At 35.4% G+C, this 260,490-nt stretch overlaps 17 protein-coding genes and 1 pseudogene across 33 annotated transcripts in view; 9 read left to right on the top strand and 9 right to left on the bottom strand.

Moving 5' to 3' along the window:
* Positions 1-12,128: 12,128 nt before the first annotated feature.
* On the bottom strand, positions 12,129-17,459 carry sbk1 (SH3 domain binding kinase 1; the record flags this gene model as incomplete). Its single annotated transcript, XM_079408917.1, has 4 exons — positions 12,129-12,902; positions 14,032-14,234; positions 15,218-15,402; positions 17,419-17,459. The coding sequence occupies 4 exons, from the start codon at positions 17,457-17,459 to the stop codon at positions 12,129-12,131; spliced, it is 1,203 nt and encodes a 400-aa protein (XP_079265043.1).
* An 8,896-nt stretch (positions 17,460-26,355) lies between these two features.
* gnptg (N-acetylglucosamine-1-phosphate transferase subunit gamma) lies at positions 26,356-30,374 on the bottom strand. Its single transcript, XM_079408976.1, has 10 exons — positions 30,016-30,374; positions 29,788-29,842; positions 29,588-29,710; positions 28,713-28,796; positions 28,536-28,629; positions 28,276-28,390; positions 28,111-28,193; positions 27,913-28,035; positions 26,785-26,866; positions 26,356-26,581 (listed from the first exon to the last, which is right to left on the bottom strand). The coding sequence occupies exons 1-10, from the start codon at positions 30,059-30,061 to the stop codon at positions 26,499-26,501; spliced, it is 888 nt and encodes a 295-aa protein (XP_079265102.1). The 5' UTR covers positions 30,062-30,374; the 3' UTR covers positions 26,356-26,498.
* Positions 30,375-30,398: 24 nt separating this feature from the next.
* LOC306864695 (18S rRNA aminocarboxypropyltransferase-like) lies at positions 30,399-35,057 on the top strand. The gene is made up of 6 exons (XM_079408857.1): positions 30,399-30,931; positions 31,095-31,292; positions 33,521-33,595; positions 34,128-34,295; positions 34,404-34,458; positions 34,571-35,057. The coding sequence occupies exons 1-6, from the start codon at positions 30,811-30,813 to the stop codon at positions 34,674-34,676; spliced, it is 723 nt and encodes a 240-aa protein (XP_079264983.1). The 5' UTR covers positions 30,399-30,810; the 3' UTR covers positions 34,677-35,057.
* A 2,945-nt stretch (positions 35,058-38,002) lies between these two features.
* On the top strand, positions 38,003-48,973 carry LOC306865295 (3-phosphoinositide-dependent protein kinase 1-like). Of its 2 annotated transcripts, none has more exons than XM_079409830.1 (14): positions 38,003-38,256; positions 40,645-40,839; positions 40,932-40,974; positions 41,092-41,229; positions 42,446-42,590; positions 42,697-42,794; positions 42,916-42,991; positions 43,211-43,279; positions 45,756-45,852; positions 45,935-46,108; positions 46,185-46,414; positions 46,497-46,554; positions 47,249-47,401; positions 47,489-48,973. In XM_079409830.1, the coding sequence occupies exons 1-14, from the start codon at positions 38,233-38,235 to the stop codon at positions 47,600-47,602; spliced, it is 1,614 nt and encodes a 537-aa protein (XP_079265956.1). In that variant the 5' UTR covers positions 38,003-38,232; the 3' UTR covers positions 47,603-48,973. The 2 variants fall into 2 exon arrangements, with proteins under 2 accessions (XP_079265956.1, XP_079265957.1); XM_079409831.1 differs by having other exon boundaries at positions 38,140-38,758.
* Positions 48,974-50,090: 1,117 nt separating this feature from the next.
* LOC306864893 (BTB/POZ domain-containing protein KCTD5-like) lies at positions 50,091-60,976 on the top strand. Of its 2 annotated transcripts, XM_079409177.1 has the most exons (7): positions 50,091-50,340; positions 54,326-54,434; positions 54,541-54,632; positions 55,518-55,613; positions 55,743-55,853; positions 58,733-58,858; positions 59,555-60,976. In XM_079409177.1, the coding sequence occupies exons 1-7, from the start codon at positions 50,137-50,139 to the stop codon at positions 59,582-59,584; spliced, it is 768 nt and encodes a 255-aa protein (XP_079265303.1). In that variant the 5' UTR covers positions 50,091-50,136; the 3' UTR covers positions 59,585-60,976. The 2 variants fall into 2 exon arrangements, with proteins under 2 accessions (XP_079265303.1, XP_079265302.1); XM_079409176.1 differs by lacking the exon at positions 55,743-55,853.
* Positions 60,977-61,774: 798 nt separating this feature from the next.
* On the top strand, positions 61,775-66,343 carry LOC306864704 (SUMO-conjugating enzyme UBC9-B-like). Of its 5 annotated transcripts, none has more exons than XM_079408867.1 (7): positions 61,775-62,043; positions 63,021-63,097; positions 63,290-63,373; positions 63,451-63,523; positions 63,598-63,707; positions 63,800-63,879; positions 65,543-66,343. In XM_079408867.1, the coding sequence occupies exons 2-7, from the start codon at positions 63,032-63,034 to the stop codon at positions 65,604-65,606; spliced, it is 477 nt and encodes a 158-aa protein (XP_079264993.1). In that variant the 5' UTR covers positions 61,775-62,043; positions 63,021-63,031; the 3' UTR covers positions 65,607-66,343. The 5 variants fall into 5 exon arrangements, with proteins under 5 accessions (XP_079264993.1, XP_079264992.1, XP_079264994.1 ...); XM_079408866.1 differs by lacking the exon at positions 61,775-62,043 and adding an exon at positions 62,154-62,872; XM_079408868.1 differs by lacking the exon at positions 61,775-62,043 and adding an exon at positions 62,157-62,552.
* Positions 66,344-69,613: 3,270 nt separating this feature from the next.
* Positions 69,614-76,901, bottom strand: LOC306865235 (interleukin-9 receptor-like). The gene is made up of 9 exons (XM_079409722.1): positions 76,884-76,901; positions 75,866-75,947; positions 74,505-74,625; positions 74,225-74,403; positions 74,009-74,142; positions 72,564-72,732; positions 72,295-72,382; positions 72,147-72,213; positions 69,614-70,794 (listed from the first exon to the last, which is right to left on the bottom strand). The coding sequence occupies exons 2-9, from the start codon at positions 75,933-75,935 to the stop codon at positions 70,513-70,515; spliced, it is 1,110 nt and encodes a 369-aa protein (XP_079265848.1). The 5' UTR covers positions 75,936-75,947; positions 76,884-76,901; the 3' UTR covers positions 69,614-70,512.
* A 4,739-nt stretch (positions 76,902-81,640) lies between these two features.
* LOC306864745 (conserved oligomeric Golgi complex subunit 7-like) lies at positions 81,641-93,106 on the top strand. 3 transcript variants are annotated; one of them, XM_079408950.1, is made up of 18 exons: positions 81,641-81,854; positions 81,945-82,169; positions 83,158-83,306; positions 84,110-84,226; positions 84,307-84,475; positions 85,044-85,126; positions 85,639-85,761; positions 85,861-86,059; positions 87,354-87,481; positions 88,105-88,259; positions 88,363-88,479; positions 88,598-88,663; positions 89,793-89,973; positions 90,053-90,193; positions 90,284-90,367; positions 91,246-91,360; positions 91,452-91,595; positions 92,264-93,106. In XM_079408950.1, the coding sequence occupies exons 2-18, from the start codon at positions 82,004-82,006 to the stop codon at positions 92,428-92,430; spliced, it is 2,304 nt and encodes a 767-aa protein (XP_079265076.1). In that variant the 5' UTR covers positions 81,641-81,854; positions 81,945-82,003; the 3' UTR covers positions 92,431-93,106. The 3 variants fall into 3 exon arrangements, with proteins under 3 accessions (XP_079265076.1, XP_079265077.1, XP_079265078.1); XM_079408951.1 differs by having other exon boundaries at positions 81,648-81,848; XM_079408952.1 differs by having other exon boundaries at positions 81,677-81,803.
* A 572-nt stretch (positions 93,107-93,678) lies between these two features.
* LOC306864886 (voltage-gated potassium channel KCNC1-like) lies at positions 93,679-160,547 on the bottom strand (the record flags this gene model as incomplete). 3 transcript variants are annotated; one of them, XM_079409163.1, is made up of 6 exons in its annotated part: positions 160,222-160,547; positions 147,068-147,736; positions 121,646-122,627; positions 120,087-120,275; positions 116,521-116,541; positions 102,618-102,772 (listed from the first exon to the last, which is right to left on the bottom strand). In XM_079409163.1, the coding sequence occupies exons 2-6, from the start codon at positions 147,683-147,685 to the stop codon at positions 102,618-102,620; spliced, it is 1,965 nt and encodes a 654-aa protein (XP_079265289.1). In that variant the 5' UTR covers positions 147,686-147,736; positions 160,222-160,547. The 3 variants fall into 3 exon arrangements, with proteins under 3 accessions (XP_079265290.1, XP_079265289.1, XP_079265291.1); XM_079409164.1 differs by lacking the exons at positions 102,618-102,772; positions 116,521-116,541 and adding an exon at positions 93,679-98,569; XM_079409165.1 differs by lacking the exons at positions 116,521-116,541; positions 160,222-160,547 and having other exon boundaries at positions 120,087-120,326; positions 147,068-147,715.
* A 12,283-nt stretch (positions 160,548-172,830) lies between these two features.
* On the bottom strand, positions 172,831-180,033 carry LOC306864611 (butyrophilin subfamily 2 member A2-like). The gene is made up of 5 exons (XM_079408727.1): positions 179,817-180,033; positions 176,933-177,011; positions 176,491-176,820; positions 174,926-174,973; positions 172,831-173,890 (listed from the first exon to the last, which is right to left on the bottom strand). Exons 2-5 carry the CDS (start codon positions 176,967-176,969, stop codon positions 173,604-173,606), a joined length of 702 nt encoding a protein of 233 aa, XP_079264853.1. The 5' UTR covers positions 176,970-177,011; positions 179,817-180,033; the 3' UTR covers positions 172,831-173,603.
* A 6,050-nt stretch (positions 180,034-186,083) lies between these two features.
* LOC306864736 (dynein axonemal assembly factor 3-like) lies at positions 186,084-192,789 on the top strand. Of its 4 annotated transcripts, XR_013783808.1 has the most exons (15): positions 186,086-186,129; positions 186,223-186,312; positions 186,391-186,473; positions 186,598-186,710; positions 186,826-186,919; positions 187,230-187,390; positions 189,077-189,253; positions 189,729-189,851; positions 189,946-190,068; positions 190,233-190,455; positions 190,572-190,686; positions 190,784-190,858; positions 190,961-191,129; positions 191,501-191,612; positions 191,681-192,400. XR_013783808.1 is itself a non-coding variant. In XM_079408937.1 (14 exons), exons 3-13 carry the CDS (start codon positions 186,392-186,394, stop codon positions 191,097-191,099), a joined length of 1,425 nt encoding a protein of 474 aa, XP_079265063.1. In that variant the 5' UTR covers positions 186,103-186,129; positions 186,223-186,312; position 186,391; the 3' UTR covers positions 191,100-191,129; positions 191,501-191,879. The 4 variants fall into 4 exon arrangements, 3 of the variants coding, with proteins under 3 accessions (XP_079265061.1, XP_079265063.1, XP_079265062.1); XM_079408937.1 differs by having other exon boundaries at positions 186,103-186,129; positions 191,501-191,879; XM_079408935.1 differs by having other exon boundaries at positions 186,084-186,129; positions 190,961-192,789.
* On the bottom strand, positions 190,453-195,130 carry LOC306864738 (uncharacterized protein). Of its 2 annotated transcripts, XM_079408940.1 has the most exons (8): positions 194,793-195,130; positions 193,806-194,135; positions 193,359-193,535; positions 193,078-193,116; positions 192,669-192,716; positions 192,250-192,300; positions 192,098-192,145; positions 190,458-191,778 (listed from the first exon to the last, which is right to left on the bottom strand). In XM_079408940.1, the coding sequence occupies exons 2-8, from the start codon at positions 194,035-194,037 to the stop codon at positions 191,450-191,452; spliced, it is 924 nt and encodes a 307-aa protein (XP_079265066.1). In that variant the 5' UTR covers positions 194,038-194,135; positions 194,793-195,130; the 3' UTR covers positions 190,458-191,449. The 2 variants fall into 2 exon arrangements, with proteins under 2 accessions (XP_079265067.1, XP_079265066.1); XM_079408941.1 differs by lacking the exon at positions 193,806-194,135 and having other exon boundaries at positions 190,453-191,778.
* Positions 195,131-195,827: 697 nt separating this feature from the next.
* On the bottom strand, positions 195,828-215,148 carry LOC306864735 (carnitine O-palmitoyltransferase 1, liver isoform-like). Its single transcript, XM_079408934.1, has 19 exons — positions 214,962-215,148; positions 211,452-211,594; positions 210,460-210,599; positions 207,497-207,668; positions 207,155-207,256; positions 206,926-207,063; positions 205,733-205,810; positions 205,537-205,644; positions 204,824-204,911; positions 203,342-203,537; positions 202,705-202,893; positions 202,447-202,552; positions 201,470-201,586; positions 201,212-201,376; positions 200,567-200,695; positions 200,082-200,237; positions 199,639-199,752; positions 199,457-199,549; positions 195,828-198,777 (listed from the first exon to the last, which is right to left on the bottom strand). The coding sequence occupies exons 2-19, from the start codon at positions 211,590-211,592 to the stop codon at positions 198,649-198,651; spliced, it is 2,361 nt and encodes a 786-aa protein (XP_079265060.1). The 5' UTR covers positions 211,593-211,594; positions 214,962-215,148; the 3' UTR covers positions 195,828-198,648.
* A 3,765-nt stretch (positions 215,149-218,913) lies between these two features.
* On the top strand, positions 218,914-224,563 carry LOC306864634 (protein FAM171A2-like; the record flags this gene model as incomplete). The annotated part of the gene is made up of 8 exons (XM_079408760.1): positions 218,914-219,010; positions 219,614-219,841; positions 220,155-220,247; positions 221,477-221,629; positions 221,792-221,971; positions 222,371-222,484; positions 222,601-222,727; positions 223,009-224,563. The coding sequence occupies 8 exons, from the start codon at positions 218,914-218,916 to the stop codon at positions 224,561-224,563; spliced, it is 2,547 nt and encodes an 848-aa protein (XP_079264886.1).
* A 5,164-nt stretch (positions 224,564-229,727) lies between these two features.
* On the top strand, positions 229,728-231,494 carry LOC306865092 (dephospho-CoA kinase domain-containing protein-like; annotated as a pseudogene). The gene is made up of 4 exons: positions 229,728-229,839; positions 230,411-230,614; positions 230,701-230,788; positions 231,196-231,494. The product of its transcript is annotated as a dephospho-CoA kinase domain-containing protein-like (transcript).
* An 11,022-nt stretch (positions 231,495-242,516) lies between these two features.
* On the bottom strand, positions 242,517-249,051 carry LOC306864701 (C1q-related factor-like). The gene is made up of 2 exons (XM_079408863.1): positions 248,166-249,051; positions 242,517-243,705 (listed from the first exon to the last, which is right to left on the bottom strand). The coding sequence occupies exons 1-2, from the start codon at positions 248,823-248,825 to the stop codon at positions 243,526-243,528; spliced, it is 840 nt and encodes a 279-aa protein (XP_079264989.1). The 5' UTR covers positions 248,826-249,051; the 3' UTR covers positions 242,517-243,525.
* A 7,384-nt stretch (positions 249,052-256,435) lies between these two features.
* Positions 256,436-259,170, top strand: LOC306864975 (UDP-glucuronosyltransferase 2A2-like). Its single transcript, XM_079409301.1, has 2 exons — positions 256,436-256,515; positions 256,964-259,170. The coding sequence occupies exon 2, from the start codon at positions 256,970-256,972 to the stop codon at positions 258,572-258,574; it is 1,605 nt and encodes a 534-aa protein (XP_079265427.1). The 5' UTR covers positions 256,436-256,515; positions 256,964-256,969; the 3' UTR covers positions 258,575-259,170.
* The window catches only part of LOC306864977 (receptor activity-modifying protein 1-like), a 4,926-nt gene continuing 3,146 nt past the window's right edge, over positions 258,711-260,490 (bottom strand). Inside the window, exons 5-6 of one of the 2 annotated variants that reach the window (XR_013783828.1) lie at positions 259,723-260,294; positions 258,724-259,678 (exon numbers count right to left, since the gene is read on the bottom strand). Coding sequence is in view for 1 of the 2 variants with exons in the window: in XM_079409303.1 (XP_079265429.1) it covers positions 260,051-260,294 (244 nt within the window). In the remaining variant the exon portion in view is untranslated. Of the gene's footprint in view, positions 260,295-260,490 lie in introns of both variants that reach the window. The other variant, XM_079409303.1, reaches the window with a different exon arrangement.

The raw sequence follows: 260,490 nt of genomic DNA, 5'->3' as shown, positions 1-260,490 counted from the left end.
TAGATTATATAAAGCTAACATACCATATAAAGTATATTAATATTAAACAATATATTTGTAATATATATCATTTTATAGTTTTTATTTTTAATTTTTATTAAATTAAAATGCTAACTTAAATATATAGTGATGGTAATGTAGAATATATTAAGCAAACTTAAAAATATATTCATATTACATAAAAAACTAAATTATAGATCTAAATCAATTTATGATAAATATCATAAAATTATAATAAAGGATATATTTTAGACATAATGTTACACTGTAAAAAGTGATAAGTTGACTTAACTTAAAAAATATTTAAGAAACCTGTTGCCTTAAAATTATCAAGTAAATAATAATAAAAAAAACAATTCACTTAACTTTTTTTTTTTAATTATTATTTACTTGATCATTTTAAGGCAAGGGGTTTCCTCAATTTTTTTAAGTTAAGTCAACTTATCACTTTTTACAGTATTAAAAATATTTTATTAAATAGAAAACACTAACCCAAAATGCATTAAAAAATAACCTAGAATATATTCATATTATATAAAAAGGCTAACTTTATATTAATAGGACTTTATTGATATATTTACAAAAGCTAACTTGTATAAAAGACTAAAAGATTGTTAATACAATTCTAGAAACTTTTTCAATGTGTTTGGAATATAATAAACCCGAACAGTTGTTCTTTGTGTAAAACACATGAAGCACTGCTTTTGTGCCAGAATTGGCACGTCTGGGCAGACAGCTAAATTTAATGTGTTTGTCATGTCTATTTTTAGGCAGAAGTAAGAGTGTGAGACTGTATCGTACACACACAATGTCAGTGTCATGCCAGGCAAAAACGATGTGTGTGTGTGTGTGATTTCAGCAGGTCTTTGGGTGTTTGTGTTCATACTTAACATATAGGTCAGGTGTGACATGGGCTGTCGTTACCGTGGAAACTAGGAGTCAACCATGACTGCAGTCTCATCACTATGATGCTTTGGGATCATCAACATGTAGGGGACTTTTTTTGTCATGACTATTAATAAATCTATATGAGTTACTTATAGTTTCTGCAGCTAGTGCAGATTTATCAGGACACAGCCGGAGCGCCACAACACCTCTTCTCCGCTTTACCTGCACACCTCTTTCTCTTCTGGGCATCCTGCCATCTAAAATAACCAGGCTTTACTGCTCTATCCATCATTCAGATACCAGCTTGGGTAATAAATCTTCTGTCTGGCCCAGGAGGCTCATGGGAAGACTCTGTTCTATTTTACTTTAGAGGGAGAGAAATGAAAAGTAGAGCGGAGGAAATAATGTCAGGTGTGGGTCTATTACTGGTGTTCAACTTCATTTCAGAAGCTATTCAAACTGAATAGTGTTGATGAGCAAATAAAGTGACATTGGAAATTTGCACACCTACAAAAGTTCTGTTCAGAAAAAACTGAAATTGTCTGGAAGTGAAATTTACATCCTCTATATATCTATTCTATTTGGAAAAATAATGTTTTGTTGAAATCTCAAATGGTTCTGGGAAATCCATCCATCTATTTTACAGAATATAAAAAGCTAAACAAATACAAAAATATTAAATTTAAATTTATTTGCAATATATTATTTCATAGCAATATGCTTCAAAACTGATAAATTTTAAATACAAAACTAACATACTTTATAAAACCCTATCATTATTATGTTAATCATAAATACATTAAAGATGTAATTTTAGTATTTAATATTTTAATTGTTAATTAAATAGAAAAGGCTAAAATAGATCAGAAAAAGCTAACCTAGAATATGTTCATAATATTAAATAAAGTCTAACTTACAGATTATAAAAAGCTAAACCTAGCATAAAATTATTTTAATATTTAAAAAAATAATAATGTTTAACATTGATACATGTATTTTCTATATTATAAATATTGTAATATTAATAGAAAAGGCCAAGTTAAAACGTAGTAATAGTAAATCCTTTTTAAGCATTAATAAGACAGCTTCTAAATAAATATGAACATTTAAAAAAACAAAACAAAATGACAGATTATAAAATGACTTTCATATAATTGAAAGCAATTTAATAGCATTTGTTTAGGACCTTTAATGTAGCTTCACAGATCAGAAAAAAGTGAATGACAATAAAACTAAATAAAATCAAAAATAAGAGGATGTGAGAACTAAGAATTTAACTTAATATTTAAAATATTAAAATTTTGGAAAATGTAAAAGAATTCAACTTATTTAACTTAAAAAAAAAAAAAAAAAAAAAAGCTAGCATAAACACAATGTCACAATTAAACACAATTTAATAAACAATTTATAGATTATATAAAGCTAATATAACATAAATGATATTAATATTAAATAATATATTTGTAATATAATTTCATAGTATTTTGATTATTTAAAAAAAAGCCAACTTAAAATATAGTAATCTTAAATGTAAATATTATAGTAAATATTAATGTTGTTATATAGATGTTATTTATTAAAAAAATAGTTAACACAAAATGAAAAGTCTGTCATCATTTCCTCACCCGCCTCATGTTATTCTAAACACATTCAAGGAATACAGAGTTGTTCATCCTTTTCAGCTCCAAAAACTCCCAAAAAATCCCCATAAACATACTGGATTAATGTCACTGGATTCCCACGGTTGATGTCAGACTCGTGAGGCATATTTAAATGTACACAAACATGAATGTGCCACTGAAGAAAGAACGGGTTTGGAACGACATGATGATGACTAAATAATGACAGAATTGCTACTTTTGTGTGAACTATTCTTTGAATGCGTTCCAGTGTATCAGTCTATAACAAAATCGATTTCAAACTGATGCACTTCTTTTGAGGTGGAAACAATCGTAGCCAATGATTTGTCACATCTTGAGAGCAAAAATATTGATTGCACTACACATATGACCAACAAAAGCTCCAGTGACTGAACACTAGACGGCCACTCAGTCAACACCAAACATGCTTGAAAACCAGTATTAAATGCTTGTGACATTATGTTGACGTACTATACATGATTGCATGTTATTTATACAAGGAACTAACTAATTTATATTTCCTGGGAGCACAGGAGCATTACACCAATGAAAGGTACAGACTGCACATTAACGTCAGTGCTAACTATAAAGTGAGGTCCACACCTTCAGCGTGTGTTCAGAAGAAGCACATACTGTTGGGTTGGGGAATCTAAAAACAGCCTGAATATCTGGGGTAACCCACTTTGGGAAAAAATGCTAAATGTGCTTGTGTGTGTGTTTATTTGAGATATATATATATATATATATATACAGTGGGATTCGGTTATAAGCCTGACAGTTTGAGTCGAGATAAACATTAACATGACTGTTTTAGTAATTAGTGTTTTTGTCATGAAATTTACTGCATGAACCAAACCTGATGAACATGTTCGGCAGACACTTTTAAACTGTTCAAAAATTGGGGTCAGTAATATTTTTAATGTTGTAGAAGATTCTTCTGCTCACCCAGGTTGCATTTATTTGACTAAAAATACGGTAAAAACAGTAAAATTATGAAATATTATTACAATTTCAAATAACAGTTTTTTATATGAATATATTGTAAAGTATAATTTATTCCTGTGATCAAAGCTGTATTTTCAGCATCATTACTCCAGTCTTCAGTGTCACATGATCTTCAGAAATCATTATAATATGATGATTAGCTGCTCAATAAATATTTTATAGTATTATCAATGTTGAAAATAGTTGTGTTGCTTCATATTGTTGTGGTAACTGTATTATGTTTCTGTTTTCAGGATTATTTTATGAATAGAAAGTTCAATAGAACTGCATTTATTTGAAATGTTTTACATTATAAATATTTTTAGTGTCACTTTTGATCAATTTAATGTATCCTCGCTGAACAAAAGTATTAATTTCTTATATTCAAAAGATAAAAAAATTAACTCAAATGTCTTATTATTTTAGATCTTAACATTTATTTGTTTAAAATGTTTCAAACCCCAAGTTTAAATAATAATCCCATATTTCTTAGGCCGTATCTGGCCATTAAAGCACTGTATGAAGCCTCAGCCTTGAAAAACACGGTTATTTCCTTCTTTTTCCCCCACCTGGTTATTAGGAAACACAGATACGGAGCCATTTAAATTGTCTGAAACGTTCTTTTCCTGATAAAGTAAAAGGTCTTTTATGACTCTATGCAATTTCAGATTAATGAAATGGAATTTTGAAAAACGACAATCCGAATGTGTGAGGAAGCAGAACAAATGTGCTCACCGTCTCTCTCTCTCTCTCATCCCCTGAGGTCTCACTAACTCTATAGCCATGCCTCGGTTTCTTAAAGGATGCAAAATAACAGTGAAGGAGAGATAAGAGGAAATGGAGAGAGAAGAAATGGGAAAGAGAAGCAGAAGCGTTCAGCTCGCTGAGCTCCGGCTGACTTTATCACACAAACGCTTACACAGGCTTCAATCGCTCAGAATGTCAATGTCATTTGTATATTTTTTTATTTCTCATCAGATGACAATTATAAATTTGATAATAAAATGAATAATAAAATCATTTAAGCGTGAAAACATTATAGCTGATCTGATCAAACCTCATGATTTGAGCTCCAAAGTGTTAGTGTTTGAATGTACAGTATGAGCAATAAAAATATCTACATTTACATTTAGCTGACGCTTTTATCCAAAGCGACTTACAATTGCTATATATGTCAGAGGTCGCACGCCTCTGGAGCAACTAGGGGGTTAAGTGTCTTGCTCAGGGACACATTGGTGTCTCACAGTGGATTCGAACCCGGGTCTCTCACACCAAAGGCATGTGTCTTATCCACTGCGCCATCACCGCCCCAATTATATCTATGCTTCCAAAACATAGCTAAAAAAAAACATGTGTCAGGGTGTTTTGATTTGCGATGTGTAAAGGTTCATTATTGTCTCGGGCCGGCAGGGATTGGTGAGGGGAGTGAATGTCCAGCGCTCTCTCCACCCTCAATACCACGACTGAGGTGCCCTTGAGCAAGGCACCGAACCCCCAACTGCTCCCCGGGCGCCGCAGCATAAATGGCTGCCCACTGCTCCGGGTGTGTGTTCACGGTGTGTGTGTGTTCACGGTGTGTGTGTGTTCACTGCTGTGTGTGTGCACTTTGGATGGGATAAATGCAAAGCACAAATTCCGAGTATGGGTCATGTCACTTTTATGGTTCACTGTGACAGTATTGCTCAGACCGCCACGAGAGAAAATCTGCAAGGGAATGAGAAAGAATGACGGAAAAGTGAGATTATTATTAAATACATCTGTGAACCAAATCTGGAAGTTGTCTGCAGTGGTTGCCATGGAAATGTCTCAGACTCACTCCTTGATTTGTGTGTATGTGTGTGTGTGTGTGTGTGGTTGCCTGTGTGCGCATAGTAAACTGGGAAATATTAAATGCCACTTTATTGCATTAAATTAACAATTTACAATTAAGCATACTTACAAATTATGGTGTGGTATGGTATGGTATCAGATGGTATATATATACATTAGTAACCGTATGTGCATTTGTAACATTGCAAAAGATTTAAAAGCGATAAATGCTGTTTGTTTTCTCAGAATCTCGAAAACAGAATGCATCATGGTTTCCAGCACAACTGTTTTCATCATTAATAATAATCAGAAATGTTTCTTGAGCAGCAAATCAGCATATTAGAAGGATCAGGTGAAAATTCAGCTTTGATCACAGGAATAAATTACATTTTACAATCTATTTGTTTAGCTATATTTTAAATTGTAGTGATATTTCCCAATATTATTATGTTTTTACTGTAATTTTGATCAAATAAATACAGTCTTCGTGAACACACGGTATTTCAAAACCATTAAAAAATCGCTCATGAACATTATTTCTACTGTAATGTGTCAACAGTCGGCTCATTTGTGTGTGAAAGAGAAACTGGAGAGTATTAACACCATCCTCTGCAGAGCGCTGCAGGATCTGAGCTGTGTGTATTTTGATTCAGACTGTCGTTTAATAGCCTTGCTGGTGAGGTGGAATATCACATTACTTATTACTTTCTTGTTAAAGACGCGAAAGTGAGATAAACAAACAACTTTTCCATTATCAGACTCATGATGAGTGTGTTTGCGTGCATTCGTGTGTCGGCTTCGGTCTCTAGCGGATCCAACTTGAGCAGAAATCATCTGCAGAGTTTTAATTACTTTGATTAAGTTGCATAATGAATCTTTGTGTATGTCTGTCTTGGGTTGAAGAGTTAATTATCCACACAGATAGCTTTGAGTGATGAAGACCAAAAGAAGTCAAAGAAAAACTTCAGAAAGGTCACAGAAAGGTCTGTTTATGTTTACGTGTAAGAACTAAAAGATCATTTGCAACCAATCAATAATGTTTTCTCAAGTGAACCGGGTGAGAATGGCAGTATGCCCTTGACTTTGATTAACCGGATTCATAAAAGCATTAAACTTTCATATTCAACAGTTTAATAAGGAATTAAAATGCAAAACTGTGACTTCACACCGTGAACAGAGAGATCAGGACTTCAAGCACTTCTCAGATCAAGTATTAGGATGCTATAAAACTTTGTTCACTTCTCAAGTAGTAAAAATGCTGTTTAACATTTTTTAGTTAGCAGTATAAAAATTGTATATACGAGAATTACATATATAATATCTTAATACATATTTAAATGTATGTATTTAATACTAAGCGTTACAATGCATCTCTATTTTATTTGAAAATATGTCTCTTATTCTATATGTCTTTTATTATATATTTTTATGCAATACTGTTAAACCTATTTAAAAAAATTAAACCTTTTTAGGACTAAAATTCTTTTTTAATGTTTTTATTTTAATTGAACTCATTTTCCCACTGAATTCTCATGATCATAATGCAAAATTATTTAATTTCCATTACTGTAATGCAATTTTTTCCCGTACAGTACATTTTTACAAAAAATATATTAAAATCTAGTATTTAATACTAAGAATAACAGATTTTTTAATATGATGCATATCCTCAATATTTATTTTTTATTTATATTTATTTAGAAAAATATTTTATTCTTCTCTTTATTTTTATGGAGCACTTACAGTTAAACATAAATTAAATAAACTGTTTCAGGACTTTTTAAAGATTTATTATTATTATTATTATTTTAATTGAACACTATTTGCATAAGCAATTTGAAATTACCATTAATTTATGCTGAAGAATCATTGTATATTTTTACTGTGAGAATGTGTTGGAGAAAATATTCTTAATGCAGAAAACTGTATAGGCTGGTCTTTATGCAAATATATTTGATTTTATGGTGATGTTTGTGTTTACAGCATGTACTTTGTAGATAAAGGCAAAACTAGAGGGCAAAGAAATACTTTTCTGATTACAACGGACATCTTCAGGACAAAATATTTTGAACTGACAAAACATACATTGTAAATTGTTCCCTCTGGTTCTAGAAAACCCCCCAGAGAGATGAAAAACTCCCTGCTGTTTTATTCCACATTTGCATGCGTTTCATTACTGAGGGATATTTGAAGGATTGGAAACGAGGTCCTCTGCCCTTATCTGCATTTTGTCCTCTTTTTATTCGCTTCACTCTTTTTCTTCATTCTTTTTTTTTCTCTTGAACTCCCTTGTGACTGAATCTGAACACCCCTTATCACCACAACTTAATGAGCTCCCAAGCATTACCACCATCACACACACACACACACACACACACTCTCACTTTGTCAGGCTGGTAGCATCTAAAGTCTACTTAGTTTTCTAGTTCCCCCCAGTCTAATTGTGCATTTATTTTTTTACTCTCTGAAACAAACTCATTAGTGTTTTATATCAGAGAGAGAGAGAGAGAGAGAGAGGCCTAATTTTAATGACCTTCAGATAAGCTGCAAAAGATGATGCAAAGCAAAGTAGGATAAAGAGATGAATTAGGTAACGCGGAGAAAAGGCCAGCGAGAGAGCAAAAGAGTCAGTTATCTGCAGATCTCACGTCTTTAATGATGCAGGACTCTTTTCAGATGATTAACATTACACACAAACCACCTTTAAACGATCTCTGTGCATGAAAAACTGCATTTCTGTAGGGATAAAGACACACAGATATCAAGACATATGCAATAAAGTGACAGACAGAGTGAAATGTCAGGGAATGTTAATAAGGGGTGGGTGAATGATGCCATTGATCCACTCTGTGTCTACAGTATCCAGTGAACAATTGTGTCTTCATTAGTTTTGGCTTTGAGCCCTGCCATTGGCTGGTAGACAATTTCTATCCAAAATAGACAGGAATGTAAAAAACTACTGTAAATTACATTACAAATTTACATTATCGCACTGTAAATATTTGAATTAGCTCACTGTTACCATGTCAAATTTACATTATAACTGTAAAGATTAATATTACCTCACTGTAACACTATAAAGATTTACATTTTACAGTAACTCTCTGTAAAGTTGTACATTTTTACAATATCTAAATTCGCATTATATACTGTAATGTTGTGAATATTTCCATAATCTCACACACAATAAATATGCTACGTTCTCTGTAATACTGCATAATGGAAAGCCTCAAAATATAACTAATTATGAAAACCATTTGCTACATTTATGTAATGTTCTGTGTTTTCCTCTTATCTTTGACAGATGTTTATTACAACATCACTTCATTCAGACCAAGGGATACAGATGAAAGATAATAGACAATGCAGGTAAGACAATTGAAACCACTCAAGTACAAAACCTAATGAAGCTGTTATATTTAAACATGACATTGTGATGGCATGCTGAAGAGGATAAATGGTTGGAGGTAATAAATGAGCTCATATGGCTGCCAAACCGGACCACGGGAGCTCGGCCTACCGCAGGTGATACTTGAGCTAGAACTAAACTGTTTTCATTTGTGAAGCCATAACAGTTTCAGTGCATATTGTTTAGAGATAGGCCTACTCTAAAATGTGCTGATGAATTAAGAGTTTGCATTCATCTTTATTTTAATCTTAATTTTAAAATTATTTTCAACCAACAAACCCCATTAATTTAAGCATAAATTGTAGCATGAACACAAAATTTCAAGTTGAGTATTCTGAAAAGCACTAACAGGGTTTCCCCTTATTATATTGTAAAAAAAGTGAAATGAGAATAAATGAGTATTGATTTTTTTTTTTACCTGAAAATAACATTTCAGTCTTTCTCTAAATCAATATGTTACTTACTTTTTCTTTGTAATTAATTTTCACATTTTTCAGTGAAAACTATGTCTATGCCCAATTTTTTTCAGTTTAAAAACACGCACAAAATATTCAACTTAATTTCGACTTTTACTCTCCTTATCCAGTCCTCTGCAAAGCATGCTGGGAATTAGAAATTCCCTGCCCAATTTTCTAAGCTGTCAAGACAATTTAAGGAAGTTACTACCAAAAAAATCAATTAATGCAGAAATTGAGTTTAAATTACACACAATATTAAGTCGATGTGATGATCAACATTATTATGTCAACAGTACTCATCAAAATATTGTTTGCAACTTAAAAGGGTTAATTAAATCACACAATTTTTAACTTGCAACCATGCATTTATTTAAGTCGTGGCGATAGGTCCCCTGATGTAGTTTTAAATTGCAAATGGTCACATGACAAATAAGAAACAGATGAAGGATGAATCTGTTTAATTAGCTGTTTATCATTCAGAACAATCTACAACTGTATGACAATCCTTACAGCACCTAAATAACATCTAGTTTTATATATATTTACTTTTTTGTTTTTCTTTTGAATAGAAAACACCAACTATTGTAGGTCGATATTCCAGGGTTCTTTCAATAACCATAAATTACCATGAAACAGTCCTATAAAAAAGAAGCAAAATTCACCGTCATTAAACTGTTTTATGATTGTTATTGTCTCATTTGTACTTACAACAAATAACTCCTTCAGATAGTTTGTTTTTTGTAATTACTTGTGCTCATTTGCAACATAAGTAGCTCAAACATTAAGACTTTAACTGCTCTATACCATCTAAATCAATATCTAATGCATCCTATGTAAACATACACTTTAATTTAAGACTAAAAAGAGTCTCTGTAGAAGTTAATTGATCGTTTGTTCTCTGATACAAAAAAGCTACAAATTAGCACTACCTGACGAAACACAGTCACAATGTTCTAGAGAGCAGATGCGCTCGTGTTCTCGAACGATCTCTTGAGGCTTCGCTTGCCTAAGTGACCCATTATACGAGAACACAGAAGACTGGTCTCAGTTGAACCGTTAAGATCACCTCCCAGGAAAACAAGCAGCTCCTGATGCGTTTCTTCAAAGATCTCATAAAAAGTTGTTTGAATGCACACATTAAATACAAAGAGACATAATAAAATCCCTGTGATCTATGGAGACTGTAACTCTTAAAAAACTCAGGAGAGGAAGCTTTGAAGACCTTTGAAGATTTCTTGGGAAGTTCCTCCAGGCAGTCTCCAGGTGATCGTGGCATCCGGTTGTCTCGTAAAACTGAAAAAATCCAGTATAAAATATATCTTATTCTTCTATTGGTGCACATGTATGATTCTGTCATAGGCTGGTTTGAAATTCACATGATGATCCACCAAGAAAAGATTGCGTCCAGTATCTTCATATCTTAAGTGAGTTTCAGTGGACTATAGGAAAGTCTTATGAAGTGCTTATGAAAATATGGTAGCCACTAGTGCTGTGCGATTTGGGGGGGATTAAATTGAAATTAATTAAATTAAAATTGTGATTGGGCCCAAAAATTTGTCTGAACATATTGTGTTATTTATGAATATAATTTTTATTTTATTGTTTTTCATTATTTAGAATTTGTATTATGATTATTACTAATATTAACGTTATTTCACTGTAAAATTAAAAATCAAGTATTGTTATATAATAAGTGTACTTTATTTCATTTTATTTAAACCACAGCCTTTCAAATTTGATTATTACACTAAACCAATTATGGTTTTATTTTGATTAATCGTGCAGCGCTAGAAGCAACTTTATATTAAAGGTTTAGTTCACCCAACATCATTTACTCTCTTTCATGTCATTTAAATCTAAAACTATAAATAAAATCCATTACTTGAATATATATAAAAAAGTTGCCAAGCCAGTTCTTATTTTTGTTTACATTTCTAAAAGTTCTAAAATAACAAAAATTAAATAAACTAAAACTAAAAACTAAATATATATAGACATCTTTTTAAAAAAAGCTAAAACATTAACAAAAATTAACAGCAAAACCAGAAAATCTAAATATCATCAAAAACTATAATAATAGTATATCATTGATACTAAAATATCACTTGCTCTAAGAAAGACAAAAAGCACAATAAAACTAGTCTATACAAGTATAAAATATATTGTAAGTCTAAAACCACATGATGATCAGCTTTGAGTGAGAAACAGACCAAAAACTGAGTTGAAAATGTTTCCCTTGTGCATCTCTAAAGGTCATTCAATTCAAATACAACACATCGAGATACATTAGAACCTATGTCAATGATGCCTTCTTCAACTTTCAGAAAAAAAGTGCAACAATTTGACCTTTGGTGTATTAATTTACCTAATTTACCCATAAAAGGTGCATATTAGTACAGTATAAACTACTCTACTACTAATATGCACCTTTTAGGGGTACATAAGGTACAAATTTGTCCCTTTAAGGGTAGTGACCTAGCTGCTGTACTCCTACAGGTACAATTTGTGCACTTTTTGGTCAATAATGACTTAAATTTTGGACATAAATCTATCATATGGCTTTAGAGGACTCATTTCAGGATCCATCATGGAGCATCGTGCAGTATTTCTTCCATGTTTCAAGTAAATCACATGGGTTTGGAAAGACATGAGGTAAATGATGACAGAATTTCCATTTCTTTTTGGAGTGAACTATTCCTTTATAATAAAAGCAGTTTTAATGAATTCGCCACGGTTTCCTAGTGAAACTGATTCATTTCTAGTGCTAAAGTGAGCTACCAAAAGCTACGTCTTTTAGTTTAAATCACCATGTAATAGTCTGCTATTTCTACATTTATGGTGGTTCTATGACGAAATACGTTGTCGTTCCTGTGCAAACATTTTCCCAATAGTAGTTCTGAAGTAATATTGCTACATTTTGCGGCTATATCCAGTTTTGGCTCATACGCAAATCTCAATAGGAGTGGTCAGCATCACTTTGCTCTTGTCTTGACGGTTGGGCGACGGGCTTTTGGAGGACTCTTCCCTAGAAGAATGCGGTTCGGACAGGATGCTACGTTTGAGGGGGGTGGGGCGTAGACAGGAAGTGCCTGAAGGTGGAGAGGGTTCTGCGTGTCTGTGGGCGGAGCAATGTGCGGAACCGCCCCTAGACGGCCTACAGGAAGCTCTGCGGCGGTGATGATTCAGCAGGTCGTATTTCAGGAAGTAGAACACCTCTTTAACCCCACAGCGCCGCTCTGGCTCCAGCGCCAACAGCCGACCGAACATGCGTAACGCATCGTCCGAAAACCGCCGCCATTGGGAGGGAACAACGCCGGGAGGAAACGCCCCACGCTGCCATCGCTGAAATTCCAAAAAGAATGCGTCGCTAGGCAACGCTGCTTCCCACGGAAAGTTTCCCGTCAGCATGCAGAACAGCAGAACTCCGAATGCCCACACGTCCTGGGTCGTTGCCACCACGATTCCCTCCGATACCGAGGCCTGGCACACCTCGGCGGCGGTGTATGGGATGGTGCCGCTGATCCGCTTGATCCGGCTGCCCGCCCGCCGTGTCATTCCTAAATCTGCCAATTTCACACGTCGGCACTCGCGGTCGAAAAGCAGAACGTTTTCTGGCTTCACGTCCCGATGGACGAGACTCTTGCTGTGCATGAAGTCCAGAGCCAAACCCAGCTGCTGAACGCAGCGCTTAACCATCTCCTCCGGCAAACCGGCCTGGAAAGAGACGGAAACACAAAGGCACAGTTTAGAGCAGAGGAGATACAGAGAAATACAGCACAAGCTCTTAATCTGGAAGAGAGTAAGCAGTTGACCTTGCTCTACCTAGTTTTCCATAATCAAAAGCTGGATCATATGCATGCCCCTGTTGAACTCCACAGATGTCTGCAGAATTCAAATACCCAGCATTCATAGAAAATGCAAAAAGTCTGGCTACAAACAGACAGTTGGTTTTCCATATTGTCCAAAAAAGAGGAAACATATACTCGTATATTCAGTTAAATATCTCAAAAAGATATAGATATAAGACACATATTCTCATTATTCTCCTTGATTCTTATTACTGTAATACAGTCATTTTATGAAAATCAGCATGAAGCAATTGTTGTAAACCAGGGGTGTCCAGCGTTTACTCGCTGACAGCTCTCGATCTCAGGACCACTAAACAGCGCTGTGAGAATCGTTAGCGTTTGTAGCAGAGGTTTCTGATGCAAACCACAGATTCTGCAGTGATTTAAACTCGTTTAACTGACATTATCAACAACACTGATGCGGAAAACAGGAGAAACACTGTGCAACAAATATGCAGTTATACTTTTCAATCCACAAATCACCAACATTTACAATGGATTTACTGTAGTAACTGTGGTATTGTGGCAGAAATGTAGGATATTCATAGCAAATTTTATATCATTAATATAAACGTACAGGCCAACTGAATGTAATGTAAGGTAGTAATGAAATATAGGCCAAATTACAGATATTTTTGTTATAAGCAGTTTTGTGCTTTTTTATTTATACTAAATAAATGTGTTAATAGACTAAATACCATAAAGCCATTCTATATAATTATTCAAACTTTTAAGGTTGTCAATATTTACAGATATTGTTAATTGTTTTTTCATTTAAATTGCTTTTATTTATTTATTTATTTGATTTTTTTTAAATCAAATTAATTTTCATAAAAATTCATACATGATTGCATTTTTTATTTGTTGATTTTGTGGTTTAAAATAATGAACTAGACGAATTCTTGATAGTGCTACAGGTGTTAAACCTACAGCATGATTAAATATGTGATTTGCGATATAAAGACGGTCGTGTTAATAATGAGGTGCTGTAATACCTGTGGTGGGATGATGTCGAACAGATCTCCCGCAGGTGCATACTCCTGTCCGAACACATAGCTGTCCTCCGTCTCAAACAACACGCTCAGAACTTTGATGATAAACGGGCTGCAGCCCAGCGCTGCTGTCAGGCTGTACTCACGCAGAAAACTGCGCAACTTTGTCTTGTTCTTACTCACGTACTTCAGAGCCAGCTTAGTACCTGCAAATACACAACATAAAGGTGAATGAAATATGATGCATCAAGACCACTATATTTGAACGCACACAACACTCTCAAAAATAAAGGTTCCAAAAGTGGTTTTTGCAGTGATGCCACAGAAGAAACACTTCAGGTTCCAAAAAGAACCTTTCTCTGAACAGTTCTTAAACTGTTTTTAAGAACATTTTTATAGTCTAAATACACGTTTTCCACAATAAAGAACCTTTTGTGGAATGAAAAGTTTCTATGGGTGTTAAGTGTTCTTCATGGAAACACTGGGGCCAATAACCAATAATTTAGTATCATTGATATACTATGTTTAATTAATATTTTCAATTAGTTTTTATTTTCCATTTTTCTGTTTTAATTTAATTTGAAGTTCTATTTTTGTGTGATTGTTATTTTTATTAGTTTTTAAAATGTTTATGTAATTTTTATTTCAGTTTTAATTATTTTATCTGAAATTAAATAAGTTTGTCTTTTTATATTTGATTGTATTTTATTCCAGTTTATTTATCAAGTAAAGCTCAAAATCTTTTTGAATTTGTTTGTATTTTTTGTGTTATTTTCATTTATTATTATTATTTTTAATGGCTATTTCTTATTATTGATTTTATTTATTTATTATTTTATTATTAAAATAATAATATATTGATTATCGATTTTATTTTGTTTCAATTAAGGTTTATTTTAAGTAACAAAATTGTTTTTTTATGCATGTAGTTTAACGATAATAACCCTTCACAAGGGTAAATGAGATTTAACAGCTACAGCTTAGATTTCAGTGAACAGTCATCTAAATTTTGGCTTGTCTCACATAATTATATCCTAAATATTGAAATATGCATGCTAGTTTCATGGTGTCATTTTTGGTACTTGACAGCTTCCAACTCCATTCACTTCCGTTGCATGGAGAGGAGCAGCCAGGACATTCATAAAAAAGAGAATCGTAACGACACTACCTCATTTTCACACAGACTCACCCTGTGTCCGATGCACCACCAAGTCGACTTTGCCGTAGGTGCCCTTCCCTAAAGGAGCGATCAGCTCATACTGCTGTTCCAGCTCCGAGGCGGAGAGAGACGTGATTGACAGCGCCTGCATGTCCTCGACCGGAGCGCCACCCGTCCCGCTGCCCCGTCCCGCTGGGAGAACCCCCACCTGGGCACTGAGAAACACACACTAACATTTGAACACAAACTCATTTCAAGAGGAATTGCATCCTGGCGAGGAACTCTCTCCTGGTATTATAGAGCTCCTTGATGGCATCATTTGTCTTTTTCTGTTTATTCTTCTCTCTCTCTCTCTCTCTCTCTAGCATCTGTGTCCTCTTTTCTTTCCTCTCGTCAGCACTCTACCTACACTCTATTTCCCTAGCAGTGTACCTGGTTTGACGCTCTCAGACGAAGCAGTCAAATCTTTGTGAATATTTCAACAACAGCAAAGGGCACTAACTGAATCACACTCCTCACGGGAATAAAGCAGTGACCTAGAATGAGGCCTCATGTTATCAGCATCATGCATAGTGACAGCGCACCGAAACAAGAGCCTCCTGCACAACCACAACAACAACAACAGATGACGATGATGATGCCGGACGACCTTAAGATGACCTACCAGAAGTTCTGATGAGCCGAACCCCTGCTATCCTGCCCACTTTAACCCCTGACTGAGAAACAAATGAGAGATTGATTCAGGAACATTCTCATTTTCTCTAGAGGTCATTGCCAGCCTTTGATTTCTACTGCATTAAACCACTAGCCGCTCTGCCTGGCCCTTCATTCAGCTCGACCGGTAGAGCAAAAGCCAGAAATGAGAAATGGTCTCAGTTATAGTTCATGAGTTGGAATTTGAATTTATTAACATACTGGATATTGAATTGGAATGACAGGAAAAGGAATTGCAATTCAAAGAAATTCACATGAATCCAGCAAAACAACAAATTGGGCAGAAATTTAAACTTTCCATCTTATAAAATGTAATAATGTTAATAATAATGCTCCTTTATAAAGACTTTGCCTTTTTAAATTAGAGTATTCGGGGAAATGCAGTGTTTTTTCCACTACAATTAAAGACATGAATTCGTTATATAATAATATTTATTATATATTAATAATGTATATTATGACTATAATATATTAATATTATTATATAATACGTTATATATATATATATATTGATCACAATAAAATAAAGGTAATTTATTAATATTTTTATATATGTTAACAATGTATATTATACATGTAATACATTAATACTATATTTTTTCTTAATATATATATGTTGTGTGTATGATAACTTATGGGTAATTCATACTTAAAAATGTAATTTATTATTTAAAACTACATATAAAGCAGTTTCTTGGCATTTTATTCTATTTGATGCCAATTGTATGAAAATTAATATTTAAAAATAAAATTTAAATGTATAAATTAAATTGCAGTTGCATATTCAGTTCTGCATAGACTGACGCTAGCAACACCAAAGTCATGGGTTTGATCCCCAGGGAATGAGTTGTAAAATCATCTGCTTCGTGAAATACAAATAATGTAAAATATACAGACTGAATGTAAATCTCAGACCGAGTGTGAATTCATCCATTCACTTTCTCTATATTGATGTATCTTAAAAGCTCTCTACTATAGTAATCATAATTGCCTTCTTTAATAGATGAAATGATCTGTTCCTCCCTGACTCTATAAGGTCAACACCTGAAGGTGACCTTTGACCTGACCTCCCTATCAATTCACATAAATTTCATACACAATGTACAAACATGCAAACTCATGTTTACATTTGAACACCATGTATATAAATGCTTTATAATAAAACAATTCAAATTTTTAAGTTCATTCTCATTCCATTTTTAATATTTTTAATTTGAATTAATTCCAATATTTTACCATATTTTACAACTCGCTTTTGCCTTCCTTTCTCTTTTTCACCTTATTTATTGTCTGTTTTTGTACTTCATATGCTTTGGCGTTATTATAATGATCACACCTACAGTGTCTGACCCTGAAAACATCAACAACAAAAGCGCATGAACACACGATGTGCCCAACAGCGCAAATCAAACAGTTCAGCACAGCAAGTGAGCCAAGCGTCTCCAAACAAAAGAAATCAATAGACAGGTCAGTGATGAGCTGGATGAAGGAGAACTCCAGGACGCTCCTGAACTCACCTGCCCGTGCCCTGCTGTCTCTCTCCCTCATGTTCCTGCATCCAAACGCCGCGTCCTGATCTCAACCCGGCTAGAAATTCATCCCTCGTCCGCTGAGCTTCCAAAAAACCAGGATGCTCTGTTTCTTCAGCACTCCAGCTCTGTTAAAGGAAACGCTCTACATCCTGCACTCATGAAGAAAAAGCAGAGTCCGTTTCTGCCATCCGTCTGGGTGTTTTCTGCTGTCTTTGTGTGCTCCTGAAGGAAGCCGCTGGAGCACGAGGAGCGAGGAGCTGGTGTGTGTGTGTGTGTGTGTGTGTGTGTGAGAGACAGCGATGGAGGGGAGGGGGTGCATGCGTGCGTATCTATGCGTGAATGACCTACTTCATTGCGTTTCCTCTCTCGGATGCTGGAGGAACGGCGCGTCTGTGTCTCGCAGCATCCAGGCAAGGTCCCTTTAGGGATGTCAGATGCGCTCATCCAGCAGCCAGTCTCTTGTTTCCCTGTTCACATGATCACAGAGCCCCTCGAGCCAGCAGCGTCCCGTCATTCAGGCTTCATTTTCACCCCTGATTTAATGCAGAACATCAAAGTTATTTTTAGATCTGCTTTGCATTGTGACATTCAAGCACATTTTTCACCCAAGATCTCATTCCTGTGCGCCCTTAATGTGTGTTATTCAGATGCTATAATATTTTGATTAATATTTTGATTGTTTACATTATTTTCTGTTTTCCCAAATTTTCTTGTAAAGGTTTTAGCAATTTTGTTGTGTTTTTGTCATTTTTATTAGATTTATTTTTTTTAAATGTCTGTAGTTTTATTTATCTTATTTATATTTTTTATTATAATTTTTATATTTTATTTCATTTTAGTGGAAAAATACAAGTTTTTTATAATCATATTATATATAAAAATATATTTTATATATACATATAAAATATTGTAAATTATTGCAAATTTAATAACATTTGCTAGGTGGCATTACAAAATATAAAATGAATGTTGATGGAAATAGCCTATATGTGACCCTGGAGCATAAAAGCAGTCTTAAGTAACACAGGTATATTTGTAGCAATAGCCAACAATACATTGTTTGGGTCAGAATTATCCATTTTTCTTTTATGCCAAACATCATTAGGATATTAAGTAAAGATCATGTTCCATGAATATATTTTGTAAATTTCTTACCACAGATATATCAAAACTTAATTTTTGATTAATAATATGTATTGCTAAGAACTTTGGACAACTTTAAAGGTGATTTTCTCAATATTTAGATTTTTTTTGCACCCTCAGATTCCAGATTTACAAATAGTTGTATCTCAGCCAAATATTGTCTGATCCTAACAAACCATACATCAATGGAAAGATTATTTATTCAGCTTTCAATTTTCTAAAACTGAACCTTATGACTGGTTTTGTGGTTCAGGGTCACATATGTTGTAACACGAAATTTAAACTTTTTATTTATTTATTTATTTTTTAGATTTTCTGTTTTCTTGTTAACATTTAAGTCATTATTTAAATTTTTAGATTTTCTTTTTTTGTTAATTTTTGTTAAAGTTTTGGTAATTTTGTTGTGTTTTTGTCATTTTTATTAGAATAGTTTTGTTTTTTAAATAGTTTTTTAGCAATTTAATTTTTTCTTATTTTCTTATTTTAGTACATCAAGTTAAACTAAATGGAAGAGAGACACATTGCCTTTGCCACTAGCTTAAGTTTAAGATTTTTAAGATTTTATTTTCTTTCAGTTAAAGTTTATTTTATTTCAAATAAACAAAAGTTTATTTGAGTTTTTTCTCTCATTCTCAATAATCTCAATGATTAGATTCTCATATAATACAGTAATGAAGTTCATTTTTATTACTACAACGGAGCACAACAAATACTATCATGGTGTATCAAAATCCCTCATTATCATCATCACAGCCAGTGGCTGGTGTGCCCTTGATAGCCACCATGGGGCACAATTTTGCATCATTGTTTGTTTTGTTCTGGACTTCAGTTCCCATCACCCTTTGCACCGATTATTGTTTCATTACCTCCAGCTGTTGATCATTTACCTATTAGCTCACTGTTATTTATACCATGCTCACTTTGTCCTTGTTTGCTGCAGTATTATAATTAGTATTATAGTATTACAATGGGCTCAGACTCTCGACTTTTGGAATTTCATTGATTATCACTGTTACCGCAATTTAGTAATGTCATCTCGGTCTGAGCCCATTGTAGTGCCCTTGGAGATACCCGAACCCGCTCCAGTTGATCGTGAATCTTCAATATCTCCGTCTCGCAAGTGAAAGTTGAGAAAGAGGAGAGCAGCAAAGTCCGCTCCGGTGGTCCTGGAGGACCTGACTCCGGTGGTCTCTAGTCTGGTGGTCCTGGAGGACCTGACTCCGGTGGTCTCTAGTCTGGTGGTCCTGGAGGACCTGACTCCGGTGGTCTCTAGTCTGGTGGTCCTGGAGGACCTGACTCCGGTGGTCTCTAGTCTGGTGGTCCTGGAGGACCTGACTCCGGTGGTCTCTAGTCTGGTGGTCCTGGACGACCTGACTCTGGTGGTTTTAGAGTTCGCTACAGAGCTGCCCAATTTCACTGCTGCTGCCGTAATCAAGAAGGCTGTCTTTGCCTTTAACCTCTGCGCTGTTCTGCGTGCATGGGCCGCTTTGGAGTCCACTCCAGATCCTGCTCCAGTCCAGGAGCATTCAGAGTCCACTCCAGAGCCCGCTCAAGTCTACGAGTTCACTCCGGAGCTTGTTCCAGTCCAAGAGTCTACCACGGAGTCTGTTCTAGTTCCTCCTGAGGTGGTTTCTGTTGCAGAACCTCCCGAGGTGACGGCGTCCGCTTCAGCTCCCCTCTGGGCGGTGCCGTCCACTCCTGAACTCTCAGTCTGCCTTGTCCGTTCCACCTCACTCCTGGACTTCTTTAACTTTTGTTGGCGCATCTTGAATCCACTCCTTAAGTGGGGGGTTGATTGCCACCAGAGGGCAAGATTTTGCATCATTGTTTTTGTTCTGGACTTCAGTTCCCATAACCCTTTGCACTGATTATTTCATTACCTCCAGCTGTTTATCATTTCCTATTAGCTCACTGTTATTTATACCATGCTCACTTTGTCCTTGGTTGCTGCAGTATTGTGCGTGTGTGCGTGCGTGCATGTTTATGTGGTTTATGAGGACACAAATTTGTATAATGACATGAGTATGACAGAGGTATTACAATATGAAGGTGGTTTATGAGGACACTGCCTATGTCCCCGTAATTCAAAAGGCTTAAAAAACATACTAAATGGTGTTTTTTTGAAAATCTAAAAATGCACAAAGTCTCCTGTGAGGGCTAAGTTTAGGTGTAGGGTTGGTGTAGGGCAATAGCACACACAGTTTGTTCAGTATAAAAACCATTACGCCTATGGAGAGTCCCCATAAACCACAAAAACCAACGTGTGTGTGTGTCTTTTTTTTTTTAAAGAATAAAGCTGCACTTTATGTTATTTTGTGTTCCCTAGTCAATCCGTGACAGACATTCATTGGTTTAATGTTCATTATCTAAAACCTAATTGACAATGATGACATCACTGTGGTATTTACATACTTCAACTTTGATTGGACTTATGTTTAACATTTATTTGCATACTAAATTGTTTTGTTTTTTTATGTATGAGAGCGTAACAGTCAGGGTAAAGATGTAAACTTACATTTATGTATTTGCAGGATGCTCTTATCTAAAATGTTACATTGCAGTCAAGATATATACTTTATCACCAAGGCCAAAAACCTGAAACTTCTAAACTTCTTTTGCTAGTTTAACTAGATTTAAAGTAAACAACTATGGTGATGTTTCCTCAGATTCAGAACAACAGCAAGAAGCCGTGTTTTGACAAGCGTCTGAAAGCCCAAATCCAGAATAATCTCACCTCTGCTTGTTCCACCTCTGTTTCTCCTTTCATTACGTTTCTCTCATCTTCTGCCTCACACTTTTTGTCCTAGTTTAAGTTGCTGTCTCCTTACTTTATCCAGGTCGATGTGTTTTTTTCTTTCTTTCGCAGAAATACTACAGTATGTCTTATAAAATAAGGGCTTGAATGTAGAAATCTCCTACTAATGTCTGCCCAGCGAGCCCACATCTACTGCACAATAATTATTTCAAATTAATTAGACATAACATTATGCGGTAAGGTGCAAAAACTTTAGCATTAATCTTGTACAGTTGTAAACATCATCATCCAGTAATAAAAAAAATTTTGTTATAAAGGTGGCACATGCTAACAATTATTATAATAAAATGTTTATAAACATTTTATGAATAATAACAATAATGATAACCAATTATAACTGAATTACAAATTAAAATGTAATAAAATATAGATTATTATAATTATAATAAATACTATGAATATATATTACTATTAAATTACAATTATTATAAAAGTGGCACATAATATTAATTCTTGTTATAAAGGTGGCACATCATCATCATTATCATAATAATAAAACAATTGAAATTAATACAAAAATTATATTGTATTATAATGTACTATTATTGTTATTGTTACTATTAATATTGCTATTATTTTAAAAATCTCAATAATAATAATAGTTATTATTGTGGTTGTTGTTTTTGTTATTATGTGCCGAAATAATAATAAACATTGTAAAATCATCAAAATTATTATGAGCATATTGTATTATATTAAAATAGAAATAATAATAAAAATTTAAATAAAACAGTAATAATTATTAATTAATATTATTATAAAGCACATGATCATCATAATAATAATAATAACATTAATTTAATATTTCTATCGTATTGCAATTATTATAAAAGTGGCATATAATAATAAATTAATACAGTTGTTGTTTTTGTTATGAGCCATAATTATAATTTTTATTGTTATTTTTATTATATTAAATCTGAAATCATTATAGAAATTAATATTATTATAAATGTGGAACATAATTATTATTATGTAGTAATTATTATATATTTTATAGTATTATAATATATAATAATCTTATGTAAACATAAAAATCCCTTTATCGGTGGCTGTTTTGTCAATGTGCTCAGGGATTCAGAAAATGAATAACATCTCGGTTACAGTCTGCTGAACTGTACTGCTCACAGCCTGTGTTTTGCATGCCAGTGCTTGTGTGCTGGAGGAGCGTAACATCACGTGTGGCTCTCCACAGAGGCCCGTTTGTCTCGCTCTCCGTCACTCTTCATGTTGTCCTGCCTGTCGTCCCTGCTCAAAACAAATCTGAAGATGTATGAAGGAAGGCGTCTGGTGTATAGACCTGTTTTTATGAAATCATTAAGAACTGAACACCTCAGACTCGCTCAGCAGGTCTTTGAGGATCTTCCCAGTCCTGTAATCGCTGAATATCACCTGATCCGGAGCCCTTGACTGCCTTCCAAGTGCATTCAGAAGGTCACGGATCTCTCGAGAACAAAATCTCCTGGCATTTCTGAAGAGACATGCCTCCAGCACGTCTGTTGTCTTCTTCATCTCCTGCGACATCATGAAATTACCAGAAGACAACTGTGAAGTTTCACACTGAATGGCATTGCTGTATTTTGTTGCTTAGATTTAATTAGATGAAAGCCTTAATTATCCACCTGAGGTTTGAGCGACAGGCGCTGAAGCCTTGATGAAAGCCTGATGGGAGCGTCAGCGCTGACCTTTCTGTGTCCTCAAAAATCAATCTGAACAGCTTGTTTAGAAGGACAAATACTTGTTTGATTGCTAAACACTCATTCAGAGCAGTTCGATATTAACTAGGGAGTTTTATGAGTCTTCTGAAGAGACTGATGATCTAATGTACACAACCCTGATATAAATATCTCCAACCGCTTTCACCCTTTCAGTGCGTCATTGTGAGGCAGCGGATGTCTGGCAGGCAGGAGACAGAGTTTGGGATAAGGACACTGGCTCTGTCTTTCTGTAGTTTTGTAGGTGTGACTCAAATTTATCACCTTGATGGTAATAAAATAGATCCTTAATCCAACCTGCCAATAAGAAAAAGCACCTAGTAACCACACATCAACATGTTTAGCCCTTATATAATGTTCCTGGTCAATCTGACCTGCAACACATTTTTGAGCTGACACGAATATTGGTTAAGCTAAGATGGTTATCAGTTGACTATTTCTCATTTAGGCCTGCAAAGTGTTGTGGAATGTGAAAAAAAAAAAAAAAAAAAAAATATATATATATATAAATATATGATTTTTATATATACACACAGTGGCATGCAAACGTTTGGGAACAGTCGTAGATCATCCAGGTAACCACACACAGTATTAACAACCAAGGGTTCCCAAACTTTTGAAGGGGGTTATTTTAATAATTGCAGCTATTTTTTTGTCTTGTGGACTATATGTAAACATCTTTTATGTAAAATATCTTACTCAGGACAGTACTAAATAAAAAATATCATGCAGTTGGTATGATCTCTCTTATTTTGTTAAAATTATTCACATTTTCACAGATTCTACAAGGGGTTCACAAACTTTTGCATAAAGGTCATGCATAATAATAATAATCAATTATTACAAATCGTCAAAATTATTACAAATAATTAAATTATTATAAATAGAAATACTAATTATTGTTAGTAAAATAGTATAATAATTATTAATATAATGGTATTTTTTTAAATCTAAATAATAATAATAGTTATCACAATTGTTGTTTTTGTTATTATGCAAAACATTTTTGAGAGATATGAATGTGCCTGCAAAGTGTTGTGGAATGTGGGGAAAAATAAATACAATTACAATATTACAATATATTAAAAAGCTGAACATTATTAAGTCATTATAAATACATAAGATTGTAAATGTATTTTCTTGAAGTATATTTTGGCATATGAAGGTGAAAAAAAAAATTATATATATATATATATATATATTTTTTTTTTTATATATATTTCATTGAGCTTCACTGTTTACCAGTCTTAAGTGTCAAGTTTGTATTGTTCAATTGTATTGAATCCAATTAGGCTCAATTAGACCCAGAACATCACGCTCGTACCAGGGAAATTTAACATAATACCACACAGGGTTACACCCAGGACACTTTAGGAACTGCATAGCAATCACGGTGGTGTGTTTTGCATGGGCAGACGCTGAAGGAGAAGTAAAAATCGAGTTGTATTTGCTCTCGGGTGGGCTCGGCTGTCTCTGTGTAATTGGATTTTCTTTTTCACGGTCTGGTCATTTTCAGCCGAACTCTCTGAAGGTCTTCTCCTCTGCCTCTGTCGGCTTCTAACGAGACAGTGGCTACATCCTAAGATATTACATCTTATTTACTACCAAACTGCAGGCCTGAGACGGATTGCTTGAGGGTTTTGTCTGTGATCTGCAGTTTGAGCTGGATGTGGGTTGTTTGTTCTGCTAATACTGTCTAGTGATGGTCAGAGGAAAGGGAGAGTTGGACAGGAGCAAATAATAGCCTGGAGTGTGAGAGAAGGGTATTTCTGTGTAAATGACAGAGCTATATTGGCTAAAATGCTTGGCTTATTTACACAAAGCAGAATATTGTGCTGAAATGTGAAAACGATAGAGTTGGATGCTGCCATCTAGTGGTTCAGGAAGAGCATTTCGAATCACAAGTAAACGTGCGAGTCATTGTAGCGAATCGGTTCGTTCGAACAGTTCATTTTAATGCAAAGGTTGACAGAATGATTCATCAAGAAAGAGTTCTTACACGAAATGTTCGTTTTTATAGTAATACATTTTTATTAAATACGCCATGCCATCTAGTGGTTCAGGAAGAGCATTTCGAATCACAAGTAAACGTGCGAGTCATTGTAGCGAATCGGTTCGTTCGAACAGTTCATTTTAATGCAAAGGTTGACAGAATGATTCATCAAGAAAGAGTTCTTACACGAAATGTTCGTTTTTATAGTAATACATTTTTATTAAATACGCCACTGCTTTTGTATTGATTACTTATAATTTAAATTATATTCTCGCCAAAAAGATATACTTCAAATATTCTCATTCAGTCGAAAGATTTACTATCAAGATTCATTTAAAAGTTTCCAACAACGTGTTGTTCATGAATCAACCCTCAATACTCTATGAATTCAAGTCTGTACTCTATTCTTTAGCCTAAACAACTAGCGTTTGGTTTTAAAGGTACAGCATTTATTTATTTTCCACTCAGAAATTAATAAAAAGTATAATAATAACAACAAAAGAAATATGATGAACACTCACATGAGATGAAGTACTCCATTCACATGTTGTGGTCTTGAGAAAGCTGGTTTAATCTACATGAAGGGTGGTCCGCCCTCATGTTGAGACTGTTATTGCAACTTTATTGCAGAATAACTGTACACTTTTGATTAGGCTAGACTATTTCTACCATAGCATTAAATTTTTTTGCGTGAAGCTACACTGAGACCGTCCAAGACACTGTTTTACTGATCAGTAAAAATATCCACAATCCAACTAAAATATAAAATAAAACTTTTTCCTTCATAGAATATCCTGAGTCACCCAGAAATATGTCATATTATGGCAGCAAGTATAATATTTGACATTAACACAAGTCTTGATAATAAAAGTTGCTTGCAGAAAAATACACTCACCATTGGTTGAGCCAACGTTGTTCAGGGGTTGTTCATGTATTTAAGTAAACATGTGCTAGTCAGTTGTTTTTGACACTTGCCCTTGTGTCTTTTTTAGCGTCTCGCACATGAAACTGCATTCTAAAGATGCAACACCTAAGTTGCAATAAGTAAAGCTTGTAAGACGACATGTCTAGATCACCATTATCTTGTCTTGCGTCTCATGTTTTATAAATGCAAAAACACATTCTGTGTGAATGGCTCCTCAGGCTGGTCTTGATGTTTAAACAATGAAGCACAATGTTTTCATAGCACCACAGAGACAAAGTTTTTACGCACAAAATGACGTCATCTTTAAGAATTCATAGCACAACACTTTCTTTGTCATGTCATAAAAACTTTATTTTTCATAATACATTGTCAACTTAGGCTTAATCAAGTCAAATATTTAAACATCATAAAATACCATTATCTCACAGTAGCATTTTCTTTCCTGAATGATTAGCTGTATGTTTTGTGATCATGTTAGTGCAGATCAGCGATAAAGCCGGTGTCGCCACGGAGGTGCTGGTCCTGGAAAGGTGAGGGACCCTGATCCCGTGTCCTGTCTGAAAGAGCAGGAACAATTTAGTTGGTGCACTTAACCTGTTTGGGCACCAGTAATGCACCGTAAGGTCATCAATAAACTTCTTTTTGAGAAATGTTTAGTTATCTTTTTTAATATAAAGAAATGATTTGATACATTCAGTCATTTTAAGTGAGTTTTTGGTGTTCACTGAGTCATTAGATGAGATGTGCATGCATGTCTCACCTGTTGTCGTCTGGTAGGAGATGTTATGTTGTGTTAGGAGTGATCGTAGCTGCTCTATCTCTGCTCGCTGCTTTTCAAAATCCTGTGGAAAAAAAACAAAAAGACGTTGAATTCACAAGCAAATCTAAAGCTGAGCACATTGCATGTGTCCTGCACAAAATATTTAAACCTAAATTTAAGATTGAAGAATTTGATAACATTTGGATATATTTTGAATTATAAAATTTTGCGTTAAAAAATTATTTGTATTACACGGTTAACAAACTAATAAACAAAATGTGATGCATATTTGTCATTCATACATAAATTAAACATCCATTTTGTTCCAAACAACTCATACATTTGAACTGAATATTGCTCGTTCCACAGTAAGCCATATTTGTGACCCTGGAGCACAAAAGCAGTCTTAAGTCGCTGGGGTATATTTGTAACAATAGCCAAAAATACATTGTATGGGTCAAAATTATCCATTTTTCTTTTATGCCAAAAATCATTAGGATATTAAGTAAAGATCATGTTCCATGAAGATATTTTGTAAATTTCTTACCCTAAATATATCAAAACTTCATTTTTAATTAGTAATATGCATTGCTAAGAACTTCATTTGGACAACTTTAAAGGTGATTTTCTCAATATTTAGAGAATATTGTCCGATCCTAACAAACCATACATCAATCGAAAGCTTATTTATTCAGTATATACAGTATATATTGTTTATGATGTATAAATCTCAATTTTGGAAAATTGACACTTAAGACTGGTTTTCTGGTCCAGGGTCGCATTTTAACCATGTTCATACTATTTAACTAAATATACAGTGCCCTCCAAAAGTATTGGAACAGTAAAGACAAAATTGCATATTTAATTTTTTTTTCACAAAGGACTGATTCTAAGCAATGTTAATATTATTAAATAAAATTAAATGAATGCAAATAGTTAATAATAAATTATTCTATGATTTTTCTGATTGCTTGAGGTGAGTGCTACCAGTTTCATTTTTGTATGACTGACAAATATTCATCACATTACGTTTATTAGTCTGTTTAAAACTGTGAAATCCAAATGGATGGACATGTTATATGCAATACATAAATCTTAAATTTAGGACTAAATATTAGTCTGTCTGACCTGTGTGCACTGCTCCAGACTCTGATGTGTGAGAGACGTCGTGCTCTCCTCTGCTTTCAGCTGTTGAGCTTTTCTCAGGAAACCAGCCTCTTCAAACAGCTCCTTCAGCAGCTTATTATAACCCTGAACACACACAAACATCTATTATGATGATATTCTCAGATGCATGAAGATTATAACATTGTGTTTGTGTGTCACCTGTTCTGTAATGAGATCTTCATATCGTGCTTGAGCAATTTCATCCCACTCCTTCTGCAACGCCTCACTCAAAACCGGATACACTGAAACACAAGCGAACAATCAGACATGGTTTATTGTAGACAGGTGGGTTAGTTTTTTTTAAATCACGTGATATTAACTCACCCAAGAGGGAGTGTGAATGGCAAACTAATGGCGTCTCAAATATCAGTGAATAAACACACGTCTGAGGCTCTGAAACACTCGTTAGTTTACTGCTATTCCCACAGACCAGGAGAACCTTGAATATAGACATAACATCTCAACATTCATCACACATCACCATTTACTGGCAGAAAATATGCATACAGATACAGCTACATTTAAAACGTATCCATAAACTCACATTACAATTAACACAAAGACAGTGTTCATGTAATACAGACCTTGGTCTGTCTGTTCTTGTTTCCGCATGAATCTCCTTCTCGCATCCACATGCCAGTAAACGTGTTATTCTGAATCTCCCATTCCTGCCAAATACTACACACGCACAGCACAGCAGAGATTTCACATATGCAGTTTTAAGCTAAACTAAATAGAAGAAAGCATAATAAAAACTTTACCCTAGTATACCGCTGTATGCATTCCATCTGAAGCTCTGTTCATGCTGAGTCACATTATGAAATGGACAAAATACGTATTTGTATCTAAAAAAAAAAAAGCCAAGAAAAAATCAGTTTCTTTTAATTGCACACAATTACTTTTATGGAAGCTGGTGTCTGCCATGGGATAAATCATTTTTTTTTTTTAAATTTTGAAGGGTATAAATGCCCCAGTTGTGCATTTATACCCTTCATTTGCAAGTAATAACCTGTAATTGAGAGTTTCAAATGACAAGTAATTGCAATTTTGAAAAAACATAAATCTGAATTTGTGAGATAAAAAGTTGCAGTTTTTTAATCCAATGGCAGAAACAAGCTTCTATACATATTCTTTCATGACAAAGTAAAAAAAAAACAAAGCCATAATGCAATCAACATTGTTGAACCTGTATAGCTCAGACACGGGCTAGTTGTCACAATTCACTTCAGTAAATATTGTAAACATTTCCACAATAATTGCAGGACAAAAAAAAAAAAACGTTTTGCTGTTTAGCTGGGCATGTTGTCACAAGAGAAACTTCCTGTAAAATCTAAGCAGTAAAACCAATATGAAATGCAAAATAAATCATGAAACCGTAACAAAAGTATCTGATTATTGTTTTGACCAACAAATACGGTAATGAATGAATTGTATACATTTTTACACTTAATTTAACATTTAAAACACACGTGACAACTTGAAAACAAATATTTATGTATTTAAATCAAAACCTCATAGTTACTGAGATACAGCCTCTGTGACAACTAGCCTATATGCAAGTGAACATAAGTTTAGAATAAAGGTATGCATTTTGAGGATATATGCTTTTTAAATCTGGCTTTTCGATATTACTGACGTGTCTTGAATGTAGTTGTAGCACTTCCCTGCCAGTCTGTGCAGATGTGGAGGTCCAGACACTGGAGACGGGCTGATCTTCGCCTGCAGTCGATTATTCTGAGGCACAAGCTGATTATTCAGCCTGAAAATACAAAGTGAGAAGAATATGAAGATTCAGAGTCTGTTGTATGAACACCTTATATTTGCTGGACACCTCACCCAAAAGTATTAGGTTCCTCCACTATCTTCATCTTCCCTCCGAATGTGACAGCCACTGAAACACCACAAAGAGATACTGATATTATTATTATCAACCAAACCCCCTAAAAACAACACAAAACCTGTATGTAAAGCCTTAAAGAGGCTTTTGAGGACTAACACATTGAACAGTTTTAGTTCCACATGCAACTTAATGCAATAAAACAAGTCTCCATCTATAACACTTACCCAGTGCTGTCAGATACAGGCACAGTTTTAAATATTCACACTCCATAACTCTTCAAATAGTGGGATTTGTGAGGAAAAACTACATTTCTTTCTTATCTCTGGTTATGTGACAGAACTGAAAGCATTACCGATGGGAAGATGTTATGTTTAATGAACGTGTTGCTTGCGAAATGCATCAATTATTGAGAAAAGATCTTTCATTTAACACATATGCAACATAATCGCATTTAATTGACCTAAACATGTCACTTTTGCGGTTTAATTTAAACACAAAGACGATATATTCATTAAAACGTTCGTGAAAATCGGAGAAGCGGCGATAGCAGTAAACCAAAAAATATAATACTGCATTTCCGGGTGTAATTCTGTCTAAAATAAAAGTCCTCTTCCGTTTTTTACTTAATTCGATAATTATGCTTTGTATAACTGGTTCATAATTTTTAGCTTAAAATTTACATTTCTATTCTATGACCTAAACTGAAGCAAGATAATATTAGTTTTTATATAATTAAAAATATATTAGCGTCTTTTGTTTTTGGTTCTAATAACAGCCATGTTTTATTACGTCCACGTGTTTTTGCCTCAACAGCGTGTCTGAATAAATCTTTAGGATTTGACCCAAAAGAATATAAACGTTAGAATGTATGCCATGGTTTAGTGTAAAGTGGATGCATTACTGGTGTGCTGTGAAGATGTAAGGTGGTTAACTTAAATAGGGCTTAATACAGTCAAACCGTTACACACGTGTGGAAGTCAAAGTTGTTCCTAAAAACAAAAGTAAGGTGGGTTTCAGACATGGGACGTAAAAAACAGGGTAAATGTGAGCGACCGGCTCACAAGGGCAAAGACACACGACACAGGATGAAGGGGAAATCATTAGAAACTTTCACTGAGGAGATGCATGAGGCTCTGCAAGGTCTGTGATAGGTCATATGGATGAATGTAGAGGCAATGTAATCTTTCTGAAACATATGAGTTTAGGTTCATAAAGTGAATTACTCTCTTAATTGTTTTTTTTTGTAATAAAGCTGGACAGATATGAGTTATGCATAATGAAGTTGTGTGTGTGTGTGTTTCAGCCAGTGAGGATGCGGATTCAGAGGCCGCAGGAGGTGTGAAGTTGCCCTGTCAGCTGGCCATGTGGGATCTGGGTCACTGTGACCCGAAACGGTGTACAGGACGGAAGCTGGCCAGGAAAGTGCACTGTCTACGACTCAACCAGCGCTTCAATGGCCTGATACTCAGCCCGATGGGAACCAAATACGTTACACCTGCAGGTGGGCCACAGGAAGCATTTTAAGTTAAGTTAAGTTCAAGTTGAGCTTTATTGTCATTCCGTGTCTCGCAGGACCACGGTGCTACATAAATACAGACATACAACAATGAAGTAAAAAACATGTTCCATGTTTCAGGAGGTAGGGGTTTGCATGGGGTTTCAGAGGGGGACGGGGTGATTTCAGTTCAGGGCTCTCACAGCCTGGAGGAAAAAGCTGTTGAGCAGTCTGGCGGAGCGGGCTCTGATGCTCCGGTACGTCTTCCTGATGGTAGGAGCTGGAAGAGACTGTGGGAGGGATGGGTGGAGTCCTTCACGATGCTGTTGGTTTTGCTGGAGCATCGTGTAAGGAAGATGTCCAGGATGGAGGGGAGAGGGGCACCGATGATCTTTGCAGCTGTGTTCAATGTCCGCTGGAGGGTCTTGCGGTCAGCAGCACTGCAGTTCCCGTACCAGACAGTGATGCAGCTGGTCAGCACACTCTCAATGGTGCCTCTGTAGAATGTGGTGAGGATGGGTGGAGGGAGACTTGCTCTTTTCAGCCGGCGGAGAAAGTGTAGGCGCTGTTGTGCCTTTTTGGAGATTGACATGGTGTTGGTTTTCACAAAATCATTGTTTTTTTTAAAAATCCATTCACACTTACACAGGCAAACAAGCATCAATATGAAACCTATCTAACATCTCAGAGGTCTAAAAGTATAACATCTCTAATTTTATAGTAATGTTCAACAGTGAATCTCATCCCAACATTTATGTACACTACCATTCAGAAGCCTTTTTAAAAAAATTAAAATCTTACTATTTTCAGTCAGCAAGGATGTATTAAATTCACCAAAAGTGACAGAAGAGGTACAAGTAAAAATGAAAAATTTCAAGTAAAAAATAAAAATTTAATTTGATAATAAATGCTGATCTTTTGAACTTTCAATTCATCAAAGAATCCGTTTACAACATTGATACTAATAAAAAATATTCCTTGAGCAGCAAATCAGTATATTAGAATGATTTCTGAAGGATCATGTGACACTGAAGACTGGAGTAATGATGCTGGAAATTCAGCTTTGATCACAGGAATAAATTACATTTTAAAGTGCCCCTATTATGGGTAATGAAAGGTTCATATTTTGGTTTTGGGAGTCCCCAACAACAGGTTGACATGCATGCAAGGTCAAAAAAATGCTTTCATTGTCTTATAATATGCATTTATTTGTACCTTATTTGCTCAATGACTCCCAAACGATTCGTTTAATAATTAATTTTTCAAAAATTTCCTTAATTTATTAAAATTAATTAATTAATTAATACATTTCCCAAACCCCTCCTTTGGTGAAACTAATCTGTGGTGATTGGTCTCATTTTCATTGCATCATGTAATGCCTGATAAAGCAGTGTTACGGCGGCAAAGAATGAATTTGCATTTTCATCCAGACCAACGCGAAAAGACCAACAAGTGGGCGGGCAATATGCTAATGCTTCATTTAGATGTCAAAATGAAATGGCTTGGGATTTGTTTTAAAAACATTTGACTCTTTCTTTTGAGAGACAATAACTTTGCAGGATGCTTTCATTCACTTAGTGACATGACATTTGGCCAAATATGGTAACCCATACTCTGGGTTTATCCCATCCAAAGTGCACACACACACACACACAGCAGTGAACACACACCCGGAGCAGTGGGCAGCCATTTATGCCGCGGCGCCCGGGGAGCAGTTGGGGGTTCGGTGCCTTGCTCGAGGCGTGGTATTGAGGGAAGGTGGAAGGGAGCGCTGAACATTCACCCCCCCCACCTACAATTCCTGCCGGACCTGAGACTCGAACCCATGATCTTTGGGTTACAAGTCTGACTCTCTAACCATTAGGCCACAACCTCCCTTAAGAGCTGTGATACACACTGCATGAAAGGTAATTTTCAAAAATCTATAATAGGGGCAATTTAAAGTGTATTCAGATAAAAAACAGTTATTTAAATTGTAATATTTCAAATTTTTACAGTATTTTTGACCAAAGCCTGGTAAACAGAACAGACTTCTTTCACAAACATTAAGAAATCTTATCGACCCTGAACTTTTGGTGGTGTAGTATTTAATTGATAATATTCTTCATTTGTAGGGAGATTGTGGTACAGGGTGGTCTAGCCGTGATTGACTGTTCATGGGCCCGACTCGAAGACACGCCTTTCAGCAAAATGATTGGCTCACATCCGAGGCTTTTTTCCGTATTTGTTCGCAGCAAATCCTGTAAACTACGGAAAGCCGTGCAAGCTGTCCTGTGTCGAGGCTTATGCCGCCACCTTCTGCATTGTGGGTAAGCAGCTCCCAGCTATAGATTTCTATATTGCTGCTATTGTGTCTTAAGGGTTTTGTAGGTCTGTATGCTATTTTTTTTACTTTCTATTTATCAAAAAATCCTTAACAAATTTCACTTCTTTCACAAAAATATCAAGCAGCACAACTGTTTTTAACATTGATAATGATCAGAAATGTTTCTTGAGCAGCAAATCAACATATTAGAGTGATTTCTGAAGGATCATCATGGAGCAATGCTGCTGCAAATTCAGCTTGGCATCACAGGAATAAATTACATTTTAAAATATATTCACATAGAAAACAGTTGTTTGACATTATAATAATATTTCACAATATTACTGTTTTAACTGTATTTTTATCAAATATTTAGCCTTGGTGACTATAAGAGACTTCTTTTAAAAACATTTAAAAAATCTTACCAACCCAAAATTTTGGAATGTAGTGCAGTTAAATGACAGCAATTGAGATTAAATTGTGCAAATTTGCTAGATGTTGACATGTGAATTTGTTTCTCTGTGATAATGCATCAGGATTTCGTGACCTTGCTGTACTCCTCCTGGGGACGTTTAAGTGGGGCTTGGGATTTTTGGAGCTAAATAAGACTCTTCTAGAGCGTTACACTTCCAGCCAATCAGAAGAGGAACTACTGACTGTGGAGAAAGAGTATCTCAGTGCCGCCCCTCAGGAAGAGAATTTAGGTACGGTTTGATGATTTAAAATAGTCAAATGTACTGTAAGTGTTTTGAAAATATTAACTTTGATGTTTTTTCTATGTGTGTGTGTGTGTTTATTTAAAATTTGTCCAGATCCTTTCAATGTGTACTCAGGAAGAGACTTTGTGAATCTCAACAGACCAGTCCAGTGAGACTGTTTTTTCTTATTCTGTCATAAATTTATGTTTAAATGTTAAAATATTTACTTTCCATTAAAATGAGAGTCAGCTGAAGTAACCCATGTGTGTTTGTACACTCAGGGCTGAGGACAATGACAGTGACCAGACATCAGAGGAGGAAGATGATGGTGAGGAAGAAGAACAGAAGAGTAAAGAGGAAGATGATGAAAGAGATGAGGAGTCTTGAGTTGTGTAATCTTAAAATGTAACATTTGGGCGAAGAAGGATGTTCAGTCACTGATTTAGTAACACTGACCTTCACTTGACATGAGCAAACTTCTGTTTTCTGCGTGTTTGCAGATATGGAACTAGTAAGTTAACAAAACCAGAGTAATCAGGTGCTGTAGTCATGATTTCAAAAAGCAAATTCCCCAAAGATGTTTTATAATGTGCAAAATGTACTATTTGTTCACGAGAAGAATCTTCTCAAACTGTAATAACATTTATTATTGCAAAAAAATGTTGACTTGTCTATAAGCAGAAGAAAATGTTTAAATAAATATTAAATGGCATTTGCTGCATTTGAGTGTGGTTTACCAGCTGTTTTACAAATTGGAGTGCCACATTCAATACAGTCTGCGTATTTTATTTATTTACATGTATATCTATTGGGGCTGATTACCACATGCATACATTATTGTATATACTACTCTAAGGCAAGGATTTTCAATATTTTAGATGCCATGGACCCAAATATGATCATCCCTGTGTGAGGGACCCCATCCTAAAATTTAAAAGACAGCTATATATTTTCATGTATAAAGGCCCAATTTATGTTGTGAAAATTTGTATTATACATACAGTGCCCTCCATAAGTATTGGAACAGGAAAGACAAAATTGCTCTGCTGGCTGTGGAGTCAAGACATTTGCAAATATGATTAAAAGATGAATATGAGACAAAACTACAGAATGTCACATTTTATTATTAGCTGTTAAGAACAGTAATAAATAAGAAGTTCAGCACTTTTAGAGTTTCATCCCTCTCATTGATGTGAGCATAAGTATTGGAGCAGTTGCCTCACAGGTCTTTCTAAGTGATCAGCTGTGTCCTGTTGCATTAATTCTTCAGATATTAAAAGCAGGGAATGTGTTGTATCAGTTATATCCATTACTTCTGTATTCTGAATCTTGCATTCGATGATGACACACACAAACCAGGATGAAGATGAGGGAGCTGACTTTGAGAGAAAAGCAAGTAATCTGGATGCTAAAAGAAAAGAGGAAGTCAGTTAGAGCTCCAGCAAAAACAAAGGGCATGGAGAAATCAAGAGTTTGGAAACCACCAGCGACCAACAACTACCTGATCGGCTGAGAAAACAACAGTAGTTGATGACAGACAAATAATAAAAGCTGTGAAAATTAACCCTAAAAGATGTGTCTGTAAAATCACCAACAACGTCCAGAAAGCTGGGGTGATGCTCTGACAATCTACTGTCCTCAGGAGACTTTGACACAGAATTACAGATGCTACACAGCAAGATGCAAACCTCTGACCAGCACCAAAAATAGAAAGGCAAGATTGGAGTTTGCAAAAAAGCACAAAGGTGAGCCAGAAGAGTTTTAGAACTGTGTTTATGGACCGATGAGACAAAGATGAACCTTTATCTAAGTGATGGGAAAGCAAAAATGTGGAGAAAAAAAGGGAACTGCAAAAGATCCCAAGCATACAGCCTCATCTGTAAAGCATGGTGGAGGTGGTGTCATGGCATGGGCATGCATGGCTGTCTCTGGAACAGGCCCTCTCAACTTTACTGATGACTTAATGTATGATGACAGTAGCAGAATGAATTTGGAAGGGTACAAAACCATCTTGCCTACCAATATTCAAGAAAATGCCACCAGATTCATTGGGAAGTGCTTCATATTGCATCAGGACAATGACCCAAAACACCCTGCCAGTTCAGTCAAGGAATTTATAAGGGCAAAGAAATGGAAAGTCTTAGATTGCCCGAGTCAATCTCCAGATTTAAATCTGATTGAACATGAATTTCACCAGCTGAAGAGGAGAGTAAAGGCAGAAACTCCCCAAAACAAGAAACAATTGGGATTGGCTGCATTAAAGGCTGGGAAAAGTCTTTCAAAGGATGAGACCAAGAGTCTGGTGATGTCTACGGGTCAAAGACTCACTGCTGTGATTGTGCGCAAGGGATCTGCAACTAAATAATAGCTTTTAATCTTTTATATCTGCCTTATGTTCAACTGTCCCAATACTTATGCTCACATCAATGAGTGGGATGAACTCTAAAAGTGCTGTTCTTTTTATTTGGTAAAACATGTATGTGTTGAAACGGCTAATAATAAAATGTGACATTCTGTAGTTTTGTCTCATATTCATCTTTTAATCATATTTGCAAATGTCTTGACTCCACAGCCAACAGAGCAATTTTGTCTTTACTGTTCCAATACTTATGGAGGGCACTGTATGTTTAAAATATATTTTGAAAATATTTAGTATTAAATATTTAAATACTGTTCTACTAACTATAGCTTATTATTTATACTGCATTTAAATTTATCAAATTTATTTAGATTTTCATTTTTTTAATATTTATAATGTTTAGTTTAATTTTATGTAATATAATTTTATTTATATTATGTCATTCATTCATTTTTGTTATTTATATAATTTATGTATTTAAATTTTTTCATTATTTTAATTGTTTATTTATTTATTCACATTTTTACACAGTTTTTCTCTATATTTTCCCTAGACTTCGCAGAAAATCATGGCCATGGTTTATTTTATGTTGTGTTATGGGAATGTTATAGCAATTCAGATGTGTAGGGAAGGTTACTTTGGAAATGTAATAAATTACAGATTACAACTTCCCCTATCTAAAATGTAATAAGTATTCCGATTACTTTATTGAAGTAATGTAACTGATTACATTTGATTACTTTTCTAAATTTCTTATGTTTTCAACTGTTAATCATTCTCAAACATGTAAATTATGCTATGATACTGTTTTTGAAATCAGATCTATGCATAGCTATGACAGGAAACACTGGCATCTAACAATGCCTTGGAAAAAAACAGTTAATCTTAAAAAATAAAGCCTATGCATAGAAAAATAAAACAGTTATCGACAACGCATGTGTCCTGTGTACTAAACTCCTAAAACATAGATGTCTCATATTTTAGAGCAGTCACTGTAATTTATGAAGGAAAACCTGTATGTGGGTGTGTGTGAAACAAATATTGTAATCCTTAACATTTTCATAAGTAACGGTAATTTAATTACTCATTTATTCTTAGTAATTTACATTTTTGTATTTAAATTATGCATGCTAATTTGTTACATGTAACTACTGAATGCTACAGTATAATTATACATTTAAATAGCCTACTGAGTAATATTAATGTATGCTAACTAGGCCTGTATGGTTAGTGTTGCTTACATGTAATTATGCATAATGTAACGTGTACTTGTAACGTGTAACAAAGAGACCTTAAAATGAAGCGTTACCTTATTTTGTAATTAAATTAGGCCTATGTAATTTGGTGCCTAGTTACTCCCCAACACTGAGTGTGGGTGATAGACAGCTCTGCTGATCCAGTTGCAAACCACTTCCATCACATAGATCCGTGGATTTGTGGGGCGCGCGGTATTTTTTCTCGACTGCGGTAATGTTGTTGTGGAGTGACGTCACAGCCGTGAAGCGAAGGCGCAGAGAGAGGGCGGCCATGACTCCAGTCTCCACAATTATTTAATCCCAAATAAATTACCCACGGAAAACTTCCATGGCAAGAGCCACGAGTCAGATCGTGAGTACCGCCAGCGTCTGGGGAACGCGGGTTCGAAGCCGCCTCGCGCCGCGTCGCGCGCGCTGCTTGTAACGGCGTTTTTTAGGGGGGTGGCGCGACCCGAGGCTTTAGCTTAGCATTTTAGCTTCATTAGCCCGCTAGTCCCCAAAACAAGCGCAAGTCTATTAACCAGGAAGTGTCAACTTTTGTTTCATATCGTAATTTATACAGGGATTTCTGAATGAATTATTAGGCTCGATGTTGATATTTTTAAAAGAACAGTGTGGGAAAAAGCTCATATTGTTGTGTGTTAGCTCTGCGAGCTAATTCTGTCAACAAATGAAGTTGCTTGTTTTCTTAGCCGTTAGCCTGACCGCTAACTCACGACATATGCGTTTGGTTCTGCTCGTCTTAAACCTGCTGTAAATGTACTCGAATCATTTCTGTCTCCGAGAATTAATTAAATGAACGCCCAGGGCTTGTTCTTGAGTCTCTGGCGAACTAAAACGCGTTTTTTGAGTCGGTAAGTTACCGCATCTAGCACAAGTCGCCTCAGGTTATTTTGCCTCATTTGTGTCTCTGTTTGTCATTATAATCTATAATCAAAGGAATATTATCAGTGTTATATATATATATATATATACGTTGCCGATTATTAATATGCCTGTGTTATCACTGATTTATTTAAGTGTGTTATTTCTATTGAAATAAACCGATTCAGAGTTGCGGCCTATAAAGCGGCTTAGAGATTTGTAAGGTTTCACCTTCTCAGGTGCTTTTGACAGTTGATTGTTACCATGTATAACGTTATATAGATTACTATACTCAGAGAAAACCCTTATGAATATGATAAGTGAATTATCAGGCTCATTGGTGGTCATTTTGAGGCACATCATATTTAACTGTGTATGTGGCTGGTATAGATTTATCAAGATGTAAACATGCTTTGATCTTTAAAGTAACTTTGATCTGTTATTTCTGTAATTATCAATATTGCATGAGCCTCAGTGAGTGTTATGAATTCATATTGTGGTGCATAGGTTGCAAAGAGGAGGTAAGGGAGTTAACGTGATTATTGCTGGAGGTTTGACTAAAGTTCTTGTTGACATGTGACTCATGTTTTATAGACGTGTTTTGAAAGTCGTTATTGTAGGAAAGCTGATTACGAATAATGTGAGCAGTAGTGATTATTATATCCAGCAGTGTGAGAGAAAGACCTTGCATATGGATTTCCAGTGTGTATTAGTTCCCTTTTTAAGAATTTCACTATTATATCCAGTGTAATTTAAGCAGAGACACAAATTTAAGTTGTTTAAAATAATTATATATTGTGATCGCTGTGTTTGGATGCTATTGAACTCAAAATCTGCAGTTAAGATGACACTGTTTTCATTTATCAAAAGCTTTAGGGGTAATCATTTGTGTTCTATGTGAGCCTAGAATTGTTAATTATCAATATCTAGAGTGTTGATACATAAACCATATGCTCTTGTCCTGCTTAAATTAGGCGGTTTGCTGTCAAATCTGAGTGATGTCATTGCACTTAACATGAATTTACACTAATGACATCATGCATACAAGCATTACATCAAATTTAATATATTTTTAATACTTTAAAGCAAAATTAGTACTTTATAGATTTTGTGTGTTCTACATATTCTGTGAACTGTTAATGTTGAGAAAAAAATATATATATATATTTTTACTTTTTTATTTTGAAGTATTTAAGTATTATATATGTGTGTGTGTATGTATGTGTGTATATATATATATATATATATATATATATATATATATCTTAACATTCTGTCACATTGTGTGACATTCTGTACTACATATTTCAATATTTTAAAAAAACTTTAGCATTTTATATTATTTTATGTATTGTTTGTTAAATACTTTAAAGCAAAATTAATATAGTTTATTGAATATGAATATATATTGACTTTTTAACATTTTATATAATTACAATTCAAATTTTATATATCATTTTAGAATTTTTTTTAAAGCACACATAATGTAGTTTTTAGAATGTGAATATATTATGGTTTTTAGCATTTTTACAATTAATATACATAACTTTAAAATGCGTCAATATTTTTTAAATAATACAATGTTTTTAGCATTTTTTAAAAAAAAATTGTATTTTAGCATTTTAGAGCAAAATTAATATAGTTTAAAGAATATTTATATATTAACCTTTTAACATTTAATATAATTTAATGTATATATTCTATAAAGTAAAATATTGAAATATTTATAAATTAATAAATAAAATAATTATAATTTAAATATATTCGAAAAAAGCTAAAAAGTTTGATCTGTCAAAGTATTTAGTAATTTCATCAAAGACAGTAGTTGAGTAATGTGAGACGTACACTGACTTGGTCTCTGTCTCTCTCTCATCAGTATGATGTTGCATCTCTCCACTCCTCTGTTCTCATCTCCTGTCCATCCATGGTAAGAGGCCAGCAGGACACGCCCCGTCTCCACGGCAACAGCATGGAGGGACAGGCACCACCCCCCCAGCCCACCCAGCCTCGCAAAAAGAGACCCGAGGATTTCCGCTTCGGCAAAATATTGGGAGAAGGCTCTTTCTCAACCGTATGACACGCACACATCAATGCACATCTGATGTCCCTCTACTAGTTTTACTCATTTAATGTACTAACCTTTGCTATCTTTGCTACTTACAGGTTGTCTTAGCAAAGGAGCACTCGACGGGGAAGGAATATGCAAGTAAGTCATTATATCATCAGCCTGTGGTTCATACGCATTCGGTTTATCTGTATTACTTTTGACATGAACTACTAGATGTGAGCCTGTACTGAAGTGTTGTTGCATGTGTTTCAACAGTTAAGATCCTGGAAAAGCGCCATATAATGAAGGAGAACAAAGCGCAATATGTCAAGAGAGAACGAGACATCATGTCACACCTGGATCATCCATTCTTCGTCAAGCTCTACTTTACTTTTCAGGATGAAGAGAAGCTCTGTATCCTTCACGTAATTAGTGGTTGAGCAATATAGATTTCCAGTGATCCTATCTAGAGAGCACAGCAGGGTGGCCATCATATTTACCTGAAAACTTGCTAAACCATTTAAATACGTATATTTTTATTGTGTAATATATGTTAGGGCTACATGATAAATTGTATTTTAATCACGATTTCTGATTCTATTGATTTATTAAGCACAATCGTTTGTGATATTTGCCCTCTGGTTATTTATCCTGAAAAAGTTTGTTTAATTTGCCGTTAACATTCTCTTGCATTGTGAACAAGCCTCCACAAGCTCTCATGGTTGCTGTTGCCAGATTTCAAGAGTTTAAATCCCCCAATCAGGTTTATATATATATATATATATATATATATATATATATATATATATATATATATATATATATATATATATATATATATATATATAAATAAAAATAAAGTGATATATTTTCTTCCCTACCTGGCAATCATGTGCATGCACTCTCTCTACATTATGGAAAAAGCCCAGATGAGCTGAAAATACTGGCATGTCTTTGGGAAGTTAGCGAGACATTGGAGATATTCTGCTCAAATAGAAGTGTAATATAGGCAGTATGTTTTCTGTCACATGGTCATTTGCACAGTTTTCTGCAAGTAATTTGATGTTCTCTTGATTTGTGGAGAAATTTTTATTATTTCTTATACTTATTTTAAAAAATACATAAAAATATTTCAGATTTATATAAATACATTTGTTAGTTTTAATAATTAATTTTATTTTACATTTAAATTACATTATATATATATATATATATATATATATATATATATATATATATATATATATAAAATCTTGTCATTATATATTACATAGTTTTTTTGTAAAAATGTGTCTTTTCCCAGTAATTTGTATAATAAAAAATCAAATATTTCTGTTATATTTATAAAACATTCTATGACATTTTATTTTGCACTAAAATATACAAAAAGACAAATTAGAATTATCTGAAAATGCTGAGTATATGTTGTGAAGACTACCAGTAGATTTTTTTTTACTGTCACAAACTTTTTTTTTTAACTTTCACGAACTGACTGGCACTATTTTCAATGGCATTAATCTCGCAATTTTGACCAATTAATTGGCTAGGCTGATATTGATAAATGACTACACAAGACCCGTCTAATGTCAACACTTCATTTAATCGAATGCTTTCCTGAATGCACTGTCAGATTTTGGATTGAGCTACGCTAAAAATGGCGAACTGCTGAAATACATTCGAAAAATAGGCTCGTTTGATGAGACCTGCACGCGTTTCTACTCAGCTGAGATAGTTTGTGCTCTTGGGTACTTGCATCAGAAGGGCATCATCCACAGGTCAGTAGGTTTGTGTTCAAGGTGTCCCTATCAGCCATTTTATTTGTTCAATTTTCTTTTTTTTTTGCGTGACGTTGAGTTATGTGTTGTTGTGGTTTTGTTACAGAGATCTGAAGCCAGAGAATATTCTGCTCAGTGAGGAGATGCACATTCAAATAACAGACTTTGGCACAGCCAAACAACTGTCCTCTGACAGCAAACAGGGTAAAACACACATACACTGCATAACAATAATCCTCTGACAGTGTAAACATTTATACAGAAGTATCCTCTTATGACAGTGCTTTTACTAAGTGATATTGTCATTCTGATGTCTCCCCTGCAGCAAGAGCAAACTCATTTGTTGGTACGGCTCAGTATGTCTCTCCTGAATTACTGACTGAGAAATCTGCCTGCAAGAGGTAAACACAGCTGTTGAATATTTCATGGTGTGTAGTTGAAATGCTTTCTTCAGTAATGAACCTAATTCAGAGATGCTGTTTGTCGCTGTGTTTATTTAGTGGTTTTTCTTCTGAATGCAGGTGACATTTTGCGCAATAACTAAGCAAGACCAAGAACAGAGGTTTATTTGAGGGTTTGGCTGAAGATACTTATCCTAACTGTCTTATTTCTTGTTGCAGTTCGGATCTCTGGGCATTAGGCTGCATCATCTACCAGCTTGTTGCTGGTTTGCCGCCATTCAGGGCTGGGTGAGTTCATTTTCAGACGTGTAAAACTGCTTTTTGGTTTAACACCCTAGGGTCGAAGCCCCGTATTTTCTTTGATGCGAAAAGAACTAAAAATACTCTACGAGTTTTGATCGCACAGATAAGAGCAAGGTATCGTTTGAAACCGAAAAGGATCTACTTTTATTTATTCCCTGTATAGTTATAATAACAACAAAACAATATGCGTTTAAAAAATAGACAAAATAAACAGGGTACGTTCTCTGCCGGCTTGGTCTCTGTCACCTCTCTTCACAGACACGTAAATAAAACAACATGAATCTCCACGACTACTCACCTCAAATACATGAGAAATATATGTATCGAAAGCTTGAAATGTCTACTTTTAAATGAAGTAAGTCACGTCCAAAACAAATATTCTATGTTAAAGTAATCCATATGAAACCAATGCGATGTCCAGTTTTCTCGTCTGAACTCATTATGTCTAATGTGGTCACGCCCGCGCGCCGTTCGCGCCTTTCACATTCAAACATCCACGTGAAGCACGCGCGAATGTAAACGCCCACATCGCCTCCGCACCGTAAACAAACAAGTTCATCCCGGCTACTTTCTGGAAGATCTGCTGAGAGAAATAACCCAGAAACTTCTCAGCTCTTTTCAACATAATAATACTAATGTTTTTTGGAGCAGCAAATCAGCATATTAGAATGATTTCTGAAGGATCATGTGACACTGAAGACTGGAGTAATGATGCTGAAAATTCAGATTTGATCACAGAAATAAATTAAATTTTATTCAAATAGAAAATTTGAATTGTAATGACAGTTCACAATACTAATTTTTTCACTGTATTCTTTAAAAACATTCAACTTTGAACTTGTTTATATGCTGCTACTACTCTGACAAAACATTATCACACTAATAAAACACTACAACATGGTTTAATTTGTTAATATTAATGCATTAGCTAATATGAATAATAATGAACAAAAGGATTGAATTACCATTTACCTGAATTAATGTTAGTCATTGATAGTTCATAATAAGGCGTTAACTAACATAAATTGAATCTTATTAAGAGTGTACTAGCACAATAAAATTGCCACTTTAATTCTGTGCTGCTTATGAACACAAGAATACATCTTATGTAAACACACCATAAAAAACATTTGTTTATCCCTCTGGGGTCTGAGGGTGTTTTGGGGGCCTGGAGAAGTTTTAACATGCCCTGACATTTGTGCTTTTTTCAGTTGCTTATAAACATATAAATGGCTAAAGTCTAATAACACTGTAAACAGCAAAAAGTGGGCTACAATAATATGTTTGCAGCATTTATGTACATGATTTTGTTTTTGAGAAAGCAACTCTTATACGTGGTTAGTGAAAAAGTCACTGAAATAAGGCCATAAAAAAAATACACCGAAAATTTGTTCACAAGATTTTTGAGAACTGGATCTTGTCGTCTAGAGTTTTTGCTTCAAAATAATGTGAAAATCATCTTGTTTACTTGCTCACAGAAAACAATATATTGATTTTAAATTTTTCATTTTTTGAGTAAAAAGGGTCTATGCGAGAAGGCGTCAACCTTCACATTCACACCTGAGAAGACAAAAGCCCGCATAATGAGCTTCATAATGAGCCATTTAGTCAAGTATGTGACTGAGAGGGAAGAGTTACAAGAAAGAATATGAGGACAAAATAAATGAATATTTTTTTGTTTGTAGTTTATTTAGAATATATTTAGCTATGACACAAAATAACTTGATATTCACTTGCGAGTGCAGTTAAACATTTTATTAGGAACAATCAAATCTGACTTTCAAAGCTGACTTTTTAGCATCATTACTCCAGTCTTCAGTGTCACATGATCCTTCAGAAATCATTCTAATATGTTGATTTGCTGCTCAAGACATATTTCTGATAATTATCAATGAAAATGTTTCTTCAAAGAAACAGCATTTATTCAAAACAGAAATCTTTTGTAACAAAACAGTTTAATGTTTTTGCTGAATAAAAGTATTTATTAAATGTTGCTTATCCCAAACTTTTACAGGAGTGTACGTAAATAAAGAGAAAAATGGCAACGCATAGTGTAATTAATAAAGAAACAGAAGGCAGACGTGTTTTTAAATTGTAATATTTACAATGCATTTTGTCAGTGCAGAACACTTATCTGCCTCAGTAATTGACTAGTTGGTTATTGGACGATCATAATCCATCCCTAACATCTACTTGGTCCATGTGATGAAGTGTAAAGGTCTCTGCACACCGAGTCCGAAATTTTCATCCAAAATTTTCACACGTTAAAAAATAAATACGACCTCACAAAAAAAATCGGATCAAGTTTGTTTTTCTGCGTTTTCACATCCGTAGCATGCATTTTGAAAGGAAAGGATGGGGAATACAAAAAAATGGAAAAATGCATGCGAAAATGTTGTACTCTGTGCAATGACCTTAAGCCTCCAGCCACTTATCATTGTTTTCTTTTAATCCATCACAGGAATGAGTATCTAATATTTCAGAAGATTATAAAACTCGAGTACGAGTTTCCTGAGAAATTTTTCCCCAAAGCTAAGGACCTTGTGGAGCAACTTCTGGTCAGCCTTATTTAATCATATATCTTTGTTTATTGTGTAGGTGTAGATCTGCTGTGCACTCATTGGTGTCTTGTTTTCACAGTCACTGGATCCTTGCAAGCGGATCGGCTGTGAGGAGATGGGTGGCTACGGACCGCTAAAGTCCCACCCTTTCTTTGAGACAGTTGGCTGGGATGATATCCATCTGCAAACTCCACCCAAACTAACGGCGTATCTGCCTGCCATGTCTGAGGATGATGAGGACTGCTATGGAAACGTGAGTCAACAGAACATAAAATAAGAAAATATGAAATTGGGATTATTCTTGATCTCATTTTCTCGTTCATTTTCAGTATGATGATCTCCTGAGCCAGTTCAGTTGTATGCAGGTGGCACAGCCTGGCCACGCCCCTTTAGTTCCCTTCACAGGAGAGACAAGTCAACCTACATATAACCCCTCCCCTAGTGTGGATCAGTTTATACATATTCATGAGCTGGACAGTAATAGCATGGAGCTCGACCTACAATACAGTGAAGAGGAGAAACGCATCCTACTGGACAAGCAGAGTGCTGCAAACCCATGGTACACAAATACACAGTCTTTTTATGTGACTTTCTATCCTTATGTGCTTTCTCTAAACATTCTGTCCTTTTGTTTTCAACAGGCACCAGTTTGTGGAGAATAACCTCATCTTAAAAATGGGCCCAGTGGACAAACGCAAAGTGAGTCACTGTTGGTGATCGGTTTGTTTGTAAGAGAATGTAGTCAACTAGATTTAGGTCTAGTTCTTGAACAAATGACTCTTATGATTTGGTTCTTTTTAGTGAATCAAAACATACAGGATGACCAGTGTAATCCAACCAATTTACAAATTCAATTCTCTCTCTCTCTTTTTTTTTTTTTTTTTAATGAGTGAATCAGAACGGTGGGAGTATCGCATTTAATTTCCGAATAAATTATTGTTTTAGTGAATTAAAACTATACAGCACTCTCAGTGTAGTCTGACCAATTCCTGAATGAATGACTTTTATGATTTGGTTGTTTCTAGTGAATCAATATAGTGCAGTCAATGCATTCCATCCAACTCCAGAATGAATGACCATACAGCACGACCATTGTAGTCCGATTTAATTCTATTTAGTGAATCAAATTCCCTAACGAATGACTCTAATGATTTGGTTCTTTTTAGTTTATCAAAACAGTCAGTGTAGTTAATTTTATCTCCAGAATAAACAACCAGTGTAGTCTAATTCCCAACTCTTATGAACTGACACTTTTTAGTCAATCGAATACTGTTGGAACACTATTGATCAATCAGCATCCAGGACCAGAACTATCAGTTTTATCAGCTTACTTTAGTAAACGAGTTGATGTTTTTTATGTTTCATAATGTTTTCCTTTTGTGTACATGTGTAGGGTCTGTTTGCACGGCGGAGGCAGTTGCTACTGACTGAGGGTCCTCACTTGTACTATGTGGATCCGGTCAATAAAGTTCTGAAAGGGGAGATTCCATGGTCACCTGAACTACGGCCTGAAGCGAAGAACTTTAAAACCTTCTTTGTTCACACGGTAACCGCAATCCCAATTCAGTATCTGCTCATACCATGTCTGGATGTTTTAAACCAGATATTTAATGACCACGCTTTGTTCCCTTAGCCAAACCGGACGTACTATCTAATGGACCCAAGCGGCAACGCCGACAAATGGTGCAAGAAAATCCAGGAAGTTTGGAGGAAGATCTACCACAAACACCAGAGCCCCAGCCTATAGGACTGCAGCGCTCCCCCCCCTTTGGCCACACCCCCACAGCCCTCCAACCAATCATAGAACAGGGACACACCCCTGTAGAGATATCTCTCTCCAGCTATATATTGTCTTTCTGTCTCTTCATATATCAGTCCCGTCACTCCCAGACCCATGTTCGGATTCAGTTGTTTCGCGCGCCGAGGGTGGAGTCTTTACAACCAAAAGCAGCGAGGCCATAGTCAGCATGGCGTGCAGGCAAGCCATACAAAACACACGTTTAGACTATTTCGCAAGTCTTTCCAACAATTTCAAGCGATGCAGGTAACAAACACTCAAAATCGTGCAATCTCCATCTGTCTGTTGCTAAACAAGCGCACACGTTCTGTTCTTTTCTCGCTCAACACTCGCACACGCTCAGCTCTTTACTTTCAGATATCTAAATGGGAGTGTGTCGCTTTAGTCTGCGTTTAGAGTTAAGGCGGGTCCTTTTACCCTTATTGGCTGCAGTAGCTGGTCTTGCTGATTCCGATTGGAGGTTGTGGTGTCGAACGTCTCCTCAAGCATGTTCACATTACCTTCAAATCGCACCGGGAGACAGCACCACACCGCCACGAAAGCCACATGGGTAATGTGGTTTGAGAGGGTAATTCGTTGCCCCTTCGGCCCCGACAGAGTTTAGCTGTTTTCCTTTAAAGCGCTTGCATTGTGATGGTATGCGTTGCTGATTGGAGGCTTGTGACGGAGGGCCAATCTGATCGTGTGCGTGCGTGAGTGTGTGTTTGGCTCCTCTCATTTGGCCGTTTTTAACAGGAAGTCCGTGGAGTGAGTGAGATGACAGACTGAGTGTGTGCGTGCGTGTCTTCCTGATCGGTAACAGATGACTGTGATGTACAGTTGATGTAATATTGCAAATGGGAGGCGAGTAAAGAGGTGACTCTAGGATCCAGGTTTTGTATTTTTATTCTTGTATAAGGTTATTGGGCCGCTCCGTTCTGGCCTGGCTTCTGTGTTATTTAAATTCTAATATATGAAAGCATATTTGGATTGAAGTCATGTTCCAGGGCCTTGCTGTGTATGTATTGAATATGTAAAGCCTTTGAATGTGAAGAATTATTGTAAACTATGATATTTTACTGCTTTTGTTTTCTTACTATATCATATACATTTTCTATTTGCGCAGTGATTGGCTCATTTCTGATAATTTAATGCCTGTGTGCGCACGGCCCCGCTTGTCTGTGTGTGTGCGTGCGCGCGCGAGTGTGTGTCTGTGTGTGTGATATGGGGTGTGTGTGTGTGGGGCCCTTGTAGGCAATGTGTGTATTCTTCTTGTCAGCCTTTTGCGCTCGGCAAAACCTAGAACTGAAATAAAGCATGTAGGGTTTTAGGCCAACAAACAGTCTCTGTTTTTCTCCATCTGTTTGAACAGTTCTCTTTTTGTTTTGTATTTTTGTTATTTTATAAGTTGTTTTTCCCCTGACAATCAAAAGAAAAATGATTTCTTGCATAAAGAAAAATTAAGCAATTTTAATTGATTATATAATATTAATGTAATATTAAAACATTTTAAATAAAGATATGCATAGACACATACTGTGTTATTTACAAGTCAGATTCACAAATATTGAAATCAATTAGACCCACTATATGAATTTATCGCCCTCTATAGTAAACATAGAATTTTACATTTGTTCACGCATACTTCCAATCCAATATATATGTGACCCTGGACCATAAAACCAGTCATAGATTTATACATCATCTGAAAGCTGAATAAATAAGATTTCCAGGGATGTATGGTTTGCTAGGACAGAGCAATATTTGGCAGAGATACAACTATTTGAGAATCTGAGGGTGCAAAAAAAATCTAAATATTGAGAAAATCACCTTTAAAGTTGTCCAAATGAAGTCTTTAGCAATGCATATTACTAATTAGAAATTAAGTTTTGATGTTTATGGTAGGGAAATTACAAAATATCTTCATGGAACATGATATTTGCTTAATATCCTAATGATTTTTGGCATAAAAGAAAAATCGATCATTTTGACCTATACAGTGTAGCTATTGCTACAAATAAACCCGTGCTACTTGTGACTGCTTTAGTGCTCCAGGGTCACATATGGGCTTTGTCTCGAAACCTAGTGGGCATTTGCGTATCAGGCATCATCAGACTCCATCGGGGGGCATTTAAATTTCTAGGGGGGGCACAAATCACAGATCATTACTGCTGACAGAAATATTATTTTTTAATATAATAGCGTTTGTTCTTTTTAATATAAAATAACCTTATTTTAATAATTGAATTAATTATTTCCATTATTATTAATTAGGCCTATACTATTTTTACTGAGTGATTCCCAAACACTTTGCTGAAAGCGCCTCGGTCGAATCACTTCCCTAAAAATTCTAGAGTGGATCTAGATGTTGCAACAACGCAGCCCGTGGCTTTTAAGTGTCTTGAGCCTAAACACAAAAGTGAGGGGTGTTTCTCTGCGCCGTCTGTCGGTCACTGGAGAGGCGCGCGGTCACCGGTGCATTTCAGCGGAACACCGAGCGCAGGATGGCCGAGACTCACGGCGAGATCAGCGGCCACGACTGCCGGCGACCGGCTCCGGTACAGACCTTCAACCACAGATCCTCCAAGTGGGTCAGTTTGAACGTCGGTGGCACGTATTTTCTGACCACCAGACAGACTCTCTGCCGGGATCCCAAATCGTTCCTGTCCCGGCTGTGCCAAACGGAGCCAGACCTCGATTCTGATAAAGTAACTACAGTTTGATTTATTTAATTTAGAGACCATTTCGCTAGTTGTACTGTGGTGGATAACATATGTTATTTATTTAGCTGATGTATAAGTAATTTATAAAGAATGGCTGGCAAAATCTTGCAGAATCTGTGTAACGAGCCTCTGTAAAACCTATTTCATTTTAAGATGAAATAATATTATAAAACTATTATATTGACTTTATTTAGGCAACTTAATTGTGAAAATATTATGTAATTTTATTTATACAAACCTATTGTTAGCCAATGTCAGATACTGTTATAATTAATATATGAACATTAATATAAAAGTGCATCTATTATAATTTATAAACAATGTAAAGAATCTGTAATGTAAACAATATATGTATTTTTTAATACTTTTTAAATTATTCACAAGACAAACTATCTCTATTTTGAGGAGTTTCTTTAAAATGGGTCATGAGTATGAAGCTGTGTCTGGCTGTTATTGAACATCATAAGTTCATAATGGCTTATACTGTTGTATAGAGTTATTTGTATTGTTTCTATGGTAGTTTGGGGCTTGTCCAGATGGCTGTTTTCGTCTATAGATGTTTTCCTGTTGGATGGACAAGAACAAGCACACTTCTACCGTCCGCTCACCCCTCCTCTCCCATTAGTCCCAGAACAAGGTCTCTTCTGTTCCTCTCTGAGTGTTCATGGCTGGGAAGACGTGCGGCTGGATTGTGGCACCTTGTTTGTCCGTGGCATCCTGGGGTGGCCGTGCAATGACATCATCAGCACATCTGCCCCAGTTTTGCCTTGTAATCTGGACACAATCCTGCTTATGACACCTGAGCTGTGTCAGAGATCAGGGTGGAAGGTGGAAGATCACTGTCGGAGGTTTCAAGTGAAGGCTTCTGATGTCTTAAACTGTTCCCAAAAATATTAGAATCTGTATTTTGCTGCCAAAATATCCATTGAAAATAAATAGCTAAACAACCTAAAAATGTGCATTATGTGCACTGAGAAAAAATTGGTGTAAAACAATTTTCACTCAGAAATTTCCTAATAAATTACAAATTAATTCACTAAATTAATTTAGACATTTTCAAGTAGCCTAGAAAAACTGAAATTGTATTTTCAACTTTGAAAAATCCTTTTTTACAATGTGGTTACAGCTAAATCAATTGGTTTTATTTAAGTAAAAATAGTAGAAGAGTATTATTTAATCTGGCAAACTTCAACAAATCGTTGTTAAAAAACTTAGCAATTATCTCATAATAATATCCAGAGATAATTATGAAGTTAAATATTTGTATTTTGATTCTTTTGTAAAAGTAAAAGTATGTACCGACCGGCCCAGATGACTGTCTCCACCAATGGCGTTGGGTTGGGGGCGGGGCTACATGTTAGTTCAACCAATGCCAGATGGGGGAGGGGCAATGTTTGGGAAACTTGTTTGAAACTAATTATTTTTGTGTTATTTTGTTTGGAAGATGACAAATCTTACGCACTTCCACTTTAAATCTTGTCATATAATGATTATTTAAAGTGCATGTTTGTGATATCATTGTACTGTAACAAAAATAAAAATCATGTCATTTGCACAGCGCATGTCACATTGCTCCGGCTGTCTCACCTCCTCTCATCTCTCAAATCTCAGGCGGTTATCTCAAAATAACCCTAATCCAGAATAATCCTGCTCTCTAGGGGCTTTAACCCTGTAAAGAGCAGGAGTCTCTAAGGCTCTGGGAAATCACTCCATGCTGTTTGTGCCCCAGATTTGATAAAAGGGTGATTTCAGACACACACACTGTTCCAGGTTCGGTTTGAATCGTCCTGGTTGAAGGCCCATACCTTTATATTTTATGACTGTGGCCTGCGTGCCATTACAGACAGAGCTGCCGAGTCCCACAAGCGCACGTACACGCGCACAACACATTAATGTTTTAACTCACTTTCCTCTAATGCTTCTCTTCACTCGCACGCTATGCTGAAATAAAAAAAATGTGATGCTGTTTTTGGAATAATAGTGAGAACTTGATTTTCACTTATATGGGCCATTCTACAGAATTGAAAAAAAGTGTCTTTTTCCCAAAATATTAGTATGTGTGCAAATTGTATGATATCCAAGGTACACATTTCTAATTGTGCAGTTAATTCTCATATTGTATTTTCAGAAAGTCTATTTGTCCTCTCGCCAAATGTGTCACTACCGAAACACAGTCATAATAATTTAATTAGAAGGGTTGTATTGACCTATTAAGATTTTGCTTACATCTACATTGTCAATATATATTTTTGCTATTTTATTAAAATAAAAATTTTCTGAGGTAAATCAATAAAATAAAATACATTTTGAACAATATTTCAAGTGTAATTTTTGAGATTTGTTGTATTCTGAATCAAATATTTATTTGTAAAAGGCAAAACGTTGATCATACCGATTTCAAGGATTCATTTGAATATACATTGAACCAAAAACTATAATAACATCTTAGTTGATAATTCATATGCCATGTTTCAGTAGTGACTGCACATTTTCGGTAGTGACAGTAATGCTTTGGTAGCGATCACGGCACATTACAGAATTTTAACTCGCATACCACAACCCAAATTCCGGAAATGTTGTTTTTAAAAAAAAAAAAAAATTAATAAAATGAAAGCTAAAAGACTTTCAAATCACATGAGCCAATATTTTATTCACAATAGAACACAGATAACACACGAGACATCCCTTTTATAGCTAATCATGTTACAGACCTGATGTCAGTTAACTTAATTAGCTGCTAGATGTTCTCCCAGCTGAATCTTTTCAAAATTTCTTGCTTTTTCAGCCCTTTGTTGCTCCCGTGCCAACTATTTTGAGACCTGTAGCAGGCATGAAATTTGAAATGAGCTCATTTTGTGCATAAAATTGTAAAATTTCTCAGTGTAAACATTTGTTTTGTTATCTATGTTCTATAGTGAATAAAATATTGTGATTTGAAATTCGTTTAGTTTTCATTTTATTGCAATATAAAGAAACGTCCCAACATTTCCGGAATTCGGGATGTAAAACACTACTAAAACATACTAAATTGTATGTAATTGTATAAAACTGTATTTCCCCCAAATATGAGAATTATGTGTTCCCCCAAAGCAATGACGACATGTTTCGATTGTGACTTTTTCAGTAGTGCCGTAGTGCCAATTTAATGGGATGATACCCCCAAAAAAACTAAAAATTCTACCAAATGTTTTAGATACATTTGAACCTAGCTCAAAGATGCTAATCAGCACATGGTTAGCTAGCACAGTTCTGAACAGTTGTACAAATATAAAAACTAAATGTTAGGGAATAACTCCCAAAAGATGTGCTTAATTGCAGAAAAAAAGGTGCTAGGTAGTGACGTTCTGTTACACATAGATTTTCAGACTTTTGAAAACAATTTCCCTCAAAATGAAGAGACTTATCTATTGACACCTTGTAGCAATGAGAGAGGGGGACACAGGAATATTTCCTGATCATAAATGTAGGGGTGTAGTAAAAATCAGTCTCGGCCAATGGACTAAAACACACTGTTTTGGTAGTGACATGAAAAATTTGGAACACAGTTTTTTACACAAATTTTCATAATTTACAAAGAAAAAAATAAAAATATATATATATACATTTTTTTATTTTTTTATTTTAAAAGTATTTAATACTTTTTAAAAGAACAATGGGAAAAAAATACAAAAATGATTTCAATATCATTTTCATAAGTTGAAATTTATGGGCTAGGGTTCAAGACACCCACCTCCCAATTGAAAGTACCTAATAAATGATGATTTTGTATATATTAAGCTTTTTAATATTTTAAATATTATTGTGGGTTTCAAAAGATAATAGAAGGCTCTTGGTAAATATCTAATATTTAAATACTTAAATGCTTTTTGATTGTGTGACAGCAGTTTGGACCAATTCTGTAGAATGGCGCTTATATAATATGTATATATATAAAACATTTTCTTTCTCTGTCTGTTGATTTCTACTGTAGGATGAGTCCGGGGCGTATTTGATTGACAGGGATCCCATGTATTTTGGGCCTGTGCTGAATTACCTGAGACATGGGAAGCTGGTCCTGAACATGAACCTGACGGAGGAGGGTACGGCACACATCCACAGTCAAACTGACTCGACTGAGACTGTGATCGCTGCTGTGTAGCTTTCATTCTGTTTGTGTGTGTGTGTGTGTGTGTGTGTGTGTCTCAGGAGCTCTCGAAGAGGCCGAGTTTTACAACATCACATCATTAATAAAACTCATCAAAGAAAAGATCAGTGAAAGAGAAGCCAAGACGACACACGTAAGGAAGCAGGAACACACAATTCACTCTGACACTTACACTGAAAGATTTATTTTTAGATCCTTTTGTCAAAGCAGACTTTAAACTGAGATACGCTACTGTAGTCAATTCACTGTTATTTTTAGTAATATTTTTATACTTAGAGTTTTTATTAATGCCTTAGTTCAGTTTCTTATTTTAGTCTAGTTTTCAGTGATTTGATGTGCTTTTGACATTTTTATTTTTTTGTATGAATATTGCTATTTGTTTAATTTATTTTTTAGTTTTAGTTTTTATTTCCATTTATCAATTTTAGGGCTTCAACTTAAACTTATTTCAGCTCATTACCAACATTTTCTCCATTTAATATTTATATTTAATTTTATTTCAGTGAACAAAAATATTTTTAATAGTTTTAGTTAATGATTAAAACTCTGGTGATTCATCATAACCAGACCATATAACATAATAATGAATTGATGTCAAATGATTTATTCTTGGTTCAGGGAAAGTGACTGAATTCTGATTGTTTTAGCTGCTAGAAACTTTGGCTAACATTGTACATTATACTTTTACTTCATGGAGCAAAATATGTCCCTTATTTTTAAAACAATAAAACTACATGCAGTAATTTGCAATAGCAAGAATTTATTCTAACTAAACTACATTACACATAAAATGACATTTAACTCGAAATATTCAATATACAGAGGTCTTGGATAATATTTCAAACCTTAAGACACTTAAAAATGTATAATGGACTTATGTAGCAAATCCACGTGCCTTCAGGCATGCATATAAATTAAATTAAATTTATATTGAAATGACCTATTATTTATTTGCATGTAGCGTGTAAATGAAAGGCAGATGTTTTACATATTTCACCATCCTCATCTCTGCTTTTAGACGCCGGTCAAGCATGTTTACAGAGTGTTGCAGTGTCAAGAGGAAGAACTTACTCAGATGGTCTCGACCATGTCAGACGGATGGAAGTTTGAGCAGGTAAATCGAACCCGGCTTTAGATCATCTGATCATTCCAGCTCCACAACAATCAGAACTGCTCCCGCCGGTTCAGCTGACCTGCGGTGTGTGATGCAGGCCCTGCCTTACGCTCTGATTGGTTGTTGCAGCTTGTCAGTGTATGTTATGGGCGGGCCCAGAAGTCAGAGTTTTTCCTGATTGTGTCTCGAGAGGTGAAGGGGGAGGAGTCAAGCCAAACTCACCCCGCCCACAGTGGAGAGGTGTGTCCAACGATCCCCCGTCCTCCCACTAACCACTGCATGCAGTCTCAAGTTTGATTTTCATTGCAATGGTCACATTGAATGCTGTCGCCTGCGTGGATGTTGGTGATTCACACATGTTCTGCTTGTTTATAATTGTTCACGTGTTTTTAACAAGGTCAGAGTCTTTGCATTCAAATGCATTCCCGAGCATGTTGACAAATTAAGTGCACCATTTTGTATTTTTGTTAAAGGGATTGTTCACCTAAAATTACCATTTCAAAACCCTTTATTATGCATATCATTATTAAGATATTTTGCACAATTTTCACATGGTTCCTGTTCAGTGAAAACGAATGGGAACCAATACAGTCAAGCTTCAAAATGAGGAAAAAAACGTTGAAAAAAATTCATTTAGAATCACAAATAGCTCTGGAATCACATTTTTGTTAATATTTAAAATATGCCAAATGTCATGTTTCCATGGCCAGTTGTCACTGAAGTCAAACTCCAATGAGAGTTAAGGCAGGGGAAATGTTTCCAGTGTCACACAATCATGAGCATTTTAAGGTGGACTGTCGCTTTAAAGGAGTTGTTCACTCCAAAAAGAAAATATACTGAACGTGTACACTACACTGGTCATCCACGATGTACAGGTACATCTCAAAAAATTAGAATATCATGAAAAAGGTCAATATTTTCTGTCACTCATTTCAGAAAGTGAAACCCATATATTATATAGATTCATTACACATAGAGTGAAATATTTCAAGCCTTTATTTCTTGACATTTTGATGATTAGGGCTTACAGATAATGAAAACCCAAAATTCAGTGTCTCCGAAAATTAGAATATTACATAAGATCAATAAAAAAAGGATATTTTAACAGAAATGTCAGGCTTCTGAAAAGTATGTTCATTTCTATGCACTCAATACTTTGCATGAATTACTGCATCAATGTGGCGTGGCATGGAGACAATCAGCCTGTGGCACTGCTCAGGTGGTATGGAAGCCCAGGTTGCTTTGATAGTGGCTTCAGGTCATCTGCATTGTTGGGTCTGGTGTCTCTCATCTTCCTCTTGACAATACCCCATAGATTCTCTATGGGGTTCAGGTCAGGCGAGTTTGCTGGCCAATCAAGCACAGTAACACCATGGTCATTGAACCAGCTTTTGGTACCTTTGGCAGTGTGGGCAGGTGCCAAGTCCTGCTGGAAAATGAAATCAGCATCTCCATAAAGCTTGTCAGCAGAAGGAAGCATGAAGTGCTCTAAAATGTCCTGGCTGCGTTGACTGTGGACTTCAGAAAACACAGTGGACCAACACCAGCAGATGACATGGCAGCCCAAATCATCTCTGACTGTGGAAACTTCACACTGGACTTCAACATGGATTCTGTGCCTCTCCACTCTTCCTCCAGACTCTGGGACCTTGATTTCCAAATGAAATGCAAAATTTACTTTCATCTGAAAAGAGGACTTTGGAGCACTGAGCAACAGTCCAGTTCTTTTTCTCCACAGCCCAGGTAAGACGCTTCTGACGTTGTCTCTGGTTCAGAAGTGGCTTGGTAGCCCTTTTCCTGAAGACGTCTGAGCGTGGAGACTCTTGATGCACTGACTCCAGCTTCAGTCCACTCCTTGTGAAGCTCTCCCAAGTGTTTGAATCAGCTTTGCTTGACAGTATTCTCAAGCTTGCGGTCATCCTTGTTGCTTGTGCACGGTTTCCTACCCAAATTCTTCCTTCCAGTCAACTTTGCATTTAATATGCTTTGATACAGCACTCTGTAAACAGCCACAGCTTTCAGTAATGACCCTCTGTGACTTACCCTCTTTGTGGAGGCCATCAATGTTCGTCTGGATCATCGGCAAGTCAGCAGTCTTCTCCATTATTGTGGTTTCAAAGAACAAGAGATACCCAGAATTTATACTGTAGGGATGGTCATTTATTGAAACTCAAATATTCTAATATTTTGAGATACTGATTTTTTTACTTTCATGAGCTGTAAGCTCTAATCATCAAAATTAAAACAAAAAACTTTTGAAATGTTTTACTTTACATGCAATGAATCTAAAATATATGAAAGTTTCACTTTTTGAAATAAGTTACAAGAAAAAATGAACTTTTTCACGATATTCTATTTTTTTGAGACGTACCTGTAGGTGAGTTTGTTTATTCATCAGAACAGATTTGCAGAAATTTAATATTCCATCACTTGCTCAGCAATGGATGCTCTGCAGTGAATGGGTGCCGTCAGAATGAGAGTCTAAACAGTTGATAAAAACATCACAATAATCCACACCACTCCAGTCCATCAGTTAATGTGAAGCAGAAAGCTGCATGTTTGTAAGAAACAAATTCATCATTAAGATGCTTTTAACTTTAAACTTTGACTTGAAGTCCATAATGCATATAAACGCTTCCTCCAGTGAAAAAGGCCATCCCCTGTTATTCTCTCACATCAAAATCCACCGGTTTAGACTGTGTTGGACTGTTTTTTTCCCCTTGTAAATGGTGTTTGCATATTTCATATTTAAGTTGGTAGCAACTGTCTAAATTTAATGATAGATTTGTTTCTGACAAACATGCTGCTTTTTGATGGACTGGAGTGGTGTGGATTATTGTGATGTTTTTATCAGCTGTTTGGACTCTCATTCTGACGGCACCCATTCACTGCAAAGGATCCATTGGTGAGCAAGTGATGTAATGCTACATTTCTCCAAATCTGTTCTGATGAGGAAACAAACTCATCTACATCTTGGATGGATTGAGAGTGAGCAAGCATTCAGTAAATTTTCATTTTTGAGTGAACTATTGTTTAACCATCTATAGTCACTCACTGAGAACAGTTGCTAAACTCTGTCTGTTCCTCTCCATTTTCTTTCTCATTCATGTTTTGTGTAGTTGGTCAATATCGGATCCTCCTATAACTATGGTAACGAAGATCAGGCGGAGTTCTTGTGTGTTGTTTCTAAGGAACTGCACAACCAATCATACAGCAGCAACACTCAACCCAGTGAGAAAGCCAAGGTATGTTCTAAACGGATTACTAGCATACTGCATACTTACCGTTCACAATTCTGGGGGTCAGTAAGATTTTTGTTAAAGAAATTAATACTTTTATTTTGCAAAGACATGTTAAAATGATCAAAAGTGACAGTAAAATACATTCATAATGCTACAAAAAATTTCTATTTCCAGTAAATGCTGTTTTTATTAAGTTTCCATTTATCAAAGAAAATTGAAAAATCAATGTATCACGGTTTCCATAAAAATATGAAGCAGCACAACAATCGGAAATGTTTCTTGAGCAGCAAATCAGCTCATTAGAATGATTTCAGAAGGATCATGTGACACTGAAGACTGGAGTAATTCAGTTTTGATCACAGGAATAAACAACATTTTAAATATTCAAATAGAAAACAGTCATTTTAAATTGTAATACTATTTCACAATATATGTAAGCTATGTCATATTTCAACTAAATGCATCTTTGGTGATTTTAGTGTATTTTTGATCAAATAAATGCAGCTTTGGTGAGCAGAAGAATCTTACAGACCCCAAACTTTTGAAATGTAGTGTACATACTATAATTCTTCAGCAATAGTATGAATACTGTGTTATTCAAAACATGGCTGTGGTGTTTTAGGGTATTGGTGACAGTAGATTAGTGCAGATTAGTAATCTTTTGTTGTATTATGTAAATCCTCTGCTGTTTTCCCTCAGATTCTACAGGAACGCGGTTCTAGAATATGATCATCTAGAGCTCCCACGGTTTGAGACACATCAGCTGTTTCTAGAACACTCCATGAGCTTGTTCTCTTCACGCCTCGAGAGCACTGGACACCTGATGCACGCAAGCAGCACGTGAAGAGCATGTCCACTGCACTCCAGGCTTTACGGTGCCTGTTTATCTGGGATGGGTTTGTTTTGATCTCCATGGATTCAGAGACAGGATCTGGAGAGCTGGACCAATGTCAGTCTCAGGGAACCAAAGGAAATGGACAGGTCACTCTGAATCACTGCCCAGCTCTTACCACAATCAATACAGTGGACAATCATGGATATACAGTGGGGTCCAAAAGGGAGAATACTTCAATTTGGCATTTAAAACGAATGCTTTTCTTTACAAATCTCCTTTTTACTTTAATCAATAACATGAACAAAACCTGATGGTTATGTACTCCTGAGCGTCTGTACAAAGAGTCACATGATCAATGTCATTTGATTAGACACAGATATAGTACATAATATAAAATATTATGTCACTACTTAAAAAGAGAAAATTATTTGAACTCTTTTTGCAAAGGTTTAAATAAATAAATAAATAAAAATCCTCTTTTTTGTGGTCTCAGACTTTCGGACCCTACTGTCCTATGATTTATATACGCAACAAAAGCGATTTTGAAAATCAGTGCAAATTTGGTAATAGCACCATGGTTGAGCACAAATTTTAATGCAAGATTTTAGTGCTGAGAAATATTTCTTAATGTTGAGATTTTAGCTACACTACCATTCAAAAATCTGGGGTTGGTAAGATTTTTTAATATTTTTGTTTAAGTATAGTCTGCATTTATTTGATCAAAAAAGCAGTAATATTGTGAAATTTGATTACAATTAACTGTCACATGATTTGCTCAGTTTGATATCTAGAATGCTTTTATAACATTATAAATGTCTTTACTGTTGCTTTTGATCAATTTATTGTGTCCTTGCTGAGTAAAAAAAAAATTCTAGAAAAAAAATCTTACTGAGCCCAAAGTTTTGAATGATTTTTTTACTCCTTTTAATGTGAAAATTATTGCTTTTGCACTACTGCTATTGTTATTATTATTATTATTATCCATGCAATATTTCAGAGGTATCAGTGAACTGCTGTTTAGAAATGTGTTAGTTTATATTATTACTGAATACTTGGCTGGACCTTAAAGGGAGGGAGCTTTTCTGTCTGTCAGCCAAGAGGAGAGACAGGATGTGAAGCATTTAAATGACACTTTGCCTGTCCTGATCTTGCACATTTTGGTATATCCTATAAGGCAGCAGCGTATGCATTTAAAGTGACTTTTGAAAGTGCTAACATCTAAACCTGTACTGCAAAATCACTGTAGCGACACACATCCACACACTTTTAAAATATAAAGCATTTTTAACAAATAGTCACATGTCTGTGAGCTTTTTACTGCCATTTTGGCAAAAGTAAAAAAAGAACACTATATATTATAAATCCTTTTTAATTGGAATAAAATAAACTTTAAAATCTGAATTAGCAACTAAGCTGAAGCACTTAAATTACTCATAAAGCTAAATAGAAATATTACCAACTAATAACAAATGACAAGTATTGAGCAAAATGACTAAAATTAAATAAAAATAAAAGCTAATATTAACAAATAACACTGATTTGAAATTCACGAGGCCAATATATTTACAAACATTACTCGTTTTATGTCATTTCATTTAACATATTCTATCAAGCTCACTCAATTCTATATTCACAGCTACACCGTGTGATGATAAAAAAAAATTAGTTTACAAAAATAAATAAAGTAAAATTAAATAAAAATGTTGTAACCAAACAGTTGCGGGTCCCTATTGATTCCATAGTATGGAAAAAAATATATAAGTTAATAGGAACTGACGTATATTTTTTTATAGCTGGGAAACAGTATAAACGAAACCATGATAATTATGCCTCACTTCTGTAGTCTTTGTTTACACTGTATGTTGACTTCAGCAAAATCTATGAAGAAAGCAATGAGAGCGCAAAAAACACAAAACAACTACTTGTATTAATTTTTTTTTTTTTATGGTTAGTAAACCTGCCGGTTTCTTTGAAACTGTATACCGTTAAAATAATATCTTCTGCATTTTATTAATTAATTAATATATTATTCTGGTACTGTCCCTTTAAATGTTAGCCGTCTAAAGGAATGCCTGCTCTAAATTGTTTCCACTAGGGTAAAAATACAACATCTCATTTCCCCAAACACATGGCGCCTGTACGTCGAAGTTAAAATATTACAACAACTCTATCTGTTGAACGAATAGCATTCGCGTTATTTTCTGCAGGCGATCTGCGCGTCGTGCCGCGGGTCCTGATTAGACTGCTTCAGAACCGAATGTGTTTTCGGGAGGGAAACTTCACAGCTTTGGTTCCGAGTCAAACACGATTCGAATAACGGGCCCAGAAGTCGAATAACACTGGGATTCACGAGGTAAGGCGGTTCTGTCGGTGCGGTCGATGTATTATTGGTGTTTTGGCGGCCGGTAGACGCTCGCATCGGTTTTGTTTGGCATGGTTGCTGTGTGAACGCGCGCTCGCGTCAAAGGAAGTCGAGTTTCTTTGTCCTGCGCGCTCATGAACCGCTCGACTCCATGTTTATTGACATTTTAGGATGTCATAATATTAAGTCAAAACCTTCCTTAATTATGGAGTCATAACGTGGAATTAAAATGCCGTTATGCCACAGTTTTGATGCTATTATGAGGACTTGTAAACCTGCGATATGACGCTCTAATCAAGCTTGTAAACTTAATATGACATAATCAATAGTTAACAACCTTTATTACATCGTTGTAATATGACGTTAACGTCAGTTTTGATAGTGGTGTAATGAAAATTGTTAATTGTATAGTGTGACGTCAAATCCAGAAATGCAAGTTAATGTTATTGCATTGCACTAAAACAGCCTGGCTTTTACCGCAACCTCTCTATTATTATTAGGTTACTTAATTTATTTATTATTATTTTTGGGAATACTAATCCATAATTAGTTACTCCTGTTGTGTTCCCGGTCATAAAAGTTAAACCTGAAGCTACCATGTTAAAATTATTAATTTATTAACTCATGGTGAACTATAACGATTTAGTTTATATGATTTTATATTCACCAAAATGTGTGTTAAGTTTTATTATTGTTAATAAAAAAAATATTTGAATACTTGTTTTGCCTGGCTGCTAAAAATGGCTTTGGCATGCAGGAAACACTTTTAGTTAAAAAGTTTTTCTCATGTGCATCTGTCACAGGCAGGTTTATATGATGGGTACTATAGATATTCTAAATATTAAATATTCTATAAATGATCTACAATATAAATATTTTATAAGAACTACAAATATTCTACTTTCTAAATGTATTACACTTGCTTTCTCCTTTAGCATATACTCAGATAAATGTGCATTTCTCCATAGGTTCAGTGGTCATGTCTGGCATTGCTCTGAGTCGACTTGCACAAGAGCGCAAAGCATGGCGGAAAGACCATCCATTCGTAAGCAACCCTTATATTCTTTTATTAAATTGACTTGCAATCCACACAGCAATCAGTTTAATCCCGTGCACACTTGTTCACTTCTGGATATATGCTACAAAATAAACCTTTGTTTTATTATGAACCCTGTAACATGTGCATTGTATCCTCTGGCGCTCACTTAGTGCTTTTGTCTCGACCAAATGTCCCCAGGGCTTTGTTGCTGTGCCGACGAAAAACCCTGACGGTACCATGAATCTCATGAACTGGGAATGTGCTATTCCAGGAAAGAAAGGGGTAAGACTGTTCGTTTAAGCTTTAATTCGACGTATCCGCTGTAGCATCATGTGAGATGTCTCTCCATCTCTCTCTAGACTCCATGGGAAGGAGGTCTGTTTAAGTTAAGGATGCTGTTTAAAGATGACTACCCCTCATCACCCCCAAAATGTGAGTTTTGCACAAACATATCCAGTCCTTGCTGCCTGGATCACACCTCATGAATGCTTGCTTCTTTTCCGAAGGCAAATTTGAGCCTCCGCTGTTCCATCCGAATGTGTATCCGTCAGGAACGGTGTGTCTTTCCATCCTAGAGGAGGATAAAGACTGGAGACCTGCCATTACCATTAAACAGGTCCATTGAAAGTCTAGTCAGTTCTATTCTAGTGCTATGTGTTCTACAGTGCTCTTTTATAAAAGCTCATCTTGCTGTTTTTCTTCCTTCAGATCCTGTTAGGGATTCAGGAGCTGCTAAATGAACCAAACATACAGGATCCGGCTCAGGCAGAGGCGTACACTATATACTGGTATGATAAGAGTTATAGTACATAAGTGTTGCGTAGTTTCAAATTTTAGTGAGAATCTTAAAATAGAACCTCACAAGTGGGCAATTTGTAATGCTTCTCACAAGCTTCTCACAGAAATAACACTGGCAATGTCAGCCGTATGAGAAACACACACAAGAAAGTGCAGGTTAGCATGTTGCTAAGAAAACAATATGGTAAGCACAAGGATGCACAGGAAAAAGTTGGGATTCCATTTAAAAAAACAAAATAGAATATTAAACCCATTTCCACCTTTTGAGTTAGAATGAAAAATATTATGTTGGTTAAATATCATAATTGGGGCTTTTTTCTCACAATTTTGTGTCATAATTTTTATTCTCATAATTTCTAATCATGTCAGTTATGATAAAAAGGAGAATTTAGGAGTCATTATGAGACTAAAAAGTTATGCAACAAAGTCAAAAATCAAATTTGATAAAAGGTGATTATGAGATTTCTTATCTCTTGTTTATAATTACCTTGTGTCATAATTAGGGTTGCAAAAAGGTGAAAAATGTCCAGTAAATTTAAGAAACATTCAAGAAATTTTACAGGATTTTTGGGAATTTCCCAGGGATTTTTGGGAATTTCCCAGGGATTTTCCACCCCTTTGCAACCCTAGTCATAATTTAGCTATTTATTTTAATTTTGACTTTTTATGTCTTAATTATGAGTTTGTCAATTTTGGCTTTTTATTAGTGCTGTCAAATCACGATTAATCGCATCCAAAATATCAGTTTTTGTTTACATAATATGTGTGTATACTGTGTATATTTATTATAAATACACACACACACACATACATACAATATATATCTTGAAAATATTTACATTTGTATATATATTTATATGGTTGTATATTATAAATATATTTAATATATAAACATAACGTTTTTCTTAAATGTTTACATGCATGCGTTTGCTCAATTATGAATCTTTATCTCAAAATCAACTCTATTTTGGCTTATAATTTTGAGTTTTATCTCATAATTATAGATTAGTATGTCATATTTTTTTATATAATTATTAATTATCAATCTTTCTCATAATCAACTCAATTTTTACTTAAATCATAATTTTGAGTTTTTTTAAAAATCTCAATTATGATTATTTCATAATTGTGGGTTAGCATCTCATAATTGTGGCCTTTTATCTTTTTATCTCATAATTATGACTCAATCGACTGAATTTAAATGTCTTAAAATTAGGACTTTCAATTATTGACTTTTGGAGATGAAATACTAAGTAATAATTATGAGATAAAAATACTTTTATCTCATAATTATGACTTTGTATCTCATAATTTAGACTTGCGTCATACTTGATTTACCAAAGCTTTGTGTTTTCATTGTGTGGAAGAAATGGACTTGGATATCCTTGTTTTAATAGAACTATTTTCTAATAATACTCCATTCAGTATTAGCACAGATACCATTGCAGTGCATTCTAGGATTGCTGTATACACAAGGGATAAGAGTAGAGATGTCTAAGCTTCATAATGAAACATTATTCTGCTGCGAAGTGTTTGGAACATCCTTCACTTATGATGCCTTAAAATGCTCCCTAGGTAGGCAGCTCACTAGTTTCATAACAGCTAGTGTGAGATGTTTCTTGTATTGATCGCTCTGTGTGTTTGTGTTCACAGTCAGAATAGAGTGGAGTACGAGAAGAGAGTTCGTGCACAGGCCAAAAAATTCTCCCCGTCGTAAGCGAGACGGAGGGATGGACGAATGGAAAGAGGGAATATGTGAATACTCATGCTATCCTCTCATTGGGACTAAAAGGACTTAAAAACATGACGTCTGTGCCATCGACCCTGACCCCTTCCCCTCCACCACAAAACATCACACTCTTACCTTTTAATTTCATTTGCTCTCCGTTCCCTTTAGAACGCAGTCACTGATTCAGTATCCACAGATCTTGTTGCGTTTCAAACCGCCTCGTACGAAATCACATTCACAACTTCAGTCTTCGATCAAAAGCGGACTGTTGGGATTTTAGCTCTTTATTCATTTGGTGTGTCTGTCTGCGTGCGCTTACATACACTCGTCATTTTATTATGTTCATGAAGTTTCGTTTCCCCTTGAGTGAGTGAGTGAGCGAGCGAGTGCGTGTGGCTCTGGTTTAGATTGGTTTATTATGTTACGTGTGTGGGATAGTGCCTCATGGTGACGTTTCCCCCCAGAATGCTGAGCTAGGACCAGTTTCTTCTCCATTGGACGTGTATGTATTTGACCAGCCGCGTGGTCTTAGATCTGTCTAGGATTGTCTAATGCTGATTCGTCGAATAAAGTCCAGAATAAATGCTCCTGTGAGCAGCAGAACCAGAGTCCAATTCTCTTAAACATGCTGTACATGGGTTCTTGTTTGTTTGATGGGAACATGTGTCCTGTGTTCACACTGACTGTGTCTGTATGTTTAATAAAGCTCTTTCTATAAAACGCGTATGTAGACTGTGTTTGTGTGTGTATCCTGATCAGACGAGCGGCCTGTACCATGACAGTGGCTGAACAAACTTGGGGTTGCAGGATTAGTTTTAAGTTGATAAAACCAAACCAGTCCAATCCGGCTTTGGTATCATGAAGCTGATTATAAACTATCTCTGTCAACTCAGGCTTGATCCTGAGTTAATAGAGCGTGTGCACATGAATGTGTGACATCAGTAATGAGCAGCCAATCGCATGCCTTGAAACTGATTCACTTTTCGTGAAAGAGTCAAAATTTACACAGCAAGATGAAATGATCTATCCATGAAAGAGGAAAACTTAAAGAAAACATCTTACCATATACAGTGACCTCCAAGTATTGGAACAGTAAAGCCAAAATTGCTCTGTTGGCTGTGGAGTCAAGACATTTGCAAATATGATTAAAAGATGAATATGAGACAAAACTACAGAATGTCACATTTTATTATTAGTTGTTTCAACACATACATGTTTTACCAAATAAAAAGAACAGCACTTTTAGAGTTCATCCCACTCATTGATGTGAGCATAAGTATTGGGACAGTTGAACATAAGGCAGATATAAAAGATTAAAAGCTATTATTTAGTTGCAGATCCCTTGCACACAATCACAGCAGTGAGTCTGTGACCCATAGACATCACCAGACTCTTGGTCTCATCCTTTGAAATGCTTTTCCCAGCCTTTAATGCAGCCAATCCCAATTGTTGCTTGTTTTGGGGAGTTTCTGCCTTTACTCTCCTCTTCAGCTGGTGAAATTCATGTTCAATCAGATTTAAATCTGGAGATTGACTCAGGCAATCTAACACTTTCCATTTCTTTGCTCTTATAAACTCCTTGACTGAACTGGCAGATGAGGCTGTATGTATTTTTTTCTTCACATTTTTGCTTTGCCATCACTTAGATAAAGGTTCATCTTTGTCTCATCGGTCCATAAACACAGTTCCAAAACTCTTCTGGCTCACCTTTGTGCTTTTTTTGCAAACTCTAATCTTGCCTTTCTATTTTTGGTGCTGGTCAGAGGTTTGCATCTTGCTGTGTAGCATCTGTAATTCTGTGTCAAAGTCTCCTGAAGACAGTAGATTGTCAGAGCATCACCCCAGCTTTCTGGAAGTTGTTGGTAATTTTACAGACACGTCTTTTAGGGTTCATTTTCACAGCTTTTATGATTTGTCTGTCATCAACTACTGTTGGTGTAGTTGGTGTACTGTTACTCAGCCGATCAGGTTGTTGGTTGCTGGTGTCGCTGGTGGTTTCCAAACTCTTGATTTCTCCATGCCCTTTGTTTTTGCTGGAGCTCTAACTGACTTCCTCTTTTCTTTTAGCATCCAAATTGCTTGCTTTTCTCTGAAAGTCAGCTCCCTCGTCTTCATCCTGGTTTGTGTGTGTCATCATCGAATGCAAGATTCAGAATATAGAAGTAATGGATATAACTGATACGACACATTCCCTGCTTTTAATATCTGAAGAATTAATGCAACAGGACACAGCTGATCACTTAGAAAGACCTGTGAGGCAACTGCTCCAATACTTATGCTCACATCAGATAGAGGGATGAACTCTAAAAGTGCTGTTCTTTTTATTTGGTAAAACATGTGTGTTGAAACGGCTAATAATAAAATATGACATTCTGTAGTTTTGTCCCATATTCATCTTTTAATCATATTTGTAAATGTCTTGACTCCACAGCCAACAGAGCAATTTTGTCTTTACTGTTCCAATACTTTTGAAGCTGAGAAGATCGTTGGTGTCTCTCTCCCCTCCCTCCAGGACATTTACAGCACCCGTCTCACCCGCAAAGCCCTCCGCATTGCAGGTGATCCCACCCAACCGACACATAGCTTCTTCAGTCTGCTGCCATCAGGGAGGAGACTGCGGAGTCTCCAGGCGAGGACCAGCAGACTGAAGGACAGCTTCATACATCAGGCTGTCAGGAAGCTGAACTCCCTCCCGTCCTTGCCCCCCCTCCCCTCTTTTACCCCATGCAATACTGAACACTGATACTACGACCCCCCCCCCCCAGCTCCCCACATCCCCAGGACCCTTCCATCCACCCCCCCCCCCCCCCACCCACTTAAAAACTGTGACCAGCACCTGTCACTTGTGCAGCATTGGACTGATCACTACCTCATCCAGCATTGACTGCAAACTACCTCTTCGGATAGTCTGAGACAAAGACTGTTCTCTTGTCAGACTGATAAGCTCTTCTTGCACTACACATACTGTATCTGCACAGTTTTGTTTTATTTAACTGGTTTGCACTCTATCTGCCATGTGCCTTATGCCACTTTATTTATCTCTTTCTTTATTTTTCTACAATGTCCTCATTTGTACATCTGTATAGTTGTATGTACATATGTTTAAACTATTTATCTGTATTTGAACGTCTACTTGAGAGTAGATGTTCAAATACAGATAAATACAGTGTCTTAAATGTTAACACCAAGGGTCTGAGAGTAACGCAATGTGCCGTACATGTGGAAGAATTGACAATAAAGCAGACTTGACTTGACTTGACTTGGAGGGCACTGTAAGTGCAAGTTGTAAAGTTAGTTTGTAGAGTTTATAATATTTATAGGTATAAAAACACCTAAAAATATAAACTCATATGTAGTCATGTTTACAGCTATTGATTCTAAACTATTTATATTGCATATTATCTGTTTATATGAATGATTACTATTAAACAGCTGGTTTGTGTAATGGATTAAGGGTATAATAATTATATAAATAATATAGAATGATTTAAAAAATAATCATCTCTAAAATTAAGATGATTTTATCTTTAAAAATGTTTTACCATGTAGCGTCCTTTAATTTGGAGTAAGAGAAACTGGAGGAATGGCTTCATTGCGCCAGAAATGTGTCACTTTGCTTGAAGCTGATTGGTCAAATTTCGGTTTGAGATCTCTAAACCAGAACATAATCTGCCCCGGAGCAGGTTAGCTGTGGAGCATAAGTTACTATGGCGATGAACACTGCTAAAAGCCAAACCACTTTCATGGTACCTAAAACCCAGAGTTGGCACAAACTAAACTGAAACCAGCTAAACCGGCTTCATGGTACAGGCCCGTGTTTCTTATATATCGGATGCGTTCTTGTGTTTAAAAACATCTTGATGGAGGGGTGTTTAAACTTGGCACAGCGACTTAATGTTCATGACTCACTAAAAACAGAAAAGGGTGAGATGTGATGGCTAAAATCATCCTCGATGCTGAATGTTAACTGAGTTGATATATCAAAGATCAAACATAATGCATTTTTATTTATATAACTTCATTTAAACATTCATATTTACAAAAAACTATAGCATTAAACTGACAGCTTTGTAGAACAGCTTTAAATATAAAATATAATTAAAAAAGTACAGAATAAAAATATGCTAAGTGCATAAAAAACAAAATTTTTCAACTTTGCAAACAAGTTTGTACTTTTAGTTTTTACTTATTTATTTTTCGCCTTAAAATGCCTCAATTTTGTCTTTTCAAATATCTGATTATATACTGTTTACTTGATTGCTTTATGTAAATTGTGTTAAATAAACTGTACTATGATTCAGCTATTTAGCATGATTTGCTCATTAAAGAAAATAGCAGATAAAGCATGTGTGGATACATTTATTTTTATGTTTTTGTGCAAAGAGCAAAAGCACATGTAGTATATGAGCACATTACGTAATACGTAAAAATGAAAGTACATTTCTTATTGTTAACATTTAGCCTCGTTTCCAAACTTGTGCCACATGTACACTACCGCTCAAAAGGTACGATTTTAAATGTTTTTGAGACTCACCAAGGCTGCATTTAATATTGTGAGATATTATTCCAAATTAAAATAATTTAATATATTTTAAAATATAATTTACTCTTGTGTTGCAAAGCTGAATTTTCAGCATCATTACTCCAGTCTTCAATGCCACACGATCCTTCTGAAGTCATTCTGATATACTGATTTGCTGCTCACTGCTGAAAACAGTTGTGCTTAATTATTCCTTCTTTATTGAATAGGTAGTTTATTTGAAATATTTTAACATAAATGCCTGTAATGTCATTTAATGTCAGTGTCCTTGCTAAATAAAGCTAATTTATTTAAAAAACAACAATAAAAATGTTATTGACCCCAAACTTTTGAGCAGTAGCTTGCATGCACATGTTAGGCTGCATAAGTGTGTGAATTGGAGATTGTGCAGTAGTCCTCACTGCATGTAATGCTTCCTCTCTCAGTTGTGACAAAATCGCGAATCCAACAGCCTGAGTCGACCTCTGAACCCACAGGAGACTGTGGCGTGCTGAGAGACTTATGCTCGCCGCCGATCTCACCCATAATCTTAAAGTCTAAGCTGGTGGGTTGATGGGCCGTGTCTGTGCTCTCTGTCAGAATGTCAATCTGGAGAGACTCCTCTCCCTGCATTATATCTCTCAGCATTGAACGGTTCTGAAAATACAAACACAATCAGACTATTAACAGTCATGTATTAGTAGAATGATAGTTTGTTTAGGTCAACAACTGTTTGCACCCATGCAAATCTTTCGATCTTCTTCATTCTAACACTAGAAATCATCATTAAGCTAACCATCAAAGGTCATGCCAAACAGTGCAAGAATGAAGATGCTATTCATTGTTTATTGACTTCAAATTATGGAAGCTTTTTACTGGAAGCACACTCCCACCCAAGACTTGAATTTAGATGCCCACAAATGCTTTTCATTTGAGAAACAGATAATAGCATGTGTTTCTCCTTTGTGCCTGCATTAAAGAATACAATTATAGAATTGCTTTCTAAATGAAGTCTGTGGTCTTCAAACTCACAAATGGGTTTGCAAAGTCAGAAACAAGTTTCATATCTTTTATCTGATACGACCACAAAACCATATTTTCTAGCTTTCTCATATCTGATTTGTAAGGTTTCGTATGATTATTTGACGATGAAAAGCCAAGACTAGTGATATTTTAGCATTATTTATAAACTATTATAGTATTTATTAAGTTTTGGATTAGCTTTTATTTTTAATTTTTTCAGTTTTCATTTTAAATAAAAGTTTGAGTAATTCTGTTCGGTTTTAATTTGAGGAATTTTAGTACTTAATTTATTTTCAGTTCCTTTTTCATCTAATATTTGTATTATACACTGCTTCGGTGTGCTTCGAAAGGTTCTTCAAGCGATGCCATAGAAGAACCATTTTTGGTTCCACAAAGAACCATTCAGTCAAAGGTTCTTGAAAGAACCTTCTTTCACCACAAAGAACCTTTTGTGAAACAGAAAGGTTCTTCAGATGTTAAAGGTTCTTAATGGAACTATTTAGACAAAAAGGCATCGTGAAGCACCTTTATTTTTATGTGTATTTTATTTTTTTCAATTAGTTATAGTTTTAGTTAACAACAACGCCATTGGCCGACACAGATTTCTTGGGCTGCAAATCTAAAAGACTTTCTATGTATCTTCATGTATGGAAAAAATGATAAGAACTTGCTAGAGTTTGTGTATTACTTACTGATTTATGAATTAATTTGCAATCTAAATTGAATTAGTCAAGCATCACTAATATTATTGCTTATAATTTAGAGTTAGGTGCTTTCTGAAAAATTGTTCTGAACAATGCCACTACAAAACAACAATAGTAGTGTTTTTTGTTCCTAAATGATTCATTTATTTCATTCTTGAATGAGTCGGCCTATTTAAACAAATTGGTTGAGCGAATGATTCAGTGACTCGCACTTCATGCATAAGCACTTTTAACGAATCGACATGAATGATTCAGTTTTTTTCTTTGTTTTTTGGAAGTTACCTGAACATCTACATCCCAGTCTCTGAAATAAGGGGCTGGTGATGGTATATAATCAATCTTCCTCCATCTACAACACAAATATCCTGTCGTTTATTTACAGACAAAAGAAATCAGAACATTTCAGGATGCTGCAGATGACGTTTCTAACCTAGAGTATGGGATACAGGACAGAAGGACCAGCGGCAATGGCAATAGCAGTAGATACCAGGCAATATGGAAAGATCCTCCTGGAGTCTCTTCTTAAACACACACAACAGGAGATGAATCTTAATCACAGTATGTAATATCAAAAGGGTTAGTTCACACAAAAACGTCCAAGGTGAGGGTGAGTAATTAATGACAGAATTTCATTTTTGGGTGAACTATCCCTTTAACAGTTTCTTTGCAGTTGTTTGAGTGTTCTGTGAACTGACTCACTGTGAATGTCCCCTGATCTCCAGTGTAACGCAGGGGCCCACAGACTCCACACGCCTTTGTAATCCACTTGATCTGGCTGCGATCTCACCCGCACTGTGTAATTTGTGTGAGGCTCAAATCTAGACTCGTCCACATACACCTTCTGGTCAACAGATTCAACCTCATACAGCTAAAACACAAACATCTGTAACTTAAGAGCACTTTCAAAGAGGAACCACAGAAATGAGTGACAAATGAGTTCAACAGGTTCTAAAAGTGTGGCATGACCATGAAACTGGGTGCTATTCATATCATGTAATGCGTACTACTCCCCTGGTGTTCAACAACCACTTGTGAGAAAGAGGTGTCACTAGAAATTCTCATCATTGTTAAAGCCATGTAATGTGAAATGATGTTCACATCCTGTTTCACTTCTGTAATGTGACACAAAGCAACTGTTTTTTTATAGAAAGGAAAGTCGAGAGATAACAGGAAAGCACTGGGAGGAGAGAGAGAGCAGGATCAGCAAAGGACCGCGAGACGGGAATCGAACTCGGGTCGCACTAACCACGAAGCTATTGGCGCCAATGAGCAACTGTTTTAAATGTGTCTATTAATTTTTAATAAGTAATTTTAGAAGAGAAACAAACTTGCGTGGTTGTGTCTATATACAGTATGTAGACATATAGCAAAACTCTAAGTAACAAAACAAATCAGTGTGAGAAAAAGATTTTGATGACTATAAATGCTACTCTTTTAATAACATGCATTTGTGAATTGTGCACATGACCAGGAACCTTTTAATAAAGTGGTTTCACGTTGATTTCAAAGAAACAGTTCAGCCAAAAATGAAAAAAAGAAGATCAACAACAACAAATATAAAATATAATTTATTTCTGTGCTGCAGTGCTGAATTTTCAGCATCATTACTCAAGTCTTCAGTGTCACATGATCCTTCAGAAATCATTCTAATATACTGATTTATTATCAGTGTTGAACTGTTGTGCTGCTTAATATTTTTTGGAACCACGTGATACTTTTTTATTTGATTCTTTGATGAATAAAAAGATAAAAAAGAACAGGATTAACGCAAAATATAAATCTTTTCTAACAATTTAAGTCTTTACTACCACTTTTTATCCAGTTAACACATTATTGCTGAATAAAAGTATTAATTTAGGTTACACTTTATTTTAAGTGTCCTTGTTACCGTGTAATTATACATTTACAAACACCTAATTTGTCAATTAAAAAATTTTTTTTTAAGTGTCACAACTTGCCCTCAATAATGGTTTGATAAAGGGGTTAAAAAAGCTATTACATTTTGATCCCTAAAGACTATAAATACCTACTAAAGTTTTTATTCTTCATGATAACGTGCTGGTGAATCATGTACAATAACATCAGAAACACTGAAATAGTTCTCGCAAAATTTCAACATCAATACTTTTAAAGGAAGCGCACACCTTGTGTTGACTGTAAATGCTGAGCTGGTACTGTAATACGAGGAAACTGTCTGCATCATATCCACTCTGCCACTGGAAAAGAGCCCTGTCTTTCTCCCAGAGCACCGACAGGTCAGACGGAGGGACCGGACGAACTACAACACACACACACAAACATCAGAGAGCAGAACTGTGGTCTCACGTGCCTCTGAAATGCATGTAGCTACTTGCTCTTACTGTGTTGACTAGGCATGAAGTCAGCATCTAGTATGACAGAGTTGTTGCCATGGTAACAATAGAGGGAATAGAGGGAGATCCTGTAGCTGTCCACATCGGTGAAAATCACATCCGGTGATAAATCCAACTCGCACAGTAACGACTGTTCTCCCATCTTCAGTGTGCAGTCATGGTGTTCGCTACACAAAAACAGAGTCATTTACCACAAACAAGCATGCACGCGACTGTCTGGTAGTATGTTCATGATTTGACTGATTGTGATTCAGTGCAGTATTCTCACTCATAAGTACTGAAATGCAGCCAGTAGGATGATTCATTGCCCAGAGACTCAGTCGAGATGTTCAGAGAGCAGGTGATATTGGATAAGTAATTACTGAGACACTCCAGATTATACTGTTCACCTGGACACATTTTTATGGGCGACATGTAATACATCACAATAAACGCAGTGCAAATATATATATATATGGTAACCACTTAGAGGCTTTTGCATCTGAACTCTTCATATATATATATAAGTTCAAAACAAATAAGTTCAGAAATTAAGTTCTGTGTAATAATGTGGAATGACACAGGGAAAAATATTGAACACATGAAGAAAGGGAGATGCAAAAAGGCATGTAAATCCAAGACACCAGCTGAAATCTATCAGTAATTAGAAAGCAATACTGCCCCTTATCAGTGGACATTAAGAGCTGCTTCAGTCCCAACTGATGGCCTATAAAACGGTGTCTCATTACCAACGTGTCACACAAGAAACATTTCATGATGGGTAAAAGCAAAAAGCTCTCTCAAGACCTTCGCAACCTTATTTTTGCAAAACATACTGATGGCATTGGTTACAGAAGGATTTCTATAGTACTCCTGAATGTTCCAGGGAGGTAAGAATTGGAATCCCAAATTCCAATGGAATACCCAAACGCTAAACAAATGTTGCAATAAAATAACCGTGATTAGAGTATAAGTGCACACTATAAAAGCAACTGATGCAAGCTGGTAATCACTTAAGTGGGTCAACCAAGCGATTGCACGAATGATCCTTACTCTCCATCCTCTGACAGAATGGATGAAACGCATTTGTCCATGTTTCTCTCCGTCTCGAATCGCGCTCGAGAAACAGTAGCCTATCTCTTCCGCGGCTCGGTATGCTTTCAGCTCGTTTTTTTAAAGTCTTGAGCAAGAGACTGTACGACATTCACGTTACATGATTAGACATGTATTTTTACGTAGAGAGGGTGACAGTGCACCGCATTAAAATAAATTATTATTCATGTTTTCATAACCGCTGGCCAAATTCAAAAACAAAACTAAAACATCTTTGAGAGCAAGGGGCCCCCCAGGTGTTTCGGAGGCCCTACGCAGCTTGTGTATTCTGCGTAAAGAGAGAATCGGCTCTGAGAGAAGACTGACGCCGCTCAGGCATTACTATGAAGCAAAGTTAATTTCGATTTAGAATAAATAAGGGGTGATAACTTGTTGATATGAGTGCAATAATTCCAAAAGAATGCCCAAAAGATAAACTAAAATAACTGTCCTTTTTGTCGCCCTGACTGTGCTGCCGCCCTATAGGCGCCTTGAGTGCATATAATATATGAATTCATAGCCCATATATAATTAAACAAAATAGTGAGAAATTCTTACCCCAAGTTATAAAATTCACCAAAATATCAGAGAAACAAACCAATGTGAGGATGAAAGGAGAGCAATGCATTTTCTCTTTACCCTGTAACAAATAAAAAAAATATATATCAATAAAAAGTGTGTTTGTGTGTATATATGTATGTGTGTCAGACACACACACAAACAAAATATTAATTGTGATTTGACATTTTCTGAAGCTTGCACAGTGATTATGATTGCAAAAAAGTCAAGTTTATTCTTGCTGCTTCCACACATCACTTCATTACAATTAATTTAACAAAGCACTGAACAGAAGATATCCGAGGCCATTATTAGACACTGAGACGACTGTCAGATTCTGATTGTCAATTCATCTGAATTAAAACTAAATCATTTCTGTTTACAGAAAATCTGAGCATATCACACCAGTCCTCAGGTCCTTACACTGGCTTCCAGTTACATTTAGGATTGATTTTAAAGTACTTTTACTCGTTTATAAGTCACTCAATGGCCTAGGACCTAAATATATTGCTGATATGCTCACTGAATATAAACCGAACAGACCACTCAGATCATTAGGATTGAGTCAGTTAGAAATACCAAGGGTTCACACAAAACAAGGGGAGTCTGCTTTTAGCTATTATGCAGCCCGCAGTTGGAACCAGCTTCCAGAAGAGATCAGATGTGCTAAAACATTAGCCACATTTAAATCAAGACTCAAAACTCATCTGTTTAACTGTGCATTTGTTGAATGAGCACTGTGCTATATGTCCGAACTGACTGCAATACATTTTATGTATAATCATTTTCTTTAAATTTATTTTAAATCATTTTCTATATCATTTTAAAATTCCTTGTTTTTATTATTTTTATTTCCATGTTTTTATTGATTTTAATGTCTATTTCACTTTCTTTTATGTAAAGCACTTTGAATTACCACTGTGTATGAAATGTGCTATATAAATAAACTTGCCTTGCCAAACTTGCCTACAAAGAGTCTTTGAACATAAATGAAATTTGCATAATACTAAACTCTTACCTTCTGCTGAGAATAGGATTTCTTGTATTTTCAGTGCTATGAGCTTAATTATGGAAAGTGCATGAGATATTACAAAAGAAACCACAGAAGAAAAAATTAAACCAATTTGCTTAACGATAACTACAAAGAAAAGCAAACACACTTGGCATAAATAAAAGCATGTGGCGTGCTAATCAAATATAGTAAAAGTGATTGAAAATCTACCTGTAGTCGCAGACAGTTGTTGTTTCTGGTTTCACACGCACATGAAAGAAAGCTTCAGCTCTGTCTCTCTCTCTGTCTCTCTCTCTCTCTCTCTCTCTCTCTCTCACTCTGTCTCTCTCTCTCTCTCTCACTCTGTCTCTCTCTCTCTCTCTCTCTCTCTCTCCCTGTCTCTGCACTGCCTGCTTTTTCTCAGCCTCTTGATGAGAGTCTATCAGTCATCTGATCTCTTATCAGATTGTATCTCAGTCATCATCTTTTCACACTTGAGCATTCAGATCAGCAAATTCTCTGACACGTTTCAGATGTTTACTAACCAACATCCTCACACTTCTGCTGGATGTTTTAACTGCTTTGAATGATGCCTAAACAACTCCACATGTGATCATTTTAACATTTAACATCTTTCAAGTGTGTAATGCATCATACCGTACGCACGCGTAATTACATTAGCAGCTGATTTGATATCTTTATTACGAATTGAAACTATATTATCTTTATAAAAAGTCTGATATTTATGTACATCCAACTTTATCCACATACTGTATACAGAAGCTAAAGTATAGCTATACTCGAGTATGCCACATCTCAACTAGCAAACCTCACCTGCTTCATTGTTTACATATTTATATCGTCGCAAAATGCAACTATATTATCTGCCAAGCCATCAAAGAAAGTTGGATATAGACCTATATCCAATTGTAGGTCTACAGTAGACTTGCATAGGGTGATGCTGCATCTCAACTAGCATAGCAACAGCAAATCTCAACGGCTTCATTGTTTATATCGTCGCAAAATTTGTTAAATGCGAATAAGACATGAAGATAGGCCTTTAAAGATATTATAAACATTAAAACCTGCTTTGAAACAACATACACTGTCAAAAGCACTGCGACGTGTAATGAAATGCAAAAACTATCGAGTTAGTAGTGCAGCGAAAGAGCTTTTAAAATAATTGTTGTGAGTCTATAGTTCAGTTTTAGACACAAGAACAAGTGTATGGTTTATATATTATTATCATTGATGTGATAGTTAAAGTTGAGGTTAATTGTGAAACTGCACACTTCTTAACCCCACGCCTACGGTGATGAGAATCAGACAGAGGCCTATATTTATTCATGTGGCTTTGGTGATGAGCTTTAGTGATGGCTAGTTTTGTTTGTATGTTTTATGCCTTCTAACCCCACATTCTTCCAGAAGGTCAGGCAAAAGGAGCTTTTATTAAGAGCTGTTTTCTCCACACCGAGTCAAGTGCCTTTCCGATTAACAGCAGTTTTGCAATGATGATATCTGACCAGTCTTTCAGAGGCCCTGAGGTGTTCAATCTGATTGGTTGCCCTAAATAACCCCAATGGATGACAACACCTAATTCTGCCTTATGATAAGTGCTAGAAACCTACAAAGTAACAGATGTCTTCGCAAAGTAAGTAAACACATGGCAAACGGATGGTGCCAGTATTCAGTAAGCGGTGTGCCAGTGTGCCAACACTTTAGTGAACTTAATATCACTTGATACGATGCTTAGATATTGTGTGCCAAGCCATGTGCTTGGGTTTGTGGTTTTTATCAGAGAATTATCAATAGAGCTTGAAGCTATTTTAGCTTGAAGCAATGCTTTAATGTGTTGATGGATTTGTTTCTTATAAACATGCAGCTTTTTGCTTCACAAGATGTTGGACTGATGGACTGGAGTGATGTGGATAACTGTGATGTTTTATCAGCTGTTTGGACTCTCATTCTGACGGCACCCATTCACTGCAGAGCATCCATTGGTGAACAAGTGATGCAATGCTACATTTCTCCAAATCTGTTCTAATGTAGAAACAAACTCATTTACACCTTGGACGGCCTGAAGGTGTGAAAATTACTCTTTTTTTAACTATTCCTTTAAGAACATGAATGCATAATACAATATTTATATTAGGTGACCTTAACTACTATGTACTTACATTTAAATTAATCATTTGATACAATGCACTTATTGTGTACGTGCATGTTTTTACATTGTACTTATATGTTTAAAAATACCTATATGTAGTTACATCTGTAGGTAATTTCTGTAATTACATTTATAATTACACTGTTGACCCATCCCTTACACCTTAACCCACCCTTAATCCTACCCTTACCACCAAACCTGTCCCTAACCTTACCCGTATCCCACCTCAATAGCAGCAAAAGTGTTTTGCAATACATAACCACAATAAGTACATTGTACTTATTTTTTGACCCAAGTACATAGTAGTTAAGGCCACCTAATATATATCCACTGAACATGTACTATGTGTGTAATTGTGGTTTAAGATTACCCAATCTGATGTTGTCAACACTTACTATCTCTTCAACAGAAAGTGGTTGATTCTTTTGATATGTTCACGAACATCTCTGGGTTATCTGATGAGGTTCTGGGAGTGTTGCACTACAGCAACTTTGGGGAAGATAAGGACAGGAAGTATCAAAACATGCTGAAATGAATAAAAACAAGATGAGATAGTAAAAACAGCCTATATTTTATTGCACCTAGTGCATACTTTGAAAATATGGACCACAACAGGGCCCAAAATCACACTACTAAGTAACCGACCTTCTATATTTAAAAGGATCACATGCTTGACACAACAATATATTAATTTTAACTAAATAAAAGAATGAAAATAAAACAAGGAGATCAGCAAAAGATAAAAAAAAAAAGATTAGGCTGGCAAAATGACACTAGGATTAGTAATGTTTCTTCAACATTTGTTTTTCCGCAAGCAAGCACAGAGAATATGATATATAAGTGAACTCTGAGGAGCCCAAAATAAAGATATGTTTTAAAAAGCACATTCATATTCTTCAATGTCATTTTAAGAGATGCTCTTGCAGAATTTGACCTTAAGTGTCACCGGCCCACCGGTGGGCCCAAAGCCATTACATATTTAAAACCGTAATATTCTATATTAAGCCTAAACTAATCTTGACAAACTATATATCATTGGAAACCTTAGAGATTGTATTTTTCATATTTGACCACTGTTTTATATTTAAAATTATGTAGTGACAGTAATTTCATTAATTTGTGACAAGAAAATTGAGCAAAAAAACACCAAGAAGTTGGCTTTTGTTACAAAAAGTTGATACATACGCATACAATCACGAAAGTATTATTATTATTTTTTTGGCTGCCAATAATTCAGACAAAACATATTTTCTAGTTTTTATCTAAAACTTTAATAAATTGAATATGTATATTTGTATATGATTGATGTTGCAAGTATTCAGTAAAAAATGTAATGCATGTCAAGTTCATGTATGATCATACATTAAATGAAGTGAAGTTTCTGTAACAACAGTCTAGTGGCTATGTTTGATTAAGATTTCTGATTAGAAAGAGCCCATCCTCATAACTTTATGCAGTAATGAACAGGAGAGATATTCAGATAAGTCTCAGTAAGCAGCCAGAGCTGTTTCTAAGGCCAATGTGTTTTCAGTAGTAGTTGTTTTATTGTATATGGTCATATTAATTTTTTTATGTCATATTTATGGTTTAAAAAAAATCATTTACAACCTATCTAGACATGTTTTATTGCTGTTTGAATAAAACAAAAATTGTAAATCAAATCAGTCGTCCATTACAAATCATACAAGGAGCATGACTAGTACCTAGTGGACATTGTTGGTATAGCGACTAAAAATAACACAGAAACCTCCTTTTTTGTGATATCAATGTCAAATTTGGAACACAACTTCTTTAGACTGAAGGCTTTTCATTTGACATGAAATTAAATTCAACACATTTAATTTTTTTTTTTTTTTTATGAAATATAAATAAATATTAAATTACTTTTTTTATTACAACAAACTTAAACACCTATAACTTTTTTATTAAAACTTTTATTCAACTTCTTTCACTTGTACAAGAAACTTCCAAGTGTGTTTTTAAAAACGAGCCCAAAATTAGGTTCATATTCCAAACCGTTCCAGAATTACATTAATTTGAATCTGGACACCCCCTTTTCAGCTCTACACTTAAGGGGTTAAATGAGGGTGTAATTCAATCTTTTATCAGCAGGAGGCAGCAGCAGTGAGCTGATAGTATTAAATCAGTGAACTTCATGTGTGTATAAAACATGTTTAGAAAATGTAAAAAAAAATTAAAAATTAAAAATGGTGCATTAAATTTGTCCTGCGAGTCTTATTGAGATTAAGCATTACACACTTGAAAGATGTTAAATGTTAAAATGATCACATGTGGAGTTGTTTAGGCATCATTCAAACATTTTTACTTCTGGACGTGCAGAGCACAACACCTTTTAAAATATCTTTAGCAGGATTTTATTTAATTTTAATTTATTTGATTATTTGTCACCCACCCGAGCTACATGAGATGCAACACAGCCACGTCACTCAAATGAAAGCTATTTTAATAACTTCAGCGCAATGCATGTGTTTATGTACATTAACAACAATAATAGTTGTCTACATTAGTAATAGACGTCTATACACAATTGTTTAATTTCACTAGGTTAACTTTTCGAAAGCGGAATGTTTCTTCGCCGTATTTGTTCACCGCCGGTACCTATTAGGACGAGCGCAACCAGGAAGCAGTGGACAAACATTAAGCTCTGAATTTGTTTATCAGTTTTATTCTATTAAATTAACGCTGGAGGAAGCGATAGCACTGTTTGAACTGTATCTCGTGGTCATGATTATATCTTTCTCATGGGCTGTGTATTTTATGTTCGTGTCTAAGGCTGGTGTGAGCAAGAATTATGGAATAGACTGGTGAAGGTTTGCTGGAGAGATTTCGTTTGAGTAACTTAAACAGAGCAAAATATGCACCGCTAAACACGTTCAACGTGTCGTTTTTATTCCCTGCAGATGGGTTTGAGTCTTTGAGATGGTGAATCTGGCTCTGTAGGCTTACTAAAGGCGTGGAAATGGACTTCTCCAAGTTCCTGGCAGAGGATTTTGATGTGAAGGACTGGGTGAATGGAGCTTTTAAAGTGGCTCAGAAAGATGTACCTGGTAAAACAGACGCTCACGCCTCTACTCTGGTCATGAAGCTGCAGCTGTTCATTCAAGAGGTCAATAACTCTATAGAAGGTCAGTGTGGGATCCCTTCAAAGCAGTCTTTCATATGCCTGAATGCCTCTTCTGCTCACCAAGGCTGGATTTATTTGATCAAAAAAAGAGTAATATTGTGAAATATTATTACAATTTAAAATACTTGTTTTCTATGTGAATGTATTTTGAATTGTAATTTATTTCTGTGATCAAAGCTGAATTTCCAGCATCATTCCTCCAGTCTTCAGTGTCACATGATCCTTCAGAAATCATTCTAATATACTGATTTGATGCTCAGTAAACATGTTTTATTATCAGTGTTGAAAACAGTTGTGCTGCTTAATATTTTTGTTGAAACTGTGATACTTTACAGAATTCTTTGATGAATGGAAAGTTTAAAAGAACCGTATTTATGTGAAATAGAAATCTCTAACATTATAAATGTGACCCTGGACCGCAAAACCAGTCAGAAGTGTCAAAACACATCTGACAGCTGAATAAATAAGCTTTCCATTGATGTATGGTTTGTTATGATAGAACAATATTTGGCTGAGATACAACTATTTGTAAATCTGGAATCTGAGGGTGCAAAAAAATCGAAATATTGAGAAAATCGCCTTTAAAGTTGTCCAAATGAAGTTCTTAGCAATGCATATTACTAATCAACAATGAAGTTTTGATATATTTACGGTAAGCAATTTACAAAATATCGTCATGGAACACAATCTTTACTTAATATCCTAATGATTTTTGGCATAAAAGAAAAATGGATAATTTTGACCCATACAATGTATTGTTGGCTATTGCTACAAATATACCCCAGCGACTTCAGACTGGTTTTGTGCTCCAGGGTCACAAATGTCTTTACTGTCATTTTATGAGATTACTACTTTTATTCAGCAATGATGCATCAAATTGATAAATTTAATGCATCATTGCTGAATAAAAGGATTCATCTCTTAACTTTTGAATGGTAGTTTGTATCTGTTTAGTCAGTCTCTGATTGTCTTTCTGTGTGTGTTTGCAGAGAGCAGCAGTCAGGCCCTGCAGAATATGCCGCGTGTATTGAGGGATCTTGAAGCGCTGAAACAGGAGGCGTCTTTCCTGAAGGATCAGATGATTCTGGTTAAAGAGGACATCAAGAAATTCGAACAGGACACGGTGCAGTCTATGCAGGTAAGAATAAATACACACACAAATCACTTTTTGATCTATGCAGCTGTTATATAATATCTAACTTCCTTTCTTTATAAGTACATTTCATACAAGTATTAAATGCAATCAACATGCTGTTCAGGGGGCCCAGAAACTGTAGCGGTGCCCCTGATTTTATATATCAAGCTTTTATGGCCTATATAATATGAGATATTGAGAATACAGAGCTCATTCCTCAAGGAGGAAAAATCACCTCATAGTTTTCTTCATAGGGCCAAAATTTGCAAAAATATGCAATTTGGTGCAGTTGCAAATCAATAGTGTAAATCAATGAGATCTTTATAGCAGTATAGCGGACTACTTGCATAAAATGCTTAGAAATATCAGTTGCCGCTATCACTTCCAATGATGTCTTAAGATATTTCAATGCTTAGTTTTATAATAAACGGTCTGTAGTTTCAAAACTAATAATGCAATCCAATGCAATGATGATTGAGAGATGAACAGACAAACATTCCTCAAAAGCCTGATGGATCATATTTCAAATTCAAATTTCAACATGGTGTTTCTAAAAAATAATGTATGGATAATCAAGTAAACCTAAGTTGCTTCAGTCCAGTAAGTGTTCATCATGAAATATTACTAGCAGTATGAAAGTTATTATTGTTTACTTTATAAAAATCATTTAAAGATTTCACAGCAAAAAGATCGTAATAGTTATATAGATATAGTAGTTCAGTCCCTGCTGATTTTTGCTTTATGCAAATGTAAAAATTTTTATGGCATACTGTAGACCTGTTGTTTTTTATATTGATGTGTGGCAGGTGTTGGTGGAGATTGATCAGGTGAAGTCTCGTATGCAGTTAGCAGCAGAAGCGCTACAGGAAGCTGATAAATGGAGCACTCTCAGTGCCGACATCGAGGAGACTTTTAAGACGCAGGTGATGTATTACACATCTGTCTTCACACACTTAACATGAGTGCGGATGTGGATCTGAAATGTTCATGTGTTTGTCTGCAGGACGTGGCTGTGATCAGCAGTAAACTGACCGCCATGCAGGGCAGTTTGGCGATGCTGGTGGACACACCAGACTACAGTGAGAAGTGTGTTCAGCTGGAGGCTCTGAAGAACCGTCTGGAAGCGCTGACCAGTACACAGATCGTCTCCACGTTCAACTCACTGGCTACAGGTGCTGTTATACATCAGGCTTATGTGTAAAAGAGATGCATTTTAAATGGCATCACATTTATCAAAAAATTCAGTATTTTTGAAAGAAATTCATATTTTTGTTCAGCAAAGATGCATTAAATTGATCAAAAGTGACAGTAAAAACATTTCTAAAGATTTGTTATAACTTTGTTCATCAAAGAATCTTGGAAAAAGTCACGGTTTCCACAAAAATATGAAGTAGCGCAGCGGTTTTCAACATTGATAATAATCAGAAATGTTTCTTGAGCAGCAAATCAGTATATTAGAATGATCTCTGAAGGATCATGTGACACTGAAGACTGGAGTAATGATGCTGAAAATACAGCTTTGCTTTACATTTTAAAATAAATTCACATAGAAAACAGTTGTTTCAAATTGCGATAATATTTCACAATATTAAAGTTTTTACTTTATTTTTGATCAAATAAATGCAACATTGGTGAGCATAGAAGAATTTAGAAGAAGAGACTTCATAAAAAAAAGTAAAAAATCTTACAGAATAATATGCTTTTTTTAATGCTAATATTTATTTGTATAATCTGTTTCAGATCAAGCAAAGCTTTTTGTACGAGTTTTTACCGAAATGGACAGAATGCCGCAGTTACTGGCTTACTACTTTAAATGCCACAAGGTACAACATTTTAATTTGAGACTTTTCTAAAATATTGCTTTAGAGTTATTATGAAATTACCTGTATTTAAACTGCTTTGAAATATATATTTTTCATACCTGTACTGCACAGGTTTTAAGGTAAAAAGACTAGAGATTTTTTAGTTTTATGTTTAACTGCTGTTTTTTAAAAAAGTATCACCTGAATGCATTTTTGTCTTGTATTAATCTTAAATGTTTTTGGTTGCACTTTATTTTACAGTACATGTACTTACAGTGTAATTAAGAAAGTACCTAAAAAAGTACTTGCAATATAAGTTTAGGTTTAGGTGTAGGTTCAAAGTTAGTACCCAGTTATAATATGTAATTACAATAGAAGTACATAGTATGTACATTCAGAACAGGACTGTAAAATAAAGTGCTAATTCAGTTTTCCAACTTTTTTTAGTCACTTTGTTCCCACCATTAAAATATCCTAGCTGCTGATGTGGCATTATAAAACTATACCTAATAAATAATCTTGTGTGTGTTTAGGCACAACTGTTGAGCGTGTGGGAAAGCATCTGTCAGTCAGACGCACCTCTGAAGCAGCAGCTCTCTGAGTTTTACGACACACTTCTGTCCACATGGCACACACAGCTTCAGTGGAGCAGTCAGGTACACACACTCCCATCTGCACCGCAGTACAGCATTCATGCTCATACTGTCTCACACACACACACACACACACTAAGACGTGTGTACATGTGTGTGCAGGTCTTTAAAAACCCCTTTGAAGTGCTCACCGTGCTGATGATCCAGACGTTGGGGGCAATGGTGCCGTCTATCCCAGACTGCATTGCTGTGGCACTGAAGCGTTGCTCTGGCGATTGTCGTCTGGATGTGCTGTTGGAGCTCCATCAGACGGCGGCGAACTTCAGTCGCAGCCTAGAAGCGGCAATGCAGCCACAGCTCGGTGCGTGTATAGCAAAAAATCCTGTCAGGCATATTTAGAACAAGAATCAATAGATGACATTATAAGAATCTATAAAGTGTCTCAGTGCAGCCCCCGAAACTAATTATTAGTCATTTTAAAACCTTCAAACTACTAGGTTTACAGATTTTTCAGCAAAAATTTTTATCATGTAAAATTTGATTAAAATGTATTATCTCTTATTCTGTTTTATATAGTTTACATATCTTAGTAAATAGAGGTCGGAATAAGTTTGTCTCATTTTTCCACAAATATATCTGCTACGCTAAAAGACTATGGAAAATTATTTCACTCAATTTGACATTTTCACAAAAGTTATTTGAAACATTAGACATTTTATTTGCATTTAATATGCATTATATGTATATAAAATCACTTTTGTTAATTTGATTTAATTTGATTCTAAAATGGGACATCTTGTCTATGACCCATTTTATGTATAGACATACATATGATATGGATTATGGCGATGTTTATGATGCACATTCCCGCTATTCACGTTTACAGTAATAAAAAAAATTCTCCTCATTGCTGTAATTAAAAAATATATATAATAAACATTTATATGATTTAAGATGTAGAGAATAATTGCAGGAGTACACATTTACAGTAATGACAGTTATTTTTTCACATTATAATGAAGAGAATTTTGGGGAAAATTTGCTTAATTGTTTAATTTTCTTAATTGTTATGAGAATTTTTTTTAAATGGCCATTTATTTGATTAAAATATATTTTCGTTAAAAATATGCATAATTTTCTTATTTATTAAAAAATATTAGTGCTGTCAAACGATTAATCGTGATTAATTGAATCCAAAATAAAAGTTTTTGTTTACATAATATATCTGTGTACCGTGTATATTTATTATGTATATATAAATACACACACATACAGTATATATTTGGAAAATATTTACATGTGTATATATATGTTCATATAATTTATATTATAATACAAATATATATTTAATATAATATAAAAAAAAAAATTTTCTTCAATATATATTTATATATACATAATAAATATACACAGTACACACACATATAAAATGTAAACAAACACTTTTATTTTGGATGCGATTAATTAAACCGTGAGCACACTTGCACTGTATGTCAGCGCACTAACCACAAGGCTATCAGCGCTAACAATAAATACACATTATTAAATAATATAAAAAAAATGAACATGAGAGTCATCAGTCTTTGTATATGCTTTTTGTGAATGAGTGAGATTATATTTTTCATAATGTTCTTGTCTTGATGTGCATGTTTCAGGCAAGTGTAACCTCTTGAAGGTGGCAGAGCTGGTATCATGTGTTTATTCACCTTATAAGACTTATCAGATGCAGTACGGAGAACTAGAGGAGACAAACTTACTGATCCAGCTCAGTGCTGTTCCTCTGGTGAGTAAACAGAAGCTTTCATTTTTGATCTTACACTTGTACGCAAAGTATAAACCTTTGGCTTCCAAATATTTTTTGCATTGTGAGTTTATTGTCTGAACTAAATAAGATGATTGATTAAAAGGTAGCGTACTGAGAAATGTTACTAAGACAGTACATAAACAACACTTTTTTTCTGTATCATTGTCTTCAATGTCTGTATGTAGTGTGAGGTTTTATTGTATAAATAATAGTGCTGTCAAACGATTAATCAAAAGTTAATAAAAGTTTTTGTTTACATTATATATGTATGTGTACTGTGTATATTTATTATGTATATAAAAATACAAACACATACAGTATATATTTAGAAAATTATATATTTATACTTTTATATATTCATATTCTTATTTATAAATATATTTCATATATAAAAATAACATATTTTTCTTAAATATATACATGCATGTGTTTGTATTTATATAAACATTATAAATATACACAGTATACACATATATTATGTAAACAAAAACGTTTATTATGGATGCGATTAATTGTTTGACAGCACTAATAAATAAATACTATGTTTTTTTCCCTACAGCGTTCAGCATGTGTTTTTTATTCATTATTTATGTGTGTGTTAGGAGCGTGGTGAGGTTCTGGACTGCGTGTTAGAGCTCACACACTCGGTTCAGAAGGTGTTTGGTTTGGCGGCGGCTGCCGTGGATCGCTGTGTGAAGTTCACGGATGGTCTCGGTGTGTGTGGGCTCATCAAAGCCCTGCGAGCGCTTTTCAGCAAGTATGAATCATACACATATTTACTACACTTACACACACAGAGACAAACACACAGCCCACAGGTCAGCTGCGCTCTCTAGCGGATTCTCTCTTTTCTCTCTCAGGTACGTGTCAGACTTTTCTGTCACGCTTCAATCAATCAGGAAGAAGTATAAGTTAGAGGACACGCCCACTTCTGAGGTGTTCACTGAGGATTGGACGGCTTTCCAAAACTCTGTCAGGTGGGTGTGAGGTTTTTTTGCTATTAATAGTGATTAGTATGAGTTTAAAGTTGTATGTTTATAGATGCATGTACAGTTATATAAAGTAGATAAATCATCTGTTTGTTCGTTCTTCTAGAATCATTGCAACCTGTGGTGAGCTACTCAGACAATGTGGAGCATTTGAACAGCAGCTTTCAAACAAGTAAGATATCTTAAAGTACTAATCTGCTTTATTTATTAAATTGTCTTTAAGTTGTTAAATTTTACCCTAATAATATCCCTGTTACACTATAATTATATGATTAATATATTTAAAAACAATATAAAAACATATATATATATATATATATATGCATTTCTTTAATTAAAATTATATTAACTATAAAATATATCAAGTTTGTGTATGTGTGTATTTATCAGGTTATTATCCTCAACTAAAAGCATAAAAACCCTTGTAATTATTATATATTTAATTATTATTTATGTATGTATATGTGTTTGCATAATATATGTGTTCTATGTATATTTATTATGTGTATATATATATATATATATATATATATATATATATATATACACACATACAGTACCTATTTTGAAAATATTTACATATCTATATTTATATTCATATTTATTAATATTTTTATCTATATTTATATATTTATATTCATATAATTTATGTAAATAAATATATTTAATATATAAACATAACCTATTTTTCTGAAATGTATACATGCATGTGTGTGTATTTATATATATATATACATAATAAATATATACAACACGCATACATATATTATGTAAAAAAAAACAAACGTTTATTTTGGATGCGGTTTATTGTGATTAATAGTTTGACAGAACTAGCACACGCACACACACACACACACATAGTTATTAGTTTTATTAATTATTAATAGTTAATATTTTAGTTTTAAGTTGAAGTACTAATATAACAAAATAAACTGAAAACTAACAAAATAAAAATTTGACAAAATAAAAATTTCAAACACATAAAAATATAATCTAATTCAAAACATTAACAACTATAATAACCGTATGTAAAAATTAAATAACCTAAAACTAAAACTGAAATAAAATAAAAACTATGTAGACATAAAAAAAATGAAGTAATAAAAATAATAAAACTCGCTAAAAATACAAACATTCAAAAATTCTACAAAAACTATAATAATTGTAATGTAAATAATAATGTAAATGTAAAATAGTGTATTTTGTGTGTTATAATAATCATTATATATAATTATATAATCATATAAATAATTTATGAGTGTTTCCTGTCATGAATCATGGTTGTGCATTGTGATTGGCAGGATCCTGGGGAGGGCGGGGCGTTTCTTGTGGGAGGGGTTTAACCCCAGAAGTCTGACTGGTTTACAAGAGGGCGTGACTGAGAGGCGGAGCCAAAAGAACCCATGGCAGGAATACAACTACCTTCAGCAAACCAACACGGCTGAGTATAATGCTCTACTGGAGACGCTGCACTCCCTCAAGGTTTCACTTCATATACGTGTCGTTTGAATTTGCTGCGTTCATATTCTAGAAGTGTAAAACTGAAGTTTGTTTCGTGCAGGAGAAAGGAACAGGAAACTCAAGCTTATTGGCTGAGACTCGCGGCGCTCTGACACGTCTGAACCAGCAGGCCAATCAGCTGGCGTTTGACTCGGTGTTCCTGCAAATCAAGCAGCAGCTTTTGCTTCTCAACAAACCAGAGGTTTGCACAGTGTTTTTAGGTCACTATGTCAAAAAATGTCAAAAATAAGAGGGTATCGTATTTGATTCATTGTGTTTTTGACTTGTGAAGGGTCGTGGCTCTGCTAATTTGAGTGAAACGCTAACTGATGATCTTCCGGCCTTCAGTTTGTCACCGCAGGAGTACATCACTAATGTAAGACAATATGAACACATCATCTGAGTGTTAGTCCATGTCCTTATGATGTCAAACATAATGACAAATTATCACAAAATGCTCTTAAAGATACAAGGACAAACACAAGCCACATATTCACTGGACGAGATGTAAGTTAATGGCTCACCCACACACTGCACACGGATGTGCAAATTTGTTATACTGTAGTCTTGTATGTATGTATGTATGTACAGTGCCCTCCATAAGTATTGGGACAGTTGAACATAAGGCAGATATAAAAGATTAAAAGCTATTATTTAGTTGCAGATTTTTTTTCTCCACATTTTTGCTTTCCCATCACTTAGATAAAGGTTCATCTTTGTCTCATCGGTCCATAAACACAGTTCCAAAACTCTTCTGGCTCACCTTTGTGCTTTTTTGCAAACTTTAATCTTGCCTTTCTATTTTTGGTGCTGGTCAGAGGTTTGCATCTTGCTGTGTAGCATCTGTAATTCTGTGTCAAAGTCTCCTGAGGACAGTAGATTGTCAGAGCATCACCCCAGCTTTCTGGAAGATGTTGGTGATTTTACAGACACGTCTTTTAGGGTTCATTTTCACAGCTTTTATGATTTGTCTGTCATCAACTACTGTTGTTTATATACAGGTGCATCTCAATAAATTAGAATGTCGTGGAAAAGTTCATTTATTTCAGTAATTCAACTCAAATTGTGAAACTCATGTATTAAATAAATTCAATGCACATAGCGGAAATAAAATAAGTTGTATGTGTGTGTGTGTGTATATTATACAAGTACACATACATACATAATGTATATATATTTTTGTAGATACTTACAGATCTGATCTATATACATTCTAGTTATATAATTGTGCACTCATTTGTGTTTTGTCTATAGATCGGTCAGTACATCATGTCTTTGCCTCTACATTTGGAGCCGTTTGTGACTCAGGAGGATCCAGCGCTGGAACTCGCGCTACACACTGGCAAACTGCCGTACCCTCCAGAACAAGGTGAACACAAGCACATGAAATAAAGCTGTCACACACACACACACACACACACACACACACACGATGTCTGATGTGTCTGCTCTCTCTGTAGGCGATGACGTCCCTGAGCTAGAGAACACGGCAGATTATTGGCTGGGTTCTATTGCCAGGGCGACCATGCAGACCTATTGTGATGTCATCCTGCAGCTTCCTGAGCTCAGCCCGCATGCAACCAAACAGCTGGCAACTGACATAGGTGACATCATCATTACATCATGGCACCATTATCACCAACAAAAATTCATATGTAACGTGCTCTCAATGAAGCTACAAAACTCTAGTGGCTTTGTTTTTATTATTTATCATTAACATCAAGATTTTCAGTTAAAATTGACATGTTTTGAGTCATGATTTGTTGTAGCCAAGTTTTTGCAATTGTTTTATTTATATTTTTGCCTTCACTTATTAATTTTAAATGGCCCTGCGGTGTGACAAATAGTATATTTTATATATATACTATTTGTGTTTGTCTAATTTTAGTATTATTGTAGTTTAGTACTATTATAGTTTTTGTTCATAATTTAAATAAGTATTATCTTTAGAACAATTTTCTGTGTTCAGTTTTATTTCATTAAAATGTTTACTGTTTGTTATTTTAGTACTTTAACTCTAATGTTTAAGCAGTGAATTTTTTGTTTTAATTAGTTCAATTTTATGAAAATTCTGAATATATATAATTTATCAGTGTGTATAATTTCTTCTTCTTTTTTTTTCTTTTTTTTTTTTTAAAGAATTTTTACAAATAAACCTATGGAAAAACAGGCCTTTTGTTTAAGTTGTTTGCCTATTTTGAAAAAATCATTATTCGTTATAATATTGTTTGTTTTTAAAAACACTTGTGTATGTGTTTTATTGCCGTTCCAGATTACCTGAGTAACGTCATGGATGCGCTGGGGTTGCAGAGCTCTAGAACTCTCCAGAATATCGTCACCCTTCTTCGTGCCAAACCAGTTGAATACCGGCAGACGGCCAAACCCCTCCCACGCAGACTGGCCTCGGCCATCGCCACCACGAGAGGTCTGGAGTACTGACACCACCACCGGCCTTGAGTAGATGGGCCAATATGTGTTGAAGGGTTTTCATTGTTGCTGAAACAAACACCAAAATGTGACACTAAACAGATCTAATATTTCTTAACAAACACAATAAATCTATAAATGACACTTATTGTTAATTATGTTTTTAACAAATTTTAACTGAAGTTGATGGTTTGGGAAAATAAAAAATAGCCTGGGACTAAATTGTGCTGAAAAGAAAATGTTGCAGTGATCCAGTTTTGTCTTGCTGGAGTTTCTTCTGCTTATTTTTGGCTCCAGGGATTTAATTGAAAGGGCACAGTGAAAGATGGTTTGCATATTTATTTTTTTGGTTTTGCATGTTTGCCATTATTTCTCTTGACCAGTAATAAACATGCACACTCTTGTGTTTCTGGTTTATCAGGCTACATATTAACTTTCTGCTTTTCATGTCTGGCTCTCTGAATTTGTATTTCTGTTTTCTTTGAAAACATTCCTCAAATGCTGTATGAAACTTGCCATGAGAGCAGTTGTCTTCATTTGTTAACAAAAAATGTCTGAACAGATGTAAGTGCGTTGTTTTGTGTTTTACAGTACATATTAAATCTGGCCTGTGATATTTAAGTTTTAAAAGTGCAAAAATTTGGATAAACTATTGTCAACTTTGTAATATTAAATCTCAAGAAATTGTCAGATTGCCCCTGGACTTGGAATGATTGTTTGGTATAATTTTAAATTAATATAAAATCTCTGAAAGTGTTCACAAATAAATCTGGGGTTACATTCATTAACATTTTTTTTTCTGTGTACACCAAAGTGGCATTTATTTGATCAAAAATACAGTAATATTATTACAATTTAAAATAGCTTTTTCCTATTTTAATATATTGTAAAATGCAATTTATTTCTTGACGCAAAGCTGATTTTTCAGCATCATTACTTCAGACTTCAGTCACGTGAGCCTTCAGGAATCATTCTAATATGCTGATTTGCTCAAGAAATATGATTTCTTCTCCCAGGAATCTTTGAGGAATAAAATGAGCACAATATCAGCATTTATTTGAGATAGAAATATCTATTTATTGTCACTTTTGATCAATTTAATCTATCCTCTTTGAATAAAAATAAAGATAACTTTACTGACCGAAAACTTTTCGTATTCACCTAACATGTTTCATATTGCTACAAAAACAAAAAAGGAAAATATCTTCAGTGTGTAAATGTGCATTAGGTCTCGTATGAAGAAAAACACATCAAGGTTGTTAAACACTTTAATCATATTGATTACTGATCATGTTGATCGATTGGGATGATTGGCAGTGGTCAGAGAGGTGATGATTGCATATCTGTAATTCAAGTACATCAAATCAAACTTAATACACAAGAAAGAGGTGATCGAACTGACACTGGATACAAGAGCAGGCACAGTAAATCGAACAAGAAGAATTAGATGCAGACAGATCTACTATTCCAAATCATCTTAAGAGGGCAGTATGCTTCAATGTGCATGAAAGATGGAGAGACAAGCTCAACTTGTCCTGAAAACAAAACCAACATGTTTGAGAATAAACCTAAATCAGACTGGCATTTGCCTGTGTGGATCTGCGTCGTCGTGTTCCTGCTAGAAGCATGCTTTAAATGATTCATTTGTGGCCCTTGGACCAGAGTGGTCTTAATGCCTTCTAAAATAAAACCAAACACAGGCTCTTTTTTATATTCACAGCGAACGACATCAAAGTGGTCATAAAAAATATGAACAATCTTCGAAGTGATGAACTCAGAAGAAAAAAACTCTGTATAAAATATAAATCATTCAATAAATTGATAATTATGAACAAAAGCATTTATAAAACTATAAATATGCACAACTTTGAAAAAACAAAGATCTATTTGGGCTCTAAGGTTTCATTCTGGGCTGGGAACGGACCCAGTGACCCAGCACCGGTCGAGACGTCTCGTTCTCGCTTGGTAAGTTTTCGAGAATATAAGCTGTGTCATATTGTCTTTCTCCTAAAGGTCGCATGCTCACTTCCACTATATTTCAGAAGCCGATGATATCAGCACACCCAAAATATCACAAACCGTCCCCCACACCAGACACCGGACCGCTGCCTGCTCGAACGTCACCATCTCTCATATTTACTTCGTTCTGTCCTTTCCTTCATTTCTGTCGACTTGCTAATTAGCAGAAGATTTACATCTACAATATCAGCGATAAGACAGTCACCTTTTCAAGGGCGACTGGCCATATTTTATCTTCTATCGCCCTGTCACTGAAGGAAAGTCACACACATCTGAAAATGAAAATATAAACCTTGACTCATTTGCTTAAGTTGACTGATTCAATAACTGAAAATATGATTCATGTGGTTTGCCTGTCATGTAGCTTATAGCTAATAGGTCTTGCATAGGACTCTCACAAATTTTTGCACATTCAATGACGTAAACAAGTTTGCAAATGCCCTTGTGTTAAATGCTAATAGATTAGCTGCAGTGCTACCATGCTAAAGATGCTACTGAGTGAGGCCAAAGTCCCTTTCGGTGAGGCTCATCCGAAAAGAAAAGAAAAAAACTCAATTATGATGTTTTTCATTAGCTTAAAACTAAGGGGTTAGCTTTAGCGTGGTCTTGAGAACTAAAAACAACTTTTATGAAACAAACTGAACACAGTTAACACATTTAACTAACTATGATGTTTTGCATTTGCTTAAAGCTAATGCTAAAGGTTAGCTTCAAACTGGTGTCCTGAGAAGCAAAAATAACTTCTATGATAAACGTGGTTTAAAACTGAACATTTAGGACACCAGATTAGCATGATTAGCAATTTTAATTCTGTAGATATTATGGCAACTGATAAACAGTTAACTTCGATTTTCATATAAAGCTAATGCTAAAGGTTAGCTTCAAACTGGTGTCCTTAGAAGCAAAAATAACTTCTATGATAAACATGTTGTGTAAAACTGAACATTTAGGACACCAGATTAGCTATTTTAATTCTGTAGCCAATATTATGGCAACTGATAAACATTTAAATTCGATTTTTATATTAACATAAAGCTAAATGCTAAAGGTTTAGCTTAAGCCTGGTGTCCTGAGAACCGAAAACATTTCAAGACACCAAATTAACATGACCAGAGTTAGCCATTTTAATTCTGTAGCATTAGAATAACACATTTAACTCAACTGGTGTGTTTCACATTAGCCTAATGCTAATTGCTAAAGCTTTAGCTTCAGGCTGGTGTCCTGAGATACAAAAACAACTGCTAAACAAATTGCAAAACTGCACATTTACGGACACCAAATTAGCATGATTAGAGTTAGCAAATTAAATTATGTAGCCTATATTACACACACATTTAACTCAACTGTGATGTTTTATTCACCTAAAGCTAAATGCTAAAGATTTAGCTTTAACTCTGTGTCTTGAGACGCAAAACAAGTTGTATGATAAACAAATAGATTAAAAAAATTGGGTGGTGATTTTAAGACATTAAATTAGCACAAATTCTAATTCTGTCGCCGATATTTCAGAATGACAAATTCTCTCTCTTCTGAGCTTATTCATATTCAAGTGTTTTCATTGCTTTCGCCCTTTGAATAAGCTACTAGCTGTGATTTTGCTAAGCTAAAGGCTAAAGACTTTTGCCAAGGGATGATGCCTGTGTCCTAACTTCCTGTTTTAACAGGAAATCCATCAACAAATGACAGCAAAATGCTCTTGAAAACAATCAGACGAGATGAAAATGAGAAATAGCTGCACGGGCAGGCAGAGGTCCGCTGCGGAACTGAGCATTCACATTTTTCTCCTGAGATTAGAGACACGACGCCTCTACAAAAACACAGTTTTCCATGCTGCATCTGTTCGTAAGGAAGACGCTGAGACTGGTACGAGTCTCCACTTTGCCTTGCTACAATCTCCATCGAGCAGATCTCTAGATTATCATTCATATTATTGCCAATGAGAGCAGGTGAACTCAAAGTGAGAATGAAACGCTATCAGCCCCGATGCATGTGGGAAAAGACGCCATATCCCGCTTACAGAGGATTCTAGCATCAGTACAGTTGTTATCATGGCTACAGAGGGAACTAATGTTGCACGCAGACAAACATTAGCTGAACACTTCAATAAGAGATGAGATAGACGACTCCTACGGCATACAGAGAGAGATTCACAACCAAAATATACAGTCCAGGCAGAGTTTCGATGGAAGAAATCAAACCAAACGGGAATGTAACACGGGGCAGTATGTAGCAGAATCACTTTTGGTGGCATTGAGGTTTGTTTTTTTTAAATCTTAAACTAATAAAACAGTTCAGTGTGTAACTCACTCACATTTTTTCCTATTTCAAAACAAAATATAGCTCTTTTAAATATATTATACTTCTTAAATATCCATTGCATATGTTTTTTTATTTATTTATTTTTATTATTGATATCTTTTTTTAATGATTATTTTAGCCCTCCCCACTTCATCGAAGGGCTAGCAGAAAATACAGTCATGCAAAGTTCTCATGCTGGTAAACAAAGTTACAAAAATGCATTTTTTTTACATTTTTTTCCTCTCAAGGTAGTATTTATTTTTTTTCTCATATATTTTGACATCCATTTTCTCACAGTTCAGTCTACGAGGAAACAATCTATTCTGTTTTTGCGGCTTCCTCCAAAAGAGCATGTCAATATCTTTTCTTTCGTCCTTTTTTTGTATAAGTCGGCGGATGTTCGTAGGGTGGTCGTCGTTGCGTTTTTACAGTCGCGTTCGGACACCGGTTGCATCGCCTTCCTCGTGAATCGTGGAGATGTTTTGCAACTACTTATCAAAATATAAATTTGTTCTTTTTTTGTACATTTATTCTTCTTGATTCGTTTGACGTGACCTCCCACGCTCCCTCTGATTAGTTAAGAAAGAACGGCGCTGTCAAGCCAATAGGAGAGAATACAAGACAGAGACGGAGGGAAACTCTGAAAAGGCAGTTTTAGACGTATAGACGATTTTTAGAAAGGGAGAGTTTAAGAATGTCTCTGCATTTCCCTGACCTTTATACCCTCTTTCCACAAAGAAAAAACAAACTTCCATTTGTTATTGGTCCAAGCACTGGCATGTGCATGTATATAATCAATGGCAGCATCAGCTCTACTAAATAAGTTACAAAATAAATCTCTATAATCAGGAACGAGAGAGATCTCCCTTTTTTGGGAATTACAAACAGCATCCCTGGCAGAACGGCCAATCCTTTCGCATTTAAAGGGACGAAAAGTTCAGATCTGACAGGGAAAGTCGTAAGTTATTTGTCCCATTTTAGCTTTCGTACATTATTTGGTCACAGTTGGGCTTTGGTCTGTCGGGACTGTTTTCGATGTTGCCTTCCCCGAACGCTCGGGAAATAAACTGGAAGACTGTTTGGGAATAGCAACGTTCGTCTGTTACCAAAGCAGAGTGCTGCGTTTCACTTTTCAGTGCTCTAGATTCATTCACAAAGAAAAGCTACTTTAAGACTCAGACGGGGAGTGGGAACTACCACACGGCAATGCACAAACAACACATTTTGCTGCTAATATGCTGAGTGGGGGAAGAAAACAAGAAAAATTGTGCATGACTAAGCCATTTTTAGTCATTCTGTGCAAACGGTCAATGAAATATCAGTCTGTAAAAAGTCTGTCGGAGAGTTCTCCCAGCCAAGAAATGCTACAGGGTCTTAGCAGAAATGCTACATAATTATTCTAACTTGGTCCTTCATTCTTACATATAGATTAATATACAGAAACTCAGGGCCCAGGTGAGTGTGGCAGTCAAAACGCCTGGTGTTTTGATCTTAAAACATTGGAATGTTTTCCGTTCGTTCCTTCAAGAGTCTTTTTTCTCTTTCAGGTGTCAGTGCAATGTTCGGTTTTGTTGCTATAAAGTCAGTCAGTCTGTAGAAAGAGGAGTGATCCGGAATTTCGGTGAGGTTGCTTTGGTTACCGTGCCTCAGAAAATTCCAGTTTCCTTGTATTCTTGTATTTTATTAGTTTTTTTTTGTTTCCAGTCACACCGTCTTGCCACTCCGACATTCCTCACGTCCCGTGTGGATGGTACGGCCCCATCTGCAAAATTTTCAGGATTCAGCGACTAACCGTGTCTCCTTAATAGAATTGCCAAATGCTAGAAACTTAACACTGTGGACAAAAACAGAGATATAATGATTTTGTTAGAAATGAACATTAATTAAGCAAAGCGTTTAAAAGAAAAAAAAAAAATCACAGAAAAATTAAAAAGAATAGTTCTCCCAAAAATTTGCTGAAAATTTATTCACCAATGGATCCTCTGCAGTGAATGGGTGCCGTCAGAATGAGAGTCCAAACAGTTGATAAAAACATCACAATAATCCTCAAGTAATTCACACCACTCCAGTCCAATTAACATATTGTGAAGCAAAATGCTTCACAATATCTTGAGAGAACAAGAGATGGACTTTTTTACTTGTGCATTATTGTGATGTTCTTATCAGCTCTTTGGACTCTCATTCTGACGGCACCCATTCACTGCAGAGGATCCATTTGTGAGCGAGTGATGTAATGCTAAATTTCTCCAAATCTGTTCCCATAAGGAAACAAACGCATCTACATCCTGGATGGCCTGAGGGTGAGTAAACTATCAGCAAATTTTCATTTTCGGGTGAACTATTCCTTTAAGATGTAGAAAATCACACAAATACAAAGCTACTGAAAAACCGAAAGAAAAAAAATAATAATTTGAGACAAACACAGTTAAAACTCTTCTACACACACAGATCTCAAGATGAAGTTGCATGCACTGAACACCAGCTGTGCAATGTATCTTCTCAGGGGTGAAAAAGTCCAGTCCCAGAGAAAACACACAGGTGCTAATTACAATTAATGATAACACAGTGTTTAACCTGAAATACGAAGACACTGGAGATCACACTTGCGTATTAACACTATATGTGGCCAATTAACTTTCTAGATCTAGCAGGAATGGAATAGTCCACCCCAGATACATTTTGGATAAATTTAAAATATAATAAGCTACTACATTATCACCGATAAAGGAAACTTATTGATTAAAACTGAGAACAGTAGAAAGCTGGGGAAGGTTTACCTGTGGATGGCTGGTAAAAGTTAAGCATGTACTGTAAGAATTCAGTTAACAGATAATTCATTCAACTATAATAATGTAAGCGCAGTCATTTATTGTCAGGTGGCGTCAAATATGAGAAAATGAAACAGCTGAACATTGAGATTATGCCTGAGCCACTAACAATATCTATGATTTTGTACATTTTAGTTCAGGTAAGAAGCAATATATCTGTCAAAATTCACCTTTGTGTTGGGTTTACACAGTCGAATATAATCTGGGTGAATGAGTGCATTTCAATGACAGTTTTCAGTTAATATGCAAACACAAATTCAAAATGTACACACGCACCATAAACAAACACTCATTTACATACACTGTCAAATGTCAACATAACACAGTCTTTAAAGAACAATCAACATACATAAAGAGAAAGGCAGAGGTGAGTTTAATGGGCATTCGCTCATGTAGATACACATTTGTACAGATCTTGTACAGCCTAGAAGCTTTGCATTAACAGGTGAAGCTAGTTAAATCTAGCTAGCGGTGTAGGAGTCTCTACAACAACACTGTAGCCTAAATTATCCTCATAGAGGGCTCTTGCTTTTTTAATATAAACATGGTCGATGTGTTTCAGTGACCTGACAGTGTTGTATAGGGCACAGCTACATAGTATACACAAGAAAAAAAAAAAATCAGTTCTTAAAAGTTATTTTTTAACATTTGAAACATCTGCATACTACAAGAACAGCACAATATTAATTTTAACATCAACTCACAAATGGAGGAAAGACATTATTATTATTTTTTTTATCTAGAGAATGAATTTTCTCAAGTAGCTAATTACTAGAAATCCATAATTAATGGAGACTAATCAGTTTTAGAGGAAGAAAGTCTCTGGTTTCACAGTGTACGAGGAGGCCTGGCGTCCTGCTACATGTTTGTTAAAATACAATCATTTTAACAAGGATTGGTGCCGGTGTCGTGCAGGATTCAATCCCACAATTATAGTGTATTTAAATAATTTTTTGTGTGGATTTTGCATTGATATAATACTGTTTCTTGCTGTTCCGGCACCTAATTGTTTTTTTATTTTTTTATTCAAACTATTCAGACTGTCCTACTAATATATACTACCATTCAAAAGTTGGGAGTCAGTAAGATTTTTTAATGTTTGTGAGGTCACCAAGGCTGCATTTATTTGATCAAAAATACAGTAAAAATAAGAAATATTATTGCAATTTAAAATAACTGTTTTCTATTTGAATATATTTTAAAATGTAATTTATTTCTGTGATGTAAAGCTGAATTTTCAGCATCATTACTCCAGTCTTCAGAGTCACATGATCCTTCACTGTTTTGAAGCTAAAGAAATATTTCGTATTATTAGCAATGAAAATATATAATTATTAACGTGATACATTTTTTTAGGATCCTTTGATGAATAGAAAGTGAAAAAAAACAGCAATTATTTAAAATAGATAACTTTGGTTACTGTCACTTTTGAGCAATTGTTACTGAATAAAATTATTATTTCGTAAAAAAAACATGTTTGAATGGTAGTTTATATTTGATTAACTTTAGATACTTTTTTCATATCCTTTGTCTTCGTCAGAAAATGCTTTTTTCTTAACTGGCTCATTCTAAATTGCCAGACTTTGGTTATTATAGAAACTGTACCAATCCTGAATTGGAAAATGCAATCACTTTGGAGGATTGAATCTTGCACAGTGCCGGGTACATTGCAGGATCCAGGTTTGCATGATCGAGGAGCCATGTTTAAAACAAAATGACTCCTTACTGACATATTTACTGTCTCGGCAGTGGGTTGTTCTCCATTGGGAAACTAAATCACATTTAATGATTAAGAACTAGATAACATACAGTTCCCTATATACTACAACTTTGCAATTATTGCAATGTTATTTTCTTTTATTAATGATTCTGGAAGCACTCGGTCACATCGACCTGAACACATATATATACTGTATATTTTTTGTCTATTTCTATTTATCCAAAAAGAAACACAGTAACACTTACGTATATATCATATACAAATTAAACTGTTGTGTAATGTTTTTGAAAACAAAAACAATTTGTCTTTGAAAAACATTCAAAATATAATTAAAAAACAACAGCAGGACACTAACATTGACAAGACAAACAAGAAATGCTCTTAAAATCATCACATCCATTTTCATCAAAATTGTCTTGCACATACATTTATAACACCACATGTGCGTACGTTTGCAGCATTATGAATTAGGATGGAATATTGCACATTTTGCATATATATGTGTGAGTGAATACGTTTTTTTCTTTTTTGGAGCATCATCTTAAAAATCTGACACTAACACATCACAAACACAGTGTACAATGGTAAACAAAGGAAAATATTTCCATCAAATGTTCTTTTTGTTGCTCCTCGTGTACAGTTTTTGGATTGCAAGTCTTTGCTCAGAGGTGGGCGAAATTTGGCAACATGTTATAATGGACAAAACACAGTATGCATATGATTAAACAAATAAACAATGATGATGGCCATGTGCAAAATAAAATAAATGGTCATGGAGACTGTATTATTAAAGCTCAAATAATCAATTTGCCAGATTCTCCCATTCAATTTTGATTCAATAGTTTTGCAATTAAACTAAATTATAAGACAAATGCAAACAAAGTGTGATGCGTTTAATTTTTAACCCCTATTTGCCGAGTAATGATTGCTTATGTACATTATTCTTGCATTAAACATTCTGCCGTTTTCTACAGTCCAGATTTGCATGTATTCACAGTAATATTCATCTTAATAAATGGAACACAAAATGAGTGTATTCGAAATGAAAATGCATTAATTTATCTGCCTTGAGCATCAAAATGATATGTTTAACATGTTGTCTGACCCAGAAAACATGGGGGGGAAACAAAGCACTTCCTTCCGTTCATAAACATATGTACAGTTGTTGACCTGGTTAACCTGCCAAGTCCAGTTCGTAACTAAGATGACCCGTGGCCATTGACAAACAGCTCCGTTTAGTGACGCGGTCAGTCATTGTTATTGCTATGATTGTGAGTGTGAGGATGTCCTGCCTTTCTCTCCTCCTTTCCTGAGTCGTTCTGTCACTCTTTCTGCTACAAAATAGAGGGAATGGGTGAGCGGCAGCGACGGAGGGGTCCCGGGGCCTCGTAAGGGTCATAGGGCGTGCTGGTGATGGGGGTCAAACGCAGGGAAGACCCCGCCATTCCTGATATGTTGTTCAGGCTGCGAGATTTCTCGTAACCCGTGGCTGGCAGATCGTTTTACCAAGTTTAATCGTTAGTGACAGATTAAATTAATTTTAAGATGTGTGTTTTTAGATTAAACAGCATGGACGATGGGTTGGGCGTTACATGTTCGGTTAATATATCGATGTGGCAGACGGAAAATGATTTATGGGTAAAGGAACAAAACGAATGGAAACGTGAAAAACGTAAAAGTAAGTATAAAGTGACACAAATGTGAAATTAAAAGTGAAGAGACATGTAAAAGACAGACGGACAGAAGACACACACAGGACAAGACAGGACAAAACAGGAAAATGAGAATTATGAAATTCATCATACATTGGTTTTCTAAAAAAAAAATTCACAACATAAAAACAGTTTTCCAGAAACAAATACTCCACACATAAACGTTCACACATTCCCACTGGTTGAAGAAAACACCAGCTGGATTGTTTTAGATTTTGGAAGTGGTAAAGCCGGGATTTGATGAAGTGTTTCAGTTAACCAGTGGTAGTTAAGCAGGGCAGTGTAGAGTAAGACTAGACAACAAATCAGACGGAAGTCTTTCTCGGCCAGACTGGAGGAGATTGTCGAGGAAACCACGGCAGCCTTTGTAAAGCATTTCAACTGATTCATGAGCGTGAAAAACATAAAAGCATTGTTAGTGGCAATTTATACATTTTTTTTCTTTGTACCAAAACCTAGTGAACTGCTAAGCTTACGACTCGACACATTAATAAGCACAAAAATATAAATGATTGGATAAAGTATTATTTTATTTTGTACTGATACATTTTCGAATAAATAAATAGATGTTATTGATTTATGCATGGCTTTTCCAAAGCTCAAGGTCTGTGATTTAAGCACATATCTTAAATATATTTAATAAATCTTATTCAGATAGATTTAGTAAATAATTAAATAAATTGAATTTATATAGTGCTTTACCAAAGCTCAAGGTCAGAAGATATCTTATCAATACATTTAGTAAATAAATAAATATATAAACATCTCGTGGTCTGAAATTTATATAATGCCTTTTCAAAGCACAAGGTCAAAAAATATAATGAGCAATAGTGGTATTAAACAGGCAATAAATAAATTTATATAGTGCTGTTCCAAAGGTAAAAGACAAAAATATATATTTTACAAAGAAAGATTTTGGTATTAAACAATCAATCAACCATCCAACCAGAAAAACAAATAGTTATTTAATTATAGGGCCATTCCAAAGCTCAATGTAAAAAAATCATAAACATAATAAAGTATGTAGGTGACTCACTAGGTTTTGGAACAGACTGATTGTTGCAGTAATTACTGGAGCAGTTCTCATCCAATCATTTCTGTACGATCATATTTCACCCTTAGATGCTGATTAATACACCGCAGTTGAGTAAGTGAACAGATATGCTCTCGTGGACCGCTGGCTGGTTTCTCTGACAACCTCCTGAACATCCTATTATACTTCACTTGACTGGGAGGTCATAAAGCCTGCATTTGTAAAACATAATCATGACAAAAACAGTCCTATAGCACTTCTGCTGCATTCACGTAGTGTCAGAATTACCGTAATTACGAGACAGCAACACAAAGTTACATTTTCACACTCATTGCACCAAAATGCCTACATATATGGGAATGCTGCTGATAGCAAAATATCTAAACATTACATGAATTCACATCTATATTCTTATGCAAAATATTAAGCAACTAATGGTAAGTTTTATTTATATAAAACCTGACCTAAAAGTTGTCAACGACAATAAAATATGCAAAAATGGTAATATATAGCTCCCTAGAAGCTCAGAATTACAGTAATCCTGATATAAATGACATTTGTAACATATACATTTTTTTTAGTGCTTATCAGTACAAAATAAATTCAGAATTATGTATGCTACATTGAGCTTTAGTAAGTTTAGTAGTCAGGATTATGTGACCAAACATTCAAGTGAAGTGACTAGCAGCGAATTTCAACCCACATATCAGACCCGTTTATCTGTCTCTCTCCCTGTTTCTCCCGATATGTGTGTGTTTATTTGGGAGAGGAAGAGGTGAATGTGGGAAGACTTTGCTGCACATTGACCACAGAAAAAAATACTCTGGAAACAAGGAAAGACAAGGAAAAAAAAAAAGACTTTTAAGGAAACTTTCCTCGCAAAGTAGGACAACAGCTTGAACGAACACACACACACACACACACACACACACACAGATGCATTCAGACAGAAATTTGCTGAGTCAGGTCTGATATAATATGCACCACACACACGGCTTCTCAATTTCCACATAAATGTGCAAACAATCACAACCAAACACATCACGTGCACACAAAATACTATAAAGTTGATGATACACAATTAATTTCTGTGTAACTAGTTTGTAAAGCCATTCTTTTGTAAAATGTTGCATTATGAACAATTCAATGCAACAAATGACGTTTTTTTATAAATTAGTAAGATATTTACGAATGATTCAATGCAACATATTAGTAAGAATGGTTTTATGGATAATTCAATTAATGCCAATCTGACAATTTGCATAAGTAATGTTTTGCAATCGATTTAAAGCAACAATGCAGCAAGAATGGTTTTATGAATGATTCAATGCCACAATTTAATAACAATGGTTTCACAAATTATTCAATTAAAAATGTTATACAAGAATGGTTTTACGAGTAATGCATGAATGCAAACACTTCTAGTTATGAATTCTATGTTCTGTGAGCAGTACATGTACAGAACCAGTTTGTTACACTACAAAATACACCTACTATTCACCACAAGGGGTGCCATAGCAAGATATAACATAACTGTCTTCTGCTACTGTCAGTTTTAGCTTCAAGATAGATAGATAGGTAGATAGATTTACAGACATTCCAAGATTGAGGTTTCTAACCACCACAGAACATGCATGAAGCATGCTTAATAATCCTGCACGCTTGTAATGCACTCGCCAATCATTCACATCCATATCTGCATACGTGTATAAAATACCCTTCTGGCCTAAAAGTGGAGTTTGTTTACAAGAATCCACTTGCATTAAAAACAAAACAGCAGCTTCCTGTTCATTAAAACCAGCAACCTACACCCAGCGCTCATATTAAAGTACAGCACGCTCACAGTCTGAGCACATACTACAGGTGTACTTCAGTAGCACACAACCTGTACTGTATCTGCCGGATTGGACAACAGAGCAACAAAAACAAACAGAGTGGATTCTTTTACCCCTCTGCCTGGTCAAGAGCGTGACTCAGACAGACACACGCCCTTTTTATTATGTTTGTCTAGTAAGAGCTTTTAAAACCATTCCTCAGGAGACAGAGCGCATTAGTGAGGGTGGAATAAGACAGGAAGAGTGAATATATTTCATGGGATTGATGGATGCTAGATGGAAGAAGGAGGGTGTTTGAGAGTGTAGCACCTCACAACACTAAAACAACGAGACGTTTGGATGACAGTGTAGTAAAAAGCAAACTGGCCAACCAAGCAAACATGCATACATTAAAAATGTCCAAATGAACTACAAATATTTTAAAGACAACATGAAATTAAAATGGAACGTGTTTACTTTATTAATAAATATACCTGCTCTTAACAATAGTTTTTAGTATAGATTTTTGTAAAAATTTTTGTATACTATATTATTGTAATTATAAATGTTTTTTAAATTTATGATGTAATAATATGATGTAATTTAGGTATAAACACCCACTTTTTATGATCCAAATGAATCCAGATTGACAAAATAAAGTCCCATTCTACATTATTTCCTATATCAAAACACCTTTTCACTCTATATCTTACATTATCAAATTAAATAAGTTGTGAATGACATCTCATGCTGTCTTTACGTTTCCTATTAATACATAAAATGGTCTACATAGCAAATTCCTACGTACAGTATACTGCATATTTATTCCTATACATTACAGCAAATTATGAAAATGCAACACAAATTAGAATAAATGTTTGAATTCCAACACCTTTATCATGTTAAATGCACACAATGCAACCAGCTCACATGCTAAAGAATGTGCTTTATACAGTAGTTTATCTTATATTACAATATTTTATAGTATTATCACGTTCAAAATGTCCAGTATGAGAGCAACAAGATTTGCATACCTACTGTGAACCAGGAAAACCTCATAAAGAAGTGTTTCCTGTTTGAACAATTTGTGAGGAACAATTTTAAAACAGTTGATGTACCTACCCACAGTCACGCATTAGAAACTCTGGCGCTGCATTGACGGCCTGGAGGCGAATGAAGGATGAGATGAGTGTTAGTCACACAGTGGAGAGAGTTAAAAAGAGAGTGAATGACATGAAAGAACAAAAAGGGGGTGTGCAAATATCAAAACTACATTTAGATGCCCTAATGTGATGGATAAATATCTTTAATATATGCCACAGTCCATGTGACCAGCAGTCTCAGTTATCAAGTAGCTAATGATAATGAAGATATCTCAGTATTTTCTCAGAGCGTAAGTTATAAACAAACGTTTTTCCAGTAATGCCAATCTGACGTTTGCGCAAAGCTCTTTCATGATGTTCCCAAATTGTTAACACAAAAACTATATGTTGTTCATGTAATGGTTTTTTTTTTTTTTTGGACGTTCGTCCAACAGTTTTTAAATGTTAATAGCCTACTAGTTTCAGAGAATATTCAAAAGTAACATTCTAATAGTGTTTGTGAAATGATAAAATGGAATGTTCACTTAATGTTCGTTTAACCAAGAAAAAACATTTTTAAAACATTAAAAAACTGGACGTTTTGTAAGTTCAAAGAACATTAAGAATTTTTTTTTTTATAACATTTAAAATGTTAGCAAAACGTGTTGTCTGAGACATTGAGGCAATAATTAGTTATCGTCTGGATTGAAAATATTGATTTTGGTTGAACTGATATACATTCTTAAATCCCAAGTCACAAATCACAGCAAGTTTTCCGCCTTTTTATGTCTGGTATAAATTAAAGTCTCGGCTTTCAAATTATGTGCGTTTATTACGAAATTCAAACAATAAATACAGATAGGCTAAATAAATGTGGCGTGAAAGACGTGCGTGGCTCGGTTCAAATGGTCGCGCGGAGCGAGTGAAATCATCTCTTCCTCTTTCGTTACAACACGAACTAAACATGAACATCAAAGGTACAATACAGACACGGTACAATTTAACGAAATGTATCATGTCGCGTGTAATCGCTCAATCAGTGTTTCAGCCGCAGAAAGACGTCAATAAAACAGCTCGTAAACAACATCACGTACCCTGTGTTACATTTACCTCAGAAAAACAATTCCGTAGCCATAGCTTGACATTATAGCTAGAAAAATAACTCTAGACAGGATTATTTTGCTAAATATGTGACCCTGGACCACAAAACCAGTCATAAGGGTCAATTTTTTTAAATTGACCCTTTTCAGCTGAATAAATAAGCTTTCCATTGATGTATGGTTTGTTAGGATCAGACAATATTTGGCCGAGATACAACTATTTGAAAATCTGGAATCTGGTGTAAAAAAAATAAAAATGTCCAAATGAAGTCCTTAGCAATGCATATTACATATATTTTGATATATTTACAGTAGGAAATTTATAAAATATATTCATGGAACATGAACTTTACTTAATATCCTAATGATTTTTGGTATAAAAGAAAAATCTATAATTTTGACCCATACAATGTATTTTTTGGCTATTGCTACAAATATACCCCAGCGACTTAAGACTGCTTTTGTGCTCCAGGGTCTCATATATGCACTGTTACATTCTCATTATATTTTTCTTAGCCTGTTCTTTAATACTTAATTTATGTTTGAATAAATCCGTCAAAAACAACTTTTATGTCAGGCAATTTAAAAGCTAGTAATGTTAAACTAAAAACGTAATATGTTGTACAGTATGTTTACCTCAGAAAAGCCATTCAGTGGCCTTGGCTAGATAGCTAGCTAGGAAAATAAGTCTAGAGAGGAGCATTTTACTAAGAATATATAAAAAAAGATAATATTAAAAAGTTATTATAATAACATTGTTAGTAAACAAACTGCCTTATGTGCCATTTAAATTTTTGTATACACATGAGTTGTTAATTTAAACCTTTAACATTATAGTAATGTACCAACTGACAGGGTTCCATGTATAGTTTACAGCATTAGTTGAGAGATTTTTTCCTTAAATAACATGTACTGTACCTGATATATCTTCAAATGAATTGATATTGAAACAGACTGAATCGAATTGCATGCTTGTGAATCAAAATCGAGTTGCGTCGAATCGAACAGAATCATAAAATTTGTGTCAGTACCCAGCCTTAGTTTATGCCATATACAGTGCCCTCCATAAGTATTGGAGCAGTAAAGACAAAATTACTCTGTTGGCTGTGGAGTCAAGACATTTGCAAATATGATTAAAAGATGAATATGAGAAAAAACTACAGAATGTCACATTTTATTATTAGCCGTTTCAACACATACATGTTTTACCAAATAAAAAGAACAGCACTTTTAGAGTTCATCCCACTCATTGATGTGAGCGTAAGTATTGGGACAGTTGAACATAAGGCAGATATAAAAGATTAAAAGCTATTATTTAGTTGCAGATCCCTTGCACACAATCACAGCAGTGAGTCTGTGACCCATAGACATCACCAGACTCTTGGTCTCATCCTTTGAAAGACATTTCCCAGCCTTGATTGCAGCCAATCCCAATTGTTGCTTGTTTTGGGGAGTTTCTGCCTTTACTCTCCTCTCCAGCTGGTGAAATTCATGTTCAATCAGATTTAAATCTGGAGATTGACTTGGGCAATCTAAGACTTTCCATTTCTTTGCTCTTATAAATTCCTTGACTGAACTGGCAGGGTGTTTTGGGTCATTGTCCTGATGCAATATGAAGCACTTCCCAATGAATCTGGTGTCATTTTCTTGAATATTGGTAGGCAAGATGGTTTTGTACTCTTCCAAATTCATTCAGCTGCTGTCGTCATACATTAAGTCATCAGTAAAGTTGAGAGGGCCTGTTCCAGAGACAGCCATGCATGCCCATGCCATGACACCACCTCCACCATGCTTTACAGATGAGGCTGTATGCTTGGGATCTTTTGCAGTTCCCTTTTTTCTCCACATTTTTGCTTTCCCATCACTTAGATAAAGGTTCATCTTTGTCTCATCGGTCCATAAACACAGTTCTAAAACTCTTCTGGCTCACCTTTGTGCTTTTTTGCAAACTCTAATCTTGCCTTTCTATTTTTGGTGCTGGTCAGAGGTTTGCATCTTGCTGTGTAGCATCTGTAATTCTGTGTCAAAGTCTCCTGAGGACAGTAGATTGTCAGAGCATCACCCCAGCTTTCTGGAAGTTGTTGGTGATTTTACAGACACGTCTTTTAGAGTTAATTTTCACAGCTTTTATGATTTGTCTGTCATCAACTACTGTTGTTTTCTCAGCCGATCAGGTCGTTGTTGGTTGCTGGTGGTTTCCAAACTCTTGATTTCTCCATGCCCTTTGTTTTTGCTATAGCTCTAATTGACTTCCTCTTTTCTTTTAGCATCCAAATTGATTGCTTTTCTTTCAGAGTCAGCTCCCTCATCTTCATCCTGGTTTGTGTGTGTCATCATCCAATGCAAGATTCAGAATACAGAAGTAATGGATATAACTGATACGACACATTCCCTGCTTTTAATATCTGAAGAATTAATGCAACAGGACACAGCTGATCACTTAGAAAGACCTGTGAGGCAACTGCTCCAATACTTATGCTCACATCAGATAGAGGGATGAACTCTAGAAGTGCTGAACTTCTTAGCTGGTAAAACATCTATGTGTTGAAACGACTAATAATAAAATTTGACATTCTGTAGTTTTGTCTCATATTCATCTTTTAATCATATTTGTAAATGTCTTGACTCCACAGCCAACAGAGCAATTTTGTCTTTACTGTTCCAATACTTTTGGAGGGCATTGTATGTTGCTATGAAGGTCCCATGTACAGCCTGCAATGAAAAGCTATTCCAGCTCGACCTGCTCCAGCAGTATGCCTGCTTATCGACCGCTGGGCTGTTAGAGATAGAGAGAGCTCACATTACCCACAATTAAGCTTTATTGATCGGCTTGTGACCAGAACACTGAACACCACAACTATGACGGGCTGCTCACTGCTGGAATCTGCTGTAACGGGAGAACAGATCCTCTGCACTGATACTGGACTGTGTTATCAAACTAGTTCTTAAACTTAAACAGTGCCACTTGTTAACCTTTAAGAAGACGGCACCATGCACAGTAATAGAGATGCTTGTATTTAGACAATAAATAGGTGGCCTGTAATGTTGTTTATGTTGAAAAGGGTTTCTAAATGACAAGTTGTGATATTTGCAGACGTGAAATGCACATTTGTAGTAGAAACACAAACATGCAACATTAATATCTACACACATAAACATGGAAGGAGTGTGTGTGTGTGTGTGTATGTGTGTGAGATTTGAAATTAGTTGAGTGATATAGTGAGAAGGCCTCTGTCATTTTAGTTTTTGAATGATCTATTACTAGACTTGTTAAATGCATCAATTTAACAATTATAATTTAATGTACTGATTTCAGAATTTTCAGAATTTCCAGCAAATGTAATTCTGACATGAACATGCTCCATTGTCCCTTTGTGTCTCCAGCATATTTTTTTTATATAATTACGAATCATACCAATTCAACTGAACCAAATTGTGAGTTAAATGCAGTTTTCATGATGTATTGCATCATTTAGAAAGGATCAGGGCAAATATTTACCCTTCTATTTGTAAAGCATAACCGGTTCACTATACACAGACTAAATATAGACCTTCATGCTGTTGCCTTGACGGAACTAGAGCACACCTGTTTAGTTTTGAAAAATGTTCTGCTCTCAAGGCATATCTCATATAGATTCTCACTTTGACCTTGTTATGCCAAATTAGGTTACAATTTGTGTGTATAAAATGGAAATATCAATAAGTTGAGAGATGGTTATGTACAAGACAACTGTGCTTTACATCTTCCTAAAAACGGAAAACAGTTTAAGGTGCTTCAATAATGATAAAATAAATCAATAAAGAGGTCATGTTAATTTTTTTTTTATTTGTTATGTATAAATGTTTTTTTTTTTGCAACAATTTTTTTGCATAAAAAAGGTTTTCGATACAAAAACTAATGCATGGTGATTGCTGACTGTCAAGTTCAATAGCAATTTGCTAGATTTGTTAAAATCAATATTAAAATAAAAAATAAAAATAAATATTTTTAAAGTTAAAAAAAAAAAAAAAAAAAAAATGAAAATTAAATATTGTATATGCAATTCATATATTATATGTAAAAGTTATTTTTATGAACTTTTGTAATCATTTTACATACAATGCAAATGCATGGTCATTGTCACTTTTTTTCTAGATTTATTCAAATAAAAATAAAATATTACAGATAAACAAATAAATATAGAACATTAAGGAAATTATTAAATAATAATAATAATAATAATGTTTAAAAAATACTAAATAAACTTAAAAATGGTCTTATATTAAAATATATTAAAACTGTTTTATCACAAAATATTTAATAATATTTGATTGTTTTATTTGATATGACCCCTTTATAATCAATACATGAGGTGTTTTATTTTTGTTTCTAGTGTCAAATAGAAATAACTGAAACTAATGTAGTTGTTCTACAGTCAAACTATAGATGTTTGCTTGTGAGCATAGGCCAGAAAAAGGGGCACTGATGAACTTCGACCAATTGAACACACACGACAATTGACCAGTTTGAACACACACATAAGACCATAAACATACAAGACAAACAAGAGTACATGGAGGAAGACAACAGGAGATAGAGAGACAGAGAAGAGAGAGAGAAAGAGAACTCACAATGGCTTACAGAGGTCCTTCACAGAGACTTCAGAAGTCTGATACTGACTTTGACTCTGAGCAAATAGCCTCATGCAAACAGCATTAGAGCAGGGCAGGTCGGTGCGCACACGCACACACACACACACACACACACACACACACACTCCTCTAAGAACAGTGAATAATAGCATTTAGGGATTATATTGCACGGGAAGAGATCACTTTAACACCCAGAGCAATATATGTGTGTGTGTGTGTGTCTGAAGGTTTTCACAGATGGCAAATGAAAACAGGAGTATATTTAGATCTTAAATCGACTCCCGTTGGCACAGTGAGCATCACACACAGCGTACGCTCGCTGTATCGTGCCCAATTAACAGTCTAATGTCCATCTGATGAGGCACTGCAGCTCTGTTCTAAACCCTAGTGCGCTGCCTTGCTGTCTACGTAGGCTACAAGCTTCTAAGGCAGCATCCAGCTGAAATGGAACCTCATACTGTAAGTGACTGATCTGAAATGCTCTCCATGGCCACTAACTTTGTTAATGGTTACTCACACGGCACACAAATAGGAGACTCGATGGATGCTTGCGTTTGATTTCCAACCAAGACTGACGTTAGCAGTTGCATAAATAACACTCAAATAATGGGTGAAAAAGTGCATTATAAATAGATAAAACCATTTTCTGATCGACTTCTTGGAAGAAAATCACAATGCATTATGTGATTATGTTTTTGTGAGGGTTACATATGATTAAGGCAGCATAATTAGGATGCTTGCTATGACTATATTTATAAATAATACAAATAATATATATATAAGAGGGGTTTTGGACAATATTGGCATGAATCCTTTTTAATTTGTGATAATTTTGCACTGATAAGGGACAACACAAACAATGAAAACATACTTTATTACATAAACAGTTTAAACATAGAAAAAACTTAAATTTTCGATTCATCAAAATATCCAGCATTAGCAGCTATTACAGCTCTGCATAATCTGGGCATCCCAGCTGTCAGTTCATTCAAACACTGACTTTGAATTGGCAATCAATTGTTGAAGCTGCAGTATTAAGGTGTGCTGAACCAAAAATCTTTGAAAAACCTGGGCCAAGTTTAAACCAGTAACCAGGCATCACAGCTGCCAAAGGGGCATGGCTGACTTTGACATGTATATATTGCCATTATTATGTTTTATTGCTGGTCTTCAATGATAATGTCAAGTTCCTTTAATGTATTTGCACCAAAAAATTATAAGGATTTATGCTGATATCGTCCAAAACCACACTTTGCCAGGGGTGTTTCCAAACTTTTGGAGGGCAGTGTGTATATATATATATATAAACTTACAATTTAAACCAAAATAAGTTTAAGCCGAAGCATTAAAACCTAAAACAACTAAAACAAAAATAAATTAAAGATAAATATAATAAAAAAAAAAAAAGTAAAAGTTGCGTCAAGAAAACGTGTCAAGTTGAATGTCATCATTATTAAAATATTTAACTAACAATAAGATTTTTTTTAAAATTTTGTAAAAAAAAAGTGTCTTCATATTAAAATTGACTTTTATATCAAAGGGTTTAGGAATATTTGATTCATAATATGTATAAATGTTTTTCAGAACAAGAAATATAGTTGATTTTTTAAATACAATAAAAAGGTACGGTGATCGCTGACTGTCAAGTTCAGTTTAAATTTTGCTCGACTTTCTACAATCAAAATTAAAATATGAAACAAAATAAATAAATATATAAACAAACAAAAAAATAATAAATGTTGCCTTGGCAAATAACTGAAATAAAATAAGTTTAAGTAACATACCAAAATGACTAAAACTAAAATAAAAATAAATTAAATCTAAATAGAAATACATAAAAAAGTAAAAAGTATTTTTTTTATAAATATATAAATAATAAAAAAAAAAATTGTAATAAAAAAAATATTTACAAAATTTACAGATATTTATTTCCTCAATAAATTACCTTACAATTAGAGAATATTATCCGTTTCATTTTAATTTCTAATGTCAGGTAAAAATGTGAAACTATGAAACTACTGTATCTGTTTTATATGGCCTATAATACAGTATATGTAGATGTTTGCTCTCTAGGTTTTTGTAACAGAGCTCAGATGGTAGTTTAGCTACAGACAGTTAAGAAGATGCTTTGGCCATATAGCAGAACTCACACACACACATATCCTCAACAGACACTGGATGTTTGTCATAATGTTATTTCTGTGTCTATAGGTGCTCTGGATGTTAAAGTGACTGAGAGCGACTGCCGTCCAGGAGACGATGCCTTGCTGAAGCCCAGGACAAATGCCGGGGGAACGTGGGCTCAGGTTTTACCACAGTTTGTTCTTACCTTCTCAACGTCAGTCTGTCCAATTATCCCAGTGTCTGTCTGTCAACCAGTCAGTCAGACGTCAGTTACACAGCACACACACACACACACACCTCAAAAACAAGAGCTAACACACACACCCACAGACCGTCGCACACATGTAGGAGTTTCCAGCTACGCTAGGAACTGAAGCAGGTTGAGGTCGTTTGAGCAGATTCATAGGACTGTGCCACACATAAACACTCTTTTCTCCATCTGCCTGTGGTTTTTCCCTCCCTGTTGCTTTTGAAAAGCTTCAAAGTGTCGCAATTTGCAGCAAAAAACACAAAATAGTTAGGCCTACATTTAAGCTTTGTGTGTTTGACCTGCAATATAAAATTTCCATCCAGATTCAACAAACATGCATATTTGTCAGTCATACATTAATGAAACTGGTAGGATTTTTGTAATAGTACTAATAAACTGAATATGTTTTAAATATACAATGACCAGGTTAAAAAACGTATTAATCAATAAATTAAAAGTGTTTTAATCTCATACATCTACAGCTAGAATAAATAAAAATGTTTTAACAATGAATTGATGTTTGAATTTTAATAAAAGCATTATTGTTTAAATAAAACCAAAACAGCATTATTTTATAATCATTGATATAGAATTAATATTTATTAATATTTTAAATTAGATTTTATTTTTCTATTTTGTTTTCAGTTTTAGTAATTTTGTTGTGTTTTTATTGTTTTATTAATAATTAAAATAATTTTATTAATTTTTGTTTATTAATTTTTATTTATTTAATTTGAGATATTTTAGTACTTACAGTTAAACTAAAATTATTAAATACAAATTTACACCCACAAACACACACACTCAACTAAATAAAATGAGAAATGCTGCCTTGACAACTAGCTGAAATATAATAAGTTTAATTGTTTATATTTTACTTTATTTCAGTTAACTTTTATTTCAAGTAGCAACATTTTTTCATATAGTTTTAATTTCTGTTTTAGTTAGCAGTTAATAACCTTGAATCAAACAGGTGTAAAATGATTTTTTGAGTGCAGAAATCTTATCACATTAACGTTATTAGATTGTTTACATTCAAACTGTGCAATCAGAATGGATTTTATGCAATTCAAATACATAAATCTTAAATTTGGGCCAAAGTATTTTTTGGAGTGAATGCAGTGTTTACAGCATGGCACAGAACCATGAACTTGCGCTCATTTGAATTCACCTTGACCTCTATCGACCCCTGACCTTTAACCCTTGGGTGACTCAACTCGGCACAGCGAACACCTCAACAACCTTCGAGTCTCTTTTCTATGTGTGTGCAGATTTAAGCGTTGCCTCGGTGCGCATATGTGCGTGTCCTCCATCGAGCCAGGGTTAAAGGTCACAGGTGGAGTGAGGGAAACACATTGAAAACACAATAAGCGACGTCACGTCACAACAAACACAACACACGCGCGCGCGCACGCACAGCGACGAGGAGGAGGAGGAGGACGGGGGGAGTAAGTAGAACAGTGAGAGAATATATGAAGAAGCCAACATACAAACGCGGGATATGACACAACCTGAAGAAAAAGACAATACAGAGCGTGTGAGATCCCACTGAAAACACACACACACACACACACACACACACTGCAGCAGCTGCAGTTCCATTTGTAATTGTAGTGGATCTCATATGACATTGAAAACAATCTTTGTTACACAAACTCTACAGTGTCCAACTTTGTCCCTTATACATGTAATACTCAATACAGAGTATGAGGTTACGTCCGAGTAAAGATTGGGTTTCTGCTCTCTTCATGAGACGCTACGTTTATACAACACTTTAAAGCATCTTTAAACATTCCAGGTTATTTTCAATCTAACCATTTTGACTCTTTTAAGTCATACAATTACAATAGAAGCCTAGCAGGTAACTCTAACGTATCATAACTATCATAATTTATTAGTATCAGTCAATATTGACTATACTCATTTTCTTCATTTTTACATTTAGATGACCTTTTCCCTATTTGATTAACTTCAATTAACTAATAAAACTGTTAAATGCAATCTTCAATCTTTAATGTTTGAAATAAGATACATTTTTCATATTATACATTATCAGTTGCATGATTGTTCAGTCCAATGCACATGCAACTGGTCGGCAGGAGATTCTTCTTGATCTGAATTTCCTCAAAAGGATGATTTAGAAGTTGAAAATAACCTGGAATATTCCAATAAATACATTTAAAGGAACACTCCACTTAAAATAGGCTCATTTTACAACTCCCCTAGAGTTTAACAGTTGAGTTTTACCGTTTTTGAATCCATTTAGCTGATCTCCGGGTCTGGCGGTAGCACTTTTAGCTTAGCTTAGCATAGATCATTGAATCGGATTAGACCATTAGCATTTGGTCATCAAAAATGGCCAAAGAGTTTCGATAATTTTTCTATTTAAAGCTTGACTCTTCTGTAGTTACATCGTGTACGAAGACCGACCGAAAATGAAAAGTTGCGATTTTCTAGGGTGATATGGCTAGGAGCTATACTCTCATTCCGGCGTAATAATCAAGGAACTTTGCTGCCGTACCATGGGTACAGCAGGCGTAATGATATTACGCAGCGCATGAAAGTAGTCCCCAGCTAGGTAACTAGTTATGATATAGCTGGGGACTACTTTCAGGCGTTGCGTAATAGGAAAATTATCGAAACTCTTTGATGCTAACGGTCTAATCCGATTCAATGATCTATGCTAAGCTAAGCTAAAAGTGCTACCGCCAGACCCGGAGATCAGCTAAATGGATTCAAAAACGGTAAAACACAACTGTTTAACTCTTGGGGGGTTGTAAAATGAGCCTATTTTCAAAAAAAGTGGAGTGTTCTTTAATTGCTTAGTCGTCTGTCCTCTACACAGGTGTCAGACAAATGCGCTTTCAAAATGAGATTTATGCCATCTCACTGTATTTGTGCTGAGTTTTCTTTGTGTCTGGTGTTAAACTGGGTGATAAATTCTCCCCAGTGCACAGACATTTTTGTCATTGACTGTCCAGAGCGGGACGGTCAGCAGTTTAAGAGGTGCTAAAACATATGAGAACAAATGCATCTGTCAGAGAGCGTGTCAAACCCAACCTCAAACTCATATTCAGCAGCATTATACAACATTAGATTCATTTCCTTTAATTAATGAAACTAATGACAGTTTTTTAGGACAACAACACAACATCAACACGAAAAAGTTACACCCATCAACAACAACACACCCATGCAGGTGTAATTGTGCATGTGCTTGTGTTTGGTTTCTGTCCTAAATGGCTTGAACAATTGGACTTTATGTGCATGTATGTTTAGTATGCTTCTATTTCTGTTGTTGGTTTTTACCTCTGATTACTACGATTTGATCCATGCCAAAGCATTAAAGTCCATTCATCTGTAAGGGGAGGATGGTTGGCTGATCTCCTAATGCTAACAGTGCCAAATGTAGTTGGGTTGTGTTGAGGAAAGGGTAACCGGGGAAAAACTGGGTTTGGAGAATTGCGCGTGCATGGATTGGACATTGTTTGTGTCATTTATTTTTATGGGTAGAGAGGAGATTTTTGTGGCTGTTGGAGGTGACAGTGCAGGGTCACAAAGTTTTGTGGGATGTCATGTGTAACAGAAGGTTTGTCACTGAAACGAAGACGAATAGGATCAAGGAAAATGCAATGCAAAAAAGAAATTGAGAGAATGGAAGAATCGAGGGTATAAAGAGGATAGTGCATGTCAGGAAAGAAACAGAATTGAGTAAAATAGACATGCAAAGAACCACCAAACATAAATAGAGATAGACAGAAAAGATAAAAATAGGAGAGAAAAAGAAAAAAAGTTCAAAGAAAGATTTTCCAGTGTGTTTTTAAGGATGTTTTCACACTTGAATCCTAAACTAATGTAGATTTCTAGAGGTGGACCAAAAAATAAACCAGTTCACTTTGTATTCACATTGATTCTGGCCTAAAAAGTGGGTTCGGATCTCATTTTGACCCATTTTAGTGCTCATCTGTTTGCTGGTCAATACCTTTGCAATTTCATTTGGTGCCGCTATTGGTTCAGAAACTACGCACTTCACATTTAAATCTAATGTAATTATTGTTGTCAAATATTAATACATTTTTGTAATTGATTTCCTCAAATTGATGCACCAGAGTTGGTCATTTTATATACATGCATGTGTGTATTTATATAATTATTATAAGTAATTTATATAAGTATGGAGCTAAAATAGTCTCAAAATGAATGAGTTTATAGTATATCATATATGTGTATTTGTGCAAATGTGTAAGCCTAGTCACATTCCTAAAACAAAAAGTTTATATTTATTTAACAGCATTTCCTAACTTCACTGCAAAAAATGATTTTCTTATTTTGTATTTTAGTCTTGTGTTCAATTATAGATGTCTAAAAATTCCCAAACCGAGAAAAATGTTTATTACGTCTCTTGTTTTCTGAAAAAAGTATCAAAATTAAGTGGGCTTATGCTTAAAACAAGAAAAAAATATGTCAAGCTGTTATAATCTTGTTTTCCCTTTGAATTTATTCAGATATTTTTCTAGTGTGAAGCATTCAAACTCGCTTCATTTTGAAAAATTGTTAATTGTGGCAAAATGTCAAGTACATTATTGTACAATTTGACTTCTTAAGTCAAATTAGCATTAGGATATTAAGATGCAAATAAATAAACATTGCGTACATATAAACATTAACATCATGATTTTCTGTAAATGTGCTTTTGAAACAAAGTGTATTGTAAAAAGCGCTATATAAATAAATTTGACTTGACATGACATGACATGTAAGCCGGACTTCTTGTAAACGCTCTCAGCCCCCTGAAACCAACCAAGTGTGAAAAGACCCTGCGATGTTCGGTGGTTATGTAATCTGTATTTTTGGAGAGATGGGCACGAGAGAGATGGCGTGAGATGGGCATGTAAAACTGTTTTTTGGAACATTAAGGGACGCTTGTGTGTGCAACTAGATCTGTAAGATCTAATACGTCTATCACAGACACTGGGACTGGGCCGAGACTGATGTTCCCTTCACTGCATGACTGTGTGAATGTGTGTAACCTGCATGCAGAAGCGCTAAAACGTACCTTTCCGCACATTTCCATCAGTGGGTCGAAACTCTCGTGTGTTGAGGAGGAAGCAGGCTCTGTCCTGCTGGTAGCGTTCTTGTGTTCGGCCCACCGGGCTGCGCTCGTCCGGACTAAGAACCTGATCGATTGTTGGACAGTCCTCGTTTGCTAGAGCGGCGCTGGCTGCGTCACCGTTCTGCTTCGAGTCTGAGGACAGACATGAATAAACAGAGAGAGAGACATCATGTTGTTTTAAACCTGTATGACCAATGACTTGTGCATAAATCACAATGATTAGGACATGATAGGTAGTTTCTCTTTTAGGAAGAGCAGCTACCTATCATGTTCTAAACAAAAATAATTACAACGCAGCTCATATATCTGGAAATAATGTGATGGATACAAGATAAGCTGATGATATAGATAGACTAGTTAAAAAAATAAAATACAAGGCAAGGTTTATGCATTGCCCTTTTTCTGTTCCGCATCTTTTAGATCATATGTAGAACTTCAATTGACCCTATAGAACTTTTAGAGACTTCCAGGTTTACAAAAAAAAAATGAATAATTGATAATAGACATGACATTAGCAGGAAGAGCAGTCCATCTGGAAAAAACACTCACACTCACAAATGCACATGTTGTTGTACAGTGTAAGGACAGTAGGTTGTATTGTAGCATTTTTAACATCGTTTTAACAATGCACCCACAAATGTTTTCCCCACACAACTCCAAAACATCTCTTTGTTATCTTCAGATGTCTTTAATGGTTTGGCTAAATTGTATTTTTTAATTACGTATAATTTTAATTGAGTTAAGTTAAATTTTTAAAGTATTAAATTCACAAAAAAGCTATTAATAGCTATTAAAAAGTTATTAAGTACATAAATATAAATATCTAATATATATAATATCTAGAATAAAAAATATTTTAGATATATAACATTACATTTATAAATCATTCACTGAATTATTCAAAAATAGCTAATTTATATATAAATAAAATAATATTTATAATAAATGATTTATATGAAGATGCATATAGTATAAAAATAATATAATATAAAATATTTTAAAAAATACAAAAATTACTGATATATAATATATCAAATTACAGCTATACATAAAATATACATTTTTGTTGAATTCTGTTGTTTTCATATTCATAAACACACATACAAGCTTGGAAATGAACAGAAATAATTATTTTTACAGTTGGATTAAAATAACTAAATAAAATAAAATTTAAATGTAATACAATTATATATATATATATATATATATATATATATATATATATATATATATAAATAAAATAATATATATAAACCATTTTTTTTCAAGCTAAACTACAACTAAAAATAAACTATTAACTATATTATGATATATTAGCCATTTCAACCATTCCAAGAAGCGATTGTAAATCAGTACTGTCATTACAATTTTTTTGACCATATTGTTGAAGCTCCTTATATGCAAAACTTTACAGAATCCACCATAATAAGTTTAAAACCAATCAGTAAAAGACTTTTTGATGGTGCATATGAAAATCTGTGTGTATCCCTCCAGTCTCTCACCTCTGTTAATCTCTATGATCTCCTCCTGAGCTAGAGGACAGTCCCCCGTCACCCCGGTCGAGCCCAGCACGCCGCCCAGCACGTTACCCAGGATCCTCTGGGGCGAGGCCGTGGCCATGGCGAGGGCGTCCGGCTTGCAGTAATTGGGCGAGCCGGGTTGCGGGGCTCGCGGGATGTGTTTGTTCTTCTTTTTGGGCAGCTTCTGCTTGGCCATGGCCAGAGAGTAATACATGCCGAAGTTGTTCACAATGACGGGGACGGGCATGGCAATTGTCAGCACCCCCGCGAGGGCACACAGCGCCCCCACCAGCATGCCCGACCACGTCACCGGATACATATCTCCATAGCCTAAGGTGGTCATGGTCACCACGGCCCACCAGAAACCAATGGGGATGTTCTTAAAGTTGGTGTGATTGCTCGCCGTAGGGTCGTCCGGACTGGCTCCTATCCTCTCGGCGTAGTAGATCATGGTGGCGAAGATGAGGACGCCGAGAGCGAGGAAGATGATGAGCAGGAGGAACTCGTTGGTACTTGCGCGAAGCGTGTGCCCGAGAACGCGCAAGCCCACGAAGTGGCGCGTCAGCTTGAAGATGCGCAGGATTCGGACGAAGCGCACCACTCGCAGGAAGCCCAGCACGTCTTTCGCCGCTTTGGAGGAGAGTCCGCTCAGACTGACCTCTAGGTAGAAAGGCAGCACAGCCACGAAGTCGATGATGTTCAGCGTGCTCTTGAAGAACTCGGCCTTGTCGGGGCAGAAGATGATGCGCGTGAACACCTCGATGGTGAACCAGATGACGCACATTCCCTCCACGTACGTCAGCCAGCTGTCCGTCACCACCTCGTACACGATCTCCTCTCTCGTCACATTCCCGTCCGTCACGTTCTCCGTTTTGTTGTAGATGGTGTTGAACGCTTCGTGCGTCTCCATGCAGAAGGTGGAAATGGAGATGAGGATGAACAGAAGGGATCCGAACGCCACATACTGGAAAAACGAAAAAGAGAGAGAGGGTTCGACAAGGGTAACCAAAAATGATTGATCCACATACAAAACTGTTCAATATTACAAGCTCAAGCTGTAACCCAACAATGTTTCCATAAAATACAAGTCTTTTCTTTTTCATGCACTGGTCAGTTTTGAGATTTTGGGCTAGATGACTTTTTATAATGTGCTGGGATTTTCTTGGGATTAGTAGAAAGAAAATGATTGCACTACTATATCTATTTGCACCTATAGATTTAAATTACAGTACTTAGTACTTTAAAAAGGCTGTTTTCTGTAAATTAGTTTTCATCTCCATTTCAGAATCACTTACACCAAATTTTACAGTTTTATTCCCATCTGTATTCTAAGGGGTTTCACAGAGGGGTTTGTTCGTTTATCATTTGCCTCATTTTTTCAAACATTTATACTTAAAAAAACATGGTGATTTTCCTGGCTGTTGACAGCATTTGAGATTTTCAGCTGTTTGGCTTTTCATAATGACTAGTGAAAAGAAAACATCTAAAATACTCTAAGTATTTATTTTATTGCACTTCTGTATCTATTTGCACCTGTAGATTTCAATTACAATATTATACAAAATTAGTGTATATACTGTATATAGATAAAACTTAACACTTTTATTCCTATCTACACTATACTCTGAAGATTTTTACTTAGGGGTTTGTTCATTTGTTGATTTGAAAACCTGATTTTTTGCAACATTTTATTCCTTTAACATGATGATTTCTTTTCTGGCTGTTGACAGTATTTGAGATTTTAGGCTATTTTTGTCTCTCTTTTTTTTTTGGAGTAATTTGTTGTTTCAGACTAGTGGAAAGAAACATCAAAAATACTCTTTTAAGCATTTATTTTATTGTATTATTTCTATTTGTATCTTTACATTTCAATTACTATATTTATCTTTAAAGGCCATTTTTTATTAGTTTTCATATCTACTGTACTTCAGCAGCACTTATATACTAAACTTAACAGTTTTATTCCTTTCTATATTTTGAGGGATTTTACAGATGGGTTTGTTCATTTATCATTTGCCTGACAACATTCAATTCCTAAAACATGGTGAAAATGCTTTTTTTCTGTCTGTTGACAGTACTTTCCAATTTATGGAGAGATAAGAGATATCCGAAATAAAACAGTAAAAATATTTAACTGTAATGTCTCAACAAAATTAAACAAAACTTTTGAACCTGGCTTTATCCAATGTTCAGATTTATTTCCTGGAAATGTATTCAAACTAGTGCACATAATGCCTTGTTTTATTTAAACATAACATTTTAGAAAACTTGGATGACAAAGAATGTTTTGAATGAACCAACTGAGGAAGTATGGTGATATCTATAAGTTATTTTATCTTATGTGACGTTAACTAACCATATAACATGTATTATATCATAGCTGTATACAGTGTTGGGTAAGTTACTTTCAAAAAGTAATTAATTCAGTTACTAATTACTTCATCAATATTGTATTTAAATTACTTTACTAATTACTCTGTCTGAAAAGTAACTTAGTTACTCAATAAGTAAGTTAATTATTCAAATTGCTAAAATCCCTATAAACCTTAATAGAAATTAAACTCTTTATTTTTTCAATTTGAGTCACAAATAGAATAGTTTAGCCTTTTAGCTTTAAAACAACTGTCATACTTAAACATTTTTTTAAATAAAAAAAGTAACCTTCTTTGGTTAACAAATATAAATACTCTGCAAAATATCTGAATAACAAAAAAGGTTAAAAGTTAAACAATACATTTCAGTTTGAAAAGATGTTCAGGAAAAGCCTAACTAGTAAAAATGTAAAAATAACACGTTAACTAATGTAGGTAAGAATAAATTACAGAAATGATCTTCTCTGCTGAATAAAGCCATGTCAGATCGCGCTGTTATGAGGTAAATTCCTCATAGGTCATCTTTCAAAAATTAGGAAATTTAGATGAATCTTGAGGTTTTTTTAATCTTTTTTTTATTGGCGTTTGCGCGCAGGTGACTGCATAGAATGAGCTCAGATACGGGAAAGACCTCGCTTTCATACGGATTACATAATCAGAAAATATTTGTTTTCAATTTGAATTTGTTCATTTAAAAGTAGACACATCAAGCTTTCAGATACAGGAAAGACGGTACCTCTCTTTAGTTTCATAAGGATTACATAATCAGGAATATTGGTTTTCGATTTGAATTCATTCATTTAAAAGTAGAAACTTCAAGCTTTCAGATACGGGAAAGACTGGTCTTGCTTTACTTTCATAGGGATTACATAATAAGAAATATTAGTTTTTGATTTGAATTCGTTCATTTAAAAGTAAAATTCAAGCTTTTTAGATTCAATTGATTTTAGTCTTATATGTATCTGAGTATTTAAGGTTTCTCTGTGAATCAGGAAAATCTGAACGAACCGGCGCGCGGAGGGTTAAAGCCGCTGCTGTTACTTAGTAACGCGTTACACCCAACACTGTACATTCATTTGACTCTCATGTATGATTGATAACTTGATCATTTTAAAAGCTGCTTTGAAACAAATAATGTATTATGAAAGTGCTATACAAATAAACTTGAATTAACAATCATGCATTGTTCCGGTAAGGGGATGCATTTATCAAAAGGAACTTACGGTACACTTATTACAGACACAATCCCAGCGGAGTAACCTGAAGTTAAGTGCCCTGCTCAAGGACACTATGCTAATAGCTAATGACCCAAACCAGCATCCGGAAGTTTTCAGCCATAAGCTTTAACCACTACGGCATACCGGCAGGACGCAAACCCACAACCTTGCTTCATTTAGAGATATCCATAGTGCTGGAACCCACATTATGCATTATATATTATTATATAACATTTACATTTATGCATTAGGTAGACACCGGTGGTATTTTAGCATTAGTGTTCATTTTGAATTAACTTTTATATAGGCTTATATTGTTTTCATTTTCATTTTAGTTTAAATTTTGGTAATTTTGTTACGTGCTTTTGTCATTTTTAATTGTTTTTGTTGTTTATATTTCTATTTATTTAATTTTTTTTTTATTTAGTACCCCAACTTAAACCTGTTTTATAACTTCAAGGCAACATTTACAATTTTGTTTAAGTTTTCATCTTATATCATATATTATATATGTATATATCATATATATATATATATATATATATATATATATATATATATATATATATTTCAGCTTTATTTCAATTGAAAACGCAGATACTTGGACTCAAGATGCACCAAAAAGAGCCCCCCCCAAAAACTTGAGACTTAACTTAAGATTCATAAAAAACTGAATTGCAACATCAGAAATAGAAAACATTCCATATGCAGTTGTTGGCTCTTTGACAAAGTTATATGCTGCCTCTCGACTGTACTGTATATTGACTAAAGCATAAGTAAGAGTTTGCCATTCAATGATGTTTATTAAGGGCTCTGTCCTTGACATCATTTTATTTAGTCTAGACATTGATCGCCATGTGTACGAGATCAGTTTTCATAGCAATGACGACTATACATAGCTTTATATATTTGTGAAATCACATGCACCCGAAAAACCTATTTGTCCAAGACTAAGCTCAGGTAAAACAATGCGTTACTGTAAACAGATACATACAGTATCCTAGCTTTACATACAGATCAGTGATAATGTAAGGAAAGGAACTGCAGATTCTGTGATCAACGCAGTTCAATTAAAAATTGTTCAAAAAGTAACTTTACAGAGAAGGACTCAGTGGAAAGAGGCTTAGATACTGAGTAAAAAATTAAATTCCAATTTTAAAGATAAAATATTAGTCTTGTTTTATCACAATATCACACTTAAGTGAATAAACAGGGATGAATTTCCAATAATTATGAACATGATAATATTGAAAGATTGTTAAAAAAATTATTTAAAATGTGTCTTCATGTAAGTGAAGTGTCAATTTCTCATTGAACTTTTGCTAATTAAAAATACTAATAAATATATAATAATAATAGTAATAGTATAACAGCATATAAATAATAATAAAATAACACTGACTACAGCTCTGAATTTTTTTTATATTTTACACTTAATTTGAACTATTTAAATTTTTTTAAATAATTAAAAAAACTAATAAAAAAGACAAAAGCACATAAAATTAATAATACTAAAAAGTAAACTGAAAATATAAAAATTTAAATAAAAGCTAATTCAAATTATTACTGAATACAATAAAAGTACATAAATAATCATAAAATAACTATTTTATAGTATTTTAGATTTAATGATATTATCTAAAACATTAATATTACTATTTATACTAATACAATATTATTTACAATAATATAATATAATAGAAAATATAGGTATTATTTATAATTCACATTCATATTTATGTAAAATGTGTGCTTGCTTTCTACAAACAGTTGGACAAATGAAGATAACAATGACGGTAATAATAATAATAATAATTTCATCATTCCAGCATGAGAAACCCTCTTCCGGTCTCTGGATACTCATTTCTCTGTGTTTGGTCCACTCAAAAGTGTGCCAGAACCTAAACTAGGTCCTGACATACACACATACACACAGAAAACTACATCTACATTAGTCTCATACAGTCTCTCACCTGAATTCTCTTTACACACTAATTTATAACCCACAGAATAAAAGGCCACTGAAAGCTCAGAGGTCCAGGACTGGTGTGTGACACCTGTTAGGAAATTACCCTGTTGTGATTAGCTTTAGTCAAAAACTGCCAAAAATGTTATATTCATGCAATTGAATTGCTGGATTGTGCCAGCAATTCTCTCTCAAATTCACAAGCCTTTGCCTGCTGAGTATAATAGAGAAAGATCAAACATGTATTTATATAGAGATCTCACACACACACACACACACACACACACACACACACACACACACTCAGAGCCACTCGTGTGCATGAGCTGTTCCAGGCAGTGAGGACACAGGGTTGAAAGCTTCTCCTCCACTCCACCCCTCTATCTGCTCGCTCCATTTATCCCTCCATCCAAGACTGCTTTGTTTCACAGGCTGCCCAGGATTTGTACCGAACCTTCTCCCTCCCTCTCTAACACACAAATTTGTTTCTGTGACAGAGACTTTTCCGCTGTACTGAACACATTTTTCTATTTCTATAATGACATTTGTAAATCTTTGCATTTAAAATTTTCATTAAGATACTATAAAAAATGTTTAAGTTGTAAATAGCAGTTCCTCAATGAAAAGTCTGAGTGAAATAAAAATTTGTAGCACCCTGAAACATCTTAAAAATGGAAATATTTGGAATCATACATTTAGAAATAGGATTACAAGAAAATACCATTTCAGTTTTTACTTCACAATTTCACATTTAATTCAAAGGGCTAATAGCAGTTTTTTTTTTGTAATTTTTGTGTGAAATGTAACAATTTCTGAGCTAAAAAAAATAGTTTGAAAGTAAATTCTGGACCAGTTATTATTATTATATATTTTTTTTTACATTTGCAGCATATATAATGACTCTATAGTAAACCATCTTAAAATAAGAAATATTTGGAATTATGCTACCAGGAATATGATTACAAGAAAATGCTATTTCTATATTTTTACTCCAAAAGAAAATCACTTTTAATTCAGTTCATCCATTTCTATTTTTTTTTTTTTTTCTTTCTTTTTTATTATTTGTGATATTTACTAGCAATTAGAGTGGAAATTGTTTTGAAGTAAATCCAATGCCGTGTATTAAAGTGACTTTCAATATGTATAGCTGATCAGACATTTCTTTCTTTTTCACATTTCCAGCACATGAAATCATGTTCCCAAGGTAAATGCAATCAAAAATATGGAAAACAAAGAAATAAGAGGGGTAATAAGAATAAGAGCACAGTGAATGATAGCTCTGAAGAGGACAGGTGCTGATCTCAGGTGAACTATTTTTTTTTTTTTTTTTTTTAAGTATACCTGCTTCATCCCATAAGCCTCCCTCCCCTCTCTCTCTGTCTTCAGTTTCAACCTGACCTAGTTACAGACTGCTGCAGTAACCAGCTTCCTCTGTCCAGGTCTCCCTCTCTCCATCTCTCACAGCAGTGCTCTCTTATGCTCCATATTGGCTGTTAAAATAAGGGAACTAGTCGACAAACCAGTTGCATGTTTAAGTCATACTCTCTAGTTCTTTACAACTTTTGCAACATTTATTCACATTTGCATGAATTGCATGATTACCAGCATACTGTAAACTGCCTACTATTTTGAATAAAAAGCCTAATTTATTATACATGAGCTATGCAAATTCAAGAATCCATTCTTAAACTGTTTCACTGAACTGATTGCAACAGTTAATGCAATACTTAGCATGTGTTTCATGAATGAGGCTCAGTATATGCAACAATATGCGGTATGTGAAGATAACTTACAGCCTAATCATGATTACAGAAATAAATATGTTTACTCTGCATTTTTTATTGAATTTTGTGTAATGAATAAAAACATGGTATTAGCATGGTACCATGTCCAAAAATGTGGTATTACCATAGCATAATATAAAAAAAAAATTCAAAATCCTAACATAGTTTTACCATCGTACCATCAATACTTAGTATTACCATGGCATCATATTAAAAAACACAGCACTACCATACCTAAATGTCCAAAAACATAGCATTACCAAAGTACAGTATCCAAAAATCTGGTTTTACCATGTCACCGTACTGAAAAAAACATAGCCATACTAAAATGTCAGAAAACATGGTACTACCATAGTACATTAGCCTACCCAAAAAGATGATACTACCATAGCACCATACTGATAAGAATCATAATATTATGATGTCCTAAAACATAGTATTACCATACTATAATGTCAGAAAACAAAGAATTACCATAGTAAAAAGTCCAAAAATGTGGTATTACCATAGCACCGTATCGAAAAAGCATAGTATTGTCATATTTTGACGTCCTAAAACATTGTATTACCATAGAACGATGTCTAAAAGTATGGTATTACCATGGCACCATATTCAAAAAATACAGTATTGACATACTACAATGTCCAAAAACATAGCATTACCATGGTACGATTTCCAAAAATGTGCTTTTACCATGGCATCATTTAAAAAAAAACACTATTAGCATACTATGATATCCTAAAATATAGTATTACCATAATACCATGTCTAAAAATGATGGTATTTCCATGGCACACTACACGGTATACCATACTACACTGTCAAAACTGGACATTACGGAGGGTATTTGCTGCAGGCGTCTGCACTATCACGAGCACAGTGGTTGTCATGGAGACAGTGATGAAGCTGTGCTGCAGTAAACACACGTCATTAGAGTTACGTTAACACTCGTGTGCACACGCTTTCATACACAGAACAGCACCGTACAGTGAGCGAGACGTTCAGTCACTCGCAGCATGGCACTCATCGTCACTGTCCTTTCCTGTTTCCAGCCTGCTTTCTTCCCTAGTCTTTCCTACTTTCTTTCTTTCATCGGCCAGCTCTGGTAATCTCCACCAGAAAGCGCTAGAGAAATTGATGTTAAAGGGATAGTTCAGCCCAAATGAACAATTCTGTCACCGTCGACTCACACTAATATCAACACTCATATTGCTGGAGATATTTAGCAGGATATCAAGACTACTCACAAAATGAATGAATGTCAAACTCCAAAAAAGACAAAAGAGGTCCATAAAAGTAGTTCATACAACATGCAAACTAAATCTTTTTAAGACATTGAGAAGCTTGGAGTCATTTGGAGATTACGGTTATTTACTGTTAATTACTGAGATTTTACTGTTTTTGAAGGAAGCCTCTTATGCCTGCCAAGGCTGCATTTATTTGACCCAAAATACAGTAAAAACAGTAAAATTGTGAGATAATTACAATTTAATATATCTGATTTGTATTTGAATATATGTTAAAATTAGTGCTGTCAATCAATTAATAATCACGATTAATCGCAAATTTAAAATACTAGGATTTTCACATCTCCGCCAGGTATGAGACATAATATTTTTTCAGCCATTATCAGCCTTTATACTGCAATAAAACGTTTACCAAGCCACATCGCTTCAATCCCAGTACACATTTACCCAACTATTATCAAAAGTATTTCTAAATAAATACAACAAAACATTTTCTTGCGACCTTACATGAAGTATTATGATAAAATGCATTATGAAGAAGAATTGGACCTGTTCTGCAGGTGCATTAGAGCTAACATTAACTTGCTAAGTAAAACAAGTTATGAGATTAATAGTACACTTTTACTCAGAACTCACTTTAAACCACCATCGAGTGTTTATAATAACTTCCTTTTGTGATCAAGATTCAAGATTTCAAGATTTTTATTTGTCACATACACAATTATACAGAGTATAACCAGCAGTTAAATGTAAGATCACATGTGTATATACTTTGGACGGCCACGGTACATTATAAAAAAACGCAACATTTTTCCCGGGACTGTATTTTCAAAATAGCCCAATTGTGCGGGAAAACTGCGACCCTATAAAAACATATGCACATAAACTAGCACTGAATATTGTTTCATATACAGTATACAGTGTGTACTGTGCAGTAAGCAGCAGGCAACTCCCTGCTGAACATGAGGACGGTGTAACAGTACATCAGAACCTGCAGGGATTATTATCCAAACACGCTCCATCAAGACTTCTGGGGCAGATCATTCCTGTCTACAAAAGTACAACCTTCTCACGCACTTTAAAGAGCTCTTTCCTGTTCAGTTCACAGTATTAGTGTGACGTCAGGTCGTCTTCAGTACATCTGACCGCTAATTGAGGTGCGGCAGCCTGAAGACATCAGGAGGTTTTATTGGATGTAATGTAAAGACAAGAGAGGACAACAGATCATCACATCTGATGATAGGAAGAGTTAAATTACAGAACATTATTTCAATACACTGTAAAAAATGATAAGTTGACTTAACTTAAAAAAAGTTGAGGAAACCCTTTGCCTTAAAATTATTAAGTAAATAATAATAATAAAAAAGTGAACTTGACAATTCACTTATACTTTTTTTTTATTATTAATTACTTAATTTTAAGACAACGGGTTTCCTCATTTTTTTTTTTTTTAAAGTTAAGTCAGCTTATCACTTTTTATAGTGTAGTTCACACTCGTGAGCCATATTAAATGATATTAAATGCTGATAAACATGCAATTTAAATGAATGCTAAAGCTGCTACATTGTTTATCAACTGTAAAACCACTGCTTTGGCAAAAAATTCATGTTAAATAATTTTTTTTGGTTTAATATTGAATATTATTTTTTTATGTTCTTTAGGATTTTTAAAATCCATTTATTTTTTCAAATATAATTAGTCACATTCCAAGATGTAAAATGCTGATAAATGTGCAATCTAAATGAATGCTAAAGTTACTACAATTGTCAACTTTGGCCATTTTTAATATTAATGAATTTTTATATCCTTATTTAATTTTTAATAAAAACATTTATTTTTTACATTCTCTAGGTTTTTAAAAAATATAGTTATTTTTTAAAACATGATTTAGAATTTTTAATCTAATTACTATTAATAATAAATGTACTATTTATTGAACATCAATAGCTATTGTACGGCTTTATAAAAGCCAACAACAGACAATAGGAAAAGTTAAATTTTCAAATGTATAGTTCAGACTTCAAATTATGATCGGATGAGTCACATTCAAACTCAAAGACATAAAAATGCAAATAAATGTACAATTAAAATTAATGCTAAAGTTATGAAATTTTGTATATTAATATTCATTCATTTTATATGCTTAATATTATTTAATATAATTTTTAATTTCAATTTAATCGTTTTTTTTAATCATTTAAAAATAATAATATATAAATCATAATAAAACTCACTCATTATTGAACATCAATGTATTTGATCATATTGCTTTTGCGCCGTTTAGTAAAAGCCACTCAAGGATTTGTTTCCTAGGTATTTACCATGCTTTACCATGTCATGCCATGCCTACAACACTTACTAACTCAAAATGAACTAAAATCACCATAACACAAGCTAATGTGGATTATTTGCTTAATTAAACACTCCGATTGAATAATAATTTGCACAGTCTGAAAAGTAAATGCATAAATAAGATTGATACGATTATAGATGCATATAGACACTAAATAGATACTTTAGAAGTGCACACACACATAAGATCATGCATCAGCAAAGAAAGAATCAAGCTGCCTGTCACATGGGAACGACCCAAACATCAGGAGAGACACCTGAGAGAGATGGAGAGAGAGTGTGATCGGTCATTTGATGTAACACAGGACACTGCGGGATACTGAAGGTCATAGGGGACAGCGTGTGTGTGTAAGTTAGTATGCATGCTGGTAACACGTCTATAATGACAGACAGCAGCGTGCAACACCGGTTCACACATGCATTGGTGCATTAGAAGTTCCTTCACATACATATGCATGATTGCATGCAAACAAATGCACTTTTTTATTAACACGTTCTGTGTAAAACATGATGCACAAACGCGTGCATGCTTGCAGTGCCAGCAAGAGAGCTCATGCTCCATTGCGTGCTCGCAGGTGTTGCGTGCAGGGCCGTCTAAGCATTCTGCCTGTTTTGTATTCTCTCTAGAACACTGCAGTGTTGCCATGTACGTTTGTCCTTGCGACACAGCGCCCACCCCCTTTTTCAGAGCTCCCGTCTCATTCACTCACCTCTTTTACTTGCAGTCTCTCTATCGCTCCCTCTTTCTCCCCTCTCCGCCCTCATCTTGCTCTATCTTTGTCCTTAATCTAACTGAGAGCTTTTGTGACTAAATATTGCTTTGAAGGAACGGCAAAGTCACGGCGTGCACAAGCGCATGATTACACAGGAACTAACTAGCCTTTAAAATGTGCATTACATGTGTGTACTAGTGCACTGAGCAGAAATACAGAACAAAAAGTATGTTTAAAAATACAGTAACATTGCTATAATTTTAAATAACAATTTTCTATGTAATTATATTGTTTACACAAAGCTGTATTTTCAGCATCATTACCCCAGTCTTCAGTGTCACATGATCTTCAGAAATCATTTTAATATGCTGATTTGCTGCTCAAGAAACATTTCTTATATTTGTTGAAAACAGTTGTGATGCTTAATATATCTGAAGCTTTTGAATTTAAGAAAACTGGCAAAATCAAGGTGATTACTTGGGAATCTTGTCATAACCTGTACATGTATGTTTACTTGCACTGAGCAGAAAGTGAAAATGATGAATTCAGCATTGGCTATGCTGGACTCTATCGCAACTATCGTGAAGGAGCAGATGGTTTTGCGCACGCACACACACACACACACACACACACACACTGTCCTTTACTAAAGAGAGTTGCTAGTGATCTGCAGGACCATTGGGAATATATGAACACACATATGAAGCTACACACACACACATATACTTATATATTCACAATACAGCTTGTCCACCTGTCCAAGGTCATGCCTAAATTATATCTGAAGGTTCAGTAAAAGAACAAGTGTGTGTGTGTGTGTGTGTGTTGCCCTTGTCCTGTCTCCCAGACACGGACACTTTGGGACAGTTCTCCCGAGTCAGCAAAAATATATAAAAATAAATAAATAAACAAACAAAAAAAAAAATGACAAGAGGGCAAAGAGAAGACAAATGATGTCAAAACTAAAGATTTGGGTGACTAAACTAGTGACGATCAAACATATATATTTGATCAACCACAGAGACTCTTACAAAAGCTTTTTTGGCCTGTAAAGGGCAATACAATACAATACACAACAAACAAAAAAGCACCTAAAAGTAGTGTTGTGTGTGTGTGTGTGTGTGTGTGTGTACATTACCATTCAGAATCCACTTATGCTCACAAAAGCTACATTTTATTTGTCAGAAAATACAGGAAAAACAGTCAAATATTTTTACAATTTAAAATAACTCTTTTCTATGTGAATGTTGTAAAATATAATTTATTCCTGTGATCAAAGCTGTATTTTCAGCATCATTACTCCAGTCTTCAGTGTCACATGATCCTTCAGAAATCATTCTAATATGTTGATTTGCTGCTCAAGAAACATTTCTGATTATTATCAATGTAGAAAACAGTTTTTCTGCTTAACATGATTTGTGTAACCTTCATATGTTTTTGATGCATTCAATGCATCCTTGCTGAACAAAAAGCATTTAAAAAGTACCATGCAATTACTGTGGTACATTTACAAAAACATACAGGATTTTTAGGTTAAAATATTTACGGCCAACTAATAAAGCTGAAAATAAAACAGCTCCTCCGAGATGGATGGAATTACTGCTGTCAATAATTAGACAAGCGTTAGTGAACATTAAATCATGACCGTCATTTTATAGCTCGACTATGTTTATCCGTTTATCGGAAACAAAGACTCTAAGGACACATATAGAGACGAAGTGTCTGTATGCGAGTGTTTGAGTCAGACACCAGGCTGTGATGCTGCTGCTCTGATGTGGCTCAGCAGGATATGATCTCATCGCCACAGGAAGTTCCAATTATCACTGAAATGAAATTACCCAGCAGGTCTGAGCTCAGGCTCCCTGTGGAACAGACATGAAACTGAAGAGATCGACTCATTGACACACACACACACACCTGTGTCAGGGAAAACCGAAACGCTTTCTGTCGAATCTTTCGAAGTCCTGGCGCCAATCACAGTCTAGCGCATACGAGCGATTCTCCAATACACTATCAGTCAAAAGTCTGGATTAAGCTTTTTTCATATGGAAAGAAGACTCACCAAGGCTGCATTCATTTACTCAAAAATACAGTAAAAACAGTAATACTGCTAAATATTATTGCAACTGAAAATTTCTAGTTTCTTTTGGAATATATTGTAAAATGCAATATATTCCTGTGATGCAAAGCTGAATTTGCAGCATCATTACTCTAGTCTTCAGTGTCACATGATGTTTCTTGAGCACCATATTAGTATGATTTCTGAAGGATCATGTGACACTGAAGACTGGAGTAATGATCCTGCAAATTCAGCATTGCATCACATGAAATAAATTACATTTTTAAATATATTCACATAGAAAACAGTTATTTAAAATTATAATAATATTTCACATTTTTATTGTATTTTTTTTAAAATCAAATAAAGGCTGCACTTGGTGAGCATCTTCTTTGAAAAATATTTGAAAAAAATCATGATTACTCCAAACTTTTGACCAGTTTATTGTACATGAAGACGTGTGAAGACAAATAAAATGAGAGGTTATGAACCCGCAGACCAGGACTCGTCATGGAGGTGCCCTTCGAGGACATCAGGAGGAATTTGGTGGGACAGCTGTGTAAATCGGCTGAGGGACATGACGGTATACTTGTCTTTATCAATTAAGCAACCAGGAGCTCGAATACAGGGCCCCTGGGAGACGCCAACTCCAAGGCCATCACATAAGAGCTGTTCATCTGCTCAGCCTTTCAAGCCATGTCAAGACTGCGCATCAAATATTCATGGATCAGTGCGCCAGTGTCTCTGAGCTCATGATGCTTTGAGCTGCTACAGGTGAAGCTCCTCTGGACCTCAGTGGAGAACACTGAGATCCCTGCGGTCATCAGATGATCTCATTCACAGGAGAAGAGGGCTTTACTGAATTGCAATGGAGAAAAATCAAAATAGGTAATGCATCGTGTTCTTCCACTATGATGCACAAAAGTTAAATGTGATGAAATCCATACTATAGGCCTATCTGTACTAGTTTAAATGTTTGGGTTCAGTTTTTTTCTTTTTTAATACTTTTATTCAGTAAGGATATATCAAAAGTGACAGTAAAGACCTTTATCATATTTCAAAACTGGTTCTTTTTAACTTTCTTTCATCAAAGAATCCAAAAATAAATATATCATGGTTTCCACAAAAATATGAAGCAGTACAAATGTATCTTGAGCAGCAAATCAACATATTAGAATGATTTCTGAAGGATCATGTGATGCTGAAGATGGGAGTAATGACGCTGAAAAGTCAGGAATAAATTACATTTTAAAATATATTACAATGGAAAACAATTATTTTAAATTGTAGTAATATTTTATAATATTGCCGTTTTTACTTTTAATTAAATAAATGCAGTCTTGGTGAGCACAAGAGACTTAACATTGCCCTGTTGAATTTTCAGTGCAACAATTTAGTTCAGTTTTACCTGTAATGTACACAGATGCAAAATTTAAAAAAAATTATTTACTCAAAATTCTCAATTTTACTCGAAACATTTTTTCCTCAGAAATTTATCCTGATTGTGTTTAATTAACTAGAACAAATTACTTTTTAATTAAATCTTCAAACTTTAAAACAGCAAGGCTTTATAACATTTATTTCAAACAAGGCTTTTTCAAGCCAACATTCTAATTTTTTGGAAAATGTATTTTCTTTAGTTGGAAATTACAGTCAATTAATCTTAATTCTACTTCCCTACGTTAAAATTTGACATGCAATTCTGCATTCTGGCTACTAGTTTAACTCAAGCTCCTGCAGACGACTAGGTTTGTTCATGCATTACACCTTCAGCATCAGCAGAACACGCTCAACATAAAGCTTCATCAAACGTATGGCCACTTCTGTCCTCTACATTTGTGTTCAAGGCATACAGCAAACCTCATGCCTCATTCATTCATTCAAACTGTGACTGGCCTGAAAGACTGAAAGATATTCCCTTGTCTCTCAGAGATGCACTGCTCTACAAATCTATGCATTATGTCCAAATCGAGTTATGACTGGAAATGGGTCTTTTAGACTATGATCTGTCCTGTGACAGTTGAGTTTGGCTCAACTATATGGAGATTCAGAGAGTGTGAAAATTGACATCAAATCAATCAAAATGAACTTTGAAAGCACTTTTCTCTGTTTAAGTGTTTCTCTGTTATGGCATTTGGCCTTTGTAGGGCACTGGAGCCGCCATGACACATTTAACAGGGAGTGAAGCGCTGATGTATGTTTAGGAGTTTGTGCAACTAACAAACTCATAAACAGGTTGTTGTCTTTGCAACTAACTGAAATAAGCTGAAGTGGAAGTACTAAAATTACTACAACTAAAACTCTAAACAACTAAAACAACTAAAAATCTATCTATCTACACTGTAAAAAATGACCGTGATTTTCACAGTAAAAACCTGTTAAATGGTTAACGGTAAGTTCCTGTAAAATTTCCTGTAGAATTCCCTGCGTTGCATTTCAAATTTTGTTTAAATTTGATGTTTTTTCTTTGAAATAACTTTGTTTCTTCTTAGTTTTTTCTTATCAGTTATGTTTATTAGGGTTGTATGTTACATCTAATGTTGTTAAATGAATGTTTATTGCATATTTCAGTTTAATGAGTCTCACCATGATGGTGTTTAGTGCTTGTGTGAATGACACCGTGCACCTCCTATATATGTTATCATTTAAAAGATGTTTGTGATGGGCTTTGGTTCATCATGTGACTTTCTCATCACCACCCGCATTTGGTGTTTATCAGTGTATTTCAAAGGTACAAAACAGATTTCAGTACTTCAATAGGTTGGTATATTAACTTTATATCAGTTAATGCAATTATGGTATTTAACTGTAAATTTAAGTGAAAACCATAAAACCTAAAATGTTGAATTCCGGCAACCACAGCTGCCGTTTTTTTACTGTAAAATTGTAAAAAAAACAAAAAAAAAACTTTTTTACAGTCTATCTATCTATCTATCTATCTATCTATCTATCTATCTATCTATCTATCTATCTATCTATCTATCTATCTATCTATCTATCTATCTATCTATCTGTCTATCTGTCTGTCTATCTATCTGAATTATTGATTGACGTTTAACACAGGCAAACAGGCAAAAAAATGCAAATTTCAAAGCATTTTAGACTTTATTTTCTGAATAAATCAGCAGAATCCATTATCCCTGTTGTGAATAAGTATCCTCACATAAATACAGTATGCGCATACTGAGTATGCACAGGAATGCAAAGAGGCAGTGTTTGTGTGTTGTGTTGAAGGTGTGCATGTGTCAGCAGAGCTCAGATGTCCCTTCATTCTCTAGGCAAAACACAGTGTCTCGGAGTAAAGGGCCAATGTCATGAAAAGCTGCCCAAAGCAGTTTGTTTAACAGGACTGCTATGCATGGGACTCAGGCACCCCGTCGATATATGCTTTGCCCTACGGGAGGAGATGTTCCGGGACCGTGCGGACGGCGAACTGTTGATGGAGGCAGACTCCTTGCCAAACACTAGTTATGTATGTGAGACTGCTCTAGATTAGTGTTAGATGCGACCTTCATGTCTGAGCTGAATACACGGTCAAACATATGCAGCAGCAGACATAATGCACGGGTGTAACCAAAATAAAATAGACAGTATAATGCAAGTTAGGCTGCGGCAAGTTCAAACAAGATATATTTCTTTAAATAAGTTCAAGCTGTCTATTTACATCCTCTTTACATCCTGAACATACACAAACCTTAGTCTAAAATAAAGTCTAATTTTGCTATAATTCTGCATCAGAACACTAAGGGATTGACAGTTGATTCTGATGTCATAATCAGAAAAAAAACAGTTCTTATAGAATCATTTCTGATGTCATAATGGAGTTCTGATGAAATCCCAATGGCCACGTACACACTGCTGTTTTAAAGTTTCAAGAGTGACAACCGCATTTAAATTAAACACGTAAATTATCGTCCCATGTGTGTACGGAACAGCACTCACTTTTGCCGTTTGTTATGTGCCATTTTTTGACTAAAGACTCTTTTTGTCCATCGATTCGAACTAAACTACCGCTGATAGACGTGCTGTGTGTTGTTTATGCTCGGGAGGTGACTTTAGAAAGGGCTGTCTTGTGTTGCCATGTCCTCATATTTTCAAGTGATTTTAGGCATGGTGTTTGTTCTTATCTCATAAAGATAGGCACTATATGAAGTTAATAAAGTGGTCTGCGGATATGAAATGATTTTTTTTTTTTGGTGTTCTAAAACAAAGCATTTGGGTGTTTTTTGTTCTTGTCCTTGTTTTTCTATTAAGATCTGGCAACACTGACACTTTACCGCAGGGCTCATGAGCATTTTAGACTTTATTTTCTGAATAAATGAGCAGAAATCAATACCCCTGCTGTGCAGAAGTATCCTTATGTCCAGTATGTGTAAAAAAAAAAACTGACAAAAGCACATGAAAAATTTAAACAAAAATTTAAATTAAAACTGAAAACACAAATAAAAGCCCATTCTAAATACTATATATAATTTACTATATCTAAATCTATATATGATTATATCATTAAACAGTGCGTTTGTAAGTGTGCCAAAAATATCTCCTATATATGGCAGACAGATTACAAACAAATGCCCGGTAAGACTTTGCAAATCTCTGCTTCTTCCCAAGCAATATGTCACTTGAAATCAAGCCACAAGCATCACGTGATTTGTTTGTACCTTTTTCACACACGCTGCCTGAGATCTGTATTCACGGTGCTGTGTGAATGTCGCTCTTAGAAACAACCAGTTCTCCCTCTCTAAATTACAGCTGAAACAAAAAAAGTATTTGGACATTTAAGCCACACTTAAAACGTCTGAATGTCAGTGCATTAGATAATAAAATAACAGAGCAAATGGCATCTGCTGCACAAGCTTTTCTCTTCACTAAAGCCAATTTCCTTTATCCACTGGTGTTTTATCTAATGCAATGGCATTCACACAAGTAATTGTGTCTTAAAGGGATATTTCACCCAAAAATGAAAACTGAAAGAGGTCTTTGTCCATGCCATGAAAGTCAAATAACATTGGATTCCACTGACAATTTTCAAAATATGATTTGCTCTGCAGAAGAAAGGAAGTGATACAGGTTTGAAATTACATAAAGTTGAATAAATGATTGATTGGGGGGGGGTTACTTTTTTTGAGTGAACTATATCTTTAAGTGTCCAAAAACCTTTTGGGATCAATGTATGTAACCAATCCGCTGTGCTTTCAATAACACAAAGCCCTCTCAAAGAAGAAATAAAAATGACCTCAGAAATAATGCCATAAAATAGTCAGGCATCTATCAATTGTGAAAATCATGTAAATTCAATTATTTTTTATTGCATAATTTATGTATCAATGATTTATCAGTGATTTACCAATACATTTGTTATACTGTAAGCTTAACCCTGCATGGTGTAAATGTTTGAAAATGATTACAGTTGAAAAAATTCACTAGAACTTTAGAAAAGTAATCAAATGTAATCAGTTACATTAATAAACTAATTGAAATAGCTACACTACTTATTGCATATTTAAATATGGTAACTTGTAATCTGTAACCTATAACATTTCCAAAGTAACCTTCCCAACACTGGATATAGATAAAGAGAAAACGAAAATTACTCTTAAGCATCAATGTAAATGTTTACGAGATTAGTATTGATCTCTGTGTGGTCATTTATGATACATACATTAGAGGATTCGTTCTCAATAACCTTCAGAAGAGTCACGTGCCACTGAACAGTATTACAGTGCAGTCAGCTGTACGTGTGTGTGTGTGTGTGTGCAAATCAGATGCCTTCAGAGAGACAAAGACCCGAGCGATCGATAAACGATCAATCAATAATCCACAGAATTGGGGGAGGAAGGCATCCGGTGCCTTTAGTCATAACTGAAGATGTTAAAATGAATCCATAAAGCATTCCTCTACCCCATCCTCTCATTTCCAGCCACTCCCCCTCTTAAATGTCCATCTCCTTCAATCTCTCACAGCTCTGCTTCCTCCAGCTCGCTTTTTTCCTCCTATTCCTTACATCTGACCCTCTCTTGCTCATCTCCTGCTCTAGTGCACAGCTCGGGCTGCCGGAGAGCAGTATTGCGGCAGTGTTGCACACGAGTGTGTGTGTGCGTGTGTGTGTGTTTAAGCTTCATGTGTGTTGGACTGCTGTTGGTGTGAATAACATGCAGATTATCGCTCAGCTCATAAATGTTTCACACTTCACCCGCGCCATGAATCTATAGCGAGCGGCTTTAAATCACTCCAGCAATATCCTTCCATTCACCTCCGCCTTCCTCTGTCCGTCCTTCTTTACAAGCATGCCTCTTTGTCTTGTCTAGTCCTGCTAGATTTCAGATCAGTGAAGTGTTACTGTAGGTTATGGAGCGCTGTCATGTCCTAATGCATGACCGGAGAGAAACACTGCTGAAATTCTTTCGGTGAAACCGTGTTTGCACTTGGCAGAGCATTGTGTTTACTTTTACATATATTTTTTAGAGAATTTTGCATAAATATGGTCAAATAAATAAGCATTACTCGTGAAACAAGCAGAATGAATTTCTGTTAAATCACAGACAGAATCGTTATGTAAATTGGTGCATTTAATTAAATTAAAACAGCATAATATTATCAGGAATGGATTTATCAGTGATTTTGATTTACTAAGAAATGTGTTCTTGTTTTTATGAATGAGGCTGAAAAAGTGTAAAATAGTGTTTATTTAAATTCAATATCTTATATACTGTCACTAAACTGAAATAATTTGGCGCATATATTGAGTGAATTGTTGCATTCAATTTAGGGCTGCAGTGATTCGTCGACATCATCGATTACGTCAATTATAAAATACGTCGATTAGCATGGAGTGCGTCGACGTGTCACACCTTTAGCCACGCCCATTGTGCAGTTATCCCTACTTAAGATGGCCATGTTTAACACAAACAAGACTCTAGAGCAGAAGTTAAAGGCTAGTATGGCAACATCACTTCACTTCATAGAGCATTCTATTATTATAAGACCGTCAGAACCGCATATATTGCCAAAAGTATTGGGTCACCCCCTTCTAATGAACATGTTTGACTACTTTAGTAATTTCTATGAGTACAAATCTTAATGTTTAAGCATATAATGATATTCTAGGGAATTGTGTGCTTCTAATTTTATAGCAACAGTTTGGACAGAAGCCTTTTCTATTCTAACATGACAGTGACTCTGTGTATAAGACACGGTTCATAAAGACATGATTGATTGAGTCAGTGTGGAAGAACTTGACTGGTCTGCAGAAAGCCAAGTCCTGATCCCAGCTGAACTCCTCTGGTGTGACTTTATATGCAGACCTTGAGCCAAAAACTCATCACCAAACACCAATGACTTGTTTAGACACTATAAGGACAAAAGTGTTGGGACACCCCTTTCTTTAGAACAGAAAAAGGCACTAACAAAACTGTGGCAACAAAGATGGAAACATAATTCATGCATTTAAAAATTGCATTTCCATCTCTGTTGCAACAGTTTTGGACGTGTCTAAAATGACAGTACCCTTATGAACAAGTCACTGGTGTTTGGTGATGAGTTTTTGGCTCAAGGCTCTTTTCTTATTTTTTATTTATTATTTTCTTTCATTTTTATTTTTTATTAATTATATATTGGTATTTATTTTTCTCTCTTTTCTTGTTATTATTTTTATTTATTGTTATTATTTTCTTTCTTTCCTTCTTTCTTTGTTGTTATTTATTTTTTGTAAAGTACCAATTATGAGAAAATAAAAGATTAATAGCAGAAGTTACTGTTATTATTTATTGATAGTTTATCTACAGAATTCATCAACTGATAAGAAAATAATAAATAGTTTAATTGAAAAATAATCGATAGATTAGTCGACAATAAAAATAATCATTAGCTGCAGCCCTAATTCAATTCAATGGAGCAATTTGTTTATAAATCAATTTCTGAATGAATTATCATTGTTTTTGAAAACATGGCCCATTAAGAGTAAAACTGTTTGTGTCAATAAAATTAAATGTTTAATAAAGAAAATTTCACAAATTTGAATAAAAAAAAAAATTAAATTAAAATTGAATTAAAAAAAATATATTTTTGTAAAATATTCATAAAACATGAACAGTAACATAAATTGTTGCACTGAAATTCAGTGGGACAATTTACATTATTGTATAAAAGTTGTTATTAAAGTTAAGTTATATTTGATATTTGATCAAAATACACTAAAAATAGTAATATTGTGAAATATTATTACAATTTAAAATAAGTGTTTTCTATTTGAATATATTGTAAAATGTCATTTAATCCTGTGATGCAGCACTGAATTTTCAGAATCATTACTTCAGTCTTTAGTATCACATGATCCTTCAGAAATCATTAAATCATTTTTTTTATATAATTATCAATGTTGAAAACAGTTGTGCTGCTTCATACTTTTGTGGAAACCGTAACACATGATTTTCAGAATTAATAGAACATTAAAAAGAACAGCATTTATTTGAAATAGAAGTCTTTTGTAACATTATAAATGTCTTTGTCATTTTTGATCAGTTTAATGCATTCTTGATGAACAAAAGTATTAATTTATTTAAAAAAGAAAAAGTACTCAGAAATGTATGGTCCTTATTTTTATGAATAAAGCCCAATATAAGTCATTTAAATTGAGCATCTGCATTCCATACAGTATATCTCCATCAGTCAGCACTGGACATTAAAAAACCCTCACTCTTTGACCACTAATTGATTGTGTTTACTATATGTGACTACATGCATGTTAATGCTTACATGCACACGGCAACAACTATACAGTAAACCCCCGGCGGCTGACAACACGGTGAATGAACTGTGGCAAATATTGACCTGCCAGTGACATTTGGACAATGGAGATGCATTCCCCAGGTATAAACCATGTCTAAATCCATCAGCATGTGCACAAACATACAGCTGACAGGCATTGTGCATGTGTCTTGTCTATGTACATACGTAAACGCAGACACTGCTTTAAAGCTCTTTCCTAAAATTCCCACAGTAAGGTCATCATATCTGGTTTCAAATCAGAAGATGAGAGCTCCTCTATGACATAATATGTTAAATTAGACAGCCATGCTTCTCAATTTTATCTAAAATACATGAAAGACAATCAGCAAATATGCTGATAAACCATCTTGTATGTGAGCCAACGTGGATAAATGGACATAGATTTTCTATATACACAAAAAAAAATCCTATAACACAACCTCAAGTGACTTCCTCAGCAGAATCTGATACATCCACACAGTGTATGAACACACCAGGGCATTTGTTTTCAAATATTTAACCAAATATGAGTCATAGTCTATTATATTTGTGCAATATCAATCAAACGCAACCTGTCTCAGCAGCAGCTCCCGTATCAGCGCTTATAATCGCATCAGATTGAACGTAAGCATCCGTTATTAGCTCAAAAAAACACACAGCCCGCATTTAAATGAAAATTACCAAGGATGCGATTAAGAAACAAGCGTCTGTGTTTGCTGCGTCGGGCATCAGAAGCATAAAAGATTCATAAGAGCAGCGGGTTTATGGGCTATAAATGCAATAACGGTTTTGTGGCTGCTACTGTAAGGTGCAACACTTTAAAACAGCTGAAACAAAGAGCGTGCAGATGGATCTAAGAGGGGGCTCGTGCGTAATGGCGCACGATAACATGCAATTACACGCATAAATATGAGGCTGGTGTTTGCTTGATGGTGGTGCAATGTGTGATTCTGGGGGAATATCCACTGGCAGTGCTGATTTCATTTTGACAGGCTGATAACTGCATCCTTCAAAGCTCATTTAACCAGCTTGAACTGGGTCAACTACTGCAATCGTGCAACTTTATCCACTCGCTGCAACAGTGGAGGATGAAGGATGAACTGCAAACACACATTACAGCACTAATTACTTTTCTAATGTGACCTGCAACCTCAGGTTAAATGTCTTAATGGAGGACAGCTTACAATCTCGCAACTTTTCAATTATTAGCACAGATCTTCATCTACTCCCAAACACAATTATTTACTCATTAGTCATTCATCTGATACTTTTATGCAAAGCTACTTACTGTACGTCTATTAAATGACACATCTTTGCTCAAGGGCACAATGATGGCTACAAACTTTCAATTACCAACTCAGATATTAAAAACTAGGCTGAATACAGCAGGTTAAACTATTTAGTTACTCACACTCACCAATGCATATTTTGAGTATGAGCAGAGCATAAAACAATCTTAAATGCACAACTGAACAACCATTCTTAAGTTTCAACCAACTAACTTTTATCTCGCATCCCACTAACTAGCAGCAAGTTGAGTTAACTGAGGTACAAACCAAGGAGCTGTGCTTTAAATACAATCGGCTAAGTTTTCAGCACCACTTGTGAAGGAATAAGAGTGCTCAGATTTACTAATTACTTATTTAGTTGAAGCTTTCATCCAAGTTACTTACAGTACACTAATTACCTGAGGTTACATGTCTTATTCAAGGACAAAATGATATCTGATCAAAAAAAAGTTATTTCTTAAGTGAATGTTAGCAAAAACATTAAGGGAATGTTACATTTTATCATTATGCAAACATTATGGGAATGTTCTCTGAATGTTTTGAAACGTGTTTTAAAAAATGTTAGATGAACATCTAAATAAAAATGTTTCAGAAAAATGTTTCAACATATTTTTGTGCTGTTGTTTTGGGAATATCATTAAAAACCAGATAACTTAGTATATACTATGGATTTGTCAATTCGGAAAAAGTGTCTAGTTTTTTATTTTAATTTTATTTTATTTCTTTATCAATACGTTCAAACTCAACGGCACAATCTGGGATTTAAACCCAAAACCTTTCAGATTCCAACTCAGATATTTTTGGAAACTTTTGGAACGTTCTTTTTTATGCGAGCATCAACGTTCTATTTTAGCATTTTGCAAACAATACAGGAATGTTACTTTTGAATATTCTTCGAATGTTTTGAAACCAGTCGTAAGTATAACGTTTTAAAAAAACGTTAACATAAGTATATACTATTTGTCCATTCGAAAAAGTCCCTAGATTTTCCAAATCAGTACTTTCAATCTCAGTGGCACAATCTGGGCTTTAAACCCAAAACCTTTCAGATTCCAACTCAGATATTTTACTTCGAGGCTACATCATCTTCTTATGTTAACCCAGATAACAAATGTATGTTCTGTTTTGATAACGTTCACATTAAGTTTTGGAAACATGTCTCTGAATATTTAAATTGTCCAGCGAACATTAATGTTAGTAACGTTTAAAAAGTAAAAAAAAACTTTAGATGAACATTTAAATACTTTTCAGAAAAAACGTTCCATGAGTGATGTATACATTTTCTGCCAACAATTTGAGAATGTTACTAAAGACCAGTAAACTTCGAACGTTCGTAACTTGAAAGAATATTGATGAGAACGTTCCCTGTTAGCTCAGTGCGTTAACATAAGTATACTATGGGTTTGTCCATTCGAAAAAGTGCCTAGATTTTCTAAATCAGGACGCTCAAACTCAAGGGCATCTGGGGTTTGAACCTTCTGTTACCAGCTAAATTAGTCCATGCATGCAGTACTTTGAAGAACAGGGGTCTCAAATCAGGGTTTCAACAACATTTCAGCCCACCGCCACGGGTTAAAGTAAGCTACCGGAGCGCTAGACTGAGGAGCTGTCCACGCGTAAAGAGGTGCTGAACACTCACCCGCGCGTATTTGGACGAATAGGGATCCTCGAAGAGCGCCCAGATCCGGGGTCGCCACACACGCCACCAGCCCACTTTCCTGCCGTCCTCCTGCAGGCAGAGCCGCTTCAGGTCTCCGTCCCCCGTGAGCGCCGGGTCGTCGTCCGGTACCTCCGGCTCGGGCGTCTCGAAGCTGTCCAGCGCCTCCTCCGCGTCCCGGTGCTGCCGGTAGTTCATCCAGCAGCACGCCTCCACGTCGGTCTCGTCGATGCCCCAGAAGGCGAGCTCCTCCTCGAACAGCGGGCCGCACACGTCGTTGGGGCAGTGCAACTTGCCCGTCCGGTAGTAGTTGAGGATGAACGAGAAGACGGACGGGTGCCGGTCGAAGAAGAACTCGTCGGACTTTGCGTCGTAGTCGAAGTTGCTGAAGGCGTCCGGTTCAGTGAGCCACGACAGACGAGTCCCGGGCAGCGTCTTCAGTGTGCTCCGGTACGTCTCGTGTCTCACGCCGCCGCAGTTGATGACGATTTTCTCGCTTTCCGACGGGCAAGTCATGTCGGCGCTGTAACATGCTTTGTTGGACGACTTGTTCCCACCCTTGCGCCCTTTGAATGAGGAGACACACACCGAACTGAGCATAGGGGAGGGAGAGGAGGAGAAAAAACGGAGAGGGGAGGAGAGAGGAGCGGTCTGCGGGGGGACAGAAGGGAGAGAGAGGGAGGGGAGAGAAAGAGGGGAGATGTTTAGTAAAGGTAAAAATGGAGGGGATCTTGCACATCATACGGGGGTCCCGCTATTGATATGCCAAAAATACTGCAGTGACATGAAGGTTGCCATGTGACCTTGTGTGTTTTTGGCGAAAGTTGCTGCATGTGTGCATGTGATTGACGCATGACGTGTGCGCGGACCTGTATGACATCAGCATCAAGAATTTCAATGCATGTAAGTCATACACTCTTAAAGATAAAGCTTCCAAAAAGAGATTTTTACAGTGATGCCAGTGAAGAACCATTTTACACTCTCAGAAATAAAGGTACAAAATCCTTTTCAAAAGGTACACTTTTGTACCCATTAAGTTCAAATATGTACACTTTAAGTAATAATATGCACCTAAATGGACCCTTTAGGTAGAAACATGTACCTTTTGAAAAGATACCGTCCCAGTGACAGCTTTTGTACCTTTATATCTGAAAGTGTAGGTTGCCCTAAAGAACCTTTCAGTGAACAGTTCTTAAAAGAATGTGAAGAACATTTGAATCATCTAAAGTTCAAATTCAAATTCAAGTTTATTTGTATAGCGCTTTTTACGATATAAATTGTTGCAAAGCAGCTCTACAGGAAATTAAGTTTGCACAATATATTTATATATTGCAGAACCTTAATATATTTAACTTATGGCAAAATTTGGTAATTCTGTATGTTGTCTGAGCATTGGCATCTTCTGAGGTCCTCTGAGGGATTGGCATTATCTTTTCTCAGGTGTTCGGTCATCTCAGATCATTTAAGGTTGGATCCAGACTGAAGCTTCTGTAATTCCTACCACGGGATGTTAATCAACAGAGAAACAAATAGAGACATAATTAGCATAGCTGCTGTTCCATCAAAGCAAAAATGATTTGTTCAACCCAAGCTAAAGAATAATAATAATGTACATTTGATCAGATATAACTGCAGTACAAGATTATAAGATGCATTATGTGAATCCTTGGCTAAAGAGATGTGTCTTTAATCTAGATTTGAACAGAGAGAGTGTGTCTGAACACCGAACGTTATCAGGAAGGCTATTCCAGAGTTTGGGAGCCAAATGTGAAAAAGCTCTACCTCCTTTAGTGGACTTTGCTATCCTAGGTACTACCAAAAGTCCAGAGTTTTGCGACCTTAGCGAGCGGGTTGGATTGTAGCGTGGTAGAAGACAAGTTAGGTACGCAGGTGCTAAACCATTTAGGGCTTTATAGGCAAGTAATAATATTTTGTAAATGATACAGAACTTAATAGATAGCCAGTGCAGAGACTGTAAAATTGGGGTAATATGATCATATTTTCTTGACCTGGTAAGAACTCTAGCCGCTGCATCTAGCATTTGCATCTGTAGCTTGTTTATTGAAGATGCAGGACAACCAGCTAGCAGTGCATTACAATAGTCCAGTCCAGAGGTCATGAATGCATGAACTAGCTTTTCTGCATCAGAAACAGGTCGCATGTTTCGAAGCTTGGCAATGTTTCTAAGATGGAAGAATGCTGTTTTTGTAACATGGGAAATATGATTTTCAAAGGACAAGTTGCTGTCTAATATAACACCCAGATTTTTGACTTTAGAGGACGTAACAGTACATCCGTCTAGTTGCAAATTGTAATCCAAGAGATTCTGTGTAATGTTTTTTGGTCCAATAAGTAATATCTCTGTCTTATCTGAATTTAATAGGAGGAAATTATTGGTCATCCAATCTTTTACATTTTTTACACAATCTATTAGCTTAGATAGTTGAGAAGTTTCATCTTGTCTTGTTGAGATATATAGTTGAGTATCATCAGCATAACAATGAAAACTAATCCCGTATTTTCTAATAATATTATCAAGAGGCAACATGTATATTGAAAATAGCAGAGGACCTAGGACAGACCCTTGTGGTACTCCATACTTTACTGGTGATAATTGAGATGACTCCCCATTTAAATGAACATGGTCTATAGTGTCAAACGCAGCTCTAAGATCAGGTAATACTAGCAATGAGATGCAGCCTTTGTCTGAAGCAAGAAGCAAGTCATTTGTAATTTTAACAAGTGCAGTTTCTGTACTATGGTGAGGCCTGAAACCTGACTGAAATTCTTCATAGAGATCATTTTTTTGCAAGAAGGAGCACAATTGAGCAGACACAACTTTTTCAAAAATTTTAGACATAAACGTAAGATTTGAAATGGGTCTGTAATTTGCCAGTTCATTAGAATCTAGTTGTGTTTTCTTAATAAGAGGCTTAATAACCGCCAGCTTGAATGGTTTTGGGACGTGAGCTAAAGATAATGATGAGTTAATAATATTGAGAAACGGTTCTTCTGCTACAGGTAACAACTCTTTCAGTAGTTTAGTGGGTACAGAATCTAATAAACATGTTGTTGGTTTAGATGCACTGATAAGTTTATTTAGCTCTTCCTGTCCTATAGTTGTAAAGCACTGCAGTTTTTCTTTGGGTGCGATGAATGAAGCTGAAATACTAGACGCAGTAGAATCTACATTTGATATTGTATTTCTGATGTTATCTATTTTAGCAGTAAAGAAATTCATAAAGTCATTACTATTAAACTGAGGGAATATTTAGATCGGGCGGTGTCTGTTTATTTGTTAATCTAGCCACTGCTAAATAAAAACCTTGGATTGTTTTGGTTATTATCTATGATTTTGCGGATATGCTATGCCCTGGCAGCTTTTAGAGCCTGTCTATAGCTGGACACACTGTTTTTCCACGCAATTCTAAAAACGTCTAAGTTAGTTTTTCTCCATTTGCGCTCAAGATTACGAGTTTCTTTCTTGAGCGAATGGGTATAACTGTTGTACCATGGCACAGTATGTTTTTCTCTAACCTTTTTCAATTTGAGGGTGGCAACAGCTTCTAATGTATGAGAGAAGATAGTGCCCATATTGCTAGTCATTTCGTCTAGTTCATGTGTATTTATGGGTACACAGAGCAGTTGAGATAAATCAGGCAGGTTATTTGTGAATCTGTCTTTGGTGGCTGGAACAATAGTTCTGGCCGGACGATAACGTGGAGCCATATAATTAATATCAGTAATACGCAGCATGCACGATACATGAGGCCTCACTAAAGAGCCTTCTTTCACTATAAAGAATATTTGATGAAGTAAAAAAGCAGTAAAGAAGCTTTATTTTCAAAAGTGAAGGTCATATACAGTAACTATCCTCAATTCTTCACCTTTTCCCTTTAAAAATTACTATTTCATGCAGTCCCTGAATTAATATGAGGATATAAAATCTGCATATGCATAATACTGATAAAATAATGTTTATAATAGTTTTAGAGTTGGCATCTCACACGGCACGAATTCCCGAGAGTATTTTGTGTCAACTCATTTCTAAATCAAAGCATATCACAAATCACTGTTATGGAACCGTGTTGTGCATTAAAAATCATTTTGAACAGAGGACACAGTAAACAACAGGATCATATAAGATCAATAGTCCCTTAACACAAATGATCCACAATGAGATTTACATTTATTCTTCTAGACGATGCTTTTATCGAATGCAAATGACAATAATGCAAGCAGAAGCGATTAATATAAGAGAAAAACAATAAGTAGATCTGCTAGACCATAGAATACAAGTGAGCATTATATAACTGGCAATCAAACAACTATGCATTATTTTGTCTCTCTCAACACATCAAAGATCATTTTCATCACAGCATTTTAACATGTCGAAAGTCAGTGCATGAAAATTAAGATGTATTTAATATAAAATTAAAAGTAACAGCATCAATAGTCCATGCATATCGAATACAGATTATCTGTCAAATCTCTCAATCAGGCGTATTGCTTTCAAATGTCCTTTGGGCCGCATCTCACGAAGCAATGCCACTGCAAGATGCAACTGAGGGCGAGAGACTATTGCGACTGATTAAAATTCTATGTATCTCTTTCCCTCTGTCTCTCTATCTCTTTAAATGAAGCAGCTAATAAGTCAAGAGCTTCACTGCAGCTTCATTGCATGGGGGGAACAGAAAGAGAGACAGAGAGAGATAGAAAGATGCTCATTATGCACACACACAGCAGTACAGCACTGTAGCCCAGCGTCACCGAGCAGCAGGGGGAGGAGGGAAAGAGAGAGAGAGAGAGAGAGTGCGAGAGAAGTTTGGAGAGAACAGTGCAGTTTTGCTGCAGTAAAAAGACTTTGTGCATCCGCTCATTTCTTCTCTCCCTCTCCTCTGTGTGTTATTGTAGTAAAGAGCCTTGGTTGAAATGGTTCTGATTTACTTACTTTTAAAGTATTAGGCCACTTCGTTCCATTTTGCTCTCTTTCTGTTCCTATCCCGTCTCGGTTTGTCCCCCCCCTTACCTTTTCTCCAGCAAAATTTTCACTCCAGTAATCTATTTTATTTACAACTTTGAAAAATAATTTCTTATCTAACTAGAAATAAAGTTTACACACTTATAACTACATGGTATTCAAAAAGGAGTCTGAAGTTAAAATATTGTACTTGTACTAGGAAGCATAAAACAGAATAAAACTGACGTTGTTTCATAGCAATAGAGCTTTCAGATGAATGCATGTAATGCACCATAAAAATAGTGAGTTTAAGACTGTTCAGGTGCATAAAGGTGACTCAGAGATCATGTTAATGAAATAATGTGATATTTGAATGATCCCAGAAGAGGGATTATGAAAGGAAACAATTAAAAAAGTGAGATAAGTGAACGTGCAGATGGAGGAAAAGGGAGAAAAACTGCCATAAATGTTGAGGGGAAGGATATTTGAGCAAAAAAAGGAAGTAAAAATGAGCTGTTATTGAAGGAAAAATAAATGCACTCGGAAGTTGGAACTGAGCTGATATCAGCAGAAACACTGTAGCGCTCAGAGGAGAAAGGGTTACTGAAACTTAAACAAAAACAAAAGATGATGTTGAATGGTTTAAATGTTGAGAAAATAAGGATGCAGTAAAGTATTTTCAAAATATTAATAAAAAATCTGATTTTCATCTGAATCTGACTTTACAGAATCAATTATTCACTGTAAATACAACAAAGATTTTTTGAAGAAAACTACTTTGGTCTTTCTACTTTAAATTTTATATTTAATTCAATGTGTCACTTGCCAGTTCTTTGCAATTATTTGTATAATTTAGAGTGAAAATTGTCTCTACGCCATTTTTTTCCAGTGCGATTTGATGGTTTTAGTGAATAATATTAGGAACATTTTAAAAATAATTAAGAAAATATTGATTAAATGTTGAGGAATTTATATGTGCATGACTAAATAAAAATGCAAAAGTTAAAAAAAAGAAGTGCAGAAGAACTGAAAGGGTTAATATTTTACTGTGCCGTGTGTGTGTTTGGGAAAGCAAGTACCAGAACTGAGCTCAGCAGCAAGTGGTGACGTTTTACTGCATTTATTTATTTATTTATTCCTGTTTTTTGGAAGGGGAGGGGGTCACAAAGAGAAGGTGAGAAAGACGACTAGAAAAAGAGCAGATAGGCAAGAAAAAAACAGGGTTTAGAGAGCATGTGAGCAGTGTGAGAAATCCTGACACACAGGGTGAGGGAGGCGAGGTATAATTACCCTGCATGTGTGTGCATGCGTGTGTGCGTGTGTGTGTGAACGCATGTCACACAAAACAAGACAACACACTGAGAAGTAAAAATGCTGTTAGCACTGAACAGGAAATGGAAGCTGAAGGAGAGAGAGAGAGAGGGTAAAAGAAGGAGAGAACGAGAGGGGTGAGCAGTGGAGGACTGCAGTGACTCTAATATACATTAGCAGTAACACTGCAGCAAGAGGGGGAGGAATGGGAGGGAGAGAGAGCAGAACAGATCAGAAGAGACCAGCAGAAGAGAGAGGGGGAGGGGACAAGAGAGAGAGAGAATTTAAAAGACTGGAGAGAGTGAGTGACTTACGTTCCTGTATTTGGCAAAAAAAAGAAAAGCCTGTTCATGAAAGAGAGCGAGAGATGGGAAGGGGGCTGGAAAAGAGGAACACAAGCAAATGAAGTGGATAAAGCAGGAGATGTGAAGATGAAATCAAGCCAGACGTCATGCGTTAGTGATTTTATCATCAGAAATAGGTGTTCTTAGCTTAAAACCTGAAGCCTCACAGGTGATTTTAATCAACTTAAAGATAATTTAAAGACAACTATTAGGGAATCATTTGGAGAGCCAGACCCGGAGATCGGCTGAATGGATTCAGAAATGGTAAAACTCAACTGTTTAACTCTTGGGGAGTTGGAAAATGAGGCTATTTTCAAAAAAAGTGTAGTGTTCCTTTAAAGGCACAATATGTAAGTTTTTGCCCCTAGAGGTCACATTTTCAAAACAATAACAAAGGCCAAGCTTGATGATGCTATGAAGGAGGATGTTCACGGATGAGGTAATGAATGAATTTGTTTATTTCCTGTACCTTCCACAGTTATTCAAACAGCGAATAAATTATACAGAGAATGCGAGCAAAGAACTTTCATTGTCAAAGAACATTATGACTGACTTAAGTCTAGCCAGAGTTTAAGCACTCTCAAAAAACTCCCCTTATAATCAGTAAACCTGTCTATACACGGTTTTATGAATGAATCTCCTTCATCATACCTACATCTTGTTGTTTATGATGAGAGAATGCACGTGACAGCTGAATTCAGTCAGTGAGTGAATCAAAAGGCATCAATAAGCCTCTGATTGGCCATTGCATTCATAAGCTTAATGGACTCGTGTGATTGGTTATAATGTGCAACACTGTAAAAACGCGTAAAAAAATAATGGTGCAACATTGAGCAGATCTAAATTTAATGCTGCGGTCAACACTTAATGGATTTAGTTGAACTGTACAGCAACATTTGTGTCTGTGTGTTGCCATAGTTTCTACAAGCGGAAACTGAGGATAGTGCGGATATTACGTCATTGATAGGCGACAATGACCAGGAATTGACATTTCCCTGGATTTACAAATCCTTGGGAACTTTTGGGATAACATAAATACACAACAGAAATATATCACACTGTGCAAATCATTTTTGGATTTAAAAACAAAAAATCTAGATTATTCTTGAAACTTGGCATTGTATGCTGCAAATACTGCCGAATCGTATAAATTGCTTGCGATGTTCTTAATTTGGATAAATGTCTGCAATTTAAATAAATGTAAATGTATTTTTTCAAACACAGTATGTTTAACTATTTTTTCAATTCCATTGATGAAAATTGCACAGAAATGACTAATTTCATGTTTAAAGGCCACAAAAATGGCATTTATAAAGCGGTGACAAATGTAATATGTGACCCTGGACCACAAAACCAGTCACATAAGAGTAAATTTTTCGAAATTGAGATTTATAAATCATCTGAAAACTGAATAAATAAGCTTTCCATTGATGAATGGTTTGTTAGGATAGGACACTATTTAGCCGAGATACAACTATTTGAGTAATCTGAGGGTGCAAAAAAATTGAAATATTAAGAAAATCGCCTTTAAAGTGTCCAAATGAAGTTCTTAGCAATGCATATTACTAATCAAAAATTTGCCAGAAAGTTTTGATATATTTACAGTAGGAAATTTACAAAATATCTTCATGGAACATGATCTTTACTTAATATCCTAATGATTTTTGGTATTAAAGAAAAATCAATAATTATGACCCATACAATGTATTTTTGGCTATTGCTACAAATATACCCCAGCGACTGAAGACTGGTTTTGTGCTCCAGGGTCACATATGATAAAAATACAATTTTTCATTAAATAGTCAAAATAATCCGAATGAGTGTTATTTTAGTACAACTGGTATACTATTTTTGAATTAGCTTTTATTTTAATATTTTCTATTTTCATTTGAATTTTAGTTCAAGTTTCAGTCATTTTATAGTTTATTATTATTTTTTTATTTTATAGTTTTTTGTGTCTATATGGTTTCATTATGTTGGTTTCATTCTATTATATAGGTTCTATATAACATATAATTCTATTTAATTATTCTGGATATATAGGTTTTATTATGTTTTAGTTATTTTAGTTCTTCATCTTAAACTGAAGTGAAATAAGAAATGTTGCTTTGGCAAGTTATTTGGTCAAATAAAAAATATATATATTTTTTTACAGTTAAAGTTTTTATATTTTAAGCTATACAGTTAATTAGCACACAGGTGTTCCAAACAAAATGTAAAGCTAGAATTATTTAATTTAAAAATTAATAAAAAAAAATAAAAAAATTCAAGAAAAATGGCAAAATGCTGGAAAAAAATAAATAAATAGTACACCCAAAAATGAAAATACATGTTATAAACCTGTATGAATTTCATAAAAGAAGATATTTTTAAGAATGTTGGTAACCAAACAGTTTCAGTTTACATTGACTTCCATTGTTTTTTGTCCATACAATGGAAAACAATAGGAACCGAAACTGTTTGATTACCAACATATATTCTTTAAAATTCCACAGAAAAAAAGACAGTCATACAGTTTTAGAATGACAAGGGTGAGTAAATTATTAAAGAACATTTATTTTTTAGTGGACTATCCCTTTAAAGCAGCTGGTCTTAGCTGGTTTCATTTGGTTTTCCCAAGCCTAATCAGCTAAAAGGTGTCCAAAATCTTGTTAAAACCATCCAAAAGATGAGCCAGACAAGGCGGGGAGACCAACAAATCAGTTTAGGCTGGTTTAAGACGTTTTCCTTTGTCAAAAGGATACATGTAGGACAAAAAAGCAGAGGTCATAAAAAAGAAAGAATAGAAAAAGAGATATGTGAATGCAAATAGAAGTTTGCATGATATGTATCCCACCAGCACAGTTCCTGATCTCTTCCCCATCTCTAAAAGCCTGGCAGCCGCTCTCATGTCTCTGTCTGGTGCAGTGGAGCCCCGTCAGTCCATGAGAGGAAGTGCAGCGATGCAGAGTGCTGCAGTCGCCTCCCCTTTGCAGTGACACACACACACACACACACACACTGCCCCGCACCTCACATCGCACGCGTTCCTCTCCAAACACATCTGATCTGTGCGCCAACAATTTCAACCATTCTATCGAGACATTCATCAAAAACACGCGCCGGCCCACGTCTTCCTCTCACTCTCTCCCTCCTTCAAAGGTCAAAACATCAGATCCACTGATGCAGAAAGAAATATAGCATGAATGGGCAGACAGAGAGAGAGAGAGAGGGAGGGCAATAAAAGGATCTTTTTCCTTCCAGCTAGAGGTCTTATCTCTTGCATGCATGGGGTATTTATTGATACCAAAATACTTCAGCAATGCAAACCGAAAAGAAACGCATTCACGTCATAAAAATCCTCTCGGATAGACAGGAGCATCACGTGATGCACTTGTGCTGTGTCTATTTCTGCAGCTGTGAACACATCTCAGACTCTGTGATTTTGTGTGTGTGTGTCTCACATTTTCATTCAGCGCTACAGACTGCAGTGGAAAGCAGACTCATATTGTCTGCTTCAGCAGCTGTGTAGAAAAGCGTTTCCTTCCTTAAGGGCAAACTATCATTCTGAGCTACCTGTGAGCACAAACAGCATCCCATTATACTCCAAACAAAAGAGCGCGCTACTGCGCCATTGGCTGCCAGAGCACAGCCTTCCTCTTTTTGGAAACGTGTGCTGCACGGTAACCTGTGTGTGAGATATTACAGATACTGGACTAGAAATAATGCTTTTAAAATACAGGACTAAGAAAATAAAAGGCCTCTGGTCAGGAAAGGGTCAAATGGAAAATAACAAAAGAATGCAGAAAAATATCTGAAATGAAATAATAATGGAACATCCAAGAAGGAACAGAATTACATATTTAATTCCAAGGAAACCAAGACAATTCTATTCTGAAATGCAAGAATTGATAGTACGATATAAACTTTATACGAATTATCAATAGAATACATTTTAAAATAATCAAAAAGGGAAAACATCTAATTATAGTAAACAAAAAATGTAAACATTTTATGTGGTTGAGAGAAGAATAGTAATCCTTAAAACACAACACAACACAAAATAGCAAAAATTATATGCAAAATCATTTATAAAAAGCAAAATTATCTAATATGCTTTGCTAATCATAGAAAGTTAATTAAAAGATTTTATGTGGTTGAAAAAGAAATAATAATCCTAAATCAACACAAAGTACCAAAAAAAAAAAATTACATGTAAAATAAAAAAAATAAAAAAAATAAATAAAAAATATGCTCTGGTAATCATAAATAATAATAATAATCCTAAATAAATAAAACAGCAAAAATAATTAATGCAAAATTAAAAAAAAGAACAAAAATGGTAATCTAGGTAATCATAAAAAAGTGTGTAAGGGTCACATTTTTCCTACTAATTTAAATTAAAATTTGATCCCTTTTAAAAAAAAAAAAAAACTCTCTAAACTTGCTGCAACTCCAACCATAGTATTTGAGGTTTCATACCTCTGTCCGTCAGTGGAAAACAGATACTGTGTATAAATCTAAGCCTGCAAAGTCATACTGAGAAATGTAAGGGATTATGAGAAATATGAATTGAGTGAGAGGCCAAAGTTGCTAAATGAGGGAAGTGTATCATCTTACATCGATCTTAACCCCTTCCTCGACTCTGCGTCTGAGAGCTCAGCTCTTTCTCAAGTTTAACAGCAATTACAGCAAAGAGCGTCTGAAGAGCGAGAGACAGAGAAACTATTAGCAGTAATAACACAGAGATGAGCAGAGAGACATCATCATGTGATAGTCAACAGACCCTTCACAACTTCACAAGAACTGTCCTGACTGAAATATTGAACCTACAGCTGTTTAACTGAGTACGGGACAAGGTTCTTTAACTACTGGAAGCATGCTAAAATACAAACTCAGCAGATAAAGAACATTCAACCAAGTTTTAATGTGGATTAAATGCTTCTAAATAAAAAAAACCTAGCTAAAAAGCAACCAATTGGGGTTTTGTTCGATCAGGATGTGTTCTGAATCCAACAGTCAACTTTTAAAAGGTTTCCGTTTAATAAACTATTAGCCTCAAGATTACCAATAACATAAGGTGGTCGTTAGAATTCAGAAGCAAAATAATATGACAACATCATAACAATCAGAAGCAAAAAATACGCCCCTTACCGCCTCATTTCAGCATTACACATGTATTTTACTGCCATCTACTGTAGATAAACTTCACACTGTCTACAAATCAATCAGCCTTAAAATCAGGTACCAATGAGAAATATTGAGCTAATAAGTGTATAGTTCTGATATGCTGCTTCAGAAAAAACAAAGCAAAACATTAAAAATGCAACTACAGCAAAAAGATAGAGGGGAAGTCAAACAGAAAATATTTTTGTGCTAATATAAGAATATAAAACAGGATATGAAACCAGAGAAAAGCAATGAATTGTATCTGATAATACAAATAAGGGGGTCAGTAAGATTAAAAAAAAATAGCAAGGATGCATTAAACTAATCAAAAGTGACAGTAAAGTCATTTATAATGTTACAAAGTATTTCTATTTCAAATAAATGTTGTTTTGAACATTTTATTATTCAAAGAATCATAATAAATAAATAAATGTTTCTTGAGCAGCAAATCAGCATATTGGAATGATTTCTGAAGAATCACGTGACACTGAAGACTGAAGTAATGATGCTGGAAATTCAGCTTTGATCACTATCTGTATTACTGAAACTAAGACATCCTAATATATCTAACTTGTGTTCCAATGTGGGATTTTTCAAGAGCAAGTGCAGCTTTTGTCTAACTTTGAGGAATAAGGATGGATTTTGCATAACTATGAATTTAAATCAACAGATGTGTCAGATCTTTCAATTATCAACCAGCTTTTCGATGTCTACAGCAATCATACCAGATCACTGGTCACAGAGTTCAACATCCACGGACGGCTCTTTAATTATTTACGCCGTATATAAATAAAACCTGAAGCCTTCCATTTCAGGCTTCTTCCATGCTTTTATTTCACGAGTTCACACAAGCACTGCTCTGTTGTCTGTTTCTCTCTCGTCTCCGTCTCTCCCTGATTACTCATCCCTGCAGGAAAGAGAAGACACTAGTTATCCAAGGTGACTGCCTTACACTAGGGCCAATAGGTGAAAATGATCCCGAGCCATCATATTCCACCTTCAAATCCGCATAAATCTGGCAGATGCTCAAACAGACCGTGCAAAACATGTGTGTAGTGTGTTCTGCCTCTCATTTCACACACCTGACATTGTGCACGAATGCTGCTTGTGTTATTCCACATGAATGCTGGTGCAAGAATCAATGCATATCACCGTGAACGCACCAGCATTAAAGCAGCACAAAACAATACTTGTTGCATGTTGTGAAAGAAATGCTCGCCCTTACCAGACCTCAACCATTAAATACTGGAAACATGATACATAGACAGCAAAGATGTTTATTTAAATCCAATAACAGAAAAGTGCATGCAATAGACATCAGCACACACAATATACAGACATCTAGTGCACTATACAGACATCTATATACTCACTTGACCTGGGTTGCGCTCAGATCATATGTTAATCCATAAGAATAACCAGATGCTTTTCTCAGATCACGACATGTATGCTCCAGTTTTCCAGGGCTGGTAATTAACAGAGTAGTAAATAAAAGCATTAACACTAATGCAAACCACAACACACACTCTGTAGTGTGTGTCACACCTTCCTCTCCTTCATAGGCAGCTCGCACAAACAATGTCAGCACCCTAATTTACTTTGGCTGGTTTTCCGTGCGGAACAGAAGGATGATGAAGATGATGAGGATGGTGGTGTTGATGTGCTATTCCACCCGTTTTGAATCGCCCTCCTGATGTCTAACGCAAGCGGTTCATGTTTCAGACAGACGCCACACACACGCACACACGCACACACACACATACATACACACACACACGGCTCCTGGCGGAACTGCACTTTGCTCATTTATTTATTTATTTATTTCATTTCTTTCTTTCAGATGTCACGCGTGGGCGGTGGGAGGACTCACGCGAGCTCGGTAGGTGATTGTGACGTGGCGCTTCATCCAAAATATTAATAATATAGCCTAGTCTGAATATTATACATTCAGGAATGTAATCAATTTGGTATTTTTGAATGAAAATAAAAAATAAAATAAAACTGTAAACAGTTGAAGACTCATTGTGAAAAGTGTAACTTGTTAAATAATTTTAATAGAACAGTAATTGCTATTAAAAAAGAGATCGGATGTGTACGAGAAGAACACTGAAAAAAATGATACTTAATTTTTTTTAAGGTAAGTGGTTGCAAACTATTTATTTTAGCTACATTTAAATAAACAAATTCAGTTGAAAGTTAGTCAACTAAATTTATTTAAATGTAGCTAAAATAAATTGATTGCAACCACTTACCTTAAAATGTTTTAGTAAATTGAATTAATCTATTTTTCAGTGAATAATATAAAATTAAGTCAAATAAGTAAATATTATTAACAGAAATTAAAAGTAATTTTAAAGTAAATTTAACATCTCTCTTCTCAATTACACAAAATATTATACTTTATTTTGAATAGGTGGTTGTAACATTTTTGACATTTCTGTCTGTATCTTGGAGTTCTTTTACATCAGTGCGTTCAAAATGGGATTCAAACTAGTTACAAGTGTCTGCTATTAGGTTGTCTTTGCAGCACAAACAGAAAATGCATGCATGGTTTGGTTTCAACCAAGAGGAATGAAATTCACCCCATAGTCCGATTACTTGTAACATAAACTTGCATGAAAAATATCTGCACAGACACACAATAAACATAATTTAACTTTGATGAGTTTAACTACAAAGCAGGGACTGCTCAAAATTAGTTTGTCTTCTCTAAAATCTGCTGTGTTTGCCTCAGCGCATGTGGAATAAGGACTAAACTGAGAATGTGTGAAGTGAATTTGATGATTTGTAACTTGTTCCTTATTTGAGAAATTGGAGGTGTTACCCGTGTTACAACCATCCCTGGTCTCCCCCTGTTTTGTAATAATATCATCTGTAACCAAATATGAAACAACGCTTTCTAGTGGAAGCTACAACAAGAAGTTCTAATTTACAGCAAACAGTTCCGTTATTATTTCTATCGCAGAAATGCATAATGCATAAAACTATATAGGGCTGAGCAACTTCGGTCCTGGAGGGCCGGTGTCCTGCAGAGTTTAGCTCCAACCCTAATCAAACACACCTGCCTGTTACTTTCTAGTGATCTTGAAGACATTGATGAGCTTCTTCAGGTGTGTTTGATTAGGGCTGGAGCTAAACTCTAATAATAAATAATAACAACAACAACAACTACAATAATAAAAATCTTCAGTTAGTTTTAAACCCAGGTGAGATAAACGGTGTAAGCAGTGTTCGAGAAAACTTGTGTGAACATAATTTTTGGCCAGGCTGTCATGCAATTAAATTATGAACACATGCAAAAATGAGAGAACCAGTGAAATATTAATAACTGATTATGTTGTAGTCCAAGTACTTTTCCTGTGATTTTTTTTAAAATGCATTTTTTCAATGCATATAAAAGCTTTTCCCCGACATATTTAATATATTTCAAAATATTCTATATTTTGATAGGACATTAAAACAAATATATCCTCCAGACATTACTTTTGGCCACTATTGTGTATGTGTGTGTATGTATATATATATATATATATATATATTTCACAATGACCATATACTGTAGGAGATCTTGAGATGCAAATGAGATCTTGTGCACTTGAAAGGCAAATTTATTTTGGTAAAACAGCCAAAAAAGAGGATGCAACTGAGCTATGAGTACAGCTGCGAACGGATTGCTAAGAGAAAACTGAAAAAAATAAAAAACTAAGAGGAAGCTTGTTTATTTATTTATTTTTAAATGAAAAGTTGCAATGGAATGTTCATGCATATAAATTGAGTCACTATTTAAAAGTTCACTTAGTTTTTAAAGTTCACCATTTAAAATTTAAATGTTAGATATTTTACTACTTCCTTAGAATTCTTCTTTAGTTAAGCCGGACACACACTGCACAGTTTGATTGGATTTGCCATTCATTGGATTGCTGCTCTTCTCACACTGCTCGACTGTCTGGGGCACCATCTGGTTGCTGTTGTGAGCACACTACACGACAGGAGGTCACTCAAGAGGCAGACGTTCTTTTGAGAGAATGGATTTATTCCTGCCAAAAACAGTAGCCCGCGAAAAGCTTGCAATCCAAGTTGTCTGTGCATTGAAAAATAAAAATAAAGAAGAATATGAAGTAAAGAATGCTTGCTCGCTTGCCAATGTTCTGTTGCAGGTCTATTATGACTCCTCTCCCTGAATTTTCCCTTGCCCTGTATTGTGTTCTCTCTTTGGCTGTAGGTCATTGGCGATGTCATCTCCACTCAAAACACATTTCACACTGCAGGACTCTGGCCCTGTCCCAAATCGCAAACCCTTGCAGTCTTTGAGTCCACACTTTCATGACGTAATGCTGGTTTGATAGTTGGGAAAAAGTCTGCTGTGGAGCGGCCGTTTACATGACCAAACATCACAAAATTAAAAATGAGTCCAAATGTTTCCAACATGATATGTCTAAATGGCAGGAAAAATTTACATAACATGGTCAGTTAATTAAATAAAGGTAAGCTTTTTCTAATACCCTACTTACTACAATAAACAATAAATCAGTAGAAGTTAGTATATCTCCTATACTTTGTTTCATGACATGGAATTTTTTCTCTGTACTTCCTTATCTCCTTTGTGTTGTGTCTTCTGGCCTCTCTGGTGTTTGTCCTGGTGTGGCTGATTCTGATGTTGTTTCTCTTTCTTGTACCTGTAAATGTACAGCTGAGGAGGATCTCTCTTGCTCTGCAGCTAAACTCTCTTGTGTCCATTCGTGAGTGCTTTGCGTTGATGCTCCAGGGCTTACTTGTGTTTGTGTAGCTCCTGCTGATAAGGATTCTTGGGAGTCTTGTTCAGTTGTATTTTTTTCCATCGCTGTTGCAGTTGACTTAATTCCCTTATTTCACCTGGGAAAACACACAATATCGAAAGATATCGAGAGAATTGCCATTTAACTTGTTAAACACAAAATAATTTAATTTCACATATTCTGTATTTATAGAAAATTACAATATTTATCATGAATTACATGCATACATGCACTTCTGGGTCTGGGTAAGGGATGTCCCTGTGATTCCCTTTCCTGCTGTTGCTGCAGTTGATGGCTTTGATTCTGCTCCTGTCGCAGTTGATTAAAACGTTCAGTTGCTTCACCTTGGAAAACACAAGATATCAAGAGATATGGAGAGAATTGTCATTTAACTTGTCAAATTCAAATCATTTAATAAGAATTTAAATCTCAATGGCTCTTCTAATCATAGAAAAATCATTCAAATTTCATTTGTGTGATCATCAACGTGTTTTTAGAATCCTTCATAACTTATTACTGCAATATTGCTGGATCTCATGCAGTAAAATCACATGCATAAACATCATAAACATAAACGTAAGACATCATATGAACTAAATTCTGGTTGAAATAATTGAGTCTGGCCACTTGCCAAAGTGAAAGTGTTGAAAACACAAGGATCGAGAGCCCAACAAATGCTGAAAAAACGGTGGCTTCAAATGAATCCATTGTTTTCTATAAAACGTCAACATCTAAACCTCTGATAATTATTAATGATATCATGACAGAACAGATAAAACAGCAAACTCTAGATGTGATAGAAACATGGAAGTAGCTACATTTCTCAAGCCTTATTATGAGATATCCTTCTGTTTAATGTGGGAATATAGGTCAATTTTACATGAAATAGTGGCATTGAAGATTAAACATCAGGTGAAAATCACATGTGAACTTAAGTATGACTAGAAAATATGGGTGTTATGCAGTGTATTAAATTTGTGCATTCATACTCTGGATACAAATATTACTTGTATGATCAAATTGTTTGTCTTGTATCACAAATATTAATAAAGAAATAAATTCAGTTACTTTCCACCTGCTGAAAACAGCAAAGCGTTTCTAGAGTTTTGTATACTCCGTTTGAAATGATCAGGAGATCAGACAACACTAATTTCTTACCTTCTTTCACTTCCTGTAGTCACTTTTGAGAATCTGCACAATAATTATTGAATCGTAAAGGCTGGATTATGTCAAGGATAACAAAATCCAAGCTGAAAATTTGATGTAAAATGTATTTAGGGCAACAGGAGAGTAAAGTTCAGGGGCAGGCAGTTAAACTTTGGATAAGAAAGAACAAAAACGAACAAAAGAAAGATTGTACAAACTGGACATGTGCTGGAAGCTTTACATATTGAATATAATTAATTAAACATAATTCTTAAGCTTTTATTTATATGTATATTTAAATGATTCTAAATTAAAAGGTTAACACTAATTCCACCTTCTTTCGACTGAAAAAAAGCAGAAAAGAGCGATTTGCTCTTTTAGTGGACAGTGTCCTCCCCTTATAATGTCTCTATTGTTTCTTATGGGTTTTGAAATAGCGGTTTGATTTACAAGTAAACTAAGAGTCAGTCATGTTTTGTTCTGCATGAATTAGGCTACACACTGTTCACATGAATTTTGAAGCGGCTATGTTAAAAGAAATCTTCAGATCAAAAAATCTATTTTTTCCACAAGAGAAAGAAACTCATACAGGTTTGGAACAACATCTTTTTTATTTTGGAGTGAAAACTGCTATCTATCTATCTATCTATCTATCTATCTATCTATCTATCTATCTATCTATCTATCTATCTATCTATCTATCTATCTATCTATCTATCTATCTATCTATCTGTCTGTCTGTCTGTCTGTCTGTCTGTCTGTCTGTCTATCTATCTATCTATCTATCATCTGACTATCTATCTATCTATCTATCTATCTATCTATCTATCTATCTATCTATCTATCTATCTATCTATCTATCTGTCTGTCTGTCTGTCTGTCTGTCTGTCTGTCTGTCTGTCTGTCTATCTATCTATCTATCTATCTATCTATCTATCTATCTGTCTGTCTGTCTGTCTGTCTGTCTGTCTGTCTGTCTGTCTGTCTATCTATCTATCTATCTATCTATCTATCTATCATCTGACTATCTATCTATCTATCTATCTATCTATCTATCTATCTATCTATCTATCTATCTATCTATCTATCTATCTATCTACTTTAATGGCAACGAAAAGGACGTATTCATAAAGTGAAATTACTGAACCTATAGAAGGAAAATTTCAGACGGCACTTGGAGGATTTCATGTTGAAATCTTCATTTATATTTACACCATATTAGATATATGTACATTTACACTTACATTTAATCATTTAGCAGACAATAGACGCAATCAAACCTACAAAAGAGCAAAAATCTTTATCCATTTTTAATCACCCTCAAATCAGAAAGCATAACTAATCAAAAATGACACTTCCTGGCATAGCGGAAATAACTTACAGCAACCCTTTATATTCTTGATCACAAATATGAGAAGATGACTTCAACATAACACATCTAAAATATATGTGAGCAAAAAAGGTTAATTATTCATACTAAGCTAAGATCTACTGTATTCTATTCACGTTTCATCTCAATAAACCAGTAGTAATTAGTAGTATATTTACTACTAATATATTACTAGTATATTATTACAAAATATGGCATCTTCTCCCTGTATTTTCTTGTGCCCTTTGCACTCTGTTTTCTGGCCTCTCTGGGGTTTGTGTGGCATCTCTTGCTGTGACTGATTGTGATGTTCTTCCTCTTTGTTGTGAATCTATCGTTGGGAAGGATCTCTCTTGTTCTGTGGAAATACTTTCAGGTCTCATTTCTTCAGTCATTTCAATGGTTGCTCCAGGGCTGTGTTGTGTTTGTGTAGCTCTTTCTGTTAAAAGTCTTTGCACAATCTGTGATGATAACTCCTGCTCGTTGGCAGTATTCTGTTCTCTAGCAAGTGCTGTGCTTTGACTGCCATGCTCTTCTTTCACTGCAATATTGACACACGCATAACGCTGAACTAAATAAATCACAAAAATAAACGCAGCTGCAATGGTAAGTCTCTCTCTCTCTCTCTCTATCACACACACACACACACACACACACACACAAGTATCCAAAAAGTATTTAAATGTCTTACGGTGAGGGGGAATTCCTTCCATACTACTTGTACTTCTATGTGTAGGACCTACAATTGAAAAGGAGGTAAACAAAGCCGATCAGAGGAAATCTCTAATCCGTCCCACGTATTTTTAAATTCTAAACCTGTGTATTTGTAATTTTACATTTATAATAATCTGTGGGAAGCTAGAAGAACTCATCTATTTGTGCTTCTGACAGTCCCTCAGATTAACAGACAAACGTTTTATATTTTATCTTGTAACTCTTACACTGTCTTTAGATGCATTTACTGTAAACTTATCTATGATAAGATTTAAAATATTAAAAAATATTAGATAATATCTATCATTCTTAGAAAAAAAGGTACAAAAGCGGTCACTGGGACGGTACACATTCAAAAGGTACTATTTATTTAAGGTACTAACATGCACTCCTTAGGTATAAAGGTTTTCCTTTTGAAAGGGTATTACCCCAGCGATGGCTTTTATACCTTTTTTCCTGAGAGCGTATCTTTTGACACTTAAAGACATTGTATGACATAAACTTTTCCCCACCAGAAATATGGGGTCGTCTACATGCTCTCCCATGTTCCATTTCAGGTCTTTCCTGTGTGCTATGACCTTGCACTGCAGGAAATCAAAATAGTTTGTGAAAATCATGTCATTTAGTGCCAGTCCCTCACAAACAAACAAACAAAAAATAAATCTTAATCTTTCAATTAAAGGCAAAAAAATTGAAATACAGTCACACTGTAGTATTATCTGCAGCCTGCAGGGTTGTGTAAAATCAGAATGGAATAAATTGAAATGTATGATTTTAAACCTGGCCACAGCCTACTGCAATGCAATCAAGAGGAATTTACTGAATTGCATTTAAGAATGCATTTAAGAATTGCATTTAAACTTTCTCAAAACATGCTTTTATAATTATAGTTTTATGAATTTCTATTAATTTCATTAATCTCCATCCTGTCTACCTTAATACTAATTCAGGAAATAAATAGAAATTTAAAAAGCATTCTAAATGATGCACAACCATTATCAATTACACACACACACACACACAAGTATCTAACAGCATTTAAAGTGATGTCTTACAGAATGGGGGAATTCCTTCCATACTATTTGTACGTTTAGATGACGGACCTAAAATTAAAATAACATGAACAAAATTAATCAAAGAAGAAACAAATTACAATGGAGAACATGGTCATGCAATTAGTTTTTATGTAAAACTTCTGTTTACCTTTTTAATTTTCATAGTAATCTAGAGATCATCTGTGAGCCTGGAGCACAAAACCAGTCTTAAGTCGCTGGGGTATATTTGTAGCAATAGCCAAAAATACACCGTATTGGTAACGATATTACACTTAATATTTTTGAATAGTTTTTAAGGCTTGGTTTTTTTAATGGAATCTACCTGAATAAATCACCTAAATTAATTAATCTTTGACAATTAATTTACTAACTAATTTGTGAAATGTGCTCATTTATTTTAAGTTGATTCTCAAAAGTCTGTGATTTTGAGTGAGGCCTGTTTGTATTTGACTTATTTTGTACGTTTAAAAGACTGTATACAGCCAAACAGCTCAAGTAGGAAAATACTTGAATGCTGCACTGGCACTAGCAAAGCTACTGCTCATTAAACAAGGCTTAATGCCTTATAGGAGTAATATCCATAACCATAAGCACTACTCTTCTGCACAATGGTAACGATTGCACTGCGCAATGGAAACTTCAATGTAACTCTTTCAAATGTCAAACATAACTGAACATTAAACATTAATAGATGTTTCTCTTCACTCAAAAACACTAATTAATTTCTAAATTTACTCTCCATATCCAGCCATATGCAAAGCATGCTGGGAACTAACCACATCTGATCTCCTTTGACACAGCACTGGTTTCAGGTGAGAGATGAGCAGGTAAGATGACATCTCCAGGGTCAGCAAAAACAGTTCTAGCAGGAACCACGAGACAAAAGTCTACGGCTGGAGAGAGAAATACATTTATAGCTTAAATAATAGTACTTTAACACAGTAGAGTGTTATTTTTTATTTACTTGTTAAACTAGTTGGAACTTGGTGTCAAAAGTCATTGAAATATATTAACATATTTCAAACATGAAACATGCTCAATACTTACAGCTAATATGGAGAAAAATATTTTCCTTTATTGTCTGACATTCATGAATGACCTCACAAACATAGTGCCCTCCTTGTGATCTTCGGACGTCTCTGAGAGTCAAAGACACATTTCCATTGTACAGATCATGCAATGGGAGACTCACTCGACCCTCATAGCTCTTTATCATCTGTCCATTTTTATAATGACAGACCAGATCCTCCTTATTCCACCACTTGATTTCCATTGAAACAGCACTGACAGCTGGCTTAAGATGACATGATAGAACAGCATCTTCTCCAGGGTCAAAAAATACAACGTCAGATGGGCAAACAAGGGACAACTCTGAGGAAGAGAAAAGAGACTGCAAATAAGCATTTGTCATTCGTGTTAAACCAAGCATAAAGAGTAAAAGCACAAGTTTTGGACTTGCCTTGCATAGATTCTGACACTTCTTCAGCCTCAGCCATTTTTGATAGTTCTGGATTTCAGAGTCTCCAATGAAAAAAAAAACACCTTAAACCTAGAAAACAAATTGTTTTCATGAACATGTCTTCACAATTTACACACAGTTTAAATTAATAAATGTTGATGTTAACCTATAACAAACTGTACAGATAGATGAGCAGTAAATCAGTTCAAATTAAACCTCTTTAATTCAAATAAACACTTCAGCATAGTTGAAGTAGGTAAAAATTTAAATCAGACAATATAAAAAAAATTATGTTATGGTATAAAGGGGGGAAAAAATCAATGTGTTTAAATGTAATCATCGTCTTTCTAAACTGTACTCTAAAATATATAGTATGGCACCATGAAAGTGTAATTCTGGATATGGATACATTGTTTGAAGTACAAGACTGTTAATGTTTATTTTTAAGGGTGCTTGAGTATATTCTGCTACAAACTGTCACGGTGCACACATGAGGATGAACGAGGAACACAGGGCTGAGGATAAACTCAAAATAACAGTCTTTAATAAATCCAAACAAGGCCGGGCAAGACAAGGCAAGGCACACCGGGGAGTAACGAGTAGACCAGACCAAATCAAACTGACTAGACAGGACTATATATACACAGGACAATCATAGATAACGAGACAAACACAGCTGGACAAGAATTAACTAATAATCACACTAGACAAGGACAGGAAACATGAGGTGGGAACACATGACACACACGACAGAAGACTGACACAAACATACTGAATTGAACTGAACCAAAGTTATAACATTAAAAATTAATATAAGTAATATAATTTGAACTATTGAAGGTTTAATAAAACATCATTACACAAATTTTATTAAACAGTCCCAGTCAAAACACCCCTTTTTAATTTTATTAGGAAAGTACCTCACATATTTTATACAAATACACAACCATGTTATCAAGGCAGAACAGATAAGACAGCAACCTCTAGATAAGTTACAAACACGGAAGTGGCTAAATTTCTCATATGTTAAAATGAGAATAGCTGTTCATTTTCCATGAAAAAGTGACATTAAAGATAAAAAGGAAGTAATCACATGCATGTGAGCTTAGCTATGACTGAAAAGTATGAGGGTTATACAGTGTATTTGTGTAAATTCATACTGTGGACAAATCTTATTTGTTGAATAAAATTGTATTGTGTATCACAAATATTCATAAACAAATTCAGTTACTTTCCACCTGTTGAAAACAGCAAAGCGTTCCTAGATTTTTGTATACTCCGTTTGAAATGATCAGGAGAAACAACACTGATTTCTTACCTTCTTTCACTTACTGTAGTCACTTTTGAGAATCTGTGCAAGATATGAATCATCAAGGCTGGATTACGTCAATGAAAAAATCAAAACTGAATATTCAATGTAAAATGTGTTTACTGTACATAAGTGTAACTGATAAGCGTGTAAGATGAATCTCTGGCAGGTGGCAATAAGTGGAGGACAGAAGGGCAGCAGGAGAGTAAAGTTCAGGGATGGGTAGTTAAACTTTTATAATGAAAGAACAAAAGAAAGATTGTACAAGCTGGATGTGTGCACACGAACGTGTGACATCTGCAGCAAACAGCCAATCACATAAAACATGGAGAGTGTCAGATTGCTTCACTTCTCACAAGAGAGTTCACACAATTCACTTCTATGCTTAAGAGAATGTAAATTCTCTGGTGCACTAAAAGCATGAGAAGTCAAGTTAATCAAACAAATAATTTATATTATACATTAAAATAAAACATAGGCCTAAGCTATTTTAAAAGCTTTCCATATTGTATGTATTTAAATGATTCTAAATTAAAATGTTAAAATTAATTCCACCTTCTCGAGACTGAAACCACCAAAACCAGCTCTGTGCAAGGTGTTTTCCCTGGTGTTGCGTTACGCAAAATCAGCAAACTGTAAAATCTAAAACATCGGCACAATTTTCAGATGTTCATGGGTCAAGCCCAGTGTTTGCACTCCAGGGCCCGTATCCCTAAAGAATTTTTGTGCAAAAAGTGGCTCCTAGCGGCCAAATTCTAAGAAAATTCTCCGAGTCATGACGTTTTCTTAGAATTTCCCCTAAAAGTGACACGAAAATCCCAGTTAATATAAAAGCTATTCCTCAAGATTCCTAGCGCAGGGAAGAGGACTTTTAGTGGCTTAGGAGTTCCCCTAAGCAGCTGCACAAAATGGCCAACAGAGGAGGCAGGAGAGATGTCCTGCAAACACTGGATGACAGGGAATTATTGAGACGCTACAGATTGGATCGTGCAGGAATCATGTTTGTTGTGGATCTCCTTAGAGATGCAATTACTACTTCATTAAGGACAGCCCCTTGAGATAGGCCATCTTGTTTTCAATGGGGTCCATATGGGAGTGAAAGTACAAAATATGCCAGCTAGGATATTAATATGAGCAAATAAGACACAAATCATTATTTGAACAGGGTGTAATGAGCTTAAGTTTTCACATATTTTAGATTCTAATGTTAGGCTATAACCCCTACAGCTTACTATTCATTTTCCAGATATTTTCTTGAATGTGAAATATTATTTACAATTACAGTCTGCATAAGATTAGAGTGTATAATTATGTTTATTGATTTGAGGGTACATCCTTTGCTCATTATCACCAAAAGTTCATTTTCATCAAACTTGTAGGATCAACCAATCACGGCTTTTGAAATGATGACTCATACCTAGCAACGGGGTCAACCACACCTCCTCACTAAGATAGGATTTTCCATCCATTCCTTGCTCAGAGTTCACTGAAAATGTTCTGGAATCACTTCTAAGCTAAAACTCCTGGCAAGGAATTTTTAGGTTAAGTTAGCAGCTCTCTGAGAGGATTCTCAGAATCTTTAGGGATACGGGCCCAGATAAGAAGGATCTGACTTCCAATTAATAAATTAACTAGCAGCCTTTTTTTCCAGTGGTGGATGAAGCACACAAAATATAAAATAGCATACCTTGACAAATAAATAAAAATGCAAAAGAATCATACCATCAGTATCAGGGTCACATGATTTGACCAAGATCCTCCAAGATCAACATCTATGTTGGTCCTGGAATAACATTCCTGTCCAAAATATAGTTATTTTTTGGATTCGAAGTTTGAAATATCATTCAACTCATTTCAATAATTCTTTGTCATAATTCACCTTGCACTTCTAAGTTTTTAAATTTAGATATTTTAAAGACAGACTTCCACATTTTTATCAGTCCTCTAGTTTTCTGTATTTTTTAAATATATATTAATAATTTATTAATAGACTACTATATTTTTTAAGTAATAGCCTAATAATATCTGTATACAATTTGAGTGAAGGATGTACATTAGTTAATGAATTAGTATAGGTGTGAATGTCAGGAGTGAATTTTAAGCAACCATGTTTTTAAAGTGAAATCATGAAATCAAAGTTGACAATTCATTTTTTATGGAATATTGCAGTGTTTATTAGAAATGACTTATTCAAGTACATAATGTTTTTTAAAAACCCACGTGCCCTTAATTTTTAATCATAATAGCTTTCCCTCCTACTTGAAACAACTTAAAGCAATCTTCAAGTGATGTTAACCATGGAACTTATTTTAACCGTATAAGGAAGCCTTCATTAGAAAAGGCCAGTTGTTGTTTTTTTTCAGTTGGTTAAGATAACTAACAATAACTAGCTATATACACATCAAAGCATGATGACACTGTTTATTATAAGTGCGCACTGCAGTTTTGTCGTCTGCCACTTATATGCTTGAGCTCTTTGGATTCAGATGGATTCTGATTGTCTATCAATGTGTTTATTGTTCATCAGCTGGAAAAAAAATTATGAAAGTGATTTCAACAATATTGTTCCTCTGTGCCATTATCACTGTAGTTGTGGTGTGGACTCTGCTAGTCTTTTAAATTTGAAAGATTTTTTATCAATTAAAATAGATTTTTATAAATTAGGGGCAGTTGTGGCCTAATGGATAGAGAGCCGGCCTCCCGGTTCTCATCCAAAATATCTTAAATTGTGTTCCGAAGGTGTTACGGGTTTGGAACGACATGGGGTTTTCTAAGTGATTAATGACAAAATTTTCATTTTGGGGTGGATTAACACTTTAAGTTTGTTCTATTTACATGCTTAACCCCCATAATACTCGTTTATCTTCTTATTTGTGTTTAATAATTGCATTATCCAACAGTTTTTCTCCATATTTTCCAGTTCCTCCTTTATCTTCTATCTTCTGGCCTCTCTGATGTTTGTGTTGATTTTCCTGCTAGCGATGAGACTTGAGGTGCTTCTCTTTCTTGTACCTGTGATTGTACAGCTGGGGAGGATCTCTCTTGCTCTGTGGCAATACTTTGTACTGCTGTTCCAGGGTTCTCCCGTCCATGTGTTCTTGCCCTTACAGCTACAATGATTGATTCTCCTGCTTCTGGCTGTATCAGCTCTTGCTGAGTGTCAGTATTCCCTTCACTTGTTTGTATTCTGTTTTGACCATCATCGTGTCTAGCCACTGCAATATTGACACACAAGCAGAGAAACAAGAGATGTATTACATTAAAGTAAGTTTTTAAAGTAACTTTATTTCAGTGTAGTGACGTATTTCCAGCAGAAACAGAATACTGAATAGAGGGCAGGGTTTTATTTTAGCGCTCCTCCTCTCTGTCTCTCACTCATAGAAACCTAACGGTCGGAGGGGTGTGTTTAAGGATATTCTGCCCAAGCCGTCAAACTGACGTCATCAAAAAAGGAACGCCATTCCAGAGCGGAAGAAAATGTTCAGATTTTGATTAAAGATTACCAAGGCAATTTTTTTTTTTTTTCAGCGGATTAACTTGCAGGGATTAATTGTTAACATCAAGACTAGCAATGTGCAATAGTAAAGTAAATAAAGTCCATTTTGATTTCATGTCGACTTTAAACTAACCAAATCACAAAACACATGCACCTTCAATGGTACTGCAAATCATGCCATCATCTCCCACTGCAGGCAATCAAAAGATATCAATAAACTGTTATTTAAAATGTTATTAAAAATATTAAAGTAACATGTTATTTGTTTTTTAATGGATTACAAATTTATATACAACAAAATTAAATGAAAACTAATGAAGTCTCTTACTACTAAGACAAAGCAACTACCATTTCATTCGTTATAGCTATACTGTATTCTCTGATCATCTGCAGACTCTCTCTCTCTCTCTCTCACACACACACACACACACACACACACGTTGGTTTTTGTGGTGTATGGGGACTCTCCATAGGCGTAATGGTTTTTATACTGAACAAACTGTGTGTGCTATTGCCCTACACCAACCCTACACCTAAACTTAGCCCTCACAGGAGACTTTGTGCATTTTTAGATTTTCAAAAAAACACCATTTAGTATGTTTTTTAAGCCTTTTGAATTACAGGGACATAGGCAGTGTCCTCATAAACCACCTTCATATTATAATACCTCTGTCATAGGTATTACAAATACAAATTTGTGTCCTCATAAACCACATAAACATGCACACACACACACACACACGTGATATCTTACTGAGGGGAGGAATTCCTTCTTTACTCCTTAAACGTCTTGCAGGACGGCCTAAAATAAAAAACAAACAAACAAAAAAAACACTATTAATCAAAATAAAAAAAATGCAATTTACTTTATATATAAACCTTTTTCTTCTCATTGCCTCTCACGGACTTATCGAAAGCTTTATTTCTCATTTCATCTTGTTTGAGTGTTTCTTGAAGAAAAGTTTAGGTTCCCTGAAATTGTTGTGCATTCTGTAGCAGAATTGTGTACTTTTCTAAGCGCATTGCAGACATTATCAATATAGCATCATCATTGAGGACCTTAACAGAGTTTAAAGGGGTCATGTGATGCTATTTTAAAGATCATTATTTTGTGTATTTGGTGTAACAGAATATGTTGACATGCTTTAATGTTCAAAAAACACATTATTTTTCAAATACTGTCCATTGTTGTAGTTCCTCTATGCCCCGCCTCTCTCAAACACTTCCCCTCCTTCTGACAAGCGCAGTCTGCTCTGATTGGCCAGCTGACACAGTGCATTGTGATTGGCCGAACACCACAAGCATGCGTCGGAAATGTAACGCCCCTTACAATAATCCTGCGCTTCAGCTTTCATAGTAAATATAAAGACAGTTAATAATGTCCTTAGTTTTACCATCAGTTCAAGCCCGAAAGGGGAACAGAGTCGCATGACAGACACAGTGATGATGCTCGTATATATTTGCAGTACACAAGCCACGATTAAGAAAGCTGACTCCACTGTGATGTGACCCTGTCTCTCTCTCTCACACACACACACGCTCATGTGCGCGCACACACACACAATGCACAAAACTCTGCATTTGAAGAGTCAAAAGCAAATACTTAAACTAATAACAAAACATACTTACAGTCACACACCAGATTCAGAAGTGCCAGATTGTTATAGCAAAGTCAGAATTACCTCCTCTCCAAGGTTCACGAAAGTGTCCATAAAATGCGTTGCACAAATTCGAATATCTGGGTTGTGCTGTTCTGTTGTAAATAATCTTAATGATTCCTAAATGCATCTACATTCGGAAGGCCAAATAAAATGCTTTTGCTTTCGCCTAGAAACACACAGCGTCTCCCTGGCATGCCTGCATCAACACTACTGCGGTTACTGAAACCACGTCTTCTTTCCTCACGTGCACTTTTGGGATGCATTATGCAAATATTTATACATCGTGATGTAGACAAGTGGGGGCGTGTTTAAACTTTAAATGAGCCGTTTTAGGAAGGATTCTTAACTTTTATAAAGAATATCTCTTTGGTTTTGAGACTTTAGTCTTTGCAACTTTAGGGATCTTATCTATGCACAAACAGCTTGAAACACTCCAAAGAGAAAGGAAAACTTGAAATCGCATCATATGACCCCTTTAAGATATTATTACTGCAATTTCTTTTTGTAAAAATGCTTTAAAGCAATGATTATGCATCAAACCTGTGACCCTGGCATTTGTTCGCACAACACTCTACCAGCTGAGAGGAACAATTTCAGCTTTCTACGACTTCAAACTGAAGATCTTCTGACTAATGGATAACCTTAGTTGAATACTTACAGCTGATGTGAAGAACAACAGTATCTTGTATTGTTTGACATTCATGGATGACTTCACAAATATAGCGGCCCCTCTGTGAACTTCTGACGTCTCTGAGAGTCAAAGACACATTTCCATTGTGTAGATCTTCCAATGAGAGACTCACTCGACCCTCATATTCTCTGCTCACTGTCACCTGTCCATCCTTATAATGACAGACCAGATCAGACTTATTCCTCCACTTGATCTCCATTGAAGCAGCACTGATAGCTGGCTCAAGATGACATGATAGAATAACATCATCTCCAGGATTAAAATATACAGTGTCAGATGGAAATACAAGAGAAAGCTCTGAAAAGAGAGAGAATACTAATAATAACAATAACATAAAAATGCAATTTTCGTAATAGTGTTGTATGTACAGTGAGCATTACAGTTATACATAATTTGTCTTTTGACTTGCCTTGACTAGTTTTTGAGACTTCTTTAGCTTCAGCCATTTTTAGTATTTCTGCACATCTGAGACACTGATGGAAAATCCACTGTAATACAAAACAAAGTATGACAATACGAATGTGTCCATGAATGTTTTTGCAGCTTTTTTGTTCTTAACAATCCTTAAATTTATGAACAGTAAATTAAGTTTCAACTGCATTCAAACCTCTAAACCTATAAATAAAATGTAGTTAAATTGAACTTTAATATTAGCTAAATAGTTTAACATGGATAAAACGGATGTGCTGTAAATATGGTGCTATTATCTGAAGATACTGAAAAATGCTCAATAATAAAATCACATAAATTCTTGTAAATTAGATCAAATCAAACAATAAATGAGTCTGTTACAAATGTTGTTGTCATTTTGTCTAAAACTTCAAAAGACTAAACTTCAGATCTAATAAGGTAATTATTAGTTTCAAGTTCCAAGTTCAAGTTTCTCTTTTATTGTCTCCGTTAGGAGAAATTTGTCTTAGGCAAACAGGAGAGCAGATCAAACATACAACAATACAATTATTCAATACCCCCCCCCCCCACAAAAACAAAAAAACATATCACTCCTAATACTAATAATACACCAACATTTCATGTTACTCATCACATTACCTTCACCCACAACAACAATCACTTATTATTTAATAATTTGACAGATAATGGAATTAGAGAAAATTTCTATCTATTCAGTTTACAGATTGGAACCCCGTATCTCCTGCTCGAGGGCATCAGCTCATACTCCTTATGGAGAATATGGCTTGGGTCACCAATAATTTTAAGACTCTGCTTCCTAACAGACCTCTCAAAAATGTCCTGAAGAGAAAGTGGGGACAACATACCAATTATTTTTCTAACCACATTTTGAAGTTGTGACCTAAGTTTAACAGTCAAATTGCCAAACCATATTGTAAAACCATAACATATTATCGATTCAATAGTTGATCTGTATAACAGTAACACAATACTTTTATCCACCCCATAAACCCTGAAATTGGAAAACAGGTTATTGTCAATGTGCTAGTCGCTTCAAGTCAGTTAGTTCCTTGACAAGCATTGACTTCTTGTTAGTATCAAGTCTTGGTGTATCACTATACCTCACTTCACTATGAGAAAACATGTCAGTGTTGAAGAGTTATCACTTAAAGTAGTTTGCTTACCATCAACTTGGAAATTGGAGGAACATCTGCAAATGAAATATTTCTGCTCTTTTTTATGACAAATGGATAAACACCTCGAGTTTTGTCATATAGAATTTCCTCATAGGTTTGGATCCATTGCTTTCATATGCCAACAAGAACAGTCATTCAGGTGACAACATTTTGTGGTCATCCTGCTAATTTATAACTGAGCTATTTTGAATGACTGATCGATTGATTTATCTGATGCAGTTTGCAAAAAAGCATAAAGGTGAGTCAGAAGAGTTTTGGAACTGTGTTTATGGACCAATGAAACAAAGATGAACCTTTATCTAAGTGATGGGCAAGCAAAAATGTGGAGAAAAGAAGGGAACTGCAAAAGATCCCAAGCATACAGCCTCATCTGTAAAGCATGGTGGAGGTGGTGTCATGGCATGGGCATGCATGGCTGTCTCTGGGACAGGCCCTCTCAACTTTACTGATGACTTAATGTATGATGACAGTAGCAGAATGAATTTGGAAGGGTACAAAACCATCTTACCTACCAATATTCAAGAAAATGCCACCAGATTCATTGGGAAGTGCTTCATATTGCATCAGGACAATGACCCAAAACACCCTGCCAGTTCAGTCAAGGAATTTATAAGAGCAAAGAAATGGAAAGTCTTATTGCCCAAGTCAATCTCCAGATTTAAATCTGATTGAACATGAATTTCACCAGCTGGAGAGGAGAGTAAAGGCAGAAACTCCCCAAAACAAGCAACAATTGGGATTGGCTGCATTAAAGGCTGGGAAAAGTATTTCAAAGGATGAGACCAAGAGTCTGGTGATGTCTATGGGTCACAGACTCACTGCTGTGATTGTGCGCAAGGGATCTGCAACTAAATAATAGCTTTTAATCTTTTATATCTGCCTTATGTTCAACTGTCCCAATACTTATGCTCACATCAATGAGTGGGATGAACTCTAAAAGTGCTGTTCTTTTTATTTGGTAAAACATGTATGTGTTGAAACGGCTAATAATAAAATGTGACATTCTGTAGTTTTGTCTCATATTCATCTTTTAATCATATTTGCAAATGTCTCGACACAGCCAACAGAGCAATTTTGTCTTTACTGTTCCAATACTTATGGAGGGGTCTGTATATACACACACACACACACACACACATATATATATATATATATATATATATAGAAAGAAGGAAGGAAGGAAGGGAACTGCACTACAGACCGAGTGGATTCTGACTCACTAAAACTCCTCTGATTCATTGCGTTATAGAAATCAACAGACATGTCTCTAAATATGCTACAATGTACAACGCTGCAAAAACAGAGCGCAAACACAAATACATATTTGATTCTGAACTGAGGCGGCTGCAAGTTACTTTCGTTTTGTTGTTTAGTTGCTTCTTTCCTGAGTCTTGAACTTAGTTACATACGTTTTCCTTAAATCATCCTGGCGACCCATTTGTTTGAAAACCACTGCTTTAGGGCAATGTTTGATTAATTTGGTCGGGTTTATTACGCAGACACGCTTCGTCGATGGGGAACAGAATCGACTGCTACACCAGTCCACTTAAAGAGATATTAAAACTCGATACAATCAACAATAAGACGCACATTCATAGTGTGGTTATAACTCACCTTAGCCTATACGATCAGTTTGTATCTTACAGCATGTATCAAATTTCTTAAAATAAATAATAATTTGCTTACCTTCCTTCTGTTAACAGCGACAAAGGTGATTCCCAGACAGGTCAGGTGAGTTTGAACTGATCACGTGACATTTACTATAGGTGCGTTCGACTTGAAGCACGGCTACAGACGGTGGTCAACGAGAGTAGCCGCTTGCAGTCAGGGGCGGAGTTGAAAACGGAGTCGTTAAGTCGGACACTTCGGGGCTCTCGTAGTTTGCTGCATCTACCTCAGTCATGGCAGATCACGTGGCGTTTGCTTGCTTTATTGCAGACTAACTGGAAGCTATAGAAATGCTGTTATTGTTGTATGAAATTGAGCACAATGAGCAACGAAAGTGAGTAAAGGTTCAATGTAATAAGTATTGTTTTTATATATCCAAAGGGACATGGGACCATACCCAACACCAGTGTGACTCGTTATTTCTAATACTAACCAATCAATGCAATTACACTTAACAATTTTCATTAGAAGTGATTCTTTTTTTATTACTATGTTGGTTTATGTTTTAATAAACCTTTAAGATGTATGTAATATTTTGAAAGGGTGTCATCACGATTCATTATGTGTGTTTTTGCTACTGCAACTTAATAAAAATAATCTATGAAGATAATAATTGTATGTACTAAATGTGGTTTTCAGATAAAAGAATTAGGATGTTACATATTTGTTTACTTATTTTACTATTTCTCCAGTTAGGTAAGCACATTTCAGTAAGACAAAACACCATGAACATTCATACGTGAACACCATGAACAGGCCTACGGATAAGCCCAATTTATTTGCCTTTCTATTATGATTTATACCAGCTTATGAAAGTGATCTGAATGTTGTATTAAGTTGACATCCAGCCAGAGTTGTTGGCAGTAATCACATGCAAGTGAAGATGGATGAACCCAGCAACTAGACAATTAGTATCAATCAGAATCCATGATGACCACATTATATTAAAAGTCTGTAAGATTGACATTTGATTTATTCCATAAAAAAATTATCTAAATAGGTTATGCAGCTTAATACTGTAAAAGGTCTGTATGAAAAAGGTCCAAAATAAACCTATGCACAAAACCTATATAAACGAATTAACAAAAAAGTGATTGCAGTAAAAATAATTGTAATCTTTTAATAAACATGATTTACGAGATGAAGATGACATGAAAAGTTAATTTATTTTTATTTTTTTGAAAGTCCGTATATGAGCATTAGTGGGACTGAAGTTGTCAGAATAAACCCGAAATACACGTCCTTGTTGTCATGTGGTGAATTTGGCCAATCGTGAAACAGCTGTGTCGTCATCAGCGCTCCCGCAGTCGCTCTGGAGAAATTGCGCCGGCTGAGTCAACCGTCTGCTCTCGAAACGCTATCGCGGTACTTTGATGCCACACGTGACAGTGACGTGTGGTCGGCGCCGGTTCAAGTCGGACTATATTTCTAACCGTAAATGTCTATTTCTGTTTTCTCAATTAATGCCAGAGGTTTACGTAATCTTTTGAAAAGGAAATCTTTATTTTTATTTTGTAAAGGAAAGGGTGTTGATTTTTATTTTGTGCAGGAAACGCATGCCTGTAAGGAAGATGAAAAATTTTGGAGAAGTCAATGGGGAAATGACATATGGTTTTCGCATTGCACCACTAGATCTGCAGGGGTCGCTATATTAAAAGGAAATTTCAAGGGTAAGGTCCTAAGCCATGAAACTGATCATTTGGGAAGAATGGTAATATTACATGTTAACATTGATCATACTCACTACACTCTTGTGAATTCATACGCCACCAATAACAGACAACTTAACAATGAGTTTTTTACAAATATTGAAACTAAATTGAAACTAATTAAGAATAAATTTCCCCTGGCAAATATTGTATGGGGAGGTGATTTCAATAGTGTATTTGATGAAGATTTAGATCGATGGCCATCAAGAAGAAATGAAGCTCATTGTGAAATTAAAAATGTATGTACCCGTTTGGATTTAGTTGACATCTGGCGTCTCAAATATCCAGACACAAGGATGTATACATGGAATAACAAAGATTATTCTAAGCAATCACGCATTGATTTTTTCCTAATATCACAAGAACTGGAACAATGTGTTCAATCTGTGTGTATAGAGCCGTCAGTTTTAACAGACCACAAGGGTACGTCAATCTCTATTAATGTACATGGTCCAGTTGAATCGAAATTCAAAAGAAGTTATTGGAAACTGAATAAAAAGTTATTAGATGATCATTATTTTAAAATAATGGCTTCAAAGATAATTGACAAACACTGGTCTCAAGCTAAAATAATGAATGTTTATGGACAACATTGGGAGATGATGAAATATGAAATCAGGAACTTAGCTATTTCAATGGGGAAATCCATAGCTTCAATTAAAAGACAAAAAGAATATAAGGTTATTAAAGAAATAATGCGATTGTCCAGTAAAGGTGATTTGAATATGCAAGAATTAATAGATTTATCATCATTACAAGAACAACTAGATAACATTTATGAAGAAAAAGCAGAAGGTGCATTTATCAGATCAAGATATAAATGGTTGGAACAGGGAGAAAAAAACACTAAGTATTTTTTTAATTTGGAAAAACGGAATGGTGAATTGACTTCTTTAAGTAAATTGTTAATTAATAATACAGTTATAGAGGATGAAAAAAAGATTTCACAATTTGTTGCTCAGTTTTATAAAGATTTATATACTTCTAAATTAGTATCTTCTGATTTGAATAACTTTCTAAATAGTGTTAAAGATAAAGCCAAAGTTATTGATGATGATTTCAAGATGTTTTGTGAAGATGATTTAAAATTGGAGGAAGTTATAGAATGTATTGGTAACCTTAAAGATAATCGTTCTCCAGGTAATGATGGGCTTATTAGTGAGTTTTATAAAGTCTTTCGAGACAAGTTAGCTCCTTTTTTGCTAGCAGTGTTCATAGAATCCATTGAAAGAGAGGAATTACCCGCTTCTTTAAGACAAGGTGTTATTACATTAATCCCAAAGCCAAACAAAAATATTCTTTATTTAGAGAATTGGAGACCCATTAGTCTATTAAATAATGATGCCAAATTATTTGCCCTAATTTTTGCCAAAAGACTGAAACAAGGATTAAAAAGTATCATAGATGAGGAACAGACCGGATTTATTCAAGGAAGACACATTAGTAATAATATTAGATTGATACTAGATATGGTAGACTACAACGAATATATTTTAGAGGATAGTTTTATTTTGTTTATTGATTTTCACAAGGCATTTGATACCATAGAACACCATTTTTTATTCAGAGCTATTGAATTTTTTGGCTTTGGCAGTTATTTTCAAAATGCTATCAAAACCTTATACAAAGGGTGTACCAGTTCTGTAAAATTATCAAGGGGGACTTCTGGCAGATTTAATATAGGCAGGGGAATAAGGCAAGGGTGTCCGATCTCCCCTTTTTTGTTTTTGTTAGCTACGCAAATAATGGCCCTTCACATTAGAAAAGATGATTTTCAAGGAATTGCTGCATTAGGGAGAACATTTAAGTTGTGTCAGTTTGCCGATGACACTACTTTATTTTTGAAAGATTTGAATGAAATCATTAAAGCAGTGAACTGTATAAAAGAATTTTCAGAAGTATCAGGTCTAAGAATGAATATGAATAAATCAGTTCTGTTTCCTCTCAAAAAATGTGCTTTGACTCATTTTCATAATATTCCAATTAAAAACCAAGTAACATATCTGGGAGTTGTTATATGTAAAGATGAATATTTGCGTAATGATTTAAATTTCAGTCCAATTATTACAAAAACTAGTAAGAGATTTAATATGTGGTTGCAAAGGGATTTGTCAATTCAGGGGCGGGTACTTCTGTCAAAAGCTGAAGGTATTTCCAGATCAGTCTATACATCCTTATCATTGGATATTCCTCCTAAAGTTACAAAACAACTGGATAAAATGCTTATTGATTTTATCTGGAAACATAAGCCTCATTACCTGAGAAAAGAAATTTTATGCAACTCCAAAGATAATGGTGGTTTAGAGGTGTTGAGTTATGATACTTTAAACAATGTATTTAAAATAAATTGGCTTATTCAGTACTTAAAAAATAAAGACAGTATTTGGAACTCCTTTCCCAAATATTTATTTAAGCAATTGGGTGACCTCGATTTTTTGTTGAAATGCAATTATTCAATTGAAAAACTACCAGTTAAGCTTGCAAAATTTCATAAACAAGCTCTTATGGCATGGACGCTGGCCTACAAACATAATTTCTCACCAAGGAGGTATTATATTTGGAACAACAAAGATATCTTATACAAAAATAAATCTTTATATTTTGATTACTGGTTTGAAAACAACATTATAGTAGTTAGCCAGCTCTTAAACAATGATGGAGTTTTATTAACATATAAGGAATTTATTAATACATTTAAAATACCAGTTAGACCTAAAGAATTTGCAGTTGTAATGGATGCAATCCCTCAAAAAGTTTTGACCCTTCTCAGAAGTGCATCACAGGAGAAAGATTTGAATTTTCAAGAGATCAAGAGTAAAATATTTATTGGTAATACAAATATTATACAAAACAGACTCTCAAATAACTATATTAGGAATATACTTAATAACACTGTTTATCCTCCAGCTCGCTTTTTCTGGTCTTCTGTATTTGGAGAAGTGAATTGGCGTCAAGCTTGGCGAACAGTAGACAAGTTCTATATTACTAATAAAGTAAAGGAGGTTTCTTTTAAAATAATGCATAGAATATATCCAGTTAAACATGTGCTGGAACGTTTTAAATTAGAAATTGATTACTCTTGTGATTTCTGTAAAGGTGAAAAGGAAACTATTTTTCATTTATTTTTTCACTGTATACATACAAAAATATTTTGGATTGATGTGGAGTTATTTATTAAGAAAATGTTGGACATTTCTCTGCAGCTGAGTGGATTTGATGTAATAATATATTTCGGTGATCATGGATTTGATAAAGATAAAGCATACTTCATACAATTGTTAATTTTTATGGGGAAGTTTCATATTCATAAAATGAAGTGGTCAGGCTCCAGACCAAACTTTTCTCATTTTATAAACGATTTCAAGCTGTATTGTAAAGTCCTGTGTAATTGCACAAACAAAAAGGCTATTAGAACTCATAATATTGTAAGCAGGTATGCTATTGTATAAAGTGAGGCCCCAGAAAAAAAAAAAAAAAAAAAAAAAAAAAAAAAGGTTTGTAATTTTTTTTATTTATTTGTCTATTATATTTTGTTCTGTCCTCTGGCACTGTTTCATTATACTAATGTTGTTCATCTTTTTCTATGTTTCTTTTACACTTGATTGTTTCTCGTTGTATTGTTCTGATGTAAGGCATAATAAAAAAAAAAAAAAAAATTAAAAAAAAAAAAAAAAAAAAAAAAAAACTATATTTCTAACCGGCATGCACTGCTTCAAGTCAGCCGACGATCGGTCTGCTAAGTGCTGCATGAAGTCGAACGCACCTTATAATTTCTTTCACTTTTACTTTTTAATCTGTCGAATGTTAATGTAAAGGCTAGATTGTATAATATATCCTACATAAAGGTCACATATACATTTGTTATATATATATATTTTTTTATATATATTTTAAGAACTAATAAACTTTGCATTCTACATTACAAATATTGTTGGGTCTTTGACCATTTTTTTTTTCCTCTCTTGAAAGACATTTTGATTAAAAATTTCTCCTGCTAAATGCATAAATATAAAGGCAAATCATTCTTTTCAAACAAGCGATCCATAATTTTAATGACTAAAAGAGGACCTTACATAGTTTAAGATATTTTTACTGCATAATGTTTCTGTAAAGCCTCATACATTGTGGAAAACTAACTGACCTGCATTGCATTTTATCAATCAATACATGTGCTTGCCGTGTTGGGAAGGTTACTTGAAAATGTAATAGGTTACAGATTACAAGTTACCCTACTTAAAATGTAATAAGTAGTGTAACTTTTCAATTACTTTATTAAAGAAATGTAACTGATTACATTTGATTACTTTTCTAAATTTCTAATGTTTTCAACTGTCAATCATTTTCATAGATGTAAAGCAGGCAGGGTTAACCTTAGAGTGGGGCTCAACACTGATTACTGTCAGACTTTCCAAATCTTTCATCACTTGAATTAAAATTATAATAATTTAATTTTAAAGGAGACATTGGATGCAAAATATCTTCATTTGCATATAAATGTGTGGACACAACCCTACAATGATAAAATTTCATATATATGCCATATCTATGGTCACGCGCTTCCTGTTGCTAAGCAACCGCCTTCCAAACTTTAGCTTGTGTTTATAAGGCACGAGGAGCGAGAGGTGAGTTTCACACATATCTGTTATGTATACGGCTACACATACTTCTGCTCATACATGCTTTGTAAATGTAATGTATGTATTTTTTTGTACTAGCATCGATACCTATATTGCTATGAAATGTAAGTGCGGTCAGCTGCTTAAGTCAACATCAGTCCGCTGAAACTTTTGATACTAATATCAACCGTAAGTTAATGGGTTAATATTATTTGATACTCGCAGTCAGGCACTATCCTAATTTACAATTTCTAACTATTTGTGAAGAATGAGCGCCGGTCGGACTGTTGAGGGAGCGGGGTGTGTGACCTGGTGGGGATTCGGGCCTGCTCGAGACCTCCTGAACTCAGGTAAAACCAGACTAATAAACCACAGAAAGAACAGAAGAAATCACTAATCATAGTAAACCATCAAATATCTATAAAACATCAAAGTTTGTTTTATATTTGAATTCTCATGATTGTGTATTCACAGACACACACAGAGCGAGGCCGCATGGAGAGCTGAATGTTTTGCTGGTGGGCAGTGCAGATCCCAGACACATCCTCAAGACCATCACTGGACTGATGGACACAGACACGCTACATGTGAGTGATTCTGTTACATGCAGCATGTGAACTGAGTTTATTCACTTATTACAGTGTTCTAAATCAGTTGTGTTGAACATGCTGTATTAATAATGAGATGTGTGGTTTGTTGCAGGTTTGGGTGATTGAGAACAGCATGGAGGTGCTTGCCAGGCAGCTATTGCTACTTTATTTATCACTTCTGAACCCTGAGAACATGAGTCGACACAGTATGTACTTCATATATGACCTTGCTTCTGCTATTTTAAAATTATATCCCATAAAAATAATAATTATACACACACACGCACACACACACACACACACACAAGGCATATTACAAATAATAATAACTATTTTATTCTGACATTTAGACCTTTCCTATTGTTTCACAGGGAAATATAGGAAATAATGCAATCTCCAGAAAATACAAAAAACCTTCTGTTTTAGTTTTTGTATACACTATAATTGTCATGTATTGCGTGCATGTTTGCATCAGGTAACATCAATTTGGGTTTTATTTGTGTTGTATTTTTCCAGAGAAGACAGAAGTGTTTCTGGAGGTGTTTGGAAACTCTGAGATTCGCAAAGAGACGGAAGAGACGTTAAAACACGCTGCGGCTCAGCTCTCTCTGTCCATCACAAACACTCTGTCCTCTGACTCACACAGCCACCCTTGGCTTGATACAAGTCTTCTGAAGGTCCAGCATACATTAATCTGATATACAGGTCCTTCTCAAAAAATTAGCATATTGTGATAAAGTTCATTATTTTCTGTAATGTACTGATAAACATTAGACTTTCATATATTTTAGATTCATTACAACACAACTGAAGTAGTTCAAGCCTTTTATTGTTTTAATATTGATGATTTTGGCATACAGCTCATGAAAACCCAAAATTCCTATCTCAAAAAATTAGCATATTTCATCCGACCAATAAAAGAAAAGTGTTTTTAATACAAAAAAAAAGTCAACCTTCAAATAATTATGTTCAGTTATGCACTCAATACTTGGTCGGGAATCCTTTTGCAGAAATGACTGCTTCAATGCGGCGTGGCATGGAGGCAATCAGCCTGTGGCACTGCTGAGGTGTTATGGAGGCCCAGGATGCTTCGATAGCGGCCTTAAGCTCATCCAGAGTGTTGGGTCTTGCGTCTCTCAACTTTCTCTTCACAATATCCCACAGATTCTCTATGGGGTTCAGGTCAGGAGAGTTGGCAGGCCAATTGAGCACAGTAATACCATGGTCAGTAAACCATTTACCAGTGGTTTTGGCACTGTGAGCAGGTGCCAGGTCGTGCTGAAAAATGAAATCTTCATCTCCATAAAGCTTTTCAGCAGATGGAAGCATGAAGTGCTCCAAAATCTCCTGATAGCTAGCTGCATTGACCCTGCCCTTGATAAAACACAGTGGACCAACACCAGCATCACTGACTGTGGGTACTTGACACTGGACTTCAGGCATTTTGGCATTTCCCTCTCCCCAGTCTTCCTCCAGACTCTGGCACCTTGATTTCCGAATGACATGCAAAATTTGCTTTTATCCGAAAAAAGTACTTTGGACCACTGAGCAACAGTCCAGTGCTGCTTCTCTGTAGCCCAGGTCAGGCGCTTCTGCCGCTGTTTCTGGTTCAAAAGTGGCTTGACCTGGGGAATGCGGCACCTGTAGCCCATTTCCTGCACACGCCTGTACACGGTGGCTCTGGATGTTTCTACTCCAGACTCAGTCCACTGCTTCCGCAGGTCCCCCAAGGTCTGGAATCGGTCCTTCTCCACAATCTTCCTCAGGGTCCGGTCACCTCTTCTCGTTGTGCTGCGTTTTCTGCCACACTTTTTCCTTCCCACAGACTTCCCACTGAGGTGCCTTGATACAGCACTCTGGGAACAGCCTATTCGTTCAGAAATTTCTTTCTGTGTCTTACCCTCTTGCTTGAGGGTGTCAATGATGGCCTTCTGGACAGCAGTCAGGTCGGCAGTCTTACCCATGATTGCGGTTTTGAGTAATGAACCAGGCTGGGAGTTTTTAAAAGCCTCAGGAATCTTTTGCAGGTGTTTAGAGTTAATTAGTTGATTCAGATGATTAGGTTAATAGCTCGTTTAGAGAACCTTTTCATGATATGCTAATTTTTTGAGATAGGAATTTTGGGTTTTCATGAGCTGTATGCCAAAATCATCAATATTAAAACAATAAAAGGCTTGAACTACTTCAGTTGTGTTGTAATGAATCTAAAATATATGAAAGTCTAATGTTTATCAGTACATTACAGAAAATAATGAACTTTATCACAATATGCTAATTTTTTGAGAAGGACCTGTATTTGCATTTATACGGCATGCCATAATCAAACTCAGCTCAGTAGTATCCACTCTTCTGTTTTATCATAGTTTAAGGAGAGAGATGAGTTGGTCCGGATCTTTAAACTGTGGGAGCGGCCTCCGTCAGTGCCAGCGAGTGTACGTAAGGTCTGGGACGCCCGTGTTCGGCAGCACCTGGGGACTTGCTACGACTCACGACTGGGCTGTTTCGACTGGGATCTCACTATGAAACTGCACCAGAGCGACGTATGTACCACATCTGACATTATTATGCATCTTTACTCCTGACGATCAGAGCAGTGCAATGAAACTTACTTTTTAGACTTATAAAAGCTCATAGACTTGTAATATTTTGTAATAAATGTAAGTGCTAACACCTAATTTACGTATTAGCTAATAATAGCAGACACTCATTCTATATTTCCACATTTTATTTTATATACTATTATAGTTATTATTTTTTATTTAGTTTTCATTTTTGTATTTTATGTTTTCACTTCAATTATAAAGTTTCAACTTTGTTGTTTTTTGCCATGTTTATTTAAAATGTCCATATATTTTATTTTAGCACTTAACTGGACAACGAAGATGTTTTTAAATATTTATTTTAGTTAACAGTTAAGTTGAACTTAAGTTTTTTTTAATGTAAAAACTAATTAGTTAATGAAATAACCCCTTTTCATTGCTATTCTACAAAATCCAGTGGTTTTTTTTTTCTCAGTGTGGTGTCATTGGCAAACATCAGTATGTGAAATGGAGGGAAAGTGGTGTGGCTTTTGAGATGAGGGAGGGGCTCTACCAAACAGCCAATCAGAGTCTGCTCTCCACGCGAGTGTTCAATCATGTGAGTAGATTGGCTTTCTACTATAATAGCTGTTGTTATTGTGTGGCCCATGAAACACTGTCATGCAACTCCAACTGTTGTGTGTTTGTACCAGAGAGGAGATCAGGTTGCTGTTAGAGGATATTGGGGTGACATCGTCTCCAGTCCGTATCTATCCTTTGGCATAGAGACAGAAAACAAAAACCTGCTGAAGAAACAGAACAACCAACATGTGAAGGTGAAAGAATTAGTTCATTACCTCCCATTCAAAGTCACAGATGAAAATCTCATAAAAGTACAAGACCACATTTGTAGCTTTTAATTTATATTGAATATTATATATTTCATTATAATAACATTTGCATCATGAGTAACCATTCTCTGGCCATCTTTCTTTCTCAGACAGCTCAGGATATTTCAGAAGTGAACGTCCTGGCATTGTTTGAATGTCTTTCCACTAGAGGGAGCTCTTTACTGAACAAAGATGAACCAAACCAATCAAGTTCCTGTTGTCAACCCACAGACAGTATCATAACGGAAGAGAAGATACAGAATGATCCACCTGCTTCTCAAACTCACACTGAACCTGAGCAACATCCAGCAGAGCAAAAGACACAAGCTCATGGTAACATCATATTATGCCAAAACATAATGTACTTTTATTGACAGTCAAACTGAAACAATCAGTTTTAAGTTACAGCTTCCTATACATTTGCTTTGTGTTCCTGTGCGTTTTTGCAGATTTGTTGAACTTGAGTGGAGTGAAAGTGTCATTTCTGTCTCCAGACTCACTCAGCAAACTTCCTCTCAAAAATAAGTACAGGAGCTTGTTTAACACCATCTTCTGTTCAGCCAGGTAAAGCCCATTCATAAACAGAGGATTTGAGTTTGTGTGTCAAGTGAACAACATAAAAATACCTGCTGATAACACAATCTCTGTCTTGTCTTCTCAGTATGGTTCATCAGCTGGATTCTTCTCTGAGAGAGATCGCAGCGCCTGATGCTGCTCTGGTAATAGAGTTAGCAAAGTGAGTCCATCACACACAGACAAAAATACAAACATTGCCACTAAATGACTTACATTTGTGCTCATGATCACCTTTTTATGATCTGTTTTTTGTTTTTTTCAGCTTTCTGCTAGACATTTCAAAAGAGCAAGTGTCAGGTTTTGCTGACAGAGTGAAGGAGATCGCTGAAGAATCAGGATTCACAGCAACGCACGACCAGAGCAGTGACGTATATGCAATATTCACACGGAAAAAAGACTGAAGGACATTTTCAGATACACGCTTTACAAATGTACTTTGCACTACATCAGCCATATGCATTTGAATTACAAAATTATGTGTATATAAACTCATAAAAGATGTCTGCACATTTCAGCACAAACTTAAGTATTAAAAATGTAAAATGCACAAAAAACAAAGACATCCTTACAGTAGCTGTAGTTCCCTCATTTTCTGTAAAGGCAGGTGGTTTATGTTATAGCAAAAAGCTGAAATCACTAAGACTACAGCAACTTTATTCTGGATTTATTAAGAATGATTCCAAATTCCGAGTATGGGTCACCATACCTGGCCACACACCACTTCCCTTTCCCCTAAATGTTACTAACTTAATTACATAATCTGGCAGTTTTTCTCGGTTCGTTCATGCCTCTTTTGTGCTAGGTCTTCTGGCCTCCTTGGTCTTTGTGTCCTACTTCCTGCTGCTGATTCTGATGGTCTTTCTCTTTCTTGTGCCTGTGATTGTACCGCTGGGGAGGATCGCTCTTGCTCAATGGCAAGTACTCTTCTTTCTTGTGTCCTTTCCAGAATCATTGCGTTTGGTGATATTCTTTCTCTTTGCAGAACCCGTGATGATGTATCTGGAGATGTTAACTGTTGCTCAGGGGCATTGCTCTCTTCTCTTGTTTGTCTTATGTTTTGATCACTGCTCTCTCTTTCCACTGCAATATTGGCACACAAGCAAAAAAGCAAAACATGGACTGTAATGTTTGCGGTAATTCGCCTTTTCCTAACACTACAATAAAACAAGCAAAGAGATTTTATTTTCTGAAACAAGGAACTGCTCGACTTTACTGGGGATAAAACTATAGATGTGTATATTAACACACAATACAATACAGACGAACATTTCTGCATTTTTAGATTTTATTTTTAAGACATTAAGCATGTTTTTTTTTTTAACATTGGCTCCCTGCTCACCATAAAGGTAAAACCTGAACACACTCACACAACCAAATAATATTCAAAGTGATATCTTACTGAGGGGCCGAATTCCTTCAGTACTATTTGAAAGCTCTGATGCAGGACCTAAAATTGAAGTAAACATTTTTTGATAATTATAAAAAATGATTATCACCATTAAAGTCCATTTGAAAGTGTGCCAATAATGCCTCTCAGCTAAAACATCTCACCTTCCGTTAACCTGGTCTCCACTGTGCTATCTTCCTCCACTGAAGACATCACTGGACAAAGAATATAATGCATTAAACATGTAAATCCTTTGCAAAATTACATACAATGCAATTTAAATAAACACCTAATTGACAGGTAATGAGTTACAGTAACAGTATTCTCTAATTCATCCTCAAAATGTCAGATAGTACTCAAACATGTCATTTGTTTTATCATGGTGGAGACTTTACATTGAAGTCCATTGTTTTAATATTGAGCTAATGGTATTTATGAATTGTTAGATGTACATTAAATCATTACAAATTATGATGTAAAAAATGTTTTCCTCATGAGGACCGTTGGCCATCTACTCCCCAACATATAGATAAAACCTGAACACACACGCATGCACACATATTCATTTAAAGTGATGTCTTACCGAGGGGATGAATTCCTTCAGAACTACTTGAACGCCTAGGTGTAGGATCTAAAATTGAAGCAAACTAAATTAATCAGAGGAAGTCTGTAAACTTTGCCATGTAGTTTCAGTCTACGTATACAAAAGAAAATTTAGAATACCTTTAAAAATAATCTAGAGGAAGCATTCAAAGACCATTAATCCAACAAATATATTTGAGGTTAAGGTAATTCTTGATAGAACACTGATCTATCAAGCTTACATGTGGAAAAAATATATATACACTATGAAAACATTTATATAAACAATGACTATATTAAGTAAAGTATCTATCCTGTCTACCTCCTACTGGCATTTTATACACTGCATAATATAGTTTTCCCACCATGTAATGTACCACAAGTGAGTAAGAAATGTCATGTTCTCTCACCTTCTGTTGACTGTGTCTCTGTTGTGCCGTCTTCCACCACTGAAGACAATCACAGGATAAAGAAGATTATCATTTCGTATTTAGATCCCTTGCAAAATTGCATCCAATATAAATCAAACCTTAATGGCTCATAATTACAATTTCACTGCCGTTAACATAACATCGCAGGATCCTCTGATCATCTTTCAAAATAAAAATCTCTGAAGTGTTTTTTTTTTTACTTTATTCACAGCCAATAATCTAAAGGAAGCTCATCTTGGAGGATTGTCTTTCAAACTTACTAAGAGATGTCTTAGTCTTTCTCTTTTTATTCTTGTCATCATTATCCATTGTTTCTTGAAGCACTTTTAGTGTTTTCTCAAGCATGTTTGTTTTTTGTCGCAGAAAATCAAAATGCATTTTTCCCAGGACGTCCTGCAGCTGCTCTAATTTGTCATCACTCTTCTTCTTTTGAAGCTCTAAAACAAACCAAATGTCAAGGTCATTACTTCATTGCAGCCATGAAAAAAAAAATGCACAAGATCTTTTATATGTGCTATCTTGGGATAAAAAGAAACCTATATGAGATATGACATATGAGCACTGGTATGTTGCCATTTACAGCACTCAAATATACAGTTGAGTAGTCAGCATAAAATGTAATTATTCAATGCAATGAATCATATTTCTGTGAATAAATTACAAAATGAGCTAGAGAAGTTGCAACTTCAGTTTTCAGAATATGTTACCATTCACTTGCAGGTGAACTATTCCCGTTTGCAGACATCCATCATGAAAAACACTGCATGTATATTCTCCTGAATCTGATAATTGAATATTTTCTAAAGTCAGAGCAAGATTTCCTCTCTCCAGCTCCTGGATGGACAGATTCACTCGGTTCTCAAAATCATTATTTGTTCTTTCCTGCCCGTTATTAAACTGAAAGATTAATTCCATTCCTCTACACCATCTGATGTCCATGGACACAGCACTGGTTTCAGGTGAGAGATGAACAGGTAAGATGACGTCTGATCCAGTATCAGCAGATACTGTTCCAATAGGAGTGACAAGTCTAAAGTCTTTTTCAAGACAGAGAAACATGGTCAATAGCATGAATACTCCCTGTCACAGAGTATCTTTGATTTACCAGTTCCACTATATTGGAACTTGGTGTAGAAAAGCAGATAAGTCAATCATTCTGCAAGAATATAGTTTGAATATCAATCATATTTAGTTGTGCCCCACATGCAGCAGGGGGGATAGAATAGTTTCTTTAACATACTGTTTGAAAGAGACTGAATTTTGTTGATGAAAATGATTTTGTTTTGTTTAAAAAAAAACATGCTGATATTGTTGATATCAAAATTAAACTTTCTTTCTCACATAAATATGAATTTCTTCAAAAAAAAAAAAAAAACATTTTTACTGGCTATTTGTCAACTACACATTTACATAAAGTGACTGATTTCATTGTGTCTGTCTGTCAAAACAACTCTTTCGGATTCAAACTATCACTCCACAAACTGGGCAGGGATACATTTATTGCAACATTTTTACACCACTTTTTTCTCTGTCTTTGAAACTAAATGATATTTCCATGAATAAGCCATCACATCTTATTGTTAAATGTATGCCCTACGTTTTTTTTTACTTGTGACATTACAAAAGAAATAAACATTTAAAAAGCTTTCAGAAGTATATCCACTTATAGAGACTGAAACTGATCAGTTACTTACCTTCTGTTTCCCCAAGTTGTTTTTGTCTACTACCGTTAAATGTCTTCCAGTTCTCTGATTCCACTTTGTCATGTGACTGCCGTCAAGCCATTGTTTGACAAACCACAGTCAAGCCGTCAGCAAAAACATGCTTTTAATCGTACTTTGACATTCTTATCTATAGTTGGGATGTCTACAGTGGATCTCGGACTGCGGAGCGAATAACTGGTACAACTATCCCCACTCTCCAAGAACTGTACTTATCCAGAGTGAATAAAAGAGCAGGCAAAATCATTCTGGACCCCTCACACCAGGACACTTCCTCTTTGAACTGCATCTGGTCGGCCCTACAGAGCACTGAGCACCAGAATGGCCAGGCACAGGAACAGTTTCAGGAACTTCCCTCAGGCAATCCATCTCATGAACAGATAACTTGGCAATAAATGTGTAATAACACTATTTATAGATTTAACCCACATACATATTTACATTTCCTTGCATTTGTAGCCTACATAACATACCTGTACACAAAGTGCCATTTGTATATTATTTCCTATTTACTTACCCTATTTTTTTTTTTTTACCATATTCTTTTTATTCTCTGTGTCTTGTCTTGCCACTGCCATTCTGTCTTTGCCATGAAAGCATTTGTCACCATAATTAATTAACTTTAAAACAAATAAATGACCAAAAAAATGCAATAAATAAATGCATTAGCAACTTTTAGTCTACACAAATGAACACAAGTCATCTATTCATTATTCAGGCCAAGATAATACAGCAAAATCTACTTAAGTAAAGGGAAAAACAACAACAACAGACAAAAAATTAAATAAAAAGAGTAAACAAAAATGAAAGATGAACAAACAAAAAGTAAAACTGTAAAACCGTATATGGAAAAACAAAAAGCAGAACAAGAAAGTGGAAATGGAAAAAAACACAGCAACAACAACAAAAAACCCCAATTGAGCACATGAGACCATGCTTGGCTTTCATGTTGAGCCACTGAGATGAGCAAACAACATCAAACCCATTATAATAAAACCACAAACGCTTGAGTGCTTGAACAATTTTAATTAAAAAAGTGACCCGTTGTTTCTTCCTTTTCATTCATATACAAAATGTCAAGGAATGACAGACTGCCAGAGTAAGAGAGAAAGTGTAAAGGTCTGCGGTGTAAACCAAAGAGAATCAGAGAAGATTCAGGCAGATACAGAATACAGTACTGGCCCGGGAGAAAAGAGATATTGATCGCTGGATGATTGAACATTCATCAGACAGATGAGGTAAAACACTGCCGCTCCAGACTAATACCAGCACTGCACAAACGCTTGCATTGCTACTGTTTTCAGGTTCAAGTTAATCATTAGAATAGTGACAATAATAATACAATTCTTCAGTAAGCTCAAGTGAAAGATACAGAGTAAGCAGTGTTAGGCAGTACAGGAAAAAAGATAAGACCTTTTTGTAGTATACATATCAATATTTCCACAATGACCATATCTAGTTGTGCAAAAGAGATCTTGTGCACTTGAAAGGCAACTTTATATCGTTTAAAATGCCAAATATGAGGGCATAACAGATAATAAAGAGTAGAGCTGCCAACAGATTGCAAAGACAAATCGGAAAAACTACAAGGAAGATTAGAAGCCCTTGCTCTCAGTCCGGCCAAGTGAAGCAAAAGGGTCTTCAGGAAAAACACATCCTAGTCAAATACCACAATAATGCAGACTGTATAGTGATTGTACATGTTTGATGTAAATGAGCGTATATTATTCATTTAGCTGTAAAACCAGTCACCATCTTCATGTCCTTCACAAATGTAATAGCTTTTGGTGTTATGTTCTAATGCAACAATTGTGTTCAATCATATAGTGGTTATAGCATTAACCTGCATCTCAAATATAATCTATCCATCCATGTATATTATCATGCCTTGTGTTTTCTTTTAATTATTCTGTCAGTAACTTAAAGGAATAGCTCACCCAAAAATGAGCTACAAATGTATTCACGCTCAGGCCAACCACGATGTAGATGAGTTTGTTTCTTCATCAGATTTGGAGAAATTTCTCAATATATTACTCACTCACCAATGGATCCTCTGCAGTGAATGGGTGCCGTCAGAATGAGAGTCCAAACAGCAGATAAAAACATCACAATCATCCACAAGTAATCCACACCACTCCAGACCATCAATTAACATCTTGTAAAGCGAGAAGCTGCATGTTTGTAAGAAACAACTCCACCATTAAGGCATTTTAACTATATAGTATATCATCACTTTAGGCCAAAATACTAGTCTATAATCCATAACAACATATTTATTTACAACACTCTTTTCTTGTGCTTGGTCTGTGCATATCTCTCCTGATTCAGATGAGGTTACTTTTTTAACTGGAGAAAGCAATTATGGACTCTTATTTTAGCCGGAAGCAATTGTTTGAAGTTAAAACATGATCGATTTGTTCATTACAAACACACAACTTTTGCAGTCTTGTTGATTACTTAGGGTTACTGCGATGTTTGGACTCTCATTCTGACGGCACCCATTCACTGCAAAGGATCCAAGCAAGTAATGCAATGCTACATTTCTCAGAATCCAACGAAGAAACAAACTCATCTGCATCTTGGATATCTGTAAATTCTCAGAAAATCTTCTTTTTTTGAGTGAAGTTTTCCTTTAAATCACACTCTTAAGTGGTCTACTTTTTTGAAAATAGAAGTTTAGTATAAATGGTTTAGTATTATTATTAAATACATAATCACGACCACATTTAGCTTTGAAAGCATCCTATTGCAATTTAATCAGTTCATTAGAAGGTTAACCATATTTAATTCCAAGTACACCATTTAGAATTAAAATCATCAGATTTTCTACTATACAATTAGCTTTGTTAAGGAGACTCTTTTTGGGTCCAAGTAAACAGGAACTATTTGCAATTAACTGGCCTTGATTTATTTTTAAAGTTAAATCGTGCATTTGAAACACCTGAGATAATAACAGAAATGTGTTGTGGTGTAAATGATTTCTTCTCGGGCATCGCTTTCTTTTGACCTATTAGACATATTCAAACTCGCTAAATACTTTGTGAATTGTTAATAAGTTATTTTATCTTAACTTGACTGTAAAAAAGCAAGAAAAAGACATTTAAATAAAAAAAACAGTTAAAATTAATAGACTTAATAGTGAGATCAACACATCAATCTATCTGGACAATCACATTAAAACTGCAATCACATGTAATATTCTGAGTCATTAGTCACAGAAGTATACTTCTGCTCTGGGATTCAAGTAAAATCACTCTGGATTTGAATCCAAAGTCAAGTTATTCTTGTCAAGTCAACATATCCAGTTTCGATGGGGAGTTTCTATTTGGATGTGATTTATGGTACTGTAAGAGCAGTGAAGTGCCTTCATCAGAAGGTACAGAGGTGATGCGTTACTGAGATCCTCGGTCAAGCTTACTTTTAATGAACCAACAAACATTTAACTAACTGATCAGATCGTTAACCATTAGACTCCCATCACCCTGGTGGCGATGCACGCTAATAATCTCGATTCGTCATTACATTTAAAAATTAATTAAAAAAATTAAATCTAAATGGACTGGTCCTACCCCTATCAAACTCTCTCTTGCTTTTAATGCTCTTTTACACATTTTATTAAACTAATACCTTTTTAGACGAAGCAGCTTCCACCATTATGTTGTTCATGGCTTCATGGCATCGATTTGTACAACAAGCATGGAATGTATGAATGCATATTTGTACGTAATAACAAACATGCATTCAAACGAACATACACGAAACACGCTATTTCCTAGTTCTATGCAACCTCATGTCTTCTTCTGACCGTCATGGGCGTTCTGTTCGACCTCTACAGGTCTTTTTTGCTTTTCTTCGAGTGGTTCTGCTCAGCTTTGGACGGGTCTGGCTTCTCTGGTGACATCAGCTCCAGAAGATCCTCCAAAGCCTTCTTGATATCAGCTCCAAACTTGTGAGAATCCTGCAATCCAGAAAGAATATGAGAAATAAATTAGCATCATTTTCATCAAACACTGCCATAAACCGGTATAAAGAAATCCAAGTTTTCATTCTAACTAGTTTTCATTCTAAGCGATTTTAGTATTATTTATATACTATTATAATTTTTATTAACATTTTGGAGCATCTTCTATTTTTATATTTTTTGCTTTTAATACTATTTTTAATATTTTTATACATTATTCATTTTTAATTCCATTTTATTTTTAAGTTAGTAACTTATACTGTTCATTGTAATATTTAAATACACTATGCAATTGATATTTTTCTTTGCTTCTATCAATGTGTTTGATATTTATATACTATTATAATACTTATTCATATTTTATATGAATTTATTTTTATATTTTCAGTTTAAGATTTGGTAATATGTAACAAAATATTTGTACTTCAACTTCATTCTATATCAGTTATTTGACAAGGCAATAGTTCAAGATTTCATTTAAGCTTAAGTTTACATTTCTCTTGGTGCATTTATATTACATTTTTTCAGCTTTATTTCAATTACCAAAAATGTTTTTAATGGTTTTAGTTTAGATCCTAACCAACTTTTTATCGATTTATTTGCTGGTCTCAATTTTTCCCTTTTCTGTAGTTTCAGAGAAGTGGTAATGAAAAAAAAAGCATGTTAGTGTACTAACAGTCTGAGGACAAGAGTGTTTGCAGGAAATGTGCAGGTTGATCATGTTTTCTCCGATGATGATGTAAGACACGCCATAACCATCATCTGCAACCTGTCAAGAGCACACAAATGAAAATAAATTAAATGCACACACAAAAAAAATTAAAAATTAAATTGTGAATTTGCATGAATATTTCTGACCGGGCCAAATCCTCCACCGCAGGTGGTGTACTCTGGGTGGTTAACGAAATCAAACAGCTCCACCTGCTGAAGAGGAGTCTGACTGGTGGACAGACGCCATGTTTCTGAAAGCACCTGAAGGAAACACACACATTTAATATTACAGAAATATAAATATTTTTTTAACTGTATAAATATTTTAAGCATTATTTCAGTAACAAGAATTTGTAACGGTAATGAGAACTGTCATGATTGCAAAGTCGCAATGCAAAAAAAAAAACAAAAACAAAAAAAAAAGTTCAAAAAAGTTCTAAATCTGGGAAAGAATGAGGAAATTCTCTTTGCGCAATTGTTTCTTTCACTTGTGACACATGCAAGGGCATTTTCAAGGAAGCAAAAATCAGTTAAGCTTCCTTGTTCAGTAGATATATAGTAACTGCTTGGCCCTTCCCAGAGTTACACACCTCTTTAAGGAAAGGTGACTCCTCTCCCAGGTATTTGGACACGATGTAGAGGCAGAACAGGTGTCTGTCTATTCCTCCTCCTGTCATTGCCATCCTGTACAGATGCTGGTGTTTCTCAGACGCCGTACAGAAGAGACGCCGACACCCTTCCTTACTCTAAAGTCAGAGAAAGATGTTTAAATATGCACTTGAATTTTGTGCTCGATTTGTGAACTAACTGTTCTTAAACAATTCACAGTGTAGCAATACAGTGTGAAAGGATATAATCAAAAGCAAAATAAAACTACTTTACTGCTCTTCAAATGACAGTAATTACAGTATTTGAAGGCAATTTTATGGCTATCATCATAACCTGCATCCCTCATGGCAATTAAATTTAACAGCATTTAACAAATGTTTTATTTCACTACAAAATCAGAGCATGTAGAAGAGTGTGTACTAGAAGTGTCCTTCATCAATATGTTGATATATCAGTGGATTGTTACCTCTCCGCCCTCCAGAGCTCTGATGAAGGCACAGCTCTCGCTGGTGCAGGAACGCACCGTCTCAGTCCGGCCCTCGCGGAATAAACGGGTCATAGACGCTTCGTAGGTCAGAGAGAATGTGCCTCGATTCTGGATGGAACAAGAACAGAAGAATATTATTGTTTTATCACTTATTCAGTCAAGTTGATATTTTAATACACGTGTAGCTACAAGGGCATTGCTGCGGTGTCCTGGGTGGTTGCTAAGGGTTTGGAAAGTTGTTAGAGTGTTGCTAAGCAACTGCTAGCATATTTTATGTTGTTAACTTGTCTTAGAATGTTGCTGGCATGTTTTAGAACACTGCTTAAATGTTTTAACTTACTAATAAGTTTTAACATTGTTTTGATATTTATTTTAAAATATAATATAAATATCATATTTTAATAATTAATAAAAGTCGTATGTGTGTAAGTAAGAGTCAAGATCACTACCTTAATAAAAAAAATGATCTAGGGTTAAAAAATGAAAACAAAACGTATTGTGACAGTGCTTGTGAAGCGTTAGTGAAACATATTCATAATTAATGTGATTCTCTACATTCTGTTAGTGTGAAGTTGAGGAGAACTGACTTCAGTACACTACATGTGGTTTTGTGTTCAATCTTACCCTGTAATAGGCCAACTGTAGCGCAATCTGAATGAAGGCATCCGGGCTGATTTTACACTTTTTGATGGCACCCTTGCCAAACTCTTGTATTGGCAACACATGAAAGTCGACGTCATCGGCTAGAGCCTGTGCCACAGCGAGAGAGCGTTCGATACGCTCCTGACACTACATACACATACAGGAAGATTAATTATTCAGTGTGTCACTGTATACGGCGTGTGTCTGTAAACATGAGAAGGTGTGACGGTGTGTTTGTACCTCTGCAGGTATGTCCCAGGTTAGTCTAGTAGGTGGAGGCAGGGAGGAGGCCACGTCTCCTTTACAGTGACCTTCTTCAGTATAACCCAGCTGGAAACTATCAGTAGTCATCACATACTGAGAGAGAAAGAGAGACAGCAGTATTAGAGAACACAACTAGGTTGCATTTATTGAATAACAATGCAAGTCAGCAAAAGAATAATGAACATTTAGGGTCAGTTAACTTTAAGCTTATATAAAATTTTTCAGACTCTAACCAGACTGCAGTGTTAGTATTATTAACTAAAACTATTAAAATATTTAAAATAGAACTTTTTTAAAATAAAAAGTTAATGAAAAATTTAAAAACATAAACAAATTTGAAATATTGCCTTGGAAAATTACTGAAAGTAAATTACTAAAGTAAAAAAAAAAAATGGACAAAAGCACATAAAATTACTTAAACTAAAATGAAAGAAAATTGCACATATAAAAATAAAAGCCAATTCAAAATATTTAATATTATTTTTTATAAAAAAATTGGTTGATAATGCATTTTCGTTTCTTAATTGTTACATTTAGATTACCTTTACCATCCATCAAAACTCGTATAAAACTTTTAAAATCATGAATACATTTATAATGTGGTTAAATGTAATCTTTAGCAAAATTCTAAATTAATATAAATTTTTTCACTGTACATTATAATGTTGTGGTGACTATTTTCTCTTACAGGATGTAAAACAATCAGTTTAGTTAAATGTTTTTACAGTTTTTTTTTTTTTTTTAGACAAAATAGGACAGAATTTTTATACCAGCCATAACATTAACAAAATAACTATCTGATTAGTGTTGTCCTATTATGTAAGAATGATTTAATTCAAACTAGATTATGATGTCTTATGCTTAAGACAAGAAAGAGTTCTTTGAACAACAAGCATCATTATTTAGCTTCTCTGATAATATTATCTCTCTTTTTCTCTCCTTCTGTCTCTCACCTCCCACACGTGAGCCATTATAGGTGCGTCTGCCCAGGAGTGCTCAGCATTGAGGCCGTTCTTCCCATTCTTATACACCACCACAGTGAACGACTTATCAAACCACCTGAAACACAAACAGTCTCGGTCTTTGCTATGGCAGTGTTTTGCAGTGTAATCACGTCTAGCTGTGTAAGAGACTATTGATTATATTCACAAATAAGTTAAGACAACATTTAGCATATTTGAAGGGTTGTAACTGATGGACAAACATCTCACCTGTCGTAGCATTTGCCGTGCAGAAGGGACTTGGCATAGCGATCCAAATTGCCGGCAGGATCATCTCCCCTCATGCCTTGCTCATCGTCGTCCAGGGCAACGAAGAACGCCGCTTTCTCAATGCAGTCCAGAGACCTTTTATTCACTCCTGAGCTGAAGAACTCTTTCCTGGCCTGAGCCCAAGGGATTCTGGGAAATGAAGTTCAAAACATCTCACTATTCATAGCAAGAATTAGAAAAATTTAAATTAATTTTGATTTCATATTATAATAGGATTCATAATATAAATGCATGTGAAATACTAAAATCAGGGTTGTTATTTAACTAGACAAAAGAAAAACACATGAAATAAATGTCAACAAATAAAATATTTTAAAAAACAACTTATTTTTAGCTAGTTGTCAGAGTAGCATTTCTCATTTTTGTTTAGTTTAACTTGATGTATTAAAATAGTAGAAAACACAACTGATTAAGAAACAATTTTTTAATACATAAAAACTGTCTTATTGTTTATTTCCATCTACTGTATCTTGGCTTACTTCCATAAAAGCCGTATTTTACATTTCTTTACATATAGATCACATGCATGTTTGTTTTGTGTCAAATAAACCCTTTAAAGTGCGTCAGCAGACATTACCTGTCTCCTGCCGTCAGGGCTGCAAGTTTGGCCTCTCCGGCAACCGGGGGTGATGGGTCGTCCATTATACGCTGAATCTGTTGCTCGATCTCTCTGGGAGACAGCATGCGGCCAGCGTGGTACAGCCATAGGCGGAAATAACGGCCTTGGTGGAACACCGCCACATACTCACTGTCCTGCCAGTGGATCAGGGAGTCTAAATACACATAGAAAACTAGTAAATGCACGCAAATTCTCACCGTTCACACTCATGCTTTGTGTATTGTGTGCTCTTCAAGCATCAGTGAAAGGTGCCAAAAACAGATTAGAAGACACTCGGAGAGAAGGACACATCTGAGTGTGTTTGTATATCTGGGTCAGTCTGTGTGTGAGGTACAAACCAGGTCTCTCCAGGGTGTGTGTGTGTGTTTATCTGTTTATACAGTAAGACGTGTTTGTACTTGCGACCCTTCCAGGAAACTACTGGAACTATCTTTTGATCCTAGAAAGTATGAGGAAATGTGGTGGAGGAAAGACTGAAAAATGAACATTTTGAAGAAGCTGACCATTTAAAGAGATTATTAAAGAGAAGAACAAATATAGACTAAAAAAAAATAAAAAAATGTAATATTCACTGCCGCTCAAAAGTTTGGGGTCAGTAAGATTTTTGCTCTTCTGCTCATCAAGGCTGTATTTATTTGATCAAAAATACAGAAAAAAACTGTAATTTTGTGAAATCTTATTGCAATTTCTAATAGTGGTTTCTTATTTTAATACATTTTAAAATAGAATTTATTTCTGTGACGCAGCGCTGAATTTTCAGCATCATTGCTCCAGTCTTCAGTGTCACATGATCCTTCAGAAATCATTCTAATATACTGATTTATTATGAGTGTTGAAACTGTTGTGCTGCTTCATATTGCTTTTTGGAAAATGTGATACTTTTTGATGAATACAAAGTTAAAAAGAGCAGCATTTGTTCAAAATAGAAATCTTTTCTAAAGTCTTTACTATGACTTTTTATTCATTGAACACATCCCTCCTGAATAAAAGTATTAACTTCTTTAAAAAAAAAAAAAAAAAAAAAAAAGAAAGAAACAATTACTGACCCTAAACTTTTGAATAGCATTGTATATTGTAACACAATTTATTCTTTTAAACAAATGCTGTTCTTTTAAACTTACTATTCATCAAAGAATTCTGGAAAAAATGTATAATTGTTCCCACAGAAATATGAAGCAGCACAATTGTTTTTAACATTGATGAGAATAAATGTTTCTTAAGCAGCAAATCAGAATGAAGGATCATGCGACACTGAAGACTGGAGTAATGATACTGAAAATCAAGCTTTGATCACAGAAATAAATTATATTTTAACATATATTCAAATAAACAACAGTTATTTAAAACTGTAATAATATTTCACAATTTTGCTGTTTTTACTGTATTTTTTAACAAACAAATGTAGCCTGGGCAAAGATAATTAAAAAAATCTAGACTTACCGGTCTCTTCTCCTGGAATGCGTGTGGTGTTGAAGATCCTCTCACATTGAGCGGCACACAAAGGAACATTTAAAACTGGCACTCGGCTCTAAAAGACAGAGTTACACTGTTAGTCAAGGTAACTTAAACCAAAATCTAGTTTTCGTAACTATTTTCTACCCTCCTTCAATTAAATGGACAGTCCACCCAAACATAATATTCGTTCTTACTACACTTTTTTGTTTGGACTACCACTTTAAGAATGCTGTTATTGCTGCTGTTACTTTGCTACAGCAAAGTTAAAACTTTTTATGAATATCTAAACTCCACGTGGCATAGATTAAAAGGCTCAATCAAAATTGCTAATATGATGATATATAAATGTATATAAGTATGCTAATCTGCTTAGTATGTAAATTGGACTCAAGGACGCATGAGGAAGTTTTATGGTGTACATACACAAAGCACACTAAACTTTCAAAAGAGAAAATGATTTCCTGTTATAGTTCTCTTTAATGCAAGTATGCAAAACACAGACTCAATACACACAGCCCTGCGGGTCTTCTCTATTCACACACACAGTCTCCATCAACCATCCATAACCTAGCAAAGTTCAATGCACAGCTAAAAACAGCTCTGCGATCAATCTTTGTCATCAATCGGGGCGATGAGAGTTTCACCCCCCTCGTTTCCCTTGCCCAATAGCATCTGTCAGCGCTGCAATGTGGACTCACAGGTTTGATTTCCTCTCTGTTGAGTTTCCTGCGGTACAAGAGACAGGCATGCAGTGTGTTTCCTGCTCTCGCGGCTTGAATCGGTGTAGGCGTCACGTAGAGGAAGTCCTGAAGATGAAAGACAAGGACTCAAGAGGCTGGAATATAAAAATATCACTTTGAACTTCCTGATTGTTTATGCATTTGTGAGCCGTACCATTCCATAGTAGTTGCTATTGACCATGAGTGGGCCACGCCCCCTCAGGTAGACATACTCCTCCCACCAATCACTGACCTTGAAGATGCAGACACAAGAAAATTAATTGTCAAAAAAAAAAAAAAAAAAAAAAAAATTAAACAGGTTAGTGAATCTTTGTACCATCTTACAGTTCAAATCCACAAGCAAAATATGATTTTCAGGTAAACATGAAATTAAAACTAACATAAAATATGAAATATTTGCCTTCTTATTAAATTAATATTAAATGTAATATTAAATTGAAATCAATATCAACTTCAATATTAAACCTTTTTAATAAATATTAAATCCCTCAACATATTAGCACACCATTTACTGTAAATAATTTTTTTTCTTATGTAACGACCATATTAAACACCCACTTTTTGTCATGTAATGCTCAAACTAAACTTAATATTTAATAAATATTAAATTACTTTTCCCTGCTTATTAGGACACTATTCTACATAAAATATAAATTTCATCAAAATGTAATTCCATCCTCTCCTCAAATCACCTTTAATTTGGTATGTAACACCCACATTAAACTTAATATTTAATAAATATGTTTTTGCTAATTAACATATTTATTTTAATTTAAATATAAATGTTTGTTTTTGTAATTAAAATGCAATTGTTCAGTGAACGACTTGGATTTTTGACTGATGTCACAAACAAAGCCTTCTTATTTTCCAGCATCTGTTCTCAAATCACCTTTCATTTGGTATGTAACGCCCATATTAAACTTAATATTTAATAATGGTAATGTTATGTAACGCCCAAACCTAATATGCAACAAATATTAAATCCCTCATCTCTGCTTGTTAGCACACAATTTATTCTAAATAAAATATAAATGTTTGTTTTCATAACCTTTCATCAAAATGAAATAAAAATGCAACTGATTCCACTCCAACACCACAAATTCTTCTTACTTTCAACCTCTGTCTTCAAATCACCTTTATTTTGGTAGCAATGCCCACTTTTTTTATGATCCAAACAATTCTGTTTGGATAAGATCAAATTCTGTCGTACATTTTAATTTTATTTTTCAGAGCCAATCTGAATGTTTAATTTCAGGTTGCAAACTTTTTTTTTTTCATGGTTACGGCATTAGAAGATTGACAGGTATTGTGTGAAGTTTGTATGTATGGTTTGCTGGTTGCTCTCACATAGTTGGATGCCCACATGGCTTTCAGTTTGAGGTACCACTGCAGGCGGTTTCCCAGACTGCTCTCAAACTCCTTGGCCAGAGTCGTCATTCTCTCATATTCAGAATCGCTCATCAACAGACGAGCAGATTCCAGATACTACAGAGTGAGAGAGAATGTTAATAAGTAATTTTTTTTTTTTTTTCATATAAAGTGGTTTAGTGACGTATTTTGGTGATGATGATCTCACCCTCTTAACAGTGTCCTTCACTGCTGGAACAGGCAGGTTGGGCAAAGATCCTTGGTAGCTGTACAATAGAGGCTGTCTGCCTGAGAAGATCCGGACCATGGCCTGAAAACAAGCATATTTGAAGGTAAAGTGTGTAAGTTTGATGTTAAAATACTCTCCTATCCAGTTTAACATGCATTGACAATTATGCACAAGTAAATTATTTGTAGGATAGTTCCCTCAAAGCCCGACACAACAACACTGACTCCACCAAAGCTGCAAAAGTACAAACGTCATCTTTATTTACCGTTACAGATTGGGTGATTGGAGGTTAGGTGTGTCTGGTAGTATGACTGTACTAACCGCCCAGATTTTGGTGGTGTTGGACACTTTCCCATGTTGTTCAAACATCCAGCCGTGATACGATAGCAACTGCTTCAGGCAAAGCCTCATGGTGAAAATCAGCGAGAACCAGAGCAGAGTGCTGAACAACACAGCAGAAACCACCGTCCGACACTGAATACTCAGGGAATCACTACAGACAAAGAGACACAATATTACACTGCTGTATGCAATACTGTTATTAATGTTTTATTAGCTGTTAGGACACTCTATGAAAACAGGTGCAATCCGATAAGGCAATTTTTGAAAGATTGTAAATATCCTATAAGACAAATAATGTATCATTATCGCTTTCAGTGAACTTTTAGATTATTAATTTTGTTTATTATGCAAAATCAGATCAGATCTTTTAAGATCGTCCTCTACTGACAAAGTGTGCTTTCCGTAAGTTCTCTTCTTGAAAGTATGATATTATCATTTTGACAAGTAAATTATTATTTTAAAAACGGAAAACATTAGTGCTGTCAAAGGATTAATCGCATCCAAAATAAAAGTTTTTATTCACATTTTAGGTAGCTCTAAAAAGGAAACTCCCTGTTTCCACAGACCAATTTCAATTCAGATTGACAGTCAGTCCACTGTCCCAGGGCGTCACTCAGCCAGTTCAGTAATTTTGTAATGCAATATCAGATCGTCTGGAAACTGGCTGAGTGACACCCTGGGACAGTGGACTGTCAATCTGAATTGAAATTGTTCTGTGGAAACAGGGAGTTTCCTTTTTAGAGCTACCTAAAATCAAGGACAAAACTGGTCATATATGAGATTTTGGAGGGCTTTTATTTTGTAATAGAAAATCAGACAGTCCTGACATTGTGCAAATGACATTCTGGAGTGGTGTACTGTTAATCAAAAGTGAAACTTTTTTGTGGAAACGGAGTTTTCTTTTTGTGAATTTACAGATAAATATGGTTATATGAAAGTTGATGAAAGGCTTTTGTTTTGTTATTTCTCATCAGTTATTTTCATATTTTTTGGAAATTCTACATTTAACATTTGAAGTCATTTTCATTTTATCAGACCGTTTTTTAAACGTTTGAATTATTTAAAATGTATTTATTCATTAATTCATTTATTTATTCATTATTGACAGAGCAACTGGTTTAATAAATGAATGCCAGAGGTCGCTTTTCCTTTGATCTGAGTTTTTACTCGCTATTACCGCAACGACAAACAAAATAACGTGGCGGCTAGAATGACCGTGTTTTTCAAAGTGCAGGCTGGCCTGACTGCAGTTGGCAGAGGCTATTTACACTAATTCCGCCCACCAACGTGTGATTGGGACTGTCAAGATTATAAAAAGCTGCTATGCACCAATCACTCCAGTGGCAACAGATGGTAAAGCGGGTATGGTGCTATTTTTGACGCGATCGACTAGAGTTCGAACCCGCCTTTTGCCGAACTTTTTTTCTCCCTTTTCAAATCTCATATCACATCGTAAAAGTATTTATTTTTAATTAAAAAAATTAAATCCTGCTATTTTAACATAGTGTAAATAAAATCCATTGCTATTTGAACTTAAGAAAAATGACTGCAATTTCAACTGAGGGGGGCCTATAATCAGTCTGTGCCCAGGGCACCTCTGCATCATAATTCGTCCCTGTATATAAATATATTTAATATATAAAGTAATTTTTTTTTAAATATATAAATGCATAGGTGTGCATTTATATATACACATAATAAATATACACAGTGCACACACATATACTACGTATACAAAAACTTTTATTTTGGATGCAATTAATCATTTGACAGCACTAGAAAACATATTATAGCATTGATGCATAGACTGGATATAACTAAAATTCTTTTTAATAACATCTGATATTTGAAAAAAAAATGAATGAAATATGTACATTGCTATTCAAAAGCCTGGGATAGTTTTTTTTTTTTACACATTTTTGAAAGAAGTCTCTTATGTTCACCTAGGCTGCATTTATTTGATCAAAAAATACAGTAAAAGCAGTTAAATTCTAAAATATTATTACCATTTTAAATATATATTTTTTTAATGTAATATATTTTAAAATGTAATTTATTCCTGTGATGTAAAGCTGTATTTTTAGCATCATTACTCCAGTCTTCAGTGTCACATGATCCTTCAGAAATCATTCTAATATGCTGATTTGCTGCTCAAGAAACATTTATTATTATCATCAATGCTGAAAACTTTTTGATGACTAGAAAGTTCAAAATGACATTTATTTGAAACAGAAATCTTTTGTAACATTATAAATGTCTTTATGGTCACTTTTGATCAATTTAATGCATCCTTGCTTAATAAAAGTATTAATTTCTTTAACAAAAAAGAAGTATTGCTCCAAACTTTTGAATAGATCAAAGAATAAAGTCGTAATGCCAGCTGTCATTTCCAAATATATCATAACTAGTTATCTAGCTGGGGACTACTTTCAGGCGCTGCGTAATATCATTGCGCCTGCTGCACCCATGGTACGGCAGCAAAGTTCCTTGATTATTACGCCGGAATGAGAGTATAGCTCCTAGCCATATCACCCTAGAATATCGCAACTTTTCATTTTCCGTCGGTCTTAGTACACGATGTAACTACAGAAGAGTCAAGCTTTAAATAGGAAAATTATCGAAACTCTATGGTCATTTTTGACTAAATAATAAATAATAAATAACATCTGTCTTGTAGAATAACTCTTCCGCTTTTGTCTGAAAGCAACTGAATCAAGGTGTGTGAATGTACACACCCTCTCCGGCATATTCATAAGTTCATGGGTGGGAACCCCATACATTTAAAAAGTTTCAATGTGAGTTACACAAGAAGATGACAAATGTTTCAGTGTATCTTTGAGCCACTGAAGAGGTTCACACTGCACATAATTCATTTGTTTAGCCAGTTTTGTCTTTAAAGAGCAAGGGATCAGATTTTCATGTGGTAATGTGACCTCTATTACCTGACCGGCAGATGTTCCTGGATTTTAGCGATGAGGCCCATGGAAGGGTCTGAGCGTGTGTACATGGTTGCCAAGATCGCGATGACAACAAACAGCCATGAGGACGGGCTGGCGGGATACACACCAGTGATCACATTGTTCTGTATGAGAGAAAGAATAAACAAACACAAGAAAAAAAATGAGGAAAGATTGCCAGAACAAACATAAGACACATCATGAAATCCAGCTGGGGAATGTGTGACAATAAACATTAAAAATAAGGCAACAAAATATACAAATGAGCTATTTTCTTTTGTAATAGAGACTATATTGCGCATTTTACTGTTCATTTGTGTATTTTTTTTAAATAAATACATTTTATAATCAATTAGAAAATGCATTATTGACATTAAACACGCTACTACATGCACAAAAATAAAATGGACAGAATTAGCTATTTGCTTTTGAAAAAGATTTTATTGCTGTTGTTCATTTGTTAATTTTGTAGTAAATTAAATATATGTTTGTTTTTAGAATCAAACAAAAAAAATTGCATTATCAACATTAAATACTACTACATGCACAAAAAACAAAACAGGCAGATTTAGTAGTCGACAAATGAGCAAAATGATCTGCTTTTGTAATAAAGATTTTATTGTCCATTTTATTGTTTGTTTGTACATTTTATTGTAATATAAATACTTGTTCTCATGATCAAATATAAAAATGCAGTTAAACACACTGTTACATAAACAAACAAAATCCAAAATAAACATAAAACTATTTTGTTGTTCATGTGTACATTTTATCCTAAAATAAATAAATGTGTTTTTTATAGTCAAGTATAAAGATGCATTATAAACATTAAATGCACTATTACATAAACAAAAAGTAGAAAATGGATGGATTTAATAGATGACAAAATAAAATCAAAATGAGATTTGCGTAAAGGAAGTTAAATGCATTGCAAATAGCATTCGATGTTACTTTTAACGCCTTTAATACGTGTTTACCTTCAGCCGTGTGACGCGTTTCTTCCAGGAGCGGAGGCCTGACAGATAGACCTGTCTCAGGGCCTGATGGGACAGCTGCAGGTCGATCCCCTCTGGAGTGATAGTGAACTGAAACGCCACGGCCTGATGGGCTTCTGCCATTTCTTAAGAGAGTGTGAGACAAAGACAGACGCTTTTAAAAACAGCAGCTCAAATTTCCCCGCAGCAAAGGTACAGTACTATGTGCATGATCGCAGCTCTCCACATTCATCGCTTTATCTCACTTACACGTAGTTGAACACCAGCCAGCATCCATTATGAACCAACAATTTGAGTTTGAGTTTGTCTATTAAGGCAAGAGCAGTGAGTGCTGCTGATACAGACGTTTCTGTTAAGGGCTGTTTTTCTGCCTATAAAAACGATCAACAGCCCAAGAGAGTCCGTTTCCAGCCTGTGTAAATGAAGGGAAACTTCCTTCAAAACTCTCATTCCTTCTGCCTTTATCCAGCTTTGTCATGCTTTCATTCAGACATATTTGACACTTAGACTTTATATATAAATGAATCATATAAATAAATAAAATCACTCCCACATCTACATCCAGACAAGATGTATCTATGGCAACACTGTTGTTATGGCAACCAGGAGCAAAGGGTTTCCTCATGACTACCAGTCTGCTCAACCAAAACACTGTTACAGTATTCATCAAGATGCAATGCCATCATATCTTCATATACAGTCACGGCCAAAAATATCGGCACCCTTGGTAAATATGATCAAAGAAGGCTGTGAGAATTAATCTGCATTGTTAATCCTTTTGATCTTTTATTTAAAAAATTCACAAAAATCTAACCTTTCACTGGATCATAAGAATTTAAAATGGGAGGAAATATCATTATGAAATATTTTTTTTTCTCTAATACACATTGGCCACAATTAACGGCACCCTTTTATTCAATACTTTTTGAAACCTCCATTTGCCAGTTTAACAGCTCTAAATGTTCTCCTATAATGCCTGATGAGGTTAGAGAACACCTGACAAGAGATCAGAGACCATTCCTTCATCCAGAATCACTCCAGATCCTTCAGATTCACAGCTCCATGACGGTGCTTCTTCTCTTCAGTTCACCTCACTCATTTTCTACAGGGTTCAGGTCAGAGGACTGGAATGGCCAGCAGAAGCTTGGTTTTGTGCTCAGTGACCCATTTTTGTGTTGTTTTTGAGGTTTGAGTTTGGATTATTGTACAGTTTGAAGATCCAAACATGGCCCATTATAACATTTCTAGCAGAGTCAGTCACTTATTGATTTTTTTATCTGTTGGTATTTGATAGAATCCATGATGTCATGGGTCTGAACAAGATGTCCAGGACCTCCAGCAGAAATATAGGCCCACAACATCACAAATACAGCAGTATATTTCATTGTACACGTGGGGTGCTTTTTATCCCTGTGTTCACCAAACCCATCTTGAGTGTTTGTTGCTAAAAATCTAATTATTTTGTTTAATCTGACCATAGAAGCCAGTCCCATTTGAAGTTTCAGTTGTGTCTGATAACTGAATATGCTGGAGATTGTTTTTGGATGAGCTAGGAGAATTTTTCTTGAAATCCTCCCAAACAACATGTGGTGATGTAGGTGCTGTTTGACAATTCTTTTTAAGGTTTTCTGACCCCGAGACTCAACTACTTTCTGCAATTCTCCAGTTGTGGTCCTTGGAGAGTTTTTAGCCACTCAAACTCTCCTCCTCACCGTGCATTAGGACGATATAGACACACGTCCTCTTCCAGGCAGTTTCATTACATTTTCTGTTGATTGGAAATTCTTAATTATTGCCCTGATGGTGGAAATGGGGATTTTCACTGCTCTAGCTCTTTTCTTAAAGCCACTTCACTAATTTGTGAAGCTCAATTATCTTTTGCTGAACATCAGAAATATATTCTTTGGTTTTTCTCATTGTGATGGATGATTGAGGGAATTTGGGCTTTGTTTTCCCCCCCTATTTATATTTCTGTGAAACAGGAAGCCATGGCTGGATAGTTTCATGTTCATAATCACCCTGGAGTGCTCAAAATTGTGAATATAAATGGGAATATATTTCAGAGATATTTTACTCATAAGAATTTCTAGGGGTGCATTCTAGGGGTGTCCAACATATATTTGACAAAAAAACATTTCATAATGATATTTCCCCCCATTTTAAATTCTTATTATCCAAATGAAAGGTTAGATTGTGATTTTTTTCTAAAGAATTAACAATGCAGATTAATTTTCACAGCCTTCTTTGATCATATTTACCAAGGGTGCTGATATTTTTGGCCATGACTGTATATATATATATATATATATATATATAGTGATAATCCTTTCAAATGCATGGTAAAGGAAGCTTTACACTGTCAAAGAATTATCAAAATAATTTACACACGCGTATAAACAATATAACCAAATGACAAACAGCAATATTGGCGTTAACTAAAACTAAAATGAACTCATTACAAATATTTAAAAAGCAAAAACTAATAAAAAAATAGCTGAAATTATAATACTAAAAACGTATTAATAATATATAACATTATAATACCACGTAATTATACCATATTCTTTAAATCAGATGTGAATTTAATACATAAAATATTTTAATTTCCAACTGCTAAAACATTTTTAAAATGCTACTAGTTCATTTAAAAATATTTATAAAAATAAAACATTTTATTTATATACATTTTATGCAAGTTTATACATTTTATGCATAGATAATCAAAATTAGGGTAAACATCGTTAATCATTAAGCAAAGTTCTGATAAGAATAAGTTCAAAACACTATCTGGGTGTGCAAATACTCAATCTACGTCATCCCATGGGACACCACTTTCTGGTACTGAATTACAGGAAACATGCAAATGAGGCGCTTTCACACGCGACCAGCAGAGGGCGCTGCACCGAGATGAATTGAATGAACTTTAACCCAATTAAAAGAACAACGACTTAAATTAATTTATATATATTGCATTAAAACACTGGAATATGGCCATTTGGAATAACAAAGCTAAATAACGCCGAAACAATAAAAAATAAACGAGTAACACGACATACAGGTGCTAGACTTCAGCATTTGTTGAACGATTAAACGATAATTTAATCCTCCCACAGAGTCACCGCCCTTTATAAAAAGGGTTTATTGCATAACAAAATAGCTAATCATTAATAACCTACTGATATCTAAAAAACCTGGCAGGTGAAACTCACACAGAACCTGAAAACACAACACACTGTCAAAATAAACAGCAGTTGATCAGCAAATGAGGTTTTTAAGATCGAAATTACAGCATGCAGCTAAACTGGGAGTCCAATGTCATTAAAAATAGAGCTGGAAAGGTAATTTAAGTATAGTCAAGGCCAATAACGGATGATGCTTAACCACATCAGCTGTGTAAAACGTAATCGGTATAAAACACCCCATACATCTCCATCATCCATCATCTCCAGCACACCACAGATTAGCATTAGTGCCAGAAAGCATCATCCCTACCTGCTGTTTACTGATGTTACTGATGAGGGGAACAAAGTGACGGGCTCCTCTGCTCCCTTCTGCTTTTCAGGATCATAAACATAAAAAATAATTACTAATAAGCGCGTAATAACCCTAATATAGATGCTGAGGGCTCACTGGTATGACGCGTAACTGGAAGTACCTTTGATACAAACTGCGAAAGAATGTAACAGATACAGCGAAGAGGGCGGGAAACAAGCGGTTCGGAAGTGAGCTGTGGTTGGTCAGGAGGCAATGACGTTTCTGTGGAACAGTTTGACGAAAGAGCTGACCAATGAGCGGATAGAATCCTCGCAAAGCGTTGGAGGCTTCGCTGTGATTGGACGTCACAGCTGTCAATCAAGGATTACGGCCAGGCAGCAGTGACATGGTTTACAGTCTGAGCTTGGGTGTGGAGTGAGGAGAATAAAACACAAATATTTTGGTGTTACTATCAAGCAGAGGTAACTAAGCGTGCAAAACCGTTTCCTCCAACTCATATATAACCTCTACTATGATTATGTGGTCAGTTTAGTAGTTTATATAGTCCTATGCATATATATGTATATGTTCAAGATTCAAGATTTTTATTTGTCACATACACAATTATACAGGGTATAACCAGCAGTGAAATGTAGGTCAGGTCTGCTCCAAGGACAGTGCAATTATATAGAATACAAATATTAAGAAAAAGAAAAGTAGAAAAAATAAGAGGAATAAAATAAAATAAAAGATAAAAAAATATAAATGTGCAGGTCAGTACAGGTCAGTACTTAAATAGTACTAAGAGGAATGTGCAAAAAGAATGTGCAAAAAGTTGTCCAGGGTATTTAAATAGCAGCAATATGAGGTGGAGAAAAATTATGAATAGCTATTGATATAGTGGTATATACATGGAGTCAAGTGATGTTATGACACAGAGTTAGAGTTTAGGAGCCTGATGGCCTGGGGGAAGAAGCTCCTCCTAACTCTCTCAGTTTTTGCCATCAGGCTACGGAAGCGCTTACCAGATGGAAGCAAAGTGAATAGACGGTTACCAGGGTGATTTGAGTCCTTGATGATTTTAACAGCTCTATTTTTGCAGCGTTTGAGGTAGATGTCCTGCAGAGAGGGGAGAGCAGACCCTGAGATGCGCTCAGCTAAGCGCACAACTCTCTGTAGTGCTTTGCAGTCCTGATTGGAGCTGTTTCCATACCACACTGAGATGCACTGAGTCAATACACTTTCTATGGTCCCTGAATAGAATCAAACACTGTATGTATATATATGTGTGTGTTAGCATATTTATATAGTACTTACAGTATATGCACTTACACTTATAGTACTTTTACGATTAAATAAGGATATCTGAGATGATAAAAAGGAGAATCTTTTTTTTTATTTTTTTTATCTTGTTTAAATATGCCATGGTCATTGAAAGTGAATTTTCTGTATTGATGTTTTTTTCCCATTATATAAATTTTTTTTTTTTTCATTTATATCATTTTCCACAAATATTTAGATTTAAAAATAGACTCTAAAAAAGAAAGAAAAAAAAGAAACACACACACAGACACACACACACACACATATATAATTACCTATACATACTTTGAAGTCACTGTCTATATATTATATATGTCTTTATATTTCCTTTTAATATATTTCTGAATAACGGATCTGGACAAAAGAAAATGAGTCACATTATCAACTGATAAATAGCTATGTGTTTTATAAAGTGTTATATGTAGTAAATAAAGCTACTACTATACAGACATTATTTACAGATTGGTTGTGTTTTACTGTTAATCCTCCTTAAGGATTATTCAGGATTCATTTTCTTGCATAGAAGTGGAAAAAGACCACCAGCCCCTCAACCCCCATTCTTGTCTCACATAAGCTGTTCATCTGACCTATTTCACAGAAGGAATTACCTGTGGGACAGCATGGAATAGGTTCTACCACTCTGTCTTTCTCAGTCACTTTGGTGCATTTCTCAGATCAGAAATGAAATTCTCAAAACTACCTCTACATCATAAAAGCAGTTTGACATGGTACATTCATGCAACTGATTATGTACATTTGTCTGTGGTTTCCTACATTATCAGTTACTAATATCATGTTGCTCACAATGTATTATATAGTTCTCTGTGCTGTAGTCTTACCCCTCAAAAGATCTAGTCATTAGTTCATCGTATAAGTCATTAAAAGCAAAATGGTTGATCTAGTTCTCATAAACTGTCTTTCTACACATTTCTGTTAGACTTTGTGTAAGTTAGCCATGAATTATGCAAGTGAATCTTGACTTTTACTAATGAAGAGAATGATAAACCAGTTCTCTGAAATAGCTCAAAGGTGCATGTCATGAACCTTCAATTGGAAAGCAAGACAGAGGACAACACAAGACTTACAAATTCTGACAATGGACTTTCTACATTTTTTTTCGCCTTTGTGCCCTTTCTTTTTTTTTCTATATCACAGTGATGTTGTAATGTGTGTTTTTTGTCAGACCACTAGTAAAAGTTTAACTGTGAATCCTATCCAGTCTCTGTCAATCAATATTCTACATACAGTAATGTGTAAATTTGTACTGAAATGGATATATGGCATACAAAAGAAGTGCAGCCTTCGGCATTTCAATACAGTATGTCATTCAAACTGTTGTCATAGTTTACATCAGGTAATACTACAGCTTTTCTCAGTCGCTTTGTTGCATTTCTCAGAACAGAAATTAAATTTTCAAAACTACTTGTTCAACCTCCACATCATCTAGTCACTTGTGCACATCATAAAACCAGTTTGACATGGTACATTCATGCAACTGATTATGTACATTTGTCTGCTGTTTCCTACATTATCAGTAGTCTCTATGAGACTTTTTGTAAATTTGCCATGAATTGTGCAAGTGAATCTTGACTTTCACTAATGAAGAGAATATAGATCAACCAATTATAAACCAATTCTCTGAAATAGCTCAAAGGTGCATTTCATGACCCTTCAATTGGAAAGCATATATAGACAGAGGACAATACAAAAGTTACAAATTCTGACGATGGATGAACATCCAGAAAACAGTCAACAGATGAGAGGAAGAAGAGGAGTAAGGATGCATGGAAGTGTACAGAGGCAAAACAGAGGAAGAGGAAGAAGAGGCCAAAAACGGAGGTGCTTATCAGATGAAATAATGTTGTAGGACTGTTTTTTCTGGTAAACGGTGCTTGATCTGTGCACATTTCTCTCCTGATTCAGACTTTTTTTTACTGGGGAAAGCAATATAATGGACTCATATTTTAGACAAAGTGATGGTTTGAAGTTAAAATGTCTAAATTATGTATTTGTTTCTTACAAACGCACAGCTTTTTACTTCACAAGATATTAATTGATGGACTGGAGTGGTGTGGATTATTTGTGGATTATTGAGATGTTTTTATCAGCTGTTTGGACTCTCATTCTGACGGCACCCATTCACTGCAGAGCATCCATTGGTGAACGAGTGACGTACTGCTAAATTTCTCCAAATCTGTTTTGATGAAGAAACAAACTCATTTACATCTTGTGAGTAAATGTTCAACAAATTTTAGATTTTAGGTAAACTGTTCCTTTAAGAAAGTTTGGAATCAGGCAAAAATCAGTCCTATAGAAAAGATGAATTTTGTGTTATTGGATTTTAATTCAAACCCTCCCTTGTAGTAACTGACATGAAGTCAAACTTATCGCGGTCTTATCTATATGCAATCAGAACAGATTTCCAAAACAAATAGTAGAAACTACTAAATTGCTGTAGGTTTATTTAAACGTACGTACCGCCCTGTTTGTCCACGCGAGGCCGCAGCTTTTCCTCTTCCACTGACAATGAGAGGCGGCAGCAGCGCAGCATCCCGCACCACACTGAAGGATGCTGGCAACCATGTCTGAAAACACACACACATGCACATATGGCTGACGAGGTGGAAACAGCGATGTAGCTTTGAAGATGCCATCCTTTTTCGTCTCTCGTTTTCTCATCTTTACATTTTTGTGCGGTTTTAAAGGGACAGCTGCCAAATCGATTCCTGAAAGGGAAGCTCTCGGTGAGTCGAGAATAAAGGGACGCATAGCGGGTTTGGGTGAGGGAGTGGTGAGCTAGTTTATGCCCAAAACAGCGAGCTAACGAGCCAAATGCCTCTGCAAAATACGCATTATTTGTATGCATCGGTCTATAAGTGAAGAATGCAAATTTCGAAACGCAGATTTTGACCAATTTATTGTAAATGCATCGAATGGCTTTAGACAGGATTGCGTTTTATTGAATATCGGCCTTTACAAATTAATTCCCAGTTTGGCATACTCAAACGTATAAGCTTTCTAAACAGCTTTTTGTGTGTCTGTCAATTGTGCAAATCTGAGATTTACTGAGACCCACTGACAGCTCAATATAAGTGTGCTCATTTATTACTTCAACTGTCTGCTATATGATTGCATGCTTTTTTTCAGAGCGAGCTGTGAATGCTATATGACAGCTACCTCATTTTCTTTTTATGAGAACCATGCAGTTGTCTGTGTTCAAATCTTATACATTTGGTCTTTCAGTGCATCATATTTTTTAGTTAGAGTCTTATGATTGACTGAATCTAAACGTGTCAGAAGATGTTCTTGCCATGCATCTGGTCATGAACTTGTTTTATGTCTCTCAGAGGTGCAGGTGAGGGTCCAGGTGTTTGACAGTGGTGATCTTTCACCCCTGGCCAATGCTGCTATTGCTGTCCATGGTAACCAGACTCTGCTGGCACAAAGCAAAGCAGGCAGTGATGGCGTGCAGGTCGTTAGCTTCATGTACCGCACAGGAACATGGGTAATCATTACAGCATCTCAGAGAGATTACCTCACCAGCTCAGTGCCATGGCACGCCAGCCGTTTACCCTGTGAGTAAACACTAATATGAACTGTGTAAATGGTGCATTATACATAAGTTGGATCTTGTTCAGCTGTGTGGGGGGGGGGGGGGGGGGGGTAATTATACAGAGTGTGAGCAAAGACAGTAAGTTAACATTAACATTAAAAAAAGATGCAGACTTTCTCAGACTTTTTATACTGCACTGTCTACCATTTCTGATATAAGTGAAGTTTATAATGACATACTTTAGCATGCTGTTCACTATGACATAACAGACATTTAACAGACATTTATGTTTTAATTTACTATCTTTTTAATACATCTCAATTTCTCTCTGTCAGTATATGCCTCTGTCAGTCTTTACCTCATGGCCCAGAAGCCTGGCACACTGATCCTATATGATGATGTCATCCAGGTGTTTCATGGATCCCCAAGTAAGAAAATATCAAAGACCTTTAAAACAGCTTTATATACATACATTCACATACACACACACACACACACACACGATTATCACAACATTAAGAAATTCTACGATTATTGTGTATTGTGGGTGTAAAAAACAAAGAAATGACAAAGTTGCATATGCATGTCCATATCAATATTTTTTTTCTTTCTCACCCTTTGAATCTTTCAGCTTATGTCAACCTGACACTTCAGTTTTTTGCAGCTGTCACCATAGCAACAGCAGAAATATTCTATTTCCATTACAGAATCCTTTGGCATCTGAATCTGCTATCTAATTGCTCTAATTCCACTGTAATGATAGGGCGTTTATTGCGCCGTAAAGACATCTATTGTAAGGTTATCATCAGTGACGCGCCTCAGAGAGGCTTACATTTCAGAAAATAATGGAACAAAGTAAGGGAATTGCCTAAGTGGCAACCCAGCTACATCGCGCAATCATTACATTGCATTTAGTCATTTAGACACTTTTATTCAAAGCAAAGATGTCCCACACACATTGGAAACTGGCATAAAGACATTTCTATTCCAGATTACACTACTTGGTTCCCAGGCTTTATTCGGTTAAAATATTAAAATATCAGAATAATTTTGGTATCCACAAAATGTTGCATATTCATATAAAACATGACGAAAGTAAAAAATACTTTTGAAAAGATTTTATGAATATTTTGATCTGGACTGTTTTGGGGATTAATGCACGATTCTGTGTGTCTTCAAAGGTTCCAAATAATGACAAATGCATGAAAATATCCACCACAAATACCTTTGATTTTCCAAGAAACACATTTATGCATATTTTATTAACTGAATTGAATTATGTAGCATTTTCACAAGTTCACACACATATAATAAATAGAATAAAGTCAGAGGGGAGGGCTCCGAGCTCGGAACTTTGGGCTGAACCCAGAGTACCCCCTACAGGTTAGGACAGGACTAGTTGTAAGTGCGGAGAAGGGGTGGCAGAGGGATGCTGGACAACAGTCAAGGTAAATCTGCTGTGTATACACACCTCTTATCTTGTTAATTGGGTTGATTACTGATTGTGCTCCTCTCATGTTAATTAGGTTAATTATCTGAACGTGCTCCTCCTGAATTTTGTTAATAAAACATCATTTAGTTAATGTCTATAAAAAAATGTACTATAGTAATGTTTCTTGCCAGTCATTGCACTTTATTTCACTGTTTTAACCTTCAGGTGGGCGGAGCCAGCCATGGCTGCAGGTTCCAAGGCGGAGCCTACAGTTTAACTCCTCCTACACAGAACTGACTGCAGTTTTAACAACAGCCAGAGAGCAGAATGAAATTAACTCATTCCCTTACCCACTCGCTCTGGAACCAAACAATACAGGTACGAAAAACTAGAGTCATTCTATATAAAGATTTTTAAATATTTTAACCATAATAAATGCTCCATACAAAACCAAAAAAAATATATATATAAGAGAGACTTGCTGTATGAAATATAGCTATAGATAATACAGTGTATTGAAAACGGTGTAACTGCTTTAAGGAGGAGAAAATGGCTGGACGGACCTGACAACAATAGCAGCAGTCAGTGCACAACTGTTTGACCGCAAGGGTCGAGCGGTTAAGGTCAGTGAACACGTTCACATCTCTGTGCCACTGCCTTCTGATACCCACATACGATCTGCCACCAGCATACCCGTATGGATGTACGACACCAAGACAGGTACGCACAACCATGCTTTAGGCACCTGAAAGATGTGCTTGTATTTAGCAAAAAATTGTGTGTTGAACTGTGTAAAGTACTGTCCCATCTGTGATAATAGAGTGGGGGAACTATGCCGTCAGAACCCGGAAGAGTAATTCGCCGCTAGTTCCTTCGAGATTTTCCTATGGTATTTTATAAAACGTAAAAGTATCATCAAGTTATGTTTACCACAGTCTTTATTTTACTCATAAATTGAAAAACCCCATGATAAAACCCCATAGGAAAATCTCGAAGGAACCAGCGGCGAATTACTCTTCCGGGTTCCCCCACTCTATGGAAGTGCCAAGAACAGCCTGGTTAAGCCCAGTCAATTCTAGCTCCTCTTTTTGGAAATAATGCCATGCATTTGTTTTCTAGGACTATGGGTACGAAACGGAACAGGATTTATCACTCGAGAGGGATCGCAGCTCACATGGGACTTCACTGCCTACCAGCTTGGCTACTGGATTGCAGCTTTCCGTTCTTCAGCAGGTAACATACTCAAATGCAATTACACTGGTGCATGCCACATTATACACACTTGCACCTTGACTCAAACACAAAAACATGCAGACAAATGCTGATCATGCTTTGTATTTGAACACTAGGCTCAGGTTTGTCTCATCCAGGCCTGAGGGACATCACTGCCTATCACACCTTCTTCCTCCTGTCCATCTTGGGATCTCTTGCTTTGCTTGTACTAGTTTTGCTCTGTGTCCTACTCTATTATTGCAGGTGTGTACTAGTTTGTCTGAATTATGTGTAATTAAATGCATCATTGGCTCATTGGAAAAATGTGCCTCTATTTTGAACGTGCTTTTTGATGTGAAAATTTCACTTTGAAAGGTGTTCGAAATGTGCAGGAAACAATGTACCATTTTGGTATAATTTCACCGCAGGCATGTTTTCCCACTGAGCTTGGCTTGATTGTAAGATACATTTCACAAGATTACAACAAAGGACTGTTTCTGACTATCTGAGACTGCTTTTCCTAAATGTCAACATCTATATTGTAGACGAAGATGCCTGAAGCCCCGACGACAGCAGAAACAGGTTCAAGCTCCATCTGCTTTGAACGGATCCAAGCGGGACCAAGGAACCTCCATGTCCCATTTAAACCTCATCTGTGGTGGCCATGTTGAATCTGCTGCCTCCAATGGCAACTTGGACGCCAACAAATCCGAGGGATCCCCATCCCATGCCTTCAAGAGTGCTCGGGATGAGTTTACCAGGCACATTCCTGCCCACAAGCTTCGGCATTCCTCTAAGACCAAGCAGTCTAAAGGAGCCCAAAAGAATGCAGAGAGTTTCCCCATGAAGGTACATCGATCCACGGATACGAGCAATCTGGATAGCAATCTTCTACATGATGACTACGGACGCAACTACAGCCCTGACAACAAGGATCACGACTATCACCGGAGGCACGTTGTCAATGATAACCGTGGCTACACATCCGACCCGCCTTCTCCACCAATTGTCGACAAGCCACCGGAGTATTCACAGGTTTTGCAGGGGCCAGATCACCTCGCTCGTCCAACGTCGCTCAACACACAACCAGGTCAAATTATATTCTGCAGCTCACTGGATCAGATGAAGGAGAACATGTACCGTTCTATGGTACCAACTCTTGTGATCCCGGCCCACTACATGAGGTTTTCGTCCGAGTTTGGTGCCACAGATCAGGGTAAAGATGGGGCAAACCAAGACCGTGATGGACAGAGTTCGCAAGGTACCAACAGTGGGATTCATGGCCAAAACCAAACCCCTGGTTCAGGCCATGCAGAAGCCCAGCAAGGTGATTCTCCAGCAGGCTCCGACGACAGTGTTTGGCCCTCCGGTGGAACACCAGCACCGGTTCACATCCCTGTTTTGTTCAATGACTCCACCATCTCCCAGATGAACGGGGAGCTGCAAGCGCTCACAGAGAAGAAGCTTCTGGAACTGGGGGTGAAGCAACACCCTCGTGCCTGGTTCATATCGCTCGACGGACGCTCCAACGCTAACGTGCGCCACTCGTACATAGATGTAGGTGCCGATCTCAGCCACAGTGGAACACATAGTGGAAACCACAGCGCCCAAAGCACGTTGAGCGCCCCTGCCGGGAGTTGTAAGGACCGAAACGCAGACACAAGTCTCCAAGACACCCAACATGAGCGCAAGTCCGCATCCAGTCGCAAGAACAAAGAGGAACACCACGGAAGCGGGCGCAAAGGCCATGGAGGAAACAGCTCTAGCAGTACAAGGGGTGGGAAACACTACTCCAAACCAACCTACCATGACCCTCTGGACCTAAGTGGAGGAGTGAGCCGCATGGGAGCCAGTTCGCCATTGGAAAACCCATTGACCCCTCTTTTGGATGATGGTCCTGAGGAACCAAGGGGGTCTTCAATGCCAAGAAGGGGTCGAAGCCGGGGGAACAGCTCACGTAGTAGCAACAGCGAAACCCAGCGTGACTCCGTCACCAGCCCGGAAGATGACAACGACCTGGATGACAAGGATGAGAACAAGAAGAGTCCCTGGCAGCGCATTGAAGAGCGCCCCCTAATGGTGTTTCATCCCAAGAAGTAGAGTGAGAAATCAATCCCAGCAGCTGCCTTGAATTATTGGACTAACTAGAGATGTGTTTAAATTGATAACGACTGAAAGTTTTACAAACGTCACTCAATGATATTTTCACAGACTGACTATTTGGGTCATTATAATTTGATAGATGTTTCCAAAATGATTATTGTGCCATTGGATTTTTCTTTGACAACATGCTTTCACTGATCAATTTGAATGCATCTCAGGGGTCAGAGAACATTTGGTGGCATCATACAATCTTAGTGTTTTGCACACCAAGAATCACATTAAATTCAAGACTAGTTATAGGAAAGAGAATGCCATTGCAGATGGAGGAACACAAGATACCAAACAACAGGGCGAGTGCATTAAAATAAAGCACAACACAACATGCTGGTCTAAAACAGGAAGACTTTATCTTACAGTCTCTCTATTTCCAAACCAATCAGACTCTTACAAACGATTGCATCCAAATGTACCCGAGTACCTTTTCTCTCTCAATGGCTTGGTGAAAGACTTTTTCAATGGATGGCTTTCACTAAAGCTTGAGTCTTCAGTATGTTGGATCAAGAACTTGATGTTTTCCAAAACTTCATGTAAATCTTTTAGAGACCCATTTTCTTATGTTCTGATGCAGTATATTCCTTGGTAGCTCTTCCCAATATGTCGTTCTTCTACTTTCGATACTCATTATTTTGATGTCAATTCTTCATTCAATCTTTCATTCTATGTTATGTTTTGTGCATTGCTAATCTGACATTTACAGTTCAGGTTTCAAACATTCCAGATTTTTTACTGTTTGTAGATTGATTAAAATAACAAGGCTTAAAGTTCACATTTATGTGTGATGTGATGTTATAGCAATTTCTAAGTCATTACACAATGCATTTTGGATTTATTGTATTATATGTTATGCCATACCACATTTTCCACTCCAATGCTGTTCTTGAATCTAGTCTTTGAGGATGTGATAGGCCTAAACTTAGCACTTGTTGCTTTAATTTGTATAGGAAAAGCTGATTCCGAATCGGGACCCCAATCTCACTTACAATGAAAAAGCATTGACTGTGATACAGTAGATATGAATGTACGTTACCCACAGTAAGCATTTTCAGTCCAGCTTTTCATTTGTTTAAAAGAGAGCCATTAGCATTTTGTGTATATGTATGATAGCCTATATGTGCATGAGATAACTAGTATAGGACAACAGATTTTTTATGCCTACAAATTAAAATAGACACTATCAAAGCATGAAGGTGGATAATAGATGCATCTGATATCGATGCCTGATGGGACGAAATTTGCCAAAATTTCAAATAAAATGTTATATGCCAGTTTACAGGCCAGTGTTTGGCCAATGTATTTCCATACAAACTTTTCCAGCGCTGTTAATATTCACATTGTCTGCACTGCGTTGACTGTGACAAAATTCTGACGTGGATCTTTTTAAAAAGCCATTCAAATATTAAAAGCTAATAATTTATGGGACTGCTTAACGGTTACTTTTCTATTTACGATTTTTAAAAGTATTGTTTTTCCCATGTTTACCATTATTAAAGCAAGCACAAGACATGTAATTTCTAAAGCAACATTTTATGAATATTTAAGACAGGGTACCATAAGGAGCGTGAAGGCTGAGACACTCAAGAGCTATTTGATGACTATCAAAGATAATACAAAGAGACTTTAACTAAAATAGCTCTGCTCATGCTGATCTGGTGCCAATCACATGTAGAGCAGTGATTAACGCTGTCTCTTGTGATGATTGTCAACTTGCCACAAATGACACCACTGTTGCAACATGTCTCATATGTGTGTCATTTGTTTTACAATCCTTCATAACTTCCTTATAATAACTGAAACAAATATAAATGGAACTGAGATTAAGTACTGGATTATTTTATATAAAGTTGGAGATTTGGAGTGAGATTTAACATCTAGTGTAAGCTGTAGTGGTGGAATTCTTAAGAGGATTTTAGTATGTTTTATATTATATATACTAGGTGCTGAAACCCTTAAACCTTACATACTGACCCACAATTTCACTGATTTTAGATTTGCACACTCTTTTAAGCATGAGTTTCACTCAAACCTACTAGAACTGAAATCAAAGCCATTATCTTCCTCTGTCTGTTTATATTTTGTTACCTGCCTGTGGGTAATTTACACAGGAAATCTCGATATGCCTTTGTCAATGTACATTTATCACGTGATGTGGTGCTCTGAAACACATTTCCTTCTGTACTGTGTAAATATTTCTCTCTCTGACTGAATATGAATATGACTCTGATGATATTACGATGTTGTTTCCACTGTGCACAACGGCTTTGCTTAATTGTTCTAAAATCATGTCAGATGGAACTTTTGCAATTTTATAATTTGTTCATAATATCCTCGAAAAAAAAAATCACGTGAAATAGACTGTTTCACTTCTGACGTGTCCGAAAGTCATGTGCTGTACAATAAAGAAATTCAATTTCTTGTGGGGTTTTTCCTGCATTTCTGTTGTTATTAAAAACAACAACAACGTAATCCTGTATTTTCACACATGGAATATTGTGTAATTTCCCATTTTTAGGATGTATTAATAATTTAGAACTTTTAGGTATTTTTAAAACTTGTTCTGGTTAAACATAATAAAGGCCAAAGGTCATTATAAAAATGTAAAAACTGCATTGATGCAACAAGGAAAAATATTATACACTCTAAAAAAACAAATGGTGCTATACAAGTGGTTCTTTGGCTCGTAATCATTGGGGAACCACTTTTGGTGCTGTAAAGAACCAAATCTTGGTGCTTCAGCGGTTCTTTGGCACCGCTACCATATACAGAACCTGTTAAGCTCCTGTATGGTTCTTCAGCGGTTCTTTGGGGTGATTAAGGTGCTATATAGCACCACTGCCATACAAAAAAACTCCTTAAGCTCCTTTAAAGGTTCTTTACGAGCAAAAGAACCACAACAGCACCATCCTTGTTGAAGAAATACAGTGCAATATGGCACCTCTTATGGTTCTACATAGCACCATTTGACAAAGGTGCTGTATAGCACCTTTGAAGATATGGTGCTATATAGCACCAAAAGTGGTTCCCCTATGATTACGAGCCAAGAACCACTTTTAGTGCAATATAGCACCATTTTTTTAGAGTATACATAAAATTATTAAAAGAGTGAATTCACTTTAATGACACCTGACGTTACCTGTAGACCAGATATTGACATAGAAATATATTACCTACCCACATTCACATGCTGTTTGATCCTTATATTAATTTTCTTGGGGAAAAAAATACATATATTTTAATAAATATACAAGTTTACACTTCAATTAAAATCAAATTTAAGGGACATTAATTAGATTTACTATCATACACCAGGTCTGAAAATGACTTAGGACCTCTGGCCTACACTCAAAAAAGGTACAAAAGTTGTCACTGGGGCTGTACCTTTTCAAAAGGTATGGCATTTTTGTACCTTTTTACCCCTAAAGGGTGCATATTATTGCCTTAAAGGTATATTAATACCTTTGTACTTTGCTGTATAGTTTCTAGCTCTAGCTAATTAAACAGTCAAACTTGTTAACATTCCTTATGCTCACTAGAAAACTTGACTCGGTGTGTTCGAACAAGATTAACTGGTAGATCTAGTTCTAGGTTGACCACCTTTGTTCCATCACCTTGGGTGGTGTGACCTGGTGACCTGGACAACATTATTTGTTTAAAAAGAAGGATTGATTCATTGTCTACAAGTGTAGATAAATGGCATAAGAAAACCACACACTGTGTTGGATAAAATCATTACCTAAATCTCAAAATAGAGCAAGATTTTTCAATATAGTCCGACTCTCTAACCATTAGGCCACGACTTCCCCGCACAAGCACACAGGTCAATGTTATGTACACAAATAATGGCATTATATTTATCTAGCATTATTATAGAGCCCTCAAACCCTTTAGATACTTTCTATTAACCGCCATATTTGTGTTTTGAGGTTTATATTCTGTTCGTCTCTATTTTCTCGTATATCTATGCTGAAACGCGTTTATAATCGTAGGTCATTTCTGTTGGGTAGGTGTGTTTTCTGTATATTTTTAATATTTTAAAATGTCATTACTGTTTATTAACGTCGTTAATCACGTTATTATTGTGGTATGAGTGATTTTTAACCCAAGCAAAAATTTTAACTAATTTAACTTAAGTTTTACCACTTAATATCCAGCTATAACAAGATAACCAAGTCATTATTGTTATTAGAAATATAATTTAAATCTATGTTACCAATTACTCGTGTATTTAATTTTTTCATTGATATGTTTATTATTGAAATGTTGTTGTTATATGCATGTGTTAATTTTATTTAATTTCTTTATTTTCTTAAATATGTGGGTAGATAGTATTTATAGAGTTGTAACTTTTTAGTTTTAGTTACTTTTTCTTATTTGTAAGTCGCTTTGGACAAAAGCGTCTGCTAAATGACAAAAGTAAAAAAGTAAAGAGTGTAAAGACCATCGACTCTACCGTGCGACTCCACCGGGCAGGGACACCGGCAAGGGATAGTAGTAGCTTTTTATTTAATTTTTTCATTGATATGTTTATTATTGAAATGTTGTTGTTATATGCATGTGTTAATTTTATTTAATTTCTTTATTTTCTTAAATATGTGGGTAGATAGTATTTATAGAGTTGTAACTTTTTAGTTTTAGTTACTTTTTCTTATTTGTAAGTCGCTTTGGACAAAAGCGTCTGCTAAATGACAAAAGTAAAAAAGTAAAGAGTGTAAAGACCATCGACTCTACCGTGCGACTCCACCGGGCAGGGACACCGGCAAGGGATAGTAGTAGCTTTTTATTTAATTTTTTCATTGATATGTTTATTATTGAAATGTTGTTGTTATATGCATGTGTTAATTTTATTTAATTTCTTTATTTTCTTAAATATGTGGGTGGATAGTATTTATAGAGTTGTAACTTTTTAGTTTTAGTTACTTTTTCTTATTTGTAAGTCGCTTTGGACAAAAGCGTCTGCTAAATGACAAAAGTAAAGTAAAGTAAAGTAAATTTTAATTGCAGTTCCAGTAGAGGCCGCTAGAAGGCGCCAACGATCAATATTCATCAGCCATATAGTGTATAATTAGCTGTAGAGGGTAAATAACTATGATTTGTGTGTTTTAGCATGTTTCTGGTGGGGTTAACCGGAGGCATCGCCTCAGGGAAGAGCACAGTGTCTTCTCAGCTGAAAGAACTGGGCTGTCCCGTCATCGATGCAGATGTGGTGGCCCGGAGAGGTGTTTAGTGCTTGTTTGTCTTTAGTATATTATAGCATTATTTTGTAAAGAAATTAATAGGTTTTTGTGTTTTGAAAAAATTTATTTAAAAATTATATATATAAAAAAAAGGTAGGCACCATTTAGAAAACTAATTTGAAGCATTTAAAAAATAATTAAAATAGTTTTTAAGATAATAAATGAATGAAAAATATAATAAATTAAATTAAAAAACTTTAACTTTAGTAAGTGTGTATTCTGGACTCATTTTTAATGAATATAATATATAAATGTAAATATAATGTGTATAGGTTTTATTTCATTTAATAATATTTTTTTTAAATTACTTTAGTGAAAGAAAAAAATTATAATATATATATATACATACAAACACACTATATGATTTAAAATTTATTTAAAAAATCATATTTATTATATCTTTTATAAAATAATATATTTAATATAGATTTTAAATACATTACGTTAGTGAAATATATTTAAATATTTTAAAATAATATTCAATATATTTATTTAATATACATTTATTTATTTAATACATGCTTTAATTGTGTGATCTTTCGTTGTGCATCAGTGGTGAAGCCCCTAAGCCCAGCGTACAGACTGATCGTGCAGCACTTTGGACGTGAAATTTTGTTAGACAATGGCGAGATTGACAGACAGAAACTGGGGCAGATCATCTTCTCCAGCCCCGAGAAACGAAAACTTCTCAACTCCATCACACACCCAGAAATACATAAAGAAATGTTTAAACAAATACTGCTGTACTTCATTAAAGGTACACTCATACATGCATGAAATCAGACAAACAATGATAAAAGTGTGCCAAAATCTCATGAACTAATGCTTGTGTCTGTTGTTTAGGCTACAGGTATGTGATTTTGGATGTGCCGCTGCTTTTCGAAACACGACGTCTCACCCGTTTCCTAACCCACACTGTTGTCGTATACTGGTACGATTTTCTCTCTTTCACCTTCTTTGTTTTCATGATAAGTCAGATTGGGTTGAGTATTACCTGTGTTAAGGTAGTTTTTGTTGTTTTAGCATTATTTATATACCATTAGAGTATTTATACATTTTCTTAAATTGTTTATAACTTTCTTCTTTTCTTTTAAAAAAAAAAAAAGTTTTTTTATTACTTGTTTAAAAATGTTATTATTTATTTACAATTTATTTTCAGTTTTATTTTTAGTAATTTTAGTTCTTCGGGGAAGGAAACTTTTTTTTTTGTAGTTTTTAATGTAATATTTATTTTACTTTTTTGTAATGTTTTATTTTTTATTATTTCAGTTAGCACTTTTAAATAATTTTAGTTAACAGTAATAGGGCTGTTTGCTTCATGTGTCTGTGTTTTGGCAGTGACCCGGCGACACAGCTGTCCCGTCTCATGCAGAGGGATGGTTTGAGTCAGGAGGAGGCCGAACAGAGGATCGGCGCTCAGATGCCCCTCAAAGAGAAGCGTGGACTCGCCAGTCATGTGATCGAGAACTCGGTCTCTCGTGAGGACATTCACAGACAGGTGCTGCGGCTGCACACCAAGCTCGAGGACTCCATGGAGTTCCTGGTCGTCAGGGCTGTTGCCGTGGCAGCCATCGCCTGTTTTTATGTACAGTCTGGGCGGCCTGTTTTTATGTACAGTCAGACTGCTGGTCTCTTAGCAAACGTACAGAACTGCTTCCACAACAACGCCAATAGGTCTTAAAGGGATAGTGCACCCAATAATCAACATTCTGTCAGAATTTACTCATTATATGTGTTTTTTTTCTTCTGTGGAAGACATTTTGATAACGAACATCATTAACTCTCACTTGGACGGAAAACCCCCAAAATATTTATTTTGAATATTTCACAGAATAAAGTAAAGTCATATAGGTTTGTAACAATGTGAAAAAATTATGACAAAATTTTAATTTTCAGTCAAAAAAAACAAAACAATGAAGAATATGATTTTATATTTTAACATAGGTTTTTGTTGTCTAAAACATTTTTATTTGATGTTTAACTTCACCTTGTTGTTGATATTCTGACCTCACCACGTCAGCCTGAGCTATATCTGTGAAAAAAGCCATATTTACAGTTCTTTGATTGCACAGGCTGCGTAACTCTATAATCAACACAATAATTGTGATATTAGTCCTAAATGTAACATACTGTATAAAACAGAACTATGACAACAATGCTACCTTTTTACCTCAACACACGTTTAATTATGAATTCACTGATACATGAAATGGACCGAATGTATTAATACAGTACCTTCTGCTGCTTTTTTTTAATATCAGATAATTTCATCTATATCTGAATTAAAAAAAATGTCACAACTTGATCTGTTGCAGAAAATTCATTCTTTGTGATGCTAAATGACCCATCCAGTGAGATATATATATATATATATATATATAAAATATGTCAATAGGAGAATCACTTTGATGTGAGCAAAAAGCACAAGTATTGTTCAGTAGATTTTCCTGATTATGCATACTGTAAAAAGCAGGGTGTATATTAAATAAAACTATTGTTTTTAATAGGTTTTTATTATTCTTATTTTTTCAGTGCATATGCAATATTTTGAGGAATTTCCAAATCTCTTAAGCAACAGGTTTTGTTGCTGCAGCTTCACTAAGAGCGTTTATGTTTGTCTCGCGGTGTAAACATGAGTAATGAGTAATATACATGTACATCAGACGGACACACAGACAGATATGACAGTCATGAGTTTTCTCTCTGTCTTCTTCACTCAGTTCTTCATCTTCAGGGTTGGCCTATGGTTATGTTCTCTGTCTTTAATAAGCTGTTCTTATGCTAACACAGAGTGACGCGGGCCAGCGGCCCTGCACAGTAAGACCTCTGTATGTGTGTGTGTGTGTGAGAGAGAGAGATGGTCAAGGTTTTAAGATTGTGCATCTGTCTTTATGAAATGGATGGAGATTGTGTGTGTGTGTGTGTGTGTGTGTGTGTGAATGCGGTCCTGTCAGAGCGCTTTAGTCTGAAACAAACAGAATCAAGTGTCTGCATATCAAGAGCTAAAGTATCTAGAGTGAAAAGTAAACTTTTCGAACACTGTCACTTTGAGAAATGTTAAGAGTTAAATTCCCAGAAATGTCTGGGTAAATCTAAAAAATCACAAGAAGTTATATTTTTGGCATAATTTTTTAAAACCATTTTTAAGACCATTAGGTGTATTTTATTTTTTATATTTTATGTTTATTTTTTATGTTTTTGACGCAACCAGGAAATGTCCCCAGGTGAACATTTCGTTTTTTTTTTTGGAATTTTAAAGTTACATATATATATATAAAATTATTTCAGTGTAAAATTATATCAGTTTGTGGTCTGTAAAATTTTATATTTTTTAAAGGAGTCTCTTATGCTGAATTTATTTAATCAAAAGTGCAGTAAAAACAGTACTATTGTGAAATATTATTACAATTGAATGTTTTTTAAGTTTTCTATGCGAGTATACTGTACAATATAATTTATTTTTGTAAATGTAAATTGTAAATGTAATTTTATTGTATCATTGTATGTGTCTTTACTATCACTTGTAATCAGTTTAATAATTTTTAAAAATAAAATATATAATATTTATTTATTGATTTAGGGTAATAAAACTATGTTGCAAGAAATTTCTTATTCCTAAAAATAGGCATATTTTTATAAGTAAAATTTGCTGTTCCCTTATCTATCTATCTATCTATCTATCTATCTATCTATCTATCTATCTATCTATCTATCTATCTATCTATCTATCTATAGTAATGCAAATTAGGTGGCAAATTAAGAATTTGTTATTGTAAAATTTCTTATTCTCTTAAGGTGACTCAAAGATTTGATGAGATTAACTCTTTCACTGCTTCTTGAATGAGTGGTTTGTATGGGACAGGCAGCAATAGAGAAGCATCTGATTCAGTTTACTAGGAATAGCTGTGTGTGTCCTGTAGATATTTTCCCTAGAACTCTCTCTCTCTCTCTCTCTCTGGCCTGCAGGCTCGTCCACATCATAACACACTGTCGCTGGTCGAGTCACCCAGCCCTATCACACCAACTCAGCTGGAAAACACCCACCAAATGAGAAGTGACAGCTACTTTGTGTGTGTGTGTGTGTGTGTGTGTGTGTTTGTCAGTGAGCCTGGATTTCGGCCTGTATGTGGGCACTTATTTGATTTACTGAATTTGACTTCTTAAAGTATGGGATAAAAGTGCACATCAAGGCTTGAGAAGAGTGATTAAGCGCATTTCCATGAGTACTTGGCAACACTCGTAGTGGTTTTCATTAAGAAAATTAACAAGCTTGACCTATTATGATATTCTACATTCATCTACTCAGGCTCTAAAAGGTTCACCCAAAAATGAAAATTCTGCAATTTATTCACCCTCATGTTGTTCCAGGCCTGTATATGAACCACAAAGGTCCATGCAAAAAAAGTTAAAGGCATCCAATATTGTTGGGTTGCCAACGTTTTTCAAAAATAGCTTTTTTTAATGTTCCACAGAATAATGAAATACATATAGGTTTGAAAAAAACATGAGGGTGAATAAATGATAACAGAATGATGACAAAGTCTTAATAAAGCAAAACTTACTCAACTATAACTTAAAGAAAGCATTACATAAGTGAAAAACTGCTTTACATCTGCTAACGAGGCAAAATCTGTTTTGTTTGCCAAGGTTGAAGTTCAGTGGTGCATTAAAAGTTCAATATTAGAGTATAAGACATCAGTTTATATATTGCAATATATATATATTATATATTTAGCTTTATTTATAGCAATATTCATTTTAACATTAATTTTAAATAATTTCATTAGTTTACTAAGGTTGTTTCTCAAATTATATATTTATTTGTACTTTATATCACTGTTAAAATCATTACTTATTATGTTTGTGTTGTTTTCCATTACAAATATGTAGAATTCCCTAAATCAAGAAACATTTGAGTAGGAAAATTGCTTAAGATATTAAGTTTTGTTTTCTGGAAAATTTATAAAACATTAAGTGAGTTTATGCTTAAAACAAGAACAATTATCATTAAGTATTGGTATATTGGTATTAAGCATAATTTTTAAACTTAATTTTCATTTTTCAGAGAACTAAACTTAATATCCAAAATAATTTAGCTTCTCAAGTAACTGTACCTTGATATTTGTATATATATATATATATATATATATATATATATATATATATATATATATATATTATTTAAGCTTAAGGGTTATAATTTATATAACTCAGATTTTATTTCTGATTTTAAAACTGTGATGGTGAAGCATCTCTCGAGTGCAACCATGTAGCTAATATCAGAATCATTCATTTGTACCTTGCAAATGCAACTGGAACAATCTGAAAACGCATTTCACACTTTCAATATATCAACTTGGTAAATCTAAATTGCTGCTACAGTACGTGACATTAGATCACAGCAGCGCTACCGCTTGTCATTTACAGTTTGGAGGCTGCCAGAGCAGATAAAGCATCAGCTGACCCACATGCGGCCCACCTGCCTGTCCGAGCTCAGCAGGCCGCGTCTCGCTCTGAGCTAAAGGTGAGATCTGCTCCGCGTCCACTGCTACAGACCTGCCCTGAACTCCTGTCACACTGAGACAGCTGCTGGTGTCATTGGCCATGAGAGGAGGGCCAGACAAATGTCTTCATCGGCTCTGCACCGTGTTACCTGAAGCGATGACTTTGCCAAGTGACATTTACATGAACTGAGCGCCGCAAACGTCTGGGAGGAGACTGATAATATAATTCCACCAATCATAAGCAGCCCCGCCCCTTCATCGCAGACAGCAAGCCACGCCCATCTTCTAATTCCACGCCACTTTTAGACTTTAATACAACCACTTTTTCACATCCACTGTAAAAGAAAAAAAATTGTTCCAAAAAGTTGTTAATAATTTGTAACCCCGCTAACTTAAAATTTTTAGTTTAGTCAACATGAAATTTTAAGTTACTCAGTGTTAATTTAAGGGACAACTGGAATTAAATCAGCGGAGGAATAAATTATATTAAGTTTAAACTATTTTTTTTTACAGTGTGTGAAATGAGTTTTAGTTATTGCACTCACACATGGGCTGCTGTTGGGTTTAATATAGATTTTAACGGCTCCATCCTTCAATAACAGCCTTCACAACATCAAACTGTTGATATCAGACTTAAATAATGAATGGATGATGAAAATAAGCTCATTAAATCTAACATTGGGATTCTACAGAAGGATCTGTGAAACAGCAGCTGCTATATAGCCAGAAACACCAAAAGTTGCTGAACTTTCCTCTACATTTTACTTTTAATATAGCAATACTCAAAGTCAGTTCACTTTGCAGCAATATTTGTAATGGCCCCAATATTTTTTTAGCCTTGCAAATACAACTCCATCTAGGAAAGACCAACTCTTTGTGAAACTACAGTTGTACAGTGTTCAATACAGAAGCTCTTAAGCCCTAAAAACACATTCAAGCACTGTAATCATTTGATTTGAAATCAAATTTGGTCAAATAATTACCAACAGTTGTGATGGGATAAAACTTTTTAGTAGGTGCTATTCATGCTTTTGGAGTGTTTTGGAGACAAGTTTTTATTAATATTTTGAATTAGTTTGCATTTTTATATGTTCTGTTTTCATTTTTATTTTAGTTAAGGGTTTAGTAATTTTCTTTTCTTTGTCAGCTTTAATTTCTTTAAAAAATTATTCCTATATCAGTTTTATTTCAGTTTTAGTTAGTACACATTTGAACTAAATGAAAATTTAGGAATGTTGCCTTGGCAACTGTAAAATAAGTATATATGAAATATAAAAAATTATGAATTTCAGTTTTATTTAAAATAATTAGAAAATAGTTTTAGTTTCAGTTAACTAAGAATCCTGTACACACTTTAACAATACACTTGAGATGTGCTTTGCCATCCCACATTTTTAATGTCAGAAATAAAATCAATAATTCTGTATTATCATAAACATAAATTGTGGTCGTTAAGCTTAAACAATGCAAAACAGTGTATTTTCCAGGCTTACAAACAGGTAACTGGTTCTTAACCATAAGGCGGGACAAACAGAAGACACTTCAAAATAGAAAGGGAAAAAAAGTTTGGTTGTTTTGTAGCAAATGTTTCAGTAAATACTTTTTTTGGCCTAGGAAGAACATTTTCTGAAAGTTACAGTATGATTTCAACTCTTTTATTTCAAAAGACAAAATCATTTTTACACTTTTTTTACAGTTTTATTCAATGTGTTACTTGCCATTTGTAAATTGTACTATATGTGAAAACTCTAGTAAATCCTATATATCCTATCCTCAGTTGTATTATATGACTCCTTTAAAATGTCTAGTACAATTTAACAAGTGTTCTTTGTTGTCAGTCTTTAGCATATGACAATGGCAAACTTTAAAGAGAGATTCCTAGTATCGATAATCACATTACTGAAGATCTTGCCGGCCGGTGATGAGAGCGATGTTAATATAAGCAGGTGTCCTGCTGTAGTCTCAAGTCTGTCTCGATGAGATAAGAAAACCGGACTTATCAAAGGGGTCTGAAATCTCATTATGCATGAAAATCACCTTCATCTCTCCCTACATTGACTTGATCCGCTGATTTACACCGCTTCTAACTAGCTGAGCGGCCTGTGATCTTTAACAGCTTAATCCATGGAAAATAAGAGATTATTCTATGCGAGCTGAAGGAAATGTGCAAGTTTTAAATACTTGCTTTCCCAAAAGCTTAACAGGCTATGCATTACATATTAACATCATGTTTCATCATCATTTCACCGCAGGAGAAAAATCTGCAAGTTGTAAAGGAGCATTTAACCTAAAAATGTAAAGATTTACACCAAGACACAGAGGATGGAAGACAAACAGCTGATGACTTACAGGTGAGAAAAGTAAAAGTCTGAGATCCCATCGACTGAGATCTGTCAAATACAGGCATCCAACAGTGAAACGATGATGAAACATGACAATAATACATAATGCATAGCCTGTTGAGCTTTTGTAAAAGCAAATCACAGAGGAAAGTATTTAAAGGAATAGTTCACCCAAAATGAAAACTTGCTGAGAGTTTATTCACGCTCCAGCCATCCAAGAGTTTGCTTCTTCATCAGATTTGCAACAACATTACATCTCTTACTCACCAATGGATCCTCTGCAGTGAATGGGTGCCGTCAGAATGAGATCTTATAAAAACATCACAATAATCCACAAATAATCCACACTATTCTAATCCATCAACTGATGTCTTGTAAAGTGAAAAGCTGCGTGTTTGTAAGAAACAAATTAATCATTAAGTTGTTTTAACTGCAAACCCTTGCTTTTAGCTAAAATTTGAGTCTATAGTCCATAACGCTTTCTGCAGTGAAAAAGTCATTTTATCTGAATCAGGAAAGAAATACGCACCGATTGAGCACCATGTACAAGTGAAAACGGTTAAATATGTGGGTAGATTTTAATGTGAGAGGACAACAGACGATGGACTTTTCCGCTGTGTTATTATGGATTTTGGACTTGTATTTTAGATGGAAGCAATAGTTTGAAATTAAAGTCTTACTGATGGATTTGTTTCCTACAAACTCGCAACTTTTGACTTCGCAAGATCTTAACTGATGGACTGGAGGGGGGATATTGTGATGTTTTTATCAGCTGTTTAGACTCTCATTCTGACGGCACCCATTCACTATACAGAGGATCCATTTGTAAGCAAGTGATGTAATGATGAATTTCTCCAAACAGTTCTGATGAAGAAACAAACTCATTTACATCTCGGATGGCCTGAGGGTAAGTAAACTGTCAGCAAGTTTTCATTTAGGGGCGATCTATTCCTTTAGATACTTTCCAGAGCAATTTCCTTTCACAAAAGCTCAACAGGCTTATGTATTATCATCAGTTTCAGCATCATTCACCGCTGGAAGCCTGTTATTGGCAGATCTCAGTCGATGGATTGTTTGTGTTGGGATCTCAGACTGTTACCTTTCTCACCTGTCAGTCATCGGCTGTTTGTTTTCCATCCTCCACGTCTTGATGTGTGCGACGGCGGGTATCTTTGTGTCTGAGATGACATTCTGATTGCAATGACTCTAATTTGAGGATACACATAGACACCCCCAGAGGAAAGAAGCAGGGGCTTGTGGGTAGATTGACCTCTCCTTGATGTTTGGTTATTGGCTATTTAGCATACGCTTCTTTTCATGCACAGTGACTTACTAAGTAAAGTTAAGCACCCGGCTCAAGGCCACAGTGGGGCAACTTTCCAGGTCATCAGTTTGCCCCTTCTGGGACCTGTGACAGATTTTAATTGAACTTACAGTAAACTGACTTTGTCTGGAAGGGTCATATTTTATATCTGACATGTAAAACAGCTGCTTACGAATTCCATGAATCTCTGGCAAGTTCAGCGAATAGTTTATCCTCAGAAGAACTCATTATTGCAGATGGAAATGGACTTTGTCAGCTATCCAGTGGATTTTTTGTGCGCAATCTGCATCTGACGCTCAGTGGGCGGTCAGTGGCCGTGGCATCTGAGGCTGACACTGTATCGCCCATCATCTGAGATATAAATTGTTGTGGCTGGAATGAATTTGTGCTATATTTTACAGGATGATGTCTTACTTGATGCAATTTGATATATGCAAACTCCATGTGACATTCAGATTAAAGTCAGCATAAAATAGCATTCCAATCCATTTTGATGTGTGAAACGAGATTCAACTGTGAAAAAAACAACAACTTGATTTTATTCATTTTATTTGATCATGAAAATCATGCATTTGATTGCAAAATGGACGTGAATGTGAGTTTCTGTCCTGAAACAACCAGCATTCAGTGGTGTTATTGTTTATTGTTCAAATAGTTGTATACTGTAAAAAAAAAAAAAAGCTTCAAAATTAGCATTATATAATGGTTCTTATGTGCATTTGAGCAAATCCCCATTCTGTTCATTTGTGTTTTGATACTCAAGTCATGGGTTATTACAGTTATTTTTATATTCAGACAGATGTCTAGACACCATGTCCATGTGCATCCGTTATTGCAACACACTAACTAACTTTGGGGACATTTAGTATTCAAAAGCATACAACTGTTAAGCTTGCAAGAAAAAGAAATGTTAGTAATGATTAATTAAAAAGTCCTTCACTTTTGTCATTTTTATTTAATTTCTGTATATACATCCCAGAAACTACATAAAAATGATAAAAGCACCTAACAAAATTACTAAACTTAAACTAAAATAAAAAGGAAAACTGAAAATATATTATTATATATTATTTACTGTTGCTGTAAAATATTTATTATTGCTGTAACCTTTATTCCAGTAACGTTAACCAGCAAAAATACTGCATTAAGTAGGCTACTGTAAAGTTTTTTGAAAGGCTGCATTTTCTACAAGAGCAGACTAATTAGCAATATTATTTATCAGCTAATCGTTAACATTATGTCTGGCAAAGTCGTTTCAGAGAACTATAAATGTGATTAGTTTATATTACTTACAAAAAAGTGCTGAAAAGTTATAAAAAAAATATAAGGTATAAGATAAAACGCATTTGAATAAAGATTAGATTAAAAATATAAGATTAAATGTAAGTGAATAAAGTCAATTCCAAATTAATCTAATAAAAGAAAAATGTTTGGGTCTTTTTTAAGGTTTTAAATGGCTAATTTGGTTGTTTTAACAGTCATCTTTAATGGCAATGAGGCAATGAGTTTCTCTACTTTTTTAAAGTAGTCAGCTAATCACATTTTACATTGAGGCAAAGAAAGTTATTATATTTTGATAAAAGATTATACAGACAATCAAACCATATCATAACCTATTCAAAATAACACCAGGACAGTGGATTAAAGTAAATAAGGTGAATTCTGACTTGAACCATACTACAACCTCCACTGAAGATCGCTGTGAGCTATTATACTTTGACATTAGGAGTTAATTATATCGTTTAACTGAGAGTTTTTCCATTAATGAAAGAGCAGATATGGTGTACATTCTTGACGAGAGGCTCAAAAATGTAATTAAAAAACCCTCAAGGGTGGTGATGAACCTCTTTATACCTCCTCAAACGTGCGAGATGCTTAATCTGACCACGGTTACAGAAAATGAAGCGTAGCGCGTCTCGGCAGTAGACCATGTCATTTAAACTTCACATCTAAACATCATGTTGTGTATATAAGCAGCCTTCATCTCTGGCCTCTCCTCCCAGCGCTCATGCAGCTCCAAGGCTTTGTCTCTCTCTCTCTTTGTGTTGTTTTGAAACACTGATCATCTCTGATTAGGAGGAAGTGCTTCCCTCCAGACATGTGGCATTTCACACTCATTATACCTAGCTGTGATCGCTCCTCTTTTCTTTATCGTTAAAATCAGTCCTTTTCTCTCTTGTTCTGATTTCTTGCGTCGTTATAACAGAGACATCTACTAATTTATAAGAATTAACAGCATATAGACTGGCACAGAAGGGAGTTTTTTTTAACAAATCAAATAAATAAATGAGAAGCTAAATAGAAAGTCTAAAAAAATGACAAAATTACTCAAATTAAAATAGAAGTTGAAAATATAAAAATAAAAGCTAATTCAAAGTATATAGTATATAAATAATACTTGAAAAGTTACTAATGAGGTTCCATTTAAAGCAATGGTCTCAAACGCAATTCTGCAGAGTTTAGCTCCAACCAGCTCCAAATCACACCTGCTTGGAAGTTTCTAGTGATCCTGAAGAGCTTGATTAGCTGGATCAGGTGTGTTTGATTAGGGTTGGAGCTGTGGCCCTCCAGGAATTGAGTTTGAGACCAATGATTTAAAGGAACAGTTCACCCAAAAATCATAATTTGCTGAAAATCTACTCAGCCTCAGCCCATGTAGATTAGTTTGTTTCTTCATCAGATTTGGAGAAATTTTACATTTAATATAGCAGTTATTGTTAAAGTTGTTTACTGTAAAAAAATAAATAAAAAAAAATCTTAAAAATTAGAAATGCTGCCTTGGCATTTAACTGAAATTTAAATACTAAAATTAATAACTTTGAAGCAAAAATCTGTTTGTAAGAAACAAATGCATCATTAAGACATTTTTAACTTCAAACTGTTGCTTCCTCTATTCATAATAAGATTTTCTCCAGGGAAAAAGTCACCTGGTCTGAATAAGGAGAGAAATATGCACAGATCAAGCACTGTTTAAAAGTAAAAATAGACCAAAACAGGTCTAAACAAATATGTGGTTTGATTTTGATGCGAGAAGACAGCTCCTTACTCCAGCTTTTTTACCGGAGTAAGTGTTATTATGGATTATGGACTAGTATTTTGGCCAGAAGGGATGGTTTTATAGTTAAAAAGTGTTAATGATGGATTTGTTTCTTACAAAAACGCAGCTTTTCATTTCACAAGATGTTAATTGATGGACTGGAGTGGTGTGGATTATTGTGATGTTTTTATCAGCTGTTGAGACTTTCATTCTGACGGCACCCATTCACTGCAGAGGATCCATTGGTGAGAAAGTGATGAAATGCCAAATTTCTACAAATCTGAGGAAGAAACAAACTCATCTAAATCTTGAATGGTCTAAGGCCGAGTACATTTTCAGTTTTAGGTGAACTATTTCTTTGTGTTAGTAGGATGCTCCCTTAGAAGGCACCTGTCTATATAGACAACACAGCATGCATCACTCAGCAATCAACCGAGTGACCCAAAGTGTTAGAAAACTCCCATTTATTAGCAAAAGCAAAAATCTATAAGCTGTTACATTTAGATACATTTTACAGGTCATGGCTATTGCGATATATACAGGACATCATTTTAGATAGTGGTCGTCATCATCATAAACCAGCATCACTGTTACAGTTACAATGTATTATAGATCTCCATCCATTGTTAAGTAGCAACTTTTAGTGGGATAAGGTTTATTTGTAATGGTAATATTAGCCACATACTTCATAATTCATTGGTAGAAACAGCAATGAACGGGTTTAGCTTTAGCTATAAGTTGAAACGAATTAGCTTTATTTGTGTTAGTACTTCCACATTCACACAGCAATCACAAACAGATGCACTACTATGATTTACAACAGACTCTCAGGGACAAGGTGTAATTTACAGCAGTCAAAACCAGGTGCTCATTAAGATTTAAGGGCATTCACTTCACATTATGTCGGAGACATTGATAAACAGCAGTGCAGATTCACAGATTGATCATACATACAAAGACAACATCGTAATGAAATATCAACTCTCACTTGACTTGGGCTTTTGATCAATTACGACTTTGATGAAACCCTGAAGCCCGACTCTCTCATTCTTGTTGATTTCATGTGTGTCTGTCGAAGGTTTTTTGGGCAGATTCAAGAATCGAAAACCACTTCCTGTTGTGTTCTCGTTGGATCCAGGCTTTAAAACCACATGTCTACTACAACAAAACATACAAGGCCATTCCCTTCAGGCTGCATAATGAATCATTTGACTCTTTAAACTAATTATCTTGTGTTTTGTGACTCAGTTATGAGTGTATAGCTGTTGAATTTCAGGTGAAAATACCCTGTAGCAAAGAAAACCACAGAGGTAAAACAAAAACGACCAAAAAAATAAGAAATTGTTCCTGACCTAAACATGTCAGGGGTGTTAATGAACATCAGATTTACAACCTAAATCAGTTAAGACCCCCTAACATCTCTTACCTACAGACTGAGACTGAATTCGATGACCTTGACCTCTAGTCACTGTACAGAATGAAGCCAGCGAAAGTGCTGTACTTGTTGCTGTTCCCGCCGTGCGCTTTCCCACCGTCCAGCTTGATGAAGATCTCGTCTCCAGGGTCGAGGTGCAGGATGGCGGTGTTTGAGGCGTAGTCATAACTCTGATCCTGATCCTGAGCGATGGCACTGGCTCTCACCTGCAAAGAGAGGATGAGGAACAAGAGAGACCTTCAGCTCAAAGTGACATTTAATACAGCTGTTCAGACTTTCAAACCTGAAAGAGAGTGAGATATTTATATATATACTATATCTTTAACATTTTCAGCAAGTATGCATTAAAAGTGACAGTAAAGACATTTATGTTACAAAAGATTTTGTATTCAATAAAAAATCCTGACGTTTCCACAAAAATATGAAGCAGAACAACTATTTTCAACATTGATAATAATCAGAAATATTTCTTGAGCAGTAAATCAGCATATTAGAATGATTTCTGAAAGATCATGTGACACTGAAGACTGGAGTAATGATGCTGAAAATACAGATTTGCTTTACAGATATAAATAACATTGTAGAATATATACAAAAATTAACATTTATTTTAATCTGTAATAATTTCACAATATCACTGTTTTTACTGTATTTTTTATCAAATAAATGCAGACTTGGTGAGCATAAAAGAGACTTATTTTGACAAATGTTGAATCTTACATGACATATGGCTTTCTTCACAGCTTTTCTTTAGGTGAGACTGATGGGATTGAAACACTATATTTTTGCCCCTGTTTATGCAATAGCATATCATCTCATTACTTTGATGACATACTGTCTGACTCTCAAATTACCAGCTGTGTTTTTTCCGGCAGATTAAAATGAGCTAACAATGTTTTCATGAATCTGTTTTGAATAGCTGATGGTTTATCTGTGCTCCTTCTAAAGCAGACCTTTTAAAAATGTAAATTATGAAAATGCGATCAGAAGTAAAGCTGGAGGCAAACAAGAATTGGATGTTCCTCTGTTAATTTAAATACAAGAATCCTACAAAGGAAATGTGGTTGCAAGCCTTAAACAAGTCTACTTCCTTCATACAGGTTTCCAGCAATTCTGATAAAACTAACATGCATTAATATACAATTCAATCCAAAACATGAAAGCTGAATTAAAAAAAAACACACCAAAAGCAAGCTGGCATACTGAAACTATAGCATTAATCCACTCAAATCCAGACATCTTAAATGCAAAATGGTCAGTTAACTGCATGATATGAGCTAAATAAGCTTATCATACAGTTGCTGTCAGGTCTGCAATATGCAATTGAAACAATTTTGTCAAGAACTTTTGGTGATTTTGCTCTTCCTTCATTCAACTGCATAACCTGTAATTGTATGTCTACTGCCAACACAGAAAAATGCATCGGGGGTTTTACCAGACAGCCACAGAGTGCCTTAAAAGGGACTTTGAAAAGGGACCAATATTCCTTGACATATTGAGCTGTTTCTCACTGTGAAATGTGGGTTTGCGTCCAGTCTGTGTCACATTCCCATCACATTCTCACTACCCTCCTCATTATTTCCAGGCTCTATAAATAAACCAGGCCGCCACCTCTTTTAAATCAGGTTGGGCGAACAACTTTGAGTAAGTTTGAGCTAATGGGATAAAAAAGCTTTAAGTGTTTATTTGGGAGCCTGAGATGATGGACAATTTTGTCATTTACTTGTTTGATGGACAGGGACTGAAGTCGATCAGATATGAGGGCATCAGTCAGATGGTGAAATGATGTCGCTGTGGGCCATCACTCCCTGCGCTCATATGAGTAACATAGCTGACTCAAGCACAGAGCATGCGTGGGCGTGTATATATACACATGTATGTATCTGTGTGTATAAACTCATATCCTTCATGTGTGTTTCATTGTGTATGACTGACCGAGCATGAGGGAATTATAATTAGAGCCACAGCCTGGCTAAAGCAAAGGAGATTAAAGATATATACAGAATAGCCATGTGTGCACATTGGTGTCAAGACTTTGTCACAAAGATACTCTAGTGTTTCTTGTTAAAGGGGTAGTTCACCCAAAAATGAAACTTACACCATGATTTATTCAAGCCATCCTGGGTGTATATGACATTTGTCTTTCAGAGAAATACAAATACAAGAGTTTCATTAAAAATGTCCTGGCCCTTCCAAACTTTATAATGGCAGTGAATGGGGGCCGAGATTTTGAAGCCCAAAAAAGTGCATCTATTCATCATAAAAAGTACTCCACCGCAAAATCTCTACCCACATTCACTGCCATTATAATGCTTGGAAGAAAGTCATACACACTTTGGATGGCTTGTATTTCTTTTCATCTCCCGCCGTATTTTTTTTTTGGGGGGGGGGGGGGTGAACTTCAATAGCAGCAATAAAAATAGCAATATTATAAATATGTGTGCATGTGTATATTATTAAAATACTACTTATATACAGTATATTTAAATGCTTAATAAATATATTTAAAAATATCTATCTATATATAAATTCAATATATTGTGGCGGGAAGAGCAAACGACACACACAGTGGGTGTGGCGTCAGGCCTCGGAGAGGCTTTTATTAAACAAAATAATAAAGTGTCCAAAAGCGGTTAAAGTGTCCAAAAATAAACAGGGGATCTGGTGTCCTCTCATGCTGCAGGGTTTGTGAAGGAGGGCAGTGTTCTGAAAGGAAGGGTCCAGGTAAGGGGCGGAGTTCAGCGGTCGCACGCTCTCCCCTCTCGGGTCTGGGGCGCAAGGGGCGACGGCTTCGTCCTCCTTTGGCCCTTTGGTGTGTCGCTTCCAGGGGTTATACGGCCCGGCATCCTGGCCTGTCAGCCGTCTCGCGGGTGCGGAACTCGGCCCCTCCTCGACGCTCCCTTCCTGGACCCACGAGGACACCAGCGTGCATGCACGGGGAAGAGACCGGTCTCTCAAGAAGAGGCATTTAAACAGCGGAGGTGATGAGGCACTATTCTGATCAGGTGCGCCTCATCACACGCCGCCAGCCCTGGCTGTTTCAGTGCCCCTCCTCTCTCACACACCCACTCCCGTCGGGGGCCTGGTGAAGGGCGGCGAATAAGAGACGGGTTGGTGCTGATAATAAGGGGGAGGCAGCCAACTCGTCACATTATGTATACTATATATGTATAAATAGACAGTCACAGGGATATAGAGATTGGTTCTACCAATCTTACTTATAGGAACTATATTTATAAATGAATGAATGAATGAATGATGCATTTATATAGCGCTTTATTGTGTATAGCTGTACACCCAAAGCGCTTTACAATCATGTGGGGGGGTCTCTCCTCAACCACCACCAGTGTGCAGCATCTACTTGGTCTTGGATGATGCGACGGCAGCCACAGTACAACGGCGCCAGTGCGCTCACCACACACCAGCTACAGGTGGAGAGGAGAGAGAGTCATTGAGCCAATCAAGTGTATGGGGATTATTAGGAGGCCATGATAGACAAGGGCCAGTAAAGGGAATTTGGCCAGGACACCAGGGGTTACACCACTATTCTTTACGAGAAGTGCCATGAGATTTTTAATGACCACAGAAAGTCATGACCTCGGTTTAACGTCTCATCTGAAAGTCGGTGCTTTTTGACAGTATAGTGTCCCCCGTCACTATACCAGGGCGTTAGGACCCACACAGACCACAGGGTGAGCACCCCCAGCTGGCCTCACTAACACCTCTTCCAGCAGCAACCTAGTTTTCCCAAGAGGTCTCCCATCCAGGTACTGACCAGGCTCAACCCTGCTTAGCTTCAGTGGGCAACCAGTCTTGGGCTGCAGGGTGATATGGCTGTGGCATGCCATATCACCCATGCCATGGCTCTAAATAAAGTCTTTTTTCTGTAAACCTTTGTGTGTGTGTGTGTGTGTGTGTGTGTCTAATATATATATCTTTAATCTTTATCTTTAATATATGACATCTTTTAAAGTTTTAAAGTATTTATTTTGCTTATGTGAAAGACTCGTACTGAATTTGTGTATGTGTTTGAGAGGCCGTGGGTGTTTGAGAAGTGCCCTGATTCAGAATGACACACTGAGGGATGCCAGAAATTTAAGTATAGTATGTACGCACGCACACACACACACACACACACACACAGAGAGACACAAAGCAGCCCTTCTGACTAGAGGCAAACTCTTGGTTCAGTGAAACCTTTCCTTGTTTACGGTTTACATTGACCATAGACATGATAGAAGTTCATCTCAAACATAAAACTGACCTTTGCTGGAAAGCAACCTTAAATGCACTCTTTATTACATACGGGATATCCTGATATATGAATATTCAAATTGAAACGCACTGGAGTGGAATTATTCAGAAACTCGAGGAATTACATCCCAGTGGCAGTCTGTGTTTCATCAGTGTTATGTAATGTATGAATTGCATATGCTGCTGGAATAATATGCACCTTATCTTTCCATTTAAAACAGACATAGACTTTATTGCAATGTTAAACAGATCTAGGACTGATAGTTATCTAAATCTGCAGTCATTATAATTAACATTTTATAAAACAACAGATGTGTAGTAAAATACATAATTATGAACATTATAATATTATATTATAAAAAATGTGTTTTCATAAACTTCAGTACAGGTGTGTTAACAGCAAAACTCTTACCTGTCCGTTTTTCAGAAGATCCGCCCACATACTGGTTCCATCTCCTCCTCTCATGAGGACGTTATACGTGAAGAAATACGTCCCTGGAACCTTGCACACAAATTTCCCAGTCGATCCATCGTAGTTATTCCCAATGTTTGTAACTATGTCATCAAACCTCAGAACCTCGTAGCCCTCCTGCGGGTTTCGCAGACCTGCGTAAAAGGCCACGCGGGGTCCCATGGTATAGACGGCTGTCCCCATTCCGGTAGCTGTTCTTCCACCCAGAGAAAAGATGTCTGGCCGTTCTGTGTGGTTTTTATTTCCCGGTGGCCCCATTGGTCCTGGAGGACCTGGCTCTCCAGGTGGTCCCGGGGGTCCTGGAGGACCCGGAGGTCCTGGTAGCCCTGGTTTTCCTGGGCGGCCGGATTTGCCCTGCGGTCTGTGGGCATAGGTGGGCAATGGGGGTCCCATGCTATGATCAGTCAGTGCCTCAGCTTCCAACTGCGTATTAGTGATAGCTGTGCCCGTACCGATACCGGCCGTAGTGCCAGTTTTTTCCAAGAACGGATCGCAGACCATTCGGCAAGTGCCCAGCATCTCATACTGACCTCCGTTTTCGCTGCTGCCTGCCAGATGAACCAAAACAGGAATGAGGACCACCAGCACCAAGAGCAGCATGACGGCCGTGCCGGCCCCCAGCAGGGTCTTCCGTCCCAGGCTGAAGCGGGAAAGCGGCTGGGCCGCCAGTGCGGAGCTCTCGCCGTAAGCCGGAATATTGACCTCTGGAAATGAGAGGGAACAAGCTCCCTCAACGTCAGGTGCTCACGGAGATGAGAGGGAAAATGAGAACCACCAGGGATCTCAGATGCGTGTGTGTGTCTTTCTTGCTTGAAAGAGAGAGAGCACTCACTGTTTCAGCAGGTGAGTGGAGAGAAGTGTTTGGGCGTTGAGGAAGGAAGTAGGATTGAGAGAGACAGCGAGAGAATGCCCTTCTAGTGGGTTTCTTTGTATGACTCAAAAAGGACAAGTGGGAGGAGGCTGGCAGAGCGAGAGAGAATCGGAGAGAAAGAAGGGTATTACTGGAAACCCAATGCCAAGTCCTTTAAGTGTGTTTTATTGTGCAGTCTTTTGAAATATGATTTGATTTTCCACTTGTTGAACGGCAAGACTCGATGGCAGGGTTTAGACGTGGTGGTTAGATAAAGCACGAGAGGAGAGGGAAGATGAGGAAGAGTCTGTTTTCTCTGTCTGCATGATGGTCAAGTAAATATGACAGGATGCATTCTAAGCGTCAGTTAATCGAAAGGGACACCTGCTGAGTGCAAGCAAAAGGATTTTTCCGCTTCCCTCTTTCTCTGTCTCCCAAAACCGCCCTCGACGCATCTTTCTGGCATCGTTATGTAATTATGTCATTGTTTATTTATGTGCAGTACACACATAGTAATTCTTCCATAGCTCGCTCGGATTATAAGAACACGCTACGGGCATGCTCATGATTGTCTCGTTTCATTAAATAAACTAACTCGTATGAGAGTTGATGATCATTTGTTGTCTTGTGCTATGATCCAGTTGTCCCAGAAACAGCAGGCTGCTGTAATGAACAGAACTGTATGAAAATGAGAATATTTATATTATATTTGTTCATTCAGCGCAACTACAGCTTCCCCATGGCATTAACCTGAAAAGATCAAGAAACACGATGTGAATGGTGAATTAGTGCTCAGAATTAGGGCCCAGATTTCTTCATCAACCCAACTTTCTAAAGCCCAGTAAACCTCATTTATTCGATCAGAGAAAAATTAGCATTTTTGGAACAGTTTCATTACAGGTCTTTTAAAGTTCAGTGTAACATGCTCACCGGCAAACAATTAATTGTCGTTGTGATGAATCTTAGCCTCCAACGAAGTTCTGACAGTGTCAGAAATGATGCGTCACAATCCTGCTGCGTGGCTGCTCCTACGACGGTCATCTAATTAAGAATCAGTTTGAACAGCAATTACTGACATACTCTGTCTGTGAGAGAAAGAAAATAAAAGTTGGTACAATATCTTGGAAGCTTTCTCTTGATTTTTATATTCCTATTTACAATTTACCTTAAGTTTGCTTTAAAAAATGAGCGGTCCACAAATTTCCGTCCGTCCAGCCAGAGTTCAATCACTTGAGTTCTTTGTTATACATGTCAAAGTGGATGTCAAAACATGACCCGATTGATGGCATAACTAACTCTGTCAAACTTCTTAGATGTACAGCACACAGGCCGACATAAAAGACTACTAACTTTTATACATTTGTTTACATGCTGTTTTCTAAAGCAACTTATATCACATTCAACATATACATGCCTGATAAGCAACCAACATAGAGGACAGAAAAAAAACTGCACTGCCTGCACCAACCTTAAGCGAAGAGCTCAAGAACATCACACAGCCGACTGAAGCAGGTGGTAAATGGTTTCCTGAGGTTGCTGGTTTATTACAGGTCCTTTCTGGCCATTTATTTAATGAATGTCAGGTCTGAAAGAAGACCTGCTTGGAAATGCACAGCCTTGGGCTTGTTATGGGCACATTTCTGGTACAGTGGTAGAATTTCCCACCATGCTGGACACCTGGGTCTGATTCCCAGCCCACGTAAAAAGAATGAACGACTTGAGAGTTGTGTTGGTAAAGCTAACATGGAATCAAACAAGGGTTTTTATCGTTAAGCAAAACTAAATCTATTTTAAACATTTTTACTAATTAATATAAAGCTTAAATATAATACAAATATTAGCCTAGATGGAAAAACTAAAACAAAAAAATTAAATGTTGCCTTGCCAACAAACCAAGAGTTTTAAAAAATTCAAATAATAAAAATGGCAAAAGCTGGGAGCATTTACGTAACACTGTTTTCTGCTTTGTAACTTTTTCTATACACAAACTTTTGAAAATGGGTGTCAAAGATTTTTTTTTTGAAAATGTGACTATTATTGTCTTTGTGTGAACCAAATAAATGCAAATTTGTGAAAACAGTGACATATGCATGTATATTACGTGTTTCCTTACAAAGTGACATCGCCAACTACAGGCCTGGCATGCACAATACAGCATTTTAAGTCATTTTCGTGGATCCACGTGAACAGGGATCATTTTGACGACATTGTTGTCTGTACGCAAAAACCACAGAGGAAAACATCTAAGGGGAAGTGGTGTGTGACCCATATTCGGAATTTGTGCTCTGCATTTAACCCATCCAAGTGTACACACAGTAGTGAACATACACCCGGAGCAGTGGGCAGCCATTGCTGCGGCGCCCGGGGAGCAGTTGGGGGTTCGGTGCCTTGCTCAAGGGTCTCACCTCAGTCATGGTATTGAGGGTGGAGAGAATGTTGGTTATTCACATCCCCCCACCTACAATCCCTGCAGGACCCGAGACTCAAACCCACAACCTTCGGGTTACAAGTCCAACTCTCAATCCATTAGGCAACAACTGCCCTTGTCGTGGGCAGATGACATTTTGAGTACATGATAGTCAGGTAAACATAACCAAAAAGACTATGAATTAAACTGAAAATATAAAAATGAAAAACTAAAATTCAAAATATTAATAAAAGTGATAACAGTAAGTAAATAAAACTAAAATAACACTGATCAAAATGGACTCTATTTATTTACCTATTTAATCCATGCTCCTGGTCTTATTGTGAAGAATAACTCGGTGCACATTATTTACACAAATTATGTACAACTTAAAAGTGACCATTTGTTAAAGGTCATTATTTGTTCCTCACTTACAACAGGATATAATTTAGTCCCAACCTACATATTTCTCTTGTTGAATATTTTGGTTAATTCAGAAATGTGTTGCATTACAGAAGTAAAATGAGTTATTCATTTTATTCATTAGATTCCAGTTCAAGTTCCTGGTTGCAATGGTGAAACGGCTAAAGGTCAGCGCTAGTAACCAGAATAGCTAGTAAGCCATGAGCCATCACTTGAGAAGGACAATTAAAGTGACAGCTTACCCAAAAAGAACTTTTATTAATTTCCATGCCATTCCAGACAAGAATTTCTTGCTTTTGTGGAATATGTTTTGGAAAAATAGTCTCAGTTTTATATTTATACATTGATAACTGAAGGGATTCAATGTTGTTTTGGACCCCATATACTTTATAGGCATGGATAAAACAGTTCTTAAAACATCTTTCATCAAACATCACAAAAAAAACCAAGAAGGAAAGTCATATAGGTTTGGAAGGACATGAGGGCGAGTAAAGCATTTTTGGGTGAAGTATCCCTTTAAATTCATGTTGCTCCAGGGATTTTCTCTTTGTAAGTTCACGGTGCCTTTCATTTGTCCCACCATACACAACAGTCTAAAACTGAAGGTGCGTTTTCACACAAACATTGCATACTTTTCCATCCTCTCTTGTGGCTTGTGATGCTGTCATGGGACATGATGAAGACTAGGGGAGGGCTTGCTGACTATCGCTGTGAGTCACTGAAACAGAGAGAATGTTGATCATTGGCTGCGGGGAACAAAGGCCGTGCGGAGCTCCGAGCGCAGTGACTCAAACTGTGGCCACGGTGCCCTTGACGGCGGCCGCAGTAATGCGATAAGAACAGAGAATTTTCCAGCCCTCCCTGTGTAATTTACTTCCTCCACAGCTCTTCTCCTCCCCATGCCTCCGCCAGCTGAGAACAACAAGCCCCTTGAGTCAGTCACAAGCCCCCAGAGAGATGCACGCGTCCAGCTCATCCTTGAGCGGGGGGGATTTCTTGTTCCTTATTCGATTTTACTTGAAAGCAAACATAATGTAAAGATAAACCTCAGGCTGGGCCGGACAGACCATGATGTAAGCTAGAATGATCTTTGCAGCTGTGTACCACTGCATTTGAGGAACACATACTACACAATATTGTAAGAGACACTCACCAATGTCACAAACAGCCCTGAAGGGAAAGGTAAAAACAGCAGGAAATATGCTTTTCTCAAATTTTCTACATTCATTTTTATTATCATGTTTTTGCACTGTGTGTAACAACATAAAAGCACCCAAAACATTTATGCATAATTTCTCTGCATTTTTCTTAGCGTTTCCTCTAAAGCTTTTTTTTTTTCTTCTCATAGTCAAGGTGACCTGGGGCAATTTATGGAGGAGTAAAAAAAAAAAATCTAATAATTATCAATGTACCTCTAGTGGCCAAAGTTGACACTACTGTACATGCTAATGCACATATTAAAATGCTGGCCAACGTTATTAACGGTTTTGATTAATACCATAATTATTTTTAGTATAACTGGTAACCAATCAACAGCCGATATGCAAATTCTATACAATTTCATATACATAAAGTATATAAATACATAAATATTTATATACAGAAAGCATATAAATTTAGTATACATACTAAAATAAACAAATTTAGGCATCACACATGTACAGTATGAAAAAAATATGTTGGAATTTTATATGGCAGCAAATAAATGTAAAAATAGCTAAAAAGCATAAAAAATTTACAATTAAATCTATTTCTGCCACATAAGAAAAAAAAAAACTGACGTAAAATGTTGAAATTAAGAGACAAGTCTCATCATTATTACTTAATGTGTCAAAGAATGATTTTATTTTGCATATGTGGTGGAAATGGGTTTTCATACTGATCCAAAGAAATTCATCTCTAATATTAACCAATAATAAACATTGTGCATTCCTTTAAATACACTCATGAAGGCAAGCCAAAAGGGCACTTTTACCTTCATCTTCAGGGCTTCTCCCTGTTTTAGGTAAAAAATTTAATTACTTTTTGTTCAGTGTGTGCAAAAATTGCTATATGTGTTTGTGTATAGTGGGAGATGGTCATTTTCTTTCAATTCTTATGAATTAAGCACTATATTGTTTACAAACCAAACGTTATTTACTGTAATTGAATTTTTAAGTGTTGTTTTGGTTTCAGTGAAACAAAGATTTGTTTGTCTTTGTATAAGTAGGAGTGATTGTTGTCTCTGTGGAGGCCGTAAACCTCAAAATAAGATGTGGGAAATCAAGATGGTTTTGATTTACATGCTTGCTTCCTACGGCATGTACCACACACACACACACACACACACACAGTAACGTGCCAAAGAGTACTTTTTGATGTCAGAATGGTACCTGCCCACAGATCAGTGTGTTTCTGTGTGTGTGTGTGTGTGTGTGTGTGTGTGTTTTCCACCCACCATACAGAGCGACGTGTCAGTATGAGTTGCAGGCTGTTTATAGATGCACACACATGACTCAGAATCTGTGCTTCAGATCTATATATTACTGTTTGAATTAAATCTGCTGATATTCTTATATTTCTTCCATATTCACAAACAAATTCATACATATACTTTCATAAAGATGCATCTAATTTTACTAAAATATTTTCAAGTTGTTAATTGGTTGATTTGGCACACTGTTAAAAGACTATGAAATGAGCACATATTTATTTGAAACTAAACAACACACATTTGTCTGATGACTATTTTTAATATGATTTATGATTAATCTTTCATAGTGGATTTTGGAGTTCCCGTCCTATTAACCAACACTGATTTTGACATTTATTGGCTTGATATAGCAACTGATTGTGGCTCAAGAGGGCAAACATTCAGATGTTACATCTTTGTGACAGCACTGACCTCTTCTGAGCCAGAAATTAATCTTTCATTCATTATGAAATGACCCAAATCATAAATGAATAATATCAAGTGTGTTGAGTTGTATTAGACTCCACTACAGTAGGCCTATCAATGACTGAACATGAAAACTTATTAATTGTTGATTTGTCTTCAAGCTCACTTGTAAATGTCTCCATCTTGTGGCATTATGCTGTTATTGCTAAAGGTAGCTGAGTAACTTGAGATAAATATGTAAGCCATTGTTCAAATGAAAACAACACAACATCTTTTGTTTTAGACGTAACTGGTAATACATATAGAAGCAAGAAAATACAATAGAATGCAAATACTCACATTTACAAACAGGTCGCGTGATGCCTACAAATTAAAAATTGACCAAAACAATCACCGTCTTTCTCAATATGTCGAAGTTAGAAGTTTACAGTCTCCTCAACAATGTTTGGATTTCTACCTCAAAGTTGCTCCGCAGTTCTGAATCTTCTGAAATGACTTTCCTGAAGAGTTATTATTTACCCCCAGATCCTCAGGATGTGCGCATGCTCAATGCTTGAAACGTCATTTATGAAAATAATTCTTCTTTCAATAGGTCAAATTATTATTATTATTTTAATAACATTAAAAAGGCCTTATCCTAAAGCTTAATTATTAATCGTTAATTAACAGCAATTATAGAATTATAGAGTTTTATCTTAAACACCAATATGGTAAATGTTACATTTACGGTTTTTGTCATTCTCAAAAAAAAGAAGAAGAAGAAGAAGAAGAAAAAAGATTATGAAAGATTATCATAATTTATGAATGTGTCATTGTTAATCATGAAAGACAGCATGGTTTTCCTTTAACAATGGGTAAATTAATAACTCAACATAATGGGAAAATCATGTGCTCATCTGAACAGTCTGACCTTGGAAGTACTTTTCCAATATTTTTTTTATTATTATTTTTTTATTATTTATTTTTTATTTATTTTTTGGCACAGATAATACCAATGACAAGAAATCAAAGTACAAACAATTTAAATTATTTATATTATTATTATTTAAATTATTTAAATTACTTTTGTTTTTGTTTTCTTGCACACTTGTTAGATCCTGGACTAATGCTTAACCAAATAAATAAATAAGGAACTTTTTTTTTTTAAATAAGTGAAACAATAGAGTGAAAGAAAGGTTAGTATTATTTAATGATTTGTTCGGTTATAGAATGGTGCCTTTTACAAGGAATTTCTTAGCTATTTAAAATATTTTTCACCATATTTTCTTCTCACTCCATTCTCATTATGTTGTCTTGCATGCTTTACAGTCTAACACTTTATTCTTATCTAAAGAGTTTAATGACCTGACATTTCATCTACTTTGCTGAAGATTTTAAACATAGAACCATGTTGCCATCATCCTTGAACTGTGCCTGTAAAGATAAAGAGAGAAGATGCAATGGAATTAATAATTCACTTTGATTTCTCTGCCTCTCTCTTTATATATACACATGGAGATCTGTTGTATCAATAATATGTATGTTTTCCTTGTTTTAAGTCCTGCAGAAAACATTGTTTTTATGAAACAGCACTAGTGCACGCTTCTCACGCAAACTCAAACACATTAACAACGCCCACTTTTCTGGGATTACCGCCACTCAGTTATGCAATACTAAAACATGATCTGGACTTGGAACCAGACAGAACAAACCCTTGTTTCATCAGAGAGAGGAAGAGAGGCAACAGAGGAAGGTAAAAGTGATTTATTTTCCTCTTTTCTTTGCAAGAAAACCACACAGTTTAATCAGTTCTGTAATGAACATTTACTTTATTACTATCTACAGTTTTTGTTGAATCATACTTATGTTTAAATGCAGAAAATACTGTCAGAATTTCTAATCTTGCTTTCCCATTGAGTCTATTTTTAATTTGCATGGTGCATATAAAAAGAAAACCAGTTTATACAACATGCAATCGTTCTCCAAAAGCTCAACAGTTAACAAGACATCTGTTTTTAATAACATCGCCTGTTCTGGCTTTCAGAAACACTGTGAGTCCATGCATGCACTCAAGCATGAAGTATTTTCAGGCATTACAGGAATGTGTTCGATTAAACAAACACCTTGTTCAAGGAATTATGGTTTCATCATTTAATGCACTAAATCCATCTAGTAAACATAAGTGTTTTTCTGTGCACTAGGGAGCAATGACTGTCCTACAATCTTCACGCTGTCTTTTACTGCTATCCATACTCCTCTCCATCGACTTTCCCTCTGCTCTGGCCGGCAAGGTCCTTGTTTTTCCTGTGGATGGCAGCCACTGGGTCAACATGAATATACTGATCGAGGTCCTTCACTCCAGTGGTCACGAGGTCACCGTGGTGCGAACCACCAGCAGCTGGTACGTCAAGGAGCATTCACCGCACTACAAAGCCATAACAGTGACCCTACCAGAGCCAATAAACATTGAGAAACAAGATTTCTTCATCTCGTTCCTGAGCAAAATGCTCGAGATACAAAAACATGGAGGATCACCGATTGCATTCGTGCAGTTCTATTGGGAGATGTTGAAGACTCTCTATGGCATGCATTGGCAAGCAAGTCAGCTGGTTGTGGAAATTTTCGAAAACCCTGTGTTGATGAAACAGCTCTATGAGGGACGTTACGACTTGGTTCTTATCGATCCAGGTCTGCCTCCAGGAGTGCTGGTGGCTCATAAACTCAAATTACCAATGGTTTACAATGTGAGATGGATCACTAGTGGAGAAGGGCACTTTGTTGTCGCGCCTTCTCCGGTTTCTTACGTCCCTGCAGCGTTAAGCCGCTTGTCGAACCACATGTCATTTGGAGACAGGCTCAAGAACATCTTCCATTATGTGCTAAACACATGCATAGACCATTTTATTGTGAGACCAGAATATGACAAACTAGTTGCACGCTATTTTGGACCCGAAACGGATTTCTACCATTTGCTGCAAGGCGCGGATATTTGGCTCATGAGAACCGATTTCGTCTTCGAGTTCCCACGTCCAACCATGCCAAACGTAGTCTACATCGGAGGCTTCCAGTGCAAACCCTCCAAGCCCTTACCGCCAGACCTGGAGGAGTTTGTTCAAGGTTCAGGAGAACACGGGGTGGTTGTGATGTCTCTTGGGACGCTTGTTAAAGGTCTTCCTAGTGAAATCACATCTGAAATCGCTGCTGGATTTGCTCAGCTGCCTCAGCGAGTCATCTGGAGGCACTTAGGAGAGCGTCCTAATAACCTGGGTAACAACACTCTTCTGGTTAAGTGGCTTCCGCAGAACGACCTACTCGGTCACCCCAAAACACGTGCATTTGTCGCTCACGGTGGAACGAATGGCATTTATGAGTCTATCTACCATGGCGTTCCAGTGGTTGGGATTCCCTTGCTTTTTGACCAATTTGACAATATGTTGCGTCTCAAGGTACGAGGGGCCGCTAAGGTTCTTGACGTCACCAAACTGGACAGCCAGAGCTTTTCGGCGGCAGTGAAAGAGGTTTTACATCAGCCGTCGTACAGGGACAACATGCAACGGCTGTCTAGGCTACACAAAGACCAGCCTATGCAACCTCAAGACAGCGCCCTCTTTTGGATAGAGTACGTCATGCGGCATAAGGGTGCTGCTCATTTACGTACAGACTCTTATAAGATGCCGTGGTACTCTTATCACTCTTTAGACGTGATGGCATTTTTGCTAGCAGTGGTGTTGGCAGTAGGAGGAGCTGTGGTTCTTATAATACGCTATTTGTGTTTCAGACTGTGCAGGAGACAGAAATCAAAACGTGAGTGATGCACTTATGACTAATAAACAATATTTAGTAAAACTCTCTATGAAGCCTGTATTTATACTGTATTATAGGTGTATTCTTAAGGTAAGGCGCCCCAGATGAATAGGGTAAAAAATCATCAAAAGAATTAAGAACATTAACATTAAGAATTGTTTTTTATTAGTATTACAAGTTTTTTTAAATGTTGTATTTAAATATGCAAAGGAGGCATTGTTTAATTAAATATGCACTTATTAAACATACATTTCCAGAACAGAAATCAGAACACTGGATAAAGCCTTGGATATTTCGGATATTTTCTTTCCACTATAAACAACACTTTATAAAAAGCATGCTTTTAATGCCTTGTCTTATTATAATCCATGCATAATTGCTCACTAAATTAATATGTTAATAATGATGAATAATAATCATAACAGCAGTTACAATACTGTCTATTTGTGCTTATAACATTAAGAATATGATTATGTAATTCTGCACAGTGTTTTACTACTTTTTATGAGTGTTTTGTTACTGCTTAAAATAAAGTGGCAAATTAAGTATTCTAGTAGCAGTTGTTTGCTTTTCATAAAATAAAAAAGGTTTGATCTCCTTTTAGAAAATCATAAGATATTATGAAGTGGTTATAAGACATTAAACCTAAGGTGAAATTATTTTAAACAATGTCAAAATATAAGACTTTCATTATAACTATGGGAACCATAATGCATTGGAACTTGGATATAGTGTGTTCATTGTGTGTTATAAAACATTGCGCTCTTAAAAGGCATAACCACAAATTGGTAGGTATTGTAATGCATTATAACCACAGTTATGATTCATGAGATGATGCAACAGATTATAATGGTTTTTATAAGGCATTATCCATGCATTATAATGCATTACGAATATCCTTATAATGCATTAAAAATAAGCCTTCAGTATTGTGTTTAATGTTTTTTAGATTTACATCAAGTTGCTGAGCATTTTAAAACTTAGATAAATAACTGACATATAACAACTGAATAAAGTCTAGCAGGATATGTAGGACATTCAGTATTTCAGAATTAATAATCCAAAGTCACAGTATATTCATCATGATCACAAATCGCACATTTTATCAGACTCTTTTACTCTTAATCATAAGTGTGTCGAAACATCACACACCCACTGTGTGTGCTTTGTTTACAGTAATTACATAATTGTGAACCACATGAACTTTATACATTCAAAGTTTACTTTAAAGCAACCGTTCACTCAAAACTAAAAACTGGGTCATCATTTACTCACCCTCTTTTCATTTGAATCGTCTTTTCTGCAAAACACATAAAAAATTTTGAAAACATTTTGATGAACATCCAAACAACAACTTCAGAATATCTTCTTTAGAAGAATGAAGTTCACACAGGTTTCAGACATAAGTGTAAGTAAGTGATGACAGGATTTTAATTTTTGAAGTGAACTATCACTTTAACTCATCCAGGATGATGCAAAAGCGGTCAGTCCCTTAAACTACTCTTCCAGACCACGATGTACACTATGAAGGGTATGAGGAGGATAGGCAGGAGTGTGGATACGAGCACGACTCCAGCCGGGGCGTCGAGTAAATCCTCTTCATTGTTACAAGGACTGAAGTACTGCTGGTGTATCCTCACGAACAGCTGCTCCACCACATGATTAGGGTAGAAGCACCCTGACATCCTGGATACAAGCTCCATACACTCAGATAAGTCGTGGTAGTGTCTGGACATAGGAGAGAGAGAGAGAGAGAGATACATAAAGTGAGCTGTGTGACAGAAAAGGTTTACATAGGAGTTGGAAATTAATGTGTTAAACTGATCAAAAGTGACAGTAAAAACTTTGTCCCAACAAAAAGTCAATTTCAAATAAATGCTGTTCTTTTAAACTTTCTATTCATTATAGAATTCTGTAAAATGTA

Source organism: Barbus barbus (genome assembly GCF_936440315.1).
Source record: "Barbus barbus genome assembly, chromosome: 46".
NCBI lineage: Eukaryota > Metazoa > Chordata > Actinopteri > Cypriniformes > Cyprinidae > Barbus > Barbus barbus.
Note: the sequence above shows the minus strand (reverse complement) of the source record. Positions and strands in the feature narration are given on the sequence as shown.

What these genes read in the sequence shown, in the direction of transcription:
- gnptg (XM_079408976.1), bottom strand. Translation starts at nt 30,061, where the DNA reads ATGGAGTGTGAATATTTAAAACTGTGCCTGTATCTGACAGCACTGG. An exon ending in CCTGTATCTGACAGCACTGG is followed by an intron (nt 29,843 to 30,015) that starts GTAAGTGTTATA and finishes GTGGTGTTTCAG; the next exon opens with TGGCTGTCACATTCGGAGGG. An exon ending in CCATTCACACTCCCTCTTGG is followed by an intron (nt 28,194 to 28,275) that starts GTGAGTTAATAT and finishes CTTGTGTTTCAG; the next exon opens with TGTATCCGGTTTTGAGTGAG.
- LOC306864695 (XM_079408857.1), top strand. Translation starts at nt 30,811, where the DNA reads ATGGGACGTAAAAAACAGGGTAAATGTGAGCGACCGGCTCACAAGGGC. An exon ending in CCCTCAGGAAGAGAATTTAG is followed by an intron (nt 34,296 to 34,403) that starts GTACGGTTTGAT and finishes AAATTTGTCCAG; the next exon opens with ATCCTTTCAATGTGTACTCA. An exon ending in AATCTCAACAGACCAGTCCA is followed by an intron (nt 34,459 to 34,570) that starts GTGAGACTGTTT and finishes TTGTACACTCAG; the next exon opens with GGCTGAGGACAATGACAGTG.
- LOC306865295 (XM_079409830.1), top strand. Translation starts at nt 38,233, where the DNA reads ATGGCAAGAGCCACGAGTCAGATC. An exon ending in CAGAGTGCTGCAAACCCATG is followed by an intron (nt 46,415 to 46,496) that starts GTACACAAATAC and finishes TGTTTTCAACAG; the next exon opens with GCACCAGTTTGTGGAGAATA. An exon ending in GCCCAGTGGACAAACGCAAA is followed by an intron (nt 46,555 to 47,248) that starts GTGAGTCACTGT and finishes GTACATGTGTAG; the next exon opens with GGTCTGTTTGCACGGCGGAG.
- LOC306864893 (XM_079409177.1), top strand. Translation starts at nt 50,137, where the DNA reads ATGGCCGAGACTCACGGCGAGATCAGCGGCCACGACTGCCGGCGACCG. An exon ending in CATGAACCTGACGGAGGAGG is followed by an intron (nt 54,435 to 54,540) that starts GTACGGCACACA and finishes TGTGTGTCTCAG; the next exon opens with GAGCTCTCGAAGAGGCCGAG. An exon ending in AACCCAGTGAGAAAGCCAAG is followed by an intron (nt 58,859 to 59,554) that starts GTATGTTCTAAA and finishes GTTTTCCCTCAG; the next exon opens with ATTCTACAGGAACGCGGTTC.
- LOC306864704 (XM_079408866.1), top strand. Translation starts at nt 62,839, where the DNA reads ATGTGCATCTGTCACAGGCAGGTTTATATGATGG. An exon ending in CTATTCCAGGAAAGAAAGGG is followed by an intron (nt 63,374 to 63,450) that starts GTAAGACTGTTC and finishes ATCTCTCTCTAG; the next exon opens with ACTCCATGGGAAGGAGGTCT. An exon ending in GAGGCGTACACTATATACTG is followed by an intron (nt 63,880 to 65,542) that starts GTATGATAAGAG and finishes TTGTGTTCACAG; the next exon opens with TCAGAATAGAGTGGAGTACG.
- LOC306865235 (XM_079409722.1), bottom strand. Translation starts at nt 75,935, where the DNA reads ATGCATTGCTCTCCTTTCATCCTCACATTGGTTTGTTTCTCTGATATT. An exon ending in GCATTTACAGTCAACACAAG is followed by an intron (nt 72,733 to 74,008) that starts GTGTGCGCTTCC and finishes TTTGTGTTTTAG; the next exon opens with CTGTATGAGGTTGAATCTGT. An exon ending in GAGATCAGGGGACATTCACA is followed by an intron (nt 72,383 to 72,563) that starts GTGAGTCAGTTC and finishes GTGTTTAAGAAG; the next exon opens with AGACTCCAGGAGGATCTTTC.
- LOC306864745 (XM_079408950.1), top strand. Translation starts at nt 82,004, where the DNA reads ATGGACTTCTCCAAGTTCCTGGCAGAGGATTTTGATGTGAAGGACTGG. An exon ending in GTTCAACTCACTGGCTACAG is followed by an intron (nt 84,476 to 85,043) that starts GTGCTGTTATAC and finishes AATCTGTTTCAG; the next exon opens with ATCAAGCAAAGCTTTTTGTA. An exon ending in AGCTTCAGTGGAGCAGTCAG is followed by an intron (nt 85,762 to 85,860) that starts GTACACACACTC and finishes ATGTGTGTGCAG; the next exon opens with GTCTTTAAAAACCCCTTTGA.
- LOC306864611 (XM_079408727.1), bottom strand. Translation starts at nt 176,969, where the DNA reads ATGGCTGAAGCTAAAGAAGTCTCAAAAACTAGTCAAG. An exon ending in TGTTGTTCTTCACATCAGCT is followed by an intron (nt 174,974 to 176,490) that starts GTAAGTATTCAA and finishes TTTTTATTTTAG; the next exon opens with GCCGTCCTGCAAGACGTTTA. An exon ending in AGAAGGAATTCCTCCCCTCA is followed by an intron (nt 173,891 to 174,925) that starts GTAAGATATCAC and finishes TCAATATTGCAG; the next exon opens with TGGCTAGACACGATGATGGT.
- LOC306864736 (XM_079408935.1), top strand. Translation starts at nt 186,392, where the DNA reads ATGAGCGCCGGTCGGACTGTTGAGGGAGCGGGGTGTGTGACCTGGTGG. An exon ending in TGGACACAGACACGCTACAT is followed by an intron (nt 186,711 to 186,825) that starts GTGAGTGATTCT and finishes GGTTTGTTGCAG; the next exon opens with GTTTGGGTGATTGAGAACAG. An exon ending in ACCATCTTCTGTTCAGCCAG is followed by an intron (nt 190,687 to 190,783) that starts GTAAAGCCCATT and finishes TTGTCTTCTCAG; the next exon opens with TATGGTTCATCAGCTGGATT.
- LOC306864738 (XM_079408940.1), bottom strand. Translation starts at nt 194,037, where the DNA reads ATGGACATCAGATGGTGTAGAGGAATGGAATTAATCTTTCAGTTTAAT. An exon ending in TGAAGGAATTCATCCCCTCG is followed by an intron (nt 192,301 to 192,668) that starts GTAAGACATCAC and finishes TTCTTTGTCCAG; the next exon opens with TGATGTCTTCAGTGGAGGAA. An exon ending in GGAGACCAGGTTAACGGAAG is followed by an intron (nt 192,146 to 192,249) that starts GTGAGATGTTTT and finishes CTTCAATTTTAG; the next exon opens with GTCCTGCATCAGAGCTTTCA.
- LOC306864735 (XM_079408934.1), bottom strand. Translation starts at nt 211,592, where the DNA reads ATGGCAGAAGCCCATCAGGCCGTGGCGTTTCAGTTCACTATCACTCCA. An exon ending in ACACCACCAAAATCTGGGCG is followed by an intron (nt 207,257 to 207,496) that starts GTTAGTACAGTC and finishes GCTTGTTTTCAG; the next exon opens with GCCATGGTCCGGATCTTCTC. An exon ending in GCGGTGGAGGATTTGGCCCG is followed by an intron (nt 199,550 to 199,638) that starts GTCAGAAATATT and finishes TGCTCTTGACAG; the next exon opens with GTTGCAGATGATGGTTATGG.
- LOC306864701 (XM_079408863.1), bottom strand. Translation starts at nt 248,825, where the DNA reads ATGCTGCTCTTGGTGCTGGTGGTCCTCATTCCTGTTTTGGTTCATCTG. An exon ending in ATCTTCTGAAAAACGGACAG is followed by an intron (nt 243,706 to 248,165) that starts GTAAGAGTTTTG and finishes CTCTCTTTGCAG; the next exon opens with GTGAGAGCCAGTGCCATCGC.
- LOC306864975 (XM_079409301.1), top strand. Translation starts at nt 256,970, where the DNA reads ATGACTGTCCTACAATCTTCACGCTGTCTTTTACTGCTATCCATACTC.